The sequence below is a fragment of the Bos javanicus genome, chromosome 1 (genome assembly GCF_032452875.1).
Source record: "Bos javanicus breed banteng chromosome 1, ARS-OSU_banteng_1.0, whole genome shotgun sequence".
NCBI classification, from domain to species: domain Eukaryota; kingdom Metazoa; phylum Chordata; class Mammalia; order Artiodactyla; family Bovidae; genus Bos; species Bos javanicus.
The window spans coordinates 115,241,333-115,529,690 of NC_083868.1; the positions used below are offsets into that span (position 1 = coordinate 115,241,333).

Sequence of the window (288,358 nt, forward strand, 5' to 3'; positions counted from 1 at the left end):
CCTCCTCCTACCCTTCCCTCCTTCCTTCTCTCTTTCTTTCACAGGTGTCAGGTCCACAGGACAGTCTGTTCTTCTTGACACTTTTTCTGGCCCCCTCCCAATAAGTCTCCTGCATGTTTAATCCATCTCAGTGTTTCCTAGAAGGCCCTAGGAATTTATTATCTTAATTCTAAGCATCGTGATGTCTCATAACCAACAGCTGGTTTTACTGTTTCTGGTTTTGTCTTCCCTAATCTTGTGTCAGTGGCAACCAGAAGGCCCCATTTGTCCATAACTACATTCTGAAAGTACAAACACCTCACTGAAGTGTCTACGACCCATTCCAGCCCCTCTCTCCAGCTTTCCCATTGACCCTTCTCTGCTCACGTTTCCTGTGATGATAACTTCCGGCTTGTTAAAGCCTTACAATTCATGCCTTGTTCTCATCTCCTGTGTGCTTTAGCTAAGGTGGCCTTTTCTGCCTGGGTTGATCTTCTGACCTCTTTGCCTAGGTACATCAGCTCCTCTGTTGGCACTTCCCTAGAGGAACTTCCCAGAACACCCTAAGCTATATTTTGTACCTGCTGCTACCAGTTGCCTTATCCACTAAATACTCCTGCATCTCATGTTACTGTCTTTGTACCTCTCTCACCAACTAAACTGTCCTCCACTGGCTTGTCTCCATATGGCCAGTGCTAGCACATGCTTAGTTCAGAGTAATTCCTCTGTAAATATTTGTTTTTTTTTTTTAATTAAAAATGTTAAACTCTAGTAATTCATTACTTAACCATCTTTAGAAACTCCTAAAATGCAAAATAATTGATTTGTTTGTTCAAGTCTTTTGTATTTATTAGAGGACATTTTGTGTTGCCCTGTTTTGTTTTTGGCTCCATCACACAGCTTATAGGATCTTAGTTACCAGGGACTGAAGCCATGCCCCTGCATTGGAAGCATAGAGTCTTAACCACTGGACCATCACAGAAGTCCTGAGGACACGTTATTTGTAATTCACGGATTCACAAAGCTAAAGCAGTGACTATCCAGAGTTTTTTGTCATTAAGATTATGGGAAAGGTTCCCACCAAAGAGTGAGCCAGAGAAGGAAAATAAAATCAAATCTTAATCAATCCTTTTTCTACTGATAAGAACTTTAGAGGAAAATAAAATGCTAAGACTAACGAGTGAATAGAGGTTTGAATTTTGTGGAGACCTAGTTATGCATTCATATTTGATATAAGACTAATATATAACCAAGTCCTGTCTTCCAAAGTTTTGGAAAAATGCAAAGAAGTAAGAGTTTTAATAATTTCTCTTCTATCTATTTTAAAATATCATAACTGTTTACCCACCTATGTGGTGGGTATGCACTTGATACTGGCAAATCAGAGAATTAAATAGTCAAATCAGATAATTAAAAGCCACATTTATGCCAACAAGTCAATCAAGTCAAGTTAAAGGAACAGTATCATCAGATTTTGTGTGGCCAAAATGCAGGTGATTATCACACTTTGGATTTACGAATTTAAGGTTTGGGTATGCAATTACCCAATAGTAGTAAAAAAAAAAAAATAGTAGTAGTATTCTTTGTCTTGTGAGCGTGATAAAGCTTGTCGAGGCCAGCACTTTTTAGAAAGTGGAAAAATGTAAACTAGGGCAAGTTTGCATTCCGTAGACTCATCTTCTGGGCTCTTTCTCCACCACTGCTGCTTAGAGATCAGCCATCTTGCCCTCTCCTTTCTCGCATCAATCTGTGTGGTCCTTTAGTCTGCCGGTTCAGTTTGAGGGCTTCCCAGGTGGCGCTAGCAATAAAGAACCTGCCTGCCAATGCTGGAGACATAAGACACATGAGTTCAATCCTTGAGTCAAGAAGATCCCCTGGAAGAGAGCATGGCAAACCAATTCAGTATTCTTGCCTGGAGAATCCCATAGACAGAAAAACTCCGGGGGGTGGGGGCTAGAGTCCAGAGGGTCTCAAAGAGTCAGACACAACTGAAGGGACAGCTCTATCAGTTTAAATTGCAGCTTTTTGTGGGCACGTTATCTTGCCAACTCTTCTTTGGAGTCTTTGAGCATGGAAACTGATTCGGATTAATTTTATTATTCTCAATGGCAAGCACAGCACATGGCACAGATTGCGTGCACTCTCAGTCACTTCAGTTGTGTCAGACTCTTTGTGACCCTATGGACCATAGACTTCCAGGCTCCTCTGTCAATGGGATTCTCCAGGCAAGAATACTGGAGTGAGTGGCCATGTCCTCTTCCAAGGGATCTTCCTGATCCAGGGATCAAATTTGCATCTCTTATGTCTCCTGCATTGGCAGGCAGGTTCTTTACCACCAGCACCACCTGGAGCACAGTTTGAAAGTGAAGTTGCTCAGTTGAGTCTGATTTTTTGAGACCCCCATGGACTGTAGCCTACCAGGCTTCTCCAGGGATTCTCCAGGCAAGAGTACTGGAGTGGGTTGCCATTTCCTTCTCCAGGGGATTGTCCCAATCCAGGGATCCAACTCGGGGTCTCCCACATTGCAGGCAGATGCTTTACCCTCTGAGCCACCACAATTTAGATTTTCTAAATTCCCTACAAAGAAAGAACACGGGGGAAAAAAGAAAAAGAGCATATGAGATAGAGGAAAGAAATAAAGTAACATGAATATAAGTCATTTTCCCCAAAAAGTCTCTTAAAATATTTAAATCTTGTTACCTATGGAATGAAGGATTTTATCTGTTAGTCAAAGGTTAATAATTACAAGTGAAAGGGTGGGGAAATTGTAAGGGAATGAAACAGTTTCCCAGACCCTTTTAAGTCACATCAGATGAAAGAATTGTTCACTATACCTTTTCATAAGGAAGGTACTGCTGGGAACCAGAAGTGCCAAAAATAGTGATCAGAGCTCAGCACCTTGTGAAATAATGTAAAGGGAACAGAGAAGAAGAAGAAGGAACAACTAATTAGAGCAAGATAAATATATTAAAAAATATTCAGGCTGTAGCTGTATATTCTGTACAAATCAATTTCCACTGCAATTTCTATAATTTGTTCACAAGTAAATGGTTTATGTTCCTCCTATGAACTACTGTTGATGTTAATTAACACAGGCTTGTGCTGCCTGGGAAAAGAAACAAATGCATAAGTAAAAACAATTCTACAGATGATAAAGGTATTTCCATGCAAAGCAACAGATTCTCAGTTTTAGACTTAGAAATACTTTAGAGAATCTACTAAGACTCTAAAGGTAGTTCTCTTTCACCAAGATCCCTTTTATAAGGGGTGGACTGGGAATTTAGGGTTGGTAGAGACAAACTATTACATTTAGAATGGATAAAAAAGGAAAAAAGGTCCTACTGTATAGCACAGAGAACTATATTCAGTATCTCGTGATAAACCATAATGGAAAAGAATATAAAAATGTTTGTTTCTGTGGGTATAACTGAGTCACTTTGCTGTACAGCAGAGATAGGCACAACATTGTAAATTAACTATAGTTAAAAAAAATCCCTTATAAGAGTATATTCACAAGTTATACCACCCCTACCAGAATATTCCTTCCTACAGACTCTTCTCCTTAGATAATGAGTTAAGAAATCACATTTTTGCATTCCAGGAGGGAGGAAAGTTTTAATTAAACACTTTCTAAATTAATCTCTTTAGTGGTACATTTCAATGAATTTAGAGTGAGTTGTGGTCTGGGAAATACCAGCTCATTTCTTCCATTTTTCAAACAGTGGAAGACGTTGAAGAGCCATCAATCTTTCTAGATAGCCAGTGGTTGCATTGTTTTTATAGCTTGAAAAGCAGAGTTCCATAAAAGGTTTCTGATCTGCATTTTCAGTGAGGATAGGAGATACATTTAATTAAAATTCAAATAAACAAACATTCAACCAGCACTTCCTAAATACAATACCACTGCTAGGCACAGAGTGCCACACACAGATGAGTAAGACCTGCTAGTCCTGATAAGAGAATACCTTTCTTAGGGCAGATTCTAATGTGTGATATTCTTCCTATAATGGCAGGAAGGATAAGTACTTAAGCGGAGGTAAAACAATCAGCTCTAACCAAGTAAAGCAAGAAATAATTAATGTGGCTTTCATGGTGTCAGAAAGGAAGACAACGATGCTTCTAAAGGAAATGGCTTTGCCAACAAAAGCCCATCTAGTCAAGGCTATGGTTTTTCCAGTAGTCATGTATGGATGTGAGAGTTGGACTATAAAGGAAGCCAAGCGCCGAAGAATTGATGCCTTTGAATTGTGGTGTTGGAGAAGACTCTTGAGAGTCCCTTGGACTGCAAGGAGATCCAACCAGTCCATCCTAAAGGAAATCAGTCCTGAATATTCATTGGAAGGACTGATGTTGAAGCTGAAACTCCAATACTTTGGCCACCTGATACGAATAACTGACTCATTTGAAAAGATCCTGACATGGGAAAGATTGAAGGCAGGAGGAAAAGGGGACAACAGAGGATGAGATGGTTGGATGGCATCACCAACTCAATGGACATGAGTTTGAGTAAACTCTAGGAGTTGGGCGGGGAGGCCTGGCGTGCTGCAGTTGATGGGTTCACAAAGAGTTGGACATAACTGAGCAACTGAATTAAACCGAAAGGAAATGGCAGGCTTCCCTGAGGGCTCAGTGGTAAAGAATTCTCCTGCAATACAGGAGACACAGGTTCGATCCCTGGGAAGATTCCCTGGAGTAGGAAATGGCAACCCACTCCTGTATTCTTGCCTGGAAAATTCCATAGACAGAGGAGCATGGCAGGCTGCAGCCTATAGGGTTATGAAAGAGTTGGCCAGGACTTAGCAACTGAACAACAACAATAAAGAAGTTGCATTTAATCTAGCTGAAGGGACAAGTCAGTTTTCAGCAGGCTGGATGGCTGGAAAGTGAATACTTCCAGAGAAGTGGATATTGCCTTACTCCATTCAGGTCTCTGCTCCTATGTCATCTCCTTGGAAAGCACTTCATCTCCCTGTTTAATAAACCTACCTTGCTAGCAAATCTTCCTAAGGTATGTCCCGCACACTTTGTTGTTTTTTCCACTATACTATAATAAATATGTAAGAACCAATTTTGATGATTTAGAGTATCCTGACTGAAGGATTGCACTCATACCAGTTCAGTTCAGTTCAGTCTCTCAGTCATGTCTGACTCTTTGTGACTCCATGAATCGCAGCACACCAAGCCTCCCTGTCCATCACCAACTTCACTCAAACTCACGTCCATCAAGTCAGTGATGCCATCCAGCCATCTCATCTCCTCTGTCATCCCCTTCTCCTCCTCCCCTTCTCCTCCTGCCCCCAATCCTTCCCAGCATCAGGGTCTTTTCCAATGAATCAACTCTTCACATGAGGTGGCCAGAGTACTGGAGTTTCAGCTTTAACATCATTCCTTCCAAAGAAATCCCAGGGCTGATCTCCTTCAGAATGGACTAGTTGGATCTCCTTGCAGTCCAAGGGACTCTCAAGAGTCTTCTCCAACACCACAGTTCAAAAGCATCAATTCTTCAGTGCTCAGCTTTCTTCACAGTCAAACTCTCACATCTATACATGACCACTGGAAAAACCATGGCCTTGACTAGATGGACCTTTGTTAGCAAAGTAATGTCTCTGCTTTTCAATATGCTCTCTAGGTTGGTCATAACTTTCCTTCCAAGGAGGAAGCGTCTTTTAATTTCATGGCTGCAATCATCATCTGAAGTGATTTTGGAGCCCCCCAAAATAAAGTCTGACACTGTTTCCACTCTTTCCCCATCTATTTCCCATGAAGTGATGGGACCAGATGCCATGATCTTCGTTTTCTGAATGTTGAGCTTTAGGCCAACTTTTTCACTCTCCTCTTTCACTGTCATCAAGAGGCTTTTGAGTTCCTCTTCACTTTCTGCCATAAGGGTGGTGTCATCTGCATATCTGAGGTTATTGATATTTCTCCCGGCAATCTTGATTCCAGCTTGTGCTTCCTCCAGCCCAGCGTTTCTCATGATGTACTCTGCATAGAAGTTAAATAAGCAGGGTGACAATATACAGCCTTGACATACTCCTTTTCCTATTTGGAACCAGTCTGTTGTTCCATGTCCAGTTCTAACTGTTGCTTCCTGACCTGCATACAGATTTCTCAAGAGACAGGTCAGGTGGTCTGGTATTCCCATCTCTTTCAGAATTTTCCACAGTTTATTGTGATGCACACAGTCAAATGCTTTGGCATAGTCAATAAAGCAGAAATAAATGTTTTTCTGGAACTCTCTTGCTTTTTGATGATCCAGCGGATGTTAGCAATTTGATCCCTGGTTCCTCTGCCTTTTCTAAAACCAGCTTGAACATCTGGAATTTCATGGTTCACGTATTGCTGAAGCCTGGCTTGGAGAATTTTGAGCATTACTGACAAAGAATTAATCTTAAAAATATATAAGCAACTCCTGCAGCTCGAGTCCAGAAAAATAAACAACCCAATCAAAAAATGGGCCAAAGAACTAAACAGACAGTTCTCCAGAGAAGACATACAGATGGCTAACAAACACATGAAAAGATGCTTAACATCACTCATTATCAGAGAAATGCAAATCAAAAACACAATGAGGTACCATTTCACAGCAGTCAGAATGGCTGCTATCCAGAAGTCTACAAGCAATAAATGCTGGAGAAAAGGGAACCCTCTTACACTGTTGGTGGGAATGCAAATTAGTACAGCCACTATGGAGAAGAGTGTGGAGATTCCTTAAAAAACTGGAAATAGAATTGCCATATGACCCAGCAATCTCACTACTGGGAATACACACTGAGGAAACCAGAATTGAAAGAGACACGTGTACCCCAATGTTCATTGTAGCACTGTTTATAATAGCCAGGACATGGAAGCAACCTAGATGTGCATCACAGATGAATAGATAGGAAAGCTGTGGTACATATATACAATGGAATATTACTCAGCCATTAAAAAGAATACATTCTAATCAGTTCTAATGAGGTGGATGAAACTGGAGCCTATTATACAGAGTGAAGTAAGCCAGAAAGAAAAACACCAATACAGTATACTAATGCATATATATGGAATTCAGAAAGACGGTAATGATGACCCTGTATGCGAGACAGCAAAAGAGACACAGATTTATAGAATATTCTTTTGGACTCTGTGGGAGAGGGCGAGGGTGGGATGATTTGGGAGAATGACATTGAAACATATATATTATCATATGTGAAACAAATCGCCAGTCCAGGTTTGATGCATGAGACAGGGTGCTCGGGGCTGGTACACTGGGATGACCCAGAGGGATGGTACGGGGAGGGATGTGGAAGGGGGGTTCAGGATGGGCAACACATGTACACCTGTGGCAGATTCATGTCAATGTATGGCAAAACCGCTACAATATTGTAAAGTAATTAGCCTCCAATTAAAATAAATAAATTTATATTTAAAAAATAAATAAAATAGAAATTTGTGCTATGAATAAAATGTAAATAGAGGATGACCTAGTCACACAAAAACTAATTACAATTTTAGAGAATTAAGACCAAAGACTATACTCGTATGGATTTTATTAATATCCTTTCACTAGTCTTCCCTAAAACAACATACATATTTCACTGATCTGGCAAGATATTTTATATGCTTTTCAACTAACAGTGATAGATAAATGCATGTTTTATTAGACATTTTAATATTTTCAATTGGGCAAACCCCAGGGACAGGAAGCCTGGTGGGCTGCCGTCTATGGGGTCGCACAGTCGGATGCGACTGTAGCGACTTAGCAGCAGCAGCAGTATACTCAAATGGGTACATGATCTAAGAAACAATATAAATGAATTTATTGTAAAAAAAAAAAAAGGAAAAAATATGAAGCAATTTAAATGAAAAGCAAAAATCGTTTACTAGACACTTATAAAATTTTAAACCCCCCAAATTTAAAAATAATAACCATACAATCCTACTACTACAATCACTTTCCTGTGTGGCATCTGATACCATCACTTCATAGCAAATAGATGGGGAAATAGTGACAGACTTTATATTTGGGGGCTCCAAAATCACTGCAGATGGTGACTGCAGCCATGAATTTAAAAGACGCTTCCTCCTTGGAAGGAAAGTTTTGACCAACCTAGATAGCATATTCAAAAGCAGAGACATTACTGTGCCAACAAAGGTCCATCTAGTCAAAGCTATGGTTTTTCCAGAAGTCATGTGTGGATGTGAGAGTTGGACTATAAAGAAAGCTGAGCACCAAAGAATTAATGCTTTTGAACTGTGGTGTTGGAGAAGACTCTTGAGAGTCCCTTGGACTGCAAGAAGATCCAACCAGACAATCCTAAACAAAATCAGTCCTGAATATGCATTGGAAGGACTGATGTTGAAGCTGAAACTCCAATACTTTGGCCACCTGATGCGAAGAGTCAAGTCATTAGAAAAGACCCTGATGCTGGGAAAGATTGAAGGCAGGAGGAGAAGCGGATGACAGAGGATGAGATGGTTGGATGGTGTCACCGACTCAATGGACATGAGTTTGAGTAAACTCTGGGAGTTGGTGATGGACAGGGAGGCCTGGCATGCTGCAGTCCATAGGGTCACAAAGTTGGACACGACTGAGTGACTGAACTGAACTGAATTGATGTGACTTAATGATTTTTTTAAAAATCCTTTTTAAATACATAACATAAAGAAGACTGAGCACCAAAGAATTGATGCTTTTGAAGTGGTGTTGGAGAAGATTCTTGAAAGTCCCCTGGACCGTAAAGTGATCAAACTAGTCAATTCTAAAGGAAATCAACTCTGAATATTCATTGAAAGGACTGAAGCTTAACCTGAAACTCCAATACTTTGGCCACCTGATGTGAAGAGTCAACTCATTAGAAAAGACCCTGATGCTGGGAAAGATTGAAGGCAGGAAGAGAAGAGGACGACAGGGGATGAGATGGTTGGATGGCATCACCGACTCAATGAACATGAGTTTGAGCAAGCTCTGGGAGATGGTGAAGGACAGGAAAGCCTGGCATGCTGCAGTCCATGGGGTCACAAAGAGTAGGACACCACTGAGTGACTGAAAAACAACAATTGTAATAGCTTGTAATAGTTATTTCCTAACTATTGAAATAATTATTGTAATATTGAAAGACTGCTCTTGTTTTCTAATATTATGAAAAAATGCTGCAATGAACATGGCTATTCATAAATATTTTTTCAATAGTCAGGTTACTTTTTAAGGATAAAATAAGTTGGATGAGGATTAGAGTAGTCATAGTATTGATTCAAGAAGATAGGATGATTTTCATTTAATCTTATTCCAAATTATGTTGTGGTTCAGTTAAAGGACTAGAGGCAGATGTGGGAGGCAGGAAATACTAGATCAGCCTATATTCAGGATCCTATACATCTTGTTTTAGTCATTACACTGTGAGGTTCTTGCCATTCAGCCTCGCATCTCAAGCCCAGCATGGTGCCTGGCTAGATTCTTATAATGTGTGTTTACAAAGCTGAGTCAGTGTCAATTTAAGCATTTAAAATATACTTGTGATGAAATATGATAAGGAAATATGGTAGTGCCACTCAAATATAATTAGAAATATTTTGATTAATACAATAAAATATTTTAAATACTTTGTTTAACAGAACAAATTTCATGATGATTATGGCATCCATTCTCTAACTTGATCTTGAACACTGTTTAAATAAAGGGGGAATTCGAATAGTTAAGTTTAGTTATGTCTAAACGGTCACTTTCAAATTGACATGGATTAGGTATGGTATGTGATCATATCATGCTGGATGATGAATTTAAAATTTTCAGAGTGAGTCAAAAAGCACTTGATTCTATTTCTGAAGTGTTCATTATATTTGCAACAATGAGCAAGACCTATTGTAGCTGCAAAGAACAGGAAGATAAAGTTTCACTACTGAACAGGAAAGATAGAATTAGAGACAACACAAATAGCGTATGTTCCATGACTGCTTTGAAAGGGATGTGTAACAGAAGAACTAGGAGGAAAATGAAAGATTAGGTGAAGTAATTTGAAAAATGGATAATAATAAAATAGCAATCATAGTTTCTTGCTGCATGTCAGGCATCATCTAAAATTTTATATGTTAACCCAGTAGTTGCCTCCATAACAATTAAATCAGAATGGTGGAAGAGGGAAGCATCAATACTTTTTAAAAAGATTCCCCCGGATAATTCAATCTGGAACCATTCAAAAACCCTGCAAGGTAAATATTCTCTTGTGATTTCTGTTTTATGAAGGGGGAATCTGAATCCCAAAGAGGCAGTGTAGCTTGGCCAAGGTCAAAGAGCCTAAAAGTTGACATGAATCCAGATGGTCTGATTACAGAGGCCTTAATTTTAATCACTTGCAGTGCCTTCCCAGCACTTCAGGGCCATTTCTGATGAGTAGCTTTGATTTTTATGAATTTAAGCAAGTTTCCAATGCATCTCTTAAAAATAACCATTTCAGGGACCTCCCTGGTGGTGGGCCAGTGACTAAGACTCCGTGCTCCCAAGGCAGGGGCCCCAGGTTTGATCCCTGGTCAGGAAATTAGATCCCTCGTGCTGCAACTAAGACCCGGTATAGCCAAATAAATAAACAACTGAGCACCTTAAAAAATAATAATAAGATAAAAAGTTACCTCCTAAAAAGGAGGTTATAATCTATTTCTGTGGCTTAGCCAGCATTAGTGATGTTGGTGTCCCTGAGCAGTACTCATCTCTTCCATGCACAACTTGTCAAAACTGTCCTCTCTGCCTCATTCCTTAACCCTCTAAATATCACTATGTCCTAGTTCACCTTCAGAGTTCACCTAAGCTCACGTCAGGAAATTGGTTGCATCTGTGAAAGGAAGAGGCCCAGTGGCAAAGCAAAGCAGGGCAAGCACTGAGGCTGTTTACTGAAGCCACATTCACCCCACCCTGATTTTGACTGTTAGTTTTCCAGTTGTCCATTACAAAGGCTTCTTTTGTTCAGTCTCTGCTCCAGACTTCTAGTTCCTCAGATGTCTTTCTACCTTCAGCCTAAACCTAAAGTCATGTTATCTTATGGGTCTAGTTTACTGCTTAGCTTGGCCATTCTCACCATATGACTTTAGTCCAGAGGTTTGTACTCTCCTCTAGACTACTGTATTCTGTGCTCTTCTAAATGGAATTTGGAGATTTGCTTGGCTAAATGTCTGGCTCTTTGGCACAGCATTGCTCTACATTTAAGTGCACGCATGCACTGCTGACTGATGCGCTATTTCCAGACCTTCAAGGCCACATGAGCACTAGCTTCTACAACCCCTTATGAACATGGTGTCTCCTGTGAATGGATCCTGTGCGGGCCATCTCAGTCACATTTTTACTGGTCCAAGCAATTGCCTTTCACCTATAATTTGGCAGGGGGGTGGGGGTGGGGGTTGGGGGGAGATATTTCTGTATAGCAACTGTGTGTCTAGTGCCAGAAAAGATGTAATGAGCTGGGCACTTTCGCCTGAGGACTCACACAAATGTGAAACCCTCCTATAGAGAATGTGACTGCTTTTTCATTTATTCTTAATTGGAAGAGAATTGCTTTACAAAGTTATGTTGGTTTCTGCCGTACAACACCGTATATCAGTTATAAGCACACACACACATATATATATATATATATATATATATATATATATATATATATCCTCTCCCTCTTGAACCTCCCTCCCACCCCCACCATCTCACCCCTCTAGGTCATCACAGAGCACGGAGTTTGGCTCCATGTTACACAGAAGCTTCCCACTAGCTGTGCTTTACACATGGTAATGTATATATGTCAATGATCCTCTTCCAATTCATCCCACCCTCTCCTTCCTTGCTGTGTCCACAAGTGTGTTCTCCAAGTCTGCATCTCTATTCCTGCTTTGCAACTGACGCTTTTTTATTTCCTAGGTGATGTATTTATGACCACGGCACAAGCAGGGATTGCAGTAGTTAAAAATTTCCCTCCAGTGAACCATGCCCATTGCAAGTGGAATCACACAGGCCCACCTGAAGCCACAGTTTAACCCAACCATCAGGCTCTGCTAAATTCCAAGGGCAGAGATTCAACAGCCGGGCTCCACCAAGGGGCCAACGTGACTGAGTGGCAGTTACAATTTACATAACAGCCTAGTGGCTCCCCACCACTGTGAATGAAGCTTCAGGTTTATTCTTTATCTGTTAAAAAAAGAAATCCTCTGTTTTGTCATCATGAAACCCAACTAGGGAGAAAAAAAAAACTGATCACACTTGCTTCCGTAAATTGTTTCTGAAAGACATAAACAGGTCACTAATAGTAGCAGATTTTATCTGTGTTCGAATCTGCCACTGCCGTTTTCCCTAAAACAGTACACTCAAGGGCAAGGCTGTATGTTTTCCCTAACATTTAATTAGCAAAAGAAAAATATTACATGAATTAAAAAAAAAAACAGCTCGCACAACAAGAAAAGAGAACCAAGGGGCTGCTTTCTCAGAAGACACACAAGAGTAGCTCTGGCTACCTTGGTTACCTCAGCATCCCCCAGTGGAGGTGAGGTGGAGGTGGAGGGTAGGCTACAAGAGCTGAGGATGACAGGTGTCCAGAGCAAGTGCAGGCAACTCTGAGGGTGTTTGGCTGCAGGGCTTTGGAGGCGAGTTCACCACGTCCTGGCCCAGGTCAGCTCCAGCACACACCTGTATTTTGCTTTTGCAGGGTTCAGAGTACCTGAGGCCCTTTAAGAACCGAGTCCAACTCTTAAGAAGTTTGGAGAGGGAAGCTGTGAGCCTGCGTGGCCTCACACAGCCACAGTCTGAGAGTAGCTTCAGATTTACTGCCCATCCCAAGTGCTGCATAACACAGACCAGCCATGGGAGGACCATGTGCTGGAGGCTGAGCCATGGCCAGTCATGGCCCAAGGCCACTTTAAAGTCACTTCAACAAGGCCCAGTGTTGTTTTGAAAGGTCAAGAGAAGTCAAAAACAAATCCTTTAACATTTAAATCTCTACATTTTCTCATTTTTGTATCTCTTCATGATGTTATGCAACAGACTTTGAATACTTTAAATGGATATGTTCTGTCAAAAGTTTCCAAATCTTGAATAATAACATTTTTCTCCAGAATATATAGTAGACTATTTCAAATAGTAAGGTGACTGCCTCAGACTCATCAGTGAATGGAGTAAAAAAAAAAAAAAAAAAAGCAAAATCTCATTGCTGACTGTCCCACAGGTTCACAGGTTCGCTGACATGTTAAGTGGCTATTTCCTGTATGGAGGTGTGCCTCAGTAAAATTTAGATCGTCACTGAACTTCAGGGTCATTCCAAAGTGTAAACTCCATGAATGTCTAGGGTCTGTAATGAAATAAGAAACTAGACGTCTAAGACAGGGTTCCATCCTGTGAGCTGAGGACCCCTAGTGGTTGCTGCAGTAATAATTCCTTCTGAACAAGTACCGCCTGGAGAAAGAGTATCTTAAATTACCATTTTTCAGATGCATGTATACGCTGTTGTGATTAGTAAAAATAGTACAATGGCTTTTTGATACTGTATTTTTTTTCAATTAAAAGATACCCAAAAGTACTCTCACTAATTGGAGAGGAGCCAGATGTTTTGATGTTACTCAAAAAAGTTGTGAACCCCTGCTTTAGACAGTCACCCCAGGGCAGCTACTGTTTTGAGTAGCTTGAATTAGTTGAGTCCACTGAAAAGAACAGAAATGCTATGCAAAACTCAACCCATAACTGTATTAATTATAAAGTAATGCACTTATTTCTTCTGCAGTAGGTTTTAGAAAACAAGCATTGACTACAAAGGAGAATTTGCCATCCCTGACCAAATACCAAGTACCACAGTCACACAAAGTAGCACTCAGCGAATGAGCAAATTTCTTCACATTGGAACTTTGGCTTTCACGATCTGTGAAAATTGAAAAATGCAAAGCCATATGGGAGACCAGGTCTCACTTCAACTGAATTTTTAACTCACCATTTAAAAAGCTCTCTCACACACGCACACACACAAACACAAACATTCAAGAGTGAGTCATCTCACAGCCTGTGTGTCAGCTGTGTGTGTGCATAAACGTTTATCCCTCTGAATCAAGTCATCATTATTCCATTATTGAAATATTCCCTCAGATTGCCTGATTTCCAGTGCCAGTCTCCTGGGGTAGTTAGGCAAATAAAATTTCATTTACAGAAAGACTGTGATTTGGAGTTGATAAAGAGAATTTCTTTTTTCCCCTTAAGAGTTCTCCCCTCCTGAACCTAAAATACATCAAACAGCACTCCAAGTGTCAGAGGAAAGGAGAAGATTTTTCAAAAGCACTGGGCAGTGGTGGCAACACATGATTCAGATTTTCCCCTTGGGCATGAGAGGCTAGTGGGGAGGAGAGTCAAGGTCCCGGTTGTCGTCAGTTAACACATGATGATGAATTTCCATATCATTATGTTTGTCAAGACAGACACGCATGGATGCATGAAACGCGCACAAATAATAACACTTCAATCTCAGGTACACAAACATACTTAAGAAAGAGAAGTTTTATTAGGGCAATTTCACTTTATTTTTCCATACAGCAAAGTCAACTACTGCAGTAATAATAAAATAAGCATAAAACAAATTGCAGCCCAAGACAAAATACATAATTTTAAGCAACTACAAGCAGAAAGTAAGTTGTGATTACATAATAGTAAAACCAAGCACACCTGTCCTTTCAGCAGATGAAAGTGTAGGGTTGCTGATAAGTGCAACATTATAACCAGCTGGAGTGAAGGCTGGATACACTAATTCAGTAAACAAGTGCCCATTATCACATTTGCTTTTTTGAGTGCTTCTGAGTTGAAAATTAAAACCGTGAAAATTGAACTGTGTTTTATCTTTTTCACCTGCTGAAAGAACAGGCTCCTACAGCAATTAAAAAACAATCACATAACAACTATAGCTACGGTGTGCTGTTTGGTTTGCCTGTTTATGGTTGAAATTTTGTGAAAGTCAATACTTGTTTTGAAGATTTTTTTTTCTTTCTTTTTTTTTTGTGAACAGTAAACCACTGAAATTGGCAGAAACTGATTTGAATAGTATATGTCCTTAGTATAGTTCTTTCTCTCGTTTTTTTTTTGTTGTTGTTTTGTTGAAGTTTTAAACATGCAGTAGTTTTTGAAAAATGTAAGGAATATCTGATCCATGATTTCACCTTAATGGTTGAAGGACCTGCTATTTTTGGTAATGATCTTCAGGCAGGTTTGGCCCAATGGAGTTTTTGTCAGTCATGAGATCTTGGAAGGATGGCATATCTTTCCAGCTGAAAAAATCCTGGCAAACTACAAGCTGTCCACAAAAAAGCAAAGCAACATGTTTGAAGGGGTATGGAGTGCTAACTCTGTGCCACTTTTGCAAGCAATTTTGCTCAGTCTGTCATTTTATTAGCCTTAACAAAACTCCTTGTAATTATAGACGTTTTTATTCAAAATAAGATCTTACTATTATACAGGTTTCTCTCTTTTGACTATATACAGAAGTGCAAAAAGTCAACCTTCTCTCTAGACGTTCCAACATGCTAAATTGCAGCATAATCAACCCTCAAGAGTTTGCACACACGCTATAATTCTCATTACGTAAACTTTGAGTATTTGGATTATCAACAAAAAGTCCCTTGTTCTATTTATTGATTATGCAGCTTATTTATAACAAGGCCTGATATTCAGGGATTTCAAAAATATTAAACAATACTTTAACATTTGAAATGGATACAGTAGAAAATAAATTTTATTCTAATATCTAGGATCTAGATCTTCTTATAATAACTAATTACAAACAAAATAAATCATCAAAATATTACTCAATTGTCTGCCAGGATTGTTGCGATAGCAACAACTTAACTTCTTACTTAGCAATGATTATATATTTATAAGATATCCATATAAAAGATCTTTGTTCTTTAATGAAAACTAGACAAGAACTAACAATGACTGACATTCTTACACTTTTAATATTAAATCAGTAAAATATAAATCATTTAGTTAACAATACGAATATTCATATGACACTACATGTAATTCAAAACTGAGTATGTTATGAAGGAAAAAACTACTTTTTTTTTGTATTTTGAAAAGTTCATCGGTAAAATCTACTAAAACAAGAGTCTATAAACTGAAATGGTATTCAATTGTTAATAGAAAATGAAATCTAATAAATGTAGGAAATGAAAAACTACACTTTAACAAGAAAAATAAGTAATATTCTATAATGTAACTAACTACAATAACATGTGGAGTCACCATTACTCTCTTAACACGATTGAAATTACATTGGTATGGGTTCCAACCCGTAATGTAATAATCTAAGGCTTTAATAGATGTACAGTACAATCAGTAAAATCAACACATCAGTCTTATATTAGAAAGCATCTCTCTCAAGCATAAAAACTTGCAGTAAACTTGGAAGTATGGAAAGTTCTAGAACTGAACTTTCACTTCTCCCATTCCATACTAGAACTACCAGTGACCTGGCCCCTACTTCAGCAATTTTTAGAACTGCTGAACAGAGCAAAAATATCCTTTACTAGCTGCAACATCCAAACCACAAAAAAGGAATTCCTTTGGATGAATCCATTCTTAAAAACTGAATGCACATCTATTTTTTTTTAATTTGTAAAAGGCTTTCTAAGGCTATAAGCAGTAAATCTGAACAAAACAAAACAAAACAAATCACATATAAAATTCACCCATGTACTTAACCCACCCAATGACTAGGTTAATTAAACATTTCCCATTTTCATATTTTGGTTTATCATGCATCTGATGACAGTGCTGCTTTCTTCTTTGTTTAGAGTCACTATTTTAAATGTGACTGTGATGAAGCATTTAAGCAAATGTGAAACCATTTTTGCAAAGCATTTAGAGTCTTCTGACTTTTGACAGAGCTATAAATAGAAGCAAAATAATTTCCTCAAACTTTTTTTTTGTTATCGTGTCTCAGAAATGGCATATCCCTTTTGAATAACATGTTATACAGTATAGTAGGCATAAATATTACACTACAATGCATTAAAATAATTTTTATATATATCTATTATATATAATCTCCAGTATGTGTGAGTTTATCTGTATTGAGAGAGTCTGTGTTGTGCTGTCTATTCTGTTACTGTAAAGTTAAATCGGCCATTTCTGAGACAGCTTTGGTTTCCAAAAAAAAAAGAATGGTGCCCTTTGACTGATTAGTACTAGCAAATAAGCAACAAAATGTGGCTCTGAAAACAATAACACTGAAGAAATAATACTCTAATTTGATGTACAGTCTATGGCACTTCATGAGAATCCTTAACAACATGGTACTTAAAGCCATGATGTGCTTTAAAAGATACACAGTTGTGGTTTTGCTTGGCACATTCATCTCTGTCAGATCCCTCCCTCACCACATCTTAAAATCTATTACATTAAAAATATTACTCAAACAAAAATGACTGTGCATGCACGCTCTCATCTATAATGGCAATTTTAAATACAAGGTGCACCTTTGTTATTTGTAAACCTTGAAAGAAATAAACTTATTTTTAAAAAATTATATCTTGGTCTACAGACGTACCAATACATAATAGAGTCATGGTTACACCATAGTCTGTCTTTTCAAGATGGCATGAATATATAGGAAACTAATTAGGTCTGCATATTTGAATGCATCACTCTGTGCTAGAAAAGAAAGACAATGTTGTTCTTTTAGACAGGAGTATCACCTCAGCACAAATATCAATTAAATGTACAAAGTGTATAGGCAACAGTGTGCAGTGGGTTTCCATGTTGTCTTTTCTTCTGGTTAACATGCAGTATGTGGATGTCTTGTGGCTGAGGGGTTTTTGTGTGTGGTTGCTTGACGGTATATACAATATGGCTAATGACCTCGTCCTTTACTCTAACCAAGCACACTGTCCTTTCCTCTTTAGTACGATCTACAAGGGAAAAAGAGATAACCTTCTGTTAAAACAGACAATATCTAACAGCAGTTTCTCAAATACATTCAACATGAAAATTGTATTTCTTGGTTTAAAGAGTGAACACAGGAATAGCAGCACCTTCATGTAAAAACAAAAAACACATCGCAGGTACAAAGGACCAAAATGTGTTTATTGTCTCTTTGAGAATAAAATGACACTCACAGCTTCATAAAATTGTAGTCTCTGAACAAATATCAGCCAATACACAGCTTAAAGTATAAAATACATTTGCAGAATCAAGGGGCATGATACAGCAGAGCTCTTTTAGCACTATCATTGTGGGACAGAATTTACAACTCACTTTACTTCTTTCTAAAGTTTAATAGGTTTCAGAAGTAATGGTTTGGCCCACAAAATTAAAATCCATGAAACAGTCCTATTAAACACAATTTGTTCTATGTGAATGCTTGATTAGCACAGTATGTGTTCGGAAAAAAACCAAAAAACAAAAAAAACGAAGATACTCTAAGTGACTGCTTTGGATAATTTGCAGTTTGGATTTTTTCTCCTAAAGGCAAGAAAAAGAAAAATCATTCCTTATGCTCTTGACAAATTCAGGTTGAACTGATATTACAATGTACTTGTGACTTAATAATTCCAGCTGTTACATGAAATTTGTTCCCATAGAATCTTTACATATTCAACTATGCTTTCATACAACTTGAGAATTTAAAAAATCACCATTCTGCTCCACTCAAAAACCATTCTAAATATCGCAGCTTCTCATGAAAATGTGTAAGTATTTGTTAAATAAACAGAACCTTAAAGAGCTTGAGTTTCAATACTGACAAATCTACTGTTTTGCTAACTGATGAACTCCACAGCCATTTTGTATTTTTTATGAACCTGGATTATTGCTAAGAAACAGAACTTGTTTACATATATGCATACCCAACTGACCATAAAAGCTTGAAATGTGGTTTTAACATGTCTAAAGAAGAACTCTACATACTACAAAGTGATGTACTATTACATTATACAGAATAATAAACCTTATTATTAGAACTGCACTGAGAGAGCTTATGAAATAGAAATCAGTTTCAGTAATTTAATTCATGATTGCAGCACATCTTTGGTGGTGCATCTCGGATTGAGTTTATCATTCCTTTATTTCAAGTTGTGTCTGTTTTCTTCTCTATGAGTTCATCCTCTGACAAGCTCTTCCTATAGATTATTATTGCAAGGGCCTCTGAACTGGTTCCCTAACACCATCTCCTGATTCAACATCCTGTCCCTTCTTCTATAAGGCTCTGATATCTCCTTTCTCTCTGCATCAACCTTTACTGTTCAAATTCACTTAATTTCTGACTCGGTTAGGAAGATCTGCTCCTTCATCTTTGTTCCTAGAGGAATTTGTTCAAAGCTCTCTTATTTTAATAAAGAGTGCTAAAATTTCCATCATCATCTCACTGACTGTCAATCTTTATTTCATCGACCTGGTAACTAACACACAGTAGATAACACAAAAAATCATTTATAAATGTGTTAATGCACAGATAAATGAATGAAAAGAAGCAACAAAGAAAGAATGATCACTCATCTTATTTACCAGATTCAGTTTTAAGCATTGTAGCTCTTCTTAAATATAAAAAGAAATACCTAATATAATTCTGAGCAGGTAGATAACTTGAATGAATACTTAAGAATAAAACATGATCTAAAAGGATGAAACATGGTCATCTTTGCAAGTCAGTGTGTCTGAAAAGAAACTATAAGACTTTCAAACTATTTGAGCAAATATCCAGGTAGATGTGTGCGTGTGTGTGTATGTGTGTGCATATATGAATGCATGCTGCTGCTGCTACTGCTAAGTCGCTTCAGTTGTGTCTGACTCTGTGCGACCCCATAGACGGCAGCCTACCAGGCTCCCCGTCCCTGGGATTCTCCAGGCAAGAACACTGGAGTGGCTTGCCATTTCCTTCTCCAATGCATAAAAGTGAAAAGTGAAAGTGAAGTCGCTCAGTCGACCCCATGGACTGCAGCCTATCAAGCTCCCCTGCCCATGGGATTATCCAGGCAAGAGTACTGGAATGGGGTGCCATTGCCTTCTCCTAATATGAATGCATGAATATATTTAAATTAGGCTCTTTATATCCTAATGACCCTGATGTGGTGAAGCATGGGGTGAACTGGATACATGTTCTCATTTAGGATTTAGCAAGACAATTTTTGAATAAAATAAATGCTGACCTATACCAGGGATCAGCAAACTATTGCCTGTAAGCTAAATCCTGACTACTGCCTGTTTTTGTGTGTGTCCAACTTTTTGTGACCTTATGATCCATAGCCCACCACGTTCCTTGGTCCACGGGATTTTCCAGGCAAGAATACTGGAGTGCGTTACCATACCCTCCTCCAGGGGATCTTCCCAGCCCAGAGATCTAACCTGTGTCTCTTATGTCTCCTCATTGGCAGGTGGGTTCTTTGCCACTAGCACCACCAATAAAGTTTAACTGGGACACAGCTGTCTCTGATTGCTTTTATGCTATATCGGCAGAGTAGCCCTATGGCCCACACAACCAAAAGTATTTACTATCTCATCTTTAAAAAGCTTGCCAGTCCCTGATCTATACCTTCTATTTAGTTTTAAGCTGTATTTTCCCTTCACGATTGTGCTTATTTCTAGTACAAAATTTTTTAAAATGTATATATCCTCAGTATTATGCATATTTAAATGACATTAGCATATTTCTTATAAATTCATACATTAAAATTCCTCATAACCCATCTAAGATAAAATCGTGAGTTCTATATAAGTACATTTTTTTGAATTCTGCAAAATTTTTTAAGTGCATTACATAATTGTTATCTTAAAAAAAAAAACACCATGAATATACACCCAATATTACATAATGAACTTACTGTTTAGTGATGAAAATTCTACATCTGGGTAACATACTTGTGGCTAGTCAGATGTTCGGCAGATATTATGGGTATCTAGCAAATAAAAAATTATTTAATGAATGACCCATGCAAGCAAGCCAACAACCAAGAGATGAAAACATCTTAATATTAAATTTTTTAAGAAAGTGAAATTCAGCTGTGAGGTGACAGTCCTTATCTGATCAACATAACAGTAAGTTAATGTAAACTTAATGCCAAAGTAGCAACTCATTGTTTAAAATCTTTGTGTTAAATACTATTCTATAAATGTTATCAGTTTTTAGGAAGTAAGAGAAGTAAAACTATCAAAAATTCATGCAGAGCAGTAATTGAAAAGAAGCCCTTTTTGTTGGCCTACACACACGCGCCTGTGGTTTCAGTTATTCCGTATTCTAGAAAGCAAAGTAGGCAAGGTCTTGCCTATTTTTGTGCAACCAATTTCTACATTTTCATTCAACTTATGGTATCTAACATTTTTTTCCAAGTTAAAAATACCAGGTAATAATTGTAAAGGAGTATTTCAAAAGAACCGTATAAAAGCATGTAAGTCTACTTTAGAACATATTCCTGAATCCTGATTGCACATTTTATTGCATTTTAAATGGGCAAGAAAATTACAAAACTTGACAGGAAACACAATAAGGAACCAATATAGAGGTGACTTGTTTCAATCATCCCAACAGCCATTTTCCTGTAGCCCAATTCTTCTCTACCCAGAATGATGACTGCTATACGGGGAGAGGCAACACAGCACAGGTTCAACCCCTAGTGACCCATTTCTGGGTGTGTAAACGTGAGCAAAGCACTTTATTACTCTATACTTAGGTTTCTTCATCTCTAAACTGGCACTAATCTCATTTCAGCAAGGTTGATGGGAGAAGAGTAAAATCGCATACATGAAGGCATTTTGTTGCTGTTTCCATCTAGATGTCCTAGACTAACTACCTCAACGTATTACAATCCACAGTCTGGAGTGTAAATTAGTATGTCTCTATTTTATTTCCATTTCTCAGCTGACATCTTTACACAATTTACAGCACTGGCAAATGGCACGAAAATGTGCTCCAAGCATAATGAAGCTTCTCATACCATTTTTCCTGCTGCTGCAGGACAGGATGCTGCACCCAACAGTGTAGAAGCATCAAGGATGGGGCTGTCGAAACATACCAAGGACCTTCAACACCAATCGATGCAGATGAAGGGCCAGCTATAAACTTCTGCATGCATGCAGGCTGCATTTTGTGGCATCAGCTATTTCCAGCATCGCTAATGTACTGTAGGCATATACATATGTATGTATATGTAGATATAATATATGTGTGTATATATATATCCATTCCCTTTTCTTTCTTCTGGTTGTCAAACAGTATGAAGACCCAAGATTATGCATGAAATGGTCACAGCACAATGCAAAAAGTAAAGTGTCCCCTACAACCAAGGTGGCCAAGGGCATGTTGAAATTTGCTTTGCTGTAGTTCTGCTTACACCAGCAATTCTATAGTCATACATGGTACACACAAGAGAGTGCAGCATCACTGAACTGCACCATAAATGGATTGCATTGAATCCATTAAGAAATTTCCACCATAGATTACTAACATGCCACATATGCACAATCTAGCATTCTTGTAAATGAGTCTGATGTGTTAGTAAAAATCCAAGGCTATTTTGACAAACTTCAGAAAAACTAATGATTCTTTGCCAAGAAATGTTTAAAGCTTGTCTGAAACTTTAAAATACATCCACTTTGGCATGCTGCTTTTGAAAGTTTTTAGTGACTATATTTATAGTTTATAGTTCTTCAATGGTACATGGCGTACTGCAGAAACAAGGCTGGCTCCTCCTTATAGTGATAACTGCACATTCAAATGGCATTTAAAGGGGCAACACATCGATACCCATCTGATACTGCTTGTTTTGTTTTTGAGATTCATTTGGTTGCATTTAACTTGGTCTGTGAATCATGTGAAATTTGATTGGACTCTAGATATTTCATATGCTGATAACCCTATTGAACTTGCTTTCATAACAAACCTATCTATACTTTCAAGCCAAAAACTACTTTATATAAATTTGATTTTGATTCAACCAGTATTTTCTAGACTATAATTTTAAACAGGAGCTAAAAATGCTGGCTGAATCCATGCAGATTTTAAATTTCAAATATTTTAACAATTATTTTCTTTTGAATAATTACATTATGAAATTTAAATTTCTGAAACATATTCCTTTTACTTAAAAAACAACCCTGTGTATTTGTCACTCCATGTAGACTTGTATGGAGCACAGAATGACTCTAATTGCTATACTTGGTGCCTTCTTCTTTCCTTCATAACCCTCTAACATTTATGCTGAGTAGTTACAGAAATAAGAGCACTTACGAATTTTATTTTTTCACTTAAATCACTGAGAATCAAAACTTGAACACTTATTTTAACTTATTTTGAGTATGCAATCTGCTTATCAAATAAAACTAATGAATTTATAACAAACTCTATTTACAAGAGTGGTTGTTTGTGGCATATATAGCACATTTAAATGTTTTGCTTTTTATTAAGAATTTAGGCAAGAAACTATATATATATATATCCAATGCTTATAACAAAACCCTTAAAATCACCTATATTTTTAAAATTACTTTTTATTATGTAAGTTTCAGGTGTACAGTACTGTAGTTCAATATCTGTATACACTACCTGATATAATTTCGATTGGTCAAAATACCTGCATGATTTTGATTTGAGACCAACTGAGAATTGCTTGTGTAATTATCATTTTAGTAGCTTTAGAAATGGAGCTGCGACAACTTTGGAGCACTTATAAATGGCATAAAAGCATTCTGCTGCTCATCATAGAAAGAATGTGTAGGCCAACAAGAGGTATCTTTGAAACCCCATGCTATTAAAGCACCCTCTACAGCCCTCACGGACACACGATTCCCCACTGACCTCAATGGGAAATCCACGTGCGTAAGGGCTGTTGGATTGAGCCCTATTAGAGTTGGTTTTTAAGAAACAAAGCTGTAAATTAGCAAACCTGGTTGGCTGTGGCTGTTGCAGCGAAGGGAACACTTGTGGCAGATGTTGTTGCTGCGGACACAGTGGCTGGCGTAGCACCGTGCACCATGGGAACTTTCGGAGGGAAAATCATATAAGCAAACATACAGAAGAGTGTAGCAATATGGAAACCATGGCAACATGGAGGAGATAATTGGGCATGGTATTTATCACAGCAGTAAGCCATGTGACGGGACATCATCACCAGCGAGTGACATGCAATCACAGCGCAAAGCAGGACAACATTCCAAGGAGAGAGGGGGAAGGGGGATGAAAGAGAAAAAAAAGGGGAAAAAAAGCTTGTTACCATCAAATCAAGAAAATTGACACAAACAGGCTTAATTTGCTAAGTCAACACCAAGAATTTTATATAGTGTTCATAGTTAGACATTCAAAATCTAAGTTAAAATACAGATATTTACTTCATATATACAATTATCTGGTTTTGAATAAAAGTATGTTTTCTTATTTACTATTATAAAAATACACAATATATTACTTTTATGAGATAGTTTGTTTTTTTTTTACACACCAGAACTCATAGTCCAATCAAAATCCACCAAAGGTGACTAAAGGAAACTTGTGTGTAAAGAAAACACTTATGTGAGTCCATGTCAATTAAATAGAAAATGGCATTTAATTGACAGGTGTTAGTAAAAAGGAAATGGACTTGCCCAATAGATACAAGTTAAACTCAGCAGTGGATTTTGAGGGGCTGTGAGGTGCACCATAGGTTTAAGATAATCAAGAAACAAAGCTGGCACCTACCAACACTTGTAGCGGGTGTCATGCACAATATTGAGCCTGCCCATCATGCATTGCAACAGGAAGGTGGATTTGAAAAGGGAAAAGAATTAAAACATCCCATCACACGTGTAATTAGGAAATTCATTTGAACAAAGAAGAAAAATTGTTATTATGGGAACAGTGGCATGTAACTGTCAGCACAATCAAATCATACAATAGCATAGTGATCAATTAGAACTAGTCTCAAGTGAAGAATAAAAGCCAGTTTAACTGTGTGCTGGTACACTTTGTTTCTCCTAATTGCTGCCTATAAATAAAAGTGAATTAAAAAAAAAAAAGGAAACCTGCTTAATTCTTTTAAAAATAATATTGCAATTTGTTTTGTTTTAATCTGGTTACTGGCCATCTGGTGGCTTTGCTATTTCTGACTTTTTAACATATGAATTGAGCACATGTTAAATAATTAAGAGAAATTTACTAAGAGGCTAAATAATTCAATGCACAGAACTGACTTAACAATGCAATGAAACCAAAGCACTCATTTCATTCCCTTAGTTTTATTTATTTCCCTGTTCAATGCAGCAGCAACCACACAGAAATGGAAGGGGTTGTGATCAACCATACAGGAATTTTATTTGGAGGGATACCAAGCAATATAAATAAGGCATAAGGAGAAACTGAACTTCTGCACTGCCTTAGTTTGGAATTTAAATGTACAGAAAACATTTAGATGGGACACACTTTCTTAAAGTCTCGAACTGATTTATTACTTAGAAGGTATCTGAGAAAGCAGACTGGTTTTCCTTGCTGTTTTAAACCTTCAGGACTTCTCAGAACGGCAAGTGTTCTATGAAATTTCACATTCAAAAATGGTTAATTGGATTAGAATAAAAACCCTGAATGGGGGATAATGAGATATATACACTGCATAGGGGGTGTTGGCACTGATGTTCACAATGGCTCCACCACAACGTTAAAATCAGTATTACATAGATAGTACCTGTTCTCTTTGCCATATAAACATTGGAAAATCTACCTAATCTTACCAAGCACAGGGCACTTTCCCATATACTGAATTACTGTTCTTTCTATGAGACTATTTTAGACTCCTAGGTTTTAAAATATCATATGATTTTATATTTCTATCTAAATCTTGGCACATCCTATTTACATACTAGCAGCATCTGGGATGAACATTTGTTAGAAAAAATCTGCCAATTGCGTCTTGTCAGAGATGGCCCTACAAAACAAAGCTGCCATTGAGAAGCATAGATTACTTCACTGGCATCCTTGTAACAGCTGCAATTAGATTGTTATCACAATTAAGACTGTGGGCGCAATGATCAATGATTAAACTCGGGAAGAGAGCTAGGGAGGCATTGTCTCAGGTGGAGTACTGTTACACTGATAGGCATTATTTATGAAGACACTTGAAGATCTCTGTCATTTGCTACCACTACTGAGTCAAAGCCTTGTGGAAGACAACAAAAACAAATCAGTGATAACTGAGACAGTAATTTGAGACAGTAGAGCAAGCAAACTTTAATATCCTAGATTCTATGAAATCATTATCCTCCAACAGTTGGGCCAGAAGACTGGGAAAGAATGAATGAAAGATGAATGAAAAAGAATAATGTGGAATTTGAGAAATATTTGTTTTAAATACTGTCCAGGGTAAGTTTTAAATTTATTATTATGCTGCAATTTGTCTATTATGTTTCATCCCATGCATAAGGAAGGCTGCACATGCTGAAAATGAGTTAACCTTATCCTACCTCTCTAAAACCCTAAAGCTTTCAGGATTTGAATTTCAGTTTGAGCTATCTTCCTCATTACCATTAAAACCAATGCACACAGTTTTGAGAGGGATTTGCAGCAAATAAACATAAGGCAGCAATGAAAATACTAGCCAGGGTGCAGTAACTCACAAATATGAAGACATAATGCTGTAGGACCCACTTACCGAAATAAAAAATCACTTTTGAAATGACCATAATAGCCATCTTTACATCAGATTGGTTGATTTATGAATAATGATTGCATAAATAGCCAATTAAATTTTTTTATTCAATTTTCAGCATAAGGTAAAATTTAAGTGAATGTATTTGTCAATTTCAAATTTCCCCTACAAAGGTAGAGCAGAATGGTGTGCTTCTGAGGAATGCCAGATGTTAATTACATGATTTTTAAATTGAAATGTTAAGTTAATCTGTATGAAGATTCAGAAAATACAACTAGGAAAGTAGTTTACCAATGAGACGTATGTGTAGTTCAAATCAGTTCAAGGAGAAGGGAAAAAAGTAGAGAGGAAAAGAACTATAGAGATTTTGTTGGAGGTTTTACATGTGGTAATTCAAGCCTATTTAGGTGTATTATGATAGGAGTAAAAAGCTGATTTAAAGCCTTCTAAAAATACTCTATATCATTTAGAACTAAAAGTTCACAATAAATTGAATTATTCTTAAAACTGATGTCTAAAGAAGCAACAGCTTCATATAATTTATTTTTATAATCTATTGAATTATATTTTGTGTCTCTACTGAGTTCAGGAAACAACAAAAAAACAGTGCTTACTACATTCCTGGCTTTATTCCAAATTCTTAGACCTGTCTGTAAAAGCGCTTTAAGAAGATGTTTTACCAAATTATGCTTAAAACTAACTTACACATAACTTTATGAAATAATCACCAGTATTATCTCCTTTTATATATGAAAAAATTAAAGTATAACTTATGGTAGACTGTATTTAAACTTCCAAGCCAGATTTATAATCATTATGCTAAGGTTCAAATAAACCATCTTTATTAACTTCATTAATCCTACTAAAAATGATAATTGAAAGTTTTGTTTTCTTTTCTTTCTGTAAAAGCAACCCCATCCCCTGCATCTCTCCTCTTATTCCAAACCCTCAGGAAAGTTTTCTGGACTTCTGTTTCCTTCTTTCTAGGAGTGTTTGCTCAAGGTGAAGCTGAAGCTGTTGAAAGCAAACTTATTTTTAGGTTTTTAAAAATCATAAGCCTACAATGACTGAGGGCAATATGCTAGGAAGAGAAGTATGCTTTTGCAGATGGCAAGTGGGCAAAAATGGTGAAGGAAAGCAGAGAGAAAAAAATTCTTCCAGACTCTGAAGAGAAGGCGAGAAGCGTGCAGGGCCCCTCGGTAATTGGGCTGGTGGTGTGTTCTTTCACAGAAGTGCTGCCAGAAGCAGGCTTTCCAGGGAATGGGCTGCATGGGAGGCTAAGGAGCGTAGGCAAGGATCCTGGTACCCAAGGCAGGCACAGAAGCCCTGGAGCACCTGCCTTCAAGGGATCTTCTAAGCATGGACAGTGATTACATCAGCAATGGCCAGTGTTGACTGAAGAATGGAGACTGGGTAACCTGTCTGAGACTACTGGATGGCACAGGATCACCATTCGAGTAGAGGTGGGAAAGAAGAGGAGATGTGAGGATGGGAATCCTGGAATTTCAGTGGTGCCTGATACATCTATCCAATACTGTAACTGAAGTTTAGAATTGGACTTAATATAAATTCAGGAAAACAAAACTGATGTAAATATAAGTGTTATTTCGTGAAATTTATACCTACAACATAAGTAGACATTAGATTACGTATACTCTGTATGAATAGCAAATTTAGTCTTAACGGGTGAAGGTAAAAAAAAATGGACTATACATCTAAAAAAATAAAAATTTCTTCAGTGTGAACATGGTCCAAATTACTTATATTTATCTTTAAATGAGATGGAGGGTATAAAAGTAAAAGGCTAGAAAACTTTCTTGGGAGGGGTGGGAGTGGGATGGAAGATGCAGTGGGATGTAGTTGACTGAATGAAAAGAAAGACGGATGAACAAGTGAGTTAGAAGGATGTGCGGTGCTAAGTCGTTTCAGTTGTGTCAGACTCATTGTAACCCCATGGACTGTAGCCCGCCAGGCTCCTCTGTCCATGAGATTCTCCAGGCAAGAATACTGGAATGAGTCACTATGGCCTCCTCCAGGGGAATCTTCCTGACCCAGGGATCGAACCCGCATCTCTTTTGTCTCCTGCATTGGCAAGCAGGTCCTTTACCACTGGCACCACCTGGGAAGCCCAGGAAGAAGGATAGGTGGATGGAAAACAGGGAAGGAAAGAAGAAAAAGAGGAAGATAAGGAGGTAGGAACAGAAAGAATAGATAGATGGTTAGAAGGATGGATGGATAAATGGACAGATGAATGCATACATGGATGGATGCATGGATGGATTGATGGATAGATGGGTAAAGGCCACATAAGTCTAAGTTTGTTCTTAAAAGTTATGGTATATACTAATTTTTCTTTACTAGTTAGGTGGCTTGTCATGGAATCCTGATCTTTTGCTAGCAACCTGTTCTGTATACAGTTACCTGCTCCAAAGATTTAGTCAACCATGCTTCACTGTAATGTCAATGAAATAGACCTATATATCCCTGATGTTATTATTGAAGCAACAGACTACAGAATTCGAAAACTATAAACTGCAAAAAATAAATGTCTTTCTTTCTCTAATCAGTTCCAATAAAGTCTTCAAATATAACTTCCAAATTATAATATTGTGGTTAGATAGGATGCTCTGATCACAGAATTCATCTATAGGTCTGCAGAATAACCTAGACTTTGGAAAATGAATTTCCTTTTCCTCCCTATCCCATGAGATGACACATGAATTTATGGTAGGATAGATTTTCTGTAGTTCTCAAAAATTAATTGACAATGTTTAAAAATGGACAGATTTCACATATAACTGTTCAAAAGTCCAGAGTATCTGGGAAATACATCATAAGATCTAGCAATACTGGACACCAGAGCCATCACTTTGAGTTGTATACAACCAACCCTGAGAGGCACAGACACAACCACCCATAGTCACAAAGACTATGACATATATGGAGCCACAAAGGGTGTCCAACGCACAACAGGTACAACCTACAGGGCAGATAATCTTCTAAGGCAACAAAAGGCTAAGTCTGAACACTGACTGTCCCCTTCAGACTAGGCCTAAGCTCTCCTGCACCTCCCAGACCCCATAGCTTCAAATTTACTTCTTGCTTCACTTGTTCATATTTCCTGCCTGGCTTTTAAGGCATTTGGGTTTTTATATATTTTCTACATTAGATTTCTTTCCTTCCCAGCTGTAAAATAAAGTGGTTTGGCAGGAGTATAGATGGGCTATCCATTATAACTTTTTAATGTCACTGTGGCACATAAGTACATATGAGATTAAAAATACTCTGAAGGAATGAAGGAGGTACTACCTACTTCTATGTGATGACTAAAAGTTAACCTGCAAGCTCTTTAAAACTGGGTTACAAATAAACCTTATTTGATATTACTATTGCAATAATTACATATTGACTACAAATATAAAAAAATATTTCTGATGCAAATTTATCATAAAAAATGCAAACAAATCTTAAAAATTTCAGCATATTTCTTTTTTTTTAATTTTAATTGGAGGCTAATTACTTTACAATATTGTATTGGTTTTGCCATACATCAACATGAATCCGCCACGGGTGTACACATGTTCCAATATATTGTGGCACATTTTATTTAACAATGCTTAGTTTCTAGACAGAGAAGTATGACTCTGATTTATAAAGGTATTTATTGGTTTTCCCTGAGTTGAATTTTATCTCGCATCTTTTGCTCTATCCTATCCACAGACTAAAATCCATTCCATAGAGAGACTATGGTCATAAATCAGAGTCATACATGTCATACAATTAATGATTATACTTATTTAGAAAAGTCTTCAGTCATGTGAATGTTGTTGGAGAAAATGATGCAAAATCCACTTGATAAAAGAGATTATTTTAGGTTTCTTTAAGTAATACATGGAAGAAGTTAAATTTGTTTTCACTTTTAGATTTTTAAATAGAGAAACTGTCATTTCTAGTAGTAATGTTTCATTCAGTGAAATAAACTGACAAAAATAGTTGTTAATTTCTTCAAAAAGATCACAGTAGTTACCTACAATTCCTTGAAACCTTGTCTAGTGATCTGACTATAGAAAAATCGACAGATTATTTGTTGGAGACAGCATAAATCCAGGGGGATGGAAATTTATACTAAAGCAAAAAAAATTATTTCTGGAAATCTCTGAAAACATACATATGTTGAGAAAAAAATTTTAATTTTATAAAACTTAAAAGAAATGTGACTTTTCCTTCAGAGTACAACAAATACCCAAAGATCAAATGACTTAATTTCTATTCTAAAATGGACAAACTTCAACTTGATAGATACTATTTCATGAGTTCAAATATAACTTTATCTGTGGTGCTAGGGCAGGCTATTTCAATTAGTGGAATATTCTATTCTAGTTCATTGAATGTTACTACATATTCTACACATGGATGGCTAGTTTTCAAAGAGGCACTGTATAAAAAGCTGTACTTGGCAGTAAAACCTAATGAGAATATAATTTATTCTCACTATTAAAAAATAAATTATCACATTTCCTCATGGTATTTTGAACCTAATGTACTATAAATACTGTTAGCATAGTATAACATACTAATGGGTCTGGATCTTTGACATACACACCTAACCATAAATTAATCAATTTAATTAATAAAATTATTTTATTAACTGAATCTCTTAACACAAGGCAATTTTTAAGAAAGATTAAGAGATGAAGAGGAAAATAAGATTAGAGTCTCTGGTTACTTGAATTCTAGATTATAAGGAATGTAATATGTATTGTCTGAAGCAAATGAAGAGTAAGTAAAAGTAATAAATTTCCAGGTAATTAAGTGACTGATTATGTTTTTAAATTGTAAATCTTTGTGTATAGTTCTAGAGTATGTTTATGTTACTACGTTGAAATCAACTGAAACCAGAAATGTGTAACTCACTTATACATGTAAACTTCACCAGGTACTTAGGGCTACTTCAATATTAGCTCAGGAGCAACAGCTTTAAGTGATGTATACTGATTGGTACCAATAAGATTGGAACAGAGTCAGTTTTTTATTCTCCACCTTGAAAACAAACAGGCTGAAAAATAAAAACCAAAACTGAAGTGTCATTTCATATAATTCAAATGAACTCTGGAATCATGAAGGCAAAGGGGTCTTACAGCAGGAAAGGGTCATAAAATAGCTTGACAGACACATAACGGTGTTGAGGAAAGAGAAAAAAAAAAAGAGAACTCTATTTCATTTCAAATTACACAAATACAAATAAATATACAAAATATCACTGACTTCTCATCCATTTTTCATCAACCTAAAACTCTTAATTTTTAAGGAAAATCATAGGAGAGACCTGAGATAACTTTTCATCTTACCTTCCACCTGCTCTATGGCTAAAAACGACTAGGGGCGTGGCTTATCTGCTCTACCGACAGAAATCTACATGCATTATCAGATTTATTTATTAACAGACTCAAACGCCTTACCTGGTGGGAGAAATGCTGTATGCTGCTGTAACTGCATGTTGGCTAGAGCCTGTTGGTATTGGAAAATACCAGTGTTAAAGACTGCTGTGGCACCGTTGGTTTTTTCAAGAGCAGGCCTCTTTGGTAATGGGGGAAGTACAGCTTGAGGAATTCCCTGTTTAGTGAGTGAGTATAAAAAACAAATACCAGTAAAAAGAGAAAAAGAAAAAAGAAAAATCAGTTGAAGGCTAAAATTGTTAGGAAGCATGAGCAAGCAAGCAGCAGAGCACTTAACTACCCGAGGAAAAAAACATCCAATAAACAAAAATTTAAAGGGAAAAAAAAAAAGCAAGATAAAAGCTTTAAAGGAAGCATTATTTTTGTCTTGGAGAAAAACAATCCCACTAGTATGAGAGCACATGTTATAATGTGTTAAAGTGTTTTAAGTCCCATAATGCTTCAGGCTTTCTGGGAGAAGCCGTTGATTTGGGAAAAGAAGAAAAGCTGCACTGCGAGCTCCATGAGGATTGACAAGTATAAGCAATGTTAATAGTTAATTGTACGAAGTGACCGAAACTGGTAAAATAAACCCAGTCCCACTCTGCCCCCCTCCCCACATCTACCTAAACATGCACATGTCCCAGAGCATGCAAGTTTTTTTTTTTTCTTAAAACACTGAACTATAAATATTAAAAAGTCAGTAATTCTATCACTAAAGCCATGCTAACCAAACAGGTACATAAATATACAGTCCAAAAATACATTTTTAATGTCCTTCAAATACTTCATTAGAACATTCTACAATGTAGTTAAACTGAATGTGGGCTGCTGGGTTTTTGGATTCTTTCATTGCACCACATCTGTCCAGGGACTTGTTTACAGTCTTTCCACTAATTTTGTCAGGAAACCACACTCAGTTTTCATTGTACTTTACAACTTTATAACAGAAAAAGGAATATATATATTTAAATTGATTAAAAAAAAAAAAACTTGTATCTACAATAAAGCTACATGCCAAGCTAAAAGGTGAAAGGTCATAGTACCAGGTCAAAGGTTGCCTCGAGGGGTCGCTTCAGTGATTTGACAGCCGACTGAGTCTTAATTAGCAGGCAGCGAGCACATGATGGCAATGGGCCAGTGGGGTTCAAGCGCATTAACATAAACAGCAAGCAGAGGTGCATCATGGGGGCAGCAGTGCATTTTTGGGTAGGTGAGAAAAAACAAATAAAAAAACAAATCATCGGAATGCCATATACAACGAATAACAAGACTAAGCATGCACAATAAAGGCACTACTGAGTTGTTATTGGGAGGATAACTCCTCTTCGTAGTTAATTACAAACAAGATACTCTAACAGAAAAAAAAAAAAAAAGAAGAGTGGAAGGAAGAGAAGAGGAGAGAGTCTGCCTTCTGTATTTTTGCTCAAGTATCCATAAACAAACACAGAAAAGACCTCTCCGTAACTATTTGACTGTGCTACGAAATACCACACAGTGTTCTTTTTCATGAATAATTTAACAATTAAGTCATATATTTATGTAAAAAAAAAAAAGGACAACATTAAAACAGCTAAGCAAAGAACAAAAATGGACTCATTAAAATCAGCTATTAGATCACGTTAAAATTTACCTTCATTATATAGTTTAGTATCTGTTCTAAATGATCCATTTCTAACTCTTCCTTCAGTACTGCTTTCTCCTTTCTATGTAATGGCATAGGCAAACTTCTCTGGTTTTACAGTTCTGTTTATGCCACAATATAGTTCAAGAGAATCTAGATAAGCAAACTGCTCAACATCATGTACTGAATTCTTAAAACAGTTTTGTTGAAGCAATTCTCCTAAATAGTTTCAGATTTTGTTATGGTTAAAGCAAGATAAATGTAGAGAAGAGCCTTGATGTGCAGAAGAACACACCGAAGGAAAACAATGGCTGATTAGATAGCACACAGAAATAAGAGGATCAGAAATGGCAGTATCGTTAAACCGAAAAGGAGACAGGTGTTCTGTACAAAGCAGAAATTTCAGAAACCCTACATCCAGAGTAAGACAGAGTATTAAAAATTAGGCCGAGGGTAGGAGCAATCTGAACCATTTGAGGAGTTACCCTCACTTCTCTGAATGGTCACTTCATTATGTATTGTCTGGGATACCTGAACAAACATATCTTCAGCAAAAAAAAAAAAAAAAATTTTTAAAGGTTAATAAATGAATAGCTTGTTGTCAGATACAGCTGTTCACTGTTTTGTGACCGTTAACAAGGACTGAGCTAAGGTCTCTACTCACCATGGCAGCTGCAGTGGCTGCAGCCTGTGCTGCGGCAGCCTGGTTGACCTGGTATTGGGCAGCCTTGATCTTGGCTTGCAGATGTGCGGGAGGATGGAAGTATTTGCACTTTTCCCGAGAGCATCTCCCTTTGATGTAATCCATACACACGGTGACTGTGTTGTCATTGGTGTCAATCATTGTGCTGTCAGCAGGATGGGCAAACCGACAATCATTTTCTCCTCTGTTGCAATTGCCTCGCTGGTACTCTCGACATACCTATGGGGTCATAAAGTGCACGAAGGTCAGTCAATATGGACAAGTAGAAACTTTCTCAAGATTTAAAGTGCAAGAGTGGTGACAGAAGGCTACAGGTGAAAGGGGGAAAGAATTTGCAAAGGAACCACAAAACCTGAAAACTGTGTGTGTGTGTTAGTCACTCAGTTGTGTCTGACTCTTTGCAACCCCATGGGCTGTAGCCTGCCAGGCTTCTCTGTCCATGGAATTCTCCAGGCAAGAATACTGGAATGGATTGCCATTGCCTCCTCCAGAGAAACTTCCCGACCCAGGGATTGAACTCTGGTCTCCTTCCTCACAGGCATATTCTTTACCATTTGAGCTACAGGGAAATTGTAGTATACTAATTACAGCCCCATTTCAATAAAATGTCCATTAGGAAGAAAACGCACTTAAGATACTAACTATGGTAAAACATCTAATTTAAATAAAGTTGATATACTTATTTATTGTTGTTGTTCAATCGCTTAGTTGTTTCTGACTCTTTTGTGACCCCATGGACTGTAGCTCACCAGGCTCCTCTGCCCATGGGACTCTCCAGACAAGAGTATTGGAGTAGGTTGCCATTTCCTTCTCCAGGGGATTTTCCCAACCCAGGAACTGAACCTGCAACTCCTACATTGCAGGTGGATTCTTTACTGCTGAGCCATCATGGAAGGCCACACTTACTCATTACCAAGGAGGAAACAGTAACTCTGTAGTGAAGAACTCTATAGACACCCACTTAACCAAACAAAGTTAATATCACCAGTAATAAAGACATAATGATACCACATATTTACTGATATGATGCACTTAAAAAAGGTTACAACATCACATTTGTTGTATTATTGCTGAGAATGCATAACCTGAATTTAATCATGACAATACATTAAACAAACTAAAACGGTAGGATGTTTTACAAAATGACTCATCAGTACTCTCCCAAAGTGTCAAGGTCATGAAAGACAAAGAAAGACTGAGATACTGTTATAGACTGAAGGATCCTGATTCAGAGGAAGGATATTGGGAGCACAATGGGTGAAATTTGATTAAGGTCTGTAGATTGGTTAATAGCAGCATATCAATGCTAATTTTCTGGTTTTGTAAGCGGTAACATGGTTATGTAAGCTGTCAATATTTAGGTAAGCTGGGTGAAGGAGATGTAGGAATTCAGTTCTATTTTTGCAAATTTTACGCTAATCAGAAATAATTTAAAAGTGAAAGTGTAAAAAGTAAAATGATAGCTTTTTTATAAAATGTTTCTAAGAGCTATATTTTTGATCATTAGAGATTCACCAGGTAGTAATGTAAAGCAGATGCAAAGGATTCGTTTTTGTCATTTGTTTGTTTTATATCTATTAATTTTGGATGGGGTCCCTGGAGAAAAGGTGAAAATGGATTATTTTTCACCCATTTGCTTGATTCAGACCTCTTACTATTAAAGGTTGTTGGGGATTTCCCAGGTGGCACAGTGGTAAAGAATCTGCCTGCCAATTCAGGAGATGTGGGTTTAATCCGTGGGTCAGGAAGATCCCGTGGAGTAGGAAGTGGCAACCCACTCCCGTATCCTTGCCTGGAAAATTCCATGGACAGAGGAGCCTGTTGGGCTACAGTCCCGGGGGTTGCAAAGTGTTGGATACGACTGAGCACACACTTTATAGCTCTTTTCAAAAAGTTGCCAGCACTTTCATTCAGGAAAGTTTGACCTTTTTACCACAAGAGGGCCACCTAAACACAAAAAGTCCTTGTGATATTTTTATGCTCTTGTTACTTCATGCTTTAAGGATGTTTCCTTTTTGTTTTTCACAAATCTTTAACAAACTGAGCAGATACAGTCCCTGAACACTCTATTTTGGAATTCATGAAGAAAAAAAAAAAGGCGAACTCTGCTATGGTTTAAAAAACAAAGATTTTCTTGGATTTAAGTACATAAAATGATTACATTCAATTCTAGGCGTTTCTCCCTTTTATATCCATATCCCATTATTGAGGAAAATGATTCCTTTTAAAAAGGCCTCTATAATTTGTATCATGCTACATGTTAAAAAAAGAGCATCTTGTACTTTTTAGAAACCTCAAGCTAAAGCAATGCATCTTATCTACATAGCCGAGTCAACTCTACTCATCACTTCAATTTATATAATTTTAAAAAAGTATTAAATAATTACTCTGTGCAAAATACTCCGAGAAATATTAGGAGTAAAAGATGACTTAGAAAGTTACAAAAGATGCTCCTTTTTTTAATCATTACATTTATCTTCTTGAATAGAAGAAAATAAGGATATTGAAAGGATATTGAGGAGTTTATAATTTGAAAAGCAAACGTGGTTAAGCTGTTATCCGGAATTCTTGTCCTCCACTCTCACTGAGCATGCAATCAAGCTGTGCCGCTTTCTAAACCACAAATCCCCACTTACTAAATTAGACTTCTCAAAATACGAGGAGATTTTAAATACGGATTAAATACGGATAAAAACTTTTCATGTATATATGTAAAACTTATGCATAAGCAAAAAGGCCACTTTTCTGTTTAAAAAATCTATGTCAATTCAGCCTCATTCAACAGGAAACTGTTGTTCGGACACTACTGCTGTTAGCTTTTCAGTAATTTTTGCTTTCTCGAATATGCTCACAAAGAATCTGCCGGCAGCTGAACCAACACTCTTTTCCAATTTCTCTTACTCTACCACAATGACAAGAAATAACATCTAAAGGTAGTCTATCTGCAGGAGCCTGAATAACTACTAAAATCAAAGATTTGTTATTTTCCAAAAGCAATTACACCAGTGTTTGTGCCAGAAATTTGAGCAACAGTCCCCCAAAATAAAACCTGAATGCTGGGCTGATTTTGACTTTTTATTTCTCTGTCTGTCTCAATGTTCTTTTTATTTTTAGGAATATGAACTTACCATCAGGTTGCATAAAGATGGTCATTCTAAGACCTCTTCTGGTCCCTGTCCATTTGCTTTATACATGTGTATATGTGTGTTTTGTATAAGTTAGTATGTGTCTTTTGTATAAGTTAATAACTGGTTTAGTACAATTTTGTACTCTTTACAGTCTTGCAGGATTCATTTAGGGAGAATTCTAAAAAACACTTAAGCAGAGTTGATAACTCGCAGTCAGCTTAGAATCTTGTCCTAAAGTGACTGTTTCACTTTTTTTTTTTTTAATCCAGCTTAATGTTTCTCCTGACAAGAGAAACAGAACAGAAGACATACACTGAAATAGCTTTTCTCCAATTATTCTTGCCTTTGAAAAAATATAAAGAAGAAACAGAAAATCTCTTGTGTAAACTTGTACTGGTGCGAGCCACAAGGCCAGGGGGCCTAGACAATGTTGCCAAGCTTTAGATGTACATCTGGCTTGCTGAAGACCTATCTGAACAGAACAAACCTCCCAGAGCTTTTCACACAGATTTTTCTCTAATAATCAATACATCTCATTTCTAAATAAAATTTTTCATTAAAAATAAAATGAGATCTGTTTCTTGACTGATGAATATGAGTTTGGCCTGGTTTCTCTGATAAACTCGAGAAACTGTAGGGTGTGCTGCTCCCTCAAAGAAATATCTTAGTCTGGTACTGCATTTGCAAATTCTAGTTGACAGACAAAATTTCAACAAATTTAACCATCCAACTCAAATCAGGATAAGAAGTTGCACAATTTACCATATAGAGAATTTGCAACAAAGAAGATTAAATTTGAAAATCCTAACAATGTTATGGCCCTCTTTGATATTTGCATCTAATCTTCTGCACGAATGTGTTTTTCAAATAGTTGTAATTAGAGTATGGTTATTACCTGGTGATCTGTTATTGCTTGCTGATGTATGTAAACATTCTTTTTGCCATTTTACTAGTGTCCACAGTGATCATTTTTGCTGACTGAATCAAATTCCATCAAATAGATATGCACAATCTAAGTAATTCTTTCAGAGAACATCTAGATTATTTTGAATATTTCCATACTACAAATAATGTTGCAAAGACTATTTTCAAGACACACCAAAAAAATCATTCTATAAGGATGAATATGTAGAAATGGTATTAGTGGGTCAACAAACATAACTACTTTTACAATTTGATAAGTGGTTTCAAACCTACATGAAAATAATTCCATCTACTAGCTAATGTCCTTCAATCAAAAAGAATGTTTGTAAGTGTTAACATAGATTTACTTTCGAAATCACGTAAGTTTTGTAAACTTTCATACAAAAAGGTTAAGAAGTTACTTTCATAGTAAAAATCATCACTTTGATAAAAATATTTACTGAAAACATTAAAGTAGTAAATTTCATTTCCAGAAAAACATCTTTGGCTAATAAACTTTAAATAATCAAAAGGAAAAGCAATTAGAAAAACTTCCGAAGGAAATCTATGTTAATTCTACATAAACCTTCTTTGTTAATTAAATAGCAGTGGTAGTCTGCAAAGAGAACAGAGTCTGAAAACAGAAATTTGGGGTTCTATCTAGTATTTATATTTACTAGTTATGGAATCATGAATACTGAAAAAAAATAATACATAGCTTAAAACATACTATATAAATCTGATTAAAATAAACAGTTCTGTTATGTGATCTCAATTTTTTATAAACATGACAAACATATTTCAAATCAGTCAAAATAATAATAGGTTGTAAGAAATGAAAGTGTTAGTCACTCAGTTGTGTCTGACTCTTTTGCAACCCCATGGACTATTGCCTGCTAGGCTCCTCTGTCCATGGGATTTCCCAGGCAAGAATACTGGAGTGGGTTGCCATTTCCTCCTCCAGGGGATTTTCCCAACCCAGGGATCAAACCCACGTCTCCTGCATTGGCAGGCGGGATTTTTTTTTTACTACCACTGAGCCACCAGGAAGGCCCAATTTAAGTCTAATGACTAATAATAAGGAGCTTAGTCAAAGATACATATATACCTGCTGTTCAACAGTAAGTATCATGGATATTTTATTTTCTATTAAATTTGAGCTAACACACACTTTAAAGCATAAATACTGAATAATCAATTATTTTATCAAAGAATCCATAGCATTATAGGTCATGAATATACAAATATGATGAAATTATCTATGTTTTCAAAAAGAATTCAAATATCCATATCTTAAAATTGTGATGACTAGGGGAAATGATCTTAGTTAATTGTTTCCATAATTACATTCCCAAGATAAATGTCTAATGGTATGATATCTAGTTTCAGTTTGTTACCAGATAATTGAACAAACTTGGTCTACCTGAATCTCATTTTTTAAAAAAATGAAGAAAAAGACATCTATAATGCTACTCTAGAGGATTTCTGTTAAGATCAACAGGGACTTTTCTTTGAAATCTAAACGGTGAAATCCATGATTACTGCCATTAGCCAATGAAGACAAGCACATTTCTATAGATAATATAGCTAAGAATTTGTCATTTGATTTCAAGTAACTTAAAAGTAAAATCTGAATATATCAGAATGGCCAACTAAAGAAACAACTTCCAACTATATTGTTTCCAAAACAAAACTCAAACTAATTACAGATAGCACAGATTAGACGTTTTAACTGGGAACATGAGTTCACCATTTTAGAGTCTTATTACACTACATTATTAAGCCATTCTAAAGTCTTATTACAATTATTTTTTTAATTTAAACTTCATAGAACCATGTGCATTAAACTCTTAATATTTCTTGGTGATTTTCCAAAGAAATTAAAATATCACAGAAGCAGTAGCTAAATACTCGAGACAAAGACACAAAAGTAAAGTAATTATATCAATAAGGCTTTCTTGTATTATTAAAAGCATTTGCTTTTCTAATCTCATTTTGAAATGAGTGCAATAGATCATGACAAATCCATTAAATGCCTATAATGCTGTCATGGAGGCATCCTTTCACCATCACTTAAATCCACATTTAGCTTTAAATGCTTTTTTTGTGTGTGTAGTCAGTAAGTATCATATGTTTTTATACCTATATGAAAAAAGCCACTAGACTCTTCTGTATCAGTAAGTAGTGGAAGCATTCAGTATCCAGCGGCCTGAATTAGAAACTCATGTCATGATTGCCTCAGTAGAATAAAACTTTGAGCACATGAATACATTATTTTGAAACAACTCCAACTGAAAATATCAGAAGCCGAGTAGTTTGGCCACCTTGCTGGAATATGTCATATAGACTATTAATATAAAAATAATACAGTTAACCTAATGGCAATCTAATGTCTCCATCAGCATATGAAGTATGTGGCCACTGGTTTGTTCTGTTTTATTAATGCTGTTATGTGGTATAAATTGCCCCCAAAATCATCATTGTTTACTTAAAATATTTCATTATGCTGTACCACGGTGTTCTCAGCAACTTCACAAAATACAGAATGCTAAATGCATTTGAGGAGACAGATTTTTAATCCAGAATCACAAGTAACTACATGAGGTAAGTGATAAAAAAGTTACTGTTTAAATAACAGGTGCTCACATCCCCTGAATGGAATTTTATAAACCATTTGTATTTACAATCACCCAGATCATCTGTGAAAAGAATTTGAGATCCCCATTGGAGATCCACCAAATCAGTCCGTGGGGATGAGGCCCCACACTTAAAAACAATTTTTTATGTTTTAATTTTTGGTTGTGCCTTGTGGCTTGCAGGATCTTAGTTCCCTGAGCAGGAATTGAACCTGCACCCTCCTCAGTGAAAGCCCAAGTCCTAACCACTGGATCTCCAGAGAATTCCCAGGCTTTCCATTTTTAACAATCATCGCAAGTGATTCTCATCACATTAAAGCTTGAAACTATTGCTCTAGGACTAGGGGCATGAACAGGATGCCTTATTATGTAGTTGGAATGTTCAAAATGTAAACATGTTCCCAAGGATAATGCCAACAATGTTAAAAATGTGTCATGTTTTATCTCCTCTGGTAGATTACCCTAAGCTCTGAATAAGGGCATGGACTAATTAATTGATTAACTAGTTGATTGACTCATTTATTCCTTCATCGAACAAGTTACTAGGCATAATTTATGAGCCTGGCACTATTCTGGGACCTTTTATTGTTACAAAACAGTAGGCAACCTTTGATGCCTCAAGATATTCCTCACAACAGCTTTTACTTGAAATATGGTCAACAGTTCTTCATTGGATATTGCTGAATAAAGGAGAGAATAAATGCATTCATGGATCCTTTTTGCACCATAAAAAAATTATTGTGTATCTTGAAAATAAACAGTTTCCTTAATTACCAACTCTTTGTAGTAAAGCAGATATGACTAAAAACCTCAGTCCTTTCTAGTACGTACAGATTTTAACAATTGTTAAAATAATCACTGAAAATAACTGCCACTCAGAAATTACACAAAGGCACCCCAAGGTCACAAAATGGAATTTTTTAAAAGCCTCATTTCAGTGACCAATATTTAAGAGGTTTGCTCCTCTTTAGAGAAAACTGATTTTACACCATAGAGAGTATGCAGCTGCAAAGTCTTTTAAAAGATATCCAACAAAGAATGGATAATATGGATAGTGATAGGAAACTTATGCATGTGTGGATATATACACACACACACACATAAATAACCTTTTCAGTAATTTGTGGTTGGCATTAAATGCAAGAAAATGATCTAAATTTCACCTTACTGGAGGTGATCGTAGAGATTATCTGGTATAATCTCCTAGTTTAATACGTGTGAAATATGACACTTAGGGGGAAAAAAACCTTGACCTATGCTTACTCAATTAGCAACATCACCAGCACTAATCCTTGGGTTCCTCTTTTTCAATTTTTTGTAGTATCAACATTTTTGTAGCATCACATTGGGTGCTATATGTTAGTTCTTCTAAAAAAAAGAATCAGAAGGGTGATAATCTATGGTGTTTTTAACTTCATTTCCTATTTTGTAGTAAAAAGAGAAAAGGAAGTGGCAAGAAGAACTGGCCGGTATTTTAACTGATTCAAAATTTGTTCACCTCAAAAGTAACTCAAAAATTCTAAAATGTACTTGGGAGTTCCATGAGTTAAAAATCAAGCACAGATTTAAATCCCAAACAACTAAATGTGTAAATAAGTGCCGGCGCTTACTACCATGTCTCTTAGACCCCAAGATATGGTGTAATGAGCATGAGAGGAAAGAGCCTGAATACAGGAGTGTCTAAAATCACAAAGCCAAGGAGAAAGACGTGCCCCTTAGCATCACACTGCAATATCCTAACAGGTTGTAACTGTGACCCTGAATCAGATCCTGTGAATGAGAATAAGATAGGAAGCTGCCCTACTATCAGGCACTGAGATAAGTGGAATTCAGGTTAAAAGGAAATGACAGTCATTACAACAGGAGCCATTTGTTGTGACTACTAGAAAGGAAGACAGAAAAAAAATACTTGCAATAGCTCCTTGCAAAAGAAAAACAAAACCAAATGAAAGACGGAAGTCTTCATTTTAACTGAACATCATGCAGAATATAACCAATTACAGTCTACCTAAAATTGTGGAAGAATTAGTTTACAAGAGTTCTGAATACACAATCAGCCTTTTAAAAAGGTTCCTTGAAAGAGAGTTAAATAGAGACAATCTCAGTTTTAATCTCCTATTAAAAATTAATTCAATCAAGTTCATCTCAGACTGCCTATTTGGTTCCCATTAAACAATCAAGAACCTTAAGATATGCTTCTGAAAGGTTGGGGGGGAGGGATTCATACATTGAGCATCTAATAAATTTTAAATATTTAAAACTTCCTAAATTTGCTCCTAAATTTCTCTGCAAACAGCATTAGTTATTAATGAGCAAGAACAACTATGCAATGACAAACCACCCACAAGTCAAGGTTTTATCTCTAGCACACAGCAGGGCCTTGGTCCACAGAGGGCATGAAATCAGGTCTCAACATCCTTCCTGAGTCCTCCTTATGGAACTCCTGTAACTAGGAGCTTTTTCCAGCATGTTCAATGAAAGGTTAAAAATAAGCCTAAAACAAACAAACAAACAAAAACTCTAAAGGGAACACACAAGCCCAAATTTCCTGCCTCTTGTTTGTACCATCACTTGTATGGGAAGGGGAGTAATAACAATGTTTAAAATTCTGGTATCATGCCCTACCAGAAGATCCTACCCATGTGACCTTGAATAAGTCACGTTACATCTCTCTCAAGTTTATTGCCTTGTTAAATGGAGTTAACGATAGTATCTTTCTCATAAGATGGCTTTGAGGATTAAATGTGTGTTGCACATGGAGGGGTAATGCTATGGCTGGTAGAGAGTAAATATCCAGTAATTATCAACTATTGCTACTATCATCAGAAAGGTGGTGGCAGTTATAAATACTCTGAAATCTGAGATCCTTTGTAATGCATGCAATGAAACTTAATCAACAAGAAAGTGGTATTTATTAAATAAATTCCTGCTAAACCGATAAATTATTAGTGTCAATTATGTTCACACAATGGCCTTGTTTTGCCATTTTCTCGTAATTAAGACATGCAAAACTTCTAGTACTAAATATTGCCTCATCCTAACCAGAGAAAAGAGGAAAAGCTCATTTTTTCTTTATTTGGATACCAAAGCCAGATTTGAGAGCTTCAGTGTACAGTAATGCTGCCATTTTTCCCAGAGTTTACCAAGTCTACTAATTTACAGTCAAGTTGAAATTCTCAACTACTTCAATATAAGATTATATCTTTAATTTCTTTTTCACGCAGCAACAGCAAAGCACATACATCAGATCATCCTTGACTCGAAGACAGAACATCACCCAATCTGCAATTAAAAATTTATCAGCACATTTCACAAAGAAAGGTGCCTTGTCATTCCTGTTGAAACATTGTGAGGGTTATAAGGAAACTTAACAATAAAAAAATTTTAAACACTTTGTATGTAGTAACTTAATAACAAGTTCATTCAGGGGATTGACAGAATTTGTTAATACCAACAGTAACAAGAAACATTTAGGAAGCTAAGTCTAACTCTTTGAGATAAAATCGTTTCTCCATTTTGAACATAAGAAAACTGAGGCCCAACCAAGTAAAAAGCAGTCTGATCCCAGAGTCCAAGTTCTTATCCACTTTTCCACATATGGATGTTGTGGCTTCTATAAATGTTACTTTCATGAAATACAGCATATCTATATTCTAGCAAAATGCTCCAAACACTGAACCAAAATCTCTGAATTATCTTTTAACCTTTATAGCCATTGAAGAAAAAAAACAAAAAACAAAGAGCACATTATGAATTTTAGAATGGAACACATAAAAATACCCGTGACTCCTACCTCAAGTCTGTCTGTCCGCATTAATTTCTGTGCAGCAGCTGCAGCAGCTGCAGGTACAGGGACCCCAGGGTTCCCTGTAACCAACATTGGTGCAGTCGGTAAGATCTCTGCTGGAACCAGGCTTGGGGAAACAGGTCCCAGGTAGGGATTAAAGGCTGCTGATGCATTGGTAGCTAAGCTTGGTGCAACTGAAAACATTGGCTGAAAAATAAAATATAAGGTAAAATTTAATAGGCAGGTCTTGGTTCAAAGTCGATATCCTGCATCATATAGCTATCCTCCACCCATGCATCCATCCATCCTTCCATCCTTCCATGCATCCATCCATAATCCATTCTTCCTCTGCTCCCTTCCTCCCTCCCCCTCCCTCTCTCCACTTAACTGTACATTTATTAACTCTCATTTAGATTAAGAACGTTTCTTAAATAAGCATTCATCAAATCAATGTTTCTCTAAAATATAATGGGTAATTTATCTAGGAAATTTTCCACTGAGATTTTGAAGCTTGGGGTCTACAATACTAGCAATTGCTTTTTTGAAAAATAGCTCAACCATTCAATACAGAAACTTCTTGTAGTTACCTAAACTCCACCTTTGTCCTGATTTAATCCTAGATACTTGTCTAAGAAAATACATTTCATAATTGCTATGTCAGATGTACCTGAAAGATTTGTTTACAACTGTTAATAGGCTGCAAGTGTCTTATCATCTAGAATAAATAAAGCAGAACTCCCAGTGGATAACAGAGTCTCACAGTCAATGTAAACTGTGAATAAATCTCAGGATATATGAAAGGTGATGATGACACCATTTCTTTTGAGCACATAAGATAAAGTGTTTGGCCTATGTATTTGTTGTAGGTTTTCCTGGGGAAATAGATGTTCCACCAGCTTCTTATTCCTTTGTGAGAGACTTTACAACAGATTCAGCTTACTATGAAGAAATGAAGTCTGAAAAGAATACTCCCAAAGAAGTACATTATGATTATTCAAGGAAATACATATAGTAACACTGAATAAATGCTATAAGATAGATTTTTCTGCCAGAAATGCTTTCATGAATATATGAGGATGGTTTCCACTTGTTGATATCAAAATCTGTATGTCAGGAAATATATCTGTTCTTGAGTAAAATTAAATAATTTACCTTAAATTTACTTTAACAATGTGCTTTTTCATTTTCAAAGCATAACCTAGTACAATTTTCCACCTTGCTGCTGCTGCTGCTAAGTCGCTTCAGTCGTATCCGACTCTGTGCGACCCCATAGACGGCAGCCCACTAGGCTCCTCTGTCCCTGGGATTCTCCAGGCAAGAATACTGGAGTGGGTTGCCATTTCCTTCCCCAATGCATGAAAGTAAAAAGTGAAAGTGAAGTCACTCAGTCGTGTCTGACTCTTAGCGACCCCATGGACTGCAGCCTACCAGGCTCCTCCGTCCATGGGATTTTCCAGGCAAGAGTACTGGAGTGGGGTGCCATTGCCTTCTCCAATTTTCCACCTTACTGGTGGTATATTTTCAACCTCCTAAGTCAATGGAGTTTTCATTTTGGATGTTTAATCTATGTGTAATAATAATATTTGTTTCAAAAACAGAAAAACAAATGGACAAAATGGATCCTATTCTTTAAGGTAATATTCAACAGTTTGTTATCTTTACCCTGCAGTAAGGAACAGAATCATAGAAAGTTTCTTTAGAAAGAAAGGGACATGAGAATGTAGATAATTCTTCCCTCTGATAGGAAGAAGAAGTCAGATGATCCAAGAGTTTACTTAGTACTCAAGGGAAAAAGAGTTTTATGCAATCAAGATATATATGTTACAGAAATAATTTTTATAACTCAGAAATATCTTAAAAAATAAAATAAACTCTTTATCTATTTTGGCTCTGACTCCTGTATTTAGAAGAATACCACAGAATTCAAGTATTCCTTTTTTCTTAAGGCAGTGGTTCTCAATTATGGGTGATTGTTATCTCACAGGGAATATTTTGCAACAGCAGGGGATATTTTTGGTTGTCACAGCTGGGGGGCACTACTGCATCTAATGAAGAGAGGCAAATAATGCTGGTAAGTATCCTACATCACATAGAAAAGCCCCTCATAACATAGCCTCATCCGGCCTAAACGTCATTAGTGCTGGGGTTGAAAATCTCTGACCGCCTTCTCTTGATGTCACAAATTGTTTTAGGACAACATGTTTGCAGCTATCATATACAGTCTTAAGCACAAGATCGTGTAATAGAGAAAAGTTAATACAACTTCTGATCCACTTGGGAGAAGAAAAAGTATATCACAGAGTCCACAGACACTTTCAAATTAAAATAATTATGCCTCCCAATGTGTTGGTCTGAATGCCATGGTGAGCTGCCCCGTCAGGTTGATGGCTCTTGATGAAACAGCCTAAAGTAATACTTCTAGTTCCCAGTTCCATCTCTGCCTAAGGCAGCTACCCACTAACAACAGAAAACTGTGGGAGTCCCAGATATTAACAATCAATAACCTGTCAGAAATGGGGGCCCAGAGCAATCTCTCAAGTCCATCAACAGCTACTTATTCAAATAGCAGTTGATTTGATGTTGCTCCACTGACTATTGGCTGCCAAGGCAGCAGCAAGACAAGAGTTTAGCTGTACAATAAATACATGTTCAACTTGGGTCTCTATTCAGAATTATTCAGATTAAACTTATACCATTACGTACTATCAAATGCAATACGTGACATTTTCAGCCACATGCAGACCAGCACTCTAATTTCTCTCTTATATATTTAAGAATTATAAGTAATTTAGCATAGTAGACTAAAAAACTAGTTTAGAATATGGAGAACAGAAGCCAGTCAATATTAATTCTTGCCATGAATTAATATGCATTTCCAGAGAGGGTATTTTAAATGTAAACTTCAGAAAGTAATTGAGATGTTTATGTCACTTTGCACAATCTACTAAAATTATTTAGAAGCAGAGGTCAAACTGGCAAACTTATCTAGAGGGAAGAAAGCATTCTTAAAAATTTTAAGAAAATAAGATCAGTGGCCAATAAAATTCAGCTTTGTTAAATATCATTGAGTAAAACAAATTTATAATCTGCAATACATATAAAATAGCAGTTCCATTAAAAGAATACTTTCATTAGATAAAAATACTGATCTTACTAACTGGCAACATTTTTTCCACTGGATTGTCTCTATAGAGTTGTCACATGAATTGACTTTCTGACAATTCAGCAAATGTTAAAAACTTTAGGGCACTGTCCCCAAGTAAAATCAGTAGCAGCTTTCAAAATTCTAAAACATCAACTATGCAGCAAGCATTATCTCAAATTGCTCCCTCTCCAGATAAGTAGCATTATTTGCTAAACAGGCAGACAATAAATAAAAATAGCTCTATACTTTGAAATTTGATTCCAAAAGTTGCCCCCAAAACATCCCCATCAAAGCGCAACATCCTTTCATTTCTTCTGAGCTTTTGTAAATTCGTTATATCTCTTCTTAAGAAGCACCTTGCTGGAGGTAGGTCATTGCTGGCCCCATCAGAGGGCCCTAATCAGACTAGTGAAGCGCCTGAACTGTGGCACTGCCAGTTCTCTATTACAAAAGCCATCCTGCAGAGTTCAGCAGAATCGCAAAGACTGATATTAATGCAATGGTATTATCAAGTAGCATCCTATTTTCTCCTAAGTATCCACAGAAAAATGTATAATTATGTAACTGGCGCATTTGATCCTGACTACATCCTTGTAATAATGATTTACAGGTATCTTTGTTCCCAGAAGGCATAAAGAAGGTTGCTTTATGATTGCCTTTTTTGCCAGTGAACACCCTCAGCAGAGAAAAACAAACTGCAATCTTACTAATGCTGGTGCATTTATAGGCTCATCATTTGTTTGTTTTAAATGAGACATTTGATTCCATTAAAGGTAATCAGGCTTTATTATGAATGAAAACATTATTCAATTTCACTTTAGGACCCTAGTTAAATGTGTGCAAACATGATTATTACAATAATTCTATTTATTGTGTGCCAGGTATTGTGCTAAGTGCTTTACCTGTGTTATTATATTTAATCCTCATAATAGTAGAAAATAAATTCCTTGGAGCAAACAAAAGCAAAACCTCTACTGCTTCTATGTCAAGGAGGAGGGGAGACACATTTAGTTCACTGTTAAGTCCCCAGAACTGAAAATGATGTCTGGTATACAACAGGCATTCAATAAATACACACTGAATAAGTTATTGAATGAAAGAATGAATGAAAGGGTGAACAAATTACAGCCTTATCAAGTGGATATTATTAGTTCCATTTAGCAAGTAAGAAAAAGGGTTCACAGAGACTATGTGCATATGGTCACAAATGAGTGCATGAAGACCTATGACTTGCACATCAGTGTGTTTGATTCCAGGTGGTTCTAGAACCAGTGGTTCTCAATGTTGGCTGTCCAACAGAATCACCTGGACAACTTGAAGCCCAGAATGCCCTGGTTAAATAAACTCTCCATTCATCAGAGTTTTCTAGGCAACAGGATTTTTTTAAGCTCCTGGGGAGGTCCAATTCCATATACTATGCAGTCTTCTACTATTTAAAAACAGAAATGGGTCCAGTTTTCAGATTCTATACGAGGTCTCTAAGAACACATGTTTCCTTATGGCTCCCTGCTTTTGAACATGGGTTTCCCTCCACAACAGAGGCTGATCCTGCCAAGCCCAAATGCTTAATAACTAATTAGGCTTCAAGAATCAGGACTCTTTTGGTGTTTGTCCTGATTCATCCACAGCTCCAACTATGAAAGGAATTTTCCTACCCTCAGTTCCTAGGTAACTCTTCATCACTAGAATCCAGTACTGATCACTTAGTGTGTTTACTTAACCATCTTTTCTACTTGGGCTGTCAGAGGGCAGTCTCATGCACTGTGCTTTGTCTACTAATATATCCAGCACTTGGCATCTATACACGTCTCTACAAATACTTGCTTAACAAATATATTTATGGATTTGCTGTTTTTCTCTGCCACAAAAACTAACAAATACATTAAATATTTTCTAGTACACATATCTGAAAGTTTAAAAAGATTTAGTGTTATTTTCTCCCAATCTCAAATTTTAATCATTAATTTCTTTACTATGCTTGTTTAAAATTTATTTTATTTTCAATTGTCACTTTTTTTATATATTGAACTAAGCTTCATTAACATACTGTTACCAAGCTGTAATCTTGCAAATATCATGGGGGTCCTAATTTTTTAAACACTGTGTGAAACAGTGTTTGCATACAATGTTTGCTATTTTTAATAAAATGGAGGGAGTATATAAAATAGATCATACATAATCAGTATGTTCTGGGATACAGAACAAATTTTAAGTCAAGAGTTTTCTAGATTTTATGGTATGTGTGCGTGTCTGTTTGTAAAGATCAAACTTTTAAGCAGGGAAAAACAAAGCTTTTAAAAAAATTAACAGCTCACAATCAAGGTGCATAAAGCCATGTTTCTGGGTAGGTACAATCCTGTACAAAAGCTATAAACAGTCTCTGTAAACAGTTATTTTGCATATAAACACAGAGCCAAAAGCTAATGGGAATTATCAACAAATTCACATCACAGCGTATTTTTTTCTAAGAAGGTAGCACATGACTGGAATAAAATGAGAAATATTGTTTTAAACCCCGCTTCTAGACTGACTTGCTGACTGGGCAAATCATATGACCACTTCCTTTATTCTGAATTTCACATTATCCTTCAACCGAGTTCTCCTGAAGTAATAAATACTTAAAAGAGCAGACTCAATTCTAGTCCTCCACACAGAAAGGTATTAACAAACACGGGCTGGTGCCTAAGATTCTGGGCCCATTCTCAAGCTGCTTGAAGAAGCAGAGGCTCCTTGACAGAATCAGGCAGTAAGACGGGCAGGTTGGATGCAATAAGGCTCAGGGTGACTGACCCGGAAACATTTTACCAGAAGTACTTGGGGATAAAACAGCCTTATCTCAACCACTAGTTGGATAATCTAGAAAATAAAGCACTAAAAAACAATTTAAGAATTTCCAGGTGTTCCTGGAAGTGTGACAAATGACAACTTCAAAGCTTTGAGCAACCAACTGACAAAAAATGCTTGGACATGAAGTGACAGCAAAGGCAAAGTTTTGCTGTCAGGAGCAGCAAAGGAGCTTCTAAGACTTTAGCTAAATCCAGTAACTCTGAATTTCTCTGTCCTTAAGAAGCAATAGTTAGAACTGGACATGGAACAACAGACTGGTTCCAAATTGGAAAAGGAATATGTCAAGGCTGTACACTGTCACCCTGCTTATTCAACTTATATGCAGAGTACATCATACAAAATGCCAGGCTGGATGAAGCAAAAGCTGGAATCAAGATTGCTGAGAGAAATATCAATAACCTCAGATATGTAGATGACACCACCCTTATGGCAGAAAGTGAAGAACTAAAGAGCCTCTTGATAAAAGTGAAAGAGGAAAGTGAAAAGGCTGACTTAAAACTCAACATTCAGAAAACTAAGATCATGGCATCTGGCCCCATCACTTCATGGCAGATAGATGGAGAAACAATGGAAACAGTGACAGACTTTATTTTCTTGGGCTCCAAAATCACTGTAGATGGTGACTGCTGCCATGAAATTAAAAGATGCTTGCTCCTTGGAAAAGATATGACCAACCTAGACAGCATATTAAAAAGCAGAGACATTACTTTGCCAACTAAGGTCCATCTAGTCAAGGCTATGGTTTTTCCAGTAGTCATGTATGGATGTGAGAGTTGAACTATAAATAAAGCTGAGCACCAAAGAATTGATGCTTTTGAACTGTGGGGTTGGAGAAGACTCTTGAGAGTCCCTTGGACTGCAAGGAGACACAACCAGCCAATCCTAAAAGAAATCAGTTCTGAATATTCATTGGAAGGACTGATGCTGAAGCTGAAACTCCAATACTTTGGCCATCTGATGTGAAGAACTGACTCACTGGAAAAGACCCCGATGCTGGGAAAGATTGAAGGCAGGAGGAGAACGGGACAACAGAAGATAAAATGGTTGGACGGCATCACTGACTGGATGGATATGAATTTGAGTAAGTTCTGGGAGTTGGTGATAAGTTCTGGGAGTTGGTGATGGACGGGAGGCCTGGTGTGCTGCAGTCCATGGGGTCAAAAGGAGTTGGACATGACTGAGCGTCTGAACTGAACTGTACTGAGGTTACTTTGAATTCATGAAATGCATAGAGAATTCGACATGAGTTCTGCACTTGTAAGTGGCTAGTGTGTGTACCTTCAGGGCAGCTACCATGGGAAATTATGGAGAGTCAAGGCCAACCTTTGGGTACACAGGGAAAGGCATCAGGGCGGGCATGGCTAGGGGGCCTCTAGAGCTCAGTTACAGCCCCTCAAAGCACTGCTGATGCAGACCTCTTCAAGGGCAATGCCAAGAACCTGGAAAAAGCATCTCTCTGGGATAGACCAAAGAAATATAAGAGATGCTTCCAAGTTGTGAAACCCTAGGTGCAATCTATTTTTGGCTAGTTAGCAATTTATTGTTAGATTACCTTATATCAGAGAGTGCATGACAAAGTAATAGTATTTTTTAAAGTACTGTGTGTGTGTTAGTTGCTCAGTCATGTTCAACTCTTTGTCACTCTATGGACTGTAGCCTGCCAGGCTTCTCTGTCCATTTTTTAAATCTACTTTAAAAGTATTTTGCTAAGGCACTTCAGTCGTGTCCGACTCTGTGTGACCCCCATAGATGAAAGCCCACCAGGCTCCTCTGTCCCTGGGATTCTCCAGGCAAGAACACTGGAGTGGGGTGCCATTTCCTTCTCCAATGCAGGACAGTGAAAAGTGAAAGTGAAGTCGCTCAGTCGTGTCCGACCCTCAGCGACCCCATGGACTACAGCCTACCAGGCTCCTCCGTCCATGGGATTTTCCAGGCAGGAGTACTGGAGTGGGATGCCATTGCCTTCTCCGTTAAAAGTATTACTTAAATTAAAAAAAATCCAAAATTATTATTTTTTAATTTGGATAATAAAATTCTCTAGGTCCTCTATTTATCTTCAAAAATCATACAACAAACTATTTGCATTTTTATTAGTGATTGAGAAATGACAATACAATTAATACCAATTATTTGATGATTTACTATGATAAATTTAAGGAAGTAGACATACAGATTCAATTACTTATTTTCAACTACTTATTTTCTTATGAAATGGGAATAATTATATAGTTGGTAGGATTTTGCAAGTAATATGTCTTATTATAATTTTTCACTATATGTTGAAGAAGGTTAGGGATTTTTAATGAATCAACCAAAGACCCAAAGTGGGCTGGTGACATGTCTGCACTTAATGTTTCTACAGCATGGACGCCAGAACCTGAACAGTCTGGGTGAAAATCGTGGCCCTCCTTCTCACTAGCTATGTAACTTGGGCAAACTAGTAAATCTCTGAACCCCTGAGTCTTCATCTCTAAAGCTGGATAATATTCCCTACCTTATAGTATGGTTGTGAGGATTCATCATACAGAAAGTGCTGAACTCCTTAAATGCCCTCAGAGTACTGTAATTACTACCCACCCCCCAATGTTATGTTCTCTTTCTGATTCATGGTTTGGCACATTTCACTACAACATAATCAAGTCCATGAAAACAAGAAACTCTCCTATAAATCCCACCATTTCCAAGATCAGTCCAGTGTCGTGTCCTGGAGATCTTAAATTTATAGACCTAGTTTGCTCAAACTCTGTGAGAAAATGAGAAACTAAACTCGGAGGCATGCTAGCTATTTCCTGGTCCCAACAGTACTCTCATGAAGTCCCTGACTACCCCATTCTATGCTGCAGTCTCTATAACTGGACTGTGTTCTGGTTCCCAGTTATAATTCCTTTGGAGTCTGGGGTAGGTAAACTACTGTGAATTTCTGTTTTTCCCATGTTTGGGAAACTCGTTCCTTCAATAGTCCTTTCACCTATTAGAAATCTTTTAAAATCTCTGCTACATGTCAGGAATAACACTAAATACTTATGAATTTGATTAGACCTTCATAGCTCCCTCGTCTTTTCACGTTTCCTCCAGTTATGGTTTGAGGGTCACACTGGTTGGCCATAGAGAACTAAGATGCTTTACCTAATACTAAAAACCCTGCCACTACTTAAGATATTCCTGATACTGCCTAGGTTACAAATCTGCTCACAGTATTATCTCCTCTGAGATCACCACTATGTGGGTTGGATCCATGTTGATACTGTATCTTTGTACACCACCATCTATTCTAATGGCCATCTTCTTTTGAGTGGCAACCTTTTTCCGTATTTCCTAACCTTCCAGCCCTGTTGTAACTCCTGTTTGTAGGCTCAGCACTAAAATTTCAGAAAGCAGCTGGTTATGACCCTCTCGTTTATTTCTGAATCTCCATATCATTATCTTCATCAAAACAGGGCTTGCTACAAGAACGATCAGTGTCTCAGGTGGGGTTTTGAAAGCAAATTTCCTGGAGTAAAGCCTTCTCTACAGTCATTAAAAGCCCAAATGTTTCAAAATTGAATAATTAAAATGACTTCTATACTCATTACAAAAACGTCACTCTGAATGGAGTCTATTTTAGACTATGATCTCAGGATGCCTTTAGCAGAAGGGTAATTCCACATTCAAATCTAGTCATATCAAGGAAAATTAACATAAAATCTGAATGGGCTCACAACTAATAAAAATAAATGCTTTGTCTAAGCAGAGAATTTTCCAACAAAAACACAAAATGAGGTAATTTTTCTGGTTTCAGAAATCTGCAATTTAGTGATCTCATAAACAACATATATTTTGTTAATAGTATTTCAAAGACATGGGCAGAAATGCTGTTTAGAGTTTGTCACAGGATTACGCATATGATGACCCTGAAATGGCCTTGAGAGTAAAACTCAAGGACTGCCTCAGGAGAAGCCAATACTTGACAGTGAGGAGCTCACTGCCATGACCTGTCCTTGTTGTCTGGGAACCACACTTGCTGATGTCAGAGGTGCTCCGGGACACTGAGAGGGAGGAGCCTGCCAGTAAGCACGCTTAAGTGTTTAAGTAGAACAAAGTATCTCACACCAAGGAAAGATCTTATATCAATTAAAGCAGCAGCCACCCCAAGGATTTATCACATCTTTGAAACCATGTGAGAGTCAAGTATAAGAGAACTCTTATCCTATATTTTACGCTACAGAGAAAGAGAAGACTTTTTTTTTTTTTAACCAAATGGAAATCTTCATGCTATCCCCACAAAGACATGTGAAATTAACAGATGTCACACAAATAAATTTAAGATATCATATTGTTAACTGAGTTCCCAATAATGGAAAAAAATATATCAAGTGAAAACAGACAGAATTATAACATTCTCTCACCTCAACTGTATAGTATTGATAATTGGTATCACTGCCGATTGGATTTGGAGATCCCTCCCACCTCGAAATGCAATCCCCCCCTCTTTTTTGGAATGATTGGTTCATTAAGTTCTAAGAGAGAATAATAATTACATTGAGTTCAGGTGTTAAAAGGTATTAGGAAAAAAAATTAGTTAGCACACATGCTACAGTTGCCATATAAGAAAAACGTGGGTCTTCACGTTTCTAGGACCCCATAATATTGCATATAAGTCAGTGACAGCAATATTCCAATTATTGCAAATTTCAACATGCATTTAAATACAAAATTACTATATCAAAATTAATATCAAAACATCTTTTGCAACTTAGTTATGATATTAATCTCTTACATTTTTGTGGATAAGTGTGAGTAAAGGTTATTAAAGTCATATGTCACATACACCCTCCCCCCAAATTCAAACAAAAAAATAAATGAATATGCTCAGAATCATAGGTTATCTACCTACACTGTTCAGTAAACATTAAATGTGTGTGACCACCTAGAGTTTATAAAATTTAGCTTTTTTCTCTAAAAAGTCCATGGAGTTTCTGCCTCTCCTGATTAGTTCTCTGATGAGACTTCCAGATCTATGATATGGATTCACCACTGTCAGAATTTTCCTAGCATCTGTAACTACCAAATAGTTTCAATTCATAATTGAATAACGAAGGCTCCTTTTCAAGAAAGAGAACTATATAGATTCTCTTTAATGAGAGAGGGAAGGGAAACATTTACTCAAAATTAAAGATGATTGACACCAATTTTCAAAATGACTATTAGTGTTAAAAAGGTAACCTGAAAATGCACTGGACTATACTGATGAGTTTAATGGTCATTTTTAAAAAGACCATTGCACATCTGCAAGTCACAGGATTTAATCTGAAGAGAATCTGAGGGGTTAAACATCCTGCCATGTCAATTTTCACGATTTAGCCAGAAGATGAGTAACTTCATCGTGTAAAAATTGTTCCTAGGGAAATTGTTTCTAGGGTTTGACTGATATTTTTGCTGGAAAATGCTAGGCAACTGATATTGTTACCTGTGTTCACTTGATCTAGTGTAATCACCAAGTTAACACTGAAACTGAGCACTCAGCAAGACAAACTTAAGGAATGAGAACTAAGAACATGCTTACCACAGGTTGTAATGGGGCACCAGGCATCATGGCATTGGCTAGTTGCATTTGCTGGGCCAACATGGCCATGTTCTTCTGCTGAATCAAGTTATTGCGCCCATTTATCTCCAACTGTGTTTTTAAGTGTGGGGGTGGATGAAGATATTTGCAGTTCTCCCTGGAGCAACGACCCTAAGTAACAAAAGCAGAAAACATCCTCTTAAAAAAATAAAATCCACCAATCTTTAAAAAAAAAAATCATAATAATATAAACCTATCTTGAATCTACCATGAGTCTTTCACACCATGTATTATCCAAGGACTTTATAACATATTTGAATAAGTAATGAATTCACTCAAGTGTATTATCAAAATGAAGTATTAAGACATTTCAAAAAAGTTTCAAGCTTAGAGAAGTTCCTGTATTAAAATATTAGCATTAATATTTCTAGACCCAAGTTTAAAAATCTACAAACTGCTAGGGTAATATTAACACAGAAGATCAAATAAAAATTTTAGGCTCCTTCCTTAATGTCTCCTGGCTAACTTTAATGAACCCAAAAGAATCATGAAGTTTTACCATCTATTTCTACTTGTACTGAGTTGTAAGGAAATGAACTTACAGGACTCAAGGCACACTGTATCTTCAGTAAAACACCTTTACACATATCTCATAAGAAGTTAAAATTGCTACTAAGCTTTATGAGCCTAAATATTAAGAAATGTATAGATGAAAGGGAGGAAATTCCTACATATTTCCTGCTGAATACAGAGATCAGTAAGTACAATGAAATACTGGTGAAAAAATGCAGCCTTTAACCTTTCAGCAATAAATCTAGTCTCCATTACCTAAGAATTATAAAACAACAGAAACAGATATGTTTACCCTTCAAAAACTTACAGCATAAAATAGAGAAACAAAATAAGTTACTATAAAATAAAAAATATGAATATACATTTCTTTTGGGATGATTCTCCTCATCAAAATACACATAAAAGTCTGTATTATGAAATATTGTCAGGGACAGACCCATTTATTTCAATACAGTATTGTCAAGTCATATTGATAGCAACTTATCTCATTAGTTATTACCTCATAATCTCTTTCACCAATAAATTTAGTTAGAACTGTTTGTGAGGGTAAAAAAAGACTTAATTGAAGCCATCAACCACTTTCTTGAGCTTTCTTTGATTTTTCTAAGAAAAACCTATCTGTTTACCATAATTTGACCTTGTACTGTAAGCTAACTCAGAAAACTGAGGTTTGTGAGAAAATCTGTCAGAATTCTAATTTTAATGACCTATTTCTGTCTTATATTGATTAAGGCTTTTGGGAATAAGTTTATCACAGGCTAATATCATAGGATACTGCCTGTTCTGTTAACAAGCTTTATGTAATAAAGTATTACTAATAATATTTCAAGTCAGGAGGCAGTAGAGAACAGTGGACAACATCAAGGCCATTCCAGGCGTCAGGACGTGGGGCAGAGGCCGCGCTCTCCCACTCATCAGCTACATGAGCTGCATAAAAACTAACTTATTTAAGCCTCAGGCTTTTCATTCATTTCAAAATTGCTATATAACCTACATGCATGTGTGCTAAGTCGCTTCAGGAGCGTCCAACTTCTGCGGCCCTATGGACTGTGGCCTGCCAGGCTCCTCTGCCCATGGGGTTCTCCAGGCAAGAATACTGGTTCTAGGCGATCTTCCCTACCCAGGGATCGAACTCATGTCCCTTATGTCTTGTGCACTGGCCCTATATAACCTACGCTATATAGGGAAACCCTATATAACCTACACTATATAGGGAAACCCTATATAACCTACACTATACATTTATTTTGAAGATTAAAAAAGATAATGTATATGTCACATCTTTGGCCCTGTCCAGTACTCTTAGAGGAACAAGGGCAAGGTCAAAAGCTGCTGTTGCCACCACCCCCAGCACATTTTAAACTGTATACACAACAGCAGAAAAACAAAATACTGGCATGAAGGTAACTTTTATACCATTAATCACAGCTATCGATATATTTACAAGTAAAGTAACATGTACATATCTCTGATTTATTCCATAGGAAATCACCATGCCTGATACCTGTTGAGATCATGAGCACGTTATTAGCTTAAAAGCATCTGGATGCAAAACCACCTTCACAAAAACAACACTTCAAGTCACAAGACAAACCATGGTGAATGACTGGCCAACCACGGATGACACATGGTCTGATATCAGAAATATCCAAGTTTGGGTATTATAGAGAAAATCTACTTTTTCAGTACAATGAATAACTTGGTTCTAAGAAAAATTCTGGTTATCAATATCTCCACATCATATTTCTTACTAAGATTGGACTTATTTAAGAGCAGATAAGCTGGGTTATATCCACTCTGAGGATTCAGTTAATGTCAGTTCACTCAGATCACTTTCTATAGTTCCACAAATTCCATAAATAACACAGAGACAGCCCTGGGCGCTGAAAGCAGCCTTGTGAACATGAACACTGGTCTTCCTCTCTCTTCATCCTAAGGCCTCCTTGGAACACAAATCTCTAGGGCCCTCCAACCTACAAACACAGCCTATATTGAAACAATAAAGGAAAGAAATCATGTACAAATCACCATATATTCTGTATCACTGCATCTCAAAACTTAATAAAAATTCAGGCCCTTTGGTTTTCCTTTTGTCTTTACTACACGTACTCAGGAAAAATGTCATTCTACTACGTTTCTTACATAGGCCCCCTTTCCATGCTCAGCTTGATTTGAGTGCATTGGAGCCTTACTTTCAAAAAGCTATGTATGTCCGAAAGAATTAACTGAGGACATTTTGTGGAAAAGGTATGCAGATTACCTAGCCTCTTTCACACAGAGTTTGTGGCAACAGACCTGGGGGTCTAGGGATCTACATTTTAACAGTATTCCAGGTTATTCTGATATAGCAGGAAACATAATAAACTACAATTCTGCAAAGCCATGTGAATTTTTCATTGACATCTGTGGAAAAAATAACAGAGTAGCCTCCGCAAAGGATATTAGATAAACTTAGCTCCTTAGGAAGGTCAAAACTTGTTTAATGCTGACTGTGCTGCTGAATAATTGTGGTTTGACAAATACAAAGGTCAAAAGTAAGTTAGAATAAACATCCTCTTCTAGAGAATTGCCTAAGCCCTGAGGAGAACCATGAGTGGCAACCCTTCTGGGGAGAGTTAAGGTAAATATGACATTGGTACTTCTCCAGGTTCATCCATCTCCAAGTTCCCAGCCCTGTACCTCAATAAGCATTTGCAGAATGAATGAAGAACATTTCTAACTAAATGCTTAAAGATGAATTCTATTGTAACTCCATTATGGAGACAATGAAGATAATAGAATAAAAACTAGTTCAGTTCAGTTCAGTTCAGTCGCTCAGTCGTGTCCGACTCTCTGCGACCCCATGAATCTCAGCATGCCAGGCCTCCTTGTCCATCACCAACGCCCGGAGTTCACCCAAACTCATGTGCATTGAGTTGGTGACACCATCCAGCCATCTCATCCTCTGTCGTCCCCTTCTCCTCCTGCCCCAAAAACCTCCCAGCATCAGAGTCTTTTCCAATGAGTTTGACTCTGAGTTGTACTAACCTAGTGATGCTTTTATTCAGAGGCCAGCAATTTGAACACACAATAAATAAAGCTTGCCACAATAAAAGAAGAGAGGGTAACAGGAGGCCTCCAAGTTTCACTAAGGAGGAAAGAAGATCTGTGTAGAGATTTGATGCACTTGGCATCCTAAACTCTATACAGTGCTGAGAATATATTCTAAACCATCTAAAAACAGAAAGTCAATCAGTATCTTCTGCTCACATACACAAATTTTTGTATAGGAGCTACAACTCTAAATCATTAGAGATTTTACTCCAAGATACAATAAATTGGGTTGCAGGATTACTGCAAAAACATGCATAAGTTTTTGTAAAGTTTTGATTCCTACAGATAGATTGAAACTAACTTGCTTCACTCACGTCAGATTCTTTGCGACTGTATGGACCATAGCCTGCCAGGCTCCTCTGTCCATGGGACTCTCCAGGCCAGAATACTGGAGTGGGTAGCCTTTCCTTTCTCCGGGGGTCTTTCCAGTCCAGGGATAGAACCCATGTCTCCCACATTGCAGGCGAATTCTTTACTAGCTGAGTCACAATGGAAGCCCAATAACAAGCAGGTGCCTAATCCAGCACCCTATCTGTTAAAAGTACTAAAAATAACACGAGGAATAAAACTCCATGACAGTGCATGACAATCATCAAAACTATAATATAAGCTTGCCCTTGATCATCATTCTATATTGGCATATCCACTAAGAAAAAATGCCATTCTAATACATTTTTCACAACGCGATGTTTCTGTGATTTACTTTTGTTGATTGCACTGAAATCTTACTCTCAGTGAGCTGGCCAGCCGATGCTATACAGCTTATATCGTAAATACCTTAGACTCCATTCAAGGAGACTTTTTATAAGTTAACAACACAGATTCCAAAGATACCCTTGTAATGTATATGCTGTATATTTTAAGGAAATGAAGGAAGTTCAATAAAATATTGATCCAGAATGAGTCCATTTTCCTCTAATAATTTTTCTACATCTTTAAATAAAAGTAACCTGTTCAAAAAAAGTAAAAAACTTCCCCTTGAAGTCTTAAAAGCCTATATATAGCAATAATGGTCATCAGAAATCACTGGAGGCCAACGGAGAGATCAAATCATCAAATCCTCAATTTCTGAAGTCACAAATTATTAAATTGTGAATTGAAGTGTTTTATTAGCCTTTGAAATCAGTTCAAACAGTGTGATTCCAACAAGAATTTGTACACTATTGTTTGAGCCTCAAAATAAATGTCGTTAATTTTTAAACATTATAGTCTAATAAAGTGTGTGTGTGTGTGTGTTAGTTGCTCAGTCATGTCCAACTCTTTGCAACCCCACAGCCTGTAGCTGTGGGGGTTCCTCTGTCCCTGGGATTCTCCAGGCAAGAAAACTGGAGTGGCTTGCCATTCCCTTCTCCACTAATAAAGTGTACTTTAAAATAATTACATACATAGTATGAGCATATATAATACATATCTAAAAATGATATATGATGTATACAATGAGGTATAAATTGCAGAATAAAGAGAAAACTGCATAAAACAGAGGTGGAGATTTAGAGATATAAGAACACTATTTGTCAGCTATTTTCAATATTTAAGAACCTGCTAACAATCAAAAATAAAACATCTTACTTGGAACTTGGACAAACTTAATAAAACCAAAAAAAAAACCACCAAAATTATATTTGAAAACTAGAAAAACAAATGTCCTGTTTTTAATTTCACTTCTTCCACCTAAATTAAAAGAAATACAGTGACTTATGAGGTCAGAATACAAAAAGACATCTCATTAAGTTACCAAATGGTCACTATGTTTTAAAATTAAAATTACTGAGTCATATTTGGGCAGACTCTGAAAAGAAAGGAGCAATGAAAAAATTATAAGGATACCAGCTAACACTCAAAAATCTTTTCCAACTTTCACTGGAAATACTGGTTTTCTGATATTTCAATTGTTAAAACTAATATTTTCTTTGCAACAGCTGAGATATGCAAATGTTTTGAAGCACTTTCTAAAGATATTCATTGCTCAGATATTGGCCGGAAGCACTGGCAAAATAATTTGGTAGCTTCCTACTAAAAACTGTTACTGTTTTTTGATCGACCTTTTTTTTTTTCCAGCTATGATAATACAAATACTCAGAAAAATTCTGCCAAGGTGGGAGAGTAAGTGGCAGTCAAGAAATACTGTTTCACACTTTTCCAAAATGATGATTTTTATGGTTCTGTCATGCTTTCAATTATCAATTCTAAGATAAGGGTGAATAAATTTACTTACATAATATTTATTTTTTAATTTATTTTACATATACATGCTAAATGCTTTTTGTTTTTTTCATTTAAGTGAATGAAAGTTTAGCTCTAGGAATTAGTTTGTTGGCTTTTGCAAATATTGGAAATAAATTAATTGCATCTAAAACACAGGATATTATAGGTCTTATGTATACCTCTTTATGACTCACTTGTTTCCATAAAGTACCTGTGTCAGCTGAAAAAATACATGCATCCTAAAAAGCAGTTCAAGGTTTCTCCACCGCAGCACTGCTGACACTGGAAACCAGATAAGCCTTTGGTATGGGGGCTGTTAGTAGCAGGCCTGGCCTACTAGATGGCTCTAGCACTCCTGGCCTCAGTTATGACCATCAAAATTATCTCTTGATAGTTGCCGAAAATTGTCTCAACACTGCCAAATCACCCCTGGGAGCCAGGGGAAGGTAAAACCATCTTCAGCTGAGAGTTAAGCACTGCTTTATACCTAATGGAATTTAATGAAAGCTATATTAATCTGCTCAGGCTACTATAACAAAATACCGTAGACTGGGTGGCTTAAAGAACACAAACATATTTTGTCACAGTTCTGGAAGCTAGAAGTCCAAGACCAAGGTTCTGGACAATTCGGTTTTCAGTGAGAGTTCTATTCCTGGCTTGCATCACCTTAATATTTCCTCAGGTAGCCTTTCCTTGGTGCACGCATGCATAGAGAGCACTCTCACTGGTGTCTCTTATTAAAACATTAATCCTTTCAGATCAGGGCCCCACATTTAGGACCTTAACCTTAACTATTTGCTTAGAGGTCCAGTCTCATCTCCAAATATAGCCTCACCGAGACAGAGCTTCAGCATATGAATTTAGAGAGAGATGAGCTTCAGTTAGTAAAAGGGGCAAGCATAATTTTAAAACAGCTAACCTAAATTTATGTGTTAGTAGCTTTAAATATTTTCATTCTTACATTTAAATGGTAGAATTCTTTATTCTGGAAATTTCCTCAAACATAAGATAACAGATTTGTACTATAACACATGACTAGAATTTGGCAAAATTAAAAGGAATACCACCCCAACACTTGACTCTAAAGTGGTGGTATTCCTTTTTAATTTTGCCGAATTCTAGTAGCTGCAGCTTCTAAAAACTTTCAAAGTATGAAGATGCGAGTTTTCCTATTTGTTTGGGTTTTAAACGATATTATTTTATTTAAAATAAAAACAAAGGCTATAGTATATCAAAGACTAAATACATTCTGAAATCATATAAGTCATATCAATCAATTCACTTGTTAACTGGAATACTGAAGATGCTGATTTTTTTTTAAGGACAAGCCACATTTTCTTGATTTTATTTCCCCACAAAGTCTTTTCAGAAAAACTGCAAGCTAGACACATACTCTCTCCTTTGAAAAAGAAGTTATTGAGAAAGATAAATTAAGTAGCCAAAGAACCCAGAAAAGTATTTCTGACTGCCACCTGGAATTCTGGAGGACCCATTGCATAGTGTTGTTTTTAATCATATGAAAATGAATGCTGCTACTGCTGCTGCTAAGTCGCTTCAGTCGTGTCCAACTCTGTGCGACCCCATAGACGGCAGCCCACCAGGCTCCCCGTCCCTGGGATTCTCCAGGCAAGAGTACTGGTGTGGTTGCCATTGCCTTCTCCAATGAAAATGAATACATGTGTACAAATGTACTTATGCATATACACACATATATATTCACCTCCATTGTATACCTATTTCCAAGAGCAGTGTATGTATTACAAACTCAAACTTTGCTTTTGCGGCAATTTTAAGAAACGTAAGATATATGACTAAAATTTTTATTTCACGCTTTATTTGAAAAAACACAGGAGAACTTTTAGGAAGTTATGGAATAAAACCTAAAGGGGCATAGAACTATTTTTAAGAAATTCCTAAAGTAGTCAAAGCAGATATCTTCATTTTTTTTGTTAGTCTCCAGGGGGATTTCACTGATTTGATGTTATCGTTTATTTGTTTTCTTTTGTTTTACAAATAAGATTCTATACTACATCTCAATGAGTTGACACCTGAACAACACAGGGAGTCTGGTAAAGGGGTGGTTGTTAGGGACACCAACCCCTCCCTCAACATAGTTGAAAGTCTGAATATAATCTTACAGTCGGCCCTCTTTATGGGTGGTTTGGCATCTGTAAATTCAAGCAGCTTCGGATATTGTGGTACTGTAGCAGTATGTATTGAAAAAAAATCCACGTATAAGTGCACCTACAAAATTCAAACCTATGTTGTTCAAGAGTCAACTACAGTATATACATTGTTAGTAAGTCAGAACCATCAATTTGCTATATTTAAATACTATGATATACTACACGATAAATAGATAATACTAACATATTAACAGGAATTTTTCTATTCATTTTTTATTCTCAAATATTATGACCCTCTAAGCCATATTATAGGTGCACCCTTGTACTTATTTCAGTTTTGCCACCTAAAAAGACAAGAAAATATTCTTTAAAACAAACACAATATCTGTTTTAATTTCCTCACTGGACTTTCAGGTAACACCAGAAACAAATGCTTAGCATCCCCTCAGAACATGAAGAAAGGAATCATTTCTCCTCTTATTTTTCTGGGAAATTAATCTCTAGTCTCCTAAACTTAACATGAAGTAAAATACAGCAACACTACATCAATACTTAAAGCTTAACTTTTTAGGTGTAAATTGCTATTTCTCCATCCAGTCAACATAAGGACGAGTGCTTGGAGCTTAGGTCAACATAAGAACTGGGACAATTTTTTCCTACCAGTATGAGAAAAAAGAAGCAAAAATCTATAAATGTATTTTCACTGAAATATTCTTAATTTATTACTACAGATCAGAAGTGTTTTCAAACAACAATCAACATAACGCAAATTTTTTTTTTCTTCCTTTTCCTGATCCCATAAAACGTTCATGTTCATATATACACTGTGGCTTAAAAACTAAGACTGTCAGTAAAACCAAAAAAAATATAAACATACATACACGTACATATATACAATCTACTCGGTTTAAATTTGTAATTTTACCATGGTTTGAAAGGACATAAAAGGATGTAACAGACTCTGTTTCTTGGGCTTTACACTTTTTCTCACCCAAGTCTAATCTGACTTTAGGGAAGCAATTCTAGGTTAGACTTTCCTAGCTATTTCAAGAGGCCTCTCCAGCATTCAAATGTTCTAGGCACTATTTTGTAGAACATTCCTAAGTTTGATGACGACGACTCTTGGACATGAAAACCAATAGTGACATTTACAAGACCCCAAAATATCCTCAATGCTGACGCAATAGCAACACACTTTAACTCAAACATCAGGATACTATGACTTTTTTCCCAGAGAACTCAGGAGCTTTAATTGCACAACTCCCATTAATCATCTTGAAAGTGGCATAACTGAAACTCTACACGTCTAGATAAGTATTATGTAATTCATGAGAGTCGGGTTAGCTGCCTCTGAGGAGGCGGAGAAAGGGAAAAAGGCAACAAATCACACACACATTCTCGTAACCAAAACACCACTCCTTTCTCCAGCAGCTTTTGTCTGTGAGAGATCAGATATACATACAACTGAGACAGCAACAGTTGTTATCAGCACACAATTTCAGCTGATAGTCATCTGAAGAAATCTTAGCCTCCTCAGAGAGGGCCCACAAGGATCTTATATTTAGAGTTGCTTCTGATAGGATGCTGTAAGAAGAAACAGTCTTCACTTTTTCCTCCTGCTCCTAGCCTCCTCTATGCCACAGAGTCCCACAATAGTGTGCGGCCATCTATGAAGTGCTATAAAGGGTTTAGCTGGCACCTACTGTCTGTCACTATTCCACAGTCTTCCTGGGCTCCAAAGATGGGTCTGGCCAGCATCGCTGAGCCAAACTAGAGTCTCCATGACCTTGTGAAAGCCCAGTGACATTTGCTAGGTGCCAGTATCATTAAACAGTCCAACATTTGTTGGCTGCTTTTTTATGGCATCATAAAGTTGGAAATGCCAGATCACTATGTTTCTGTTATTTTTTCAATCGCTTCATTATTTTTGCGGTACAGCAACTGCCAGACTTCTAAACTGTTTGTAGCAGAAACAATTCTGAAGTTTTATGGCATCCAAATCAGACACTCTTCAATCTTGGCTAATAATTAAAAGCACGAACATTTACATAATAAAATTTAGAGCTCTATTTGTAGCGCATGCCTTTCAATTGAGAAATACAAAATGTTTTACAAATAGTACCCGATTCATCATCCTACCATGATTAGGTGGATTACAGCATGGTTGTCTCTATTATATTTCTAGGGCTTTCCTGAGGGTAAAAAAGAGGTAAACTTCTTGAGTCAAACACACATAATTTTTTCCTTAACAATCCCTTGGAAGATTTGTTTAAGCAGTTCTTTATAGACCTATTTGAGAGTTCCTAGTGCACTGATAAAGCAAAAGCTCTCCATCTTTAAATACCTTTTCAAATGGGAAGGAGAGAGGTTCTCACTCAAGGACACATAACTAAACACAGACAGTCTAACTATAAAGTTAGTGCCCTTCACCATTACGTTAGAGGTATGTATTTGTACCAATGACCACTTGATCACTGTTCCATGTGCCTGCTTTTCTAAACATTGCTCACACTAAAAACATATATGACTTTATCCAGAATAGGTCAGAACCAATGAAAGCTTCAACCCCCTTGAATTCTGCAAAAGGAAAAGATGTTTTGCAATATAAGAAACTAATTTTATCTTTACAGTTAAATTTATTTTTAATTGAAGAATAATTGCTCTACAATATTGTGTTGGTTTCTGCCAAACATCAACGTGAATCAGCCAATGGTATACCTATGTCTAAGCAACTAAATTTTGAGAAGACTACTCTAATAGTATTTCCAACGTGTCATGGAAAAAAAATTAAGATTCTCTTATAAATTTCACTTTCTCTGAAAACTAAAAAGAAAACAACTGTACACCAAAAAATTAAACTCTTGCTTCACATCATCCATTTCAACAAGAGTCCCAGTGAGGCAAGAGGTTCTTAGACTTTCTATGGATTCCACTAACTTGGCCTCTGTGATTTAGACAGATCACATGTAAAGAAAAGGTGATTTTATATAAGAAAACAGGATCCATTGTGTATATATATGTGCATATATTAAAAGTGAAAAATAAAGTTAGGTAATAATACAAAGAGGTTTTAAGGGGTAAGATTTTCATCCAGCAATTTAAAGAAACTAAAGGAAATCAAAGAGGTAAAAATTTTGGTGAAGTCAGTTGGAGAACACACCATTACTTTGTATTTATATGAAGGATTTATTTGTTTTATTCTAGATCCTATATGCCCACAAATATAGGAAAGCAAACCCTGTTTTTACATCTCTAAAATGATAACATTTATTTTTAGTTACGATAAACCTTAAATTATAAAAAACCTCTGGGATTCCCTAACTGAAAACAATCGTCACTAGCTTCCTGACCTCATAGATTCGGCCTCAAGTCCAGCCATTAAATGCTACTGCTTCACATAAACAATGACAGAGCATGAAGCAAAAGTGAGGTGACAAAGGCCCTCATTACTGCTGACCACTGTCTCCTTCAGGCAGATCAACTTTGCACTTGAACAAAATGTGCTCAATGCCACTGCCTCAGTCCCTGTGGGGAAAGCACTCCACCCACCCCCGCTTCTCCCTGCCCAACATCCCCATGACAATTTGCTAAAATTGTGCACAGCCATCCGCTCTCCCTCAGACTTCAGTCTGCATCCAGGAGCAAGACAATTGGCTCCTGGGCCCAGAATACGTCTCTATTGGATGCTGACTGCGGTAGCACAGGCAGCAGGATGAAAAAAAAAGCTCTTGAGGTAAAAAAGCAGTATTACAACACAGGTTATCTGAGCCTCTCTCCTCCTCTGCCCCCACCCCCACCCCTAGAGACTTTCACTGGCTTTCTCTGGCAGGTTTCCAAACATTTAAAAGAGTAACCATCAACAAAAGTTACTTAAAAATTATTGCTGGGAATAAAACAGGAAAGTCACTGAATTTAGAGAAATCATTCGTTATATTTCTACTATCCTCGAATAGCTCTCTGGAAAATGATCCATTATAACAATACATACATAAATAAAAAAGATGCCTATGAACTATGGGACTCTTTCAGAACATCTGTAAGATGAGTTTCTAAGGCAGAAGGGTACTGAAGTCGTGACTTAAACTTCAGCATTTGAAAAGCTTAATCATTACAAGGTGCTTGTTCTAAACAGCAATCAGAAGCTGCAGAGATATTCTGAAGTGCTTATTTAAGATGAAAAGTACGGAGATGTTGAGCCTCACGGGAATGCCAGCCATGGCAACACTGTTTTATAATAAGCCAGAATGTGAACGTAAGAGGGAAAAGCACAGGCGGCTGTCATATGATGTTTTTCTCCTGCTATCACATCATCAACATTTAGGCCGAAAGCCCAGATCTTCTAAACACCGGGCTTGGGTGCATTAAGTGAGTAAAGCAACGTTATCTGTGAATCTGACACTGTCCACCTCTGGCTACAGCAGGCGGTTGTTAGTAGATATAGTCATTTCACGTTCCTTGGCACTTTGCACATGTCTGTCTTCCTCCCAAGAGGGTCATAGGGCTTTACTGTGAATTAATTACATGTCTTCCTCCCATGCCAACTGCCTCCAGGAGGGGGCTGTGCCTCAGCCTGTGCCCCCAGCCCAGTCCAGGTCAACACACCCAAGAAATGTTTGCCAAGTGAATCGGTCCTGACTTTATTTCAGAATATAAAGTATTCTGTCCAGAGTAGAGAAATATAGTATGATATCACTTACACGTGGAAGCTAAAAAAAATACAAGATACAAATGAACTTATTTACAAAACAGAAACAGACTAACAGACTTAGAGAAGGAACTTCTAGTTATCAGAGGGGAAGGATGGGGAAGGAATAGTTAGGGAGATTGGGATAGATATGTACTCATTGCTATATTTTAAATGGATAACCAACAAGGACCCACTATAAATAGCACAACTCTGTTCAATATTATGTAACAACCTAAATGGGAAAAGAATTTGAAAAACAACAGATACATGTGTGTAGAACTGAATCAGTTTGCTGTACATCTGAAACTAACACAACATTGCTAATCAACTATAAATAAGTTTACATTAAAAAATCCTTCAGACACAAAAAAAGAAAGGAAAAACAAACAAACAAAAACAAAAGAAATTAACACTCTAAATCAATCCATGAAGAAAAAAGTGAAAATGTTAGTCACTCAGTTGTGTCTGACTCTTTGCGACCCTATGGACCATACAGCCTGCCAGGCTCCTCTGTCCATGGGATTTCCCAGGCAAGAATACTGGAGAGGGTAGCCATTTCCTTCTCCAGGGTATCTTCCCAACCCAGGATCAAACCTGGGTCTCCTGCATAGAAGGCAGATTCTTTACCATCTGAGCTATCAGGGAAGCCCATACTTCAGCTAATATATATATATATATAAATATATATATATATAAATCTTCTTTCAATAAAGTAGTTCTCAAAAACATTCCTTCTGCATCTTCACCCAAACTTCTACATCTTCACCCAGTCAACTCACACCCTATGGCTCTGTTTTCTCTCAATTCTATTCTCCTTTCCCCCTCATCTCATTTGCTCCATTTTCTAGTAACTTATTATTAATACAATACCATCATCCAAACACAAGTCTGTACTTTGCTCCGACCCAAAGAAACAATATGGCCCTTTGTCGGACTTCTCTGCGCCTTTAGTGTGAAAGCTCCTCCTCTGCAGGCCTTGGGGATCTGCACACAGAAACCATCCCAGGATGTGATGTAAAAGAGCAGTAGAGCCCCAGGCTCAAATGATCACGTGAACTGGAATCACAAGGCTGTTGGTTCTAAAGCCAACTTTGGTATTTATTAGCAGTAAGACTGAGTAAATTACTCAACCTCACTCTACTTAAACTTCCTCTTTTATAAAACAAGAATACCATCCTAGGGATGACGTGACAAATAAGAGCATGTTATAACAGCCTCTGATTAGGCGCTGGTACTCGGTGACCAGACAGCCCTGAGTCCCTTTCCCACACCCAGCACATTCTTCACATCCCTGGAATCGTGCAACCCCCAATTCCCCTCACACATGCTTGAAAGCATTCCTTCTCCTTTTCCTTCAACCTCTGTTTTGACAGAGTCCTTCAGCTCACGGTCAAATTAGAATCTCTTTGAATGAACTAACTCCCACAAGCCTCCAGTGGCTAAGGATGGCAAATGTTCAGTCCAGGAGGGACAAAACCACTTCTTTAGGAGCCAGGCAGCCCTGGCTTCAGTGCAGCTCTGTCAGCCACCAACGCTGGCCTCAGGTAGGTGCTCGCCTCCAAGCCTGCACAGTGCCTTCATTTGTGAAACTGCATCCAAGGAACTTTACTCCCGAGTAGCTGTGAGAAAGCTTCCCCCATGCCCAAGGACAAATCAACCAATGCTCATTTCTCTGACCATCAGGAAACTATTTTAACAGGGATTGATAAAAATATGGAATCATTTTCTTAGGCTCAATCTGATGATGAGAGATAACCCTTTTCAAATGTCCCTTTCCGTGGACGTTTTCTCTTTCCTTTTCCCTTCCTTCCTCCTCACCACTTTCTTGTCAGGTAGGATAAACTCACAGTGGTGAATTCAGCACCTGTCAAATTGTATCACAGGTAATTTTTACAAGTCTGTCTATCCCTCGAGATTAAGAAGTTGTTAAAGACAGGCTGAAATCTAATCATTTTCAGTACGTTTGCAGAATGAATAAGCAATTTAGGAGACAAGAAGGACATTTTGGTGTCCAAATCACCACACTACTGAGACACCAGTGTTTAAGTTTTAAGCCAGTGGTCCTTAATCATGTTGTGCATGCGCGCTAGGTAGCTTCAGTCATATTTGACTCTTTATGACACTGTGGACCACAGTCCGCCAGGCTCCCCTGTCCGTGGGGCTCTCCAGACAAGAATATTGGAGTTGGTTGCCATGCCCTCCTCCAGGAGATCTTCTCAACCTAGAGATCTAACCTTCATCTCTATGTCTCCTGAATTGGCAGGCAGGTTCTTTACCACTAGCAACATCTGGAAAGCCCTTAATCATGACAAATTAAAAATTCCTATACCCAGCCTCCATCCCCAGAAATTCTGATTTAATTGATTTTGGCTGGGTCCCAGGAAAGCTCTCAGACAGTTCTAATGGCTGCTACTCTGAGGACCATTGGTGAACCTCTATCTACTAACACACATTCTCATTTACACATCCATCACAACCCTTTCCACAGGTCTTTTAAAACCAGTGTTTGCCAACGACTCCAAGACAACAGCTAATGTTATCTGCCTGTTAACTGATACTTGTGTTCCTACACTGTCTCCTCACAGCTCCTTTCCTAGACAGTGGGAGAAAGGGTGTTCAGGGCAAGGGTAGACACAAAAAGAGCAACTGCCTCGTGTTCCCTTGGGCATATCATCTTGGGCATACATGCAGGCAAAAGAGAAAGCACAATGGAACAACTGATTCACTGTCTCCTATCTAACCTGAAAAATAAGCTAGAAGATAGGAAATGAATGGATGAGGCAAAAAAGTAAAATAAGTGGCCTTGCCTAAAATATGCTTCATACCAAGCCTTAATATCTTCTAGAAAAACTAATTTATTTATCGATCCACCATTTATCTACTTGGTGAAACCACTCATGTACTGAGTGCTGCAGGGCACAGGAGACAGAAAATGAATCAGACACACAGTCTACTCAGGGAAATAAAGCAGGCACATAAAAAGTGTGAATATACAGAAAGAAGACAAAAAGCATCGTAACAGGCATTCAGATGAAGAGTTCTTACAATTTCAAGGAAAACGAGAAAGATTCCACTTAGAAAAGTCAGATAATAGCTTTGAACAAGAGAGAGAATTTTATACATGACAAGTTAGAAAAGATATTCAGGTAGAGGGAATAGCACAATTGAAGCATCAGTAACAAGTAATAAATCTGTAATAAGAGTCACGGGAAATAAAGTTTGCAAAGTGAGTCCAGCTTGGGGACCCTTTTAAAAACTGAGTTAAAGATTGTCTACTTCCTCCTACAGGCTAGACAGAGTCTCTGAAGGGGACCAAGGATGACGTTGGCAAAACTGTGTTTCATGAATTCATCAGACAGGAGCTAAGGGGGCCTGATATGGCTGAGAGCCTAGGGAAAGAAGACCAAATTAAGTAATTATTTTAATAGTCCAGACAAGAGCTAACACAGACCTACCCATTCTCCAGATCATCATCTCATCTTTTCCACAGTCCCCCACCCCACACCATCCTAATGCACACTCATTCTCTCTCCCTCCTCCTCTCTCTCCCAGCCATATCAAACTAAACTGCATTCAGTCCCTTGGGCAAGATGCTACCTTGTCCACATAGATCCAGTTATTCAAATACTTCACCCTCCCCTCATCTTTTCTGTTTGGCCTGGCTGATTTCTAGTCAGTTAGACTCCAGTTAAATGTCACCACCTCCAGGAAGTTCTTTAAACTTCAAGTCTTTATTTAATGCTCTTTCAGTTGGCTCCAGAGCATTCATTACACTTTATCATTATCGCTTGGCAGTTGCCCTTATCTTTCACTAGACCAGGAATGAGGGTAGAAACCACAACTGTCTATTTTTCAGCTGTACTCCCAAAACAAGAACACCTAGGATAGTGATAGGCTCATAATAGGTATTAATTCACTGAATGAGCAAAGAAATACAGGAGTATCATGAAGTAGAATATATATTAAATAATATACATGTGTGCTTAATTGCTCCATCATGTTTGACTCTTTTGAGACCCCATGGACTGTAGCCCACCAGCCTTCTCTGTTCATGGGATTTTCTAGGCAAGAATGCTGGAACAGGTTGCCATTTCCTTATCCAGGGGATTTTCCTGACCTAGGGATTGAACCCCGGAGAAGGCAATGGCACCCCACTCCAGTACTCTTGCCTGGAAAATCCCATGGATGGAGGAGCCTGGTGGGCTGCAGTCCATGGGGTCGCTAAGAGTCGGACACGACTGAGTGACTTCACTTTCACTTTCATGCATTGGAAAAGGAAATGGCAACCCACTCCAGTGTTCTTGCCTGGAGAATCCCAGGGACGGGGGAGCCTGGTGGGCTGCCGTCTATGGGGTAGCACAGAGTCAGACATGACTGAAGCGACTTAGCAGCAGTAGCAGCAGCAGGGATTGAACCCACGTCTCCTACATTGGCATGTGGATTCTTTACCACTGAACTGCCTGGGAAGCCCAATATATACATGATACATATATCTATACACACACATATACTGGACATGTAATATACATACATATATGTTAAGTGTATGTCTAAATTCTAAAACACACCTAGAACAGTGCTTTTTCAAAATCTATTAATGTTTTGAAAATGTATTTATTGATTAGCTGCCACATTAGGCAAGATTATTTTCCAATTTCTTGCTACTTAGTAGCAAATTTCAGATTCAATCATTAGGCCATTACTTTATTTCATGGCTTCCTTCATTCCCAGATAGAAACTAGACTCCATACTACAGTCACATCAGAAAAGAGTAAATAATAATCGAAATCAGAATTACTCAGATTGGAAAATAAGTGTCAAGAAGTTAGGTATGCTCAGTCACTCAGCTGTGTCCTACTCTTTGCAACCCCATGGACTGTAGCCTACCAGGCTCCTCTGTCCATGGAATTCTCCAGGCAATAATACTGAGTGGGATGCCATTTCTTTCTCCAGGGGATCTTCCCAATCCAGGGATCGAATCCATGTCTCCCCATTGGCAGGTGGATTCTTTACCACTGCAACACCTGGTAGGCCCAATAGCCTAGCTTGGCAAAGATTTTGAGGCATTCACTGCTCATGGGATTACTAATAAACTGAAACAAAAAATGTGGGTTTTTCCCACAACTGTTTTAACAGTTGTTAAAATAGCAAAAAAAAAAAAAAAAGCAGCTGATAATCAAATGGACTGATTACACAAACAAAAAGTAACTCCTTCTAAAATCAGTACTCTATGTTATAAGCTGCCAGAGTTTTGCTAAAGCATATTGGCTTATGTGGGGTGGGGGACAGGTGCCCCAGACTCTACAAAAGTGAGTCAATGACGTTACCAGAGCACGTGGAACACACAGCAGGAAAAGATTTACAGTGTATTAGTCAATGAGTTTATTTTAGGGAAGATTAAATAGAGAACTATGTAAGGACCAAGAAATACTTTAAATAGATTCAAGCAAAAGTTTACAAGTTATCAGTAGCCTTACTGTTTATGCCTAAAACATGTTATCAATCATGGGTCTGAGCATTGCTCAGAATGTCAAGGTTCTTATCTCCAAGATTTTCTGAAGTGAAGAAACTTTCAGATGACATCATTCATTTTGAACAGTCTTGCCAACCACGACTTAATTGTAGCTTTACTTTCTGTTATTTCTCCTTGTTATTTCCAGTAATAGTCAAAACTATGTTATACCTTCTGTGTTTTTCGTTAACATTTAATTGTTATGGGTCCACTATGTAAAAGCATTTCTTAATTTAACTGCTCACACAAATGTACAGATGGTTCATCGTTCATTAAAATAAGCAGGTAATCCCCAAACTTTCTTTCTGAGAACTTTAACCTACTTCTTTCTTTTATCTCCTTGCCTATCAAAAAAGAAAAGAAAAGGTGGAGTGGGACCAACCATAGATCATAATACAAAGTATGTGTCAGAAAACAAATAATGAATACTATGAAGTGTCCTGTTATACCAAGGGGGACCAAGTGCAAAGGAAAAAAAAAGATCAGGAGCGAACCACTTTTTGGAAGCAGTTCAATCAACTCACAATGACCCCAGGAGTAGCAGGCATTAATTCCATTAGTCTGATGTGGAAATTCAAGTCCACCGAAGTTTCATGACTTGCCCAAGATCACAGAAAGGGCAAATAAAATGTAAATCCAGGTCTGCTACCAAGTCTAAGGATTACGTCCTTTATAGCAGACTTGGCTTCTCAGGAATCCAAAAAGCCACGAGGTTCTGCTAAGTAAAACAGCAGCAAGCAATGCCACCCAAGTGGGAACTTCAGGCCATTATAAAGACAGTAGATAAAAAAAAAAAAAAAAAGACAGTAGATAAACTAACCTGGCTGGTATTGAAGGCTTTGTTCAGGAGAGGTAAAGTGAGAGAGTTAAGGCAAAGTTAAGTGGAAATAACAAAGTTAAGTGGAAATAACAAAGTTAAGTGGAAGCCTGGTTAAGAAATCTACAAAAAAGCCAAGATAACCCATCCACCAAGTACCTTTGCTGAGACCCGCCTGAATTTCAGGAAGACCCTGCATAGTGAAAATGGCCTATGTCATAAGGATATAGAAAGACTGCACTCATTAAGTCCAAGTGGTGACTGCTGGGTACATGGTTTGTAACAACACAAGACAAAACATTTGCACTAAACTGTTCAAGTGGGCTAGAACATCAAGTTAGGACACAAATGTGAAAGACTGCTGCTGCTGCTGCTAAGTCGCGTCAGTCGTGTCCAACTCTGTGTGACCCCATGGACGGCAGCCCACCAGGCTCTGCCATCCCTGGGATTCTCCAGGCAAGAACACTGGAGTGGGTTGCCATTTCCTTCTCCAATGCATGAAAGTGAAAAGGGAAAGTGAAGTTGCTGAGTCTTGTCCGACTCTCCTCGACCCCATGGACTGCAGCCCACCAGGCTCTTCCTTCCATGGGATTTTCCAGGCAAGAGTACTGGAGTAGGGTGCCATTGCCTTCTCCGATGTGAAAGACAGTGCAGACCAAAGTGGCAAAGAATAGAAACTGGACTTAAATGATCATCAAGACTATTATTTGATAGTCGAGTTCAAAATAATTTATATTACCCTATGAAGAAATGAAACTGTACCAAGTTACTCTATTAACCCTGAAGAAATAAGAAGTCTGCTTTGCAGCCTTAGATTTATGAAAATAAAACATTTCTCACAAAATAAAAACTATGACTTATCCACTTTTTTTTTTTTTTTTACAAATTATGAATGTAAGAGTTAAATACCAGGTAAGGAAATTTAATGAATGATGAAGGGAAGAAAGTTTGCCATTTATTGTCTATGCTCTTACAAACAGGGCAGTGGGCATAACCAACTCAACTAAAGCCCTCCCAGAGCCAGGCTCCATCTGTTTATTCTCTTCACAGCACTAGTCATACCTGCAATCCTCTTGCTTATTTATGTGTTTCCTTATTCACTGACAAACAACGCTAGGGATACAAGATCCATGAGGGCAGGGCCTTGCTTCCCTGAGCCTAGAGTGAGTCAGAGTGCTGAATAAAGGAAAGACTAGATCTCCCATAGTCCTCCCCACAATTCTATGATGGGAGTACTGGAATCTCCACCTCCACCTATTTCATGCTGATGAGGATTCAGAGATCCTGTGATATTAAATAAGTTGTACAAAGTCACAGAACAATTAAAGCAACAGAGACTCATCTGCCTGATTCATATGTACTATATAAACATATTTGGCCAGCTATGTTTAGAACTAAGACAATATCAAGTTCAAATTTAAATAGTCAGTGGTATTTAAAATGAAGCAGTGAAAAAAACAATCTTTAGAGGACTCTTTTCACTGGATGTAAGTACAAACAGATTTCTTCTAACTGTCACCACAGTATGTATTTAGTTACACTATGGATTTCACACAAATTAATATGACATTTTGCAAATCATAAACAAAGCTGTTTCTGTTGACCTTTGGGAAAAGCTCAATTTTGCTCCAAAGTATTTGTGTTACCACTACAAAGGTCTCAGTGGTTCTCACTTTGGAGAAAATTATGAAGAAAATCTAGCTGATAATCTTGGTTTTTAAAAGCTGTAGGTTCATCTTCGAAACACATGTAGGATGAACTGAATGTCAGTGTTAAAAATAGATTCACGCTAAATTGGTTACTCTCAATAACTGTTAGAAAAGCTCTATAAATTAGACACCATTTTCCATTGAAATTCTTAGAAAAATTATTTAAAATAATTTCATACCTCCTATTATAAGGGATAATACCCATAAAGGCTAAGAAATGACTCTTTTAAGAAAAGAGCTATATTTAATATTCAAATTCACTGTGCCAATGACTGCACATACATTGGAAAGGAAACTATATCCACAATTTTGCTAATATACTATTTTTATAGTATTAATAAATACACATTGGGTGTCTATTAACCTATCATACCAGATGACACAGGATAGAAGAAAGACAAAATGTAAGTCTAATTAGTAAAAAGAATTGGATGGAGGAGAAATGAGTGGAAGCTAATTTCAAGGCAAGCATCCTTAAGAGAGATATAAAGTTGGGCTAAAAGGGTTGAAGGACATTCTCTCAACCCTGATAGGATTCATGCTCTACCTCCCCATTCATTCTCTTGAGAAGGTAAGTCATCAGTGGCTTTCTTACCTACTAGTTCACTAGGATTCCAGAGACTTCTAGCTCACTGCCACCATTCTGTGGCAGTTAGAATCTCAGAAAATGAAAGGGCTTACAACTACTATGCCCATTAAAAGTACGGTGAGTTGCCTCCGTATTATGTTTCGGTCATTGTAAGCAGCACTGCTGTGGATACTGACACACAACCTGAATGTCCAACAAGAGATGAATGGATAAAGAAGACATGTGAATACACATGATGCATAAACAATGCAATATTACTTGGCCATAAAAAAGAATGAGATAATGCTGTTTGCAGCAACAAGGATGGACCTAGAGATGATCATACTACGTAAAGTCAAAGAAAAATAACATATGATATCACTTCTATGTGGAGTCTAAAAAAAGTGATACAAATGAACTTCTTTATGAAACAGACTCGCAGATGTAGAAAACAAACATGGTTACCAAACGAGGAGGGGTGAAGGACTAAATCAGAAACTTGGGATTAACAGATACACACTACTATAAATGAAATAAACAACAAGATCTTCCTGTTACAACACAGGGAACTATATTCAATATCTTGCAATAATCTATAATGGTAAATTATAGAAAAAGAATACATATATATATATATATACACATATATATGTATGTGTGTATATATATATATAAAACTGAATCACTCTGCTATATACCAGAAGCAGTGTATATCAACTATAATTTGAAAAAAATAAAAAAGGAAACGGGCAACAGAACAGCACTCTGGAATCTGGAATCAGTTCTGGATATCAAAAACTCCTCTAGGATAGATAAGATTGTAGCCACAAAATAATTTGTGATTCTAAGCTGCGTAACAGATTTAAAAGCCACGCAAGGGCCATAAGCACCTTCTATGTGAATTCTAGCGGGAATGCATGTTGCTCCCTTCTCAGACCTCAGAGGTACGCAGGCACAAGTGGAAAAGGGATTTGAGGGAGCGATGACCTAAGACGGGGAGATGGCCGAGTAAGTGTTAGGTGGGAAGGACAGGAATGTTTATATAGAGGAGTTATATTATCTTCTTGCAGCATCTAAGCAAGTGATGCAAATTCCTTTTAGGAGGGAGGTATCATTAAAGAGATAAGACAGGACCAGTCTAGAACTTAGGACCTAAGGAAATAAATTATATACCACATTAACATGCTAGAAAATTCAAAAGACCATCTGTGAAGGCGTGTTTCCTGTTAAAAACAGAAAAAAAGGGGGCTTTGGGATTTTCTACTCAGACGAATTTCAGGAATATTTTTGCATCTTTTAAGAAGTTTCCCTTACTTTATCGCAAAAAAGTGAGAGTAGCTCCCTTTCAGAAGAACGTGACTGTATTGCAGAGCACTGAAGTATTCTGAAAGGCTACTTTTATAATGTATGTTCTTTCTTCATGTGTATTTTTCCCACCCTGAGATGACAGCTCACCCAATTAAGGCTATTATATAACTGTGCCCCAAATAGAAGGGAATCAGTTAAGAAGAAATACTAAAAAAAGATATATTATTCAAAAATTAAAGATTAACACTTCAAATGTTTTTTATTTCTTGTTGCTACTTAACAAAAACAGAAATTCTGGGGCAGTTGTTTATTCAAAGAGGCAGAAGTAGGAGAAGTATGCCAATTTTCAAAAGCATTCCATTCATTTTTGGAGTTTTGAAATAGCACACGAAATGTAAATATGTACAAAAGGCTCAATTTGTTGAACTCTGTCCCCATTAACACCACTGCATTGGGTCTCATATCAATTTTAGCTCTCAGAAAGATGATCTGAAATTTTTAACAGAAGCATTACGGAGCAATAAGAAGTGAATTACATATTCATATGAATACAGTATCATTCAAGTATTTTAAAAATTTAAGGCCTATCTTTAGGAACCTCTTGTTGATATCTCTGTTTATGTTGCATCATATGAAGAAAAAAGAAGTCTTTATGCCAGTACTTGCTAGTTATAAATCTCAACTGCCTCTCCATAATATAAATTTCCCTTTCCAAAATGACAAGACTTAATGATGTTTCCTATACTTATAACCCATGTTCAATAGAAGAAACTCAAAAATAGTTTGCGATTCATTCAAATGACAGAAGCTTAAGAGAATGCCAATACTTTATTCCGAATTCCTTGAAAACTCAGCCTTTCCCACCAAAGTAAAATTGGAAAGCATTCCTAAGAATGTTTAAATGGGCTTCCCTGTGACTTGGAGTAGGAGGGGGAGAGACACACAGATAGGCATGCCTGAGGCAAATGTGTTACTTCTCACTGCTACCAATTTGGATGTCAGCACTTCAGTAATCAAATCTGATTTTTTCATCTCTCACATACATTCTGTTTTTCATCTTGAATTATGCCAAGGTGTTTGGTATAGGAAGCAGCACTGCAATAATGCCTGGCATATGTTTAGCAAAATGCTGTGCAAACAAAACCATTGCAGGCAGAAGGTAGACGCACCAAGGATAAGGAAATATACAAAATTAAGCCCCCGAATATGGTCAGCTTTCCTCCCCCAAAAGTCTTCTGGAGTTGTAAGAGGCATTTGGCTTCCCCATGTGATTTTCAGGCAAGTTGTATGAACCAAGTTTGCAAATCCTAATGATAAGGTCAGAAGAAGGAAGGTGTACAGGTATAAGAAACTGGAAGAAAAAATGGAAATGTGGGACAGTCAGGAATGTGAAGGGCAATGTCAGAAATCTGTGAAGGGTAGCTGAAGCAGTTACATAACACATCTCCTCCTAGCTGTGAAGACTTCACACTTCAAACTTGGGGCTGTCATTATCCATTCTAGGAAAGGTTTAAATTTCTCTAAGAAAGATCACCTTTATCTATAATATTATATGGTGAAGTTCCTTTAAAAATGATAAAGGAGACAGACAGTGTTTCAAAGTGGGAGTGGGCCTCAGTTCATTGTTTTGTTAAGGAGAGCCATTCTACAAAGTGCTCTGCCTCTCCAGACTGCAGGACAAGAGCATTCTTGTCTGTGTCCTATAGACATACCTTCCCAAATCAAGTATCCCAGTATTCATGTTCCTGCTACTTGGGGGTACTTCTCCACTACAAGAAAGAAGGTATGGCATTTTATTTCCAAAAACGTGATCTCAAACTGATTAACATTTGTGTGTTTGAGTGTGTCTAGAAAGAGAGATACATATAAGAGAAGTGAAGAGATATACATATACACACACACACACTCACATATATATATATGGGTATGTGTATATCCAGGGAGACCCATATCCACATATACAAAACAGCATATATGGAGATTAAAATCCCTTTCAAGATCTATGAAATACTTCAAGTGAACTTGGAAGGATTGAATAAAAGTAAATTAGTCTCTAAACAACAACAAAAGTGTTAGTCGTTTAGTTGTGTCCAACTCTTTGTGACCACAGGGACTGTAGCCCGCCAGCCTCCTCTGTCCATGGAATTCTCCAGGCAAAAACATTGGAGTAGGTAGCCATTTCCTTCTCCAAGGGGATCTTCCCGACCCAGGAATTCCAGCTCTAACTTTCAACTGGTAGGTCCTAGAACCAGAATCATTGGCGTTTTCCCAGAAAATTCTGTGTCTCCTCTGTCCTACCATTTCCCATAGAGTATCTAGTTATGTATCTTCAAAGTCATAAACCCTGGACTGGCTGCAAGTAGGCAGACATAAGAACTGAACTGCAAATCAGAAGCACTCGTGACCAAGACAGATGCTCTTAGTATAGGAATTGAAAGGCAACAGAAGAATATTCCTTCATTCAATTATGAGACTGGGACTTTTGGAATTAAAAGAGCTGAAGATCTGAAAATGATAACTAATCTTTGTTAGATTTCTTCCACTTTAAAAATTCTATTTGTACATCCCTGATAAGAAAAGACCTTTGATACTTCAAAGCACAACTGTGTCCTCTAGACCACTGTAAGTCCCCAAACATACAAATGCCCCACTTCATCAGAACCACTCTGTATGTGAAGTCAACAGGGACATACTGAGGTGGGTAGCCGATTGGGTATCCTCTCCTGCTGAGGCACCAAGCCCACTTAGGGCACAGTGACTTACAGTTCCTCCCAAGCATGAACACCAACAATTACATGTCATCAATCTTTGGGACTATTCCCAAATACTTAAACACTGTAAGAATATATAGGGTCTACTGAAATCCAGTTGGCCCATAAAACAGTGTTCAAGGCACGTGGTTCAAAGAACTTGGCATCATACAGGGAACTGTAGGCCACCTAATATCTATTTTTCTGTTTATGGAATGGCCTTGGTAGCTGATTTATCACTCTTTATATAAATTAATAATACCCTTTTCTTAGGTTACTAGAGACAAATGTGATACAGTCAAATCTATCCACAAAGCATGTATGTGTATATTTACACACATATTGTCACCCTGCTTATTTAATTTATATGCAGAGTACATCATGAGAAACGCTGGGCTGGAAGAAGCACAAGCTGGAATCAAGATTGCCGGGAGAAATATCAATAACCTCAGATATGCAGATGACACCACCCTTATGGCAGAAAGTGAAGAGGAACTAAAAAGCCTCTTGATGAAAGTGAAAGCGGAGAGTGAAAAAGTTGGCTTAAAGCTCAACATTCGGAAAACAAAGATCATGGCATCCGGTCCCATCACTTCATGGGAAATAGATAGGGAAACAGTGGAAATGGTGGCTGACTTCATTTTTCTGGGCTCCAAAATCACTGCAAAAGGTGACTGCAGCCATGAAATTAAAAGACGCTTACTCCTTGGAAGGAAAGTTGTGACCAACCTAGACAGCATAGTAAAGAGCAGAGACGTTACTTTGTCAACAAAGGTCCGTCTAGTCAAGGCTACGGGTTTTCTAGTGGTCATATATGGATGTGGGAGTTGGACTGTGAAGAAAGCTGAGCGCCAAAGAATTGATGCTTTTGAACTGTGGTGTTGAAGAAGACTCTTGAGAGTCTCTTGGACTACAAGGAGATCCAACCAGTCCATTCTAAAGGAGATCAGTCCTGGGTGTTCATTGGAAGGAATGATGTTGAAGCTAAAACTCCAATACTTTGGCCACCTGATGTGAAGAGCTGACTCATTTGAAAAGACCCTGATGCTGGGAAAGATTAATGGCAGGAGGAGAAGGGGACAACAGAGGATGAGATGGTTGGATGGCATCACTGACTCAATGGACTTGAGTTTGGGTGGACTCTGGGAGTTGGTGATGGACAGGGAGGCCTGGCGTGCTGCAGTTCGGACACAACTGAGTGACTGAACTGAACTGACTATACATAAAGACAGATAGCAAACATTCCTAATTTGTTTCCTATATAAATGTAATTTACATTACATTACGAGAATCATAACGCTCAGGGAACATACGGAGATAAGAAGGGCAGACTGGCACTTTAACAAGATAAGGTTGAACCATTCAGACATAAATGCTTTCTGAGACTTCTGAAGAAAAGAACAAAGTCATTTGTTAACCAAAAATGCAATAAGAACAAATTAAAGAGACAAAGATCGTACACGAGAAAGGAACACTTTCACAGAAAATCTGCAATAGTGGAGAATAATTAAAAAGAATGACTAAACATATTTTAGTTCTTAACTATATGAAGTCACAGCTTTGAAGGAGGAGATACACAGTATCATTTACTCTTTACAAATTTTAATATTTAGAAGACAAATTTAATATTGTGAGTCTTCAGTGTAGACAAGTTCTCTCTTTCCAAGGATTTGCTTTTGCTAGCTTTCGTTTAATAACAGTTTTCACAGTCAACACCAACTGCACTGGCGTCTTGAGCTTGGTGCAGGGTTATGCTACTGCAGTGATATAAAAATAGCAAAGCCAGAAAAAAATACACAGCAGACTAGAATAGCTTTAAAAATTGAAGCTTTTGGATAAATCTCCCTGAAATAATTATAATAGATACAGCACCTGATCCTTTGCAATAAAATAGTTCTTCCTTTATCATATAATATTAAAATTACCTTAGGGATTCATATTTCTTTCTCTCTAGACCTATCAACTATTCAAGTTATACTGGGTCTCGGAAGAGTTCAAAATCCAAGCTGCATTGGCCTGCTGTGTCTGTTTACTTAATCTATTTTTATAACACTGCAGTAGTTGAATCCAACTTAGCAAATACCTGGTTCAAAATTCTGTACCACATTGATTCGAGAGATAAAATTTATGAGAAGCAAGCTGCAAACTATGTTTGTTTCTAATAAATCAATCTACTCCATACTATTAAAGTCAAGGCCATAAGGAACCACAGATACACAGTTTTAAAAGTTTGAAACTGGCCCAAAAGGATTTAAATATTTTTTTTCAAACTTTGTTTGTTCAGTCAGGTAAGATAGCTGACTACTTCAGCCATGTGAAATAACTCAAGTTGCTAGTCTTAGTTTGTAAGCCTGCGTGTCTGTATCAATCCTTGGCAGGTTTTTTGACACACAACGGAGTGTTGAGATAAATGTTATTATCTCTACAGCAACCTATTATGCAAGTATTGTTGCTGCTATTTAGTCACTAAGTCATGTCCAACTCTCTGCAACCCTATGGACTGTAGCCCGCCAGACTCCTCTGTCCATGGGATGTTCCAGGCAAGAATACTGGAGTGGGTTGTCATTTCCTTCTCCAGGAAATCTTCCTGACCCAGGGCTTGAACCCGTGTTTCCTGCATGGCAGACAGATTCTTTACCACTGAGCCACCAGGGAAGCTCACATATATTATAGCTAAATCATTTAATAAAATAAATCTTGACCATGAGCATCTTCAATGCCAAAGAACAATGCCAAATCTAACTTTTACTTTGTGAAGCACTTTTAACAATTCAATGTACCCTAGAAAAATAAGCTTGAGAGTACTGACAGAATGGGATTTGCCAATTAAAAGTTGTTGCCATAGAAACAGGATTTAATATGTTCTATGAAAAAAAAATGAACATGTTATGCTTTCTCTTCAGTCATTTCCATTTGAACATAAAATGTGAAAAACACAATTATAGAGAAGAATGTAGCTCCCTAAGGGAGCACCAAATGCATTCTCTTGTTCGTGAAAAAATAAAAGTTCTTTTTCTTAAGCAAAAATGAACACATACTCTGTTTTCCTGAGTTTTTCATAGGTTATTTGACTAATATATCATTTTAGTGTGCAGGATGATTTTCCCCCCCACAAGAACGGAGCTTCCCCGCCCCGCCTCCCAACAAGTACTCTACTAGATTTATATTTTCTGAAAGTCTTCAAACACTGTGCTCTTTGAAACATAACTTTAAAAATATCTTTTGAACTACTCAAGGGGAAGATCATTACAAAGGATCCTTTGACATTCTAAACACTCTAAATACCACATGTTAAAAAGTATTTTAAGTACATCATTGAATGTTCCTGACTGTTTACTCAGGGGATTAATATGGGTTAGACTCCAGCCAGATGACCATAACCAGCCACAGGATATAAAATAGTGAACTACTCTATCACTTTTATTACTGTTTTACTAACATAGTCCATGACAAGAATTCAGGACATAGTGCTATTAGTCTTCAGGTGGTGACCCACAAGATAAATATTAATGTTTTGTAGAAATTCTATCATGCAGTTCCCAGATGTATGCATTTCAATATCACTCTAAAAAGCAAGTGCCATTTAAAATTTGTCTTTTTTCCAAAGGATCAGTCTATCATGATGTGACTTGATTCATTATAAATAAAATGAAATCATCCTATGACTGATGAAAAATTTGAAGTATAATATATATTCCTTCATTAGCTGAGGGTAGAATGATCTTTATGTGGAAAAGACATTGAATAGACTATTTAATTAATGCATTAATACTGTTTACCATTGATTATCCAGAATTAGTATGATTTAATACCATGGAAACTGATGAAGATTTTAATTGAGTATAATTAAGATGAAAGAGTAGTTGTTAAGAAAGAGGAGGGTATTTTAATTATGAAAGACCTGAACTAAAGCATTAAAAAGTACATGAGAAGGACTTCCCTGGAGGTCCAATGCTTAAGACCTGGCGTTTCAAATCCTGGTCAGGGAGCTAGATCCCACATGCCATGAGGTTCAGCCAAGAAAATTTAAAAAAGAAAAAGAGAAAAATACATGAGAGTACTAGCCCTCTCAATTCCTTTCTTCCTCCCCTATGGGCATTCTCTCTGCCCTCAAAGGGAACTAGAGGATGTCTTAACTTATTTAAGGCAACAACATCTTTTAAAGAACTTAATCTAAGAAAGGTCTAAATACAAGAAGGAGATACATTCTTGGGGGAAAAAAAGCATGTATATATAAATTTACTACAATTCATTTTTAAAAAACCTTAAGCTGTTGGTCTTCCAAATTGCAACACAAATGCAGATCACATCTCAAAACTCCATATTGTTACCAAATAGAGTTCTCTTTCTGAGATTTCTACCAGAGATGTACAACCCCTCTTGCTTTACATGAAGTATAAATAATCCTGAATATTACACCATTGTTATTTGATTTTCTTTTCAGGCCTAAACAGTAGATAATAATTATCTAAATAAGTCCAAAGAGGACATGTCCAGTAAAGAGTCAAATCTGTAAGATAAACAGCTAGTCAACTGAGGACAACAGCCTATCTAATGGTTCAAAGTTTAGAACTACAAACTCCTGACAGCATTGGTTTATACAATTAGACATTTCCAAAGCAAGGCAAAAGAATGTTTGATCAAGCAAGAATGTCTTTGCATATTTAGATTTCAAGTTTGAAAACAAAAAGTTGGAAAGCAAGTATCATAACAAACTCCTCACCTGCCAGTGAATATTGCAAGTGACCTGCTTCAGTGCCTTTCTGCTTTGGTTTAGCAACTAGCACTGTATCAGGCTTGCCTGAGAGGATGTTACATTACTATGACTGAAATCTATTGTTTGGTTTCTATTTCTAAAATATGTTGTTTAGGGAGTAATGACATGACATTTTAAGGTTTTTCAAATTGACAATGAAGTGTTATTCTTTTTAATGTAACTTTAAAAATCAATTTGAATTTAGTTTGGATTCTTTTCAGACTGTACCTTTCATTTTTTCTATTTTTCTATAATTCTGTAGCAAGACAAAAATCCAGCATCCTTGGGAATAAAGGATTATTTTATACACAAAAAAGACTGTTTTACAAGTTTTTAAAACGCCCTAAAAATGGATAAAAAGTGTAATGATTGGTACAGAGTCTCCTCCAAGAAATACTTCTTCCAGGCAGACTTTGCTATAGCCTACAGCCTTCCCCACCCGCTCCCAAAAGTTACTTTTTTAGAATTAAACATTATAAACTTCTGTTGTACACTAGGCATATGAGGCCTGTAAGCATTCGAATACAAATTACTTAAATTTTATATTTTAAAAACTAACATGAAAACATTCATCACTTTGTTACCAAAATAACCGAAATGTTAGTAACTGTGTTACTGAAATAATTTAAATAACAGGTTAATCTAAATATGTAATAAATCTAATAAACAGTAAATCTCAAACTCCCTTAAGTCCCTGGATTTTACTCAGAGGCTAGACATCTGCTGAATGCCCAATACACACAAAAGGAATCTGAGGTGAGTGAAGGTGACATGACTAATTGTCTTGGTCACAGGTTAAAGGTACATTCTCCAAATTTATCATTTCTGTTACGTGTTATTTCTCCAACATGACAGCAACATAGTTTTCAAGGCAAACTGACCTGGAAATATACCACAACACATCTACATTCTGAGAAGTGTTCATCTCTTGGCTTCAGTGTCAATACAATGCAAAAGAGCCCAGAGGATTCCTCTAAAAACCACCCGAGGGTGCTCGCTTGGGAATTAGCTCCAAGGCAGCTATTCCACAGGGATAACAAACCTTTGTTGATCTTGTGACAATGGCTCCTTTACACCAGCTCTTCTCATCTAATTCAATGTATTCTCTATTCATGAAACAGTATTTCTCTATAGCCAGAGTTTTCAGATCTTTTTGCTATTTTCAGAATATTTTCTGGCTCTGTACAGGGCATATAAACAACTCTTCAGCTGTGGAGGGTCAGAGACACCCCTGTATGCTATGGACTCACTCTCCAGGAAACTGCACATGTAGAATTAACATAAACTGTTAGGGCCTTTGAATACCCCCATTGAAACTGTGAACTCCTTCAGGAGTTCTGTGAACTCTCTAAGACTTTTCGGTTTAAGGTAGAAGTCCAAGCTCCACTGTCGCAGTAGCTGTTACAGATGACAAAAAACAGGACTCACCTAAGGATCCAAAAGCAAGTCCATTTGCACAAAAGCATTCTCCGCAAGCAGTCTAATTGTGAGGTTTTAAATGGGTAATAAGAGGAGATGTTAAGAGAAATTGGGGTAGAAACTTCTATCAAAAAAACAAACAAACAAACAAAAACGCTGATACTACCTTACAGGACAGCCCTTGTCTTCTGGGCTCCTTGAGTTCAGAGATGGAATCAGACAGGTAGATCTCCCCTTCTCCTAGCTTTGAGACTGGAAGCATGGTCCCAGTCTCTCTCAAGAGAGAACCACTCCTTGAAAGAGATATTAACGCTGAGACTAATAATACGTGGAAACACCCATATTAAGTATGGACTGACATACTAAGTAAAGCAACATCACAGGACTAAGAATGCAATGACCAAAAAGAAAAAAAAAAGTTGCACAAAGTATTAGGATAACAAAAACTGAATTTAAAAGATAAGAAAAGTAAGAGACTCCCCTGCCATGGCAACCCACTCCAGTATTCTTGCCTAGAGAATTTTATGGACAAAGGAGCCTGGCAGGGGTCCAAGGGGTCACAAAGAGTCAGACAGGACTAAAGCAACTTAGCATGACGTAGTAAGAGAGAACAGAACAGGACACCTATCCGACTCCTACTTACATTTTGTCATTAAGGACAAGTATCTTTTTCTTTTTAATAAAATTAAGAAAAAAATTTTTGGCTGCACCACACGGTTCGTGGTATCTTAGTTCCCTGACCAGAGATGGAACCCAAAGCCACAGCAGCGAAAGAGCAGAATCCCAACCACCGGATTACCAGGGAATTCCCAAGGATCTCTAAATTGTAAAATATGGAGCTATAATGCACTCTGCCTAGGATACACACCCAGTAAAGTTCATGGACAGGAGAAATACTAGAAAAATGAAAAAGAGCCTCTACAAAAACATCTAGAAAATAAAATCCATTTACTTCGGATTTTCAAAGTTTCATTTTCTGTCTCACACTTCAAATGACTTGAAGCTTTAGGGAAAGGGCAGGATAAGTTTTACTTCCATGATCTATTTCCTCTTACTAACACAATGTATGATTTCTCCACGTTTTGTGCCTTCTTAAAAATGCTGTGAGGCCTAAAATATCACAGCAAGGGACAAGGATTCTATCACTGATTCATAATGTACTCTTATACTTCAGAGTCTCCATTACGACTTTAGGAAAGAAAAATGTTTCTTTTCCTTTAATCAATCATTGTCTGAGAGGCATTCCGCTTAACTAGTGCGTAAGACAAACAGGGTAAGAGTAGTCAGCTAGTTTTCCATTTGACTCTTTCTACTGCCAAGTGGGTTTAAAGGCAAACTATTTCATACTTATATTTGCTTACTTGATTAAACATTACCACCTCTGCTTACTAAACAAGTCTAAATATACCTTCCTTGGGGTAACTAAGGAGTGTGTTATGACTGCTTGAGTTACACTAAGGTTGTTCCTAAATCAATTCACAAATACACTTAACACCAAATATGTTCCTGGCCTCAGAAAATATGATCTCTGTACTGAAGCAGATTAAGGTGTCAAAAGAGCAGCTGAAAAACAAGGTAATAAGTCAATCAAACAATTATTTGACATCAAATAACTAACCCCTTCAAACCCTTTGACTGGGCTGATTATTTTGAAACAAACCTAAGCATTTTAGAGGAAGCCAAATTTTAGTCTTTTCTCACTTCACTAAGTACTTAATCAGAGAATAAAAAACACACCTTTCATAGAACTACATGTGAGAATGAACATATATGAGTGGAAAGAATAATTATTTGCATATTAAATGAAGGCCAATTTTCATAGAAATATGGATATGAGATAGTTAGACAGCACAGGGATTCTCCCATGGCTCAGTGGCGAAAAATCTGGTTGTAATTCAGGAGACATAAGAGACAGGGGTTTGATCCCTGTGTCAGGAGGATGCCCTGTAAGAGGACATGGCAACCCACACCAGAATTCTTGCCAGGAAAATCCCGGACAGAGGAGCATGGCTACAGCCATGGCATTGCAGAGAGTCAAACACGACTGAAGCACTAGAGCACAGATGGCATCACTGACTCAGTGGACATGAGTCTGAGCAAACTCCAGGAGATAGTGAAGGGCAGTGGAGCCTGGACACGACTAGCGACTGAACAGCAACAGCAAAATTAAATTAAATTAAATTTTGCTATAATGAACTACATTGTCTCCAAAGTGAATTCTCTGATAAGTGATTTTCTAGTAAACAACAGTGACATTCTGCTATAATATTTCAGGAAGGAACAAATCAAATGTCTTCATCTTTTTATGCTGTATTAAAATTTTAAATATTCAAACTATAAACAGGAATTTTTCTTAAGAAAACTATGCATTTATGGGTAGAATATGCTTTTATTTTTATTTCATAACAAGTTAGGTCACATACAAATTCAACATGCCATGATATTTTTCTATGTCCAGCCTAAAGTTTAAAGTGTATATCTATCTATCTATCTATCTATATAATCCTAAGGAGGAAACATATAAACTTCTGCCACCTATAGCCATATTTGCATACATTTCCCCAAATCCAGATGTGTTCATCTTTCAAGCCCAGCTTTGTCACAGACAATTTTGAATATGGGCAGAGTTTATGCCTTTTACTTAAATGTAATATAAGAATAAAACTTGTTATAATAAAAACATTTGGTATAAAATCTTGGTTTGGGGAAAGAAGTAAGATTTTTGCCATCTGGATCTGTCTAAAAACAAGGAATTCTTTTCTGACATGAACCAGTTTATTGTACCTTGCCACTACCCCGCCTTGTTTTATTTACTATATACCTCTCAAATGGTGTAAGAACTTGCTATATTTTTTAAATCTTAAATTGGAATTGTTTTATTAATATCTTGATTATTCAGAATCTTCCTATGTAACGCCAAACAAAAACATCAATATTCAGAAGGAAAAAAATAGTGATTCAATGCTTAGAGAAATATGAAGTGAAAGTGTTTACACACATTTAAAGTGCATACACACTCATAAATCATTTAAAAATTAAACCCATTCCAGGAAAATGTGTAAAAACCATATTAAAATATAGCATATGACAGGCAGTACACTCCTGCTTTGACATAAATCCCAGCCAGATTCTCTCTGACCCACCTTCTAATGGAAATGAAAACAAAAATAAACAAACTGGACCTCATAAAACTTAAAAGCTTTTGCACAGCAAAGGAAACTATAAACAAGATGAAAAGACAACTCTCAGAAGGGGAGAAAATAATTGTAAATGAAGCAACTGACAAAGGGCTAACCTCCAAAATCTATAAGCAGCTCATATAGCTCAGTAGCAGAAAGACAAACAACCCAGCCAAACACATGGGCAGAAACTTCTCCAACGAAGACATTCAGATGGCCAATAAACACATGAAAAGATGCTCAACATCGCTCATTACTAGAGAAATGCAAATCAAAACTTCAATGAGGTACCACCTCACACCAGTCAGAATGGCCATCATCAAAAACTCTACAAACAATAAATGCTGAAGAGGATGTGGAAAAAAGAGAACTCCCCTACACTGTTGGTGGTAATGTAAACTGATACGGCCATCATGGAAAACAGTATGGAGATTCCTTAAAAAACTAGGAATAAGTCTACCATACGACCCAACAATCCCACTACTGGGCATATACCCTGAGAAAATCACAATTCTAAAAGACACGTAAACCCCAATGTTCACTGCAGCAATATTTACAACAGCCAGAACACAGATGCAACCCAGATGTCCATGGACACAGACTAATGGATGAAGAAGTTGTGGTACATTTATATAGTGAAATGTTATGCAGCCATAAAAAGGAATGATCTGAGTCAGTTGCAGTGAGGTGAATGAACCCAGAGCCTCTTATAAAGAGTGAAATAAGTCAAAAAGAGAAAAATAAAAGTCGTACATAAACGCACACACACAGAATCTAGAAAAATGGTACTGAAGAACCTAGTAGAGGTTTGTGCCCACCTAGACTGTGGGCACAGCAGGGGAACGTGAGGGTGAGACGAATTAAGAAAGTGGCATTGACATATATACACTATCATGTGTGAAACAGATAGATAGTGGGGAGCTGCTAAATAACACAAGGAGCCCAGCCTGGTGCTCTGTGATGACCTAAGCAGGGTGGGATGGGGGAAGGGGAGGAAGGCTCAGGAGGGGATGTATATATAATTATGACTGATTCATGTTGTTGTACAGCAGAAACCAACACAAAATTGTAAACCAATTTTCCACTGATTAAATATAAATAAATAAAATAAAAAAAATAAAATACAGCATGTGAAAATGTAATTAAGTCCCATGTATTAGCTCTTCAGTCACATCTGACTCTTTACAACCCCATGGACTGTAGCCCATCAGCCTCCTCTGTCCATGGAATTCTCCAGGCCCTTCCCTTCTCTAGGGGATATTCCCAACCCAGGGATTGAACCCGGGTCACCTGCACTGCAGGTAGATTCTTTACCACTTGAGCCACCAGGGAATTAAGTTCCATATGAAGGGCTTAATATAATGTACTAAGGTATCAAAAATATTACTTATTCAGGCTTACAATACTCAGGATATACTTAACCAAGCCTTTCGGGGCAAAGATGATAAGGCAAAAGCTATACAACCTTTTGCAAAACCTCCTTAGATGCTTATACCTAGTAATCACAACGAATAATCTGTTCTTTCATCCATGTTCTTGCTTCCTGTCCATTCCCCTTATCTTCTATTTCTTCTCTATCTGGCTCAGTGCCAGTTAGACCCTAAGACCTAAAGGATTTAGATCCAAGAAAAGTGTCTGATTTGAGCTTTGTGGAAGGTAAGAAGAGTGTCAGATTCTTAAATTATCCCACTTTCTTTCTTCCTCTCACCATTTCAGGCACTGTATTTTAGGCATTCAAGGACCAATATGTTCTACAACTGTTAATGTGAATTTTGTGGGCACTTCCTATTTTTATACTTTCTGACGCATCTTTTAAACTTCAGATTTGTAACAAAAGGAGACCTCGAACACAGAAAACACAGTAAGTGATGAATGATAAAGGAAAATTTCTGGATCTCAAGGTTATACAATCTGAAATATATGGCTGAACAACAAGATTAAAATCTTCATTCTCAGAAATCTTTAATAAGAGACCTCTGTGGTCTAGAATACAAACTTATCCCAGCTGGGAACAGCCATCTGTGGTTTCAAGTTATTTTACTTTTAGAAAGTATACATCTTCTAGTCTAAGCATCCTATATCATTAGTCTCTATGTATCTCAAGGAAATGGGGGTCCTTCACCAATTTAGGTGGAGAAAAGGCAGGATATATTAAACCATTCTCATCTGAATCTTGGACCAAAAAAAAGAAGCAAAAAGCCAAAACAAAACAAAATTTTAAAACCTCAAAACAAACAATCAGAAAAACAAAAAACCCACAAAAACCCTACTACAACCTCCTGGTTCTTCTCTGCTTATTTGCAGCAATTATTAAAATGTCATTTAGAAAAATCTGTGTTCCAATAAATTTAATGAAGACAATTCTGAGCAATCTGGAATGATCCCAGGAAAGGAAACTACATGTTGCCAAAAATATAAAGTACCATCAAAACAATAGTTTGAAAGGAAAGTTGAAATGATTTTTAATATTTAAGCATCCAAGAAAAGCCACTCTGCATCTTCAGCTGATTTCAACGCTAGGGAACATGCTGTAATTATTCAATATTAATGATTAATGGTGAAAAATGAGATATTTTGATAAAATTTTTCAGAAATAACCATATTCATAGTTAGGAGAGAGCTACATGTACAGGATTTCCTACATCAGTGTTCTATCAATTTGATACCATCTTCAATGAAAAACTCAAGGTTAATTAGAAATGCCAGTGGCCACCCTCCTGTACAAGTCTTTATATTTAATTACCATTGTTTCCAGACTAATTTTAAGTTATTCAGTATGTGTTAAACATGAAGGATATTATAAATCAAAATATACTTGATATTCAGCCTACCAACACACAATTTTAAAACTAAACAATGATATAACAAAATATTGGGTATGATCTTTTGATATTATTAGAATTACAAGAAGCTTCCAAATTTTTCAAAGAAGAAATCTTTCACAGGAACAAGCAATGATACAGGCACATTTTAAACGGTTTTGCCAAAAGTTATCTAATTATGTAAATATCAGGAAGGAATTGGGCTTCCCTAATAGCTCAGCTGGTAAAGAATCCACCTGCAATGCGGGAGACCTGGGTTCGATCCCTGGGTTGGGAAGATCCCCTAGAGAAGGGAAAAGCTACCCACTCCAGTATTCTGGCCTGGAGAATTCCATGGACTATATAAGTCTATGGGGTCGCAAAGAGTCGGACACGACTGAGAGACTTTCACTCAGGAAGGAATATACTATTAAATATTTATATACATTTGGAGTGGTAACAGCATTAAAAACAAGTATTATACCTACTTCCTAGTAGTAACATGTGAGTTTAGCTTTCGTAAAATGGAAGAATCAAGACTGATAAATATGGGAACTCTTGCATTTCTACATCTCATTTAAATAGCAAGAGCAGAAGAAATATTCTTAAAATACTTTGTCCTGGTTCCCAGGATTTGATAGCTGTACATTTTATCAAACAATATTAACTAATATTATTTTCAGATTTGAAATCTAAGGTACTGTAGAAGATACATTTACTCAATGTTAAATAATTCTAAACAAGTAACTGCCAAAATTCTGAATCATGAATGTGACTTCCAAATATGCTGATGTATAATCAGAGTATACATTTTATTTCCATCAATAATTTGACTTTGGACACATAATGACAACTAACATTTGTTATCCTATAATGTAATGCTAAGTATTATTCTAAGTGCTTCTCATGTATTTGCTCTTTTAAGCCTTTACAATCCTATTCAGCAGGCACCATTAAATATCTCCAAATAAAAGATGAAGAAACTGAAACACAAACAGGTTAAATAATTAGCTAACAGTCATGTGGCTGAGAAATGGAGGTGTCAGGGTCTGAACTTCTTAGGCTTTCTAACCACTCTACCAACTAGTGTGTCTCCTATACCAGCTCCAAGGTCAAGTCTCTGCAGGCAGTCTTCTGCCATTATCGAACAGGAGAGGAGCAGGTATTTTTAAACTGATCAAGATTCAAAGGCCCATATAAGAACAAACACTGGCCAATCTGATGTTCAAAAGCATCATATCTAAGCTTAATCCTGTTAAAAATAGCAAAATGTCATCTTATCAAAAAGGAAGACACCTTTGACAAAAGGAACAAATATAACTATTATTAATAGCTTCTTACTCACAATGCAAATCTTGGAACCTCACTGTTATTGCTGTATTTTTCTCACTGTCATGGCTTTTGGGTTTTGTGTTAAAGCAGCAGGAATGGGCACATGAATCACCCACCACAACCCCTAGCCCAAATCACTTTTTGAGTATGGGGAAAGACAGCGAATGGGAGGATAAGGGGAAAAGGACGTGAAGGAAAGGGAAATACGTCTAGAAGATGGAGAACTGAACTGGCATTGAGACCCCAAGGTGAAGTGGCAGAATCAGAGTTCTCCATGAAGACTTACAGGGCTGTACCCCTTGGATCAACTGCTAATTGACATAACTAGAACAAATCATACGATGTTTCTGTATTCTTCACAACCAGCTCTTATTCCTAAAAACACACCATTTGCCAACGAAGTGTTATTTCAGATTCCTCGGGTTTTGGCTCTCCTCTCAGCTAGATCTAATATATGATCATCTACATAACAATTTGACAAATGGAAAGTTTCCAACAACTATTAGTCAGCAAGTCTTATCTACCATAAACATCTCATTCTCCTTCGAAAACAGCTTCATATTTCAGGTGTGAACCACAAATAACAATGGCATTTTCATAGAATCTCTAAGAAATTCCAGCTGAAAAGTTAGAACTGTTATTAAATGAAAGATTGCAACAGGAGAGATAAAGTGCAGTTCAATTTATATTCCTTCAAGACAGTATGTGAGAATATTTTCTTAGGCATCTGAGTCAAATATTTCTATTTATCTGAACAGTTTAACAGGATACAACCCTAATTGGTGACGGGGCGGGGGGGGGGGGGGGGACGACATATCTTTAATTGTAAATATTTTAGTCATTAATTTAAAATTGTTTCTGAAATTTATAAAATATTTAAAAAATGTAATTCTGTATATTTCAAACTATTACTCTATGAATATGTTGAAGGGCCCTGTAACAAGGATATAAAAATATGTGGAAATTTCTCTAGAAAACAAATGGTTGATATCTAAATTTAAATGTTCTCAAACCTAAAAAGAAATAAATGTGGCTAACGCTGCAATGCAAATAGTTCTCACCCCTGTTAAATTATACCATAGTATTAATTCACTGAAAAATATTCCTTTCAGGATTTGAGAAATATATGGAAATTTGAGTACTAGGTCTCTATTATTATAATTATTATTTATTTTTATGAATTCATTACCCAGGATGTTGTAAATATTTATATGCATAATTCAGGGGTAATCAGTGGTGTTTATCTTGACTAACTGATAATCTACAGACTGCAGTGCATTTATGATTTCAATGGAATTAATCTTCAATTCTCTACACTTCATTGTGAGAAGAGCTATAAACAGATTGCCAAGAGGAGCCTTTCAGCATCGAAGCTTTACTTGAGGGAAAAAAAAAACAATTCCTTTGGGGGAAACTCATTATTTATTCACTGCAGAACACAACTATTCTCAAAAGGAGCTAATAACCTCAACTCTTTATAATGTACATATCTAAAAGATATCTTCTTTGTCATATAAACAAGATACAAGAATAATAGACACTTTCCAAGAGATAATATGAAGCCAATTCTACTTTGTCCACGGGAAATATAATTATTCCCACTTCACAAGCCCTCCTCTGACCTAATACAACGCAAAGGATCTGTGGGAGGTGGGCAGTAGATGATGGGGTGATGACCTGATTCGTGAACAGTTCCAACATTCCTGAAGCCCTCCTCTATTTTTCCAATTATTTTTCCATGTTCAGATAAACACTGAATACTTCATTCTTGTTTGGTGAATTTTATGTAGATTATTCCACCAGTAATACATCAACTTCACTTTCCTGGCAGTCACACCCTGCCCATTTTCAGCCGTCTTCCTTTGACTCCAATTTGACACCCTGGTTTGAACAGTCATGCCACGTAAGGGAAATGCCAAGGCAAATCTGTCAGCTCTATGGGTTAGAGCCACCGTAGTGTGGCTACTTAATGATTTATAATAGAGCCGGGAAGTACTCACTTGCAGTGCTGCCGGGAGACGCTGGTGACTGACACGATCACAAAAGCGGTACAGATGTCTTCCAGGGTATTTTGTTTCTATCACATCACTGCATGTGCTCACTGGCCATAAAAAACGAAAGTGGTCCGTTTCTATCCCAAAGATATTCTATTCTATTCCCTCTTCTCACCAGAAGAAAAAAAAAAAAACTCTAAAACATGTCTTTCATTGATTTTAAAATATTGGATAATTTTTGAATAATAAATCACTGTGCATAGTAAATTTAAAATAAAAGCTGATTTTGTAAGTGCTCTTTCTATAGCTGGACTATTCTAATCGACAGTTGTCTTTAACAACTTTAAACTTAAATGTTTCCACAGAAGAAGAGATAAAAGTGATCCTCATCTTTAAAAACGTCTTTATATGTAAATGATGCATATTAAGGCATTTACACAAGAAATGATATGCCATTTAGGATTTGCTTTAAAATATTCAAGACCACTCCCCACCATCCCCCCAAGTGGAAGGACAGAAGCAACAAGATTAACAAATATTGAAAACTGCTGACACTAGATTACAGAATATTATGCTCTCCACTTCTGTATTTGAAAATCTTCATTTAAAAAAACTTAGTTAGAAACAGATACTCATGGAGTTTTACATTAAATCCCTTCTTTTCCTAAACAACCAAAGCACTTTAGTACGACTTAAGTCTTATCTTTGCTACCTCGAACTATTAATGTCTAATATTCTGCAAACTATTACTTGGTCGTTAAGGACAAATGACATTATCTGTAAAGAAAATGTCTTAACTCATCATCCAAAATAACTGACATTAGTAGGCAGTTATTTTGATGTGCCTTATTTTCATAAGGAATGCTAAAACTACAAGGGATGACTGATATTCGAAGGCTTGCTCACCTTCCTAATTGGCTATGATATTTATTTCTTCATTATGCCTATGTATTTAAATTTCAGTCTTGCACCTGTCTTATTCTATCCTCCCAAAGCATCAGATTGCTACATTTCTACAATATAATAATAAACTGAAAGAGCCCTTCATTAATCCTCCAACATGGGCCACTTAAAAGTAAGTGAAACATTATAGCCAAATTCAGTTAAGATTTTCCATAGCATCTACATTCAAATGGAAAGGTATCTGCCAGCTTATTAGGTGCTGAGGATATTACATTATACTCGGCAGAGCTCAGCAAGATGACTCACACAGTAAAATAAGAAAAATGGATTGAAGTAGAATAAAATTAAGTGCTATAAAAATCAACTGGTATAAAGTACATGTGATAAAAGATGTGTACTTTCTCTAAAAATTATGTCTTGAAATCAGAGATACATTGGTCTTTTAAGACCAGAATAAGATGCTTCTGATGGTAATTAAATTCAAGGTTGGAAAGTTGTTAACTCAGTATTCAAATAGCAACAAACCCTCTGGCTAGAATTATAAGCCTAGTTAACAGCTTTTATGCTCCATGGTGAACACTAGAATACGTTTCTTTTTCTCCTTCCTTTTTTAAAACTTTGCAGTTAATAAATAATTGTGGAATCACAGCTGGAATAGAATTTAGAAATAGCGTTGTCAACTGCCTAGATAAAGAAACAAAGGTTTGCTCATGCAATGTCGATCTTGCCTTCCTCCTAAGTGGTAGCAAATTCAGTATTCTTTAAATAAATGTTTGCTCTGATACAGGATGCTTTGTTTATGCTTTTGCAAGATTCTTATATATCTCTGAGTCCAAAATTTTACATCCCTCTCACCTCCTCCAATGACTCCCCCATATATACACATACACAAAAATCATATATAAGTGATAAAGATCTCTTCCTCTTTTAAGTAAACAGAATATCTCAGAAGTCCCTTGAAACTATCTTGAAATTTTCAGGAAAAAAAAAAAAACTGCATTAATTTTCAGCCTTTTAAAAAATGTTTCACAAAATTGTATCATTATAATGACGTATCTCTGTTATATCAACCTCAAGGCTATATTAGTTGTTCACAAAATGTTCTTAAGAAAAAGTAAATTTAAGCAAAGTTTTCTCAACTCTATTTTCAAATTCTATTTCTATTTTTTGAAAAAAATTAACTGCTTAAGAACACCAACTTAATCTCTAATAATATATCTTTGGAGAAGGAACTGGCAACCCATTCCAGTGTTCTTGCCTAGAGAATTCCATGGACAGAGGAGCCTGGTGGGTTATAGTCTATGGGGGTCACAGGTCAGACACGACTGAGCGACTAACACACACACACAAAATATCTTTTAGCAATCTTTACATTAGTTAGGGAAGATAACATGAGCTTAAAGGTTCAATTACATTCATCTAATTTAAAGTAAAAAAAATTGAAAAGGAAAGGGAGAATGAAAGATGGCAGCATTAATACATGAATTATTTTGCCTCATCATGAAGTAATGTGAGAATAGCAAACCTTCAACCATTTCATCTTTGTTTGTTAGGACTTGAAAAGTTAAGTCCTTCAGTAATTTTTTACTAGTTAATCAAGTCATGAAAAGAACCACAAAACTATAAGATTTATCAGAAAATTGTATGGGCTACATACCCATTTTACTTTCAAAATTTACAAACTGCTGAATGGCAGAGTTTTTGGATCACTTCGGAAAATTTACCACAATACACATTTTATAGGTGTTACCTTCCCACCCAGGTGGTCAGCGGTAATGAATCTGCCTGCGATGCAGGAGATGCGGGTTTGATCCCTGGGTAGGGAAGATCCACTGGAGTAGGAAAGTACTTTTTAGGACAGCTACCACAGACTTGGGCTTCCCAGGTGCTTCATGGTAAAGAATTCCCCCGCCAATGCAGGTAACACAGGTTGGATCCCTGGGTCAAAAGGAAACGGCAACTTGCTCCAGTATTCTTGCCTGGGAAATCCCATGGACACAGGAGCCTGGTGGGCTATAGTCCACAGGGTTGCAAAAGAGTTGGACACGACTTAGCGACTAAACAACAACTAAAGAAACGACATGCGTGTATTTCAAATCTCTAGCATAGTTAAATGCTTTCTAAATAAGCCACAATCATCCTACGTTTGGTGGTACAGATTTAGTGACATCATCTAAGGAGCTTCCCAGAAGAAACATGGGTTACAAAAGGCTGAACTCAAGGGTGACGAAAGACAGTTCAGCGTTCAGACAGAGCAGTCCACTTCCATGGAACTGCTAGCATGGAGCCAAGGTCCAAACATGGTCTGTCCTGGATCTTCACTTACAACTTCAAAAGTAGTTATGCCAAGAAAAAGGCAGGGCATGATACACAAACTAATGAACTGGATTCCTTTTAATCACTATAATGACAGATCTACTTTGTGTTCTTTGGCAATCTCTCTCACCCTGTTGGACTCCCCCACCCCCCAAGTTGGAAAGCTTTTATCAAAACTACAAGTAAAAAATTTAAAATATTTTGTAAGAAACAAAATCACGTTGCCAGGACTGGGTTTGGAAAATAGTCTAAAGTTATAAATATGTTCTGAATAAAATGTTTTAAAGATAGTTAAGATTTTTACATGGAAGTCTGTTCACTAATGAGTCATTTGGGCCATAAATATATACTGCAGTTAAAGCTTCTGTTTTACAATTTAGTGGATGTACCTGGTTAATATATCATCTGGGATGTCAGATAGATTTCAACTTCCACATCGGTTCTGAGTGGAAGCCAGTTTTTGGAGTGGCAGCAAGCATGTAATGAATTTATCCTTCCTGACCTCTGCCATGCTGTACATATGCTAGACATGTAAAAAGCCTGCAGTGTTTTACCAGAAATCACAAAAGGTACATTGTTTCCTTGCAAGTGATCTCTTACCGAGATAACAAAAACAAAAAGTTATTGTAAGTCACACTATAGCTACCTTGTACACAGATGTCTCTTGTTAGAAGGAATTTTAAATATAAAAGATGCAGGCACTGCTACACAAAGATGTTATAGTCTCTATCAATTATACAACTTAAGTGATCAAATTTGAAAAAGAAGGAACTCTTCCAGGAGTTGTACATGAAGAATAACAGCATCTTTAATTTATAAAATATTGTGGGAACAAAATATTCACCTGACAGATATTCTCATCATAGAAAAAGTTTTGATGGAATGTATTTACTGGATCAGCAAAGGTTATGTTCCCTGGGGCCATCAGCTGTGTGATGGATGAATCTCATTCTTGATTATGATTCAGAAAAAGCATGAAAAAGGATGAAATATGAGGGCGATCTGATGAAGACTATTACCTATAAAAGGACAGGATCCGACATATGTTTTCTTCGGTGTTAAGTATCTGGCACATTTTAGCTGCTTGTTGAACACATTCAGTAAAAATGGGAGTGGGGGGGTTGTAGCATTTAGGCTCAATCTTTGGTTCTGACATTAACCAACTATATGATATATACTTAGTAATTCTTAGTTTTCTCATCTCTAAAATGGGACTATCAATACTTGCCTCAGTGAGCTGTTTTACAGAATGAACAGTATCATATAAGTGCAGGCACCACAAAGCCTGATATATAGTCAGCACTCAGTAAAAAATTATTTTTAAAACTTCTATAAATACTTTAATATTATTTTAATACTGGGCTAAGACAGAAACTAATTTCATTGGGCTTATTCCTACATCTACTTCTTCATCTTCCTTTTCTTTGAAACTTATTGGTCTTCTATAAATGCAGCTAGAAGAATTCTAATACCTCTATTCAATTTATTGATAACAGAGCCTCCCTACCAAATCCTTCCCTCAACAGCCTTTACCCTGTTATCCTATGGCTCAATCTATAAACTTAACATTGAGTTGTTAACATTTTAACGAAGATTAGGCTTTCAGTGTATTAGCTTTGTATACATTTCCATAGCAACTTAAATTTATGCCCCTCAATGCTACTTCCAAATACTGCTGCTGCTAAGTCGCTTCAGTTGTGTCCGACTCTGTGCGACCCCATAGACGGCAGCCCACCAGGCTGCTCTGTCCCTGGGATTCTCCAGGCAAGAACACTGGAGTGGGTTGCCATTTCCTCCTCCAATGCATGAAAGTGAAAAGTAAAAGTGAAGTCGCTCAGTCGTGTCCGACTCTTAGCGACCCCATGGACTGCAGCCTACTAGGCTCCTCCGTCCATGGGATTTTCCAGGCAAGAGTACTGGAGTGGGGTGCCATTGCCTACTCCCACTTCCAAATACTAGTAATAACATATTTCAAATTGAAGACTTACTAAATTTGTACATAAAAATGAAACCCCAAAACAAACATATAACTCCAATATTATAAACCATGATTAAAAAGAACTATCTTGTCTGGTTATATTCTTACAGATTTAATCCTAATCCTGCTATTATTATATAAAAATATAGAACCTGTTATTGAACTTCATCTACCAATTTGATACACATGTCTGTGGTTGGTTGATTTCTCTCTATATTAATTTTAAAATATGGAAACAACACATATTTAGACAATTCTACAGATATTTCAGATTTGTTCATCCTCTGAAATGCTCTCTAAATTAGCACTCAGCAAAACACCAAAATATAATATTTACATATCTATATCTATATATAAGTATAAACAATATATATTTGAGAAATGAATAAATACAATTAGACCATGAGAAGGTTCACTGAATTACTTTTTTTTTTTTAATCCTTAAGTGTCTACTCTGTGGTTCTGAAGCAGGGGCAATTTTGCCCACCAGGAGACATTTTGACAATATATGAAGACAAGTTTGGTTGTCAGAACTGTTTGGTTTTTTGGGGGAAACTGCTATTCGCATCTAGAGAGTGGAGTCCGGGAATGCTGCCAAGCATCCCACAATACATGGGGCAGACCCCACCACAAATACTCATCACATCCACACTGGTGATAGCGCAGAAGAGAGAAACTCTGGTTTGCCTGAAAGTCAATTTAACAAGATTCCCTTCAGAACTCAAGTCTTAATAACATGCCCTTCAAAGCTCAAGTTGATATACTCTTTTGAGGCATTACCCTTAAAGAAAGAACTCTGCTATCTGACTGCAGGAGTTTAAAACAAACGCAATGTGCTATTTTAAATGAATACTGCTAGGTTATGTTTCTTGAATCTATGTCAGAGATTTGAAACAGCTGCATGAGTGATCCCTATTGATGCAATCTCAGACATGATCTTGGGGCCCATCGATCTGGCTGTAGATCTGCAGTGCAGGGTGCAGAGACCTGAAATGTGAGCGACGGGTGCCTTGTCAGAGCTGCTGCAATCTGCAAGTCAATCAGGTGGAACTGGCCCAATAAACAAAAACATTACATCAATTATAAAATCTCCAGAATCACTGTCATGTTTTCATTGATTAATTCCTACTCATTTACTCAACCGAAAGAGTTCTGCAGCAAGGAATAAAATGCTTTAAATGACATCCAGTCCCCACAAACCCAGGTGTCTAATTATAGTGACGCCTTCCTTCTCTCTCCCTCTCTCTCTGTTACGCAGCAAAATTAACTGCAGAGACTACTAACTCTTTGCTGTAAGCAATACATTTTAAAAGCATTTTTTTAAGATGCCCATTATCTTAGGAGAAAATGTATGAAAGAAAATAAAACTGGCTCTTGGGTTAAGAGACACTGGTTGAGTTATCCATTATTTGGTTAATTTCTTAAATACACAATAATTATATATCCTGCCATTTATTCACTTTCGCTCTTTGAGTTACCTCCTATTACAGCAATATTTAGCATCCCCAAATTAAAAATAGTAAGATCGGTCCTCTTCATAATCGTTTTCAGGACAAGTTGACTAAAACACAAATCCGGTAACCATCACTATCCCACCTGAGTTATTCACTAGCTGGCTCAACATTTTAAGTAAAGATCCAGCTCTGTGGTTGAACTCACAAAGTTTTTCATAACCTGGGTTTTAGCCTCCAGCCCTGTGCCTCCCCTTATCTCATAAATGCCCTTTGGCAACTGCCACAGCAATTACACTAAACTGATGGCAGTTCCTGGAACATCCCATATTTTTTCATGCTTCTTTGACACGAAATATACTGATATTTTAGTCACAAATGTACTTTTTATCTGCCTCATTTACTCCTTATCCTTATCCTTCAACTGACTACTCAAGCATCACCAGAACCATTCAGGAAGCCTGATGTGCCCCCTTCTCCTCTGTTTGCAAAGTACTCTGAGGACCTCCATCAATGAGCATAATCCACTGCCTCAGACGATCTCTGTCTGCTATGTGAGACTGGATTCTTTAAAGGTAAGAAGCCTCCTCTGTGAATACTCAGAGCCCTTGGCAGTGCCTGGTATAGAACAGACAATAAATATCAGTGACTGGTTCAGTGAATGGACCAAGGATGGCAAGTTCATAGATTTGGGTAATGGGTTCCTTTCTCCACTGACAGTGGTAATATTTTATGCTCTCCTTATAACCTAGCCATCCTCAATTAGATATTTTCTGTAGTCAAACTATCTCCTCACTGAAATCTTCAAAGTTCGCCTTCAGCATCTGCAACCTAGTAGCTATTTCATAAATACTAGATGAATGAACAAATCGAGAAATAAATCTCTAAAAATTATTGAGCAAAATTAATCCAAGGACAGGAGGATTTCAGTAAGGGTTGACTAACAAAAGAAGTGGATATGCGCAATTTTACTTCCTTCTGGATTCAGGGAAAAGTGTGTATGAATACATAAACTAACTTGGGAAATCTATTTGAATGGTATATGGCTATTTATGACACCAGTTAGAGAAGGAAATGGCAACCCACTCCAGTATTCTTGCCTGGAGAACCCCAGGGACAGAGGAGCCTGGTGGGCTACCGTCTACGGGGTCGCACAGAGTCGGACACAACTGAAGCGACTTAGCAGCAGCAGCAGCATGACCCTGGTACAGCAATTTCTGCTCGGTTTGCAATTTTTCAGAATAAAATTTTGGGAGGAAAATACCGGCAATTATAATAAATTCAGGAGTACTCACAGAAGGGTCAACAACAGTACTATGGGAGCCCCAAGGAAACGAACATGAGAGGACATCCAAGTTATGTCTGGGAGCAGAGGAGATTACTTAGAGAAGACTTCACAGAAAGGGTGGTTCCTGAGATGAATCTTGAAGAGCAGAGAGGGATAAGGAAAGGATAGGCCAGGATGAGTGAATAAGCAGGGAAGGATTATGTTGGATTCTATCAATTTTCAAAAGTTAAAGTTTGTATCAATATTACCACACATAATTACTGGATGGTGTATGATTTTCAGCTATCCCTAATTGTAATCACCAGGGTTTGTGATATGTGTACAGGACTTTTGTTGTGGTTTGTCATGCTATGGTATAATGTTGGAGCTGCACTGACTTCCAGTAAATACGGAAGATATACTGGGGTAGGGAAGACAAGTAATGGAATACTAATCTGATTACAGGCAAGGACCTATTTGAGAAGCATTAGGGCAAAGATACTAAAAAAAAGTGACAGAATAAGCATATCAGAAACTAGAGATAATAAAACATTTGGAAATCATTAGGGCCCCGGCCAAGGTACTTGGTTGCCATGACAAAGCCAAAAGAATCAACTGAAAAATTGACAAGCAGGTATCTAGGGAGAAGCTGAACAAAGAGAGAAAAGGCCAATGTTTTCAAGAGGCAATAAGATGATAATTTTCTAAGTCTCTCTTGGGAACATGCTCTGAGTTTTATTCTGCTCTGAGTTTTATAGCATGAGTCTGATCTGACTACAAATGTAGCAAAGGTAGGTACTGTACAGGCATGATACACTTAATGTCCGAACCCTCTTCTAGCTTTGTTAATTCACTGTGAATTACTGAGGAACTTGTTATCTGAATAAAAGAAAGAGGCTGGAGCACAGAGCTAAGTTCACATGTAGCATCACATTCACTAATACCAATAGAGATGTCTAGCAAGGATGCTTGCTCAGTCACTTCAGTCATGCCTGACTCTTTGTGGTCCTACGGCCTGTAGCCCATCAGGCTCTTCTGTCCATAGGATTCTTGAGGCAAGAATACTGGAGTGGGTTGCCATGCCCTCTTCCAGGAGATATTCCTGACCCAGGGATCGAACCCATGCCTCCTGTGTCTCCTGCACTGTAGGCAGATTCTTTACCACTGAGTCACCGGGGAAGCCCCAGAGATGTCTAGAGCCACCCTTTATCTTTCACTTCATACCTCCCTCAAGTTGTAGAATGGAAATTCTAGTTTTGTGCAACCACACCTTCCAGGGGTAAGCTGACCCATGCTTGCACTGGCAGGCCTTAGCTGATTGTGTACATCTCTTCTCAAATCTATATTCAGTGACCTTGCATTGGTAATTTGAAATCAGTCACGGCATGAGTATTTCAACCACAGAAACCAGTAAACGTGACAAATCAAGGTGGTTTGTTTTTTATTTCCCTTTGAGGAAGCAAGTTATTAAACATTTACCAGGATACCACTGGATTCATCTATCCCATCTAGACAGTCAGAATCCAATTAAGCATCTCATGATAATAATTGAAAAAATTAACTGAACACTATTTTAAATAAAAAGTATGTGAGACATGGAGAATAATTCAGCTCAGCAATCTGTTAGCAAGCAAATCAGCTAGGATTGATCTCATAAAACAAATGATTTGAAACTTTTAATGTCATCTGTCCTCCCCAAGTGATAAGGTCAAAATATATATGGTTCCCGCTAATGTCAACTAAGAAGGAAGCAACAACCATTTCTTGTTTATGCATGTGAGAGTATGTTCAGTTCCTTCAGTCATGTCTGACTCTAAGCAACCCTATGGAGTGTAGCCTGCCTGCCAGGCTCCTCTGTCCATGGGATTCTCCAGGCAAGAATACTAGAGTGGGTTGCCATGCCCTCCTCCAGGGGATCTTTCCAACCTAGGGATCAAACCCAGGTCTCCTGCATCTCCTGCATTATAGGTGGATTCTTCACCAATTGAACCAGCATGTAGCCAAAGTCAAATGATACAACATGTGGATACATTTAAATTGTGTTATTCTGGGGAGATAAAGTTTTAATCACCAGGGGAATAATTAGTCTTTGTTTATAAATACTAAATGTAATTTTTGAGAGAGTCAACACGTTTTCCCTTCAAGGAAAATTAACAAATACATTTGTTAATGTACGCTTCCCAGGTGGCTCAGTGAAAAAGAATCTGCCTGCCAATACAGGAGATGCAGCTTCAATCCCTGGGTCTGTAAGATCCCCTGGAGAAGGAAATGGCAACCCACTCCAGTATTCTTGCCTGGGAAATCCCATGGACAGAAGAGCCTGGCAGACTACAGCCCATGGGGTCGTAAAAGTGTTTGACAGGACTTAGTGATTCAACAACACTTAAGCAACTGATACCTTTCCATAAATTATGTCTGCAGTGTATGTCTGCAGAAGAGATACCTTTTATAATTCAGAGATTAACCAATATGGATCACTCAATTCATTTTACAGAAAAGACAGCTAAACTAGTGCTTTTTTATGCAATCCATAAACATAAAAGAAGCAAAGTATGTTTTATCACAATGGATAAAAGTAAAAATAAAAGAAAAAAAAAGAGAGAATGCCATCACTTAGATAACTCAATTAATTCTCTTCATTCCTGAAAGCAAAGACAACCATTTAAGAAGAAAACTAACTGAACTTGAATATTTAAAAGTGAATGAGATATGTATTTTTTCAAATAGCGTTTGTTGTCTTTTCTATCCTTTATTCTGACAAGTCACTTAAATCCCAAAGGTAACTTTCAACTCTACTTTTCTCTTTAATCATGTCTTTTTTTTTTTCCATAAAATGGGCTTATAGAATTTTTAAGAAGCCTGTGATTGAACACTACACTTACTATCTTCATCAATACCTCTGTTTAAATTTGAATAAATAAGAATGTTTTTAAGAAAACATATCAGATAGTGATATATTTATACATACATCATGAATAAACCTGTATATGACTTTAAAGCTCCCTGAATCATAACTGGTTTTTTAAGTTTAATAATTCTTTATACACATGTTGACTGGTCATGGGATGTCAAAAACTATCCTCATTGGTATGGCATATGAAATTTAACACTCTAAAGTTAAGAAATCCTGTTTTTCTTCAATACAGCCTACATAAATATTCATTCCTTAACACACACACACACACCTTTATCTTCATTTTTAACTTCTCAAATGTATTCTGCTCTGTGGGCCCTGGAGACCTCCACATTTCTAATTTCACTCATTTCATAATTTCACTATGAATTCTACTTGTTCCTTTGCCATCACCCGTATCTTGACATACTGACCCTGGACCAACCTTATTTTTAACTCTGCATCTCACTTTCTTCATTCTATATTACCTCATTGTAGCTTAGACTTTCCTGATCAGTAATGTTGCTCATAAAAAAGCAAGAAAAAAGGTGGGGAAGGAAAGGTACCATTTGAGATTCAATTTCTCCGACTCTGTTTTCCACATATCCTTCCTTTCTCCTGTTCCACACCACCCCACCTCCCTTCCCTCCCCACCCCCGCCCAGCCAAGAAAACACACCACTCATACTCTGAGAACCCTAATTATCACATTACTGAAACAAAAGTAGTCTTTAAGGATCCCTCCCACATTCACTCTCTGGGTGACTTCCTTGCTCCTACAAGGGTCCCTTCTCAGAGATGGGAACTTAGCACCAAAGATATATATAAAAGCTACCACTGTTTATGTTTATATAGCAATTATTATTTCCTATAATCCTCACAACAGTCATTTAAAAACATCAAGGCAGGTGCTACTACCTTATTGTAAAGGTAAGGAAACCAGCTTTGAGATGTGACATGTCTGGCCAAGTATCACAGAATTGGTGAGCAGCAGTGGATGAAAATCCGGGCTTTTGAAAACTGACCCACCTCCTTCCTTGCATCACTTTTAAGGACAGAAGATAATATTGCTAATCACATCTACCATTCCTGAGGGCCTCTGTGAGCAAAGTACTGTACTGGGCTTTCTACGAACACATTCTCCTAGCAGCTTGCAGAGACAGACAAGGCATACTTCATAGTTCAGGACTGCACGAGCCTCATTTAGGAAATGTGTAAAGAGAAGCCTCAAAGCCACACCAATAAGTCCATGGTGAATTTGGAGACAGAACCAGGTCTTCTCATTCCTCAGCTATCTCCCTGCCAAAGGACTCACTACATTTGAGGTTATAAGCATGGTAGTATCACAAGGAAAATGTATGACCCTGCATTAAAATATACTGGGGGAAATGTAAGAGCATACACACGTGCACACACACACACACACATACAGCACGTACCTGCATATGTATAAACATCTCTAGGGACTAGAGAACAAAAATAATTATACTTTTATAATTTTTAGAAACTAAAAAGAAAATCATTTCTACAACAAAGTTAATGTTCTGAGGGGAACAGTATCTTACTTTATTCCGCATAATTAATTTCAATTTTCTAGGAGGCATACACTTCAAGACACATGCCCTGTCGGATGGCTCCTCTTCCACTAGAAGAGGGATCATGAACAGCTCAACTTCTAACCCTTAAGAAATCAGAGAAAAGGGGAGAAGTATCTGCGTAACCATTTAAAACCATGCCAACTTTTACGAGTGTCCTTTTAAACCTGGGTTACTAGTAGCTTCTGTAGCACATCTTCTATGCATATTCTAGGAGTCCACTGTTTCTTTTAAGGAGCAGATACTGGAAACGTTATCTTAAAGGGATCAGAGGCTTATCTCACAACAGCTGAATGCTGCTGATGACACACAAAAAATGAGGACATTAAGTCTAATCAAAGTGTGCTGGGATATCTGTTTATTTTAGTTTGAGACTATTAAAATTGCATCTGAGTGTAATACAGCATAAGTCACAGAGACTGTTGTCTTTCTTAGCACCCATTTTCATGAATCAGAAAATGGTTTCATAAAATCATGAAAACTGATGCGCTGCCTCGTGATCATCACCAACCCAGGCGGCTCTGCTATACTAGATAACAAGGAATATCATTCAACTGAAAACAGTCTTTCCATTTCACACCATTCTGGAATTCTTGCTGTTTCTTATGACACATAAAGTGTCATGAAATTGGAGCCAGAAACAATTTAAATATATTCTTTAAAAAAAGCAGGCTCTTTTGGGGCTTTGGTAGCTTCGTGGCTACAGTGGCCACCTTTGTTACTATTGTTTATTAATTTACAGGGGGGCATCGGTACTATGTTAAAGGAACAAGCTCCACTCCCCCGTATTTGGGGATGACTCAAACCAACACACGGCAAAAATACAGGATATCTGGTGCTGCTTCTCCACTCTGTGCTTTTGATTAAATCTATCAGAATAACTGAAGGCAAAAGGAGAAGTGGGTGGCACAGGATGAGATGGTTAGACAGCATCACTGATACAATGGACATGAATTTGAGCAAATTCCAGGAGACAGTGGAGGACAGAGGAGGGTGTAGTCCATGGGGTCACAAAGAGTTGGACAGAACTTAGTGATTGAACAACCAATCAGAATAATGAAATTGCCTGGAAGCAGACTAAATAACTCTTGGAAATAAAGTCACAGTTAGTGAATAATTTTCATCTTAAATTGGCTTTGAAATACACACTCTTTCATAAAACAATAGGTGAATATTTATATTCAGTACATTAGTCTATATTCTGGACTATATCTAATAACTTAGTTAGCCTAGCAATTCCTCATCTTCTACTCACTAATTAATGACCACATCTTTCTAACTGAATGCTCACTTGACAGTGAAAGAAAATTAAATCTGCAAGAGAAGCTTAACTGTATAGTCCACAAAACTTGTTCTTAAACTTCAACTTATCTTAAATAAGTTACACTTAAATATTTTATGCTAAAACTAAAATCTGAAATTAGTCTCAATTTCCAGAACTATCAAATGCACTGTAATAAGTCAAAGTTTAAAATATTTTGCTTCCTTTTATTGAGTCCATGTCAAATTTTATTCACTGTCTCTGTCTGATTTTAGTCAAAAATTTAAATATTTATGTCCTATTCACATAATCCTGGGAGAAGGCAATGGCAACCCCCTCCAGTACTCTTGCCTGGAAAATCCCATGGACGGAGGATCCTGGTAGGCTATAGTCCATGGTGTCTCGAAGAGCTGGACACGACTGAGCAACTTCACTTTCACTTTTCACTTTCATGCCTTGGAGAAGGAAATGGCAACCCACTCCAGTGTTCTTGCCTGGAGAATCCCAGGGACAGAGCAGCCTGGTGGGCTGCCGTCTATGGGGCAGCACAGAGTCAGACACGACTGACGTGACTTAGCAGCAGCAGCAGCACATAATCCTTGGGGCTTAAATTTATAAAGCAACATCAAAGTGGACATAGGCTCTGTTCCTGGTATTTGTATATATAAACTGATTTAATCCTCACACCCACACTGTAAGGTAGATAATGTTATTGCCAAGTTCCCTGATGTAGTACCAGGTCAACCTAGTACTTGAACCAAGGAAAGTCTCTACGATGCTATTTTGCCTCTCAGACCCTCAGGCTGGGATGGGGTGTCATTCTTTTTTGTTTATTTGTAATACTTTTATTTAGTCATTTGCTCATTCCTTCACTCCATAAACATGTACTGAGTGCCCAAATAAGTGCAAGGCTCTGGAGGAACAATGATATGTGGTAACACAATTTATGCCTCTCAATCTGTCCTAAGTCTAGCAAAGGGAGCAGACTTTTGAAGGAATAACTAAAATCTACTGAGGAGAGTGAAAAAGCTGGCTTAAAGCTCAACATTCAGAAAACTAAGATACGGCATCTGGTCCCATCACTTCATGGGAAATAGATGGGGAAACAGTGTCAGACTTTATTTTTGGGGGCTCCAAAATCACTGCAGATGGTGACTGCAGCCATGAAATTAAAAGACACTTACTCCTGGAAGGAAAGTTATGACCAAGCTAGATAGCATATAGAGACATTACTTTGTCAACAAAGGTCCGTCGAATCAAGGCTACGGTTTTTCCTGTGGTCATGTATGGATGTGAGAGTTGGACTGTGAAGAAAGCTGAGCACCGAAGAATTGATGCTTCTGAACTGTGGTTTTGGAGAAGACTCTTGAGAGTCCCTTGGACTGCAAGGAGATCCAACCAGTCCATTCTGAAGGAAATCAGCCCTGGGTGTTCTTTGGAAGGAATGATGTTAAAGCTGAAAACTCCAGTACTTTGGCCACCTCATGGGAAGAGTTGACTCATTGGAAAAGACTCTGATGCTGGGAGGGATTGGGGGCAGGAGGAAAAGGGGACGACAGAGGATGAGCTGGCTGGATGGCATCACTGACTCGATGGACGTGAGTCTGAGTGAACTCCGGGAGTTGGTGATGGACAGGGAGGCCTGGCGTGCTGCGATTCATGGGGTCGCAAAGAGTCGGACACGTCTGAGCGACTGAACTGACTGACTGACTGAGAAGACTGCTAAAATGACAGGTAAAGAAATTCTATAGAAGCAAACTTGGAGAGAACCATTTAAACATTTTGAACCTCAGTATTTTCCTCTGAAAAAACTGGGCATAAACAAGTATCACTTTTTGGAAAAGAAATCATCTAAAACCCTAATTAAATAACAGGGCTTCCCAGTGGCTCAGCGATAAGGAACCTGCCTGCAATGCAGGAAATGCAACAGATGCAGGTTCGATCCCTGGGTCAGAAAGATCCCCTGGAGGAAGAAATGGCAACCACCCCCAGTATTCTTGCCTGGAAAACCCCACGGACAGAGGAGCCTGGCAGGCTTTAGACCATAGGATCACGAAGCATTGGACACGACTGAAGAGACAGCACTCACTCAGAGCAGCAGGTCTCTTCCCTGAGTCTGGCAGTTTACTGACTGAAATCTTCTGACTTCAGAATAAATACGTATCAACTTGGTACTAACTTACTCAGGACACACATGCCCTGCTTCACTCTATAAATGAAGAATTTGGGGGCACTTACTTTTCATATGGTAAAAAAACATAAAACTTACAGTGAAGGAATTGAGAATATAAAACTCCAATTTAACAGATTTGCATTATAACTTTAAAGAATGAAGGGACCATGAGTAGAGATTTAAGCTATGGCAATCTCTTTCAGTGTTTTCATTAATCTGTATGATCCTTAAACTCAAGTATATCTTTTAATAGCAAAGCACCGACTTGTCTGTAATACAGTCATAAAAAACTGAAAATTTTAATCCATTTTTCATTAAAGCCTCATATAGGACGAACAGGCAAGGGAGACCATGAATAAAAGGAATTTGCAGTCTCCGTCAGCTGCCTGACTCTCTAGTATGCTTTTATAAACAATTTTGTCTATTATTACCACATCTCTCTCCTTGAATGATTCTATGTCCAAGTAGCAACTAATTTACCTCCTCCATTTAACTTGAGAGGATCAAGTTTTAATTTAAAAAGGTTCCTAGTGTTCACCTAAGACAGGAAAAAATTACGTTTGTGCTGATTTCTAATCTTCTCTAATACTTCACCCATCTAGGAGTGCTGTCCGGGCACTCTCAACTCCGCCAGGACAATGACTGGGGGGCTGTGAAGGTTTCATGAGCCCCCAGATTTCAGAGTTAAGTGCTGGTGTGCACTTTTACAACTCTTATCAGATTCTCAAACAGATCACAAGCCAAAAAGATGAGGCTCTACTGAGACACTCTTCTTTGGGAATTAATACACATGAGATTTAACAAGGGGATCAGTAAACAACTGTAGAATTACTACGGGCATCTACTTCCTACTCATCTATCTGTCCCTTCTTGCCCACTCCCAAGAATAGGAACATTGAAAGACAAAGCAAAACAGATTGACTCGGTCAACTTCTGTGTACCGTCTTCTCAAAGTGCTCCAAAAGGCTACATTTTCTAGCCTCTCTTGCAATTAAGTTGTGCCACTTAACCAACTCTAGCCCAGGGACCCTGAGCATAAACAGTGGTATAACTTCTGAAAGATGATGACCAGAAGGCAATGCTCTTTCCCAGACTCTCTCTGCCAAAACTTTAGGTATCTCATAAGCCACATGTGGGAGGAAAACGGAACATAATTCCTGAGCTGCTGGATGCAGGACTGCACCATTGACTTTACAGGGCAAAAAAAAACAGCTCTTGGTTGAGATAAGCTACTGAAATTGGGATGGTCTGTTTATTGTAGCTGCTGCTGTTGTGGATAATCACAGCCTATCTATGAATCCTCAGATTAAAGATAAAAAGTTTATCAGACAAGTTTAAATCTATGTGTTAATTTTAAATGGGGCAGAGTTTTCTGCAGGTGCTATTTCTATATTTCTGTAAACTACTCACTATAAACCAAACTTACACTAGTTTATTTTATAAAATACTGCATAATCCCAAAAGCTTATACCCACACATCCCTTGCCCCGAAACAAATAAAGATAAAACATAGCTTAAGGTCCAAAACAAAACAGCTACTTGTACATGCATTCAGGCAACACAAAATGAGCATTTACACAGTGGTGCTGGCCACTGTAGATCCAAAGCTAAGGGTCAGAGTCCCTGCCACCTCCCAGAGGATGCAGATCAGTAAACATTACAAGAGCAACAACAATATAGGATGATACGGGATCATCACTCAAGCCTGGGGGAATGGAAAAACCAAGGGAGGCTCCCCAGAGGAACCGTCACCAGAGTTGAGTCTAGAAGAACAAGAGTCATTAATTAAGAAAACAAAGGTGAGGAGGTTTTTAAAGAGAAAACAGAATGATGAGAAAGCACAAATGTGAGATAACTGGATGTATGATAGAAAAAACAAAACAAAACTGCAGGGAGGCTGGAGAGGAGCGTCTAGACGGAAGGGCAGTTTGATGAGGCCTAAGAGAGACAGGCCAGGGCAAAACTCTGAAACTCTGCTTCAGTTTAAAATACAAATGTATTTAGTTGCACTGAGGAGCTTCAGCTGCATGCAACAAATTCCAGTCAATTCTCTTTTCACTTTTATTCTGTTACAAGTATTTTCTAATTCTCTTTGTTATGGCTTCATAGATACACCCATCATTTAATAGTGGATATTTAATTTCCAAATACAGCTTGTTGTTGTTGTTTTTTAAGTATCTTTGATATTAATTTCTCATTTAAATGCTTTCCTCTCTGCAGTCACCCTCTGTGTTTTTTCAGTCTAACTTTATTGAAGTTTTCAATGGTTAAGTTCAAGATTTCTCTTGGTAAATGTCACAATGCACTTGAAAATATGTGGATTATTTTCAAATTTCTTTTGATATTGATTTCTGACACAATTCCACAATAATAAGAGAACAGACTGTATGATTCCAGTAACTTAAGACCATGAAATTTTTGCACCTTGTTTTATGTCTCTGGATATGTTCTATTGTCTCCTAGTCTATGGGAACTTGAATAGAATTTGTATCCTACTATTGTGTGAAAATCATATAAACCTTAATTATGAACTGAATTGATTCATCATGCTTTTCAGGTCTACTATAACCCTCTACTTTTCTGGATATTCAGTCTAGTTAAGTTTTGAGAGTTTGGTACTGAAACTCCAGCTAAAAATCTTAATTAAGCTACGTGAAAAAATAACTGTAATATATAGTGGAACTATATGTAACCTTGTTTTGGATTTTCCAAGTTTCCTGGACGTCCCTGTATCTCAGACAGTAAAAAATCTGCCAGCAGTGCAGGAGACCCGGGTTCAGTACCTGGGTTGGGAAGATCCCCTGGAGGTGGAAATGGCAATCCACTCCAGTATTCTCACCTAGAGAATCCCATGGACAGAGGAGCCTGGCAGGAGCCAGCCATGGCATTGCAAAATGTTGGAGACAACTGAGCAACTAACACTACTACTACTATATACTCATAATTTAAAAAAGAAAAGAGAAACAAACAAAATACAAATGCAATTAAAGGACCTTCTCAAGTTTTTCTGGGCCCCTTCAGGAGAAAATAAGACGTCTGTGCAACTGCACAATAGTCATAATCAATCAGTGTGTTTATATGATTTGGGGTAATGTTAATAAAAACACGGCAAAATGAGTATATGGAAGTTGTCACTGGCGATGGTTTATTCATTTAGATACATTGATTCACTCAGATATATTGATTCACTCCTCAATTCTTCCTTCTCTACTTATTCTGAAGAAAAATAAAACCAAGTATTTTCAGGAGGAATAAAATCAAGTGGTTTACAGTATAAATTTTACAGCTTTATATGATTTAGAAATTTAAAAGAATATGGTATTTTATTTTCAGTAGCTAGTGTAAAATCATGAAAATAGTATTCAGTTCATAATCTGTGTCTATAAAGCTCTACTTAAAAAAAAATCATTGTTAATTTATGTAAAAAACAGCAGCCATAAAACAAATAGTAATATACTTAGTATAAACAAATAGAAACATATTTACCATATGTTATCTAAATGGGAAAAGACAACTTTTCCTTTTTAATTTTTGCATCAAATTATTTTTTTCCAAGAAACAATCAGAAAACATAATTCAACTATTCAAATCAAGGGATTTGTGACTACAGTGTGCATCAGACCAAAGTGAAGGACACAATCTAATCTTTAGTTGATATAAACAGTGGTGTAAACCATAGCATTTAGTAAACATTAACTTAATTTTGTTTTTTCATAATTATCTTCTTTAGATATTTCCACTTTCTACAATGAATTATGGTTAAAATTTTTATCTGGTTTTGGAGGTATCCATTTCTGAGATCTTAGTTATGTTTTGCTACGCTGTAACTTTCTTAACCAGAAGACGGAAAAAAGTACCATTTTAATAATCTGTCCCATTCATTTGAAAATGAGGATTTGTTTTAGAAACAGCTTTTGAGGGTCACCTAGGTCACTAATTAGCCGTCAACCTTGTATTATGATGGATAGATCAGGCTGCAAAACATCCCCTGGTAGCACTGGCTTTTGGGATTACTGAAATACATTATGGACTACATGAAAAGGGAGTTATTAAGCAATGCATATGTGGTTATTAAACAATATATTCATGTCCATGTCCCCAAAGAATTTACAGTCATGGTGAGACTATAAGGCAAGCAGAGTTAAACTAAAGGATTTAAAAAGCAATACATAATTGTAAGTGTGAACAAGGCTGTGAGTCATCCAGACAACAAACAAGATAGAATCAAAGGTGCAGAGGTGATAGGAGGTCTCCTTCGCCGAGTACCTCCTCCTTCAACACAACCTTCAGAGCCTGGAATTGCTCAGTTCAAGATCCTTTCTAAGATCAACCTTCCTATCCACTTTTTTATTCTTTTCTCTTGCATCCTCCATTATCCTTATTTTAATGAGCATTAGGCAATGGCAAACCACTCCAGTACTCTTGCCTGGAAAATCCCATGGACGGAGGAGCCTGGTAGGCTGCAGTCCAGGGAGTCGCTAAGAGTCGGACACGACTGAGAGACTTCACTTTCACTTTTCACTTTCATGCATTGGAGAAGGAAATGGCAACCAACTCCAGTGTTCTTGCCTGGAGAATCCCCGGGACGAGGAAGCCTGGTGGGCTGCCGTCTATGGGGTCACACAGAGTCAGACACGACTGAAATGACTTAGTAGTAGTAGTAGTAGTAGTAGTAGTATTTTCTTCTCCAGTAGTAGTATTTTCTTCTCCATGGACTCCTGTATCTTCCTTCAGTGGGAAAAACATGCTTCTATTGGAACCTCCACTATTCTACAAGAGTCTTCTCTGCTCTGAACTCTCCAGCTAACACCCACTTCTCTTTGTTTTATTGTTGATTATCTTGATAGAGTTGTCTGAACTTGTTCTCATACATATCTTCCAACTTACTAGTGACTCATCTTCTTGGAATCTGGTCTGCAATGAGGATTCTACCTCCTCCCCTCCCAACTCTAGTCAAACTGCCTTCTCAATCAATAGTTACTGGTGCCCTTCTAACTGCCAGAATCAATGTCCTTTTCTCATTTCTTATCCTCTGTATCATCTGGCACCATTAACTACTTCCTTCTTTAGTCTTTTGCGTTTCTTGATAATGTTTCATTCTCCTTTCCCCAAAATTTATTAATTTGCTTATTCTCTGTCACTTTCTTTGATTTTTCTCCCATCTGACTGCTGATTACAGAGAGATGCACTACAGTTTTTTTCCTATCCTTTCTGCCTATCATACATCCTCTGAGTATGACACAGCACTCTTCTGTAACACAGCTATCAATTCTATGTGAATGACTTTCAGGTGCTTTTTTGTAAATTCAAACCATCCCCAACCAAATCAGTTATCTGTATACTCTCCCTGAAAAGAAAGCAAACACATCTATTATTTCTTAACTTGGCTAATGACAATGCCTCAACCCTAATCATCCAAACTGTAAACAAGGTCATTTTCAGCTAACTTCTCTGGATACACTTTGAGAAATAAGTGATAAACAGTAGCATAATGCAAAACATTCACAGTGCCTCTTTGTAAGTAAATATTTTTTCAAAGCACCACATCCATTTTCCTGAAATATCTTTGAGTGGGCTATGTGATTTTTATTGTTCAAGATGGACTACTATGACAAATAGGAACTAAATAATTTCCTATTATTAGGATGAATAAGAGATTAGTCAGAAATGATATCCAGTTTTTCTAGTTCAGTGATTTCCTCTAAGCCTTGCAGAGATAGTAAAACTTTCTCCAGTAAAGCTCAGATAAAATCAAAAGCTAGTGTTTTAAAAAGCTGTTCATTCAGAAGGCCAAGTTTCTATGCTTTCTCCTTTTTTATTTTTCAACATGCCATGGATATAATGTTACATTCAACTATCCATTTACAAAATAATAAGAAATAAGTTTCCAGCTGTTTTAGTCACTGAATAAGGTCACTGATGTTTGCATTTTTCTTAAATGTTGTTTATGTACTTTTTCAAATGATGAAACAAGACACAGCAGGTAACATAAGTCAAAGACTAGCTCTATAAATTGGTACTAAGATAAATAAATGCAACAGCTAGAAATAATTACGTAGTAACCCCTGAAGAACTGTTATTCCAGTATTTCCAAATGTCTACAGAGTGTGTTTACATAAGTACTCTATTTAGCACAAGGGATACATTCCTGGAGAATGAGCCCCAGGAGAGGCCACTGCTTACGCTGATGTGAGTTTGCTCCTCTATCAGCAGAGGCTCTTCCTTTCTTTTCAAACTCCCACCTCAGTGTATTTCTGCAACTACTCTTTCTGTTCCCATGTTGTAGGAAGATTTATTAGATTTATTATGCTCTCCATAATTTCCCAAGACTTGCAAAAACCCTTAACTTCATACTGACATTTAATTTGTTTCCCCTACCTCGGTTTCCAAGAGTTAAAAGCCTGCCACGACTGTATCAAGTCCACGACTTCTTTTTTTTTTTTAATACTCTATACTTTTGGATGTTACTGTGGCTGGCTAAACATTTAAAAATACATAGTGCATGGTGTCCCTTTAACACAATTATTGTCAAAATCGAATAAAAATAGGGATAGAGAACACAAACTTCTTCTAAACTACTGTAATTTTCTTAATCCATTTCTATTTATCTAATTGAGGATGTAATTAAATGGACAAATATTTATTTTTAGAATAGGACAAACTGCCTTTTTGCTTATTTGTATTTTCTCCTCTACTAATTCCCAAAAACCCTATAAATTCAGGCAGGATAATTCAACCTACATAAGCAATATCTTATAACCTAAGACATTCTCATCATACTATAACTACTGGTTGTTGCCCCAAGAGAAAATGAGGAATTTCACCTTTTTCTTTCAATGAATTCTTTATGATACCTTAAAATAAGTATTGTTTTCTAAAAATAATAAACAGGAAGAAGAGAGTGTTACCACTGTTTATCCTTTCATTTATCCACTCACTCATTTTCACTAACACATTTATTTATTCAATAAATACACATTAGCTTATTCAGCTGTTTGAGGAAATAACACATATTGTTGATATAGCAAATTTTATATTATCTATGTTTGTTAAAAAACCATTTTCTCCTTAAGGGCAGAGGCTTATTTTCTAAACCTTAACTTTCTTACCATCATATTCACCTTCACTTTTGTAAAATTATTTTGGGCAATGGAAAAGTCTCAACACTGTAAGAGAAATTTTAAATATGATCTTAACTTTTTCACATTACTTAACTTTAAGGAAAACAATAGTTTGAACTCATTTTTTCTCCATCTCACAATTCTTCAAAATAGATTAAAATTTGTACTACCAATTATATTATAAAAAAATTATTATGTTTTCAATATTCATCTTCATGAGAGCAATATACAAGTGTACCATTAGTGGTCAGGATTGAGGCAAAGATTTACTAATCACAGTAAATACTTTTGAACTTGCAATTATTTCGCTTGTCAGATAAATGAATTATTTCCCAAATAAGATGAAAGTCAAGAGATGCTGTGCTATGCATTACCCGTATCAGATTTCATGTGGCCCAGAGGAAATATGGTGGGTATGCTTCCAGGGACACATGATACACACAAGGCAAATGGTGATTAAACGGAAACTTGTCACAAGAAACTAAATAAGCAAGTCAGAGTCCAGTGCTTTGTCCTCAGTCTTAAATGATTTGTGGTCTTCTTTGTTGTAAAGTTCCTGACTTCCATTGAAAAATGCAAAAAACAAAACAAACTTACACTTACCAAAATGAAGGGGGAGGGAATCATACCAAAGGGGGAGTATAGGATTAACAGATGCACACTACCATATATGAAACAGATAAACAAGGGTTAGCAGTATAGCATAGGAAACTTATAGTATGTATATCTCATAGTAAATATATATTACAGTAAACTGTAATGAAAAAATTTTAAAAAGAACATAGACAAATACATATATATGTACTACCACTGGAAAAGACCCTGACGCTGGGAGAGACTGGGGGCAGGAGGAGAAGGGGTCAAAAGAGGATGAGATGGTTGGATGGTATCACCGACTTAATGGACATGAGTTTGAGCAAACTCCGGGAGACAGTGGAGGACAGGGAAGCCTGGCATGCTGCAGGCCATGGAGTCGCAAAGAGCTGGACACAACTTGGCGACTGAACAACAACATATATGTAACCAAATCACGCGTCTGCCTGCAATGCAGGAGACCTAGGTTTGATCCCTGGGTCAGGAAGATCCCCTGGAGAAGGAAATGGAACCCACTCCAGTATTCTTGCTTGGAGAATCCCATGGACAGAGGAGCCTGGTGGGCTACAGTCCACGGGGTCACAAAAGAGTCAGACACGACTGAGCGACTTCACTTTCACTATACACCTGAAACTAAAACAATACTGTAAATCAACTATACTTCAGTAAAAAGAAAAAAGATGCCAAAAACAACAAATGAAGCAAAAACAGACCTGATTCCATAAGAACTGGTATATTTGAGTTACAGGGAGAAAATGATCTACTTAAAGACCTAAACATGAAAATTTAATTTTAAAATATCTTTGGAATAGAAATTCATAACAAAAATAATTAAAGGATAATTTTAACTGAATTTGTAGTTTTGTTACTAAAAATAATTAACTGAATTAGCATTTTTAAATAACTTTATTTTTCAATATGTCATTTTTCAACTCCTGTAAAGACATTTCAAAATAACTTAGGTTCTAAATTGAAACTAAAATTAAACTTTCCTCTGAGTTGAGTTGAGATGTCCTTTTTCAAGAGGTCTATTTCTGTGCAGCAATCTTAATAAGGCACAGTTAGGTATCCTTTGTTATATGACAGTTCATTACAGGTTTGCAAATAAGTCAGCACAGTTTCAAAACTCTAAATACATAAAGAAAGTTCAAGTTCAAGCCCTCAACCCTGATCTTTGAAAATGTAATATAGACTACATATTTTCTAAATTAAAGTGATTTTGTTTAGGGATTTGGTGTGGGGCACAGAACAGGGTGTCCCCACAACCCTTGGAGAAGTTGGGCTATAAGTTTCTTACCCAGATTTCTTACCCAGAAATCATGCAAACAGCTTCTAAAGCCTTTGTTATTTTTATGATTTTAATTGAAGGTGCTCTGTATTTTCCTCTTGGGCAACCTTCACTTACTGTTGTAGAGGACAATGGTGGCTTTAATTAGCCTAGGCAAACTTGGAAAACAAAACTCAGGACTCCCTATTTTCCTAACCACAGCACACTAAAGCAAAGTCTAGGAGAAAAACTGAAATGGGAACTATCCCAGGCAAGTGTGGTTATCCCACAATACAGCATCATTCTGAGAGTCATCAGGTTTACTCCATTAAATAACCCCTTGCATGTATCCCCGGTAAAATAAACTCTTCTCAGGAAAATGACGGGACAGTAAGGAGAAAAGCAAGAAAAGAAGGGAAATAACCAGAGTTTCTTTAAAATAATGTCTAACCTATTTATGTGAAAGGTATGAATTTTTTTTTAAGTAAGGAAACAATAATTTAAACAGATGTTGGTAAAAATTTCTGACTATAGGACACTGAAACGCAGAATTGATGTGGATACCTTTGTGAATGTTTCTCTAAATCTTCCAAAAGGGCGGCATTGCTAAGCCCCATCTCCCAATGATATAACTTCAGATTATTTATGTTTTAAGTGCAGTTCCCTCCCATCAGTCATTCATAAGCTTATGTCAGTTTGGGACTCCATACTACCACATGAATTTGGCCTCTGGCAGTTGACCTCTTGGAAAAAGAAATGGCAACCCACTACAGTATTTTCTCCTGGAGAATTCCACGGACTGAGGAGCCTGGCGGGCTACAGTCTACGGGGTCACAGAGCCCAATATGGCTGAGCAACTAACATACAGCTTACTTCTTGGCTAAGAAACACTCTCACAACTTTCAGTTTTACCTCTTTTCTCAGACTGTCAGTTCCCATCACCTGTACCTCATAAAATAGGAGGCTAAGTAACCAGTTCTGTTAGAAACAAATCACAAAAAAAAAAGAATAGCAAGATAAGGACTTATTGAATATCTAGTGTATGCCATGCACTGCTCTAAGTGATTTGTTTATTAATTTATTTAATCCTCAAAACAATCTTATGGTTTCACTATTATCTCTATTATAAAGACGAGATAACTGAAACTCAGAGAGGTCCAATAACTTACACAAGGAAACACACACAGTAAGTCAGTGGTGGAGGCGAGGTTTGAACCTTTCTTATCTGGCTCCAGAGTCAATGCTCCTAACTGCCAAGCTGTACCAGTATATTTGTAATTCTACGTAGAAATGCAGAAAGAGTTTCTGCAAATTACATCTAATAAATGATACACATACACATATGTTCATACACAGTGGTTTAACTATACACCTGTCCATCTAAATAAAAAGTGTTTTTTTAAAAAAATCTGTTTGACTTATTCCATGCAGCACATTTTTAAAAAATATTTATTTATTTGGCTGTGCCAGGTCTTAGTTGCAGCAAGTCGAATCTAGTTACTCAACCAGGAATGGAACCCAAGCCCCCTGCATTGGAAGAATGGAATCCTAGCCAACGGAAAATCAGGGAAGTCCTTTTTTTTTTTTTTAATTTATAAATATCTTTAAAAAAATTCATATACCAAAGGCCAACTGCCAGATAGGAAATCAAGAGTAACAACTGGTGATGATTATCGAGCACCGCTCACTTTATTTACATTTTCTCCCTTAACACTGACACTTTTATTTCCAATTTAAAAATTCTCCTCAGGGAGGGATCCCACTAATTTTATTTCTACCACTCCCTCTTATATTATTAAAAGGATAAAACAGAACAGATTAAACTGGCAAGAACATATGCAGGGCAAAGGCTGGGAGGTGAAATTGACACTCAGGTATCTAAGTTATTTCCTGTGTAAAAGATTTTATGATGAGTTTAACTTTTGTTAGTTACGACATACAGTTTCAGTAATATCTCAAACTTACTACCTAATTAAAACTCACTTTGATGAATTGACCAAATCAACTAAAAGCAGCCATCAGGAAATGAGAAACAGGGAAAAAAAAAAGCACTGCCAGGGTATTTCCTCAAACAAATAGTATGCTAGACCCACATATAATTCAGGGATGCACAGTCACAAAAGCAAATGATTGAAGAGAATGATAGAGATAACATCCTGCAATTTCTGTTTTGGTGTAAATCCTTTATGGTATAAGCAAGTGTTCGTGTGCATGCGCGTGTGTACCTGTGTGTGTGGGTGTGTGTATGCACTGCCACCCCTATGCATACATCTCTGTAAACATCTCTAAGTATACAGAGAGAAACTGGGAAGAGAAGGTGAGTTTATAGGCACATTTGAAAAGAAAAGCAGGGATGGACCTTACTTTTCACAAAATAATGTACTTGTGCTGGTGATGATTTTTCCACTTTCAGACCCAAAGCAAAATTTTTTAAATGTGTAATAATTTTGCCCTTGCTTTAAGAGTTTGCTGTTGAGATACCCTGGGAAGTTCCAGCTATCTTAATATTATAGAAGTACTACTGAAACATATGGTCTTTTTCAAATTAAAGAGACACAAATGTTCCAGGAAACATTTGGCCTGATTTTAACTCTCAGCTGAAGTTTTCTAAACAGCCATCCTCCAGGTGGTAGCACACAATATCCTGGGTGTGAGTCTAACTCAATGTGTCTGATCTACACATACCAAATAATGGGCTTATCTGTTTGGTTTACCTAAAAACACCTTCATGGCAATTTAAGTATCAACGTAAATTGTTATGCTAAAGAAGAGTTACTTTTCTTTTGAATGTGTTTCATGCTTTTAATTGGGCTTTCCTGGTGGCTCAGACTGTAAAGAATCTATCTGCCTGCAGTGAGGGAGATCTGGGTTTGATCCTTGGGTTGGGAAGATCTCCTGGAGAAGTGATCAGGTACCCACTCCAGTATTCTGGCCTGGAGAATTCCATGGACAGAGGAGCTTGGCAGGCTACAGTCCATGTGGTCGCAAAGAGTCGGACACAACAGAGCGACTTTTCCTTCACTTCACTATGTTTTTAACACAAACTTTGATTGAAAGATGATTTTATCTTATTATTTTGGAGAATAGATATCAAAAAAGGAGTAAATTTTATACTAAATAAAATTTTACCGACCATTCCCACAAATATTTCAACTTTTATAATTATACTCCGACTTTCCACATCATCTGCGTAAGCTCATTTTACTCATATACTACAAATTACAACTTTACATATCTAAAACCGTATTTTGACAACTTTTTTATATAAGGACATATACATTAATGACACATTTACAGATGTATTTTTCTTCAAATCTGGCATGAAAATTGGCTTTTTAATGCCAGAAATATCATCTTTAACTGTCTGAAAAATGAATGTAAATTGATTCCCATAGCTTTTAATTTTTTAAATATGTCCTCAGCTTGAAAAGTTTTATAAACAGTTAGGAATATTTTATTCCTGCATTCATTAATCAAGCTACAATGACAGTCTCAATTCTGCTAGGTCCCCAAACCTGTCATTACAAAGATTACATACATTCAGCTCCCTGGTCCACCCCTAGGATCTGCCTTTAACCCTTCTCTCTGTCCCTGAGTGAGGCCTCCCTGGTAGCTCAATAATAAAGAATTCGCCTGCAATGCAGGAGTGAAGATGTGGGTTCGATCCCTGGGTCAGGAAGATCCTCTAGATGAGGAAATGGCAACCTATTCTAGTATTCTTGCCTGGGAAATCCCAAGGACAGAGGAGCCTGGCAGGTTGCATGAACAGAGGAGGCTGGCAGGTTACAGTCCATGTGTTGCAAGAGAATCATACATGACTCAGCAACTAAAAAACAACTGTCCCTGAAGGAGCCCCAGGGCAGGCTAAGCTTCTGCAACTACAGTCTTCTGTTCCAGCCCCTTTGATGGCCGCGATATCCTTAAATGAGTTCTTCTGTCCCATTTCTAGAACATCTGTTCTTTAATTATCAAACACGCACGGAGTGTCCGCTATTTCCCAGAGTCTGTACAAGGCATTGTAAAGAAATATAATAAACCTCTCTGACCTCAAGAAGCTGAGAATCTAGTAAAGGAGGTTAGACATGTGAGCAGAAGTCCCTGCTCTGACGAGTGTTCAAGGCTAACCTCTGACACTCAGTCCAAGTTAACACTCTCTCTCCAGGACTTAACCCCACCTGCTAGTTTGTGTTCTGTTTCAAAAGGGAAAGAACACTGTTACTACCTACCATCTGCTTAACCAGACTGTGCCCACATATTCCCACCAACTGGTGACCATGACGCCAGTCACTAATATTACCCAATTGAGAGCAGTTCATCCACCTTCCTGATGGCAAAACCACTCCATATTTGGGTCAGTTCTGATCTTTGATGACTTTCCCCCATCTTCCTCTACGGGCCTGCTACTGACAGTGAAAACGTATTGATTACTGGGAGAATGGCAGATCATATAATTACCAAGATCCAACCCATCTCGGATTTTCATAACCATGCATCTCATTCTGTGAACATACCATATTTTAAAAGAAATATGTACATCTCAAATAATTATTAATAGAAAGTCATTTATTAAAGGAGTTCTTTAATTTACATAAATTTCTGTCATTGTACCCAATATAATAGGTACTATTATTAGCTTCATATTTAGATAAAGAGCTGTAGATGGGTTATGTAATTTGCCCAATACCAAATAATTTGCAAGCAATGGAGCTAGAATTCCAATTTTTGAAAGCCTTACCTCTAGTTTCCCCTGAGCCACTAAACCATGATACTTTTCCCAACAGCATTCATGACATCATGATTCAATCATCATAAAAGGTATGGTTAGGCATAAGAGGTAGCATCAGAGTTTGAAGAAAGCATGAGTTTTTGCTCTGTGGTTGTTATCCTGTTGTTGTTGCTATTGCTTTGTGGAAAGTGTGTATGTGTGTACATGTTCCGTTTAGTTTTTCAGTCTTACAAACTTGGGTCTGAATTCTGACTCAATCACTTCTTAGTTGTGTGACCTTGAGAAAATTACATAATAGCATCAACAATTCAATAGCTATTTTCTATATGCCAGCCACTGTGCTGAGTGCCTGGCATACACTCTCATTAAATTAAATTTTCATAAAAAGACAAGGAGATAATATTACTCCTATTTCAGAGCAAGTGGGACTATGACTAAAAGAGGATAGTAAGTCATCTGTTCAAGGTCAAATAGCCAGTGATGATCGGCAGCCTAGACTGAATTGGGAGGGGGTTTAGAAAGAAGCACCTTAGTGGCACTAAGTCATAAAAAGGGGCAGGACTGAATTTGGGAACTAGAAATTAATAGGATCTCTGAGTGTGGACACTGGAGCCATATGTCCTGAGTTGGAATCCCTGGGTCCAGTTATGGTATCTTGAGCAGATTATTCAACTTCTCTTAGCCTGTTTCCTCATTTGTAAAGGTAAAGTAGTACTACACACTTCCAGGTGTTTCTGTGAAGAATAAATGAGATAATTATTGTAATGACTAGAAGTAGTAGGTAGTTAATAAATTACAATTAAAGACATATCTTAACCTTGAATAATTCAATAAGCTTTCATTTCCACACAACAAAAAGGATATTGAACAGTGTAAAACTCCCCTAAAGTATCAAAAAGTCAGTATCTGGGACCATCCCTAGATCTGTCCTTTCTTTTATTTGCTTGAACCAAGTTCAGCTCTGTTTTTTCCTTTCTTTTCTACACAGATATGTCTAAGACTGGGAACTTTATTTATTACAACTGAGGAAATATATCATAAAGGCTTATGTACATTTGACATTTCTCAGTGTCAATTATAAATGTTCTGCTCATAGCCCAAGAGTCAGCACAACTCTCATACTCTCCAAGAAGGCACAAAGAATAGATGGGAAATAAAAACCAGTGGGAATTGAGAGGCGTGAGTCTTATGAGCTGAGTGATAGTGTAAATACTCAGGGATCATTATGATTGGGATTAAACAGACCTTAGTTTTTGAACTAACCTAAGACTTTTAAGACTTTCAGTGAATAAGTACTTCATACTTTTTTCTAAAGTAAGTGTTATAAGTTTCTGTTGCAAAATATTCTAGCACTTAAGTATTTTTCAAATTGAACCTTCTTAAAGGAGAATTCAGAGTTTATATTCTTAGTTTTGCACACATTTTTCCCCTAGGTCTGTCTTGGATAGTGAGCATCTTGGAAAAGGACTGGATTACAATTATACTTCCCCAAGAATCATAGTAAAAGAGCCATAGTAAAAGGTCCTATTAAGTGATGATATTGTGTGTGTGTGTGTGTGCCCAGTCATGTCCAACTCTTTGTGACCCCATGGACTGCCAGGCTCCTCTGTCCATGGGATTCTTCAGGCAAGAATACTGGAGTGGGTTGCCATGCCCTCTATCAGTGGGGTCTTCCTGACTCAAGGATCAAACCCATCTCCCCTGCATCAGCAGGCAGATTCTTTACCACTGAAGCACCTGGTAAGCCCCAAGTGCTGACAGAAGTGTGGTAAAATCAGGGGGACAATTGATTTTTGAAGTAATAATTTCAAGTCGGGCAACCAGAATGCATTTAATTAATAAATATGTCAAATAATTTCACACAAATACAATTACTGTATTACAGAGAATGAGCATTCTCCCACCTTTATGATGCCATAAATAGATATCTTGAAAGTTGCAAACTGAATAATTTTTTTAATTTTGGAAACAATCGAAGTCAATTAAAATTTCTACTTAGAAACAGAAAATATACAGTTGCATACAGGTCTGATCTTTTCAACTTTAAGAATTGAAATTTTTAGAAGACTGTCAAATTTACAGGATCATAAACTGAAATAAATGGGATGGCAGAAGTTCTACACTCTCATTAAACAAAAATATTTCAATGATTTCCTTCCAATGTGCTTTTCAAACTCTTAATATAATGAAAGCCACACTAAACAAGACAGAAATAAAAAAGAAATTCTAAAGGCCCCAATCATGCTACACTGGAGAAGTGAAACCAGGTTTATGAGCCATGCTCAGAAACTCTAAATACTAAGGAATATCTCTTCTAATCCTAGAATCCATTCGTTGCTCTGCCGACATTGCTCTGGCCCTTCAAATGTACTGCAACTTTAAGAAACAGAATCACATACAAACAAGTGCACTGGTTAGAATTCAGTGACTTGAATTCTGGTCTTGTCTCTGAGCTTAAGAAATTATGAATTATTGGTCCTCTGTTTCCTTATCTCCAAAATAGTCATTTTATAATTTGTTCAATTTATTTATTATTATTATTTATTCTATTCAGCTAACTGCTGAGATCTTAATAACACCACTATTTTGGGATATCCTGTACCTTTTCTGTATGCCTTAAAAAAGCAACCACTAAATTCTAAATATTACTATATTGTGTCCTGCTTACATTCAGTTACTTTCTTCATAAAACATTAAATACAATGAACATCAGTAATTGATTATGTTCCACTAAAAATGCTTTTAAAGTAATTTTAAAATTGTAAGAACATTTTACAAATGGCCATAAGTACAATCTATCAGTCTGTCTTCACTTAAATAATTTTAAAATTTAATACATATATATAATTTTATATGTATATTGTTTCATTTCTTGTCCCAGTAGAATATAAGTATTCTAGATAATAAAACAGAAAAAAGCATTCTACAAGCCAACTTGAGAATAATGCAAACTCCTAACTTCTACGGTGCCATACATTTTTTAAAACTGTAAACTCATTATAAATGTTAAGAATCAAAGCATTAAAATTTCCCTTTTCTGTTTTTACATGTGAAATCAATTACTCAATTAGATGCACTGAAAGACAGCAGAACATTCCATTTGCTTATGCTTCAAAAGTCTAGAGGGAATAAAACTTGAATTCGATTGTAAATAAAATATTCGGTTGAACATCTTTTAGTTTTAAAAATACACATGCTAAAATAAGCACCATCAAAGATAAGTCTTCTATTTCATTTTATACAGCTGTTGGTCAAAACTTCTTTTTCATTTTTAAAATCTGTTACATTTTTGGTTATTGAAAGTGTTTCAGTGTGACAGTAAGCTAATAATAGCCTTGATTCCAACTACAGGGAATCAATTAAAAGATTAAGTCCTTATTGAGAAGAAAACAAAGGGAGGAAAAAAGAAGGCATGAATTGATAGTAAGGCCGCCAACGATCTCATATTAGAAGTGTCTTAATAACACTTTCCAGAATAATGTCCATGAATGGAGGCAAAATAAAGAATAAAGTTTATAAATGACAGTTGCCAAAAAAGCTATAATGCTGAAGAGATGATTTGTGCCATTCACTCCAACATGCTGCTGTGCTCTCTCCCATCCCTCACACCCCCCCACAAGTATTCTTAATCCAGTATTTTACATGTAAATGGAGCAAAATCTTCCCCCAAGAAATAGAGGCAGGAAAATAATCTCTTAAAAAAAATAAACGAAATTAAATTCTAAAAGAAAAGAGACTGCTACATTTAGAACAACAAGCAGTAATTTTTGACAAAGGACAATAATGCATCCTGGCACTACCATGAACTGAGCTGCCCTTCTCATTCCTTCTGAATTAACTGTGGACTTTGGAATTTGAATTTGAAAAATGTGAGGAAATAACCATTTCATGTTTCTGGTTTTCAACATGAATGGAGAGGTAAATAAAATACAGGCATTTGAAAAATACACACTTTCTATTTTATTTTTAACTGTTTCCACTCTCAACAAGATTCTCTGACAAGATACACAAAGCCAAAAGGTCCTTCACAAGTTCCACTTCAAATGATGGAAAAAGTATTTTTTAAAAAACTATTCATCATCAAGTTTAATCTAAATAAAATCAAATAGAAATGTGACTATTACACCAAATTCCTAAAAGAAGTGGTTTTTACTTTGGTTCTATCATCAGATACAGAGCTGCCCAAGGATAGCCTACCTATGGAGTCTACATTAAGTCAACGGCTGTAGGTTGTTTTAGCATCTAGAGCAGCTTCCTGGAGAAATCGGAATCTTACCTTTACACATCTTCTGCAGAGGTTTCTTGGTGCTTTGTAAACTCCTGAGGTCTATGTCAAACGGCCATTCTCTTGCTCCCAGGGTCTTAGGGGCTTGGAGAGATCCCAACACCTGCTGCTACCACTGAGTGTCGAGGCTAGGAAAGCTTGAGGGTTTGGACAGCAGGATCACTGAGCCGCAGCCAAAGCTTGGGAAGCCTTAACAACTGAAAGCGGGTGTAGAGGGCAACGTGGTACCCAGCACAGGGCGCTCAATTGTAGCAGCAGGGGGAGGAATATTCCCGCCCTCACAGGGGTTCAGAGGCAGCCATCGGGGAACCCAAGGGTCTGTCAGTGGACAGGGCCAAGGAAGTGGAGACATGACCACACAGCACAAGACCCTAAGGGGACAAGGGAATGGGAACAACTAGCACAGAGCTCAAGAAGCGCTTGAAAAGAATCACCAAAATTCACCAACAGAACATAAGAAGCGATGGCAAAGTGCAACGAAATACACGAAGATAGGCCATTCTAGCATCCCACATACAGCCAAAAACACAGCTGAGGGGGGAGATGGAGCTCTAGTTCTAGAAAGAAAAGTAAGGAAGACACATTATAGTATGTCTACTGGCGTTGAGGTTAAAAATCTAGTAAGTGGCATAAAATTCCTAAATCACATTATTATAACATTTATATTAAGATAAGGGAATTTACAAATACAAAAAAAGTCACAGGGTGCTGACCCACAAGACTACAGAGATTAAAAGGCAAAGTTATCCACTATGAGAGGAGAAAATGAGAAGACAGCAAGAAGGTTAAACCCAGTTGATTTTTTAAATTGAGAAACCATTAAAACTGCTTTTTAAATACAACATGTTTCATCAAACACACCACCTTCTATTATGATCAGATGACGGGAGACTGAAGGAATTCAATGAGATAAGAAGAATAAAAAGAAAAAGTAGTGAACAAAGAGTGTTCAGAGATGAGGCAGAGATGGAAAAAAGAGAAAAGAGAGGAGGCAGAAAGAAAAATGAGCTTAACTCAGTAGTTTTTAATGCTCTGTCAGGTAACTACTCACTGAGATTCTCCTAAATTTGGGCTTCACAATATTCTATTTTCCATGGAGACACCTATAGCTTGTTAACCACTATTCACAGCTCTTCAACTGCTCACAAACCTTCAGGAACTTATCTTGAGGAGCCAAGTGAATGTTAAATATTAAACAGTTACAGGAGATAGACCGTAAGACAATTTTGCTTTAATGAGCTGGATAAAATCAAGCTAGAGACTAAATATAAACTCTGATAGAACTTTAATAATCCCTAATATGAATCAAAATTAAAACGATCAGACTCATTTAGGAACTGTCACTGTTTCAAGATGAGAAGCAAATTAACCATGCATAATATTTTATATTGTTTTAGAATTAAATGAAAAGAAATACTACTGCCTAATGGAAGTTCTGTGTGTGTAATCTTGACTTTGGGTATTTACTTTTATATATACATATGTGTGTGCGTGTATATATATATATAAGTCCAAGTTAACTAGAAGAATAATAATAATCTATTTACTTGGTGTCAAATAACTCAAATATTGTGTGTTGGGAAACGCTGACTTCCATCCCCAGTCTCATATACATGTGGTTATGTCATATATATTATGTTGCTGCTGCTGCTGCTAAGTCGCTTCAGTTGTGTCCAACTCTGTGTGACCCCATAGATGGCAGCCCACCAGGCTCCCCTGTCCTTGGGATTCTCCAGGCAAGAACACTGGAGTGAGTTGCCATTTCCTTCTCCAATGCATGAAAGTGAAAAGTGAAAGTGAAGTCGCTCAGTCGTGTCCGACTCTAGCAACCCCATGGACTGCAGCCCACCAGGCTCCTCCGTCCATGGGATTTTCCAGGCAAAAGTACTGGAGTGGGATACGTGCAATAAAAGCAGCACTTGCTTGGGCAAAACTTATGTCCAGTAAGTCACTAAGGGTCAGATATTTTTATAAAATGAAATAATCCTTATACTACAAAATAGTAAGTACTGCCTAGGCAGCTAGTATTTTAAATCTGAGAGAATTGAGATTGTGTAAGAGGATGAGGAATATGAATTTCCCTTTTAAAATACCTTTATTGTATAAACAGTGCCTAAGTGGAGACAGATGTTTGTTTGAACTAAAGTTTAATTTTTTAAGACACAATCATGTCAATATGATAGGTTTGCATACGAAAAGATGAAGTGAGTCCCTATGGTGGAAACCAAATGGAAGCTGACGTTTTTTCAATGTAGTAAGTCTGACTTTAAATAAAATATTTAAAAATCAATTACAGTTTGTTTTCTGACCTCTTTTCTCAATCCCTCTCATGAAAATCAATTTCAATCATCTAAACAACAAAAACTAAAACATACAAATAAGAAATGTGGAAGAGAAGATAAGAAACGGAATTAATGTTGCCAATTAAAATAGTACAGTCCATTCAATTATAAGCTCTTCAGACTTCAGAACAGTATGTCAGGATTGTCAGTGAAAATAGAAAAATCGGTAGTGGCTTTTTAAAAATAAACATGATATTGCTACTAAAGTATCTTCCTAAAAGTAATATGATTAGATAATCTAAACCAAAGTTTGCTTCCCTATTGTTAAGCATCACAAAGGAAGAAATTGTTGACAAAGGTGCTTACAATTGTATTCCTGCACCTCATTAACCTGCGAACATAGTAGGTGTAGTGTGTGTGTGTTAGTTACTCAGTCGGTGACAACTCTTTGTGATCCCATGGTCTGCAGCCCACCAGGCTCCTCCATCCATGGAATTCTCCATGCAAGAATACTGGAGTGGGCAGCTAGTCCTTCAGTAGGTACTCAATATACATTTACTGGCTGAATAGTCCCGCCACATGTGAAAAGGCACTTCTCAAAAAGCATAGATGATGGGGGAGTGGCAGTTATGGTCAAATAGAGTTCTTAAAAATTGAAATGACATTAAAATCATGGCTTGTCATGGCCTTTACTATGCTCTGAGTAAACTCCTAAATTTGATTGTCAAAGTTTTTTATTAAATACCTATTAATCATAGATTAATTATTCTGGAAAAACATGGTCTACACATCTATGAAAAACTTGGTATTTCTGTATCTTCCAATCTTTTCATGAAAGATACAGGTAAACAATTAATTGGCATATATTCCCTTCTGATATAAATTATAAGATGGAAGAGATACATATGTATTTCAAATCTCAAAGTAGGATTATCAGAAACTATAATACAGGGGGGATTATAATAGCAGAGGGGATTATCCTTTCCCCTCTGCTTTGGGGAAAGGAAATTTTAGGGTGAGAAAATTTCAGAGTGAGAAAAACTGAGATGAGAAGTGAAGTTGCTTAGTCATGTGAGACTCTGCGATTCCATGGGCTGTACAGCCTAGCAGGTGCCTCCGTCCATGGAATTTTCCAGGCAGGAGGTCTGGAGTGGGTTAGCTCATTCAAATTATTCATTTTACCAATCAAGAAACTCGCTCAAATGAACTATCTTATATTGGCAATTAAATACATTAGCAATGAAATTTCTTTATTGCTAATGTCAAAGATTCATCCTGAGCAACGAAATTTCTTTAGTGCTCATGTCAAAGATTTATCCTGAGCAACTATCTGACTAATATGAACAGTATCTTACTAATTTCCTTACATAATTATCTTGAATTGAAAAGAATACTCCTGACAAGAATTATATGTAATATACAGTCTCTTAATTTAAAATTCTATATCCTTATTGTGTTGCAAAAAGGAGTAGCTCATTTAGATTTGAAAGGAAAAATAATTTCTTTCATATACTGAAAAGTTATTTAAAAAAAAAATCACTGTGGGTCAAGTGAAAAACAAGAATGAAGATTAAACAGGGCCTAAGAAATAACATCTACTCCATATACTGAGACAGCTAACAAACTTCAGGATTAGAACTTTCAAGTGGTCAAGCTGGGAATAAATATGAATTTTATTAATGGAACATATATGGTATCATGGATCAGGTCACCAGTGTTAAAACTATGATTTCTTTCTAAAACAAAGTTCTGAGATTCAGACTATAGATGCCATTTTCCCAGGGACGCCACCTCAGTCCTCAAGAGAGCGGGTCTGCCCAAAAGGTATCTTAGTAAACTGGCTCCCCACTTGCCTTATTCACTCACCAGCATCCATTAGCCAATTCCATGCTTTATCTTCAATAGATAAGATACTGCTTCTTCTTGCCATGGTGCCATGAAAAGGATCCAGGAGGTTCCCTTAAACAACATTTCCTGAGTGACTGGGGCAGCACCAAGAGTAAAGGATATGCCAGGTCAGCCACTTGTCCTTCCCAGCAATATTAGCAGCAGCAGCAGCAGCAGAAGCTGGAGCAGACCATTTAGACCCGACTCCTTGCAGGATGCTAGCCAAAGCATTCTTGTTTACTCTACACCTAGACAGAGTTTGCCCGTATGTTTGCGCCTTCCCCACAGAGTGTCAAAACAGGTGTTTTCCTGTGATCGTGCTTAAAATCTGCTCCCCAAACAAGGTGATAAATATACTTTTACTATGAAATTCCACATTTTTAATTCTATGGAAAACAACAGTTTTAAAGATTTACTTTATCACAAAGAAGACTTGATGAATCTTTGTTCAATTTTTGTTTACTTTTCCCACTCCTAAGAAGCAGGTACTTTGCCCTAACATTTCCTGTTAATGAAAAAAAGGATGTTACCATATGAAATGAATGTCATCATGCAACTTTGGTCATTTCTTTCATAATACTCTATTTGCCTTTCTGGCATAAAATTACATTTTACAAATGCTTATGTTTTCATAATCTTTACAACACTCCCGACAGATGGGGAAATATCAGGACTCATGAACTTTATTTTACAGAAGAAGCAATGTCTTCTCTGCTTCTCTCTTTCATTCCCATTTTTATGTTATTGATGAGTTGCTTTTCCTCCCAGTGGCACTCAACTTAACGAGTGGCTAGAATATGTCTGGACATAGAAGGTAAATCACTAACAAAACATTTACTTTATTTAACTAATTTATCCAGAGCTCAAATCTCACAGATTAAAAAAAAAAATTAAGATTTTTTAAAAAATCTAAATAGTCTAACAAAGGGTAAGTGAAAAACACATTACTATTATTCTCCTAATAAGTAAATGTTATTTACTTATTAGAAAATAATTATAAACACTGACACATTTATTCTCTGCATAGTAAATAACAATAATTCTCATTAGCAAAACTGAAACCCTACATACACAGATTCTGATGTGTGAAACCTGTATGAAACCCTACATACACAGATACATACATGTTGCTCATGTATCAATACTTCACATGTTCACCTAAACACCAAAGTAAAAATCAGAACAGTAATTAACACATACCACATACCCAAGAAGTGCCAGGCACTCATTACTTTACGTGTGTTATTCCATTTAATCTTCGCAGCAACAAAATCAGATATTATTACTGCCCCATTTTGCAAATGAGAAAACTGAGGCTCAGTCAAGTTATGTCACATGTTTAAGGTCACAGGGCTCAAAAATGATCACTGAATCCAGGTTATACATAGTTCCAGGCCAGGAGCTCTTAAACATGTTGTGAAAACTGCAGGATCAGTTCTGGTTTACAAAGTTTAGGTAAACAGATCATATGTATATGGTACTTATTGTGTGCCCTAGAATTTCGTAAGTCCTCTACTTCTTCAAGATTCAAAACAACTCAATAAGGTAAATATGTTCCTATTTAGGGGGGTAAGAATGTTAAGGACATTGCCAAAGGTCATAGGAATTGTAAACAGCAAATGTAAACTCTGGATTCAGGGAATGTAGTTCCTGAAGTGGTTTTGTGCCTACGCCTACCCTCTATTGCCTCCTGAAAGCTGATTACATGTTAGATTCTTAAATAAAGGAGATAAGAAACGTCAGCTCTGGCCAGAACCCTGGTGGGAGAAGGATCATCTACCCCTGCTCCTTTTCAAAAACATAGGTATGAAGTACATAATGTCATACACCCTGGTGACTCAGATGGTAAAGAATCTGCCTGCAATGGAGGAGACCCAGGTTCGATCCCTGGGTTGGGAAGATCCCCTGGAGAAGAGAATGGCTACCCAATCCAGTATTCTTGACTGGAGAATTCCATGGACAGAGGAGCCTGGCAGGCTACAGCCCACAGGGTCACAAAGAGTTGGATACGACTGAGCAACTAACAAGTAGATAAGCTTACACAATACACAATTCTATCATTTTTCTTAATGATGCTTACTAATTTAAGGAATTTACAAGTGTTTTATTCTCAGATTTTAAAAAGGACAAACTCAGTTTCATACTTTATTCCAATGTATCATATCTTCAGAGGCAGTAACAGAGTAGTAACATTATTATCCTCATAGTGTCAGTCATTCTTTTTGGGGGGATTACCACTGCTGAGAGTCATATTTATTTTTATTCCCATCTTTGGCAAATAAATGTGATCATGTGTAGGGCCAAGACAATAACTGTGAGCTCAGAGAAAGCTTCAGAAATCCAAGGTTCATCCCTTGAGACACCGGCTGCAACCAACCTTAGACCAGGATACTTCCTTGAATATTCAGCAGCTGAAATGACCTTCTTTAAATTAGCTCTTAAAGACACAAAGCCATCTGGGGAATGTCAGACAGCTCAAATCAAGCATCTAGGGAGCCATGTGTAAGTCTGAGAAACCAATAAGAATACTGAGACCAAGCAATTAATTTGGCAGCAAGTCTAACTCTCTGGACAAATTTTGGCCAACTTTAGCTTTTTATGGCTTTAACCTGATATAAATTACCATAAGAATCCATGAAAACTTCAGAGAGAAAATATACTTATGGTAAAGGTATCTACCCTGTGTCAGAATTTAGCCACCAGCTGTAAGCAATGCAGCCATTTGGTGGCATTTAGCAGGAAGAAATTTACATACCCACGTGGCACAGCCTGGGGTGATGCATTAGAGCCTACTTTCAATTATTTTTACAATCAAAAGTTTCCACAGAAGGAAGATGACAATTCTTTACCGTATTTCTAGACAACTACCTTCTCTGCAGAAATCCTTAGGAATTGGAAGTATAGACTGTGTCCACATAAGCTTGATTTTTCTCTTTGCTGACAACAAGATTTAAACTTATCTCAATGTCCAATGTTAACACTGAATTAAAACAAGTTATTCAAGATTTTTAGAAATAGATTCTGCAATTTTTTTGGGTGGGAAAAAATAAAATAATTCCATGGGCTTTTACATAGACAGAACATAACAAATGATTTTATGACTTTGGCACTACTGAGTGACAGACTAGGAAGATCATGACTCATTGATGCAGTCATCTGTATTTCATATGAATATACATAAATATATTTTATATATGTATACAGTCATTCTGAATCTTTGTCTTATCTATTGAAGTTACAGTTCTTACTTCTTGCTGTCAGTGATTGCAATTAAAAATTTAGAAATATGATTCTGAGGTGTCAGACAATAAATATATGTTTGTGGATGACTAAATTAATAGCTTCTTACTCATCAACTCCTACTAGGTCGACTCTTTTATTTAATTCTGTGAACTTGGCTTTATCTGCAAAGAAATATATTAATAAGCACCAACTCTAGCCCGTACACAGATCAAAACAGGAAAAGCTGCAGTGAGCTTCCCAGCTTCTTCTGGAAATTAAACAACGTACCAACTGTAATCAATCCTTAACTAACACAAGTCAGCTAGATATGTACTGGTGACCTAAAAGTGAAAAGCTTTAATTGCGCATTACAAATTTCTGAGTCATTTTGTCCTCACAACTTTTTAAGCTTGAAATAAACCTAAATGCTGGCTAAAGAAAATCCCCAAGTATAACTTAGTGTTTCCAAACCAGGAAAAGGAAGGACTTTCAGTGTTTGAGATAAGGTTTGTTTTCTGTAGTTGGGAAAATAAACATTTCCTACGAAATTATGCCTGGGAGGCTGGGTGTGTGTGTATATGGAAAGAGTGTCTGTCTGCATGTGGGTAAGGTTAGAAAGGGGGAGAAAGCGAGAGAGGGAGAAAGAGAGAGAACATTTTAGTAGTATTTGGTGTTCGTGCAAACTGGTTATTCTAGGCTGGAATCAGACTTTATCTCAGGAAGTGTGTGTACCTGAGTCATGAAAGCATTGCAACTTATCATAAAATCAACAGGAAATGCTTACCTGACTACATATCATATTTCTATAAATGAAGTGATATAGAATATGTCTCACGTGGTTACCTAAAATAACAGTAGTCTTGGGTCTCTAAAGTTACATTAGTTAGATAACCTTTTAAAATTTGATATCTTTATTTCAATATACATAAGCCACTTTCTGCATTTATATTTTTTCTAAATAGATGAATACACAAATTTTGTCCTGATGCTGTGATTATGTAACCTTAGAGATATCTACTTTCTTGAAAACTACTTTTTATGTAATTTACTGTTTACTGTAGTTACTGAGGGACGACCAACAGAAGTACAGTTTTATATGTCAAGTAAGGATACCTATGTAACCTAGCATATGACATTTTAAGCATCAAGGCATCAATAAGAGCTTCTACTACAATGATGCATCTTCCCATGTTGGTTAGTTGGAAATGTGTCATACAAGCCTGTGTTTCAATATCTGGATATCGGATTAAAAGTAGAAAGACAAAATGCCACTTCCAGGTCTGTGTCTACCAGTTCATCTAATCCTTATTACACACCTTGGAGGCAGATATATTATATTACCCTTTGACAGATGAGAACATTCAGAGAGATTGGAAAACGTGTCCAGCAAAACCTGTTCCCTAACAGAAATGAAGGATTAATAGGATTCTACCAACACACATACCACTTGTGATGTTAACTTTCTTGTTTTCTGTTATAGGGACTGTTACACATATATACTTCATCTGATATATAGAGTTAAATTTATATTTTTGAGAATTTATAGAAACAGTTCTTAAAGTATTTGGAGATTGTTAACTCTTCTGTTGTCAGATACGTAAACAATAAGTGAAAATCATTTCAAACCGAGTAGCACACTTATTTTAAGACATCCAGAATGTTTTTGTTTTACCTAACACTTGAAAACAGTAGAATGTTTGCCTGTTTTAAAAGAAATCTGTTTTCTTTATGCACTTGAACATTAATATGTGACTTAAGCCAGGTCAGTTTGGCCAAGGAGTAAATATCGCTCTTTTATTTCAACATCATTTCTTTTATTTCTCTGAATCCGTAACAGAAAAATGTCTCCATTTTATTTTTGTTTGCTATTGACATAAACATTATATGTTGTAACTAAATTTGACCAGTATTATTCCTTTTTTTGAAAGTCCAGTTCTGCCCTGTAATGAACTCCTGTCTGTCTGTTAGCACTGGTACTTCCAGTTCCCCCTTCCTGTTTAAAATACTTTTTCCCCCATTCCCCACCTTTTTTTCCTTCCAGAAATGACTAATCTTCCTGTTATTCTTCTCTGTCAATTTTCCCCCTGGTATTCTTTTTGTGCTGCATAACATTTACTTTTCACCAACTCCTTTTAGAAGTTTACTACTGTATCCTTGACGTTAGCCTTCCGGTTTTCAACAGATTCAAACAGTTAATATTTATGGATGAGTACACTTCTGGGTCAACTTTCATGCTATTTAGATTAAGCAATTTCCTCAAGTCAAAAATACAGCTATTGTTTCCACTGACATAACATAAATATCAATTCTTATCTTCAAAGTTAAATTCAGCTTAATCCTCAGTTACCAGATACCACAATTAAAGGGTTTAGTTTTTTGCCTCTCAAATTTCCTGATAAGGTGCTAGCAAAGCAAACCTAATACTACTGCTTTTAAACATCTCTTGCCTCTCAGCACTTCTCTGCAACATCATAAAACATGTTAGCACAGACTTATAAGCCAACTGTAAAATTTCTCTATCTTCCTGATTTTCAATTGCAAAAAAGTATTTTCAATGATATTCCAGGAATCTGCCTTTTACTCGAATTTCAATTAATCATAAAGCTATTTCATACTATCCGAACATGAATAAAAGAGTTTCTATTCCAGAGAAAATATCTGAGAAGACTTTGGAATTACAATGGTTATTTAAATAATACCCAAAATTTACAACATTAATAGCACATGTCTAGCAAAACAATATAAATTATAACCTCAGATTTGCAGAATACATTTTTCTGGTGAATTTAACATGATATTGTATTTGCTATCTCCTAAACACAAATCCAGTAGATGTTGGCAATTTGATCTCTGGTTCCTCTGCCTTTTCTAAAACCAGCTTGAACAACTGGAAGTTCAAGGTTCAAATATTGCTGAAGCCTGGCTTGGAGAATTTTGAGCATTACTTTACTAGCGTGTGATGCTGCTGCTGCTAAGTCGCGTCAGTCGTGCCCGACTCTGTGCGACCCCATAGATGGCAGCCCACCAGGCTCCCCCGTCCCTGGGATTCTCCAGGCAAGAACACTGGAGTGGGTTGCCATTTCCTTCTCCAATGTAAGAAGGTGAAAAGTGAAAGTGAAGTTGCTCAGTCCTGTCCGACTCTTAGCAACCCCATGGACCGAGGCCCACCAGGCTCCTCTGTCCATGGGATTCTCCAGGCAAGAGTGCTGAAGTGGGGTGCCATTGCCTTCTCCTACTAGCGTGTGAGATGAGTGCAATTGTGCCCTCAAGAGATGGGAATACCAGACCACCTGACCTGCCTCTTGAGAAACCTATATGCAGGTCAGGAAGCAACAGTTAGAACTGGACATGGAACAACAGACTGGTTCCAAATAGGAAAAGGAGTCTGTCAAGGCTGTACATTGTCACCCTGATTATTTAACTTCTCTGCAGAGTACATCATGAGAAACGCTGGACTGGAAGAAGCACAAGCTGGAATCAAGATTGCTGGGAGAAATATCAATAACCTCAGATATGCAGATGATACCACCCTTATGGCAGAAAGTGAAGAGCTACTAAAAAGCCTCTTGATGAAAGTGAAAGAGGAGAGTGAAAAAGCTGGCTTAAAGCTCAACATTCAGAAAACTAAGATACGGCATCTGGTCCCATCACTTCATGGGAAATAGATGGGGAAACAGTGGAAACAGTGTCAGGCTTATGTTGAGGGGCTCCAAAATCACTGCAGATGGCGACTGCAGCCATGAAATTAAAAGACTCTTCCTCCTTGGAAGGAAAAGTTATGACCAATCTAGATAGCATATTCAAAAGCAGAGACATTACTGTGCCAACAAAGGTCCGTCTAGTCAAGGCTATGATTTTTCCAGTGGTCATGTATGGATGTGAGAGTTGGACTGTGAAGAAAGCTGAGTGCTGAAGAATTGATGCTTTTGAACTGTGGTGTTGGAGAAGACTCTTGAGAGTCCCTTGGGCTTCAAGGAGATCCAACCAGTCCATCCTAAAGGAGATCAGTCCTGGGTGTTCATTGGAAGGACTGATACTGAAGCTGTAACTCCAATCCTTTGGCCACCTTATGCGAAGAGTTGACTCATTGGAAAAGACTCTGATGTTGGGAGGGATTAGGGGCAGGAGAAGAAGGCGACAACAGAGGATGAGATGGCTGGATGACATCACCGATTCGATGGACATGAGTTTGGGTGAACTCTGGGAGTTGGTGATGGTTGGTGATGGACAGGGAGGCCTGGCGTGCTGCAATTCATGGGGTCGCAAAGAGTCAGACACGACTGAGTGACTGAACTGAACTGAACTGAACTGAAACACAAATCCTGTAGAGAAAGGAGGGTCTTACTAGTACCATTTACACGGGCTATTCATACAAGATGTTCACAAACATTTAGATATATGTTTTCTAAAATCCAAAACACCTTAAAAAAAAATCCTGACAAAACATATTTTAATTATAGGAGATAAAGACATCCATAAAATGTCACCCTCGGTTCCTGAATACAGAAGTCAAACTAAGTTCAAATACTTGCTTGTGTTAAGACAGCACAGGATCTTAAGCATTAATTTTTGTCTTTTGTCTTATGGAGGTCTCATTATTCCCTCTTCTTACCTTTCCAAATAATAAAAATAAAAACTTCCTCTTTTGTCACATAGAGTGCCCAATATGCAGATACTTAATTTTTCTTTGGGTCAGCAGTAACAACTTTCAAATCTCTTTACTGTTTTTATTTCAGAGACTAGGGCCAGGGTCTCTAAAATCAACTAAAAATATTGTTTGTTAAAAATGTGTAATACAGGACACCAAATATGAGAGTAAGCAAAAACAGATTCATAGACACATTTGTTTTTTTTTAATCACATCATATTATGAATAGGAAACAAACTGAAACTATATATTCTGTGAAAAAGCTGGGCCAGTGTCTACATTCTAAGTCTAGCCTAACCAGGTGCTTACCAAAAAAAAAAGGATGAGCAACAAATAACTTTTGAGAGAACAGACTCAATCAGATAGCAGTATATTTACAGTAAACAGAAAGGAAAGGGAACTTTCCATGAGAAGTAATGTTATCAAAATGCATTCATCCAAAAAAAAAAAAAAAAATCAAAGAACTTCCATAAGGGAAATTTTGTAAAAATGTGTTAGAATACTTTGACTATAACTGTATTTCACTTTATTATTAGAAGTTAATGTCTGATTCTGAATATTGGTAAATAAAAAATCATGCATTTCTCCATCTTTTGCTGCTGCTGCTATTAAGCCACTTCAGTTGTGTCTGACTCTGTGTGACCCCACAGATGGCAGCCCACCAGGCTCCTCCATCCCTGGGATTCTCCAGGCAAGAACACTGGAGTGGGTTGCCATTTCCTTCTCCAATGCATGCATGCATGCTAAGTCGCTTCAGTCGTGTCCGACTCCATGCGACCCTATGGACAGCAGCCCACCAGCTCCTCTGTCCACAGGATTCTCTAGGCAAGAATACTGGAGTGGGTTGCCATTTCTTTCTCCATCATGTTTTGCTATAAATTGTATTATGGAACTGCCAACTAGATACTATGGCAAAGCCCTTCATAGAAAAATTTCAGGTAATAAATGCAGCAAGAATAATATAATTAAAAGTCACTGCTTTACAATCCCTAACAAAATCATGGTGCTATGAAAAAGCTCAGCAGTGGAGTAAAACCACTGGATCTAGATCTGATGGAGAACTTTATAGGAACTGGCCCAAGTTTACCTGAACTTACTGATAGATTTTAACATCATTAAAAGTGGAGAGAAATGAATTTATTCCCTCCTGATGGGATGCAACTGGAAGTACACAGCACCAGGTGGGAAATATTCTTACCAAATAATAAGCAGTAGCATTAAAATCAAATTCAATTCTAGTTTTAATTTCTAGTCTACAGAAAATAAGGGTGATGGGAGAACAAGCTAAATGATACTATTGGGAAGCAATTAGCTAAATTCAGAATCTCAAATATTCTCTAGGACAATGACCTGATTTTTCTCAACAAATAAAGCATGAAGGGGAAAAGGAGCAGGAATTATTATAGATGAAAAGAATCTTGAAAGACATAAAATCTAGATAGGTATTTTTTAGATGGTCATCTGAGCGATCTATTTGTAAAAAGATGTGTTGTGATAATTGGGAAAATGTTGAATGTAAACTGGGAATTAAGTGATACAATGAAATTATTATCAATATTGATAGATTCGTAAATGTTATATTTAAAACAAGTTATTAATACATAAAGTTCCTACATACATATAAGTAAACTGATAAGAATGTCTGAGATTTGTTTTAAAAGATATCAGGGGAACATAAAAAAAGACGCCAGGGACAAAAGGTACCTGGAAGGTAATAAATTAAACACAAAATGTTCACATGGATGCATGCATACAAAATACTGATTGATATATACACAGGAGGTGTTACAATATTTCTCTAATTCTGTATATGCTTAAATATCACTATACAAATTTTTTGTTTTTGTGTTTCTCTAATTTTTTAAATTTTTATTTTTTTAATTGGAGGATAATACCATAGTAATTTCTTAAAGCTTCCCAAAGAAGGGAAAGAAAATGAAAACAAAGTATTGCCTATAAGAATAACCAAACCTTCTTCTGTATTTCTGATTCAGAAATAGAACAAAAGCAAAACATGGTTGACAAGCTAGGTGCTGCTTCTTAAAACTTGACCTGACTGACCTAACTCAATTCATTTATATTTGGGAACATAAAAATCTGTATGTAACAGGGAAGTAAATGACCTTTCCTACTTCAGGAAAATGTATATATGAAAATAAATTATAAACTTAATTTGCATCCCTGGGGTCACAAAGAGTCAGACACGACTGAGCGACTTTCACTTTCAAACAAATATAGATATCATTATAAAATGCTTTCTTGTTCACCTTCATGTCACATGGGTATACTAGCATCTCTTCAACCAAGTAATAAGGTCTTTAGGAGCAAAGTCTCGTATTCCTTCAACCAACAACCATTCAGACATTCTTTTCAATGGAGTCTATTACGTAACAAGTATTTCACTAAGTGACAAAAACACGAAGGTGGTAGGTCACATGTCATGCACTGAAATCCAGAGAGGGAGGAAGATGCATGTAATTAGAATTCATGTGCCGAAGACAGTGATGGAGAAATGAACTGGGTGCATTACAGAAATAAGAAGGCAGGACAATAGCATGACCAGGGCGGGTTTGAGGAGAAGCTTCTTAGAAAGAGGTCATGTATAAACTGAATCTAAGTATGAAGAAAGTTTGCAAAACTCATACAAGAAGAAAAAAGCACTGAGAAGAAAAACAGAAAAAAAAAAGAGAAGACATTGGGTTGGGACAGCAAAAAAGGAAGGCTTTAACCATAGAGCACGAAGGCTAATACTCATGGTTAGAGGCACTGAGTCTTGATCAATGACCCACTGAACTAAGCAAAATATTAAGTACTTAGTAAAGAATCAATAAATACCTATTAATTAAAGTACAGAGAGGTAAACAGTAATGCTACTTGTGTGTTCATTGTACATCAAGCATTTTGCTATTAGACTGAGAAAAGTATATTTCTTATTCAACATCATATCCATCCCAAGGCAGGTACCATTATTATCCCTCTCCTACAGATAAGGACACCAGGACACAGAAAGCATAAGTAATTTGCTCAGTTACTCCACTGGCAAGTGGGATAGAAAGAAAGTATCTGGAAAGAAATAAAACAGCAGAGAAAGAAGATATCTGGAAAGAAAATTCTACACGGCTATTCCACATGGTCCAACAATTGTTCAAAAAAGAAGAGATAATTCTATAACCAGTGGGTGCTGCTAAGTGTTTAATAAGTGGCTTTCTGAGGAGGGAGTTGTAGCATTTGCCAATTTCCACAGTGTAAATCCTCCCACCATGGCCAAGTCTAGGCTGCCAATATGACGTCACTTAACCTGGAGTTAGGAAGAGGTCTTAAGTAAGCCAACTCCACCATACCACTCCCTGCAGCCTTCAACAAGCTATGCAGGGAGAGAGCTGAATCAACAGGCTATTCATTTGATCAGAAGATAACAAGTAAATCAAAGAAAAGGTGCCACTGCTATCTCTTGTTATTCACAGACTCTGTACATAAGCAACATTCAATTTAGAGTTGAAATTAATGAGCTCCTAAGAGCTTCCCTGGTGGCTCAGACGGTAAAGCGTCTGCCTACAATGCGGGAGACCTGGGTTCAATCCCTGGGTCGGGAAGATCTCCTGGAGAAGAAAATGGCAACCTACTCCAGTATTCTTGCTTGGAAAATCCCATGGATGGAGGAACCTGGTAGGCTATAGTCCATGGGGTCACAAAGAGTCGGACATGACTGAGCGACTTCACACAAGGAGTATAATGAAATGTATGAAAAGCAATGAGAATGAACAAGTAATTCAAGGAAATATACATTTTATATGAATGACAGAGTTGACATTAAAAAAAGGATTCTTTCTATGTGATTAATGAACAGTGATTATTAAGTGATTCCCTGCTAAACTATTCCTCCCTCAGGGAGCACACAAGATGATTTATTTCTGACTAGAGAAGCATAAAAGTGAAAGCATGGTTTAGAGAAATTACTTGATTTTGGTCAGCAACAGTCATTACAACCAAAAAAAGAAGAGGGGGATTGTTTTTGCATACCATCTGCTTTACAAATTACCTATCGTATAAAAGGGGCAGAATGACACTGATCAGAAGAAAGGAGGAAAAAAAGCCAATTACTCACAGATCTAGATGTATCTTATCTATATTTAAAGAACATACAGATATATGTAGAAAAGGAGTTCCAATTATTAATATTAGTGTTATGTACACCATTGATTTGAAAATATTCCTTCAGGTTATCCATTTAACAACAGCACTGACCGAATAAGCACAGTTAGATCAATTTTGCATTTGTATATGAAGGGAGTTAGAATTATTAATATTAATATATTGATCCTTTCTCCTTATAAAGTTCCTTTATCACTTCACAAGTGTCCAATAAATAAATATATCTAGATAAATTACAAGTGAAATATAAAATCTATTTTTTACACAGAATGTGAATACAATGCCAAAGAAAAGCAGCTGGTGATTGGCAAAGTAAAAAAGATAAATTCTACACTAATGTGTTACAAACATCTAGCAAACTTTAAGCAAGTATATACCTGTTTTTGGCACATGGTATGGACTGCAGCCTATCTATTAATGAACAGAATCCTGGCTTATACAGACTCTCTAGGAAAAAAAGGATGCAATTCATGAGCACTGTCTTACGTTACTTGAAAGAAAGTGAAAGTTGCTCAGTTGTGTCCAACTCTTTGCGACCCCGTGGACTACACAGTCCGTGAAATTTTCCAGGCCAGAACCCTGGAGTGAGTAGCATTTCCCTTCTCCAGGGGATCTTCCCAATCCAGGAATCGAACCAGGGTCTCCTGCATTGCAGGCGGATTCTTTACCAACTGAGCTATCAGGGAAGCCTTGTGCTACTTAATACGTATGCAAAACAAAAGCAAAGGATGCTTCTGAGCCTTGTTAGAGTCTATATACGTTGGTTTCTGATGTTATCATCTCAATAGTAGGTCCCAGGCATCTTTTATTGGGTCAATTTAACTATTGATTTCTACTCATAATGCTTATCAATGGCAGAAAAGATGTCACTTTTTCAGTTCACCGCCTTAGGGAGAAAAATTCACAGAATAAATGATTATAAAAATGAAAAAAATCAATCAGCAATATTGTCACCTAGTACATAAAATAACTCCAACAACCAATTTGGCTACTTAACTAAATGGACCTTTTTTCAGCCCAGTTACTAGACTGGGATGAAGACTACAGGTGTGTATTTTTATCTTTGTGATATCAAGTTGAGAAGTGAAAATTCAAGTGATTTTGCTGTTCTAGATACAATGCTAGTTTTCATTTCTTTGAATGAAACAGGCCTGTCAAAGAAGTGTCTATGTCAATTTTTAATGAAATGTGTGGTCTACTGCTTTACAGTAGAAACTAACACAACATCTTTTAATCTATGTATTCATACTTTAAAAAATTATTCTTATTTAACTGCTGATCTTTTCTAAAACTGCTACTAGTCATCATAGTGGATTTCTATAATCTGAAAGTTGGTTTAATACTGCACATAGAGCACTTTAGAAACAAAGAAACTTGAAAATAATTTTATTTTTTACTTTTACATGGCATGTTCTGTGCTACTATATTATGACTACATAAACCTACTTGAGCTCTTACAAATGCGTATTTTATGAGATTAAAAGTTTTGTGATTAGAAACACACACACAGGGAGAAATGCCAATCTGAGCTAATTTCATAATTTAATCTCAAACCAGTACAAAGACCTGGGATAAATAAATACCTGAATTTGGGGCTAACTTCATACCATCATACAGATCAATTAATCATCCCACTGTATCAAGTTTGTTATCTTTGAGTCACTGGTTAATGAAAAATTAGACTGAGGTATTTAATTTTGTACTTGATGAAAATGTGGAGTAAGTTCAAGTCGTATAAATCTCATTGCAGAATGCATATATGTGTAATCTTTGAGGTGTAGTGGCCTCTGTTACGTTTCATAGGACTCAAACTGTCCAACTGATTTAACAATGCAGAATAAAACTCAGGTCACTTTGAAATTAAGATTAATCTTTTTTGATTCATTTAAAAACTAGCTCCCCTTTTTGTACTGGGGTAGGAGAGAGGATATCTAAAATCTTCAGCTTCCAATGACTCACATATGCCAAAGATTTTCAAGGACATTCTTATTATGTATTTTTTAAATGATTTATTAACATTACTCTCCAAAAAAAATAATTTTTTCCCTCTTGGGAAGATACCACGCATTGCTCTCTGACCTGAGAATCAGAGCCGTAGATTCTGTTTCTACCTTTACTATTAAACTCAGCCTTGAAATTGAGCTTGGTTAGGTTTTCTGTGCCTTAGTTTCTTCACTTGTAAACAGTTTTCTATAAAAACTGCTTAAATTCCAACCAGAGTTTACCATGTGTGTTCATTCTCTCACCTTGTGGCAATGATCATGCTTAAATTTGATTCTCACCCTCTAAAAAAAATTGTAACTGGCAGTGATTGAACACAGTTTTGAGAGACGGACTTATTTTCCTCACAAAATGTATTGAAATCTGATTTTCCCATCTTATTTTCTAGCGGAAAAAATGTGTATTGTCTTGTGCCATTTTGTAATATGGCTTTCTCAGGAAAAAAAGACCACTTTCAATTGTAATATTTTCTCAGATCATTCACTATGGGTGTGAGGGCCATTATTCAGTATTGTGCTGATCCTATGTGATTTCTTAAAGGAGTTTATGAAAAATTTTAAAGATTATAAATGGAAAACATGAATGAAACACTCTAAAGTAGCAATCTACTTAAGAGTAGAAGTCTCACTTTTCAGTTGTAATGGGCAATAGTCATTTAGGATTGGTTAAGTTACATGTTTCTTATTCTCTCAACTCCTTAGTACTACAGCTAAATACTATTTAATTTATACAAATCTTACTTTATTGTTCTGTTACACTTCCTTTTTTATGAATCTGAAGATAACATGTGAATCAGGCAAATACACCAAAGATACAGTAATCTTTTTTCCTGGCTTCCAGTTTGTTGCCACCATTTTAGTCCTGCAGATGGTAAAGTACCTACTATGGGCAAGGATTTGCTGGGGAGGCCCAGCCATGTCGATTAAGTGCATTGCCTTCCTCCTTGGGAAGATCTTTTTATAAGTTTAAAGTAGACTAATTGTGAGAACAGGCAAGAAGTATTTGCGGGTTGCTTTAACAGTGGCAATCTTATTTTTCTGGCTTAAAATCTAAGAAGACTGTGAAATTATTCTGTAAGAAGGTAAACTTTAGTGCAGAGATTCACCTCATACTTGATGGTGAAGTGCCTTTAAAATTTCTATATATAAGATACAAAATTGTTTTGTTGCTCTAATGCTTATTTTTCTGTATTTGTTTACACATTAAATTCCTGCAAAAAAAAAAAAAGCAACTATAGTCCAATAAAAATTAATTTTTTAAAAATGTGTGGTCTGATTTACAACTATAATGGTTATAATTAGTTTAACTGCTTTTTGCAAACCTTAAGTGGGGGGGCAAGAAAGGTTATGGGATGGATCAAGAGCTACTATTGTAGCTGGTATTCTGCATTTTGTTTCACTTCAAAGTCAATACAAGTAAAGTAGTATTTACTGGAAGCTTACCACGTACTGGGCCTATGGGTGAGCAATTGAGATTCTAATGACTAAGGCACAGCCTCTGCTTCCAAACAGCTTCCAGATAGAGGAATGGAAGTAAAAACTTAACTACAATGGTCTGTCTACACTAGGAGCACCACGGAGTTCTAATGTATCTTTTCTGAACTGTATTTTTATGCAGTAAAATCACCTAGTAAATAATGTGTATGTGTAAGTAATGTATATGTTTTCATAGTTCTCAATTATGGTAATATTACCTGGTTTATTAGAATCATATCTAAAACCAGAATGGATAGACTTTAAGTTAGGGATTAAAAGATTATCCTATGATAATATGTCCAGATTAAAAAAAATAATAATAAAACTCAAGGTAAAACAAATGATCACGAACTCTTCCAATTAGTTTAAAAGTAGATCCAACTGTGTGTTCTTTTGAAATTAACATGTTCCTGTGCGCTATACAAATAAGAAGACTTGAAAAACAGAAACACAGAGTTCCTGATTTAAAAACAAAGTTTCTTAAAATTTTGGTGATGAAAAATGGCAAACCAGGCTCAACAGAATGTCTCATGAGCATTTAATTACTTCTCAACTTGCAAGAATAGGAAATTAAACTAGCAGCACAATCATCAGTAAACACAGTCAATGTAGTATGAGGGTGTTCTCTTTTGAGCACTGTATGAAGAGGCTCACTGATGAAGACAATAAGCATTGCTTATGCCACAGGGAGACACTCTACAGAGCCCATATCCCTTTAAGAGTATTACCTTCTCTGAAAGCACACTTTACAACAAAAAAGGCACACGGAATCTAAAATAATGGGTCAGCAGAACTTATTCTCCAAGAAGACAACATTTACAAATTGTGAAGCTCCTTGAAGAGGGCCAATAAGTCTCAAGAAATAACGTATCTTACTGTTCAAGTGGAGACTGTAGCATTTGTTACCAGCTACATAATTACTCCACTCTAACCCTTAATGAGCCTGAAGTACTAAATTTTTAATCCCTCCTGATGATCCTCTTCAAAGTGGATAAATGGAGGTTTCCCCTCAATCAAATACTTAATTGCTAGGACTCCTGGCATCGACACACAGTCTGGATCATTTCTGACTCACGAGAACTTCTCAGTTCTTTTTAAGATAGTTCCTGTCATACAGCTCCTAAAAGAATTGTTAGAGGGAAGAAATAATGAGCAAGTGAACAAGTGGTAGGACCTAGGCATTTACACTTTGGGGAAGCTTGGACTCTCTGTTCTGCTTGGGTTGAAGATTCGTAACACCATAAAGTTTTCACACTTGGAAGACAAAACCTTTTGGTTTTCCCTAAAATTAAAGTGTAGAGAATTTTAAGAGCATCAGAGTCACATGATCTACTGACAATATCATGTGTCTTTGTTATTATTATTAGGTCTACAATAAAAATGACAGTTATTATAGTTGCAGTCTGGACCCCAGAATGTTTCCCCACACGAGAAACACCGACACTAATCAATGTTCTTCTCAGTATTCTCAGCAGAGTGAGAGAAAAAGGAAAAACAAACAGTGATGATATTGGTATCCTGGTAGTATTGCTTCTCCCCATGTAACCTCTGAAGAATAAATTAATACTGTTCTATCTACGTGTGATACTTTCCCAACAAATCACTCTTACTAACAGTGAGTTAATATTGTTACAAGATTAACTGTGTATTGTGCCACTGCTCTCACCAATTACCATTCGCCTCTGAGACATGGGCTGTCCATACAACAATCCTTATCAAGAAGCCCAACCGGGTCCTCAAGTGCTGCCTGCCCAAGATAACATATAAAACGCGGCAGAAGTGCAAATAAAGGCCTGCTCAAGAGATTTACATCAACAGAACAGAAACAGTCTATTAGGGCACCAGAGCAATTTAACTGGATGAGTCCTGCCACAAATGAAGGGGGTCAGATTCCTTAGAGAAATAGTTTAAAAAGAGTTATATGTCACTATCCAACAAACGTCCTATTACTTTAAAAAAAATTCTCTAATGAATTTGAAAGCACATAAAATCTGCTCACAATTATTAGTCATGGTTAGGAAGAAACATTGCTTTCAATTCACTGAACGCCAAATGCCAAGGACATTCAAATCGCCATACATAGAGAGGTGATGAATGTAAGCGTCTCCTTCTTAAGGAGTTTGTCATCTTGTGGCAAAAAGAAACATGAAAAACTGAACTATAATATCAGGTATAATGTGATTTATTCTGTAATACCTAAAATGGTCGGAAAATGTAGAGAAGAAAAGTTATTCATGAAATATGTCTCATTTGATAATCACTGTATAATGAGGGCCTCTTATGAGTAAGAGAAATGAAAGAGAACTAATAACTCATCTGTCAATTGCAACCACAGGTTGGCTTCAGATGCAAAGGTTTAACTAAAAAACACATTCTATAAAAATCAATTGGCTATCTAGAATGTAAAATACAGGATATTGGGTATTTTATGATATTAAATTATATCTAATACATCCCTTTGTTAGTAAATTTTGGTATAAAGTTAGGTATCCCCCCCTTTTTTTTTTGGAGAATCTACTATTAAACAACAAAACACTATAAACTTTTAATACTGGCAGTAATCAAGGCATCATGTTAGTCAAGAAAGCTATGCACCTTGATGGCAGTTAACAGCACCAACTCGACCTTAATTAATAGTAGTTATCAACCAAGTGTATCATAGGCTATTTTCATAAGATGAAGACAGCTTATTCCAGTTTTTGCTGTAACTAATTGACCAATCATATTTAAGGGTTCTGGCAATCTCAGGATCTTCATGAATATAATTAAACTCTAACCCCACTAGTGGCTCCTCAGTTTCCTAATCCAAAAAGCAAGTAGATTGCAGGACATCATTTCTAAAACTCTTCTAACTGCAATCCAAAGAATCTATGGATCACTGGAGTTCAATGTTGAAAGTGATAAAAAGAAATCCTGTCTAAATATCATGCAAAACCCTTGAACATTCCATGAAAAATCTTTTAAAATGTAAAGAGAAAACAAATCTTAAATTTAGGCAAGAAAAATGTCAGGTATTTTCAAGGAAAAACCTAGCACCTGAAGTTTTTATTCTTGAAATGTTTACAAAGTTTAATTGTAGTGGAGGCATGACTATTGAGTGATTTGCCCCTACAAGTGTTACTATAGTGAAAATGAAAGTGGAATCCTAGATGAGTCTCAATTTTCTTTCAAGTTACTACTTGAAAAATGCTAGAAACACTTCCAACACTACAAATAAAAATAAGGTTAGTAGGTTATTTTCCAAATTTTAAATATTAACCTGATACTGAAAAATCATAATAATCACAGGTACTTAACTAGCTAGAATCTGTGAATGACTGTGGTGTCTTTTTTTTTAATCTGTATTTTATTTCTGTTCTTCAAATTGACATAATAGCTACTCGTGGCTTAGAAATGAGATTTACAGGCTGTTCCTTCCAAATATCTATGTAGTAATGATAAACCCAGTGATTAGAATCCATCAAGTTCACATGAAGCACGGTCACTGGTACAAAAGTTGCTGCTGGACAATGCATCTTTTTAAACCACTGAGAATAGAATCTGTAAATCCACAAATGAATGATTTTCCACCAGTCAAGTCCTGTGCCTGCATGCTAAGTCACATCAGTCATGTCTAACTCTCTGAAATCCCATGGACTGTCGCCTGCCAATCCCTTTTGTCCATCAGATTCTCCAGGCAAAAATATTGGAGTGGGTGGCCATGCCCTCCTCCAGGGGGATCTTCCTGACCCAGGGATCGAACCCACATCTCTTATGTCTCCTGCATTGGCAGGTGGGTTCTTTATGATCAAGTCCTATTTTCACTCAAATGCAGTTTAGAACCACACAGTGGAAGACACTTGAAGCAACTGGGTAAACTTAAAACATTTCATCTTTAATTTTATGATGATGTAGTTTTATATGTGCTACTGGAAATTTATTTTTAAAAATAGTTTAAAAATACAATGACCAATAATCTGCCAAGGTGATGGAGTTAATGTGCATAAGGGTGTTAAATAATTTCCTACTGAAGTTCAAGACAACATTCATTAAATAATTAGAAATGTATGAAGCAGTATCCTTTTAAGGAGTTTTATTATAAGGTAAACACATTTTAGTGATTAAATCACTTTCAGAATGCTGGCAACTTCAGATTTCATTTTTCTTCCAATGGTGATCTGTTTTTCTCGAGAACAGTTACTAAGAAAAATATTTTTCAACTAGTCATAAGAATGACTTCCTTAGAAGTCCTTTACTTTGTACTATTAAACAGTCTGGAAAATTGCTTGCTTGCCTCATTCATGCTGTCAAAATATACTACAGGCTAAGGCTGACCATCAATTTTCCCTGCTTCCTAGAACAACACATACAATTTATGCATGAAGTTCTAAACGGCATTTGGACTTTTAGGATCACTTTCATGTCTTGAAAGTTTACAAAACTATATCTACCAGGCTAGCCTATTCATTTGCTATGCCTAAGGACTGCCTCTAAAGTAAGAAAAGTTTCGTTCATTTAAATCCATGATCAATTAGAAATTCAAAGACAAGATATTAGAATTACTTCAAGATTATTATATTTGCAATTACTTGGAGATAATGAGATGAAACAGAATATGCAAAAATACAAAATTCTTAACAAAAATAAAATAATTATGAGGTCAACTAGGTCATCACTGAAACTCCACATTTGTTGATATATATTATAAGAAGCTTAAAAGTAGCATTCTTTTACCAACTATTTTATTGTAATAGAAGAGATACAACAAAATAGAAGATACATATCAAAACTGAAACTTGCTAGTCCTTTTTTTTTTTTTTTTAAGGGATAGAGGATGTTATTTAGAGAAAGAAAAAAAATTTTTGTATCCAAAAGCTAGCAGGGACATTAATGAAATAAAGTGACTCCACTCCATGTTCTAACCATGAATAAGACATTAAGTAGGTGAGGTTATTTCACTTTTTTAAAGTCAGGTTTTCAAATTTATTATTGTTGTTTATTTGCTGAGTTGTGTCCAACTCTTTAGACTGTAGCCTCCAGGCACCTCTGTCCATGTAATTTGCCAGGCAAGAATATTAGAGTGGGTTGCCATTTTCTCCTCCAGGGGATCTTCCCAAACCAGGTATCGAACTCAACATCTCCTCCTTGGTAGGTGGATTCTTCACCACTGAGCCACTGGGGAAGTCCTCTCAAATGAATGCTGCTGCTGCTGCTAAGTCGCTTCAGTTGTGTCTGACTCTGCATGACCCCATAGACGGCAGCCCACCAGGCTTCCCCATCCCTGGGATTCTCCAGGCAAGAACACTGGAGTGGGTTGCCATTTCCTTCTCCAATGCATGAAAGTGAAAAATGAAAGGGAAGTTGCTCAGTCACGTCCGACTCTTCACGACCCCATGGACTGCAGCCTACCAGGCTCCTCCGTCCATGGGAGCTTCCAGGCAAGAGTACTGGAGTGGGTGGCCAGTGCCTTCTCCATCTCAAATGAATCCACAGTACTAAATCAGAAAGCAAAGTCAGCTCTATATGCAGAGTCTGGAGTATGTAAAGACTTCCAGATGATTTTATTGTTGGAAGAAAAATATATCTTCTATATGGAGTCAGAAGTCGTGGCAAAAATACTACACTCCCTGGACCTCCTAGCAGTATTAAAAGACTAGCTGTTAACCAGGAGCACAGAGCTTTTGAAAATATATATCTGGCTATGTCTCTTGTTTTAGAGATTCCAACTGAGTAGGTATAGATGGTGGGGCAAGTGGCAGAGGTAAGAAAAAATATATATACTTTCCAGGTCTTTTTTGCTTTGTGCAGAAAGCCTGGGAAAGTACTTAAGATGCTACCTGGCATACAGCAGGCATGCCATGTAAGCTTTTGGCTCATATGGAATTAAGTGGTTCCTGAGACTCGGGTTAGATCCCTGGGTCGGGAAGACCCCCTGGAGAAGGAAATGGCAACCCACTCCAGGACTCTTGCCTGGAAAATCCCATGGACAGAGGAGCCTTGTAGGCTACAGTGCATGGGGTTGCAAAGAGTCGGACACGACTGAGCTACTTCACTCACTCACTCACTGTTAGCATGGTGGATCACGAAGCAAGGGAAAGGTTTGGGGCTAGCAGGTATTTGTAGCAAAATGGTCCAACTGGCACCATCTCTTACACACACTGCTTTCAGTGCTGAGGTTTCACATTTCTACTGTTAAAGTTCCAAACCAGCAGGTCCTTTGAGGTCAGGGTTTTAATAGGCATTTCCAAAAAGCCAGTCGTAATTGTTCGCATTCCTTCATTTTTCAAAAATCATATGCTAGGCAAATAAACTAGAGGTGACAAAAGGTTAGAGATCAAAAAGCCCTGGAAGGTATTAACATGGGGAGAAAGTGGTCCTCTTTCAATCATCCTGAAGCAAACAAATTTTGAAAAAGTAAACACATTTAAAATTTAAGGCTATAATGTGACTAGGAAGGATTAATATGGAATGCCTTTATTAACCTGAAATTACTATCATTATCAGTATTTCAGTATTTTTTCCAATCTAATATTTCTGTAAGAAATGATCTGCGTGTGTCTGTGTGAGTGAGTGAGTCAGTGAATGCACAAGCGCCTCCTCTTAGACTGTTGATAGTATCTGTAGAAACTTGTCTGCTGGAAAATGTTTCTTTAACTTTGGTTTGGCTCCTACCTTGGAGCTGATGGGAAATAAAAACTTTTCCATGGACTAGAGCCAACTGAGCTGCTAAAACAAAAGGTAACATTCATTAGAGGACCATGGTACTATGATCTCATTCTGAAGGTTAATTTTTTTCACATTAAGTGTAGACTGTCTGAAGTTCAGAAAATTCAAACAATTAATGTCAAGGAAAATAAGTAAATATCACCTCATTTTAAATGTATTGTTTACACGAACAAATAGTTTTTAGCTAAGAAACTTGAAATAAACGAGTAGATTAAAAAAACTCAGTTGATTCCCAGCTTACTCATTTAGCTTAATTTTCTCTCTGCAATATCCCCCAAATTTGAGCACCTACACACACATACACATTGCATTTGTTATTTCTACATATACCCAATAATACATGGTTTCAATATGAAACCATTCTTAGAAAGAAGTGATTCTTTCTCAATAAAATGTGAGCATCCAAGGGTGTTAGCTCCTTTGATTTTTAAACAAAATACAGGGGGAAAATCCCAGCACTTACATATCTGCTAACTCAATATAATTGACCACTTAATGCCAGGAATGACTTACTACACAAGTTTTGGCATCTTCTAAAAGCTGAAAACAAATTTTATGATCTCTACCCTCAGAGGTCCTCCTGTACTTTCTCTTAATTGTTTCACAACATGTTAAAAGCCTAAATAGGCAACTCAATTAAACAGGCCACAAGCATCTCTTTCAAACATATTTGATCCTCTTTTAACATCAAGTAATGCAATTAACTCATTGCCACATACCAAATCAATACACAGCATAAAGAATGGGCAATAATCAATAGCCTTAACAAGAAGGCAGTGGCATGGCTCAATAAATCAAACAGTAAATACACAACTCATATTCTGAAACCAAATATAACAAAATTTACACCAACTGCAAAGGAAAACCCAGAGCTAGTCACAGGAAACCACTAAGCTATACCAGTCCAGAAAAGACAATAATATCAGGGAGCTGGGGTACTTCTCTCCATTTGCTGCAAAAAGTATATATCCTCATTTCTAACCAAAGTGGAAAGTCTCAAACTTGTGAATTAGGCCAGCACGTTTTAAATATCTTGAAGCAAAAGAGAACATTTTACTGGACTAGAATGGGATTCCTATCAATTCTGAGTAATATGAAACGGGGAAAAAAACAAGGATGTGATAAATGGAATATCTTGGATATAAATGCTGCTTTACACCTTTTAGGGGCTTCCCTGGTGGCTCAGAGGATAAAGAGTCTGCCTGCAATGCAGGATACCCGGGTTCGATCCTTGGGTTGGGAAGACCCCCTGGAGAAGGAAATGGCAACCCACTCCAGTATTCTTGTCTGGAGAATCCCATGGACAGAGGAGCCTGGTGGGATACAGTCCACTGGGTTGCAAAGAGTCAGACACGACTGAGCGACTTCACTTTCACTTTCACTTTACACCTTTTAGGACGTTAAGGGGTAGATATTTCACCAACTAAGTTTATACAAGTATAAAAAGAACAAAGTAGGGATAAAGCAAGTCATGAAAAATAGACTTTAATACCTAACCCTCTAGTCTGCACAGGTACTTTACTAAATAAACATCAATTTTATTTTTGAAAAAAGTCCAAGATAAATCTTTTAGGAAGAAATTTACATAACTAATACACATTTGAAATATCAAATGTGAATTATTCATTTTAGACCAACACAGAGCTAGAGAGGCATTAGTTTCAAATGAAATTAAATTTGGAATGATGGTTGCAACTACTTCTTCATTCATGGATACCTGCATTTAGGAAATGGCTTTTCAGGCACAATGATATAAATAATGACTTATTAATATTACCCCAATGAGCTTAAGGGGCTTCCCTGGTGGCTCAATGGTAAAGACCCATCTGCCAATGCAGGAGATGTAGGTTCAATCCCTGGGTTCAGAAGATCCCCTGGAGAGGGAAATGACAACCTACTCCAGTATTCTTGTCTGGGAAATCCAATGGACAGAGAAGCCTGGAGGGCTACAGTCCATGGGTTCGCAAACGAGTCAGACACAACTTAGTGACTAAGCTACAACTACAACCAGCTTAAAGTCAAGGGGCACACAAGCTAGAGGTTAAGAGATGTATTCTCTTGATAACAGGTAAATGAATAAGCTAGTATATGACAATGCAGATAAAAGTTGCTTTTTAATTTTTAAATCAAAAAATGAGTAAGTATCTATAGCACAATATGCAAAATAATGAGATGTCTCTTCTGACATAGGGAAGTTCTTCTTTTAAGGGGACAATAACGTGACCATATTCCAGCATTCAGACAAGAACATCACGAGCAGGTACTAGGTATGGAGCGTTTACACTGCTCAAGATGCTGCATAGAGTGATGTACATTATGTAAGTGATTTCCCTCAGTCCGCACAAACCTTCAAAGAAGGAATCATTAGTCTTGTTTTATAGAGGAGGAAACTGAAACTTAGGGAGGTAAAGGATTAGGCACAAAGTCACTAGGAAATGACTGATGGAGTCAAACCCAGACCCAGCTGCCTTTATGGTTTTGGTGCTTAACCTGGTCTTACTCTATCATGAAAAGTTTTTTACTTACATACTTCTGCATATGGTTTTTTGCAATTATTATGCAGATGCTACTGTGATTAAAAATTCCAGGGTACCATTGGGACCAAGTAAAAACTATCTGTGGCAACATTACTCCTGGCACCAATATTGATTTGCTACAAAATATTACTGTAAATTTCATCCCAAGGAAAAGAGTACAGAGGCCAATCTGCTGCTGCTGCTGCTAAGTCACTTCAGTCATGTCCAACTCTGTGCGATCCCATAGATGGCAGCCCACCAGGCTCCCCCGTCCCTGCGATTCTCCAGGCAAGAACACTGGAATGGGTTGCCATTTCCTTCTCCAATGCATGAAAGTGAAAAGTGAAAGTGAAGTCACTCAGTCTCACTGCAGGATTTTCCAGGCATGAGTACTGGAGTGGGTTGACACTGCCTTCTCAGAGGCCAATCTAGACACTCAGAAAACACCAAAAAAAAAAAAAAAAAAAAAACTGTCACTAAAGCAAACTAATGAAGAAAATGCCCAGAGAAATGAAATCAAAGGACAAGGAAAACCACTCACCTTTCCCTGTGATCAATTTGGTTCTAAACACAAAATAAGTTTGACTTATATACCAAGTGTGAATTTATATCAATTCAGTTCAGTCACTCAGCTGTGTCCGACTCTTTGCGACCCCATGGACTGCAGCACACCAGGCTTCCCTGTCCATCACCAACTCCCAGAGTTTACTCAAACTCATGTCCATTGAGTTGGTGATGCCATCCAACCATCTCATCCTCTGCCATCCCCTTCTCCTCCCACCTTCAATCTTTCCCAGCATCAGGGTCTTTTCCAGTGAGTCAGTTCTTCTCATCAGGTGGCCAAAGTATTGGAGTTTCAGCTTCAGCATCAGTCCTTCCAATGATTATTCAGGACTGATTTCCTTTATATATCCCAAACAATTTTGGTAAAAATGTATCTAACTAGCTGTTTGAAAAAGCTGATATATTCAAGAAAATGGCCAAAAGGCATTAAGCTTCTAGTCATTTAAGGAAAGCTTCCTTGTAACACCAGCTCTTGATGTTAAAGGTTTTCTTTTCCCTTTTGTTGAAAAGCTGTGTGAGAATAATTATGTATCTCTCACAGAGCATTTTAAATCATCTAATGAAATTAATATTTGAGATACTTCTCTCAACAGTTCAATGTAAACTAACAATTACCAAATACTCAGGAAGCCCAGAAATTTGATATTTTTAATCCTTGTTTTTTCTAAGTGCAAACATGTTCTTTTTACAACATCATGAACAAAACGCAGTGATTCTTATATTTAGTCATTTTTATTTCAACTACAAATAACTCAAAAGCCTTAAAAACAATGTTGTGAGCGATTTTAAAATTAACTATTCACGTGAAAAAACTTTCCTCTTACTGGACACCAGTACTATGCAAATATACAAAGAATTAAATTAGCTACTATAACATTATTCCAAGCTAAGTTTTAAAACACAACATTAAAAGTTAGCACAAACACTTAAGTGTGACCTACAATAGGAATTTGGCAAAGAGGTGGGCGAATGGTTTAATCTAGATTTCAACTTCATATAGTACAATTTTAAAAGACTTTACAAAAGTTTGAGCAGTTTTTTTTGTTTTTAGTATTATTAAAAATGCCCAGTGAAACTCAAGAAATATGAAGAAGGAATTCTCACCCGCTTACAAAATAGTGTCGCATGGTTCTATGAATTAGAAAAATATCAATTATACTACTTCTTGAATAAGAAAGGATACTTAGTGTAAACAAAATCATAAAGATAATTATGTAACAAAAACTTCTTTATCTGGTCCCCTGTACTTCACTTCCAAGCTTTGTCTTAGAGTACTGAATTTTTTTTTTTTTCCCCAAAGCAGCCGATTTTGCTTTTCTAAACTGTTTCCAGTCTGGCACGATTATTAAAACTCTTCCTGATCTAAGTTTTAGATTCCTTATGTTATCAAACTCCCCGGTAAAATTTAGTATAAATTTCCCATTAAAACAAAAAACAACAAAAAAAAAACCATTTAAAAAAAAAAAACCTTATTAGCAATTATTCAGGGATTTTTTTTTCTGAATTAAGTGAAAGTGTGAGTGATCATGTTTTAAAAAGTATATGCTATGCTATGCTAAGTCACTTCAGTCGTGTCCAATTTGTCTTAAATTCATGTAACTACAATTTGGTCGCAAAGAGTCAGACACGACTGAGCGACTTCACACACAGTTTCTCAACAAATATGCCTAAGTATATATGTCTGTCACTCTAATATATAGACTCACTAATAATTAACACTATATTTTTGTATGCGAAAGTGGCGATGCAGTGCTTCATAACACTGTCAGCTTAAACGAGTTAGAGTGAAGGTTGAAGTATAGCCTCTAAAGACGGATTTGTCTGTGTTGGATCCCAGTTTGGCCACTTTCTGGTAGTGCAAATTTGCATAGGTTACCTAATCATTCTAAGCCCCAGCATCTTATATAATCAATAGATGATTATCCAGTCAGGCAAGTAAAATTAACCATTTCTGCATATCTCACCTAAGAATCAATCTAATTCAGGTTTATCTTGCTGAATTTTGGAATATGATGAATCGTGTACAAATCGTTTACAATGTAAACACATTCTACTAATACAAGCATACCGTTTCTCTATAGTTCTGTATAGTTAACCTACTATATGTATGTTATATGTCAAGTTACTATATGTCAGTCAGTTTAAAGGTTTTGGAGAAGCTACTTAGACTCTACCACGCAAGAACTTGTAATATAGATGACTCTTCTTCAATGTGGACCTGACTCTTTAGTTTATCTGAGTTTAAGATGAGTTTGTTTTTTTGTTTTTGGAGTTCTTTTTTTTTTTTTTTAACATATTGGTGTTTTATGTGTACATTTGTATTCAATTTATTCCTATGCTATGATTCATGGAAGGCAATATCTGGCAATAAAACTTCATAATAGTGAAAAAATTTAATAAATAAAATCATGATGATAATCTTTTTCTCATGGCTAGATTTAGATTTCATTAGTTTCCACTTAGTCATGAAGAGATATGAGATAATGTGAAGAAAGATGGTTCATTCAGAATACAGATCTTTCTTAACAGGATTCTTTACAAATAAATGAATTCTTTAGTTATTTCTTTCTTCATGGTTTATTTCTCAGTTGCCTCCCTTAAAGGAGAATTGTTTTATGAAGGGCAATGTCATCTACCAAAAAGGAATCTTATTTTGGGCATGATAAATTTGGCTCTGTTTTTCTCCAAAATCTTTTTTTTTTTTTAACTTGGCCCATTTGCTAAGTTAACACTGTTTAGTTATAAAGTCTTCCTGGGATTTGAAGATGTTACTAGACTTATCTGCAGTCTATGAACAATTTTAGACTATTAGATGAGCAAAGATATTTGAAAGCAAATAATCATCTGAATGCTGTAACATGGAGAAGAATGAATTACAGATGTAATTTATCTGTCACAAGCAGATCCTAAACACTGATTATGTCCATACCTGTGCATAAAATTGAAAATGATAGAAAAGCTTCCCAGCTTTTCTAACTTTAATTTTTCATGTTTTACTTTGCATAATTTACTGTCAACTATTAATAGCAGATGCTTCTTACCTATCTGAGAACACATGTATACCCATGGCGGATTCATGTCAATGTATGGCAAAACCAATACAATATTGTAAAGTAATTTGCCTCCAATTAAATAAATTTATATTAAAAAAAAAAAAAGAACAGCCTGGACTTAAGTATAAGTGATTCTGAAAACCAGAAGCCTCTACTCCATGTCTGAATTTAATGCAGAGAAACAAATTCTAACTTAAGATGCCTGGGGTCCTATGGAGTCTTGAGAAAACAGTTTTGGATCTGAATAAATAGTGTGTCTCAATCAAACAAGTTAAAATATATAAACATTGCTGAACAAAGTGAGAAAGTATCAGAAGAATCCATCTGGGCCTAAAATTGTGATCTGGTGTTAAAATATAGGTGGTTTCCAATAGACCAACAGTGATGCGGAAACAGCTGCCCCAGGCTGGTGGCCTGTGGCTATGGGAGCTCGCTTACTGGGGATTCTCTCTAGTTCTCTTCCCGACTGTGGTCTTGGAATTAGTAGTTGTGAGAAGGAAGAGAGGGAAAAAAGAAAGATAAACCACTAGAGACATTTCTCTCTCTCTTCCTTAAGTTTCTCTTCCACCGACCCTCCAATTGCTATTGAGACGTTCCCATCTGAACCCCACCACCACCACCTAATACACTGGTCTCCCTTTTAGCAATCTGTCCCTGGAAGGCTGTGTTTTTAATATCTTCCTCTGACATAAGAAATGTTTAAGTTACACTCCTTGAACTGTGAAATTCCCATCCCCTATCACCTCCTAAACATCTTTGTTCTCATATCTGCTCCTTTATTGCTGATCCCTTGACTATATCCTGTGATACAATGGCCAAAAAACGTTTTTTTAATCTGATATTTTTACTATCCACCTATTTTTCCTTATTTTTACTAGTAATTAGAAAGAAAACGTATTAAAAACAAAGCTATGCTTTTGATAATTTTATTAAAAAAAAAAAGAGAGAATGGGAGAAATTTGTTCATTAATATGAAGTTCCATAGCGGACCAGACTCAGAACCAAAAACCCGCATATTCGAAAAGAAAGCAGGTTGAGTCCTTAGAAAAAAGAACGGTTACCTGGAAGACATATATCAAAAAAGTCTTCCCACCCCGGGGAAACTTTATAGACTACAGCCCCTCATTCCACGTTGTTGCTGTTCAGTCACTAAGTTGTGTCCGATTCTTCACACCCCATGGACTGCAGCATGCCAGGCTCCTCTGTCCTCCACTTTCTCCCAGAGTTTGCTCAAATACAAGTCCATTGAGTCGGTGATCCCATCTCATCCTCTGCCTCCCCCTTCTTCTGCCCTCAATCTTTCCCAGCATCAGGGTCTTTTCCAATGAGTTGGCTCTTTGCATCAGGTGGCCAAAGTACTGGAGCTTCAGCTTCTAAAACAGACCTTCCAATTAATATTAAGGGTTCAGTATTTCCCAAATATTGAATAACCCTCATTCCATACTCTGTCTGTAGTCCCTATGATTCTGAGCCACTGCCTTACTGAAAGCCAGCTCAGGGGCATAGCAGGCCAAATGTGGAGCTGAGAAAACCTATTGCACTGGCTTGCAGAATATGTCCAGAAGTTTGGGAAAGGCCACTTCTGCATTAGGCCCTGGTGAATTTACACAGCCCCAAACTGAAACTTGAAATATATTTTTCCCATTGAAAGAGTTTAACAAAAGCAGTTGGGGGTCTATGACACTAATATAACTTAAGATGTATGATGAGATGGTATTCACAATGCTTCTGGGGAGCCTCCTGGGTTTAATTAATAATCAGAATTTCCAGGGTACTATTTGTACTGGACTATAACTCAAGCATCCTATAGGTTACTTAGGCTTCCCAGGGTTGGACTAATGACTTAACCACACTGCTTCTGTGGGAAAATGCTTTCTAAATGATTAAAACTTTGGAATATGGGTTTTTTTTTTTTTTAATACAATGGGGGATAGCTATATGGTTTAAACAGTGACCACTTATTTAAGATGATTAATTCAAAATGTTTTCCTACATGGCCATACATTTAAAAGAAATATATCTGAAAGTTGGTGGCAGCATTCTTGCTGCCATTTTGTGTTCACTTATTGATTCATTTGTTGACTTAAAATATAATTACTTTTGAGTATCTACTGCTTTAGGCCCAATGCTGCAAATCTGTCTGATACATTAATTTTTATTCTAAAGCACTGCTGTTCAGGTGTTTTCTTTGCTGAATCTTTGGGATGTGGATATATAAATTAAGAAGTAATGTTTTACAGGAAAGTTGTTAAAAGTATAGGCAGTTAAATTAGGTTACCAGGCTTGGAGTTCACCTTTTACTGGTTTACTTTACACACATCACTTAACTCCTCTATACCTCAGTGTGACCATCAGAGGAATGGCAGTGATACTGGTAACTCTTCAAAGAGTATTTGTGAGGACTTAATATATGAAAAAATTGAAAGCACTGAAAATACCATCATAGAATTATTTTTAATAAATAATAACTGTTTTTATCTTGCTTCATACACAGTAAATAAGAGTAATGTATATCTGCAGAAGAAGCAGAAACAGGGATCAGAGTAAATACAGATTCTCTTGTCAAAATCATTTGAGACCTGTTTTTTATGACTTACATTCTTGTTATATTCGTTATAAATATTTAACTGTGCATATAAATATGTACTGGCAATAGGAAAAATAAAAAATAAAGCAAACAATTTTTTATTCTGCATTAGCAAAAATCAATCCATTTGTATTATGATATGCTAGATTTTACTGACTAAATACATCATGATTTGAAAGGGAAAAAAGAAAAACACAACTCTCATTAGCTAGGACAGGAAAAGTGATGACAGCTTAACCAAGAAAAGAAGATACAAGTTTCTCTTCGGAAGTGATCTCTCTTCAACTATTCCCATACCCAGATGCTTTTCAGAGGGGTTAATTGATTCTGGAAGTTTTCTGGGGGGAAAATAAATCTAACTCTCCCATCGCAGTGACTGCCCTCCTGAATATCCATTTCCCTCCTCCTACCTAAACTACCCAGAAACATGGTTTCAATCAGGGCAACGGTTAAGAATACAGTTTCCAGCCCTCCCTGCTACCAGTAAGAAACTAGGATAAATCATTGGGCAGAGCTTAAAAGACTTTTGCTAAAAAGAGCCTAAGTGGACCAGGCAGTGGTTTTTTTGCCCATGGCTCTTCCTGCTTCCTAGAATGCAGAAATGATGGCTGGAGCTGCAATGGCCATCTTACGATTTTTAAATAAACCTATGGTTGGAAGGCATGTGCTCCTTGGGACCTAAGGGTGAAGAAATCTAAGTTCCAGTGACTGCAGAGTCATCACATAGGCCTGGACAACCTACTGAAATATAAATCCTTAATCTGTTTATGTCTTGGGCTTCCCTGGTAGCTTAGTCAGTAAAAAAATCGGCCTGTAATGCAGGAGACCTAGGTTCAATTCCTGGGTTGGAAGATCCCCTGGAGAAGGAAATGGCAACCCACTCCAGTACTCTTGCCTGGGACATCCCATGGGCAGAGCATGGTGGGGTATAGTCCATAGTGTACCAAAGAGTCTAACAAGACTGAATGACTAAACCACCATTACATGATAGAGGAAAGGTTTCTCTGTTACTCACTGTTGAATGTAGTTCCTTATGGACAAAATGTCTAAATCATTTCTATATGACTCCAGAGATAAATGTAAAAAGGGATCTCACCAACACTTCTGATGTTGGGCATGTAAGAAGCTGGAAAGAACTTAGGGATAACACAAGAATAATAATACTGATCAGACATGGCCAAGGCTGAAAGGTATTCAAGAGAAGGCCTTTCAATCAGATAATAATGTGTAAGGGGTTATAACCATTAGAATTTTTCAAAACAAGTCCTTATAATACAGAAAGTTTTATCTCTAACAACAAACCAAATGCCATCTCAAAGTTTAAATCTGTCAAAAATGTGCCACAAGAGTATAAGTAACACCGTAGGTGATGTGCATTTGATGTTATTTATATAGGAAAAATAGTATTAAAACTCTATAGCTGTTTATCATAAATAAATTTTGAAATAAGATGTCCTCACCAAAATTACTCTTGTTTATAGTGAAATTCACCAAGAAATCACTACTCTAACAATCTGTTATACTTTAAGCAACTAAGTATTTCTAACAAGCCTTTTCAGTTGCTTTTACTGAATCTTTGGCATATTATTAACCAGCATCTGGGGAGGGAAATGGGAGGAAGGTTCAAGAGGGAGGGAATATATGTATACCAATGGCTGATTCATATTGAGGTTTTGACAGAAAACAACAAAATTCTGTAAAGCAATTATCCTTCAATTAAAAAATAAATTAATTTAAAAAACAACCAGCATCAGTGCTAAATTAAAGACCGTCTATTTAGTTATCCATTTTCACTGACATAATTTTTGGCCTTGTTAACATAGAAATTGCTCCCCTATCTACAAGCACAAAATGTGTTTCTGCTAAAGTTAAAAAAAAAAAAAAAAACCACTTCAAAATTTGCTCAATAGGATCTCTTTGTAAGAAAATAAGAAGCTTTGTCTAAGTCTGTGGGAAGGCAGAGACATTGCTCAGCATGAAAGGTAACAGATTAGCGATGTTGATAGCTGAAATCCTCTACTTATCCTTGGCAAGGAAAATGACAGCATTTAAGCTTCCCAAACTAGGTCCCTAGGTGTCTGCGCTGAGTCTGAGAAACATTCAATTTCTCACCTCTCGCGTGAACTGGGCGCATGTCACACACTTCCTGAATACAAGATTTACCCCATGCTGCATAGGCTCTTTCAAGTCAGTAACAGCCGTCAGTAACAGCCTTGTTTGTACATGGAATCATTTTGAGGCCATTTGTGGAATCAGACTTTTATGTATGTTCTGAAGTACAATTACAGTTTGAACTCGATTTTAAGTGCCACATTGCTTTAGGTTTAAACTGTTTTTAGTTTTGCCGCACACAAAAAATTAAACAAGATTAAATACAAAAAAGAAAAAACAGAAGTGTACCAAAATCTTATGCAGAAAAAAAAAAGGAGCTCCAGAATTAGTGCCTTACATATCATGATTCAAAACATTCCTTGAAATTTGTCCAGAAGTTTAAAAATCTTTACTCCTTTAAAAATATTACTCTAAAAAAGTCAAACCATAGAATATAAATAGGTAAATGAATAAAGTTCTAAGTATTACCAAAGCAGCTGCAGCTATTGAGAATTTCATTAAAGAAAGGTTCGTGTCAGAGTTGATGACATCACACTTGGCACATTTACAGGCTGTTCTTTACAAAGTTGTGAAGTTTCTGCTTAGAAAATTTAACTTAAACTTTAACATGCTACACATTGCCACACAAATTATGCTCATAGTCAGTTCATCTCTTAAGTCACTAGAGGGTAACGAGGAAGTCCTATCAACCTGTCACTGAAAGACACATCGAATATATACCTACAGAGTCACATGTACACAAATATAATACCCTGTCAAAGTTGTAACATCACATGGCAGGTGCCCTTAGCAAAAAAGACAACGACAACAAATTCTAAGTAAAAGTTATTCCAATTAAGAGCCTACCATATCAAAGTTTTAATTCAAAAGTAGATGTTTAGCCTGAAACTTGCAGATACCATTTCATCAGGATTATCAGTTAAATTGGTTTAAAAGACATGGCAGAAAGATTTATACTAGGATTTGGAGCTAAATTGAAGATAAAACTGTGTTAACAATGGAAGATTTCTAAAATCTAACTGTCAACAGCTTGAGACCACTTTACTAGGGCCATTCATGTCTGTCTCCACATAACCATCCAGAACCTTGGTTTATTTGTATTTCTAACTTTGGGTTTTCTAGTTGTTCATTTACCTGTATGTTTACTTATTTGTGTGTCTTCTAATGGCTAATTTTATTATTTCATATATTATGCCATGTCTTCAGAGGCACCTTAAATGCATCTACCTGTGCCCTTGATTCCATGGCACTTCGTAGTAGAATCTGGTCTCTGATGTGTCTATGATAAACTTGATTAGCTGGGCTAACTGTACACACAAACATGTGTAAAATGAACAATGAATTATCCTAAACAAAATTGCCTTATTTGATAAAAGAACAAGAGACTAAACTTTTCAAAGGTAAAAGAGTTTTGCTAGATTTTTGGAAAATAAATACTAAAGGTTATATTCCTCCCCTCACAACACCTGAAAGATAAATGGATATTTGAACAAAGAAAAATTCCATAAGCTATAGTGTATTTCTGCTGACCAGAAGATGAGTGAAAGCTTACTTTTTTGATAATATAAAAAACTCGGCATCACATTAAAATACATCCTGTAGGCCTTCTTTATATGAACTATTTAATTTTAGTTAAATTATTACTAAAGAAAAAAAGTAACTTGCCATTAACTATTCTTTGAATCATTTCTGAAATATAATATTCTAAAAGCAGCTTATAGCGTGGACATTTTCCTTTTGACATATTTCTCTTTTGGTATCCCTTTTATAAGCCATAAGGGGAAGAAAAAAGACAAAACCCTCTCCAGCATTAAATAAATCACCTTTTCTGATGTTCAGACTACCTAAAGCAATAAAACACTGAAACCTCAAATTCGTAAACAATTTAATTCTCAACATGAATATACTTTGTTGTAAATTAATACTGCAAGTTCAAAAGCAAAATTGAGAAAAATGAAGCACTTAAAACACATGATTTAATTTATAAATGAGTACTCATTATTATAGCTTTTGTTCTATTTATTGCTATCTTTCTATTTTGTGACTTGTTTCTGTACAATATTCCTCATTATTATATATTCCCATTTTATTTAGCAACACATTTACTGTGATTCAGAATTCTATGTTTTCATGTAGTAAATGCATCTAAAGTTAATTATTTAAACTTTAAAATCACCACTATGCAACTAAAATGCTACCATAGCTGATTTTCTTCCTATTCCCTTTAGAATACGCCAATTTGATTTCTTCTATATAAATACTTTCTTGAACTGTTCGACTTCTGTTTTTAATGAAATGAATTCTCCTCCTCTCTGTAGAAGTCTGCTATAAACCTAAGTCACCTGGGAGCCTGGCCAAAGTCTGAAACAGCACAGCTGAAGGGTACAGCCATTTCCCAGGGTCCTCTCAGAGAGTATTTGGTTTGCTTTCCTAACTTGCTAAAAATAGGAGATTACACAGGCTACCTCCATCTCAGGGCTCAAGAACTCACAAAAGGCTGGACTATGGATTGGAGCAATACATACAACACATTTTATTAAAGAAGTCAGGATATTACAAGTTCTCTAAATTCCTTCCGTTTACTCTCTGAAACAATACAAATGATCTAGTGGTTACTGGCATGGAAACCTCATAATGCTCCCAAATTTCAGAACTTTAGGCATGAGTCAAAGAATTACTTTAACTGTTTTAAAATATGTTTTTGATCTATTTTAGCCACAAAGTCAAACACAGGAAGACTACTACCTAAAAGGTAGGATTCTAAATACTGTATCAAGAATCACATGTGTTAGTTACAAACATACACACAAATAGATGAAACATGGTTTTTGAAACATGAATACCTAATTAACACATTCCAAAATTTTTAAATTAATTTTTAACAGAGTCATTTCACTAACACTTAAGAAGCTGCTGTCATTCTGGGCATGAAGCTCCACGAGAAATAAATTTGTGTTTATTTTTCCTCTTATTCAAATTGAAATATTTTACTACATTTTAGACGCTATAAATTAAATTTCCGTTTCTCTTAGAAAGAACAAAGAGTATGGACAACGTTTGCACTGATTAGCTGCTATAACGAGTTCATTTCAAAAGTAAATTTAAAATCTTAAAATTGTTATTTAAAAAAGTCCTTGATGTGGCAGTTGAATCTTGTTAACCACACAGCATGTCATTAAGCAATGCTGCTGCTTTGCTCAAAGGGGGACTGTTCTGTGGCCACAAGTGAGTAGCAACTAAAAAAATATTTTGAGAGGGGAAAATAGCAACTGAATTTTAATGTTTCACAATATTTCCAAATGCCGTGGAGGCAGGTCTTCTGTGAAACCACTCAATGTCACAGCGAAGTTTAATGCCCTTCGTTCTTCAGCTACCAGTGTACCATCAACTGTCTGTGGGATTAAAAATTGGATTTAGTAGTAATTGGGTCAAAACAGGGTTCCTTACAGACAAAGCTGGTTATTGACAAGCATAATTAGCCTTTTGCCCCTCATTTATGGGTCCCAGTCTCTAATTACACCTAAATTCAGTCGGCAGAATTTAGGATGACACACTCACACGGTACAACTACTGCGTGCCCTTCATGGATGCCTTTCCAAACAAGAGGGGATAAAAGGCCCAGGGTAACTTATAACTTTTGTTTATTGATCTTTAGAACTATGTCATTAAGAACAACCTAACATTATATTTTTCTTATTGTTAATGCTTTCTTTTATATTCTACTTTGAAGATAATATCTTGAGTCTTTGGTGAAAACTTTAGCAAAGTGAGCAGCACAAACTGACCAAGAAACAATGTACTGAAAGAGTTAACTCACAACTTAACTCCTAACACTGGGGTGAGATATGGGTTAACTTATGTATTAAATACTTCAGTTAATTCTCCCCTATGGTATTAAAGAAAAATTTTTATAGCACTTTTTTTTTTTGCATCAGACAAGATATGTCTATGAAACCTTCACTTCTATATATTTGTCAAAATGATAGCAACCTCCTTCTCAAAGGTTCAGAGTGAATTACACCTGCATATTAATATTCAAAGGCGATTCAATTAAACCAAGTATGTAGAGAGTGCCTAGGAATCTTCACATTTGTAGTTTTGACCTTACACATCAAAATAAAGACATGTATGCTATCTTTTAAAAGACTCACTTTCAACCTTGATAGCTGAAATATGAATCCAATGACATTTTGAATGCCAAAATACACTAAAGTGAATGTGCTAGGATTACGGTACCCACAATAGCTAACTTTTTACAGTCTGGCTGATACTGTTACAAATAAAAAATAATAATCAGGAGCTAACAGAAAAAAACCTGCTAAATTACTTCACATTTGAATTTTAGAAACAAAAAAGTCCAATTAATAATAGTACTTTTTATAGAGTTTCCACTGATTTATAAAACTCACATTCAACAAAGTTTATGCCTCTGATAGTATACTGTAAGAGCAGTTCAGAACCTTACTTCTAGTTATATTTTCCATAAAATGCATTGCTTCTGGCCTTAAAATAATATGCTCATATAATAAAAAGGAAATCCATAATGTCAAAATATTAATATAAAAAGTCTATCCAAGTTTAGCTAACAAAATCTGCTTTTCTTTTACAACTATACAGCACGTTTTCAAACAAGCAAAAACAAACCATCCCCATCTAGCCACTGCTATAGCCCCATATACAGTCTATGCATATGCTGACACATATATGTATCTGTATTTACTATTTCTCTAGACTGACTTAGCCAGTACTAAGTAAAAGTATGCTGACACTTTCTGCTCTAGGGGAAAAAAAAAAAAATCACAGCATTAAAGGACAGATGAAAGTTATCATAACAAAGTTTGGCCAGACTTGGCTCTGTTGCTTCTCAATAAAGTCCCCCACCCCAACATCATCAATAAGAAGACACTGTATAACTGTTAACAAAGCAATCCATAATTCCAAACTCAGTGGACTGCATGTCCATATCCCCTTTATTCAATTATTGCGTATCCTTAAAATAATATAATATTTACTCACTTTCAATGAATCAAAGCAGGCGATTACTCGTCCATTTTCAACTTGGCAGCTTTTCGAAGGATGTGCAAATTTACATTCCGTGTCTGGCCGTGAGCAAGTCCCCCTTTGGAACTCTCTACATACTTCCAGTGTTAGCCATTTTGTGTCCCGAATTGGTGTGACACTAACAGCCATGTTTAGATTTTACAGGTAGTTAAAATTTTCAGTGAAACCAACAAACCCAACCCCCCTCAAAAAAAAAAAGTAACAACCAAAAAAAAAAAACTGAACTGATAAAACTGTAAAATGATGAAAATGTCCCCTCCAAAATACTTTTCCCCCACTCCCTGCTTTAAAAGTACATGGAAAATTGTGTTCTCAATATCAAGGAAAAGATCTCCCACTAGAAATTCACAGCATGAAACTGTTAATTCAAAGAGGTTTTGGTTTTTAGAGAAATACTAGGATCGTAAGTAGATGAACGTTTAAAAGTAGGGCCTCGAATCAGCCTTGTGCTCTCAGTAACCCCTTCCCAGTGCCAATTTGGAGCCCAAAATGCAAGCATGAAAACGTGGCAGACCCTCTGACACCGAATTTCCAAGCTGCTTTCAGCAAAGTTGTCTGAAAGGTAATCTCCTCACAGCTGAATTTGCAATGGAGTTTGGTGGTGCAATCGGTATTGATTAGTTTGGCATAGACAGATGCAGCAGTTTAGAGCAAAATCGAGAAAATGATTTTGTTTTTCCTTCTTGATTTCCTGGCAGAAGATATCTTACTTTTTCAGCAAACTTTTCTTTTAAAACTAAAGCAGCCTAGGGCAATGCCAGATACTTAGAGCTTTTTTCTTGATTATAAGTAGAAATGGGGGTGTCTGGGCTAGAGGTGGAGGGTGGATGTGCTGTCGTCACAGTCTAGCTGGCAGCAAGCAAGGCAAAAGCAGAGACTGCTCTAGAAGCGGTTCCAAGCAGCAGAGACGTCAGGAAAGGCACTTCTTAGTACCAACCTGTAGAAAAAAGAGATAGGTTAAGATTTACTAAGTAGCTCTTCACTGATGTCCTAAGACAGTATCACAACCTTGCCATGTGCTACCAGACTAAGTCATATTCAAGCCAGCCTCCCTCTCTCTCCCTCTCTCTCACTCTCTCTCTCTCACACACACACACATACACACACACACACACTACTTACAGTGAGGCATATTGCAGCCAGCCATCGTAGATTTATTAAAAAAAGGGGCCGTTTCCCCTTGTGAAGCAATGCATGATAGAGAGATAACCAATCACAGATAGTGTTGCAGCAATATTCTGGGCAGAAAGCCAATAGTGTGGGTTGTCTTATGAAAGGTCGCGCCTGTCAGACGTTCATTACTATGCTATAAGCACAGAAAATGTCCATCAGATGTGACTTATTCCACTGCAAGAGGACGAGCATGTGGGTTTTGAATTTACCCAACATGCAGTTAGTGGACTAAACCATGTTAGTTTCAAAACAGCTTCCCAAACAAGTCCAAGCACTTGAAGATCATTACCAGGAAATAAAAAGCAAGGTTTAAAAATTGCAGCCGACTTCCAAGCTGCTTTCCCTCTGGCTCTGCGCAGGGACAGGCACTGAACAGCCTGCTCCTGCTGTCCTGACACGTGAATAAAAAAGGAAAGGGGTGTTTACAAATGGTACATTCTCCTGACCTATCCAATTCACTTCCTTCTCCAGCCTAAGTCCTGCCCCTCCACTGAAAGTGGCACTCCTACTGTAAAACTATTCCATTCAGCCCGCAGACACTTTGTCAATATATCACAGGCAGGCGAGATATGAACAAAAGCATCCTTTATTTGAACATTTTTTAAGCAAAAGCTGAGGTCATGTGGGGGAAATAAGGAGTGCAGTGTTGTCAGTGTGTCTGGCAAATCTGAAGTCAACCTCAAGGGAGAAAGTGATTCCATCGCAGAAACATTAAATATTAAGTGAGCAGTTTGATTTGGGCAGTATGATGCATTTCAGAGGTACAAATGAAGCCAGAGGCTGGGGGTTGGGGGGTGAGGGACCCCCCCATTGCCTAAAGATCTAGTAACTCGGCACCACAAGACCGTTCCCTATATACAGCAGGGCATTTTTGCTTTTAACAACTTACTTTCAATCAGAATGGGAAAACTTTCCCCAAAATGCTTAGTAGTTACAGAATAGCAGACATATTATTTTTTCCCTTTTGAATACTACCAAAGGAAACAAGGCTTAAATAACTCTAGAAGCTTCACACTCCAAAGAGGCAATGACAGTATAATAAATAGTATCTGATTACTTTTTCCAGGGCCAAAAATGGCCAACGGGCATATAACATGTTTATAACTTGGAAATTAAAATACAGAATATGAATATATACACACATACATATAGATAAAACATGGATATATAGCAGAATTTTTTTAATTTGTTTTAAGATTAATACTGTCACTTTTAACATTATTTTTTTTAGAAACTACCAGATACTAGGTTTAGAAAATATTGTAAATATTTTTTTACAAAAAGCCACAACTTTTGAGAAAGATTAAAAAAAAAAATTCACACTGATGCTCCAGAAGTATCTTTGTTTTCAAAAAATTTTCTAGTCCTAATTCCTGGTTCCATAAAAAACAAAGCCAAGTTAGTCACAAACTCTAAGACTTATTCACCTTCCTTAATATTTGCTCTGCATTCAAAACTTCTCGACTACCTCATGCTGAGTGTGTACCACATCTGTGGTCAACATCTCTTTTGTCTTTCTCTCTGCAACCACTACCTCCTTTTCTTTGGGGTCGTGCTCAGTCCTGTCCGACTCTTTAGGATCCCACAGACTGTAGCCCGCCAGGCTCCTCTGTCCACCTAATCATCCTGGTAAGAATACTGGAGTGGATTGCTATTTCCTCCTCCAGAGGATCTTCCCAACCCAGAAACTGAATCCCTATCTCCTGCATTGGCAGGCGGCTTCTTTACCATTGAGCCACCTGGGAAGCCTACCAACATGTCACTTCCTCCAAGACGCTATCAAGATGTCACTTCCTTCATCCCCATCCACCCATATATTAACACTGCCTCCTCCCAATTACCTCTGCTCCCCAATCAGTGTCTGATTTGCATTTATATGACTGACCCATGAGACGGCATGTTCCCAAGGCCAGAAACAATCTTACACATCTTAGAACCCTTAAGTGTCTGGCTTAGGGACGGAAAACAGGTGGAGCCCCATAAACTTCAGTAAATTAAATGATCAATTTCTATTTCAGCACTGGCATTAACTTTACAGCACAAAAATACACAAACACATGCAGGAACACACCCCTATAAACACATATGAGCACCCACAAACACAAACTTGAAAACACACACACACCCATTATTGCCTCCGTAAGTTACTGTGTTCTAGGGTCACTCAGGCTTCCCAAATGCCTAAGAATCCTCCCCTTGGCCTGGACCGCCCCCTCTGACACTCCAGCTTTTCTAAAATTTCCTCACTATCAAGTCCCTCCTCCTCTGTGTTCCTCTCACTATCAATAATGGATATGATCTTACATGTCACAAATATTTCATAATAAAAATAGTAGCTCTCAGTCATGAACTTTCTCTCACCTTCCTACCACCCATCTTTAAACTATCTTTTGTATCTTTCTTCTCAGTCTCCCAGTTCTCTCTTCTACTGCCCAAGGTTAAGCTGCTACCTTGACTGGCTCATTCTTAAGTCCTCTTCCTCTCTAAATTCCTGCTATATATATTCCTGCTTTTCCTCTTAGCTCTTAAAGTGCTAAAGGAGGTCTAAAATGGAAGGGGTTACATGGTAGGAGGAAGGGGACCTTGCCTAGTTATACATCACCTCTCTCTAATGTTCCTAATTCATCAGTCCCAAACAGAAGTCTGAAGAGTCACCTACACTGCTCTTTTCTTGCTTCCTCCTCCTCCATTCACTTTTAAAAATGTATCGGTGTGACCTGCACAACTCCTACCTTACTGCTCAGTGACAGTCATCGATGCTCCCATCAAAGCCAAATCTAAAGACTGCACAGTCCTTGTCATTACTTGACCTCTTATCAGCATGCTGCACAACTCCCTCTTTCTCCCTTCCCCTTGTTTTAAACTGACACATTTTATCTTTTTTGGTCTCTCCCAGCCCTGCACCTCTACTTTCCCAGGGAGAGAGGGGCTGTGGGTTCTCAGCATACACCATCCAGGTGGGAGCTGCTGAAACTTGTTACATGCTAAACCTTTGGATGGACACATACCTCCTCATCCCTTCTTGTTTAAACTGCTATTCAAATATCTCCTTCTCTAAAAAGGCTATGCTAACTCTGCTAAACAGTCTACCCCTTCACAATATTCTCAGTACTTTGTATCTCTTAGAACTTTTGTCCCCCAGGTTATAAATTCCACAACAACAGGGTGTTTATCGCCACTTTTTTTTTTTAACCCAGTCCCTGGAACATGATGTTTTTTTAAATGTTTAAGAAAATAATTTTATTCAACCTATTAGAAATAAACATGTTTATGAGGACATGTGTCCAACCCTGAGGAAAGTTTCATCGTGATCTATGAGATCCAAACAATGAGGAAAGGCAATGGCATGGCACACAGGAATAACTTCACTACTCGGGGTAACCCCCAAGTAGTATTTATGTACTGTATTTATGTCTAAATACAACTACAAAATTCATTTCTAGCGTTGTTTTTCCCTTCTACCATGTTACAGACGTAGTCGTACTCAAGTAACAAAATATACCTTAATTACTAAAATGCTTACAAATGGGTGTTCTGATTATATTTTCTGTAGCAGACCAGTTAAGTCAAAAAGTATTACTGAAAAAATATAGCTATGTATTTTTAAGCTGAAAATACTATTATAAAATGTATTAGTCAAGGTGATAATCAAAATATTTATAATTAGCCAGACATGGACAAGTGAGCGATCAGACTGTACACTGATCTTTATGAAATACTCCAGCTACACCTGATAATATGTGTTTCAGCCTTCGACACAGGGCACTGGGTGTAACGAACTCATATCTTATCTGAAAAAAACGTATTTGAGTAAACTGCTGATATCAGAATGCTATCTTGTAATCTTTTTCTTTATTCAAAAATAATTTCAGGGAAGACCAGAAATCTTCATAACTTTAATAAAAATTAAGATTTTATAGGATTTGGACCAATACTTCAGTGGTAATGGATTTTTTGTTCAATAGATAGAGATAATATTTAACTGTGTATGGGTATTGTGCAGATTGTAGGAATTCTTGCAAATGTATCACCCTAAAAATATGTATTGTTTGCAAATAATTATTGAAAGAAGCACCGCTACTGTAAAGGTATTAGTTAACAGGTAAACTTCTTCTGAGGTAAAATTTTGACTGATATTTCAATATGTAATAAAATTCCCTGAAGAAAAACAAAGAAATGGAGAATTTAACTGTTTTCAGTGACAATCAAAATTTAACAACCTATATAGGTTTTTAAGGTAAGAGCCTTCTTTTACCTATTGATCAAATTCAAAACAGTAAACTGTAGAGTTCCTTACATCATGTGACACGTTCTATTGATACAAACAAGCATAGTCCTCCCAAGAACCAAGATCAGTTTCTCCTTAAGTGATATCAGAATTCACATGTATTTTCTACTTTAAGGTAAATGGAAAGAACAAAATATAAAGACAGAAGAAAAGAAACCAAAAATAGGATAAAGTATAAAAAGAAAAAGCCTGAGGAAGTACAGATAATTACTCTTATAGCAATTGATATATATTAGCACTAAACTAACAGTGGATTTGCTCCTTGGAAGAAAAGTTATGAGCAACCTAGACAGTGTGTTAAAAAGCAAAGACATTACTTTGCCAACAAACATCCGTCTAGTCAAAGCTATGGTTTTTCCAGTAGTCATGTATGGATGTGAGAGTTGGATGATAAAGAAAGCTGAACGCCAAAGAATTGATGCTTTTGAACTGTGGTTCAAAAAGAAGATTCCTGAGAGTCCCTTGGACTGCAAGGAGATCCAACCGGTCTATCCTAAAGCAAATCAGTCCTGAATATTCATTGGAAGGACTGACGCTGAAGCTGAAACTCCAATACTTTGGCCACCTGATGCAAAGAACTGACACACTAGAAAAGACCCTGATGCTGGGAAAGACTGAAGGCAGGAGGAGAAGGGGACAGCAGAGGATGAGATGGTTGGATGGCATCACTCACTCGATGGACATGAGTTTGAGTAAGCTCTGGGAGTTGGTGATGGACAGGGAAGCCTGGTGTGCTTCAGTCCATGGTGTGGCAAAGAGTCGGACATGACTAACTGAACTGAACTACAGTGGATTATTACATGTGCGTGCCCAATGGCGTGTGACTCTTTGTGTCCCCATGGACTATACCCCACCAGGCTCCTCTGTCCATGGGATTTTCCAGGAAAGAATACTAGAATGGGTTGCCATTTCCTACTACCCAAGATCTTCCCAATTCAGGGATCGAACTCGAGCCTCCTGAAACTCCTGCACTGCCAAGCAGATTCCTACCTCAGTGCCACCTGGGAAGCCCTTAACAGTGGAATGCATTCATGTAAATATCTATTTAAAGGCTGCATACATTGTGCAATACAGGATAAACAGACACAAGGAATAAGACTAAAATTCTGTTTTGGAGAACTGGTTGGCCTCTATGAGCAAGGTTAAACTTCCTAGTCACAAATGTTCACTAATCATTTCAATTCTTCTGGACCAAATATAGGCAGATTGGTTCTACATGCCAGAGTAGTTAGCTGGGAATTTGGGGGACTTTTTTCATAAGTTTTGATTTTGAAATGTTATGTATTGAGGAAGTTAACTTAGTAATTATTTGAGGTTTCTTTTTTTTTTGTTAACTTACTAAGAAAGTTTCAAGCTAACTGGAAGAGACGGCCAACTTTGCTGAGTATATTTGGAGCTGACGAGAAAAGGAGCCTTGTCCAAAACTTCTCCCCCTGGCTCACTGGTGTCGACAAGTCTGTAACTAGCAATGTATCACTTCAGTAAACTAAGTTAGCTCACAGCACAATTTTGCCCATGGCTTTTCCCAAATATTAACAGAGATTTTGGTAAACAAATAACTAAGCATTTCTGGAGGCTATATAGCTATTTCTCTACTCACAAGGGACTAAATAAAGTAACAAAATCATTTATTACATGGGAAAAAACTGTGTTCTGAATGGGTTAATGCAATCTTCACCTGTATTCAACTCCATATAACAAAAAGCTAAGATCAGTGTTTCTCAGTGAGGGGGAAGCACCCTAGTGGTAGCACCCATGGTGATTTTCAGTGATGCAGAAACAACGTAATTTTAATAGATGCATCAGAATGCTAAAACAAGCTCGTCCAAGTGTGTGGATATGTAACTTAGGAAGAGGCTAAAGTATAACAAAAGAATTTAAGGAATAATAATAAATATACTGGTAAAAATCATAAAGAATATATGCAAATAACTGAAGTTTTAGATAAATTGCTGAGAAAAAAGATAACTTTCAACCACAAATCCTCTGGAACGGCACAGCAATAGGCAACGTGGCCTACTGGTCTGACGCTCTGCATTGTTTTGGGTGACAGGTTGCTTGCAAGGAAAGGAAGATTATGTTTACCAAATCAAACAAGTAATCTAAGATCTATCAAAGCATTCCTTTAAGATGCTGATAAGGTTTGCTTCCCTAATCATCCAGTGGTGTCTTACTGGAAGGATACTGAAGGAAGTCCGTTAGGTGATGCATTATTGCTAAAGATTAGAATTCCAAAAGCAAGCAACTAAACTTTCAAGTTAGATAATGACTACTGTCCCTTTAAGGATTTATATTTAAGACAAAAACGAAACAGGAAGTCTCTATGCAGTGATTAAAAAGTGAATTTTGAAATGATTCCTATAAAAGGCAAAATTGTAAAACATAAAAAGGTATTAGAAGATAAACATCAAGACGTCTTGCTGCATTTTGTAGCCTGAGCCACCAGTTCTGTACCTAAATGTGCCCTCACCAGTCCCTACAGCAAAGTTTATCTTCCTAGAAGCTTTTCAGCCCACTGTCAAAAGTATGCAAACCTCTCTTCCTCTTAACACCAGTGCAGACTTGCCAGCCCCTTATCCTGCTTTATTCTTCTTTACAATTCTTGTTAGTATTTTCATAATAGTATGTACCTATTTCACTATCTGCTTATCATCTGCTTTTTCCATTAAAATGTAAGCTCCGTGACAGCAGGCAGGTACCAGCTAGTTTCTTCACCAAACAGCCACCACCAACACAGCACAAGGTCCAGACTAAGTCAACGATCAGCATTTGTGGCATGATAATATTTTTCTTAGTATATCTGAACACTAGTTTACAAATATTTGCTACAACTTATAATGCCTAAACAATAGATACACAGTTTAAAACACTGATATGTCACCTTTATAACTGAATGAAATCAGCATCAAAGACCACTTATTGGAAAGAAAGCATAAGGAAAGGAAGTTAATTAACATAAAACCATTTTTATACTTCCTTAATTGGGAAGCTGACAGAAGTCTTTTTAATCCATGAAATAATTTGAAATAGATACACATGGTTTTGCAAATTTTTAACATGTAAATAATTATCGGTGCATTTCTGACAGAATCAGTCCTCAGTTCTGGCTAAAGAAGGAAAATTTGCTTTTTTTTTTTTTTAGGATTCCAAACAGGCAGTCTTTTAACATTTCCCTCTATTCCATAAGAAAGTATAACAACACTATGAATGCTACTTTATCATTCTTTGAGACAAAATACTAATCCTATTTAGTGTTTTATTTACTCTGTATATTACAAAAAGATGAAGTTATCTTGTTAGCCTTAGGTAGTCATTTCTGATCCGTTCATGTCATTTAATATTTCAAAATAATAACTAGGAAGTCAGAACACAAGACTAGAGTAAAATCAACAGTGTTGAATACATGTGCAATGTGCTAAAAGACAGAAAAAACAAATCTAACTATTCTGGCAGTTTTCAGGAAGAATGATTCATTAACCCAACTGAAATCTACCAATGTGAAATAAGCATGACAAAACTCTGAACATTAAATGCCACGTGATACATTGTGATATTGTTATTTCCAGAGCAAAACTATGATTATGGACTTTGATTTTAAAGTTTACTTTTATGAGTTATATTTTATTTGCCGTAGTAACTAGGGGTCAAAATCTTAATTTTCCATCTCCATACCTTCTGAACAATATCACCGAGCTTCTTATTGAGGCTGGTGATACCTTCATCTAAAACGTGTTTCAATATGATCTTTATTGCTTGAGGAATGGTAGCAAAGTCACCCGTGCTTCCCTAATAACGTTATCATATAACTCAAAAATAAGAATGAAGTTGATTCAGTTCAGTTCAGTCGCTCAGTCGTGTCCGACTCTGTGACCCCATGAATTGCAGCATGCCAGGCCTCCCTGTCCATCACCAACTCCCGGAGTTCACTCAGACTCACGTCCATCGAGTCAGTGATGCCATCCAGCCATCTCATCCTCTGTTGTCCCCTTCTCCTCCTGCCCCCAATCCCTCCCAGCATCAGAGTCTTTTCCAATGAGTCAACTCTTCTCATGAGGTGGCCAAAGTACTGGAGTTTCAGCTTTAGCATCATTCCTTCCAAAGAACACCCAGGACCATCACCATGGGAAAGAAATGCAAAAAAGCAAAATGGCTGTCTGGGGAGGCCTTATAAATAGCTGTGAAAAGAAGAGAAGCAAAAAGCAAAGGAGAAAAGGAAAGATATAAGCATCTGAATGCAGAGTTCCAAAGAATAGCAAGGAGAGATAAGAAAGCCTTCCTTAGCGATCAATGCAAAGAAATGGAGGAAAATAATACAATGGGAAAGACTAGAGATCTCTTCAAGAAAATTAGAGATACCAAGGGAACATTTCATGCAAAGATGGGCTCGATAAAGGACAGAAATGGTATGGACCTAACAGAAGCAGAAGATATTAAGAGGTGGCAAGAATACACAGAAGAACTGTACAAAAAAGATCTTCATGACCCAGATAATCACAATGGTGTAATCACTGACCTAGAGCCAGACATCCTGGAATGTGAAATCAAGTGGGCCTTAGAAAGCATCACTACAAACAAAGCTAGTGGAGGTGATTAACAAGAGACTTAAGAAAATATTCCCATAGAACCCCGTATATCAGTGAAAATTTGCTGCATGTGAACCTCTTTGCCTCAATGTTCAACTTTCTTTACAAGGCAGAAACCATTCTCACAGCCAGTAGTCATTAAAAGATTTTCCATAATTAACCTATGCCCATTTTCCATTTGAGTAGGTCCAATCGAGCTAAATTATAAAATCAGTATGTGAAGAAATGACAAAAACAAGTAAAAAACATCTGGCCAAAATATAAAGCATATCTCTATTAGAATCAAATAATCATAGCTATCACACTTCCCAACCCAGGGATGGAACCTACATCTCCTGTGTCTCCTGCACTAGCAAGTGAATTCTTTACCACTGAGCCACCTGGGAAGCCCACTATCAACTCTATCTGAGCACACTAACTTGATCTTAACAGATGATTTAGAATGTAACCTAGTAAGCTCAACCTGGGAGATCTTACTGGCTTATTTCTATTGAAGACTGCCCAAAATCTGTTGCTTAATTATTAATCATTATGAGAAAAATGTGTATTAAAGAGGGTGGTGCTAGTAGTAAAGATTCTGCCTGCCAGTGTAGGAGACCCAAGAGACAGTGGGTTCAATTGTTGGGTGGGGAAGATTCCCAAAGGAGAAAATGGCAACCCACTCTAGTACTCTTGCCTGGAAAATCCCATGGACAGAGGAGCCTGGCAGGCTACAGTCCATGGGGCTGCAAAGAGTCGCACACAACTGAGCACGTATTTCTTCAACTTCAAAAAGATCTAAAAATTATTCTTCTTCAGAATATAATGAACGATATCAAACGAATATAGGATGCTATTACTTGAATGCATCCTAATTAAGTGAATTAATGGACTTCTGATGACAAAACATAATACACACACATCCCCTTTTTTCCATTTCATCAGTAAAAATCCCCATCACATCAAAAATGCATCTTTTACTGCAAACTTTACAAATACTCAAGCCACAAAGGTACCACACAGTTTAACATTATAATCCTAGGGATATTTCTACTGATTTATATATTTGATCTTAAAGATTACTTTTTGAACAAATAATCTCAAACATACATTTAATAATATACCAATGTCAACTGAATTTATCCCTAAAAACAATAAAATATTAGAATTTCAGTTTAATTTGAGCTTTCCTAAACAAAAAAAATCACAAATTCACATATGCTCACATGCATATCAGAATTAGGCTTTCCCTGACCAACAGTGAATCAAGACCCAGTTGTTTTTCCCTGGTTTAAAAAAGAGGAAGATATGTTTCAAAACAGACATGCATTAATAACTCATATTTTCACTTCAATGTAGCTGTATCTTCTAGGGAACGTTCCACATAACACATATACTAAACTAGGTCTCAGATGCTGAACAACAACAAACTCTGCTAATATTACTGCAACTGCTATACAGTATAGCCAGAGCTTCAGAATTTATTTTGCAGAAGCCTAAGATTTAAACAAGCAGCTCCACAGTGGTAACAGGGAGGTATATTTTGTTGGTGCCTACCTCAACATTTATTAATTACAAGGCTTCTCTTATAAAAAAGAAAAACACTGAAAGATTCTGCAAGTCTTAGAAATACAAGACTAACCGGATAAAAAGATAAAATTTGTCTCCCTGATAACTAAATTTATATTTGTACATAAATCATTTACCACACTTTTGTGCAACAACTCTAATTCCTTACATTTCTAACATACTTAAGAACTGAAATCTCATTACTTGTGCAATGCAGATCTGGAATCATGAGTCATTCATTCAGAGGAACTTTGCAGACACACACCAAAATGCATGTCCCATGAAGTTCACATTCAGAAAGAAATGTAAAATAAAACAAGGCAAAACATCAGACAGTGAAAATAAAGAATTCTCAAATTAGAAATGTAAAGGCTCAGAAGCAAATCACAAGTTAAATAAACAGTTTATCTAAATTTTGAGTTTTTCTCCCTCTACACCTACATTATTTCAAAGTCAAAAAATAACAATTTATGCTGTTAACTATGGTTCTGCCTTCTTTTGTGATCTAGAAGTATGGGTATAAGTACTCAGTTGCTCAGCTGTGTCCAACTCTTTGCGATCCCATGGACTGCAGTCCACCAGGTTCTTCCATCCACGGGATCATCCCAACAAGAATACTGGAGGGGGTTGCCATTTCTTCCTCCAATGGGTATAAATGATAAGGTTATTACCCAGAAGAGATAGTAACATGTAAGTTCAAATGACAGACAGAAATCTCTAGCAAGTAATTTATATGAATTACATACATTATCTACATGCTAAATTCCTTCAGTCATGTCTGACTCTTTGCAACCCTATGGACTATTGCCTGCCAGGCTCCCCTGTCAGACGGGATTCTTCAGGCAAAAATACTGGAGTGAGTTGCCATGCCCTCCTCCAGGTAATCTTTCCAACCCAGGGATCAAACCCTTGTCTCTTATGTCTCCTGCACTGGCCAAGTGTATTCTTTACCACTAGCACCACCTGGGAAGCTCTCACATATATTAACTCCATATATTTTTCTTTCTTTTTGTTTTTGGTTTTAGACATTGCCAAATGAATGGATTTTCACTGTCAATAAATTTAAATCATATAGAAGGGGTTATTGAGAATTTCCCATCTTTCTACTGCCAAATCAAACCCCCTCCAACCCCAAGCGTAACCACTATTATTAGTACGGTGTGTTCAGTCCTTTTTCCATGTATTATCACACACAAACACACATCTACACATACAACGCACATACACAGTTTAAATATTTTTTTAATTTTTTTTACAGTAATGATGAAAACATACTAAGCATATTGTCCTTCGGCTTGCTTTCTACAAAATCTGTTAATGACCTTTCCTTATCAATAGAGACAGACTCACATAAATATTTTTTAACAATTATGTATTACTTTATATCCATTTCTATACTAGTGGTCACCTAAATAAATGCCAATTTTTCATTATTTTAAGCAATACTGCAATTATATATACAAAACTATGCATACATTTGAGTGGTATTAATAATATAAATACTTTGGCCATAAAGTATATGCAAATATTAATTTTGAACTAAACATCAAACTTATTCTAAGAAAACATTTATCATTACATACTTCTACTCGCAATTAATAACGTTTTTCTACATTTATTAAATCTATGTAAGGCCCTAAAAAAGATATTATCCTTCAAACCATATTGTAAATTTCTATTGTAAGAAAGGAGTAAAAGTTTTATGTCTTTTTCCTATATAAACTTGAAGCCTTGTCTTCGTGTTTTGCTAAACATTTTCAGTTGTTAGCACTTACATGGCAGTTAATCGATGGAAACATTTGTAAAATCAGTTGTTCAACTCCTGTTATTTCAAAATAAACCATCTCATTGCTAAGATAATTACTATATTTATATTTTGCAATTATTTGCCAAAGAACAGGGGCCAGAGGTTTGAATAAATGTTTGAGTTGACAAAGTATCAAAACAAATATATAGCTTACCATTCTTTGCTTCTTAATAAAAACAAAACATGTAGTTAACACTCTGTGGGACATGTTATATTAGGAAAATCTCTGACAGCACAATGTCATATGATTAAGGGAGTGCTTTTTTTGCATATTATTTCTACAAATGTCAGAAAATATCCTGCTTCCCCCCCCCGCCCCCCGCTTCTTTTTTAGACACTAATTGACTAAAGGAAATCGTTTCTGACAAGTGCTATAAATAATGCAAGGCGTTATCAAACTAGCTAAGGCACAATAGAACTCTGGTGAACTCATGTAGGCCCAGACACATTTCCCTGTGTGGTAATTTCTCCTGAGGCCAGAGGGCCTCTTGCCCTGGACTGGAGTGTTCTGAAGTGGAGGGCATTACTTCCAGTCTAAAAAACCAAGGTAGGTATATACTCTTGTATGATTTTGCAAAGGGGCATGTGTCCCATTAGAAAACAAAACACTCTCCCCTCCTTTTACCCTCCTCAAACTCTTTCTCGGTTATTAAATAACAGTTCGCAGAATAAAGAGGAACCTGAAACTGGATTTTCAAAACACTTAAGATGGTTGGTTGGCAAAATGCGGGCATTTCTAATGCTTTTATTCTCTTTTTGACAGTGTGCTTTTACCATGTTGTCAGAGTATAAATACAGTCACAACTTCTCAGGAGATAAGAGCAAGATTCTATTCCTAGGATTTTGTACTTTCCAAAAGAGTATATGTACTGAACACACTTTGAACAAACTAATATGGCAACGTGAGGTTTGGTTCCTCTGCCAAACAGGAAAAAAAAAGACAATCCCTTTCTTAAGTATTTTAATCACCCATAAGGTTCTGTGCATTCTAGAAAAGCTGTAACACATGAGGAGATCCGAAAAGCTGACTACATCCTTCTAATGAGACAGTGATTAAAGCTGTATGTGCTTCTACCAGCATCATATGCACTTAAAAACCAATGACCGGCTTTACATGGCAAATCACAACACGTCAGTAACTGGCTAATAAACTCCAGTAACTGCCAACAGTTTATTAACAGCAACACTTTCTGTTCTGTCTGGGAAATTACAGATTCAGTTAGATCCTCGAACTCTCTATATTGGTCACCCAGGGGTGACTTATAAACACATATTCCTTGGACCTACCCTAGACCTACTAAGGGTAAAGAAGATCAGTAATCTACATTTTAAGCAAACTCCCCAGGCTACCCTTAATCTCATTAAATTCTGGCAATCATAATCAACTAAAGTTAAAAGACTACTTCCACCAGAAACTGTTTACTTCATTTCTACCCAGTAATTTCCCAGAATATCTGCCCTGAAATGATGGCTTATTTGAGATTTGCTGACATGCTTTTTGATTATATTCTATTAACTACTTTAGAAAATCAACATGCCTGCAAAATGTTATGCAAAGTTCTGTTATATTCATTTTTTTCAGTGTCATAACTGAAGGTTTATTTTTAAATATTTCATTATTTTCAGAACATCATTGGCAACTAGAAATTTGTATGCAAAGGTGATTTTATATCAGAGTAAATAAAAGACTTATACACTAGTCACAGATGTCTGTCCTTCTCTCAACAGAATGACCTTTGAGGTTACACCACCAAATGGGCCAATTTTGTATCATTTCCTTTTAGATTCTGCTTATAAGGGACTGTTACATTCATTTTTTAAAATATTATTTTAAATCAGGCACCACACATGCCCCTCCACATCATCTAAGATACTACTCATATCATCCTATGTCACAAACCTCTTATGTTTCAGTTCTGCTCAAGAGTTCACACCATATAAAAGCTACTTAATCTGTAAAAAAATAAAAAGTACCCCAGTATATCTGAAAGAGTATATTGAATAAATTCAAAAAAATAATTACTTGGTAATCTTAAAACTTCCCGTATCTTTCTATCATTAAAATGTCAAATATGTATATACATAAACAAACATATACATATATACACAAATATATAAAATAAATAGAGACAGTGATATTTAGGCTCCACATAGTAAAATTATTTTGCAAAAAGAAAAAACAAGCACTTAATTACTACAATCTGATAAAATTATTAATAGTATAAATAAATAAGAAATAAAATGTAATGTATGTATGGGAGTGTAGATATGCATGTATGTTTGTATATGTGTGTGTGTGTGTGTGTGCATCCAAAGAATAAAGAGAAACTTTATGTAGGAATTAGTCAAATCATGCTCTTCATATATAACTAGCACCTGGCTCTTTATTTAAATTCAAGTAAAACCTCTGTATTCAAGTTAACAGAGGGAAAAAGACTTAAATAAGACTTTAAGCTTCCTTCAACAAAACTACAAACTATGTTTCTTCATTAATAACTCCTGGAGAGATTAACTTCTTGAGAAGTTGGTCTGTGCTACATTTCTTCTTGATTTACTATAATATCTGCAAGATGGTCATCTTGTTCTTTAATAAAAAGTTTTGACTAGAGGAGCCACTTGGAAAAATTTACTTTTCCCCCAGAACTCATACATTCTATTATTAACATTCTCCTATCAACAATAGGAGATAATATTGGGAAAAGGCAATGGCACCCCACTCCAGTACTGTTGCCCGAAAAATCCCATGGATAGAGGAGCCTGGTGGGCTGAAGTCCATGGGGTCGAGAAGAGTCAGACACGACTGAGCGACTTCACTTTCACTTTCCATTTTCATGCATTGGAGAAGGAAATGGCAACCCACTCCAGTGTTCTTGCCTGGAGAATCCCAGGGACGGGGGAGCCTGGTGGGCTGCCGTCTGTGGGGTCGCACAGAGTCGGACATGACTGAAGTGACTTAGCAGTAGTAGTAGCAGATAATATTTGATTCACTGGTATACAATTTACTTTCATCTGCATTTTGCCATTTGTTCCTCATGACTCTAAAGGATGGTTATATTATCTTGTTCATTTGTGAACAAATAAATTAAGGCTGGCATGGTTAAGTGACTGACTCACCCAAGCCTCCTAAGCTAACTGAACAGAACAATCAGGATCCAAAATCAGATCTTCTGATTTGAAACTTAAAATTTCAATCACAACACATGCTGGCAATTTAATACCAATCTTTGTAGAAATGACAACAACCTTAAATACAATAGAAGCCAAAAAAAAAAAAAAAAAACAGATTGGGTGCAGAGTTGGGTATGGTACAGTGGCCATGACTACATCCTTAGTGATTTGCTCTGAGAGGTAAGTGAAGGAGCAAACCCTGTGTGTAGAGTCTGAAGGAGATAAGATGGCCCCCTTCAGAGAGCTGAGAGAAAAATGCTCTTTTCCTTGTATGTCCATGGGGTATACACTGGACACTAATATGTATACTTAGAAATGTGAGAATTACACACTACCTCTTATCGGTTTCTTCTTAGGACTGCTAGTTAGTCTTAATCTAGTGATTAATACATTGTTGTTTAGTTGCTAAGTCATGTCCAACTCTTTTGCAATCCCGTGGACTATAGCCTGCCAGACTCCTCTGTCCATGGGAATTCTCCAGGCAAGAACACTGGAGTGGACTGCCATGCTCTCCTCCCGGGATCTTCCCAACCCAGGAATCGAACCCGGGGCTCCCACATTACAGACAGATTCTTAACTGTCTGAGCTACCTGGGAAGCCCAAGGATACTGAAGTTCTCCGGGGGAACTTCCTGACCCAGGAACTGAACCAAAGTCTTCTGCATTGCAGGTGAATTCTTTACCTCTGAGCCACCAGGGAAGCCCAAATAATACATTACAGGGTCCTAAATACTCAGTAAATGATTAAAAGATGAGTTATTAAGGAAAAGGATCTTTGGGCATGATTTTATTTTCATCTGTCTGCTTTCTGAGCAAGAGCATACCTTTCCTTCAGAGCTTTTGAGGACTTAAAATCTATTAACAGAAACCTTCTGCATAAGGATAAAGGAAGACTGCTCTGAAAGCAACACAACTGAATATATGCAAAGCAAGTATGCTTACAGGAAGACTGATCTGTATCAGCCACTAAAACAGTGTTTGAAAAGCAGTGAAGGAGATGGAATAACTGTCTGAAACACTTCTAAGCAATGCATAAGCAGAGAGATTTTTTGACAGCTGTTAAAACGGTAGAAAAGTATACTAGGGAGAAAGCACTGAAGGTCTGAAATGGCGTTAAGTGATACTTCTCTTTACATGTAACAAAGCTGTTCTCTAGTAGTTACCTTACAGCACACACACACAAAAAGGTAAATATTAAGTTGTTTTCTAATAAGAAAACCCAAAATCAAAACAACTTTAAAAATTACAATCTCAGCTCCACTGCCTCAAAATTATCTCCTTTGACAAAAACTGCAGATGTCTACTCCTCTAATAGTGCTCTTTTTTAGTTCTCTTTCTTTCTTCTCTACTATCCTAGGAAAAAAATGTTTTATTTAAAGAAATCCAAATATATCCAACATACACAATAACCTTACTAAATAAATAAATATATTAAGGATAAACAATACATAGACAAAACAGTATATACACACTGATTATATTAAAGTTTATGGATGATCTTGTATATGTAGCCTGGAGAAGGCGATGGCACCCCACTCCAGTACTCTTGCCTGGAAAATCCCATGGATGGAGGAGCCTGGGAGGCTGCAGTCCATGGGGTCATGAAGAGTCAGATACGACTGAGCGACTTCACTTTCACTTTTCACTTTCCTGCATTGGAGAAGGAAATGGCAACCCACTCCAGTGTTCTTGCCTGGAGAATCCCAGGGACGAGGGAGCCTGGTGGGCTGCCGTCTGTGGGGTCGCACAGAGTCGGACATGACTGAAGCGACTTAGGAGCAGCAGCAGCAGCAGTATATGTAGCCTAGATCTAGGGGGACTACATGGATCCAGCTTTCAAGAGTTTATTGCTTTATTGGGGAAATAAAATTAATACACAAATAATTGCACATAAGAAAGTGCTGAGAGATAACAATAAGGCTTGGTGATTAAAAGAGAGTCACGGTGGTTTCTTGATGGATAAGACATCTAAAATGGGCCTGGAAGGATGGGTTTCATTTGATTGGATACAAAAACGAATGGCACTCCAGGCTGCAGGAATACAAGGAACAAAGGCTGGGACAGGAGAAAGCACAGAATATGAACGCTGGAGGAACTGGTCAGTGTGAAGCACCATGTGCAATGGGGCTGGCAGAAGATAATGTTGGAATCTGGGGCTGGAACCAAACCAGTAAGGGCCTTGAAGGCCAGAATGAAGAATTCAGCCTTCATTTCTTAATTATTTGGAATCCATCCATTCCAAGATTTCACTCAAGGGCAGAGTCAGAATATTTAACCAAATACCCTAAGAGCTAAGAATAAGACTGTACATGGGATATAAAGAGATCTTAACAAATAAACTTGGGATTTTTCTACTTCCTAAAGCTTTTGCTTTAGTCTCCAGAAAGCCGAGAGATAAATTCTGTTCTCAATTTCATCTCAAGTACTTGTTTCATTTCTTTTCCTTCTGATTTGTCTTTTCATAGTCTTATTTGATGTGTGCTTATTGGAGAAGGCAATGGCACCCCACTCCAGTACTCTTGCCTGGAAAATCCATGGATGGAGGAGTCTGGTAGGCTGCAGTCCATGGGGCCGTTAAGAGTCGGACAGGACAGAGCGACTTCACTTTCACTTTTCACTTTCATGCATTGGAGAAGGAAATGGCAACCCACTCCAGTGTTCTTGCCTGGAGAATCCCAGGGACAGAGGAGCCTAATGGGCTGCCGTCTATGGGGTCGCACAGAGTCGGACACGACTGAAGCGACTTAGCAGGAGCAGCATCATAGTAAGGCAGCTAACATCCTTTTTTTTTTTTTTTTGATGGAGTACACATTACACATAAATAAAATTATTTTAACAAATGCCCTGGTATCAGGTAAGGTTGTAGATCCAACACTTAAAAAGTTTTACAAAGGAGAAATCAGAACCCTCCCATCAAGTAAAACTTGTTCCTCTGTAAATATTTCAGTGGTAAATGGCCACAGCAAATTAGAACACCCAGTTTTTGCAGCTGACAACTATTCTAAAATCTACAACTGTTGGGTTAAGCAACCTATCTTCCTGCCTGGCTGTCCAGTTTGACCTTCCCTGTGAATCAGTGTTTCTACTATGATGCCAAAATGACCTTCTGAAACTTACAAGGCTTCCAAGGCTGCAGATATTTTCAGCTGTATCAGCCCTGGCTGTCACAACATTCTGCATGATATTAAGTGGCAAAACTGGAGCCTCCTGTACTAGCCTGACCTTTTAAACTCTACAGTATTGTGCTGCCACTCAAAATTGAGTTTTCCTTTTCTTCGTACTTTGTGATGCTACTCCTCTTGCTTACTTGGAAAGCAGTCATTCTAAGCATAAAATGGCACCTTCCTTACATGAAAACAGAACGCTTTACTTATTCACAGTAAGCCTAACACTGATAGAGGCTTTAAAATAAATATTTACTGCCATCTATAAATGATACCTTTTTAATCACAGAAAAGATTATTTAAATTCCATAAACAAGATTATTTAAATTCTGTGGTGACAAGAATATAATAATACGTCATTATTTCTGCAATGGCCAATTTGAAATTTGAGAAATGTCTAAATTTTATAATTGCACTTTTATAACTGCATCTGTTTATGTTAACCATTATGTATTCAATGCCTAGCACAGTGCCTAAAACATAAAAGAATCCAAATTAATATTTAAGTGCATGTTGCAGAATCTGAATGTTTAATTATACTTCATTTATCACAGAACTATTGAACTAAAATATAGGTGCTAATTTTCTTGCCAAAAAATTAGTATATTAGCATAGAATATTTATCTTAAAAAACATGCCCGAGAATTCCTGGTACATGAAGGGAAAATATTTTTTAAATCCATTTATGCCAGGTCATTTACCAACAGAAAATTATTGTGCAAACAGGATAAAGTCTAACACCAGTAGAGGAAAAAAGCAATAGAAATCAATTCACTAAGACAGAGGGACTAAGATTCTTAATAACAATATCTATCAATTATTTGATCTCAAGCCTTAATAACTATTAGTAATAATAAATTTAGATTTACACATGTATATTAGAGTATCTTTTCTTTTGGCATACTGTATTTTCACAAATCTTACTTACAATCAGTGCAAAGAACCACACAAAGTGTGGTTGCTATTGTTCAGCTGCTAAGTCATGCCTGATTCTTTGCGACCCCATGGACTGCAGCACGCCAGGCTTCCCTGTCCTCTACTATCACCTGGAGTTTGCTCAAGTTCATGTCCATTGAGCTGGTGATGCTATAGAACTGTCTCATCCTCTGCCACTCTCTTCTTTTCCCTTTAATTAAATATACTTCAGAACAAACTTGGTGACCCTATTGGTGAATGCATCCCTTAGTTCCATGAATTTACTTTGTTTCATTTTCAGCTATAACCTATGGACTACTTACTTCATAGTCCTTTATGGAATACACATGTAAATAGGATATAACATATGTATCTGTACACATGACACACTCACAGACATATTCTAATTACTCTGCTAGAGATGGGGGGAAGTGGGAGAAGTTCAACCGAAATTTCCAAGTGAATACCCATTCTCAGTGAAATGTTTATTTTAATGTTGGTAACAGATTTCTATTTTTAAATGATGGGAGAAATAAACTGAACTACCCTAATGCCTTCAATAATGTAGCTGACTAAATTATAAAAGCATTTGCAACACTGTTCTATGGACTCAAGACACTTCTCAAACTGTGCCACTTCAAGCCATATACAGGATCAATTGGCAGAATGCTATGTCATTCAGAAGTGACACCTGAAACTCACAGGTGGTAATGATTTTGAGTCTAAAAGTAGATTTTGCTGATCTTGGCAAGTGCTGGAGCAGAGGGTATTAGGTGTGAGTAGAACTAATACTGAGCAAGCCACCCTGACAGATTAGGCCATTCGATACTGCCCTCCTTTCCAAGCCAGGGAAACGTCAAAGTCCACTCCCTGGTCTCTGCTATTTTATGACCACAATGATTCAAAACCCGCCTTTCACATCCTGCCTCCTTCATTAAGTCTCTGCAGACCTAACCTGGACTGGGCCTCAAGTGTACACTGCTGTGAGTGCTTGTTGACTCAAGTCGTGGCATCTTGATGGAAACAGACAAACCAACAGCAGAACTGGGTTGAGAGCTCAGCACACACAGTACCTTAATACATGGCCCCTGAACAAATTATGTGACCTGAGCCTTGCTGAGCCTCCATTTTCTCACCTGTGAACCAGAGACAGCCAGCCATGCATAAATCTCACAGTGCTATGTAAGAACTTCGTATAGTCACATAAGTAAATGAATAAGTGCCTACGAAATAAGCTATTTTTATAATTATTATAACTGCTGAAGGTCTGGTCTTTTGTAGTTCTTGTTGTATTTTCATTATTTTGCAATGGATGGAGCTTTTCCTTTGGGCCATAAACTTCAGAAAAGCAGAACCCATATCTCTAATTTCTCTTGAAAATTTCAGCCAAAAATCTTATCATGAAGCTTTTTCAGCAGGGGTCTTTAAATAAATGTTTATGATTGCAAATGAAGAATGGCAAGCAACAGAATAAAAATCCTGGTTTCTAACCTGCTGCTGCTGCTGCTAAGTCGCATCAGTCGTGTCCAACTCTGTGCGACCCCATAGACGGCAGCCCACCAGGCTCCCCCGTCCCTGGGATTCTCCAGGCAAGAACACTGGAGTGGGTTGCCATTTCCTTCTCCAATGCATGAAAGTGAAAAGTGAAAGTGAAGTCGCTCAGTCGTATCTGACTCTTCATGACCCCATGGACTGCAGCCCACCCACCAGGCTCCTCCATCCATGGGATTTTCCAGGCAAGAGTACTGGAGTGGGGTGCCATTGCCTTCTCCGGGTTTCTAACCTAGAACACAGAATAAATCCTGGAAACAAGTAACAAACACTTCACAGCTGAATGGGGCCTTATAGAACCCATGCACAGTTGCACTTTCACCATTTGAGAGTTGGGAAGCTAGCCTCCAAAATACAGCTTTCTTTTCTGCACACAAAGAAAAGCCAAAGGGAAGAAAGTCTCATATATCTAAAACCTTCTGTCACTAAAGTTAAATTAGTTAAGACCTAAAGCATATCTCTATCTTAAGGATTTTTTTTTTTCCTGTTAACACAAAAGTTTCAGTCTCTGAAACCTGAAGGTCAATACTGAGTGTCTTTATCTCCTAATCAGGAGTTAGTATGAAGACGCTTCAGATGAATTATATGTCCCCACCTTTCTATAAAAATGCCGACATCTGAACTAAATTAATCTCTTCTGTCTGTCTACCTTACATCTGGGTCATGCTTATTTATCAAATACTTAAACAGAAAGAAAAATAGCTTAAGTACTGAATCATGTAATTTTAACAAATTATGATTTGATTTTTTGTCTTCTATGTAATATACAAAGTATGTAAAGAGTTAATGTGTCTACTGGATGATTTTAGGCAAATTCCACACTCTGCCCACAAGCAGCCTATTCTTGGCTCCTCCATGCCCACTTTGTTTTGCCCGTACATTACTTGTGAATATTTCCATCACTACACTGAAACTACTCTGAGAAGAGGATATACCTTACTCACGTCTTTATCCTCTGATAGGTGGATAAAGCATGAGAGATGGCACATGTACAACTACATTCAATAAATCTTTTCTAATATAAGTGCTTTCCTTTGAGGCCAAAAGCAATAGCATACAGTTCTTTCAGGCTCCTTCTCTAAAGAATACATAATTTTATTTGGTGTATGTTCAAAATAGCTCATGAAGAGAGGGATTTTTTAGTAAGGGACTAGCTGTAAGACAAGTCTTCAATTAATTATCTTTTTTTAATATCATAAGCTCTGCCACATAGGGACAGAGAGCACAGATTATTGTATGAAGATGATGCAACATGAAAGCATAAAATGCCCATCTTGTTGTTCAGTCACTAAGTTATGTCCGACTCTTTGGGACCCCACGGACTGCAGCACACCAGGCTTCCCTGTCCTTTACTATCTCCTGAAGTTTGCTCAAACTCATGTCCATTGAGTCAGTGATGCCATCCAACCACCTCATCCTGCCATCCCCTTCTCCTCCTGCTCTCAATCCTTCCCAGCATCAGGGTCTTTTCCAATGAGTCGGCTCTTCCCGTCAGGTGGCCAAAGTATTAGAGTTTCAGCTTGATAAACAAATTTAGCATGTACTCTGGAGCTAGGCCTATCACTTCTTGGTGAAAATTTTATGGCATCATGTTACTGGTGTGAAAGTACATTATCTTTGCAAAGCTTCCTCTGGGAGGATCCCAGATGGCCCAAATGCAATGTTATAATGGGTCACACTACTGCATGCCTTTACCATATCTGCCAAAAGCAGGAGGCCTGATGTGTTTTACTTTGCTTTGGTTTTTACAAACCTAAAAAGTAATGATCACAAACAATTGGGCAAATTCTATGCCATGTGTATTAATAATCCAATGTCAAAGCAAAAGAATGAAATGTATTAGCCAGCCTTTTAAATTAAATTTATATCTTCCTGAGTCATGTCAATTCCATGGGCGAAGTTTCAAATTACTGTATCATAACTATACCACATTCATTCTCAGCAGAATCATAAAGGGGAGCAGAATGCTATCTCAGAAGTGAAGAAGTACCTGGCTTCAACCACTCATCAGGCTGTGTGAATTTTGGCCTGTAAGTTAACCTCTCTGAGCCTTAGTTTCCTCAACGCTATCAAGAGGATGGTGGTTCCTACCACATAAGTCCGTTCCCTAACTGTGCAGCACTGTGAGCAGGCTCTTTTTTGAAAAGACCATCTCATATACAGAAGATGCTCGAATTTGGAAGCTAGCCTCATTCTCTTCATACCTTTTCCCTCCATTTTCTGAAAAGATTGCTTAATCTTCACCCTGTCAGGTATCCTCCTCCACAGAGGGAATAGCGATCCTACACCCTAACCACTCAGTTCCTCAAAGACTTCCCTCTTTTCATTTCCTCCTTTGGTATTCAATCGTATGGTGTCAATACTGACTGTACTGTTAACTTCTCATGTCTTTCTCCCCAACTCAATTATATGTCAACCAAGAATAAAACCTATGTAATTCTCCTTTGGGACCTTCTCTCCTGACCTACTATAATCCTTTACTTCTAATAGGTGCTCAGCAAATGTTTGTTAATTGATTACTTAGTAGAACATAAAGAATGATTTCCCTATATCGCCTTATTATTAACATAGAAAAATAGCCTTTTAAGTGAAAAAGATTTCAGCACAGAGTAAACTTTAATCCATTACTGAGAAACAGACACAACAGTCTCTATATTAACTGCTTCCAAAACAATATTTACTTTTAAAATTCAGTCCTCAAACCATTAATATATTTCTCTGGGAGAGTCATTTCCCATGTGCAATTTTCAGTAAATATGGTCCTTCTGAAAGAATTATGCAGAATTCAATTTTTTTTCAATAATCTCCACTATTGTTCTGGCTATTTCTAATTAATTTTCAGAAAGGTCCTATTTGGAAATACCTCAGAGAGGTTCCACAGCTGGGTTACAGATCTGCTTGTATTCCCAGTTGTTCACTTTTGCTGTGCTCATCCAATCTTTCAAAGTCTTCTGGATAGGGTATGTAATACCAATTATTTAAGACCAACTGCCTTATTTGAAAGCCACTAAGTTGACAATGCAGCTTTTCCTGAACTTTTTGAGCAATGAAATTCAAATAACAGCTCAAAATAATTTGGAGTAAATTTACTAGTTAAGATTGGCCCATGAGTTGGGAAGGCAAAGAAGAATTTCTAATCTTAGTACTATTTAATCTTATTTACTTTGAAATGAACATTTTCTATGCATTATCTAATAATTCAACAAAAATAGATTTTTACCGGACCTTTATAGCACACAGCCAAAACCAGATGGGGCAAAAAAAAGTCTAATAATAGAAAAAGACACGTTCTAAGTGTGGTTTTCACATAATACTAAAAGGCATATAAACAAAAGGCAAAATGGAAACACCGTTAACATTATTTTCTCTACCTCTACATGTTGTATTTAAACACATACACAGTGCAATTTAAAAATTATTTTCCGTGGACATAGACTATCTAAATAAATTAAGTGATAAGTATCTATAAATGGAATCTTTTTCTTGGAAACTCTTGATTTCATGAGAATTTCTCTATGTATATTAAATACAGTCATTGCTCTGACATGCTCAACTTAAACTCTTAAGCCACTTACTTGTAAAAAGCACGTAAATGCCTTATATAAAAAGGCCTACGAGTACTCCTGTAAAGCTTTCTATTTTATTTGAAATACAACTATCCTCCCAACTCCAGGTAACTGCTAACTCAATGCAACTGCTTATTTATTTCCGTATGTAAATCATTCTGTTTATAAGGGTGTCTGATTATTAAGGATCTTTATTTCCAGGAAACAGAGTATCATTGATGCCTTCCCTAAAATAGCAAGGTCTGAGAAGTATAAATGTCAGCCACATTGAGCACATTGCAAACTTGTTTTATCATGTATCTATCTGCCACCTGGTTTATCACTGGGGATCATTTACACCAGTGTTCTGCATGAACTTTAAAGGGACCAGAACTGCCTAGCTGTCAATAAGACATTTCCCAGCAAACAACAACACACCCCTAAGATGAAATGACGGTTACTTTAGAATGACCAATTTGGGATAAAGAATTTAAATACCATTCTTTAATTGATTGGATCCTGTGTTTTAAAGGAGCTTGACACAGAAATAAACTGTTTTTAAGAATGTAACAGGTATCTTCCACCTAACCAAGTTACAGTCCCAGATAAAACATAATTTTAAGTGTTTTTCTCTAATGTTTTAAAATATAGTGCTTTATATGAAAAGAGCTCACAAGGAACAATATGATGAACAAGGATAACATTAACAAAGTTTTAAATAAGGGATTTTGGATGAAAAGTTTTAAAAATTCTTACTATACTCTTTAAATCATTTTTAATATCTCCCATCACCTTTAATATCCACATCTAATCAGTTGATACATCCTGTGGACCTGAAGCCTGTGACTTTTTCCCCAGAACACGTGTCCCTTCATTACCTTGTTATTGTCCTTTTCCAGTCCCTCATCTCTAGCCAACAATTTCCATTTCATCCTGTGTATATCCTACTCTCCCTCAAAAAAACGTCACTAAAACACAACACCCGTACGTTACTTGCTAAAGCAAATGTCTCCTAATGTTCCCACTGTGCCCTGACCTTCCTACCTGGTCCTTAGTATTCTCCAGAGTGGAGCCCCAAACTCCCTTTCTCCACTGATTCCCTATTTCTTCTATCCTATCACCTGCCCCTCCCCAGGCCCTTTATCTCTCTCCTCTTAACTTCCTATCCATTCTTCCGGAGTCTCCTCAAATGCTGTAGCAAGAGTTGCTCTTGTGGATTATTCCAAATGTCTACAGTCTCAATCTCCTATCAGTACCTGAGTGTCTTTTTAAATTTTGTTTTTATTCTTTCACAACTCTAGAACTGGACTACCTTGGTTCAACTCCCTGTTGTGCCACTTCCTAGTTAAGAAACCATGGGCAACTAACTTTGTGCCTCAGTTTTCTCTGTGAAACTGAGATAGTACCAATCTCATAGGGTTGTTCTGAGGAGTATGTAAATTAATTCATACACCTAACCCTGGCACAAAGTAAGTAGTCCAAGATGTTAGTGATGGTTGTTAAAGCTATTATCCTCATCACCATTCTTTGTAATGATGGCAAGCAAGACCAAAAAAAAAAAAATGGTTAAAAATATGGAATTGGAGTTAAAAAAAAAAGTCTCACAATTCTGAAAATGGCAAAGCGTTTAGCAGTCACGCTAGTCACTATTAAAAGTCAAAAGGGGAATTTTACATCTGTCACAAAGATTAAATGAGATATTTTGTAAAGAAATGTATAGCAAATGGCACTTATATTATTAACTATTATTTACATGCTCATAATTTTACAGAGGTAGAAATTAAACAACAGAAAGAGTGAATGTTTTTTCCCAGTCCACATACCTAGTCACATCTGGTTTGGTAAAATAAAATCCATACACTGTGAGATTTTTGTGCCCCATCTCCCAAGTCTATTACTCCTTTTAAGATATAGACAAAGTGTAATAAATATATAAAAATATAATAACTTGTAAATGATAATAACATCAATATCACCTCTTGTATTTATAAAGTACGTCATTTTTCAAAACAAGTACCCCCAAATGGGCTCTGGTTCTACCTGAACTGCAACAAACACTGGACTTTCAAAACAAATGTAGACACAGTGCTCACAGAAACTGATATATCATTTCATAGGATGGCTTTATTTTAAACTAAAATGTAGTAAACAGAAATATCAATGAGAGAGTCTGTGTTAGAACACTGAGTTGCAAAGTCACTTAATGGTTCAGAGCTTTTTCCACCAACTTTCCCCTCCAGCAGGCCATCTGCCTTCCTATTATATCTGTGGTCACCTTGATTATCACCATCCCATCCCAGACTATCTTTCTACTAGGATAAGGGGAGCCATCCACATAGAGTGCTAAAAGGTCATTGTAAAGGTAATTCTCTTCTTGTAATCGGATAAGACAGAAACAAATAAAATGTTAACCTATCATTATTACTATGATCAACAACGCTGATAAACAGATTGCTGAATATTTGACTTGATTAAATTTTAAATTTTCTGGATACAATAAGCTGTGAACAGTTTTTAAGTTTTAAGTTCAAGAAGTATCTTTAATGATGTTCTAAATATGAATATGGACTTCTTAATGCCTCATTTGGCAGTCTTGTTATTTATCCTGCTTTTGACGTGTTTTGACTATTAAACTGTAAAGTCTTTCACCGTTTCGATTTCCTCACACTCCCACTGCATATACTATTGTTACCACACTTTTTCCAATTTTCTAGAAGAGTCTATTCAGTTATAATCACTGTAGACAAATGTTAGTAAGGAGGAATTTTGAGTACAATAAGTAAACACAATGTTACCACGTCTTCCACAACCACATACTTAAAATATTTATGAACTACTTTTAAAACCCACAAAATTGTATTCACAATTGTGACACTTCTACCAGTGCCTGAAATCATCATCTATATCTTGTTTTTATTTCTTCACTTTCCTATTCAATGTCACATTAAATTGGATACTCTGGCTGTCTCTGATTAAAATCTCCCTGCTAATATATATTTCTCTCATTGCTTCATTCAGTATAAAACATTCTCTTTCCCTAAATGAAATCACTTCTTTTCTTGGTACATTTTAGTAATATTTTCACTGCTTAACTTTAATATATAGATTTTTTTTTAAGCAAATGACCTTGTAACTATCAGTTTACTTTAAACCTAGCTTTTCCCTTGAACAAATTTTCTATGCACTGTTTACCCTGGTTACCCACTTTGGTTTTCTGATACATTTGTAATTATTTGGTAGCTTCAAAAACTGGTATTTTATGGTATTTAACAGTAGTGTTAATGCCAAAGCTATCAATATTTTACTACAGGACATCTGAAAAATATATATTTCTACCAGCAAAATGAACTAAATAAATGAACTAGAATATGTATGAAAATCATGCCTAGATATTAAATATAAACACATTGATAATATGGAAACATCACTGAATAGATATAGTTAATGCTGCTTTGACAGAATAATATTTCTATAATATCAAAAAATGAAGAATGTTTTTTGTTTTCCACTATTTATGCATTAGAACTGTTATATTTATTACATGTATTGGTCAGAGCTTTCTTTATCTCAACTTACCTTTCCTTAACTCAACTTCCATACAATGTTACCTAGGCACCGTTTATGAAATACCTATGAAATACCTGTTCGCACTTTACAGTTATTTTCAAAACTCTTAATTTCCCCTACAAGACTGCCACCTCTTTGAGGACAAGATGTATCTTGATTAAGTTTGGTAGAGCTCACTGAACCTAGCTTGCTATTTTTGCCACAATATATATTTTCCTATGAATCAATTTTACAAAATAAAATATCTCAAATCAGCATGTAATGTTTATTTCACATGATTAAGTGTGTTCCCACAATCCGAGAATTTTGTTAGCTCTTTAAAACAAGTTCACTCGTAATTATATGAACTATGAATTAAATAATAGTTCAACTATTTTAAAAGTGGAAAATATAGTAAAGGTCCAGTGTCAAGACAGATTTTTTTAAGAATCCTTTGGAGAAGAAATATCATTTTGTGACCTCAGCTAGAGAGGGACTGGAATGGAGTTGATATACATGGACACAGCCTTTGGATTACATAGTATTTACTATAATCCTTTTTAATAACATTATGTTACTTAATATCTAGATGATTTGAATAAACTGGCATTGCCTTGGGAACAGTTTTATATTCATATATATATACTCACACACAAATTGTACCCACACTTGATGAGACTGTTTACCTTATTAGCTATTATTCACTTCTTTGGGTATTTAAAGATGCAACTCTCAATTTCTTAAAACAATTGTCCAAAGAGATGACAGTTTTTCTTTTAGAGCATATACATTATTTGAAGCATGACACTTATTTCAGAAACATCTTCACTTTAAAAAAAAATAATTGATCACAGTGGGAATGTAATTTTCCACTCTATCCAATATGGCTACATTTCATCTTGAGGTTAATATATCCTGAATTCTTTAACAAAGGATCATCACAGAAACTGAGGATAAGAGCTCAAAAACAGTGGAAAAAGTACCAAAAGATAATGCTCATACTGTAAATATATATCCTTCAAAGGTTTTTCATTTTTATATATGTCATAGGCAGAGGTAATAAGATGCCTTTCAGAAAACATGAGTAGTTATCTGAAACAAATGTAATGCAATCATTAAAAGACTAATGATAATATGCAGAAAGCTATTATCTCATTACTTGTTCAGGGTTTTTTCAAGGATGTAGCTGTAATGTTTATATAAATGCATATTTTTTATAATATAAAAGCATGACATAAATCCCAAATTTCCTACCTCAACTCTAAAAATATAAAATATGTCTAGAGACTTTTAGTGCCCTATGTCAATAGCTCTTCTTAAATCCTTTGCTTTGCAATCAACAATTCTCCAAGCATTAGTGAATCTGCTCCATGACTCATCAGAAACGATCTACAAAGTTAATGGGGATCATTGTTCCCCAAAGGCTCCACATGCATTGACACTAATGGCAGTTATGCTTCTTGTGGTGGGAGACAGATTCAAAATTCGCACCAAGCCGGGAGGTAAGTCTTCTGAGATTCTCCATAAAATCTGCCCCCTCTTCCCCAGCAAAGAAGAATCCATAGGCTCCAACATGTCTCATATATTTAGTATCCTTCAAGTAAATAAAAGTATGCTTATGTTATATGGATTTTTTTTTCAGTTTAACACTCACTGTGTATGACAAAATGTACTTCAGTTATGAAAATATCTGAGAGGAATGTTTCCAGGACCTATGCCATTGTGCTTTGTTTACCAGTCAGATGCTTTCTCAAGAATGTGTTCAAATTATAAAGACAATGTCTCCGTGTATAGGAATTCTTCAAAGCCCAAAACATTACCAAAGAATTGTATTCTTACCTTTCCTAGTATTCAAAACAATGCCCACTTCCCTACAGGTGAAAGTCTTTCCTTCTTGTGAATGTATTAATCTTTGATTAACATACAGTCAGGAGTTGTTTGGATTTATTAGGTGTTTTTATTTTCCAAGGAAGGAAAGTCATAGCAAAGGAAAATATATATTAAACATTTGAAGATAATTGCTATTTACTGAAAATTCTATTTTAAAATAAATTTCAGTGACTCGTTTGTGTTTGGTAACTTTGGGACAATGATAACTATAGAGTCTCTAAAATGTTCCTAACTAGCAATCATACTCTATTCTGGCCTTTGAGAGGTGTTAAGACTCATCCCCTAATTATAAGCCTTTTCTCTGCTATTACTACCTCACCATTAAATCTCTAAACTAAACAGTAGTTTTGAGGAAATAAAAATAGATGTTAGGTGGTGTGTTTTCTCAAATTTTAGTTACAATGGGTAAGAAAGATGAAGTATTCCTATGTATAATAAACGTCTTTAGCCTGTGAAAATGAAAACCCCTTTTACTGCGTTTTATCCAGTAAATTCTATTAGGCTTTCTCCCAGAATACCGCTTTCTTGCTTTACTCTAGAATAGCTCTGTCCAATAGAAATACAATGCATGCCACATCTGTTATTGTAAGTTTCTAGTAGCCATATTTTCTTTTTACTTTTTTTTTTTTTTTTTGGACCACGCTGCAAAGCACATGGGATCCTAATTTCCAGACCAGGGATCAAACCCCCAGTGCCCTGCAGTGGAGTACAGGGTCCTAACCCCTGGACCACCGGGGAGGTCCCAAGTGGCCATATTTTTAAAAAAAGAAAATGAAAAGAAACAGATAAAATTAATCTAACAACATATTCTACTGAAACTAATAGATTCAAAATGTTATCACTGTAATATATTATCACTATAAAAATATTACCAGGTATTTTACATCCTTTCCTTTTGTACAAAGTGTTCAACATCCAGTTAGAACAAACTTCAATCCAGATAACCACATTTCAAAGGCTCAATAGTCACACGTGGCCAGTGGCTACTATATGGACAGCACATTCCAGATTTCAAAACCATGAAGCTTTGTGGCCTAAAAGTTCATGTTTTAAACTTTTCCTATGTAATATCCTCTATTATTGCTATTGCTGTTGGGATTTTCTATTGAGCCAAATATTTAAATGACTATATTTCATTTCCTTCATCTGCTTCCCTGACCTTTGTATCTACTGGCCACTCTGACGCCTCAGAGTACAAGAAACTCCAATCACCTATTCTTTTCAGCTTCTTCTAAGCAAGATCTGAGACAGTCTCTCACCTCCGCATCTTCCCATCACCAAGCAGAAAGCCAGAAGGTGCAGGAAGGCTATTCTGTTTCCATAAATAGATACATCAAATACAGGCCTAATGTATGGCAACAATGATAAACACAAGGGCAATTTTTTTTGTTTACAAAAAAGATCGGAAATTTTCTATAACAAAATAACACACTCATCTTCAGTCAGAAATACAATTTTACTCCCTTCCCACCCCCGTCCCAGGAGAAACTTTGGGATACTCTGTTCTTGTTCTGGAACAGAATCCAGTGTTTCATGTCATAGGAATTCTGTGCCCAGAGGAAGAACAGAATGTTGGAATCAAAATTTAATGAATTCAACTTGGAGCCTAAGTTTGCCCCAAATGTGGAAATGTAAACACAAGCAATAATATCTCAAAGCATAAAACACTTTGGAGTCTGTTGGCATGGCTGCATAAGAGTATCACACTAGATGTGTATCTGCACACAAATTTTATCTTAGTTCCATGAGAAAAAAAAAAATTAAACCAGGCATATGTGAGGTTTTCTGAGTCTCTTCGTCATAATAAAACCTGATTATTCTGTCTTAAGTGACACTGTAATTATAGACGGTTGGATGAGCAGGTTTTCTAGTGCTGACCCAACTTGTTCCTTAAAACACAAACGGCCACTTTTGTGAGGAAACCCCCCATTAAATAAAACTAAAAGCTACCTCTATCTTTTGAAAGAAGGCCTAACAACACGCTAAGTAATTAAAAAAAAAAAATTCACCCCAGTGCAACACTGATGAAGATCAGAATGCCGGAGTCTTCCTAAAAAAACAGTTTTGAGCTGCAGTTGTCACCAACTTTAAGAAAGCGAAAATACAAGTGACAACATTGTGCTTTCACTGCCTACAAAATAACTTTATTCAGTGTCTCTGGCTAGAGCACCGCATCAGAGCCATTCTAAGTGTTGAGCTAAGTATTCCTAGGGTGAGTTTTACAGTCCTTGAACTTTCATTTTAACTTGTCTCAGTGATAATATTTTTATCTCAACAGCAAGACAGGGAGAAACACCAACGCTCTCAGCAACCCAAAGAGATAACAGGGAGTGGATCACTTAGCCTGGTATAGAATAGTTATGTACTAAATACCCTCCGTGTATAAACAGACACTGTGTTCAAACCCAGGAGGGAGGAACACCGCGTCCACGGGTGTAGAATTTCAAAGCACATTGCGGAGGGCCTGCAAATTCAAAGGCATTAATTATGACTTCTCTCTCGGTGGATTAATTTGCTTAAGAAATTCCTCCGAGTATAGCAGAGTTTACCATCCATTTGCTCTGGACTTGTCCCTGGGCTGGTAGATACACAAAAGGCAGCGGCAATAACCTTGCTGGCAGCTTCTTACTCAATCTTAATCCTAGGGAAGCACACTCCTCGGAAATACACCACAGAATCCTAGCAGCCGCATATTCCCCCCGGCCCGGGAGAGACTAAAGAACACAATTACTCTTCTAGCTCCACCACGCTAGTTGTAAAGTACTGTGAGACGAGCAAGCATAAACTCCACCATATACCTGCTTGCCATACAGGCTCCGGAATCGAAGTATTCTCACATGACACATTACTACCAATAACAGATTCCGGCTCCGTTTAAAAAAGAGAGAGAAGGGGAGGGAGGGGACGCGCTACATATTTATCCTGCTTTTGTCTAAAAAAAGAAAAAAACAAAACAAAAACCCCAGAACCCAAGTCCTAACTACTTTTCATTCTTTTCAACCTTTCATGAAAGCAACTGAATCAACCAACTGCGGCTCCACCCAGAGAGCGTCTATACTTACTTTTCTTACAGTTTTTGAGTGACGCACTACAAAACGATGGAAAAAAAAAAAAAAACAGGAGCCCTCTCATGCAGGGCGTCTTCCGCCCTAAAAACTTGGCAAAAGGCAAACTGGACTGAAATACAGCACTCTCCATATAAGGAAGGCCAGCTAAACATGTCATGCGTAATTTATGGGTAGCAGGCAGAGAATTAACCTTTGCGTGCACATATTTGGCCCAGATGAAAACCGGGCTGGATGGCAGCCTCGGGAACAGGGATGCGGGACCTCTAGGGAGAAACCGTGGCTCGCGGCTGATGGACTCGCATCTCCCCCCTCCCCCGACAAAGGCCGTTAAGTTGTAAGTACACTTCCACGCACCTGTTTCTTTTACCGCCCTCCCCCCCTTTTCTTTCTTTCTCTTTGTTTTAGGCTGCCAAGTGGGAAGCTGGCAGGGCTGACAGTGTCCGCAGAGCCCGGGGAAGGGCTACTCGGAGCTGGGCTGCAGCTGCAACCTCCCGCTGTCCCTCTAGCTCGAGATGGTGTGTGATCGGAAACCATCCAGCGCGGTGAGCCGGCCCCAGCCTCCTTTCACTTCCTCCTTCAGCCATGTACAGTCCCGAAAGAGTACGAACAATGCAGAGCAGCAGAGCAGCACGAGCAAACTGGGAAAATGGAAACTTACCTCTCACATTTTTTTCCCCCTCAGAGGCAGCCAGACTGCCGAGCGAGTGCCCAAGGCATTGTGGGAGTCATGATTCCAAGAGGCCCGCGATTTAAAATTGAACTTGTCAGTTCCCGGTCACGGGAGCATTGTGAGCGCCACAACTCATTCAGCTGCAGTGAAAAGACTGTTGCATGTCGCTGTGCAGCCTCTTATCGCCGAGGTCTGGTTTCCGCTGCTGCTGCGCGGCCCCTCCCCCGCCGGCCCAGCCCCACCAGGAAGCCCTGGGCGGACTCCGCGAGCCCCGGAACGCACGCGGCGACAGAAAAAAAAAAAAAAATGCTCTTCAACTTTCCGCCGCCCGGCGGCTCAGCCCCCCGCCACCTCGCCACCCCTCAATCTAACAAGAGTCCGCCGGGGGTGGCGGTTGCCACTCGCCCATCGGCGCAGAAAGCAAAAGGAAACCCGAGCCGGCGCTGGCGCGGTGCATCCCCGCCGCCTCCCGGTGGTATCTTCCATCTTATACGTTCAACACTGTAATCTCCGAGCTATAGTGCCCACGGGACGCACCCCTGCTACTTTCTGATCCTTGAGACTGGCTGGGCAGACAGATAGGTTCGTATTTGAAAGCGGCGGGTGGATGGGGCTTGGTAAGGCCGTCGGCAAGGTTAGACTGAAGGTGAGTCTCCAAAACTGGATAAAACAGTAGGAGCTGGTGGGGCTGGCCGCCTTAAAATGCACCACGCAGATTTCGAACCTGGATGGCCCATAGACGGGAAAAACATCCGCAAGACTGCCAGTGTGTATCTTTCTCCAGGAACAGGGTGTCCACGGTTTGGGAATTCTACGGTAAAACTGTCACACAAGCACGAATACTCACATACTAGCTTCCCATCTACTTTGTAAATAATATTTGGACTGTAAAACCCCCTTTCACCCCAACTCTGCATTATATGATATATAGAAAGCAGAGACTCCTCCTTCCTTATACAATATTCATTTTCTGAAATACTAGAATCGTCCGAGGCAAATAAGTCATATTATTGCTGGAACAAAAGAAAACACAGCCCCAAATCATAATTCACTGGGTGTTAATGAGATTTAACTTGCCTTCACTTTGAACGGAAAGAATCCTGGACTATTGTGATGTGATCAAGTTTTAAAGATTTGGAGGGCAGAATTTACTTAGGATTTAGGGAATAATTATTCAACGGTGATTATAATTTTTAAACTTTTTTCTATGTTTTGAATACAGTTTAGGAGCAAACTCTACCTATCGTGTGATGTTTCTACAAGTTTGTTAGGTTGTTTTAAAGATGGTGGGGACGGCTGAAGGAGGAGAAGGAAAAGCATCGTGAAAGGTGCCGAAGTACAAAACTACTTCTAGAGGTATTAATAATGACTTGAGTTCTCTACCCTTGGCTACATCCACAAAACACTGAGTTAATATTGTGTACTGCTCCCTTCCAGAACAAATAATTTAATTAATTAGATGGTGCCGCTTCTCAGTATTAATCATGAAAAAGTACCCAAGTGCACACCCAGTGGAAGCAAATTTAAAAGGAAACCGACACTTTCTCAAAGGACAGGGATGGGCATTCTCTATCTGCCAATTAGGAGCTACCCCAAGCAATGAGGACTTCCTTTCTTCTAATTCAGCATTCATTTCAACAACTACATCAATAGCCTGCTATGCCAGAGATTCAAGAATGGATAACAACATAGAGTCCCTCCCCTCAAGAATACCTCTACTAGGGAAGAGACTGGGGAAAAGACAAATTAATTAATTCTGGCTGAAGGATAAATGCTAAAATGATGGGAGGCAAGACCAAGGTGCTTTCAAGTAGAGTCAAGAAGGCTTCCTGGAGGGGTTGTTTTAACAGGTGCCTTAAAGGGGGGTATAGAAATTATCAAGATGAATGGAGAGGTGAATCCAGGTTCTGTGGGAAAAGAGCCTGGCAAATACAATGGAACTGCTAGTCTTGGGGTTAGAAGTGAGCTGGATACTTGTAGGAGAGTGGCAGCAAAGTGAACTAAAAGTAGGTCTGTATTCACCCAAGGAGTCTCAGCTTTACTCTGAAAACTGTAATAATCTAGATGAGTTTAATCAGCAAAGAGATAGGTTGAATTTGGACTTGTATTTCAGAGGGATCCTGTGGCAGCAGCTTGGAGAGTGAATGGGAGTGTGGGGTGGAGGCTGATGGAAGAAGGGTGAATGGGTGTGGACAGACTGGAAAAATGACTCATGCAGGGAATGAGGAAGGGAGGAGCCTTGGGAGACTCCCAAGTCCCTGGCTTAACCTACTGGATTGTTTGCTACTTGCTTTTTAATTTTGCCTCCATTCTCCATGACAACAGAGACTGACTTCAGAGCTGGGCCACCTGTGCATGTGCTAGCAGGTTGGAGGCCTTGTCGGCTTCCACACGCCTCTCCTCAGAATGACCAGTGAACCGCCAAGGGCTAATCCCAGTTGTAGGAACTTCTTTTCAATTGTTCTCAGACCCTTGCAGACTTCCAAGTCAGAGCTTTGGTGTTCTTTTTTCATGTGGGCTAGAAAATTTGCTGTTTGGAGCAACATGATGAAAAACAAGACTTTGAACCTGTGTATGGTGCCAGAGGGGAAACTATTTTTCCACTTCAACACTGGAGGAGGGGGAAGTTCTGGGAACAAAAGAGAAATTGAAACTGAGACAAATTTTCTGCTCCACTGCACAGAATACAAAGAAATACAAGAAAGACCCTTAAGTGTTAGGAACAGTAGAATAAACATCCTAGTAAATGACAAAGAAGAGGGAAAAAATGTTATTCACACTAGTAAAGGAAAAAGGGGTGGCTAAGAAAACTCATACAAAGCAGTTTTCAACCCAGGACTCCAAAGTGAGTCCAAATAAATTGTGATATAAAACTTCATTATCACTGGTCTAGCTTAATTTATTGTCATTGATAATATCATAACATGAATAATGACATTTAACATTTCGAAGCAGTGTAGCAAACACCAGATACTATGTTAAAAATATTAAATCATATGGCCAGCTTTCACTACCAGTAGCATGCTAACCACATTTCAAATTGTGAAAATTATTAAAAAATCATTATAGTAATAAAAAGTAAATAGTTCCCCATTTAGAATACCAATCATATTCCCTCAGTGCTAGGATAGCATTATGGTTTCTCTTACATCTATGAAGTGTAGTTATAGTCCATAGGCTCAAGAGTGAGTGCATCTATAAGTATAAAAAGAATGTCATTTGTGGGTGGAGAGGGAAATTATAGAGAACAATTTTAGATGAAATAAAACTACATGTTAAGATAAAGGAAAGAATATTCACTGCAGGTTTCTGAAATATTTTAGACCATTCAAGTTTTAATTATACCAATGAATCCCCGTAGAAATACAGTTAAGGAATATGGTTTTTAGAGATAACATTAACTACCTGGTTTACCAATAAAATAGATAAAGGAAACAGTAGCATTGATCTTTTTCATTCAAGTGGGAATCTTTACAGCACTGTGTAAATGTGTGTGTACAAATTGTATGTTTCTTGTCATACACACCACATTTATATAAAGTAAGCTCTCATAGCCGTCTAAATATTATTTCCTTTTTCTGCATCGTCCCCCTCAACTCATCATCTAAATGAAAATACCCTTAGAAGTTACGCTCTTTAAACTCGAATTATGAAAAGGTCTTGAATCACAGATCTAGGAATGCTGTTTGTATTATTCTGAAGTAAAAATAATCCATTGGAAGATAGTGTCAAAACTAAGATTCAAATTCGGGCACCGTGATTTTTAACCCATGTTTAAATATAGATGGTTAAGAGAAGCTGCTGGAAGGCAATGAAGAATTGGAAACACTCCCATATGGTGAATCCATTTTAAGTATATGCATTAAATGTATCTCCATTCAGTTTTACAGCAGGGAAGAGGGTTGAAGCATTTTTCTGTAGCCTGGATTCTAACCTGTTTAGGTATCTGAATAAATATATTAATATTTGATAGAGTTATATGAATTTAGTTACCTAAATTTAGTTTAGGATTTTTATATATTGCACATATAAGTAAGTTTTAAAAATCATACCTAGTATTTAAATATTAAAAATATATATTCTATTATATATTATGTGTATGTATAGTATGTTATGTAATAGGACATATTACATATATATACCACTTAATATACAAATCACATAAATGTAAAAACATTATATAAATTCAATGTACTTGTCTTACAATGTACATAAATATTAAAACTGAGTTAAAATATTAATTTTATTATGCATTTTTTTTGGCATCCCTGGGTAGGCATGAACCAAATGTGCATTTTTCAGTTAGACTATTTTACCTAAAACTTGAATCTAAATCTTCATTATAATTATTTTGGCATAGGGAAAAAAGAATTAGAAAGCAAATACATTTCAGAATTAAAGGTTTAGAACCACAGAATTATAGTCGAGAATGGAACATTGGAGACTTATCTAGTCCTTCTCCCTAATTAAACCAGAGAGCATTGTATAAGTAAGTTGGAACAATGTCAGAGAAGAACTAGCATCAATGTCTTCTGACTCAGGCCATTTATTTTCATCATTTTTTCTTAAAGACACTGAGGTAACGTATACTTGCCTCATATATGAGGCTCTGAGCTCAACTGAGCTCTCATACAGGCATAACTGCTCCCAAGTTTAATGTGAAGAGGGGCCACACTAGATTTTGAGGAGTATACTTCTTTCCGTCCCTATTTCTTCCTTGTTTCTCTTTTCCTTTTTTCCTTTCCATTTTTCCATTCTTCCTCCCTTCTTTCCGTAACAGAAAACATTTTCACACAATGCCACCGTTCAAATGTTCATGGAGCATCCTCTGTGTTAAGTCCTGTTCCAGGTATTGCGGTTTACAGAAATGAACAACACAGCCCAATCACTTCCTTCAAGGAGTTTACAGTCTGCTAGAAGGAGATAGGCAGCAAACAAAAAATAAAGGAACAAATAAACCTTTGAGGCAATTTCAGATGTAGGTAAGTACACGAAGTGAAAGATAGCAGGCTGAGGGGATAAGGAGGGGAGGCTGTGTGTTAAACAGGACAAGTGGTCAAGGGTTGAGACGGTGAGAAGTAGGCATAGTTCTCAAGACAGTGAAAACTATCTGGGAAAAAAATCATTCAAAGCAGTGGCAACTGCAGGCCTAGCACCTTGAATCTTCAGCGTATATTAGGGCTGGAAATCCAATGACCCATAAAAACTAATGGGTGGGAGTTCCCTGGTGGTCCAGTGGCTAAGACTTCACCTTCCAACGCAGGGGATGTGGGTTCAGTCCCTGGTCAGGGAACTAAGCTTCCATATGCCTTATGGCCAAAAAGCCAAAGCATAAAACAGAAGTAATATTGTAACAAATTCAATAAAGACTTTTAAAATGGTCCGCATTAAAAAAAAAAAAATCTTAAAAAAAACTAATGGGATGCCTAACTTCAAAGAGCTTAGAGTCCAGTGAGAGAACTGATGAATCTTAATACGATTAGTCACACTCATGATACATAGCCACAATACTGATCATTTTGGCCAGCAGGAACCATTGACATGTTTGATTATGTTAGAGGTGGGAGTGTGGGTATAACTGGTACAGGATTGGAATTTGCTTTTCATGAAGATGGCTAGATTACACTTGACTGCTATGTGCAGAAGGCTGATAGTCTAATCTCAAAACAGAATGCAGGAAATATACCACTGCTGAGAATGAAAGCAAGTCAAAAGAGTGGGCGGTGGCCAGAACGGCAATGACAGCAAATGGCTGAAGACCTGAGAGAAAGTGATTTGAGGGTCCATAGCAGTGAGATGCAGTAAACATTAGAATCTTCCACTGCACAGCTGAATAGAAACCATAAGATGGCCACCTCCAGGCCTTGAGGGAAGTGAAATGTGTGTGTGTGTGTGTGAGAGAGAGAGAGAGGGGGTGGATTTACTCCCGTAAACACAGGATAGAAAACTCCAAATTACTAAAGATAGAACATTATAAAATCAGCAGTGATTCTAGTTCCCAGATACTGTTACTGATACTATTACAGTTTATTTATTTCCAAGTTTTCCTCAACACATGTTTTAAAACAGTTGACATTGTGTTACAAATGCAATTTTGTGCTCTCCTTTTTTCCCACTTTACCTCATAATATAACTTTATAAAACAAATAATATCTCCCATGTCATTCATATTCATTATAATCCTCAGTAATCATATGAGGTAACAAAGACTGGAGAACTGACCCTTGACCAAAACCTCATAGTTACCAGGGGGTCAAGCCTCCTGCCCCATAGTACAGCATTTCTGAGCCTACATCCCAGATCCTGAAGTCATGTGTCTAAGGCATATTGTACTTCTATACACTCTGTTTGGGATATATACATGTCTCCTAATACAGACTGTCATTAGGGAAAAGAAAATATATAATAATAATCTTTTAATAAATAAAAAAGTTATAAAAATAAGTATGAAACTGGTAGCCAGAATGTCAAAATGGACACATTACCTATATTATGTTATAGTATTTAATATATACTTATTATATAAGCATATACTTATATATAATTAGTGTAGTATTATGAAATACTTTCTACCATCTCATAAAATGATGTACTGTGGGTAAGCATAGAATTCTCTTGTAATCATTTTAAAATAGTATCTACTAGATCTAACAGTGCAAATGTTATACTGTACTTATCTCATGGACTGTAATCTAAATATTTCTACATTTTAATTCTGTTCTATGTAGAATAAAAGCATCTGGAGAAAATGTGGCCATTGCATTATTTGTTCCTAAATGCAAAAAAAAAAAAAAAATTAAACATCAATAGCCAGACTGATTTTTCTTTTCCTAAATGCCCACTATATCTATCTACTCATTTATTTTTGAAGTTCCTTTCTTTTGGTTATTATGATATTCCACATCCTTCTCTCTTCTCACTCCTTTAAATGGGTTTTCTCTTTCTGGATCTTTTCTGCATCTGTTATTCTTTCTTTCTTTTCTGTTTCCAGAAATTACTTTCAAACCATGTCTTAAGCAATGTCCTAAAGAGACTTCTGAATAAGAACTTTTGTCACATGAAAATGGTGGGGGTTTTGTATACACATCTTTTTTCTCTTCTTCCCTCATTGCCTTGTCCAGTAGTGTGGGAACTAAGCAGTACAGTCATAAATTAATTCTAATGTCTTAAGGTAGACATCAGGATGCTCCCTGCTGCTTCTTGATTTGTTTAAAAATATTTATTGAGCACCACACACTGAGACTTACACTTGCAATGCAAATACAGAAATTATGAAGACTTCTTCATGGTGCTCACAATCTAGTCTAGTATGGGGGAAGACATAAAGGGGAAAAAAAAAAAAACCCCTACACATTTGGAAATAGCTGTGAAAAGAAGAAAAGCGAAAAGCAAAGGAGAAAAGGAAAGATATAAGCATCTGAATGCAGAGTTCCAAAGAATAGCAAGGAGAGATAAGAAAGCCTTCCTCAATGATCAATGCAAAGAAATAGAGGAAAACAACAGAATGGGAAAGACTAGAGATCTCTTCAAGAAAATTAGAGATACCAAGGGAACATTTCATGCAAAGATGGGCTCGATAAAGAACAGAAATGGTATGGACCTAACAGAATCAGAAGATATTAAGAGGTGGTGAGAATACACAGAAGAACTGTACAAAAAAGATCTTCACAACCAAGATAATCACGATAGTGTGATCACTCACCTACAGCCAGACATCCTGAAATGTGAAATCAAGTGGGCCTTAGAAAGCATCACTACAAATAAAGCTAGTGGAGGTGATGGCATTCCAGTTGAGCTCTTTCAAATCCTGAAAGATGATGCTGTGAAAGTGCTGCACTCAATATGCCAGCAAATCTGGAAAACTCAGCAGTGGCCATAGGACTGGAAAAGGTCAGTTTTCATTCCAATCCAAAAGAAAGTCAATGCCAAAGAATGCACAAACTACTACACAATTGCACTCATCTCACATGCTAGTAGAGTAATGCTCAAAATTCTCCAAGCCAGGCTTCAGCAATATGTGAACCATGAACTTCCAGATGTTTAAGCTGGATTTAGAAAAGGCAGAGGAATCAGAGACCAAATTGCCAACATATGCTGGATCATGGAAAAAGCAAGAGAGTACCAGAAAAACATCTATTTCTGCCTTATTGACTATGCCAAAGCCTTTGACTGTGTGGATCACAATAAATGGGGAAAATTCAAGAGATGGGCATACCAAACCACCTGACGTACCTCGTGAGAAAGCTCTATGCAGGTCAGGAAGCAACAGTTAGAACTGGACATGGAACAACAGACTGATTCCAAATAGGAAAAGGAGTACGTCAAGGCTGTATACTGTCACCCTGCTTATTTAACTTCTATGCAGAGTACATCATGAGAAACGCTGGGCTGGAAGAAGCACAAGCTGGAATCAAGATTGCCCGGAGAAATATCAATATCCTCAGATATGCAGATGACACCACCCTTATGGCAGAAAGTGAAGAGGAACTCAAAAGCCTCTTGATGAAAGTGAAAGTGGACAGTGAAAAAGTTGGCTTAAAGCTCAACATTCAGAAAATGAAGATCATGGCATCTGGTCCCATCACTTCATGGGAAATAGATGGGGAAACAGCGGAAACAGTGTCAGACTTTATTTTTGGGGCTCCAAAATCACTGAAGATGGTGACTGCAGCCATGAAATTAAAAGACGCTTACTCCTTGGAAGGAAAGTAATGACCAACCTAGATAGCATATTAAAAAGCAGAGACATTACTTTGTCAACAAAGGTCCATCTAGTCAAGGCTATGGTTTTTCCAGGGGTCATGTATGGATGTGAGAGTTGGACTTTGAAGAAGGCTGAGCGCCCAAGAATTGATGCTTTTGAACTGTGGTGTTGGAGAAGACTCTTGAGAGTCCCTTGGACTGCAAGGAGATCCAACCAGTCCATTTTAAGGTGATCAGCCCTGGGTGTTCTTTGGAAGGACTGATGTTAAAGCAGAAACTCCAGTACTTTGGCCCCATGTGAAGAGTTGACTCATTGGAAAAGACTCTGATGCTGGGAGGGATTGGGGGCAGGAGGAGAAGGGGACGACAGAGGATGAGATGGCTGGATGGCATCACCGACTCGATGGACTTGAGTTTGAGTGAACTCTGGGAGTTGGTGATGGACAGGGAGGCCTGGCATGCTGCAATTCATGGGGTCGCAAAGAATCAGACATGACTGAGCAACTGAACTGAACTGACACATTTGGAAAAGAGTGTAGCAAGTAAAATAATTCAATTAAACCCATGTGCTAAGCAGATGGCAAGGAGGGTAGAGCTGGGCAAAGCCTCGCACCTCATAGACTCCCAAGTATTTTCAAATGGTAAGATTACCTGGCATATATGTGTTAAATGTTTGATGGCAGAAAGAAAGACACAGAAAGTTTTGAAAGGCCATTAGACGGACAAACAACTTGATGCTACAACCACTTTTAACAAATCGTTACACTATAGCAACAGTGATGAGAAGTTTGTTTTTCTTATTTTTCGTGCTGCCATTATGTAAAGACAACAAAATGTCAAGTCTAGTTCCCAGACCCTGGGGCTCCAGACAGCCAGACTTCCTCACCCTGCCCTGAGGGAACACCCAGCTGCCCAGCAACTCTCTTCAAGCTTCCCCCAGACCTTTAACAACAAATTCCCAACTAGGTGATAGGAGATTATCTGATTAAAGTCATTCACACTAAGGTGAGAATGAGGCTTAATCCTTCAAAAGTGTTTGCTTTGACAAAAGGATAGCTTGTTAACCCTAATGAACTGCTAATTGGCAGAACTGGAGGGCTCTATGGAAAAGATCCCTCCTCCTCACTTTCCCAGACTCCCCACCCCCTAGTCCTTCCCTGTCTATTTACCTTCCTGAAATAAAGGAAGAAGGGAAACTGGTGCATTCAGAGATGTTAGGGAACTCCTGTTACCCACACTATCTCTTTGAACCCTCAAGAGAGACATGTGAGACGGTATTTATGAGCCCATCCTAGAAAGAAGGAGACCGAAACCAGGGCAGTGACTCTTTAGCCACATTTTGGATCCGTAGAGTACAACCATCTATTTCTGGGCGGCAATTAAATCAGGATTTCTAGGCATGGCATTGGTATTTTCTTATAAGTTCCTCAGATGATTCCTCTGTGCAGTCAGGTTTTCCTACTGCAGAGCTAGAGTTTATGCGATGAAATTACTCAGAATCACTGGCAATGCATGGACCTGCTCTGTCTCCTTCCATTGGCAAGTTTAGTTGGCACAAGAGAAGCAATGTTATCTGCAGGAAACTCTGTCTCAAGTCCAGTTAGGTTTTTGTGTAAACAGGTGCCCATACACATGTAGAAATGCAGGAGTCAGACTAGTTGTGAGGAAGTAAGGTGATGCGGCACTTTTCTTCTGTACCTGGTTGGATGAGGTGCTTCTTGGGCAATCAAAACAGGCTACACTTTATACCAGGTAAGCATCAGTAAAGTTTGGGCTTAAAAACTAGCTAGAGAAACAACCAAGCCCACACAGAGGATAATCCTACATGTTATGTAATGCTTAGGTTGCTGTTTGCTTAGAATTCTATACCCTGTTTCTTTCTAAGAAATTGTGATCATGAGCACCATTGAGAATAGTATCAAAGCTTCAGAGTATCCTGATCCACTTTGGGATTTATTTATATCAGATTACAGAAAACATATATACATATATATATACATATATATATAACATATATATATATATAACATATATATAACATATAAAACATATATATAACATATATATAATACATGTATAACATATATATATATAATATATATATATATAACATATATATATAGAGAGAGAGAGTCCCTTGGATTGCAAGGAGATCCAACTAGTCCATTCTGAAGATCAGCCCTGGGATTTCTTTGGAAGGAATGATGCTAAAGCTGAAACTCCAGTACTTTGGCCACCTCATGCAAAGAGTTCATTCATTGGAAAAGACCCTGATGCTGGAAGGGATTGGGGGCAGGAGGAGAAGGGGACGACAGAGGATGAGATGGCTGGATGGCATCACTGACTCGATGGACGTGAGTCTCAGTGAACTCTGGGAGTTGGTGATGGACAGGAAGGCCTCGTGTGCTGCGATTCATGGGGTCGCAAAGAGTCGGACATGACTGAGCGACTGATCTGATATATATATATATATATATATATATATATATATATATGTTGCAGCCATGAAATTAAAAGATACTTACTCCTTAGAAGTAAAGTTATGACCAACCTAGATAGCATATTCAAAGCAGAGACATTACTTTGCCAACAAAGATCCATGTAGTCAAGGCTAAAGTTTTTCCAGTGGTCATGTATGGATGTGAGAGTTGGACTGTGAAGAAAGCTGAGCGCCGAAGAATTGATGCTTTTGAACTGTGGTGTTGGAGAAGACTCTTGAGAGTCTATTGGAGTGCAAGGAGACCCAACCAGTGCATCCTAAAGGAGATCAGTCCTGGGATTTCTTTGGAAGGACTGATGCTAAAGCTGAAATTCCAATCCTTTGGCCACCTCAAGTGAAGAGCTGACTCATTGGAAAAGACCCTGATGCTGGGAGGGATGGGGGGCAGGAGGAGAAGGGGATGACAGAGGACGAGATGGCTGGATGGTATCACTGACTCGATGGACATGAGTTTGAGTGAACTCCGGGAGTTGGTAACGGACAGGGAGGCCTGGCATGCTGCGATTCATGGGGTCTCAAAGAGTCAGACACGACTGAGCGACTGAACTGAACTGAACTGATATATATGTTCTAGAATACATATAGATATGTATATGCCTATATAAGAAAATATATGTATGTTTGATTATATATGTGACTTTTTAGAAATAAAAGCTCTGGCAAATGTTAGTATATTTTATGAATTCACTCACCAACTAACATGGTTAAATCATAAAGACAAATAAATAACTGGACATTTCTCATTTGAATCTCATTTGCAGGTAGTGTTATTAGTCATAATATACCATCTTTGTGAATGTGCAGTCAGCCCAAAGGACCCTCCTGGTCACACCTGGCTGGCCTCAAATGTCCTTATTTCTGCCAGAGGCTTAGCAATGAGTAATCGCTGACAGGATCTGATCCCCTCTAGCCTTCTCAGTAATTCATGTATTTTTGGATAGTGTTGAACATTCTTTTCCCTTTTCAAACTTCTCTGGACATAGGCCACCAGCTCACCAGTAACGGGCGCATTTTCACTCTTTTTGCTGTCAGCTTTCCTACCTGGTCCATGAATAGTCACTGAGCACTTGACATAATTCTGCCTTTCCTGGAATCTGAGGCTACAGGGTGAGCAACACTAGACCCCCAGCCTCTTGAAAGATACAGTCCCACTGGGGCAATAGACATGAAATAGCAAGTAATTATAATCAGGTAAGTAAACAACAGGACCTCTCTGGTAGCTCAGATGGTAAAGAATCTGCCTGCAATGCAGAAGATCTGGGTTTGATCCCTGGGCGGGAAGATCCACTGGAGAAGGGAATGGCAACCTCCTCCAGTAGTCTTGCCTGGATAATCCCATGGACAGAGGAGCCTGGCAGGCTAGGTTCATGGGGTCACAAAGAGTCGGACACAACTGAGAGACTAACACACACAGGTAAACAGTACAAATTTGCAAAGTGTAGTGAAAGAGAAAAAAGAATGTGAGCAAGTGACTCTAAATTCCAAAGACAGACAATTATTATTTTTATGACCTCCCCTTTATTTCATTGAATTCTAACATCTGGACTCATTGCCTTGTGAGAGTCATCATAGTGTATAAACTACATGTCTACACTGCTCGAATTCCTCATTTGAAAGATAGAATTCTGCTACTGTTTTTGCATAAAACAGTGACTTGACTTCTGTTAAGATGCACGGTGTCCACCACACAGCCCCTGAGGGCAAGGTTTGAAGAAATCTGTGACTTATCATTACCGTTCTGCCCTTGCTCTGTTCTTTGGTGTTTATTTTCACTTGCTTCCTGGGTTTAATCTTTTAAGACTGACATCTACAGACAAAGCTAGCATTTCTCCCACACTTTCAGAGTATAGTATGTCAGCTTTTGAATTAACATATGAAAATCCACTTGTGCTATCTTTTGTTTTGTCAAAATTACAGTCTCTTTTTTTAAAATCCCTGTTCCTGATGTAAAAATTTTTTTCTATTCCTGGATATAAAAAGCAATGTGTGCTTATTTTAAATAATGTATCAAGTGCCTTTAATAGGGTTTTATTAATTCTGTTCAGGTGCCATCGTAAAGATGTTTATGCATGATTATTCTAGGCTAGCAATAGAGCAGCAGTGTCTAACTCCTACCCACAGGCTTATTCCCATGCACACTATAACTTCCTTCTATGGCTTCAAGACGCCCACGTCCTGCAAAAGCACTTTCCTACCTGTCATTTAGTCTTTACAATTAAATAAAGAAAAAGGTAACTGTGTAAGAGAGGCTGGCCACTCTGAGTCTCTCTTTTCATGAAGTCTTTCTTCTCTAAAGATACTCTAAATTACAGACTTCGCCAGAACAGTTTTTCCTCTTGTGATGACTTTGAAGTCTGTTTATTCTTACAATATACTGGTAGGTCTGTGTTGGAAGAAGCTGTAAATGGTTTGTCAGGGTTCCTAAATACTTAGAATTCTACATGGGCCCTGGGAAGTGTTAACAGATTAGACTTGAACTTGTGGAAAAGGGCATATCTGGCACCAAATATCCAATTTATGGGGTGCAGACAAATTGACTATTAGGGAAAATGGAGTACTTGGATGATACTTCGCACAGTTTTGGGTATTTTTCCTTACCATGATGGAAGAAGAAGACAACTGAAGTAAGTCGGCCTCTTTTATGACTAACTTACTGGGTGACTAAAGGGAAAACACTTCGGGGTTTTTGACAACAGGTACGCACATGCCAAATATGACACATGGGCCAGTCTCCATTGGCAAGAGTCTGGCTGCTTCCACCTTGCCCTTTTGCTTGTCTTGTTGAGCACTTTTGAAGCGAGGCATACCCTTCTCTCCCCACCTCATGCAATGACCTGCGTGTGTACCACATTCTTTAGAAGAATCAGGTTAAAAAACACAGGGGTAATTTTTCAAAAAACTGTTATTCTGCCCATGACCTTGGCTCCTGTAAGATAAAGACAGTCTTTGGAGCCTGTTATTAGACTCGAGGTTCTGGACAATCTCTTCAAGTCTCAGTTTCCTGTGAACTTAAAATCCCTACCTCATAAAAATGTGCTCATGAATGACTTCATGGGAATTAACCTAACATGGATCCAGCATTTGATAACTTACAACCACTATTATTATTTTAACTGGATAGCAATTACAAATTTAAAAATCTAGAATATTTAAAGAATAAGCTCATGTTAGACTTCAGGTCTTCAAAATATGAGGATTAGACTCAAACTACAATCTTAAGAGATTTACAGCTATTTTCTACAAGATGAAAAGACAGATTCCCTTACAGTTTTTTTGAATAGACAGGTAGGATGTAATTAAAAGGGAATCCCAGATCTTCCCTGGAATGATAAACAGGCACTTTAGAAACATCTTAATTGGCCAGTGAACAGCTTTCTTTTGTCCAACTTTCCCTACCCACTTTACAAGGAAAATCATAAGGACAAGCCAAGCCAAGCAAAGGGCATCTATCTACCACTTTAAAGAACAGTTTATGTGCACAGTTGCATGGAAACCACTTCCTTTGGAGCCATACGTGAAATTATGATTTTTTTTTTTTTTAAACCCAGTCAAAGCTGTTGCCACAGTACAAAAATTTAGCTGTCTACTTGCTTCTTTTAAGTAACACAAGTCAAGAGATCCTTTCAGACATAACTTCCTCTTTTTCAGATTTTATTCCTCCCTCCTGGGAAAGAAAAAAAAAAAAAAGCATATCTCTCAACTTCATCAGAACAAACACGCTCAGAACTCTAAGAGGAGAAAATAATGATTATATGTTGCTAAGTACTATTTAGTAACAAAGACTTGGGCCACAGGAATGATGATGTCACCCACAGAAAGAGGAACATTTACACTTTTGAAAGAGATTCTTTTCCAACACGATGGGTCACCATCAGAAGAACAAAGCCAAATAAGGCAGGAGAGTCTGCTTGGCCAGGAGAAGGCATTCTTAGTATCCAATGCTGGAGAAATTATTAGCCCCAAGTTAACTAAATAGAGTCACACCCCAAACCCACACGCCTTTTCTGTGATCCCCTCTTGAACCTAGTTCATGTCAACAAACGTGTACTACTCTATGGCAGAAATCCCATTAACTCCCACAGCAGATTTGCTACTTGGTTAAGTTACCCAACTATAGTAAGCAACAGGTCAGAGAGTGGCTTCATGTTTCAGGACTGGTCTCTTAACATTCACACACGGTAGATAAGCATATATTTATTCTCTCACACACCAGCACTTAGAAACCACACACCATCTCACACTTTGCATTAATCCGATAACATGGTGAGTCATCATGCCCACAAATGTATGTGATAGGATGGAGTGCATTGCTTAAGTAGCATGTAAGTCATTTGCATCCTCCACACTTCCCAATACTGGTAGCATAATGATTTTCTACTTAGGTACTGTCAGGAGCATGTAAAAGTTAGCTTCTAACTCCTACAATATCATGTCTGCCTGCCTTGGGGAAATTATCATTGTGTTCCCCTCCACACCACCCATGGCCAATCTTCTAGCACACACTCAGACCAAGGTCACAGTAGATTTTTTTTTTCTGCTTAGACTCTTAACCCAAAGCAGATATAGAAACAGCCATACTAGTTGCAATTCACTTTTTAAGTATAGGGGGAAGCCATTTGCTCCTAGATATTGAGTCTGCTTACTCCATTTAAAAAAAAAAAATAATATATCTTGCTCAGTAAATTAGCTTATATTCCCTTCCCAAATCATACCCCACCTCCAAACTCCCTCAAAAAGTTTTTAATAATAATATTAATAATAATAATAAGTGTTATTTAATTGGGTCATTTAAAGCTCTTGAGATGAGAAAAATAAATCAGAGGGAATTCATAATTACCATGGAAAATGCAATGTATAAGTTACTGCTACTTATAAGAGGAACAGGTTGATATTGCTAGGGTCCCTATGATCACTGACAATGAGATTTAGGAAGAATAAACAAAGGAACATCTGTTGTCTCTAGAGACTCTAATGTAGCCTTTTCTCTAGTCTTTTCTGCTTCATATCAATGCAGAAATGAAGTGCCTTATGACCCCATTACCAGACATCAGTGAATTTATTTTCAGTGGCCATGATTGGGGTCAATTAATCCACAGCAATTTTGCTGAAAAATCTCAAGTTGATAAATTTAAATTATATTTGAGACCTTTTCACTTTTATCAAACTCACACCTATTATGGAAATAAAAAGGCAAGAAAATGTAGTTAACCTCTGAAGGTAAAACTGAGCTTATCTGAAATTTATATAAATATAATAATTTAATCTCCTAAAAAAACTTTTGACCTATGTAGCAATTCCTGCTTAGCTTCAAACAACAGTTTACTCCCTGGCCTGTGTTAAACACAGATAATGAATGAGTCATTCATTGTATTCCTCCACCCCATCCACATATGCACACATCCTTGCAAATATTTGCTCACTTTGGACAACTCTTTTCCTTGACTTCCAACATAGGTGACCTGGCCCTTTGTCAACCTAACCTCCTTAGTTTTATGCCCCATTTCCCTCAAAGGACCAGACTCCTCCTTTCTACTTCTCAGATGTGCTAAGCTCATTCCTGTCTCTGCACTTGCCCCTCAATCTTCCCAGGTCACTCTTCCCTGAATCCATGGTGCCTTAGTCTTTTCAGCATTCAAGTCTTAGCTTAAGTATTACACTTTCAGAGAGGCCACCTCGGGAGGCCAGCTGTCTTTCTGTCCTTCTGCTTTGCTGAATTTTCTTCATGCTGCTATCATTATCTGAAATTCCCTTTTAAAAAATTTACTTGTCTACTGGTGTACTCATTGTCTTTCCCCACTAGACTAGAAGTTCAGCTCCTGGAGGGTGGAAACTTGGTCTTGTCCACGCTTCAAATGAAAACAGTCTTCTCACAAGAATTAAACTCTTCTCCTCACATAACCCACTTCCTGAGAAGAACCACAAAGTCAGGGACACCAAATACCTCCTGTGGTGAGGCCATAAAATGGGAAAAAATTACAATATGAAATTCATTTTATAAATCATAATTCATAAAATATTAATATTTTTAGTTCTTTGAAATTAAAAAGTTTTAGTTCTTTGTAATTTCCCCTAAATTTATTGTCTTTTTCATGTAATAAAATGTGGATGATTCAATTTTAAAGTTACTTCTTTTACTAAGCCTTGTGCCATCACTTCACCCAGGAGTATAGCTTTAGATTATTTTGATGTCTTGGGTGATACCTTATATTTTTCACATTGTGTCTCAAAATCCATTTCTTTAATATTTCCTCTACTAGATGGTAAGATTTCCAAGGCAGGGGTTGTACCATGTAAATCTATAAATTTCTAATAGCATCTAAACCACAGCTTTCCCTATCTTGTTTCTCAATAAATAAATAGTAGAAGCAATATAATACGATGATAAAAATCCAGCTTAGAGAAAAACACACCAAGATCAGTTATGTTACCATTATCAAGTTAGCTCTCTCTGAACCTCTCTCCCTTTTTCTCTTAAATCTGTAAAATAGTACATATTTCACAGGGTTGGTGAGGTATTAAATTACTCATGGGAAGCTTTTGACATACAATAATATTTTTAAATGGTATTAAAAAATAGTCCTAAAAAGTGACATACCATGTCACATGCAATGGTACTAAAAACTGATGCTAAAAATATAATAAAGCTATTATCATCATCATCACCACTATTCTTTGGGGCCTAAAAGTCTCAAGAACCAAGTTGTATGTTTATAACTTTAATCTTGACATTTTCCACAGACCAAAACCAAAACCAAACAAAAGTCAAAAACAATTTTCCTAGAGCAGCTTTATAATCCACTTTGAGATCTAAAATAGATCCAGAAAACATTTGCAAAATATGTGAACTATATGCATAGCCATGAGGGTGATTCATCAGGAAAGGATTCTGGAAGGAGATTGCTTTATATCTGGCTTGAAGAAAGCAATGAACCCTAACTGCAAAGATGAACATGCATGCTAAGCTGCTTCAGCCATGTGCAACTCTTTGCCACCCTATGGACTGTAGCCCACCAGGATCTTCTCTCCATGGGACTTCCCAAGCAAGAATACTGGAGTGGGTTCTTTCTGCAGGGATCTTCCAGAGCCAGGGATCGAACCCACATTTCTCATATCTCCTGCATTGGTAGGGGGTTCTTTACTACTAGCGCCACCTGGTAAGCCCAAAGAAGAATGGACAGGTGTTTTTCTTGGTGTTGAGGACAGGGACAGAAAAAGTGTAGAAGCAGTGAGGCAGCAATGCACAGAGATTGCCCCTCCATATTCTAAGAGGCTAGTGGCAGCCACTATGAACTCATCTCTTTTCAGCTCAGTGGAAAAAAGCCAACACACACCAAAAAGAGAACTTCTTGGTCCATTTGTTGTCTCCAGGGACCACTTTTTGGTTTCAGTTCCTTTCACTCAGTGGTAACAGAAGTATCCCCACCTGACAACTGCATGACAATTTAGAGTCCTACCATAACCATGGCCTCTTCCAGACCGCCTTGGGAGATAGCTGTTATTTTCATTATGCCTGTTTTATTTGTACATGAGGCTTAGAAATGTTGAAACATTTTGCTTAATAATTTATTTTAGCACCTACTATATTCCATGCAGTGTTTGAGATACTGTGGATATAACATGAACAAAACAGACCAAATCCCTGCCCTCATGGAACTTATATTCTAATGGGAGGAATGGACAGTAAATAATTGAGTAAAAAAAAAAAAAAACTAAAATGTTATTTAGTATTAAATATCACTCGGATGGAGAAGGCAATGGCACCCCACTCCAGTACTCTTGCCTGGAAAATCCCATGGATGGAGGAGCCTGGTAGGCTGCAGTCCATGGAGTCGCTAAGAGTCGGACACGACTGATCGACTTCAATTTCACTTTTCACTTCCATGCATTGGAGAAGGAAATGGCAACCCACTCCAGTGTTCTTGCCTGGAGAATCCCAGGGACGGCCGTCTATGCGGTCACACAGAGTTGGACACGACTGAAGTGACTTAGCATAGCATAGCATAGCATCATTAGGATACACACACATAAGTATGCACACACACACACACACACACACACACACACACACACACATACTGCTATGTATAAAATAGGGCTTCCTTGGTGTCTTAGTGGTAAAGAATCTGCCTGCCAGTGCAGGAGATACAGGTTTGATCCTTGAGTCAGGAAGAACCCCTGGAGAAGGAAAGGGCAACCCATTCTAGTATTCTTGCCTGGGAAATCCTGTGAATAGAGAAGCCTGGTGGGCTACAGTCCATGGAGTCGCAAAGAGTTGGACACAACTTAGCAACTGAGCGTGCATGAGCAGGCATGTATAAAATAAGTAACTAATGAGAACCTACTGTGTAGCACAGGGAGCTCTACTCAGTGCCCTGTGATGACCCAGATGGGAAGGAAATCTGGAAATGAGGGGATATGTGTGTGCATATGGCTGATTCACTTTGCTGTACAGTGGAGGATAGCACAGCAATGAGGGGCAACTATACTCCAATAAAATTTTTATTAAAAAGTGAAAAAAAATTAAAGAAAATTAAAAGACAGAGAATGACTGGAGTAGGAACTCTTCAATAAAATAGTTGGTGATGGAAGACATCTTTTTGGAGGAACATTTGAGCAGAGATCTGAATAAAGAATGCTTGTGTCTTTATTAAAGAATGTGTGGGAAGAGCTTGCTAAGAAAAGAGAAGGAAAAGTACGTGCAAAGTTAAGATACTCTAGGAGCAAAATAACGAGTGGAGTCAGAACATAGTGAATGAAAGGAAGACAGAGCGGATTTGAAGGCGAAGACGTAGGTAGATGGAGAGTCAGAGCATAGTGAATGAAGGGAAGACAGAGAGGATTTGAGGGCAAAGATGTAGGTAGAGGACAAGACATGAAGAATTTGAATTTTATCATACTTAAAATAGGAAGCCACTGAAGAATTTCAAGCATCGAGTTATATGATTTGGTTTATGTTTTAAAGAGTCACACTGGCACTGGGATGCATGAGTAGAAAAAGAGAGATTTCTTAGGAGGATACAGCAAGTACAGAGACAGTGTCTCACATGATACTCAAGATGGCGGAAGGGGTGAGCCTGATCAGTGTTTTGATATATTTTGGAAAAATATATTTAATAGACTTGCTCATAACTAGGGTGTAAATGAAGCAAAGAGAAAAATTAGTGATGCTTTTGACCTACATAACTAAGTATAAGATGGTGCCATTTACTGAGCAAAGAAGATTGGAGGTGGAGAAATGAAAAGTAGTGGATAAGTAGAATTTTTTTTCTTTTTGGACATGTTGACTTCGACATAACTGTTAACATCTGAGTGAAGAGCTTTAACAATAAGTTTGAGGTACGAACCCAGAAGTTGGCAGATGTTAAGGAGGTATGGATTTTTAAAAATTGAACTGTATGAGACTAGATATTTGGAGAGGGAAGACAAGTAACTTATCTAAGATCCACAGTCAGCAAGTGACAATTGAAATTGAAAATGAATCTTTTGACATCAACCCACTTTCTCTTGTTACCGCAAATATTAGGATGTATTCATAGTTATAAGCAACTGGAGTAGAATATAGGGGAGGTCTGGGAACAGGAACATTCTAGAATAACTTATATGGAAGGATGAGAATTTTTTTCAGTGCTTATGGACTATGAAAATTTATGGTTACTTCTTATCTTACTTTCCTTATCTAATTATTTGTTGTAAATAAGATGATATTTGCACAATTAACTTTTAAAAAATCTCTGGAATGATAAACACATAAGGTTGGCCAAGTACCACAGATATTTATCTCCTTTCTCATTTGAAATGGTCATTTTCTGGAATATTCAAGAAAGTAACTGAATTTAGACCAGATGTAGACTGCATAAAGTGAAGAGGAACTAAAAAGCTTCTTGATGAAAGTGAAAGTGGAGAGTGAAAAAGTTGGCTTAAAGCTCAACATTCAGAAAATGAAGATCATGGCATCTGGCCCCATCACTTCATGGGAAATAGACGGGAAACAGTGGAAACAGTGTCAGATTTTATTTTTTAGGCTCCAAAATCACTGCAGATGGTGACTGCGGCCATGAAATTAAAAGATGCTTACTCCTTGGAAGGAAAGTTATGACCAACCTAGATAGAATATTAAAAAACAGAGACATTACTCTGTAAACAAAGGTCTGTCTAGTCAAGGCTATGGTTTTTCAGGGGTCATGTATGGATGTGAGAGTTGGACTGTGAAGAAAGCTGAGTGCCGAAGAATTGATGCTTTTGAACTGTGGTGTTGGAGAAGACTCTTGAGAGTCCCTTGGACTGCAAGGAGATCCAACCAGTCCATTCTGAAGGAGATCAGCCCTGGGATTTCTTTGGAAGGAATGATGCTAAAGCTGAAACTCCAGTACTTTGGCCCCATGTGAAGAGTTGACTCATTGGAAAAGACCCTGATGCTGGGAGGGATTGGGGGCAGGAGGAGAAGGGGACGACAGAGGATGAGATGGCTGGATGATATCACCAACTCGATGGACGTGAGTTTGAGTGAACTCCGGGAGTTGGTGATGGACAGGGAGGCCTGGTGTGCTGCAGTTCATGGGGTCACAAAGAGTTGGACACAACTGAGCGACTGAACTGAGCTGAACTGAGACTGTGTAAAATTGAAATATAAAGGAAAAGTTCAACTAGTAATTCAAACAAGTATTTCTGAATTGTGTCATAAAATTTCAATTAGGTTGTATCAGGTTTGTTTAACAGAATTGGTCGCAAGCAAGTAGCAATTCCTCTTCATGACTTAAAAAAGATTAAATAAATTAAGAAAAAAAATTAAAGCAATAATAATGAAAAGGAGAAAAATCTTAAAGCCAGAAACAAATGGAAACAAATAATCTAATTGTATTTTAAGTAAATATTATGATAACCTGAATAAAAAAAAAAAAAAAGAAGAAAGAGTGAGGGATGGAGTGAGAGAGGAAGGAAGGAAAGTGTATTCATCTAATAATTTACAACTACAGTATTTGGTGGGGTATGAGTGTTGGGGAGAGAAGTGCACACAAACTCTGCCCTCTATTTCAGTAGATTTGCTTATTGTAGTAGCAGTTTGGGTAAAGCAATTTAAAGATTATTTTAGATGTATCATGCTGCTGCTGCTAAGTCACTTCAGTCGTGTCCGACTCTGTGTGACCCCATAGACGGCAGCCCACCAGGCTCCCCTGTCCCTGGGATTCTCCAGGCAAGAACACTGGAGTGGCTTGCCATTTCCTTCTCCAATGCATGAAAGTGAAAAGTGTAAGTGAAGTCGCTCAGTCCTGTCCGACTCTTAGCGACCCCATGGACTGCAGGCTACCAGGCTCCTCTGCCCATGGGATTTTCCAGGCAAGAGTACTGGAGTGGGGTGCCATTGCCATCTCCATTAGATGTATCATAAAATTGAGCAAATGAGTAAGCATATTGATATTGTTAGGATCCAGGGCTCACAATGCAGAAGAAGGAGCACAAAAATATGGAATTGTGGAGGGCAAGAAAGAACCCTCTAGTAATAGATTAGAATTAGAGCTATCAGATGAACTCATGATGTCTAAAACAGAGGTGTGTCTATATAAATTTTTTTTCATGAATGCCTATGATTTGTGAATGCATATTTGTGTGTTTATGTCTATGTATGTATATGCAATAATATATTTCTCCAGAAAGAGTCAAGAAGCAAAGATATGGCAGTGGCAGTGAGTATACTAAACTCCCAAATCTTAGCTTCTAACACTATTCCCCACTAAAGGAAATGAGAAATGAATGATTTCAGGGGTGATACAGGATGGGTACTAGAACATCTTATTCAGAAGAGTAAGAGAATACTTACTCAAATGATGAGGGCATGTTGCAAGGCATCAGAAGTCAGAAAGAGAGGGCTTCATTGGCTAAATGTGGACCATTTGAGCACCAAAATTATTAAGGTGGCAATAGCCATTGAAAATACAGAAATCCATGAGTTCACACCAGTGACAGATAAACATAAATTAATAATCAAATAAGTGGGAGGAAAGAGAGCTCTTTTGCTTACAGTAGAATGTGCAAGACTGATGCAAATGTTCAGGAAGTGCTGGAGTTGAAAAATCATCATTTGGAAACCATTTTAGTACAGATTGCATCAGATAGCACTGGTTAATGCTAAACCGACACGCGGAGCCGTCCTTATAAAATGGAGAAATTAGGCAACACCTTGATTAGATAGCCAAAATTAACACTCTCCATGTGGCATAGATGAGCATCACATGCCTCTAGATGTTGATTGCACCTGTATGTGCCGTATTCTAGCAGAAAATGCATAACCACAAGGTAATCATGAAAAAATGTCAAATATATAAAATGAGGAACTGTTAAAAAGAAAAGAAAAAAAAGTATGTGGATAAACTGTATTCTTTAAAATCTGCAACTCCATACAAAGAAATGTTGTTGAAAGGCTCCAAATTAAGGAAGGCTAAGGAGATACTACAACTAAATGTGATATGTGACATTAGAGTGAATTCTTTACTGGAAGGAGAAATATCATAAAAGTTATTATTAGATAAACAGTAAAGTTAAAATATGGACAAATATGAGATTAAAATATTATATCCATGTAAATTTGTGAAGTAGATAATTATATGTAACTGCTAAATAAGAAACTATTTTTAGTCATTACACAGTGAAGTAAAGGGCCATGGTGTTTGTAACTTGCCCTCAAGTGGTTCAGAAAGAAAAAAAAAAAATAGACATAGAAAGATGGAAAGAATGAGAACAAATTATAAGTAAATGAGGTAAAATATTAAGATTAAGTAAACCTGGGTAAGGGAATAAGAGAGTTCCGTATACTGCTTTTATTTTTATAACATTTTTTGAGCTTGAATTTATTTCTAAATAAATACATTTTAAGTAAATGAAATATAACAAGCATATCTAGTGAGCATTTTGAAAAATCCATTGCCATAAGATATGTGACTTTATCTTACTGAGAAAGCCGCCTAATTGCACTGAGAATGTTTTTATCCCTTCTCTAATTCAGATTTGTTCACTAGCACAGGAAAAGAATAAATGCATCTGCTTAAATTTTTTCTTATGAAAAGTGAAACTAAATTTAACTAAGGTATACTTAAAGAAAAATTCTACTTTTTTTTTTCAGAATCTGAAGAAACTGGTGATGTTTTTGAAGATCATATTACCACTTATATCGAAAAGAAGAATTCTGAGAATGTGGTGACAACTACATACATAAAAAACTAAAAGCTTACAATGAAATATCTGTAAAGTAGAATATTTTTCTTTAAATTTGGATTTTAAAATACAAATTTAGCGTTTTCCTCAATAATACTGAAACATTAAAACTTATTTCTTGTATATATACAGAATAAGGAAAAAATAAAACTGGAAGCAATTTGGAAAACATCAAATATAACTGCCTGATTTTAGTTCATGTAAAATAATAAAAATTATCAGTGATGTCAGGTAAGTGTTGGAAATACAACAACAATGCTCAAATAACAAATAATTTGCATTTTAAATATTTAAAAAATTAGCACTGTTTTTAAAAAATTTATTGGAGTAATAGTTGACTTACAATAAATTAGTGGTGTTTTTATTTTCTACACTGCAGTGCAGACGTGTACAGTCGACTGCATTTAATATATCGTTTTAAGTGGGAGTGTTCAGAAATATAAAAGGGCTTGCCCTTATTCTTTATATTTGCAGATATATACTTTCTTGTATGGAAATGAGATACACATTCTATCTCACAGACAAAATATACTGAGTATATTTTTGGGAAATACACAGTGCATATTTTTGGGAAATCAAGAATTTTCCAATTTATTTAACACATAGTTTTATTAGCAAAATAAATATGAATGCACTACATCTGATGCTTATCTGGAAATCATATGTGTTAAAAATAAATAGAAGATCAACAGATGTAGGTGGATACAAATTTGCTTTTAAAAGGCTGAAAGACTCACAATACCTAGTTTTAGAGAATTTTTGTTTCTGAATTTAAAACATGCCATCCTTCTTAGTTTGCACTTAAACCATAACCTCTTTCAGGCAACAAGCTTTCTTGTGTCTATTTTTCTTTTTCTTTTTTTTTGCAAATGGGGAAATGGCCCAAAGAAGGGAAAGCAAAACAAACAACAAAGAAATATTTCTGTATTTCAAAAGACCTTTTGGAAATCCAGTTGTCTATATCAGAAACAAATAATGTTGTTTCAAAGTAAAGTTATTATATGAAAGATGATATATTCGTCAGGGTGGGATAGAGTCTTCTGTTAGCAAGTCATTCTCTTCTACAGGTGGGCAGTTTTGGGAAGTTCATACTGTGAAAGAGAGATATAGCCAGGGAGTTATGAGATTAGCTGGATCAACCCTGGGTCTCAATCAACTGACAGGTCCTCAGCAATATCACCCACAGGTCACATAGTCAACTGTGTCTTATTAAGACAGATATAAAATTTCACAATGCCATACAGCAGTCATTTAGTTTTAACTTTTATTAGACTCAGTGAAAATCGATGCCTTATATAGTATGTCACATGAATATAATTCTAATGAAACATAGTAAAATATGTGTCTATAGTTCAAAAGTCAAAATTTATGTTTCCCAGCAATAAATTATTTACATTATGGTATCTACTTTCACTTAAAAATTTTGGATGTGGTTGTTCATTGGTCAGTTGCCAAGTCATGTCCAATTCTTTGCGACTTTGGATGTGGGGGCAAAGTCTAAATGTTTTATGTAATGACAGTGTGTGAAATAAAAAGTCTATGTAATAGAAATTCCTTGCTGGTCCAATGGCTAGGACTCCATGCTCCCAATGCAGGGGACCCTGGGTTCAATCCCTGGTCAGAGAATTAGATCCCACATGCCACAACTAAAAAAAAAAAAAAAGATCCCATGTGCTGAAACTAAGAGCCAGCGTAATCTAAATAAACAAATATTTTTTTAAAAGTTAATGAAAAAAAAGCCTATGCAATGCATCCAGCTGTTTTCCTAACAATACCAGGAATATCCCATTCAACTATCTACATGACTTATGCAAACACAGCCAGATAGGCACTGATTTTTTTTCTGTAGGTATAATTTTCTCAAAGGCAGAAAATATTCTAAGCTTATTTTCCATAATCTAGGACTAGGCTGTTCGTTCAGAGACTTTAATAATTCTCAACAACAACAACATCAACACATCTGTCTTACTAGCAAGATAGCATTTTCTCTATTTATTTAGCCTTTATTTGCGTTCTGAATTACAGCAGTGATCAATTTAGATTCTAATTTCCTTGGATTATGTTTTCTCTTTGTTGTCATCAGTTATTCAGTGTAACACCGCACTATGTATAGCATACACATAGCACATAATAGTTTATGATGTCAAAATATCTCATACTTAAAATTCTGGACATTTAAAAATATTTCCATCATTTTTTTTGAATAAAGAAGGGCATTAAAAATGATATTGTTGCAAATAACATAATGAAATTCTATGGAAGTAGTTGTATTTAATTGATATGTGATACATAAAGATGAAGGTGTATAATTTTAATGGTTTTCTCACAACTATCAGCTTAATTTTAAAATGTTAATTAGTTAAGAATTTCAAACTTTAGTCAACAGTTTACTTCCTGAATTTATAACACTATCAATCTGTTTTTATTTCTTTTTTTTTCCTCCTTATAATCAAAAAACAGCAACTCTTGTTACAACACTTGACATGAAAATAGTTTTTTTAAAAAACCCTTTTTCCAGGTAATGTAGAACCAGTATGACAGTACTGTTTACCAAAAGAGTAAAAATTAAATCCGTTAATTGATTGAACAATGTAGACTTTCTCTTTTGGAAGCCATGCTATTATTGTAACTGAAAAAGCAAACCAAGTCAAGTAAGCGTTTGCATTATTATTTGAATATATATAAATGTTATATATGTGTGTGTATAAGTGCATTTTTCTTTTCAAAGATGTTTTGAGATAAATTGTAATGATTTTGGCCAAAGTCATGGAAACCAACTGCTTTTAAAAGGAAGATTTAAAAATTGTTGTATAAAGAATACAATTGTATTAAAAACACTTAATTCATGTTAATATGTATAAACATTACTCTAATTGGGACAAACAATTGGAAAAAATTACATTGTATTTAGATTACTTTAGAATTTCCTAGTGAGATCAGTTTCAGCTTAGTTTGATCTCCAATTACAAATCCAAATGGTCTTTGTTTTAGTTCTTGCTCTGTTGTTAAGCATTAAACTGTAAACTGATCTTAAGACAAACATGAATTCATTTTTCTAGATCATATCATATACGCTACAAATTGCTTTTCTAAAGTATTTAAATATCACTGTAATGTGATGATATGAAAAATAACACTGAAATGTCCTTTTAAAATAATACATTTTCACAGTGAGTAAACAAATGCAAGAATATCTTTTCCCCAGAAAATGTTCAACTAATAATATGCAAAATTAACAAACCAATATATGTAGGAGAATTTACAAACGTTAAGAATTTACAAACGTTAAGAATTTACTGGAGCTGGGAAAGAAAAAAGTTCTCAAAATTTATCATTAATATAAAAATTCTTTTAGTGTAAGTTGTGTACAAACTTACGAAGAAAGAGTATGTTTAACTTTGCAGTTAAAATAATTTAATGGTCAATGAGAACTTTTAAAATTTCCAGCTTTTTAAAGATTGTATGAAGTTGAGACATTGTAAATTTGCTAAGCATTTTCATTTGAAATATTGACTACTTACTTGAGAGAGATATCCGGTTTAATTTAACTTACTTTGTAATCTGGCCAGTATTTAAATTGTTGTTCTATAAGTAACAACCCAAATAAAATGAAAAGTAATAAGTAATACTTTCTTCTTACCTCTATATCTTATTTACAGTTGCTTGTTGGGCTGCTTAGAGAATTAAATTAAACTAACAGCACCTCAAAGAACTCTGTTCTCTGCTCTGCTCTCTTCTCTAGACAAATTTTTTTTTTCCCCCTGTGCAAAGTGATAGTCTACTGAAAGAGGAAGTTGTGAAACACCACAGTCATTATGCTTTATAAATTCTACAGAGAACAGAAAATTATTCACAAAGCTTACACTTGAAATCATGGTAACAGCCTATAATTTGTGGGTATACATACAAAATTAATGTATATAGTTATATATGTAAGCAAATTTTAGAAAAGTTATAGAAATTTATACTTAAGTAATGTTCATTTATATGAGGAAACATCTCCTCTGTGGTTAAATGATAATCATAGAAAAAGAGAAAATATTGCTCTATGTGGAAGAAATTGTCAAGCTGATATATGAGGAATAAACTTGCTTTTTCATAAGGCTAATTAATGTAAAGTCTTTGGAGTATGACCTAAATGCTAACCTGACTACAGACATTTTGTAAAAACAAAAAAACTTCAGTAAACGGGCATGTTCCTGGAATCTGAATAGTGGTTTTTTTACCTAAAAGTTTTAAACTTCCTTTCCCATGAATAGTTGCCTGTTTCATATAGATAAAGCATTGCAAAACTGAAACTGTTCCTTATTCATGAGCTATGATCTCTCTCAACTTCAGCCACAAGAATAAAAAACAGGTGCAGATTCTGCAATGCTGAGCATTTAACTGGTTAATTTTCTAAGAAGATAGGGCATTAATTAAAAATATCTATGGGACAGTAGGGACAATATTTGAAAAAGGACATAAAAACAGTTGGGCAACACATATACTATTGCTAACTTCAAATAAAAGGAAATACTTATGTATATACTTCTCCCAGGTTACTGGATCATAGAAGCAAATGGGTAGCTGCAATTTTTATGTGGCAGTCCTTCCCACCCTCCCTTGCTGGTTGGTGAAGAGATAGGGGGTGGATTGCAAGAATAATTAAGTAATTATGCAAACCTCCACACGTTGCAAGAACTGCTTTCTGAACTTTAGAAACTACCATACTCTCAAGGTATCACACGCTGCTTTACTTAACCTTATTTTCAAAGAGCCAATAAAAAGTAATTAGGGGATGATTAAAAATGGAAACATTTTCCATTTCACCTAAAGTCATACTTAATGTGAATTTGCAGTAAGTGAAAATAAATGAATACACAACACTAAGAAAGCTCCCTCCCCCGCCCCCCAACACTGAAATCAAACCAAATAAAAACTCCACCATAGAGCCACCAATATGAAATTTGATTTAAAAAGTGAGATACTTATAGAAAAACTTTGAAGAAAAAGTTATTGATGTGATTAACATTGCTTAGATTCTATGTGTTTTGAGAGACTTTATAATTACTATATGTGAGTATTATTATAAAACATTAAGCCCATCTGTTGCTCAAAGACCCAGGTTTACTCCTGGAAGCACAGTGCTCAGTATCTCTGGATGATTTTAATGTGCTAGCTCAATATTTGTGTCCCTTTTACCTGGGTGGTAGATGTATATCACTATTTCTCTAAAAATCCTTTCTAGGCTGGTGAATATGTTCAAGGTTCCCCCATCTCAAAAAATCTCTGACTTTACTGCCCTATTACTTTTCTTTTTGAAAACGTTGTCACCATTGACTTCTTTCAATTATTTAAAATTTGAAAAAAATTATTTAATTTTGGCTGCACTGGATCTTTTTTTGCTTTGTGCAGGCTTTCTCTAGTTATAGAGAGTTGGGGCTACTCTGTAGTTGCAGTGTATGGGCTTCTCATTGCAATGACTTCTCTTGTTGCAGAGCACGGGCTCTAGGACTCACAGGCTTCAGTAGTCGCAGCACATGGGCTAAGTAGTTGTGGGTCATGAGCTTAGTTGCTCTGCAGCATGTGAAATCTTCCTGGACCAGGGATGGAACCCATGTCCCTTGCACTGGCAGGCAGATTCTTATCCACTGTCACAGGGAAGTCCTACTTTTGTCATTTTTTAAAAGCATATATCCCAGAGGTATTGTTTGCACATAGTTGTACAACCATCAGGCTTCCCAGTTGGTGCTAGTGGTAAAGAATTCTCTTGTCAATGCAGGAGACAGACATGGGTTTGATCCCTGGGTTGGGAAGAATCCCCTGAAGAAGGAAATGGCAACACACTCTAGTATTCTTGCCTGGGAAATCCCATGGACAGAGGAGCTTGGCAGGCTACAGTCCATGGGATCATGAGTTGGACATGACTTATCAACCAAACCACTACCAGCATTGTTCCATTGTTTGTCTATACTGTATTTTGTTTATCCAGTCATTCTCTAATGGATATTTGGGTTACTTTTACCTTTTGGCTGTTGTGAATAATGCTTCTATGAACATGAGCATACAAATATCTGTCTCTACTTTCAATTCTTTTGTGTATATGTATGTGTGTGCATGCTCAATAGTGTCCGACTCTTTGCGACCCCATGTACAGTAGCCCACCAAGGTCCTCTGTCCATGGGATTTTCCAGGCAAGAATACTTGAGTCTGTTCATTTCCTACTCCAGGGGAACTTCCCGACCCATAGATCGAACTTGCGTCTCTGATGTTCCCTGCTTTGGCAGGTGGATTCTTATATATCTAGAAGTAAAGTTGCTGGATTATGTGCTTTTCTTTTTTTTTAATTTTTGAGAAACTGCCATACTGTTAAATCTTCCTATCTTCCTTATTTGTCATGCCTCTGCACTCTGGTTTCTGTCTCTGCTGTGTATCAAGACTCTTGACAAAGTCATAGAATGATCTTGATACCAAATCCAAATGACAACTCAAAGCCCTGGTATTTGACCTCTTTGCAACATGTGCCACTGTTGACCACTTCCTCCTCCTAGAAGTGTTCTTTGTGCTTGAGTTCTTTACTTCGCCCTCTCCTGATTACATAGCAATTGCTTCTTTGATTTTCTTATAGGGTTCCTTTAACTGTGTTCATCTACTAAAGATTGGAATTTCTCAGGATTCTGTTCTGGGCCTGCCCAGATTTTTACCCACAGTCTCTTTAGTATACATCCATGGTTTCAGTAGGCAAATATGTATTGCTCCCAAACCTGTCTCCAACCTAGGTATCTCCCTAAAGAAGTTTTGACCAGTGCAAAATACAAGATCATTTTTACTTGTGATCTAGAGGAAAAGATTTTGTCTGGAGGCAGTAAGATCAGCCTGAATTAATTTTCACCTCTATTGTTTAACTTTGGGCATGCCAGACATTATTTCTGAGCTGTCTTTCCTCACCCATAAAGTGGGACCTTAAATGACCTCCTTAGAAAGTTATTGAAAGATGATTTTCTTAACATTAAAAAATTATGAAATAAAGATTACTTAAATAACTATGTTTATAGTATAAAAAATATAGGTAAATCAAAAGACTATTCTATTTTCCTCTAACATGATTCTTCTCCCCAGAGGTAATCAATGCTATCAATTTGATACATATCTTTGCAGATCTACTTCCTGTGTTATTATATATGTATACATTATGTATATTATATCACATATGGAATTAAATAATTTTGTGGGTTTTTAAATGTACATAACATCATACTTACGCTTTTCACTGTGATGTTTTTTAACTTAAAAATATAGCTTGGGGCTTCCCTAGTGGCTCAGTGGTAAAGAATCCACCTGCCAAAGCAGGAGACACGAGTTCGATCCCTGATCCAAAAAGATGCCACATGCTGCCGAGCAACTAAGCCCATGCACCAAAACTATTGGGCCTGTGCTCTGGAGACCTTGAGCTACAACTCAAGTTGTAGTCCACTACTGAAGTCCACACAACCTAGAGCCCGTGCTCGGCAACAAGAGAAGTCACTGCAATGAGAAGCCCACACACGGCAACTAGAGAGTAGCCCCTGCTCTCCACAACTAGAGAAAAGCCCACACAGCAATGAAGACACGGCACAGCCAAAATTACATAAACGAATAAACAAAATTATAAAAAATACAACTTGAAAATAGGGCTTCCCTAGAGGCTCGGTTGGTAAAGAATCTGTTTGCAATGCAGGAGACTTAGGTTTGATCCCTGAGTTGGGAAGATACCCTGGAGAAAGGAATGGCAACCTACTCCAGTACTCTTGCCTGGAGAATTCCATGGACAGAGGAGCTGGGCAGGCTACAGTCCATGGGACTGCAAAAAGTTGGACACGACTGTGCGGTTAACTGTTATAGCTTGAAAATATCTGTAAGTTATTCTTTTGAACTGATTCATATATATCTAATCCCCCTGTTGATAGAATTTGTGTAAATTCTTCACAATTAAAAATAGTGTAGCCAGTCAGCAGCATTATAAATGCCTATTTCAAAGTTTGTGCAAGTCTTTCTTTAAGGTAGATAAGGGAAAGTAGAATTTTTGGAATGTATATGTATTTGAAATATTAATCGTCACTGCCAAATTGCCCAGTCAAGAAAAACTTTATCCATTTGAGCTTCCAACATGTCCTGGTTTTGGGCTCTTTTTCCAGTATTTGATATACTTAAACTTTTAAAGATTTGCCAATCTGATGCACAAGAAAATGGTGTCTTTATAGTTTTAATTTGGACTCTCTGATTACTATGGAGATTGAATTTATTGTAATGTTTGTATCTCACTTTTTAATTCCTGTTTTGTAAATTGTGTGTTCTTTCATTCTAGACATTTTATTGGATAACTGTCAACTTCTTATTGATTTGTAGAGTTGAATTTATCTTGTTTCGACATATTGTCATCATTCTTCCTTTTTAATGCTCCAGTAATTGGCTACTGTAGCTTTTTGAGATGACTCTAATATTCGTTGATAATATGCTTGCTTTTTGGAACAGTGAGATGACCCAGGTTTATTTTGTACATTTCCTACCACAGGTCTGAGCTTAGTCATTTCTCTAAAGGACCCTGATTCCTTTTAGTAGGACACAGTTTCTTCAGACCACAATTGAGACCTTAATGGTGTTCATTGCTACTGGAGTTCATTGCTACTGGAGTTCATTGCTACTGGTGTTGCAAGAGTTCGTTGCAACTCTTAAGGCAAGCATTAGAGTTGGTCAATAAAATGTTTGGTCTTTCTATGTGCCAAGTAGCACACACTTGCAAGATATATTTAAATATGTATTAGAAGCTTATGAGTCAATATTACATCATATTTTGCATTAAAAATAAGATAGGATTAATGTATCTGGTATAAGAAAATATATTTTAAAAGTAAAAATTGGACATTTTCTTATGAAAGGATATTTTGATAAAGGTAGTAATGTAGTAACTGTCATAGCTTACACTTAGAATATTCAAAATATTCTTCCAAAGAAATGTCAAAAATCATATAGATTGGAGAATATTATACAGCTTTCGTATTTTCCATTATTTTGATTCACAGTTATCATAAGACTCTCAATCACTCAGTTTCCTTCATTTTTTTCTTGCTAGTATGCAATTACCACTTAAAAGTAAGAAAGCATCTGTGCATATATCCCTGAAAACAGATTTTAATTAGAGCAAAATAAATGTATCCCTGCTTTTAGCCACTATTTTTTTCTTAAGATATATTTTCATGGTCACTTTAAAAGTACAGAAGTAGCAATATTTCGGTTGCTTTCTGCAGATTTCAATGGTGAGAGAAGTACCTCTGATTCACTGATTTTTTTTTTTAACTTGTAGAAATGGCCTTCATGTTTAAGCATTCATATAATGTTTTCTGTTTTGTGTTTGTGCAGCTAGAGAATCAAAGAGGAAAGCATTGTCTGATTATTCTTAAATACCTTTAGCTTTCAGTTCCTTATCTGAAAAAAGGAATGAGAACATCAACTTCAGTAGTGACTGAGAGGATTATTTGTATACTCAGGTAAAGGGTGAAGCTAAATAAGTTTCCTTATAAGTATGATGCTGATATTTCCAGATCTAATTTGAGAACACACAATTGGACAAAAATTTTTCTTCTAATTTTTAGAGGTATATTTATTTACTGGAAAACATCCCAGAAAGTTTACAAATTAAATCGCATCTAGGTCTATATTTATATTACATTTATTGCATTCATTAAAAAGGATGAATGAATGAAAAGAGCCAGGAATATCAGAGATTTGTAGAGAGTCATTTATTCTTCTATTCAATATTAATTATCTGCTATATGTAAGGAAAAGACTCTGATGCTGGGAGGGATTGGGGGCAGGAGGAAAAGGGGATAACAGAGGATGAGATGGCTGGATGGCATCACCCACTCGATGGACGTGGGTTTGGGTGGACTCCGGGAGTTGGTGATGGACAGGGAGGCCTGGCGTGCTGCAGTTCATGGGGTTGCAAAGAGTAGGACGTGATTGAGTGACTGAACTGAACTGAACTGATATGTAAGGAGATATACTAGGGGCTAGCTGGCACCCCACTCCAGCACTCTTGCCTGGAAAATCCCATGGATGGAGGAGCCTGATGGGTTGCAGTTCATGGGGTGGCTAAGAGTCAGACACGACTAAGCGACTTCCCTTTCACTTTTCACTTCCCTGCATTCGATAAGGAAATGGCAACCCACTCCAGTGTTCTTGCCTGGAGAATCCCAGGGACAGTGGAGCCTGGTGGGCTGCCGTCTATGGGGTCGCACAGAGTCGGACACGACTGAAGCGATTTAGCAGCAGCAGTAGCAGCAGGAACACGAAAAGAATAATTGGAGTCTGCAGGTTATTCTCTGTTTCATTCTTTCCTGCCCTGATCCTTTGCCAAGAAGCTGATCTCTACTCACAACTTTACTAGGCTCCCTTGCCCTCTTCTGGTTAAATTTAGCCAGTGAGTGTACCAGCATGAGACAGAGAAGAAAGAATTTGGAGGATTCATTTTATCCACTTCATCCCAGCAGGGCACAGTTTAGGAATGGCAGAATTCCTCTCCCTACAGTTGCAGATCTTCTTTGGCTGTTGTTCTTCCTCAGACATACCTCTGACCTCAGACATACCTCTGACTTCAGACATACCTCATACCATTAACACGGTTTTTCTTGCCTTTCTTGGTCTAGAGATGGCAACAGCTTCTGACCGTCACTAACCTGCAGAGGATGAGATGGTTGGATGGCATCACCGACTCAATGGACATGAGTTTGAGCAAACTCTGGGAGATGGTGAAGGACAGGGAAGCCTGGCGTGCTGCAGTTCATGGGGTTGCAAAGAGTCGGACATGAACGACTGAGTGACTGAACAACAAACCTGTAGGTGCTTCATTGTAACTGGTTGGTTCCTAATTACTTCAACACCTCTCAATCATTCCTTAATTAAATCACCTGAAGTGAAAGTGAAAGTGAAGTCGCTCAGTCGTGTCCAACTCTTTGCAACCCCATGGCCTGTAGCCTATCAGGCTTCTCTGTCCATGGGATTTTCCAGGCAAGAGTGCTGGAGTAGATTGCCATTTCCTTCTCCAGGGGGTTCTTCCCGACCCAGGAATCGAACCTGGGTCTCCCGCATTGCGGGCAGACGCTTTACCGTCTTAGCCACCGGGGAAGCCAAAATCACCTGAAATTGATCCTTTAAAATGCACCATCTCAGGCAGACCTTACCCTCAATATCTACATTAGTCCTGTTATTCAATCAAATTATACATGTTACTGATACTTTGAAAGTGACATATTACAAGGTGTATGTATCACTTCAGAGGGAACACAAAAGTGAAAAACTAAGGAAGATGCCCTAGGCTAGGGGAATCAAGGATCACAGTTTGGATTTTATGGATATTTCAGGGAAGGGTTGCAGTTGGAAAAGTCATGGAAGTCAGAGGAAGAGGACTGAATTCTTGGAGTTGCATGTGATATGCTATATGGAGGTGTGAGGCAGGGCTGGGAAAGAGGATTGTGAGGGAGCCAGAGAGGAGGAATCAAGATGGTGTAAGGAATGGTGTCTTGAAATGGGACTCCTGATCCTGAAGAATAAAAAAAAAAATGCCTTTAACATGAACAATCAGGTCTTTCAGGTATCTGTACTTTTTCTTACCCACATTACTGATTTTTTTTTTTTCCTTCTAGAAACAACTTTCATGGCTTTTCTCTGAGGAATAGCTCATCCTTTGTGTCAGCCCAGATAAAGTGAGTGGCACTGATTGTCCTCACACTCTAACATTGGTGTAATGTGACCAAGATCTGGCAAGCAAGTTTTAAGCCTTTTCCTTTGCTACAGTGATTGGTTCAAAGATGGGCATGGGATTCAAGCCAGCCAATGAGACTTATTTCTGGACACTATAAACCCTGCTTTTGCTGAGACTGGCTAGTGAGAAGATTGAGCTCTGATGACATCATCAGAGTCCCTGACTTCAACTATGTCTGCCCTGTTGTCTCTGTTCTCTTCATTTACTGAGTCAAAACATTCTTAGATTTCTGTCACTTGCAACTACAGAGTCTTCTACATCAGGAAGGAAAAGCTGGAGGAGGGAGCTTGTTTTCTTTTCTTGAATTATCGGATATCATCAATAAAAGAAAGCATTTTCATTATCTGAGACTAGGATTGTTCAACAGAAACATAATACAAGCCAAGTTTATCACTTAAAATTTTCTAGTTATTATTTTAAAGAGAAATGGGTGAAATGAATTTTAATAAGGTACATTATTTAACACAATATATATAAACATTACCATTTCAATACATAATCAATATAGAAATTATATCATTTAATTTTTTTTAAAAATTAAAATTAAGCAACAGTTAAAAATTCAGTTTTCAGTCACATTAGCACATTTCAAGTGTTCAGTAACATTGGACAGCACAACTGTAGACCAGATCCTAGAGTACAGGAGTTAATAGAAGTCCAGTTGAAGCTGAGTCTTTAGTCAAAGTTTAAGGTCTCAGAACAGGGTCATATTTCATATTTTTGAACAGGAAATAACTTAAGCAAAACAATGCTTCAATAAAAATAATCTGGCACCTCCAGCATTCTTAAAGCTTTCTTGATTTCCCAGTCAAATTAATGATGTCTTTTTCTATAATCCTGTTGTATGGAGTCATAAGGACATATGTCAGAATCTCTAGGGGCAGAAACATTTATTCACTTAAAGTAAGGCAGCCAGGGAAATAATCTGGTGTTGAACAGACCTCTTCCAAGAACTTGGCCACGCAGTTCCTTTGTCCCAAATAAGATTTGGAACATTCCCATGGCCCAACATTACGTGCTGGGCCAATTTCTGATTACTGCTTCTAGATAATCAGGTACAATGCTGTGGTGGAATAAAATGTATGATGAACAAATAATTAAAACTTTTTTCCTAATGTATCTTGACTTGAGACCTATTCAAATAGGAAGACAGTAAAAGTCTACAGTTAAAAAATATGCTATATATTGTCAGTTCCAAAGTGGGGAAAAGGTGCTTTACTTTTCTTTGACCCCATCCCAGGTTCTTGCCCATAAATGTTTCTCAAAAAAGTATATTTGGAACTAGGGAATTGTAAAATATAAATAATAGTCTTTCAAATATCCTTGGATAAGTAATATAAAATAAAACAGAACACTTTAAAAATATTTTTCCATTTTTAATTTGTTTAACATATTTGAATAACTTCTTAATTAAATTTTTCTGATCAACATTCCATTTTCTTTCCATCTTTTCATAAATGTAGAATGATTTAAAGATATAATACTTTTCATTCCTGGAACATTCATTATGATTTTAATCAAATGATTATACGAATTCTGAGAGTTTTCATTTGCTGGCAGATGAATTATATTAACAAAAAACTTTTTTGTGAGAAACATTTTTCTGTAAGAACATTTCAGATTACTGAGTAGAGGCATTTTATATGGTTAGTGAAATACTTTGTTTCTGCCAAATGGAGAGAGCTATGTTTGTTATTTCTATGGTGAAACAAAGAAAGGATATGTTCTTCTTTAGTGGCACAAAATCACTACAGCAGAGGAATATGTTTCAAAATAGGGATCAGGTCAGGAAAAAATGTCCCCAGAGGAAAGTTGGTGGGAATAGGTCACACCTAAAACGGGAGAAAACAATGTAACAGCCATTGATGGTGGCTGCAGCAGACCACAGCCCCTGTAAGATGGCTGCAGCCCCTTTTATAACAAGACTTTCAGCAAACAATGGTGTTATGTAATGTTGGAAGCTCTCATAAAAATGATACTTTGGCGTCATTTCTTTGGTTTTGTTTGTTTATTTTGAGCAATGGTGAGATATGCATTTGAGAATGTTGTGAGGATTCAGTTTGAGGACTGTAAGCATTAAAAGAGAAGAAATACTTCTTAGTGGGATTTAATCTCTGCTCCTTGGGAGTGGCTGTCTTTGTCAATAAAGTTAACTATTTTTTGCTTTTGGAGACCAGTTCTGACATTTGATGGCAATATGAATATCAATTTGGCCACTACTGACCGAGCCCTTGGTGGTCATATTATAAAGCTTTACAATGTGCCTTTTGTTAGAAAACATTTATATGAGCCTTAATGCATTCTGTTTTTCCCAAAAGCCAATTAGCAGCAGTTACTCAGCTTTCAGAAGGCTTAAAATGAAGTCACTTATGTTTCATAGTGACTGAAAACTCACAGAAATATCAAAGCTCAAATCCTTTATTCTGTTTTCTCCACTGAATCAGTGGTTTTCAGTGTTTTCAGAATGTTGGACATGAAGCACTTTTGCTTCCTGAAAATACTTTTTTTTTGGATGGATAGTTACATAGATAGGGATATAGATAAAATATATGTACACATACACACTATGGATATAAATGGATTTTTTGATGAATGGTAGTAATAAAGGTAATCAACTAGGGATTCTTACTATTCAGTTTTTATATATAACCTTCCAGATTCATATATATGGGGCTTCCCAGGTGGTGCTAGAGGTAAAGAACCCACCTAAGGATGCAGGAGATGTAAGAGATGCAGGTTCGATCCCTGGGTCAGGAAGATCCTCTGGAGAAGGGAATGGCTACCCACTCCAGCATTCCTACCTGGAAAATTCCATGAACAGAGGAGCCTGGTGGGCTACAGTCCATTGTGTCACAAAGAGTCAAACATGACTGAAGCAACTTAGCACAGCATAGCATAGCACATACATAGACATAAATTTTTTCAGAAATAGATTGCATAAAAATATAGCTGACTCCTATATAACTACCTTTTTATATTTATTATTCATAAACTGGGGAAATACTTAATGACAAAACTCTTATACATTCAATAACACTTCTTATTCATACCATCACCTATATACCTTTGAACAATAGTAGCACATATTCTTACAGACCATATATATCCACACTACTGAAATACCTGTGGATGCATGGTTTGGAGATGTTTCATAAAAAATATGTCTCTCACATATAGAACCATTGAAATTGCTTAACAACAAGCCAGCCTTGTATGGCAATGCTGATTGCTCTACATTCAAAGTAAGTTCACCTGCCATAGCTTCTGTTGTTGTTAAGAAACACACATGGAATATTTGCTACAAATCAGAATAGGCCTCAACTTGTAAGAGACAGTCTTGGGAATCAACCTGTCTGATTATGTAATTATGTGACTTCAGGAATTAATCATTAGTGGTTCTTAGGTTAAAGGGGCGTGAGATGTATTAATAATTTCTTTCCACAAAACCTAGTAAGATTTCTAAAACAGGAGAAGATCTGGAAGAGATCTTTAAAGAAGGAGCTAATATTTGAGGAAGTTGTTTGAGCAAATGAAGGTTTAAGGGAGATGTGTAGTCAAAATCCAGAAGAAATATCCACTGAGTAGTGTATAGAGGATGATCAAGAAGTCAAAATTCAGAAAAGAATTTATGTTAGAAGCAGCAGAAGATGTATTTAGAAATGACAAATTTCTTTTTAATTTAGAAGCAAAATTTGAAATAAAGGTAAGTTCAGAAAATAATATGATGAAAAATTACATAATGACTCAGAATAAAAAAAACTATTAATGCCTGGGTATATTTTTGTTAGGTAGTTTTTCTTCATATAGTTAATTTAAAAAATCAAACTTTGAAGTACAAGGAGTGGTTGTTAAAGTGTTGGGGATATTATAAAAGAAACTGGAAAGGGAAAACACCTTAGGGAGATATAACTCATGTAATGTACATGACACACACTCAAAAAACCTTTAGAAAAATGACTCGTTGGAATTATTTAAAATTGCAGAGACTCATCAAAGAAGGAAGGTTGACTATGACATGATGTAACATGTTCTAAGTTATTTGGTCTCCACAGTCATTTGATTATAACTCTTTAACTGATTAATTTCAGAAATACAGACAGATTCCAAGTTTAACTGGGATGTGATCCAAAAATTAACTTGCATTTTAGTTGTTCGAATTTGTTCCCCCCTATTTATAAGATTGTACTCTGTTGTTAACTTTCCTGACTGGTTCATAAAAGTCTATTTAACATGTTAGCCAGGATTACCATATCCTTTATGGCTTCCCTTGTGGCTCAGCTGGTAAAGAATCTTCCTACAATGAGGGAGACCTGGGTTCGATCCCTGGATTGGAAAGATCCCCTGGAGAAGGGAATGGCTACCCACTCCAGTATTCTGGCCTGGAGAATTCCATGGACTGTATAGTCCATGGTGTCACAAAGAGCTGGACATGACTGAGTGACTTTCACTTTTACCATCTCCTTTAGGACCCTTTATACATTGTATCGGAGAAGGCAATGGCACCCCACTCTGGTACTCTTGCCTGGAAAATCCCATGGATGGAGGAGCGTGGTGGGCTGCAGTCCATGGGGTCGCTAAGAGTTGGACATGACTGAGCGACTTCACTTTCCCTTTTCACTTTCATGCACTGGAGAAGGAAATGGCAACCCACTCCAGTGTTCTTGCCTGGAGAATCCCAGGGAAGGGGGAGCCTGGTGGGCTGCCGTCTATGGGGTCGCACAGAGTCGGACACAACTGAAGCGACTTAGCAGCAGTAGCAGCAGCAGCATACATCGTATATGGACTTCACCGGTGGCTCAGTGGTAAAGAATCCGCTTGCCAAACGGAGATGCTGGTTCAATCCCTGGGTTGGGAAGATGCCCTGGAGAAGGAAATGGCAACTCACTCTAGTATTCTTGCCTGGGAGATCCCATGGACAGAGGAGACCTGTGGGGTACAGTCCACAGGGTCGCAAAGAGTCGGATACAACTTAATTACTAAACAACAACAGCAACAACAATACATCATATATAGGAAGCAGCGATTGCTAGGTCCGATAATAGTACAGTGGTTATATTTAGCACAAAAAAATTAGTTTTTTATGGCTATGTAGCAAATTATCACAAACAGCAGCTTAAAATAATACAAATTTAGTAATACCTCATGGTTTCTGTGGGTCAGGAATCTCATACAGCATGGCCCTGTTCCTTGATCAGAATCTCAAACTGCTGAAACCGAGGCACTATTCAAGGTTGCTATTCTTATCTGAAGCCTGGGGTCCAGACTCAAACAGGTTGTGGGCAGAATTCAGTTCCTTGTGGTTTTAGGACTGATGTGTCCATTTTCTTACTTGCTGATAATGAGAGGCTGCTCTGTGCTCCTAGAGAATACATTCTCTGCCACCTGGGCCCCTCTGGCTTCAAGCTAGTAGTGGAAGCCATCTTGCATATCATAGCCTTCTCCTGTGTTAAATCTCTGCCTTTCTCTGTCTTTGATCTCTAGGCCGAGTTTTAAAGTGCTCATGTGATAAGGCCAGGCCCACTTAGAAAAATCTTCCTATTTTAAGGTCAACTGATTTAGAATCTTAATTACTTTTGCAAAATCCTTTAAAACAGTGTCTAGGTTAGTGTTTGGTTGAATAAGTAGGAGAAAATATGTGCACAATAGGGCCCAAGAATCTAGGGGCACCATCTTGGAATTCTGCCTATCACAAACCCTATCAATTTGCAATACATGCTGACATATAAAGGAAGGAATGACATGATGCATTGGATTTACATTGAGATAATACAGCAAGAATAAAAAAAAAAATAGAGGGAAAGCTTCCCTGGTGACTGAGTGGGAAAGAATCTGCCTGCCAATGCATGGGACATAAGTTTGATCCCTGGTCTGGGGAGATCCCACATGCTGTTTGACAACTAAGCCCTTGGAGCACAACTACCTAGCCAGGGCTCTAGAGCCCGGGAATCTCAAATACTGAAGCCCGTCTTCCTAGAGCCCAAGCTCTGCACCAAGAGAAACTATTACAATAAGAAGCCTGTGCACTGCAACTAGAAAGTAGTCCCTACTCACTGCAATTGAAGAAGACCCACTCACAGTAATGAAGACCCAGTGCAGCCAACAAATCCAAAAATAAATTTTGTTTTAAAAAATAGAGTGAGAAATAGGTACAATAAAATTGGCAAAATATAAAGAATTGCTGAAATGGAATGATGGCTATCTAGGGGTTTATTTTGCTACCCTTTCTGCTTCTATTGCATTTTAAAATATCCACTAAAATTTTAAGTGAATAAATAATATGTCCCTCAACCTTAATCCTGAGACCTAAACCTCGACATCATTGAACTGTAATCTTGTTGAATTTAATCTCATGGCCTGCATCCTTCCTTTCTTCTGAATCCCTTGTCCAATCATTTTTCAACCTTTTAAAGCCATGAAAGAAATTGGTACTGAGTGCATCCCAAGGCAGACTTGGGATGGCCAGCATGGTAGATGTTAGTGCATGGATAAAGACTAGAGCATTTGCTGTGCTGAAGGTGAGGAGTATGTCTGAGACAGAGATCTCTAGCCAAAGGGCAATTGTGATCAACCTTACAGTGGTTGGAAGGAATAAACAGAAAAAAAAAAAAGGCTTGAAAAGGAAGAACTGTCTTTCATACAAACGTTAGCAATAAATGTACAAGGAATGATAGAATTAGCAAATTGCTATTATGCAATCTGCGATGTAACAGGAAATTTAAACAAGGATGTCAGAGATATGAAATCAATTGGTGAAAGTTTATCAGAGAACAGAATACTCACAGTTTTAAAATATCATCCTGAAAATAGCTTTTCTTTTTCTTTTTTTTTATTTTTTAATTTAACTTTTCTTTTTAATTACCAAGGGAAAAATGGATCTTTATAATGGAGAGATCTTGCAATTACTACTTTAATAAAGCTATGTAATTTAAGATAACCAATAGTGAGACAATGTAATTTTATGTGATTCCTGATTAATGCAAAATGAGAGTTAAATACTATCACTTGTGCAATATTTTCCCTAAAATGTTAAATTTGAATACAATCATAAGAAAGTAATCATCTAGGGAATTCCCTGGCAGTCCAGTGGTTAGGACTCTGAGCTTTCATTGCCAAGGGCCTGGGTTTGGTCCCTGATTAGGGAAAAAAGATCCCACAAGCTGCCTGGCATGGCCCAAATCATTATCATCATCACCCAATCTACTGGTCTGAACTCTCATAAAATTCAGTGTCAGTAAATAGAGAAACTAAAAGCATAGGAACTGTTTTAGATTAAAATACTTAACCAAATGTAGCTTCACTGGTGGCCCAATGGTAAAGAATCTGCCTGCCAATGCAGGAGACACGGATTCGATTCCTAGTTTGGGAAGATGCCCTGGAGAAGGAAATGGCAATCCATTCTAGTATTCTTGCTTGGGAAATCCCATGGACACAGGAGATATATGACTCCTCAATGACTAAACCACCATCGCCACTTAACCAAATGCCATAAATGAGCTTTGACTGGATCCTGGTTTGAAGAAAGAGTTTATGAATACATGTTGGAGCAAAAAATTTGAGTATGTTTATATTAGATGTTATAATTTATTTACTATTTGATAATCTTGAGAGTAATAACAGTATTATGCTTTTATAGGAAAATGTTCTTATCAGGAGATGTGTTCAAAAATACTTAGAGATGAAATAATAACAATTTTCAGCAACAAGTTTAATATACATACATGCATATACATGTGTGTGCATGTGAGGACAGAACAAACAAATTTGCCAAATGTTAATAATTGGTGAAGATTATATAGGTTATATTGTAATATTCCTTCAAGTATTTTGCAGGTTTAAACTTTCAAATATAAAGGGAAAAAATCACACAACCTTTCTTGATTTTAGTCTTTGCATCTGTAAAATGAGGGCCTTTAGAATAAATTATCTCGAAGTTCTCGACTATCCTTTGTATATGCGTGTGTGCTTGCTAAGTTGCTTCAGTCGTGTCTAACTCTTTGCAATCGCATGGACCATAGCCCACCAGACTCTGTCCATGGTATTCTCCAGGCAAGAATACTGGAGTGGTTTGCCATGCCTTTCTCCAGGGGATCCTCCTGACCCAGGTATTGAACCTGTGTATCTTATGTCTGCTGTATTGGCAGGTGAGTTCTTTACCAGTAGGGCCACCTGGGAATCCCTTGAGTATACATAAATTAAAACAAAGGACAAGGCAACAGGTGAATTATTCAATAATTTAATAAAATAGACTAGAAGGATAAGAAATAGGATGCAGATGATATGTACAGTTAATTTAAAACAATTTTTAAAATAACATGTATTCCACTGCCTTGTACACAATTAATTATGATTTTTTTGATTTGTTGAAAATCAACAATTTTTTGATTTGTTGAATTATGCTACACTTTGATTCTTTAAAAATATTAAATGTCATAAAAGCCCAAATTATTTCCATTTTGAGAATAGCAGTTTATATATATATAAAGGCCTGTATTTATTTTATATTCAGAGTATGTTTTTTGAGAAAAATAGAAATTCATCAGTGATTATCTGTCAAAAATTTTGGAGAGTTTTTTAAAACTACAGAAAATTTTTACATATGATATATTATTCAAATGCTAAACATTATTGTCTACTATTAGTTCTTAAGGAAATAATTTTAATTTTTCATTCAGCAGACTAAATGTTTTGGTTCTTTAACAAGTAGTAAATTGGAAGAATTAACAGTTCTCAACTGGTGAATATTGATTAAAAATTAATCTTGTTGCTTTACATTTACAATTAGGTAGCAATATTGAAGGATAGAAACATGTAAAAGTTACTTTAAGTATAAGAATTTTAGCTGTTTTACTTTAAAAGTCCAAAAACGTTACACAGAGAATGTATATAAAATGTACTGTATTGTTGCTGAATAATATTCCTTGTCCATGGTGATATAAAATATTATTTGAAAAGATAAGAAAGATGAAGTTTCTCCTTCAGTTAGAAAGAAAAATGTAAGCAAATAAAGAAATGTTTCACAGATGATTTCCTGCCTATACTATAAATATTAATCAATCTTATGAATAATTTTTGACATCCTGTCTTTCCTTTAATGGTTTATTTATATTGGAATATTCTATTAAAATTGTTACACATCTAAATCTATCATAATGTTCTGATTATAATTGCATTCAAAGAAGAAAAAATGAAAAAAATTTATCCAAAGTTCAAATTTTTACTCTCTATTTTACTACATATTAATATAATGTGTTGTATAGTTAAGAATAAAAGCAAACATGATGTAAGAGGATAGGATACATCCTGGTAGGTTTTCAACAAAGTATCAATATTAAAAGATTGGTCCAGAATATGTGGTTTTTAAAAATTAGTGCTGATTTATTTATTTATTTATTTCTGGCTGTGCTGGGTTCATCGCTGTGTGAGTTTTCTCACAGAAAAAGCAGCATCTTCCCTTTCGTTGTGGTGCACAGGTTTCTCAATGGAGTAGCTTCTCTTGTTGCGGAGCACAGGCTTTAGGCGTGTGGGCTTCAGTAGCTGTGGCACCTGAGCTCAGTAGTTGCAGATTGCTGGCTCTAGAGTACAGGATCAATAGTTGTGGCACACAGGCTTAGTGACTCCATGGCATGTGGGATCTTCTTGGACCAGGGATTGAACCTGTGTCTCCTGAACTGGCAGGCAGAATATGTATTTTAAAAAAGAAATAACATTTTTATTCTAAAAAATGGTATTTTCTTCTTATTTGATCTTTATAGGTTCCTGATAACTAATTGGAACACATTACTGGTCTGTCTTTGTATTAATATTTAGATTTTCTTGTCAGGCAAGAAAATCACAGACCATGAACCTGCACACCAAATGGTTATTTTGTCTTTGACTCCCTTAATAACATCCAAACTTAGGGGTAAATTAATTTTATAAACCTTAGTCATGTTGGTACATTTTAAAGTGACTCTTTTTTCTTATGAAACACAATAAATTTACTGAAAGTTAAAAATTAATTCTGGGTACTTTCTTGGTGGTCCAGTGGTTAAGGCTCTGTGCTTCCACTGCAGGGGGTGCAAGTTCAATCCCTTGTTGGGGAACTAAGACTTCACATGCTTGGGCAGCTTGGCCACACACACACATACACACACACACACACACATAAAAGAATTCTGCTTTGTTGTATACTGATGGTGTCTTGTTCTCATCTACCAGTCAGTATTAAAATGGCTACATGTTGATCAAATATAATTTGCATCCCCCACATCACTTAATACATAAATAATACATAAATATATAAATAGACATTATTTACAGTTGTGCTTCCCCAGTGACTCAGCGGTAAAGAATCTGCCTGCAATGCAGGAGATGCAAGAGACTCAGGTTCGATCCGTGGGTTGGGAAGATCCTTGGAGAAGGAAATGGCAACCCACCCCAGTATTTTTGCCTAGGAAGTCCCACGGATGGAGAAGCCTGACCGACTACAGTCTACAAGGTCTCAAAAGAATTGGACATGACTTAGTGACTAAACAATAATTTTCAGTTGTATATACAAACACACACGTCCAGTAGATATTTGTTGAATGAATGATTCAATGAATGAACTACCCTGGTAACTAAGAAGGTGCTCCCAGCTATGTGATAAGGTTCCCATGTAATGAGTCATTGTTTTTAAAATTAGTGTGAGCATTAGCTCTTAAAACTTTGAGATCAGTAGGTCTTCCTATTGTTTAGTATGTCTCCCAGATTTTGGTATCATATTTCTGCCCATTTTTCTTCTACTTTTCTTTAATGCTTAATTTATTACAAATTTCAGAACTAGCAAATCTTATTTCCCCTTGTTCCCCGTAACAAAATATAGTTAGCATTGCTTAACTAAACAAGCAAGAAACATTAATTCTATGCTCTGTCTACTCATATGCCAAATTCACATCTTTGTCTGATTTACTTGCATCTGTTTTATTTTAGCTTGATCAAGAAAACAATACAGTATTGAACTGTATTACAAAAGACCAGAAATGTGACTAGTGAACTACCATTCATTACAATAGTTATATTTGAAAAGGATATTGTTACAAAGAAATCCTGTAACTATAAGGGAGATGAAAATAACTAGAAATAACTGTGTACAGTGCTTTACAGCTCTGCAATTTATAGATTTCATGTGCATTAAATAATTTGCAGTACTCTGACTCTTTATAGTCAATTTTCCAAATTATCTAAGGCAAACGTACCATTGTTTATGCTGCTGAACATTTGAAGTTTAAAAAATGTTTTAAAGTTTTTTATGACAGGGCTATTTTTATGACAGATCTATGAAGTTTAAATAACAGGGCTATTGTACTTAAACATGTTGCATAATGATGGTCTTTGCTATTTATCTGAATAAATTAGTAATTTTACTTAGGATTACTTTTATGCATAAATAAATATTTCAAAAAATATGATTCTATATGCTTAAAAGATTTATACTACTCATTTAGCATTATTATTAAACTATGAATGTCCTTGAATAAGATTTATGTAAATAACAAAAAAAGAATCAATTGAATATTATCCTCCCTTTACGGCTCATAGTACATCTTAATTCTGCACGTAAAAATAATTTTTTCAGTGAATTGTAGTGTAGAGGTATGAATAACAATATAAAAACACCGATACAGTATAATCTTCGTACCATTTGTATCCCGTAAAAACTGAATTTTTTAGTCAAGAAGAACAAAGTTATTAAGTTATATGTTCATTAATGCTTCATTATGATGATAATATTAAGAACAATTTGGTAATATTTCTATATTTCTCATCCTCTAAGTTAAAAAAAATGACAATTTCTGCCCAACTTGATCTGCAGCTACTTCCTTTTCCAGATTGGTAATGAAAATTAATTGCCTAACTTCATAGTTGCATTGAAAACTAGTTTAAAAAAATTTGCATACAGAAACTTTCTGTCACATCATCTTAAGTTTCACTGAAAACCTAAAGGGGCAAACAACATCTAGAATAGGAAACAAAAGTCAACCACGAAGAAAACATTTCTTCTCTCAGTTATTTATAATTGATTAATCTTGATAAAATCTATGTAATTTTTATTTTTCACTGATGTTGGAAATTTATTCTTATGGTAATTTGCAACTCCAGGTACCACCAATAATTAGAACTTAGAGCAAACAGGACCCAATTCAATCTTCTCATACATCTCCACCTTTTTCTCCACCTAGAATACAAATGTCTCTCATTCCTAAGAGGTATCAAGTTTTCAATCAAAAATCTAAATCAAAAAATATTTTAGACTCTCTTGAGAGAACAGAAACAGCATAAAATTATCACTTATGCAGTGATATTTTGTTTTGTACATATATAAACACAGTGGTGAGAGACAGTCATGTGTGTTAAAAAGCAAATTAAGTAAAATCACAAGCCTGAAAGGCAGTCATGATTGAAAAGCAAGATATCTATCTCTGCTTCTGGCCGTGAGGGAGTCACAGAGCCCCTCATATGAAAGTATTATCTTTCATCCATTATGAAAGTATTATCTTTCATGCATTAACAACTAGAAAACTGGGCAAAACATAGAGCACATTGATTTTCAGAAACTGGACCATAGGCAGTGTAGCTAATGGTCTCTGAGAAAAGAAACAAATGACTTGATCTTCTTGCTTGGAGCTAATTTCTGGGCTACGGTGCAGATATGGGGAAACCAAAATGAGCCCAGAAATCTCACTGAGTCACGTCATTGATGTCTCAATTTGAGAAGGCTGCAGCAGTTAAAATATACAGGACCAAGTATCCAAGATAAAGGAACCGCACAGAAAAAGAATTCTTAACAATTTAACTAGGAATCTCTATGAGTCTTTGGTTGAGTATTAAATACACAGTAATAATATGAAGCCTCATGGGTCCAGATTAGGAACTGCTGCTGCTGCTGCTAAGTTGCGACTCTGTGCGACCCCATAGACAGCGGTCCACCAGGCTCCCCCGTCCCTGGGATTCTCCAGGCAAGAACACTGGAGTGGGTTGCCATTTCCTTCTCCAATGCATGAGAGTGAAAAGTGAAAGTGAAGTCGCTCAATTGTGTCCGACTCTTAGCGACCCCATGGACTGCAGCCCACCTGGCTCCTCCATCCATGGGATTTTCCAAGCAAGAGTACTGGAGTGGGGTGCCATTGCCTTCTCCAAGAATAAAGTTGTAAGATGAACAATTTCCAAAACTCAGAGAAGGGAGTTGAGTTCCCATTAACCAGAATAGAGAAAATTGATTCTAGACTTTCCCTAAAATGACTTTAAAAAGAACCTCGAAGGATCAAAGTTCTAAAATGTGCACCTGGTCTAACAATGTTTAAATGAATATAACGAAACCCTGTACTTAGTAACCTAAAATTCATAATTTTAACAACTGATAAAAATTATTAGCTTTATGAAAAAAGATAAAAATTTGACCCTTAATTCAAAGAAAAATCAATTAAAGGTAAGAATCTTAGAAATAAAAGAGAGGATAAAATTGGTGACAAGGACTTTAAGATATCAATACAAATATGTTCCATATCCTCAAGGACATAAAAGAAAACAACATAATGAGGATACAAGTAGAGGATATAAAAAAGAAAAAATGGAATTTCTAGAGATGAAAGTTAAACTATCTGGAATAAGAAATTCATTAGGTAAAGTTGACAGCAGTATATTCATTTCAGAAGAAAAGATCAGTAAAAGTAAAGACGAGGGGGGAAAAGCTATCTAAAATGAAATATAGAAAGGTCAAAGACTAAAAAATATAAACAAAGTTTCAGTGATCTGAGGGGCAAGATAAAGCAGTCTAGAGAAGACCTTGAATGAAAGGAGGGAGACCAGAGTGGGGGACAGAAATAGCAGAGAAAATTCTTCAATTCCATGAAGCTTACAATTCCAAAGCAAAAAAAAAAACAAAAAAAACAAAAACAAAACCCAAAACAAGAAAAACAACACAGTGAAAACTATCCTAACACATAACACAAGCAAGTTGCTGGAAACTGCTGTTTGAGGCTGGAGACAGGTGCAGGGATAGGGAACAAGAAGATGGAGTTAGGGTTGTCATTGAGATAACTGAAGCATCCACTGGCCTCTCCTTGAGGACTCACAACAGACAGGTATAAATACTTAACACGGACTTTAAATATTGACATATTTTTTCTTAGTGTGACATTAACAATGAACAAAATTAAAATGCTTATTCTAAAGTCTAGAAAAATATACACAACACACAGCCAAAGATGTTTACTGGAGATATATGTGGAGTGTGGGTGATGGCAGAGAGAAGGGTAAAGGAAAGCTAAGGATCATTTGCCATTTATTACAATTTTTAGTCACTCCATCAGAAGAGTCTTCCATATACATGCTGAATAATGCTATGCTTCTTTAGTGCCTGTGGACTAAGTCACTTCAGTCGTGTCTGACTTTTTTGCTGCACTATGGACTATAGCTTTTCAGGCTCCTCTGTTCATGAGAGTTCCCAGGCATGAATACTGGAGTGGGTTGCCATGCCCTCCTCCAAGAGACCTGCCTGACCCAGGGATCGAACCTGCGGTTCTTATGTCTCCCGCATTGGCAGGCGTGTTCTTTACCACTAGTGCCACCTGGGAAGCCCATGCTTCTTTAGTATTACATTTGTATTCAAAGTTTCTCATGTGATATATTACTCTGTAAATCCGCTCCTCCTCCATTTTACTCTCTCTTCACTTGTCCTTTATTATGGATATGAATTCACATCCATAATTTCTCTTCATCTACTTTTTATTTTATGTATATATATACAATATCTCTTCATCTGTTTTTCATATCTCTTCATGTGTTCTTTATTATGGACCTGGCATCATATCCAGTTTCCTGGTCATGAGGAGACTGGTAAGAGCTGAGGTAGGAATATACCATCATAGTGAATAGATAGTCTAGAGGTTGGGTATGGAGGTCACAGGACTTAGAGGGTCTATTGTGTTGAGAAGTGGGAAAGATGGGCTTTAGTCAGCAAAAGAGGGCCACGGGGCCCTGACAGTATTAAGAAAAAAAGACTTGTAGTTCACTAACCATGAACTAAGCAGGAGTTATCAACTGGGCCCCAGCAACCAGGTGTGTTTAAAGAAAAAAAAAAAGTTGATTATTTCCACATGATTTTTCCTCAAAATATTTTAACTGGATGAATAAAATAATGTCTGACATAACCCATATTCTAGGTGTTTTAAGTGACTCAGCGACTTTGATAAAATATTTTGAAATAACCATAAATTAGCAGTAAGTTTGAACTAGTTATGGAAAACTATTTTATCTAAATATTTTATATAACATGATTTTAAAAAACTAAAGGAAATACAGAAAAAAATTTAAAACATATTCATTTTTGGAATGTGTATCACTGATGTATGTCTATCTATCTTCTATCTTTATGTAATAGATGTATCTTCTATCTTTACGTAGCGTTTCCACCTGGCTCAGACTTGCTGGGAGATGCTTATTTCTTGTTAGATGGTAGTGCATGTTTTCGAAAGAGGCAGATAGCTGGGAGCTTAGCAGTGTATTTAAGATGGGACATATTTCAGTACGGGGACTTGGAAAGATCATGTGACGCAGAGGGAAAAAAGCCCATAGATGTACATGCTGCCTAGTGTCCAACCTATGGTCTCATTATCCACATGAATATATTGAGTCTTGTCATCTCAGACTCTGATGAGATCACTTAGAGTACTAATTGTGGCTAAGGTGTCAGACAGAGTAGAAAGAGCCCTGGATGGGGAAGCTGGATATACTGACCTCTACACTGGTTTCTGCCATCAACCAGTCATGTTAACTTCAAACTGAGGTTTAGTTCTATGGGGTTGAGACTAATTATTTCCAAGATCTTTGTCAATTCTAATATTTTTGGAACTTAAAAAAAAATTCTAATTTCATAAATGTAGAAAACCATATCATCAATACCCAGGTTCAAAACTATTAAAAAGTGATGACATTTAAGAATGAATAAAGTAATAATTTTTAGCTTACTATTTGTACTTTTAATCTAAACACCTGTGCCTTTCTCTGTTGCCCTAGAATTCTTCTCATTGTATTGAAATGAAACATAAAATAGCAGATGTACTTGTATCTAATATTCAGTAAAAATATTCTGTCAACCATCAGTGAAAATATTCTGGAGTTTAAAAGTAAATCAGTCACTCATTCTTCTGATGGTGTTACTATAAATACTAATGGTAATATTGCTTGTGCAGATTGTCCAAGGAAGACACAAAATCTGACTTAACTTTGTCCCTCTTTATTACTCATACACCTCTAATTTCTTTTTTACCCCAAATTCTTCTTTGCGTGTATGTGACACAAACTTGGAAAACTAGAAGTTGCCTGTGACCTCCCTCTAACTTCCACCCACCTGAAATTATTTTTCTCTTTTCAGAGTTTCCTCCATAAATTTACTTATAGAATAATCTATTTTATCCCTTTTATCTCTCCTCTTAGAAGAAAGCATCTAATAAACTTAGTAATTGTAAGCTATCAGTGACAATTATGATTAGTAAAATTCATAGGGCATATTTATTTTTAAAAAGATGCAGTAATTGTCTAACTGCAATGGCACCCCACTCCAGTACTCTTGCTTGGAAAATCCCATGGATGAAGGAGCCTGGTAGGCTGCAGTCCATGGGGTTGCTAAGAGTCGGACACGACTGAGCAACTTCACTTTCACTTTTCACTTTCATGCATTGGAGAAGGAAATGGCAACCCACTCCAGTGTTCTTGCCTGGAGAATCCCAGGGACGGGGGAGCCTGTTGGGCTGCCGTCTGTGGGGTCGCACAGAGTTGGACACGACTGAAGTGACTTAGCAGCAGCAGCAGCAGCAGTCCCATATACACCATTAATTCCTAGTGATATTTGTTAATTATGAACTACTAAAGAGACATCTTTTAAAATTAACTAGTGTTTACGTAGCTCATGAAGATTTTTTAAAAATATCATTTTTAACACTTTCAAATAGAAACTCTAGTAACCTATTGTAAAAGGAATAATTAAGCTAATGTATAATGAGCCACAAACTATATCAAAAGCACAAAATGAAATGAGTACTACAATGTCAGGCACTGTCACAATCAAAGGATTTATGGTTTTTTTGTCATTACTGTGTTGGGTAACTGTTTTTACTGTGAAAAGCTTAATTGCATTCATCATTCATATATACGGAAATCTCTGCACCATTCATTCATTAAACATTTATTGAGCACCTACTATGTTCCTTGACTAATTTCTTGACTATTTACAAAATATATAAGGCACACATATTACTAGTTAGGTTATGCCCATGGCAGCCACCTAACTGAGAGGCTATGAGTTGGTGTGTAAATAAACACTAAACAGTACTTTACATAGGAAAACAACTGCATATAATAATCTCCAAAGTCTCATCGCATAAATACTTACACCAGTTATAGACTTATTCTTATGCATCAAAACTCCAAGATACAGTATTTGGATTAAAATAAGACTTTTCTCCCCACTAAAAATAACGATAATCCTAGCATCAAAGGGTGCTGGAACTGAAGGAAAATGTAGAAGTATTTTAGTACAGTGGCACTCAGACTTCCTTGAAAGAGGCCAGGTGGCTGCCCCAGGAAGGTTGCAGGAGTGACATGCTGGTGGGGGCAGATTGGTTGAGCAGACGGCCCCTGGTATAACAAGAGAAGTAAAATCCCTGGGGCTAGGGGTGGCGGTGGGGGCAGTGGTCTCTGCCTCACACTCTGCCAGACTTTGCAAGTTACTTATTTACATTATATGCCCTGGTCCTGTAGACATTTAAGTTTGCAAAGCCTGAGTTATATTCTCCCTCTCCTTGTCATTTTTTGGTTTTTAAACTCATCTTTAGTTTCTACTCAATGTGTAATCACTAAAGATTTGTGTCATTGGCTGACGTTTTCCTAGATAGCACATTCTTTCCTAGCACAAAGGGAACCATTGACTTAAGTAATTTTTATTTTAACTCATTACTATCTTAAGTGATTTTATGTAAACTTGTTTTATGACTGTGGACAAGCATTATTAATGCATGTTTGTGGAATTATTTTTATTTTAACACTATTTGTATATAGCTGAAATGATAGTTTTAGGCTTGGAAGCCTGATCCATCTCACTTGCTTTAGATTTCTCACAGGCAAAAGTTAAACAGTACTGCCAGCAATATGAGCTTCCCAGGTGACTCAGTGGTAAAGAATGCGCCTGCCATTGCAGGAGATGCAGGTTTGATCCCTAGGTCAGGAAGATCTCCTGGAAAAGGAAATGGCAACCCACTCTAGTTATTTTGCTTGGGAAATCCCATGGGCAGAGCAGCCTGGCTGGCTACAGTCTATGGGGTCTCAAAGAGTTGGACACAGCTAAACCAGTACAACAACAACCAGCAATATAACTCCAAATCCTTCATAATACTTAGAAAAAAAAATACAAATTTAAGAAAACTCATCTTATTCTATTTGACAGGAATGAAACATAGAGAAAGCTTCTATTTTGCCTGCTGCACTGTCCAATATGGTAGCTACTAGCCTCATGAGGCTATTTAAATTTAATTTAACTGAAATTTTGAAAAGCAATTTTCTCAATATCACTAGTTACATTTCAATTGGCTAGCAGGTACTTTATTAGACAGCTGAGATGTAAAAAATTTTTCGTTATTACAGAAATTCTACTGGACAGTACTGTACTAGAGAAATGTTATAAATTGAAGAAAATTGCTTGTCATCTATGAGCATGAAATCTTACCCTCCTTCTTTCTCTTGTCATGATAAGGAAATTGTTACTCTGTGAAACGAATATCTAGTGTGTTTGTTTTCCTTGTGATATTTCTTCAATTGTCATGTCCTCCTGTCTACCTTTTACGATTAAGGGTTTATCTCTCCTGTTCAATCCTCACATTAAACACAGAGACATCAACTGTTTCCACCCACAGCCTTCCCTGCTTAAAAAAAACCCCCAGTTGTTTCACTATCACTAATATTAACTATAAGTTGTTATCCTGCAACTGGAAGACATTAGATTGTACAAACTTAAGCTAACAACTTCTGTCTTTGATAGATCTCTAGTAAATGTCTTTACCCCCAAATACCTTCCAAGAATACGATCACAGTGCTGAAATCCCAGCATGTTCCTGAAAAATTTCACTTTGCCAAAAGTTTATTGCTGCTGCTAAGTCGCTTCAGTCGTGTACGACTCTGCGCGACCCCATAGACGGCAGCCCACCAGGCTTCCCCGTCCCTGGGATTTTCCAGGTGAGAACAATGGAGTGGGTTGCCATTTCCTTCTCCAATGCATGAAAATGAAAAGTGAAAGTGAAGTCGCTCAGTCGTGTCCGACTCTTAGCGACCCCATGGACTGCAGCCTACCAGGTTCCTCCATCCATGGGATTTTTCAGGCAAGAATACTGGAGTGGGTTGCCATTGCCTTCTTCCCTATCAGCTCCTGCTGCTGCCGCTGCTAAGTCGCTTCAGTCGTGTCCGACTCTGTGCGACCCTATAGACAGCAGACCAACAGGCTCCCCCATCCCTGGGATTCTCCAGGCAAGAACACTGGAGCGGGTTGCCATTTCCTTCTCCAAAAGTTTATTACTGAAATGCAAATTTCTGGCCGCTGTGTGTCAGTCTGGTTTCCACGTGTAACTACTTGTAATTTAATAGGTTAATTCTTCTAGGTTTAGAGCCTGGAAGGAAAAGGGCTTTGGCAACTGAAGAGAGCAGTTTGTCAGGGGAAGTTTTCATGAAAATGCCAGGTTGTCCGTGAAAATGTAAACTTCCATACAAAGAAAGGAAACCAAAAAAAAAAAAAAAGAGGATGCTGTTTGGAGCACTATGGGATAAACCTGGGTGTGGTCCTGAATTGTAATGTTCTCTTGTGCCCTTGGACATACTACTTAACTTCTCTGAACTTCAGTTTTATGTCCTTAAAATGTGTTGTTATTGTTCAGCTGCTAAGTCATGTCTGACTCTTTGCGATCCTATGAACTGCAGCACACCAGGCTTCCCTGTCCTTCACTATCTCCTGGAGTTTCAAGTTCATGTCCCTTGAAGTGGTGATGCCATCCAACCATCTCATCCTCTGCCACCCTCTTCTCCTTTTGCCTTCAATCTTTCCCAGTGTCAGGGTCTTTTCCAATGAGTTGGCTCTTCGCATCAGGTGGCCAAACTACTGGAGCTTCAGAGTCAGCATCAGTCCCTCCAATGAATATTCAGGGTTGATTTTCTTTAGGATTGACTGGCTTGATCTCCTTGCAGTCCAAGTGGCTCTCAAGAGTCTTCTCCATCACCACAGTTGGAAAGCATCAGTTCTTTAGCGCTCTGCCTTCTTTATGGGCCAACTCTCACATTGTTACATGGCTACTAAATGGATCTAAAAGTAACTCATCAGGATAATAAAGGATGTGAACAAGACCTAGTTCTGTATAAAGCATACACTGGGAATGATAATAAGGAGCTACTGTTGGGATTATCTGCCCCACCTTGTCATTTTGATTTCAAACTAAAAATGATGACCATATTCAGTGTCTTTCCTCTCTGTCTCAATTACTTGACAGTCAGCCAGTCCGAGTCAGAAACTGACTCTAGAAGAGTTCAGAGAAGGTATAGAAGAGAACTTCCATGGTGCCTGTGATGAACACAGAGAAATGTCTTGCCTGGAGCAGAGAATCATTAAAGCATTATCCAGAAATGCTGGAAAAGGAGACTGGAAGTTTGGGATAAAGATAAAATGTAAGGCTTGGCAAAAGTTGCTTTTTTTGTTTTTGTTTTTATATAGCAGTTTCCCTCAGGGACTAGAACCAGAAAGTGTAAATTATTCCTAATTGTTTCAGTTTCTTGCATCTGTCTGGTTTTATACTGATCTTAAGTATTATTTTCAGTTACAACCAGAAAGTAAGTGCATACTGAGTACCTATTTGTGTCTATAAAATAGGCATATCCTTCTGTTTAGGATTTTTAAAAAATTATTTTTATCATATTACTTTTCTATTTTTTTAAAAAAAATAGTATTTATTTATTTTTTGGCTGCACTGGGTCTTCATCACTGCACACAGGTTTCCTCTAGTTGCAGTAAGTAGGGCTGTTTTCTAGTTGCAGGCTTCCCTGGCGGCTTAGACGGTAAAAATCTGCCTGCAATGCGGGAGATCTGGGTTCATTTCCTGGGTCAGGAATATCCCCTGGAGAAGGAAATGCCAACCCACTTCAGTATTCTTGCCTGGGAAATCCCATGGACAGAGGAGCCTGGCAGACTACAGTCCTTGGGGTTGCAAAGAGTCAGACACTACTCAGTGACTAACACACACACACATACACACACACTCTCTCTCTCTCTAGTTGCAACACATGGGTTTCTCATTGTGGTGGCTTGTCTTGTTGCAGAGCACAGGCTCTAGGTGCATGGGCTTCAGTAGTTGTAGCTGAGGGTACTAGAGTGCTGGCTCAGTAGCTGTGGCACATGCGCTTAGCTGCCCTGTTGCATGTGGAATCCTCTCTGATTGGGATCAAACTTGTGTCCCCTTCATTGGAAGGAGGATTCTCAACCACTGGACAACCAGGAAAGTCCTAGGAATTTTTTTTAAGTCTAGAGGGGCAGATAGACTTAAAAAAAAATTTCTATAAGACAATATGACTTGAACGATGTAGGCTGCAATGGGAGTGCAAGTGCATCTGCTCAGAAAAATAAATTTCCCCGTAACAGCAAGCAAAACTCCAAACTGAGCAGATGTCATTTCCTGCAGCCATGACTCTGAAAAAACAATGGTTACTTTATTTAATGTTTTAGGATATTTTCTCTATCTTCTTCCTGTCCTATTTCTTTTAATATAAACCACCTAGAATCAAATTGAAATATTTAAGTTTATGACTGTCCTAGAAAATTATAGTTAATAGTCAACTTAATAATTCTTGTTCAATAACCTTACCCATTTGGAGTCAATATAAAGAATGCAAATGAATACTTCTGAGGGCTATATGGTTGCCACAAGCAGTTTTTATGATCATCATTTATTTTGACTTTTATTTTATATGTAATGTGACAAATTCTTGTGTTCCTTTCTTGTTTGTTTTGGTCATCCGTAAAGGCTGACTAGTGATAACAAATGAGAAATCTGAAGAAATCAGGCACTTTGGAAGTCGAAATGGCTGAATATGAACCAGAAAGGATTCTGAATTTTGAAAAAAGGGCATTAAGATTTGAATCATACTGCATTCCAATAGCAAGCCAATGGGAAATGAGTTTTAAAGGATTCCCTTACAAGTGATCAAAATGGGAAAAGAAGGCATCTAAAGTGATGTTTCCACTATTTAGAATTTTTTACTTATATGAAATATTACTTTTATCGGTGATGATTGATAAATAAGGTGTTATAAAACCTTCGGACATAGGATTTATGTCCTCAAAATGTCTGCTTATTTATAAAGCTTTGCAACAAAATTATTAAAATCTTTCCTCTCTGCACTCTGATTCCAGTGTCAAAAGATCTTACTCTTCAGGAAAGATTTTAAGGAAAATTAAGATTCTGTCATAAGTTTATGTAACAAAAAAAAAAAAAAAATAGAAGTTAAAGGGTTTGACTCATTTAAACCAAGTTATTGAAAAATTTATAAAATTAAGTAGTGATATGCAATTTATATTTAGTTGAGTAACTTAAGAGTAATTATAAAAAAATAACCTAAGAGTTTTTATGGGACCAAGGGCTAAAGAACAAAAACCCCAAAGGAAAGAAAAAAGAAAAATCTTCAGATCAGCATTTCCAACCGAAGACTACTCTAAAAATCTACCTCCAGAATAGTAATTATAAAATGTTTTATTTCTTACGTAACAGTTAATTTCTAAAGACTGAAATTTTTAAGCACTAACAAAATTTATGTGTTGATGTAGAAGATTGTGGAATTAAAGTAGGGTTCTCTTATTAGAAAACAGAGTTCCAGTTTAAGTTAGAATATGAATGAACACCTCATTCCCACCCACCTTAGTTCTGGGTCCTGGTTCAGCCACCTTTGCACTATTTCAACAGTCTGATAATTGAAAGTTTTCCTTATCACTAATCTTTCTTTCTTCCAGTTTATCCTATTCATTTGATAAGATTAATCTTTCTAGAGCAGTGCTATTCTATGTCATTCCCACAATAAGAAACCTTCAAAGGCTCCCATTTTTAATTGAGTTAAGACACACCTGTCAGGCTGTACTTTAAATCCCTCTATCCCACTGGTTTTTCAAATGAGTTCTCTGGAATCCTAATGAACCAAAGATGTGCTTCAGAAGTTACATGAAATTTTGGTCTAAGTGCAATGGATGCTGACACTGCAACTATTGTCTGTTATCCTGGGGTTCAAATGTCTACATGTCATTAGACCAAACATTATAGGAGTAACTGTGCTAAATCTGAACTTACAGAATAACTAATTTACTACTTTAAAGTATTTTACAAATTAGTATTTTCTGCATAAAACGTTGTTTGAAAAAATGTTTGATCTATTAAAAGAGTTTGGAAAAAGTTATTTTACATACAGCATGAAATTGAAAGTTTTAGTTGCTCAGTCATATCTGACTCTTTGTGACCCTCATGAACTGTAGCCCACTAGGCTCCTCTGTCCATGGAATTTTCAGGCAAGAATATCAGAGTGGGTTGCCATTCCCTCCTCCAGGGGATCTTCCCAACCCAGGAATTGAACCTGGGTCTTCTGCATTGCAGGCAGATTCTTTACCATCTGACCCACCAGGGAAGCATGTACCATTTTTATTCCCAACATGCCCCAGTTCCCTGCATCTATTGTCATGCTGGTTCTCTTACTGGAAATTTCTTCTCTTCCCTTCATTCCCCATTATCCCAAGGTTAAATCTTTCTATGACCATCAAAGCTTTTACTGGTCACCTATCTATCTTTCTCTTCCCTTTGGTCATGTTGAATGTTTACTGCACTCATTGGATTTTCCTCCCTGTGTTTTGTCCATATTCCACACTAGGTTTATTGTTCTTGAGGGTAAAAATTGTGTCTTACTTTCCATTTATTAAGTGACCAATATTTCTTTAAAAGGAATTGAGCACCACAAATTCTGACATAAAAATAATTACCACCACCACTGTTCCCACCGCATAAATTCAATAAATTCTCTGCTTTAAGAGTACTATCTTTTCAAGAGGCTGGTCCAATGACAGATGTTCTTTAATTAGTAAAAAGTATGAAATATGATACTTTCATAGAACATATGCAAAATCACCCATATCTTAGAATTATTTGACAATAAGAAAAAATATGGTGATAATAAGGATAATGAAAACAATAATTTATTGAATGCTTATGTGCTAGATCTATCCATACATTTTTCTCATCTCATTCTAACAGTTCTCCAAAATGGGCAGCATCTTACTTTTATAGAAGAGAAAACTGATACTCCAAGAGGTCAAGTCATTGACTCAGGGTTACAAATAGAGTAAGTAGGAGAGTCAGGATTCAAACATTGTTTGTGTTGCCCAAGAATGAATGCTCTTTCCAGTTCATCACATTATCACTCAGAATGGAAATAAGGAAAATAACAAGAATGGCATATATATGAATTTTTCATGCAAGAAACTTTGAAAGTTATTATCCAATACTTGGAGTTTGAGACTGCTTTTTAATATGTTACAAAATTCTTTCTTGAGGGTTTCCCAAGATAACACACCCACTTGATCTGAAACCGTTTTCCTCAGTTACTGAGCATTTCACTCTTCTTGGCTAAGATGAAGAGCTTGCACCAGGACAAATGACGATAAAAGTAAAAAAATGAAAAATAGAAACCTTATATCCTTAGTTACAGAGTGACTTTAACTTAGTGAAGTTAAAATGTATACTGCTTTTCATAATAGAATAAGAATGAAGAGAACAAGTGTACAGTATACATTAGTTAAATATAGATTTGTGAGCAACTCTGGTAATGCTAATAGTGTAGTGATTAAAGCTAAATAGACAGAGACAGATTTCCTATCATAGCAGAATGGATTGGAGGTATTGATGAAGATGCTTTTGAAGTGTACAGGAGTTTCAGACTTTTTCAGCTTGTTCCTCTACTTGAATAAATGCCAACGGTGACAGTCTTCCTGAGAGACCTACTGTCTCCTCACTGATGCAACCAGGTAACCTCAACCAGCCCTGGTTTTAACTTCTCTTGCCAGTTGGCAGTCTTTCTGATTTCGCTCTTAGCTTTAAGCCCATTGACTGGCTAAAAACTAAATAGTTGCCTTATTTCACAATACTTAGAAATTCCAAGCTTACCCTTAGGTCATTGAGCTAAATTTTACATTGGTGATTCCTAAGTAAACTTAGCATCTTTCATAACTTACCCATATTTTTCCTTAATTGTGATCTTAGAGTGTCTGAATTCCTAAATTATGACACTAGATGCAATTTATCAGCCTCCAGTTATTTGGCAGGAGACACCAGTTCAACACCAGGGAAGATCTCCTGGAGAAGGAAATGGCAACCGTCTCCATACTTGTCTGGGAAATCCCATGGACAGAGGAGCCTGGCAGGCTACAGTCCATGGGGTCACGAAGAGTTGAACATGACTTAATGACTAAACAACAACAGTTTTGAAACTAGCTTTTGTGACTATCACCTTGAGACAACCTTGAGATTATTACTGGGAGGAAATGAGTGTGAACAGCAGGGATGCTCAGTGGAGGTGGTCTCCAAGGAGGAGAGAGCAGAGGTTCAGTTGTTAATTAGCCCCAGTGCTTGAGGATTCGGTTCCAGTTACCTAGAAGCCAGTTGTCCTAAGCTGTTTACAAAACCTCCCTCTCCTCCCTCTTTCTTTTCCTACCTGCCTCCCTCCTTTGCTCCCCTAGTCCTCTCTCCTCCTCCTCATCCTTCATCACTGATTTTCCTGACCACTTCTCTCTGATCCTACATTGATAGATCTGAAGTATGACTTCATCTTATGAGAAGCTTTCTCCAAAGTCAGAGTGAGCGGAATCATTTTAGACAATGATACTGTCAAGATGATATTTAAATTGTCAGTAAGAGATCATTGTAATTGCTAGCACCTACAAGATGCCACTTCTATTTAAAAATTAAAGATGATTTATATCTATTAAGTGTAGTCTTCATTTTGTTTCAAAGTGAAAAAATTTTAACTAACACCAAATTTTCATTATGTGCCAGGCATAAGTATTGACTATTTTACACAAACTTCCTTATAACATCTTTAAAATCAGTCCCTATCAGATAATAGGTATGTGGAAACAGTGCCAAACTTTATTTTGAGGGGCTCCAAAATCATTGCAGATGGTGACTGCAGCCATGAAATTAAAAGACGCTTACTCCTTGGAAGGAAAGTTATGACCAACCTAGATAGCATATTCAAAAGCAGAGACATTCCTTTGCCAACAAAGGTCCATCTAGTCAAGGCTATGGTTTTTCCAGTAGTCATGTATGGATGTGGGAGTTGGATGATGAAGAAAGCTGAGCACCGAAGACTTGATGCTTTTGAACTGTGGTGTTGGAGAAGACTCTTGAGAGTCCCTTGGACTGCAAGGAGATCCAACCAGTCTATCCTAAAGGAGATCAGCCCTGGGTGTTCACTGGAAGGACTGATGCTGAAGCTGAAACTCCAGTACTTTGGCCACCTCATGCGAAGAGTTGACTCATTGGAAAAGACCCTAATACTGGGAAGGATTGGGGGCAGGAGGAGAAGGGGACAACAGAGGATGAGATGTCTGGATGGCATCGCCGACTCACTGGACATGGGTTTGGGTAGACTCTGGGAGTTGGTGATGGACAGGGAGGCTTGGTGTGCTGTGATTCATGGGGTCGCAAAGAGTCGGACATGACTGAGCGACTGAACTGAACTGAATATTACCCTTACTTAACAAGTGAGGGAATTGGGACTTATAGAGATTAGGCAATTTTCCAAGGTCACACAGCTAGTAAGTATTCAGACTCAGGATTTGAAACCAGATACTACTAATTATAAAGAAAAAAAGAAGTGCTCTTTATCACTTATACTACTGAAGATTTTAAATTATTAATTTTAAGCTATATCTGATATCTTTTTGGTGAAAACCACCTCTCCTAAAGCTATTATAAAATATGGTGAAAGAGAGGCAAGAAGCAGACTGGTCAAATTTCACAGAGAATTAGTTTGGGTCAATAATAGAGTCAGTTCCAATAATAAAGTCTACTTGTATTATATTTCACAAGATTATAATAAAATGGCTTTTTTTCTTTTTGTAGAAATATTTTCATGTAGCATGGCAAGATGGTTTAAAACACTACATACCAATTCTCCTGTTAATTTAAGTCTTTCTCCAGAAATGTTCTTACAACTGGATAACAAAGATCTACTTTTTAATGGTGGGTTTTGGGGCAAACAATCTCCTAAACTTTAACGAGAACATCTCCTTAAGAACATGGAAATTATGTTTTTATGTTTAATACTGTGCCAGTCTTTAGGCTCACATTTGGAGCTGCAGTATTACAGAGGACTTATCTCTTTACCATAGTTTTGTTGAGTATCTCCTGTGAACAAAGAGTCTTAGACAATAAGAAGGTTACTGGTCTAGTATCAGACCTTACTTGCTGGAGCCAGGCTCACCATGATGAAAGAGGTTTGTACATCAAGATGAATCCCTCAGTTCTTGAAGCAAGCTGATCAGAAGTGAGTATTTCAGGAGCATTTCCCTCACCTCAGGTGGAGAGGCAAACAATTAACTGTATAGCCTCAGATTAAACTACACAATGGTTTTAACCTATGACACTGTAATCTACCTGACTTCCAGTATCACCACTATCTCCAAATACCTATTTCTATTCCCTGTCCACTAGATTGAACCCACTGTATATTTACACTAATCTAGTCTAGGTTCCGGAGAAGGCAATGGCACCCCACTCCAGTACTCTTGCCTGGAAAATCCCATGGACGGAGGAGCCTGGTGGGCTACAGTCCATGGGGTCTCGAAGAGTCAGACACGACTGAGCGACTTCACTTTCACTTTCCACTTTCATGCATTGGAGAAGGAAATGGCAACCCACTCCAGTGTTCTTGCCTGGACAATCCCAGGGATGGGGGAGCCTGGTGGGCTGCCATCTGTGGGGTCACACAGAGTCGGACACGACTGAAGCGACTTAGCAGCAGCAGCAGTCTAGGTTCACAACTCTTCCTAGGGCATGGTTATTTGGGGCATTGATACTTTCGGGGGAGCTCATCTACTTTAAGGATCAGTTCCTTTAGCCATAGTTCCAACTAGTCCCACCAGTTTGAGATGCCATGTATCCAGCTGAACCCATTTAATTATGACATTTATTTGTTAGAGCTGGAAAGAGACTCAAGATCCCTGTTTTAGAAAATTTTAAATCAAACTATAGTTGATTTCCACTTGGTGTGTTATTTTAATCAGTAGATTCACTTCTTCAAGTGGAATTTAATGGAGAAGCTCAGCTTTAAAAAACAACTAAATAGAAATAAAAGTGCAGTTTAAACAAGAATACAGAAATGAGAAAGTCGAAGATTCCTCAGTCCCCATCCACCACAAACACACCTGTTAAATGTGTTCAGAGCACAGCCTTGACATTCCTGATTCAGTCCAACGAACCCTGAGTCCTAGGCATCTTGCCTGAAGTCATCCAACTAGTAACCAACTAATAAGTCTAGGACCCCAAACTAAAGACCAGTGTATTCATCAAGGTTCTCAAGAGAAACAAAAACAATAGAATGTGTGTATGTGTGTGTGTAGTAATTGGACGGGACTGGCAAATATGAAATTTGCAAGGAGGCAAGTAAACTAGAGACTCAGGGAAGAGTTGATTTTGTAGCTCGAGTCTGAAGGCTGTCTGGAGGCAGAATTCCCTCTTCCTTGGGGGACTTCAGTCTTTTTCTATTAAGGCCTTCAACCGATTGAAGGATATCCACCCACATTAAGGAAAGTGATTCACTCAGTGTCTTCTGAATTAAATGTTAATCACATATAGGAAATACCTTCACAGTGACATCCAGACAGGTGTTTGACCTATCTGGGTATCATGGCCTAGCCAAGTTGACATACAAAATAAGCCATCACACTCAGAGTTCTTAATTAAAAATCCTGTGCTCTTTCCCTTGTGAAAATGGTTTATGATCCAGCAGGAGAGAAAGGACAGTGTAGCATATACTGTTTGTTCCTTACCTAATACTGATTTTCCTCTTCCCCTTCCTAAGACAACCTAAAATTTTTGTGTGAAGGCCAATGAGCCTACCTAGAATTTTAACTTTCCTAGTTTTTCCTAGGGTTGTTTTTTGGCCAGTGAAATGTAACTAAAGATGACTGGGTGCAGCTTTGGGAAATCTCCTTAAAGAGACAAGCTGAATCAGCTTAGCCTTTCCCCATCCCCCTTTGTCTTGTCTGGAATTTGGACCTGAGGACTGAAGCTACAGAAGACACCCTGTGATCACAAACGTCAAGAGAATCAGAAAAACCTAAGGCCTAACATTTTTTGAGTTGATGACAAGTAACTCTTTCCAGATTTTTTTTGTTTTATGAGAAAAAGAAAAAACCCTTTTTTTCCTCCTATGCCGTTGTTAAGATTGTTACGCAGTCTCAGTCCTTAATTGATATAGACAAGGATACAGGTAACTACAGTGAAGATCTTGAAAACTGAACAATGATGAAAACCCTGAGACTGTGCCTAAGGCAGCAAGGCAGAAGGAACAGGGTTTCTATGAGTTAGACGTCATGAACACATCAAACACTATGACAGACCATTAGGCAGGAACTCTGGGAGACTGAAGAGCTGCCATGAATTCAGCAAAAAGTGTAAGGGGACATAAAAGGCTATAGGAAGAAAGGAGATGGACATTTAAAAGAACTAATTTTTAGCCACAAGCCTAGGACAGTCACTGGAATGAATTACAGTAAAACTGTGTGACTTTTTTCTCTGAACCTTTCTGGGAAGTGACAGGACAGGAGAAGAACAAGAAGAAATTAACTATCCTCATTAGAAATCTCCAGTGTAACTTACCTCCTCGTGACAGACCCTTTGACGAGCTTATCTTGACTGGTTTGTCAGTGGAAGCGCCTCCTCATCCCAAGGTTTTTGTTTTTTGTTTTTGTTTTTTAAAGACAACTGATTAAACTGTTTAACTTGTGACTACAAGTGCCCACCTTGCAGCAAGAGATGAATCACAAATCACTTTTAGACATTAATTTTCAGGGGTGTGGGTTGGGGAAAGAGAGAGAGAGAGGGAGGGAAAGAGTAAGATACTTAATCTCTTTGAGATGATTTAAATTAACTCCTGCTTTGAGGCAAAGAGAGAGAGAGTCTCTGAACTTTCCATAACCATCAAAAACCTTTTCTAAAAATACTCTTCTTATGAGTGTTCGGTTTTATGGAAAGAATGAGGAGCTGTACAGTAGTGGTAAGGGTATAAGTGGGAGGATTTAGGAATTGAGTTTTTGTGAGTTGAAGTGGGAAAGCTTCACTAAGTGGATGGCCTTGGGTGCAAGACAATCATTGACTGGAAGTGAACACATAATATCTTTGGGGAAAAAAGAATAGAGTAGGGCAGTTTCAAGTCAAGTTTGAAGCCAGAGATGTAAGTGAGAATCAAGATGCATCTAGCAATAAGAGATCAGGACAGCAAAAGAACTAAGCAAGAGGACAAGAAGCAGCGGTTAGCAAATAATAGGGTTGGAATTGTGTCTGAACATTCTGACAAAGGGAGATTTCTCCCCTCCTTTCATTTCCCTCTTTCCTTCCTTCCCAGGACATTAGAGGTATCGGGCTCACTTTCCTGGCCAAGTTTATTTCATCCTCTTTTCTCAAACCCCACACTGCCAATGAACATAATGGTCCTTATTCACAGTTCGCCTCTGAGAAGTCTCTTGTGAAGCACAGAAATTCAAACATGTTTATTATACTCCATCTGTTGTCAGGAATTTAAAAAGTATTTTTTTGTGCAAAAAATACAACATGAAGTTGATTTTGACAAGGAAAGATAGTTATTTTAAAGATATTTTACACAATAGGATATGAGACTCAAATCTTATAACGCATCCATCAGTTCAGTTCAGTTGCTCAGTCGTGTCCAACTCTTTGCAACCCCATGGACTGTAGCACGCCAGGCTTCCTTCTCCATCACCAACTCCTGGAGCTTACTCAAACTCATGTCCATTGAGTTGGTGACACCATCCAACCATATCATCCTCTGTCATCCTCTCCTCCTGCCTTAAATCTTTCCCAGTATCAGGGTCTTTTCCACTGAGTCAGTTCTCTGCACCAGGTGGCTGAAGTATTTGGAGCTTCAACTTCAGTATCAGTCCTTCCAAAGAATAGTCAGGACTGATTTGCTTTAGGATTGACTGGTTTGATTTCCTTGCAGTCCAAGGGACTCTCAGGACTCTTCTTTAACACCACAGTTCAAAAGCATCAATTCTTCAGTGTTCAGCTTTCTTTATAGTCCAGCTCTCACATCCATACATGACTACTGGAAAAACCATAGCTTTGACTAGAGGAATCTTTGTTGGCAAAGTGATGTCTCTGCTTTTTAATATGCTGGGTTGGTCATAGCTTTTCTTGCAAGGAGCAAGTGTCTTTTAATTTCATGGCTGCAATCACCATCTGCAGTGATTTTGGAGCCTAAAAAAATAAAGTCTGACACTGTTTCCATTGTTTCCCCATCTATTTCCCATGAAGTGATGGGACCAGATGCCATGATCTTCGTTTTCTGAATGTTGAGCTTTAAGCCAACTTTTTCACTCTCCACTTTCACTTTCATCAAGAGGCTTTTTAGTTCCTCTTCACTTTCTGCCATAAGGGTGATGTCATCTGCATATCTGAGGTTATTGGTATTTCTCCCAGCGATCTTGATTCCAGCTTGTGCTTCTTCCAGCCCAGCATTTCTCATGATGTACTCTGCATAGAAGTTAAATAAGCAGGGTGACAGTATACAGCCTTGATGTACTCTTTTTCCTGTTTGGAACCAGTCTGTTGTTCCATGTCCAGTTTTAACTGTTGCTTCCTGATCTGCATATAGGTTTCTCAAGAGGCAGGTCAGGTGGTCTGGTATTCCCATCTCTTTCAGAATTTTCCACAGTTTATTGTGATCCACATAGTCAAAGGCTTTGGCATAGTCAATAAAGCAGAAATACATGTTTTTTTGGTACTCTCTTGCTTTCTCCATTATCCAGCTGATATTGGCAATTTGATCTCTGATTCCTCTGCCTTTTCTAAAACCAGCTTGAACATCTGGAAGTTCACGGTTCATGTACTGCTGAAGCCTGGCTTGGAGAATTTTGAGCATTACTTTACTAGCCTGTGAGTCAGCCATAGGTATACATATATCCACTCCCTTTTGAAACTCCCTCCCATCTCCCGCCCCTTCCCACTCCTCTAGATTGATATAGAGCCCCTGTTTGAGTTTCCTGAGCCATAGAGCAAATTCCCGTTGGCTCTCTATTTTACATATGGCAATGTAAGTTTGCATGTTACTCTTTCCATACATCTCACCCTTTCCTCCCCCCTCCCATGTCCATAATTCTATTCTCTTTGTCTCTTTCTCCATTGCTGCTCTATAAATAAATTCTTCAGTACCATTTTTTCTAGATTCTGTGTATATGCATTGCTGCTGCTGCTGCTGCTGCTAAGTTGCTTCAGTCTTGTCCGACTCTGTGTGACCCCATAGATGGCAGCCCACCAGGCTCCCCCGTCCCTGGGATTCTCCAGGCAAGAACACTGGAGTGGGTTGCCATTTCTTTCTCCAATGCTTGAAAGTGAAAAATGAAAGTGAAGTCGCTCAGTTGTGTCCAACTCTTCGTGACCCCATGGACTGCAGCCTACCAGGCTCCTCCATCCATGGGATTTTCCAGGCAAGAGTACTGGAGTGGGGTGCCATTGCCTTATCTGATATATGCATTATAATACAATATTTATCTTTTTCTGAGTCACTTCACTCTGTATAATAGGTTCTAGGTTCATCCACCTCATCAGGACTGACTCAAATGCATCTTGATTCCAGCTTGTGCTTTACCCAGCCCGGCATTTCACGTGATGTACTCAGCATATAAGTTAAATAAGCAGGGTGATAATATACAACCTTCATGTACTCCTTTCCCAATTTGGAACCAGTCTTCTCTTCCATGTCCAGTTCTAACTGTTGCTTCTTAACCTGCATACAACTTTCTCAGGAGGCAGGTAAGGTGGTCTGGTATTCCCACCTCCTTAAGAATTTTCCACAGTTTTTTGTGATCCACACAGTCAAAGGCTTTGGCATAGTCAATAAAGCAGAAGTAGATATTTTTCTGGAACTCTCTTGCTTTTTCAATGATCCAACGGATGTTGGCAATTTAATTCATAGTGTTATCCAAATTCTTCCACTGAAGTAGTATTTTGTTAAATAAATGTACATATTCTTAGCACTTTCTAAATTAATAAATATACATTAAAAATATTGTGAGAAAAGTCTACTTAATTCTCTGAGTAAAGGGCATCTGAAAGAAAAACTATCTGTATTTTCTTTCTCTCTTTCTTTGTTCTTTCTTTCTTTCTCTCTTTTTCTCCCTTTTTTTCTCCTCTTTCCTTCCTTCTTCTACTAAATTCCCTTTCCTCTTCCTTATACTTTTGCAGCCTCAATTTCCTTTTAGCCAAATATCAATCAGTTAATTGGAATCTAATATTTGTTGAGTACAAACATGGTCTCATTTAATGCTCACAGTAAGCATCTTAACATTTTTTAAAAAGATTTTTAGCCACTTGTTGAAAGTCATTTAACTAGTAAGAATAGTAGAGAATTTTCATTTTCCTTGAAATAAATTATCAGCTTTAAAAAAAGCCTTACTAAATGATGCTAATTCTGTACACTTCCTCAAGTTATTTTAAAAGGCAGGGGAAGTATAAAAAGTGTCAGTCATTCAGTCGTGTCCAACTTTTTGTGACCTCAAGGACCGTAGCCAGCCAGACTCCTCTATCCATGGAATTCTCCAGGCAAGAATACCAGAGTGGGTAGCCATTTCCTTCTTCAGGAGATCTTCCCAACCCAGGGATCGAACCCAGGTATCCTGCATTTCAGGCAGATTCTTTATTGTCTGAGCCACCAGGGAAGCCCTAGGGGAAGTATGCTGCTGCTGCTGCTAAGTTGCTTCAGTCGTGTCGGACTCTGTGTTACCCCAGAGATGGCAGCCCAACAGGCTCCTGTGTCCCTGGGATTCTCCAGGCAAGAACACTGAAATGGGTTGCCATTTCCTTCTCCAATACATGAGAGTGAAACGTGAAAGTGAAGCTGCTCAGTCATGTCCGACTCTTAGCGTAGCCTAGAATTAAAACTGAGAGCTGTTTTGGGGACATATAAACTGATTTGAATATGCTCATTATACCAATTTGATAATGAATACCCAGAACTAGAGGAACTTTAGTAGTAAAGTAATTATAGAAAATGAAATATTCGCATTTTAGTTTAGCAATTTTATTTCAATATGTGGAGAAATATTACTTTATACAACAGAATCTGTAAACATGGTGGGTTTAATTTACAGTAATCCAGTTAATGGAGTTAGTGGCCAGCATAATGATGCAAACAGTTCCTAACAGTCGTCACAGAGCTTCACCGCTGGTCCTATACCTTTTCGTGGCTCCTTGTGATTTAGCAATCATATACCTGTGACTTTACAAAAAGATAGAAAAGGGTAAATGAGCAGTTTGGTTATTGTTTAACCATGAAATAATTTTCCTGCTTTTTACCCAATAGGAAAATTATATGATAAGCAAAAGATTGCTTTTCATATTTACCACAATGAAGGACATTTCAAAACCGTTTTACTTTGATGGTTCAATGACTTTATTTCTTAATTTATAATCTCTTGGAAGGTAAAAATATAGTAAATCTTTAGATAATATAAAAATCACAAAGCTTTAAGTAGTTTCACATAAGACATTAGAGGTATGCTCTACTTTCTAAGCAAAACAACTAATTTCTGAATATTTATTTAGTTTTTAAAACAGAAATATTTGCAAAAATGTCAGACACAAACCTACATATTGCAAATCTTCTCAGAGCATAAATACTTGTGTTAAGATGAAGTATTTTAGATTTATGACTTATATGCAAGAAGTCATAGACGACCTAATTTTATTATTTTTAATGTTCTAAAACATTATAATCTTTCAGTAGTTTTCACGTTTCAAGTCTATAAATGTATCTATTAATAAGAATGTTGAAGTTCAAAATAATCTATTTTTTAAATGCCACCCACTTTTCTGATATATTTAAATAATATTGCATACTAACACTTAAATGAAAAATAGTTTGAAACCTCAGCATTCCTAAGAAAGGAAATACTCTCTGATGAGCCCTCTCAGCATTTTTAGTTCATAGCACAGTACCTGGTATATATTTTATACTCAGTAAAATTTAGTGAACTAAAAAATTAGTGAATTACTATGAATTATTTTATCTTTAAAATTTTTATATTGTATACTGGAAGAAATCTAGGAAATTTTAAGCATCCAAAAATTATGATAAAAAATAAAGCATGAGTCAATAATGAAATGAATTGTAGGCTAGGATCTATTGGTTATAGGATATTTTGAGATGTAAGTTTATTTTAAAGTATTTTATGAATAGCAGCAGCACATTTAGCTACAAAATCCTTAATTGCTAAACATTTTATGTCTTAAATGGATAACCTCTGAATGGCAGTTTTTTTTAGTGTTATTTATACTTACCTTATGTTAAGTGTAGTACATATTTAACATCTATTATGAACACATTTGTTCACATATGTAAACTTTCCCTAGGACACTCCTGCTTTATCTTTACTAAAGGTTTCCCCTCACAATAGCACTTCCTTCTGCTTTCTCAAAAGGACACCTCTGTCTTACTCCCGCAAAGCAGAACTAATGGGATCCAATGCTACTCTTGTTCACCACTCCTCCACAGGCTCCATGAATCCGTAACCATCGCTCATCAAGCCTTTCTCATTTGTGACTCTCACTTTGTTACTGGTTTCTTACAGCTTCCATTTATTGACTTCTAAGAGATTCAGGTTTTACAACTTCAACACCTGGACTGAACTCCATCTCTTTTCATTCCTTATCCCACTACCACATTCATCAGTGAACCTTCCAAACCCATTGGCCCAACTTTCTGTCTCAGGCAGAGACACCCTGGTCATTACCCAGAACTGGTTCTTCAAGATATCAAAGTCTGAAACTGCCTCTCAGTCCACAACATCTTTATTCCACACCATGAGCTCTTATACTCCTATGGAATTTGTTGCTTTGTGCCCATAATGAATCTTGGTTTCCAACCCCTTTGTACTGTCCTCAGGTATGAGAAAGCCAACTACCTTTGTGGCCTCATCACCCAGTTAAAGATCCCATGTTGAATCAATTAAACTTTCATCTCATTAGCCCCTTCCCTCTCTTCCCCAATCCAAGACACATTCCACAATCTGTTCTCTCCACTCCTATTCCATGACAGCATACTGCTGAAGAATGTTGCATAGTAATGTGTACTATAGAGAAAAGAAATTTATGCTCCCTGACATCAGCTGGGTTTTCAGTGTTTCTCAATAGTATTTTTGTGATTTTATTGCTTTATTTTCTATTAAATATTATTTGTTACCTAAAACTTACTTTTGATTATCTCACTCTAAGCAGGGAGAAGATTTAGGCCAATTAATATGAATTCTCCATTTCTCTCCTCTCCAAAAATCTTCTTTTCTTTCTTACTCTTGTTTTAGATAAAAAGGAAGATCTCTACATTTCCTTTGCTAAACTTTCCATCCATATTTTTAAGCCAAATTTTCCCCATATTCTGCACACATTTTCTTTTAGTTCCTTTAATTTATCCTCATCTTCTTTCTTTCAGTTAATTTCCCTCTTTCCCTCTTGATAAATGAAGGCCCAAGTTGTCACCAAACTTAAACTAAGTTTTCCTCAGTTTTGCTTTCAACTTAAAAAAAGCCATCCTCTTTCTCAGTTACTTCATAATCAGACTTTTAAAATATAGTCTTTTATTTCTGCTCCCTCTTCTTTCCCTGGAATTGTTTTTAGCAACTGGGAGCCTAGACTTCCTCCCACTGGTCTACTGGAACAGTTTTCTCCCAGATAAACAAATTCCCATATCCAATGTCTCTCCCTAAACTACTCTTAAGTTTTAATCTAGCACTGTAGACCATTCTGCTTCTCAAATGTCCAAAGTGTCCTCCCAACAAATATTTAAATCACAACTATATGCAGTATATGCAGAAGCCCATAGACTAGAGATGGAACATCCTACTGAAGTTATGAGCAAGAGCTATCATGACAGAGAAAAAAATAGAGTGATCAGCTCTACCAGGGAGAACTGGGAACAACTACAGCAGTGTGTCATCTTTAGTGCTGGTACTAGGACTAGTATGCATTTGCTGCATGAAAAACAGGAAGGTAAGCGTGGAAGACAGAGACAACATGCCTGGGGCACTTGTCTGGCAAGTTTTGGAAAAGTTTAATGCATGTGAGTAGATGTAGAATGTCAAGCATTCAGAGTGTTTTATAGGGATTGGTGAAGGTCACATGTTGAAGGACTTTTTAGACCAGGAGAGGTTAAAATCTGTCCCATTTGTATCAAGGAGTCAATGGAGACTTCTAAGATGTAGAGCTTGATGATATGATTTAGCCAAAATAGAACAGATTGTAGAGCCTCTGAAACTAACTCTTCATTTACTAAAATTTTGATTAAGGGAAACTTTATTCTCCTAACCAGTCAGTCTTTAAAACTTAGACTTCTATGTCTAGTCTGCCTTCCCCAAATCACTCTGTATATTGTCCATACCAAACTCTATCCATTGTACTCTACATCTCTTGCATTTTGGTTTTCCATTCCTCTCATCCTCTGTGTTCAGATTCAAACTTCACTGATTAGCTCTTGCTTGGACTTTTGAAGCACATCACACATGGAGGTCCCAGCCTCTAGTGCCTCTCTTTTTATTAACATGCTCCCCATAGTATTAGAGTTATATAATCTCTGCAAGGAATAAACCAATATTTCAAACTTTCTCCAGGTCCACCTGATATGAAAAGGCTTTTATTTCCTTTTGTTAAACCTTTATTGTGCACTTGCTATTTCAGAGGCACTCTGCTGGTGCTTTGTTGTCTTATTTTACATTTGTGCATAAGAAAATAATTTCATATTAACACTAAAGCATGTCAGGGGATTTCCCTGGTGGTCCAGTAGCTAAGACTGCACTCCCAAGGCAGGGGCGGGAATTTGCTCCCTGGTCAGGGAACTAGATTCCACATATCACAAGTAAGAGTCCACATGTAGCAATGAAGACTGAAGATCCTGCATGCCTTAACTAAGACCTGGCACAGCCAAATAAATAAATACATAAAAAAAATAAACTCACTAAAGCATGTCATAGCTGTATATACAATCTCTGTCAGCATCTCCCTCTCCTGAATCCCCTTCCCTCAACTTTAATTTCGTAGCTTTGTCCCTAAACACACTGTATAGGTTAAGTCCTTATTCTAAGTCACCTGTGTAAACAGAGAATTATTCATCTCTGGTACCACCTCAGAAAAGACTGGATTGCTACCACTCTAAATGAACCACTAAAGTAGCTCCTTCAAAGGGTTGGTCCAATTGTGAATCACTATATTTTACACTTGAAATTTACATAACATTGTATATCAATTGTACCTCAATAAAAATGTTAGTACATACATCATGTAGATCAATCTGATCTCAGAAGTTAATGAATTTTGTGACTACTAAGCTACTAAAAACATTTAAAAATAGCTTTAGTGCAGTGCTCCATTTTTATAACCTTGACGGCAAAACTAAGGTCATCACTATAAATCATGGTTTGAAAAGTGAAAGTGAAGTCACTCAGTCGTGTCTGACTCTTTGCGACCCCATGAACTGTAGCCTACCAGGCTCCTCTGTCCATGGGATTTCCCAGGCAAGAGTACTGGAGTGGGTTGCCATTTCCTTCTCCAGGGGATCTTCTCGACCCAGGGATTGAACCTGGGTCCTCCCGCATTGTAGGCAGACGCTTTTACTGTCTGAGCCACCAGGGAAGCATGGTTTAACTCTGCTTCAATTATACTTTTTAAATTTTAGTGCATGCAACGCTTATTATTAGATATAATTAGTTAATTATTGCTGCATAGCCTTTAGTATCAGAAAAATCCAGAGGTCTTAATGTAGTAAGTTATAATTACAGAATATTAGAGTGGAGGCTGTGAGTTAATATCTCCACTGAGCCCTTTGGTCCCCAAAAGTAAAAAAACAAGTAGCCAATCTGCTTCTTGCCTTTAGTCAGGGTAGAAAGCAGAAGTATCCTACTGGCAAGTGCCTTATGACATTTATCAAGTCCAAGGAGAAGTTGTAAAATGGTGGCCCTTGGGTTGAGTTGACTCAAAAGCTGTGTTTTATATAAACAGCATCATTTAAATAAACACTTACAGTTTGGGACAACTCACACAAAAATAAAAACTTATGGTTTCTGTTGAAAACACCTATCTGTCAAAGCAGGATCCACAATCAGATGGTTCTAAATAGTGTGTGCATGTGTGTACATGCTGAATTACTTCAGTTGTGTCCAACTCTTTTGCTACCCTACAGACTGTAGCCTGCCAGACTCCCCTGTCCATGGGATTCTCTAGGCAAGAATACTGGAGTAGGGAGGAGCAAAGTCTTCTAAAGGTATCACTTGTTACTGCCTTTTCATCTCATTTGATTTCTTTCCGCTAATACAATTCTGGGGCAGGGAAGAGGCGCAAAAAGGGAAGGGAGGGAGGGCTGAAGAAGCCTGGAGATGAATTTCCTGTCATTTTAATGGGAAGAGGTCTAAGAGTCAGAATTACATTTTAAAAATTATGATCATAAAATAGTATGCAATTTCTTGAATACTTGAGTGTTCATACCAGCATATTCTTGCCTGGAAAATCCCATGGATAGAGGAGCCTGGCAGGCTACAGTCCATGTGAAAGTTAAAGTGTTATTTGCTCCTTGAGATCCCATGGACTGCTGGGAGCCAGCATATTGCGTATTGAGTGCATATTGAGTGCATATTGCATATTGAGTGCATATTGCATATTGAGTGCACATTGCATACTGAGTGCATATTGCATATTGCATATTGAGTGCAGCACTTTCCACAGCATCATCTTTCAGGATCTGGAATAGCTCAACTGGAATTCTATCACTGCCGGTAGCCAGCGTGAGGAGCTCCGCCCATGACAAAGGTCATGAGAAAGGAGGCTCGGCACACGCAAAGGCGGGATCGAGCCTCAGGAGTCCCCCTGGAAATTCTTGAGCAATCTACCCCCAAAACCAGAGTCTGCCTACTTTCTGCTTTGTGCTTTCACCTACACCTCTGACTTTACGGGGGGCTGTCCCCCACTACCTCTCTGAAAAAAAGAGTTAGCTTACAGCTCCAGTTAATAATTCCTGGGTGTGACAGTGTTTCAACCTACAAACTCCTTTGGAAATCCTCTAGCCTGCCTGAATAGGTTTTTCCGGCCACATGTGATTGTTCAGAGCCTCCCAACTGTGAGAGGCAGGAGATGTTCTAAACTGTCTAAACACAGATTCTTTTGAGTAGTTAAAAGATTGATTAGAAATTGTATTGGTGAAGGGATTTTCACTTGTTGGGCCAATGTTTGCTGCTAAGTTTCCATATCCCTTACCTGTTGTGTCCCTGGCAGTGTATTGATTAATATAATTGGCGTAAGTAGTAGCTTTAATGTTTGCTGGGACCTGAGACCCTTGAGTTAATTCTTTTTCTTGTTATAGCCCACCGCACCTTTGCTCTGTAGGAATGCAACTTTATCTAATGCTTTTGGAGGGTGGCTCCTGACCAATCACCTTTAGAGAAAAATAAGTTTTCTGAAGAAAAGGTCTTAAAATGTTAACAGGCCTCCGGGCCAGAAGATGATGCAAATCACCTAAGCTTTTGCATATGATAAGTTTGCAGGAAGAAAGCCTGACTTGCTGCATGACTCTACCCCTTCCCCCATTACCCTCTATGCATAACTTAAGGTATAAAAACTACTTTGGAAAATAAAGTGCGGGCCTTGTTCACCGAAACTTGGTCTCACCATGTCGTTCTTTCTCTTACCTTCTGGCTGAATTATTCAGCCTCTTTTCTCCACTGAATTTCCTCACTGAGCTATCCTTATTCTAGTACTCTTTATATCCTTAATTAACGTTTAATTAAGCAATTGTTTCCTGATCTTCGCCTACGCCGTCTCTCCTTCGAATACCCTGGATCAGCCGGGGCTGGACCCCGGCAATGGACTATAGCCTATGTTCATGGAGTTCTCTAGGCAAGAATACTGTAGTGGGTTGCCATTCCCTTCTCCAGGGGATCTTCCTAACCCAGGGCTTGAACCCAAGTCTCCTGCATTGCAGGCAGATTCTTTTTCACCTGAGACACCAGGGAAGCCCAAACAAAGTTTATGGAATTCTCCAGGCAAGAATATTGGAGTGGGTATCCATTCCCTTCTCCAGCAGATCTTTCCAACCCAGGGCTTGACCCCAAGACTCCCACACTGCAGGCAGATTCTTTGCCATCTGAGCCACCAGGGGGGTTACAAAAGAGTCAGACAGGACTGAGCACATGCACACCAGCAAGGTGTAATGTCCGTAATTTATCCCAACTAGATGTAGCATCAATGACTTTCTTATTTTAGATTTAAAATGACCCTTTGGTTTCTACTTATATCTTATTCTCTCATCTTTTTAAGAAGAGTGGTCATCAGAGCATTGATAGATGCAGTGAAAAGTGAAGAGGGACATGTACAGGAAATGAGTGGTCTTCAACACAGAAATTCAAAGCAGTAAATTCGGTTAAGGAATATCATGGGTAAGAAAGCCAAGAAAAGAAAAATAAAATGCATGGGCAACAAAGCATGGGAGAAAATTCCTTGTGTGATAAGAAAATGCAGGATTGAAAGCAGAGATTTTATCTTTTCAAGTGTTTTAATACACCAGGACACATCACAGCCAGAGTTAGAGAACATATGAAGCAGAAGTCTAGAGAAGTCCCCAAACTGATGAAAGAAACTACTTCCCCAAATAGTTTAAGGATGTTTGTCTTTGGTGAGCCAAACCACTAAAATAAAAAAGGAGGCAAGGTCAGGATTTTCTCTTCTAGGTTTGAAGGCATCATGTTTCACCTGATCTGATACTGAAGCAACTGTATTTCCCTACAGAGCATGAAGCTGTATGTAAATTCATCCATTGTTTAAACCTATTCTGCAAATATGTAATAGGAGACAAAAAAAACCAGCTGGCTCATAACATTGCATTTTATACCTTTTATTAACATGTATCCCAGGGACTAATTTGCATAACATTTGCATTGCCTCAGCCAACTACAAACCCTTGATCCAGGGAGGAAATAGTGTGTGATGGGCTTATTGAGATATTTGTGAGTGAAGGTTGTGGATGGAAAGAGAGAGGCATTCGTAAGTTCAGTTAAGACAGAAAATGAGTATTTAGGTTCCTTTAAAACCTCTCTTTCCACTTTAAAGCTATTTTGGGACTTAGAACCTCAACAGTAGAAATTGTTCTTACAGGGAACAAAGTTCTCTAAAAGAAAAAAATGCTAATTCCATATTTGGCAAGAGGCTTTATTTTTTAATTAAATTTGAAGATAAATTTGTTTTTCAGATAGTATAAAAAAGCAACCTCAGAAAAAATGTCAGAAAAGTATAGTTTTTTATTTAAAAAACACAGAGATATAAATTGATTTATATTCTTGTTATGTTCCCTTGGATATTACACAGATTGAAAAGTTGTAACTAGAAAAGGAATTAAAAATAACTCCATAAAACTTACACTGAAAATCCAGAAGAATGTAATGACATAATCCAGTAGTCAGTACAAGGAGTCATTCTTTTAGGTGAACTGAAGTGTCCATTATTGCAGCAATAGCAAAAAGACCCATAGCTGATATTTGGGGGAGTTCTGACTGAGTGGCATGTTATTCAAACTTTCCCTATGTAACGCACAATTCCATATGTATATCTGTAGTTCAAAGCTTATGAATTTTGCACAATCTCTGCCAATCTCTATACACATGTAAGTTCAGTTCAGTCGCTCAGTCGTGTCCGACTCTTTGCGACCCCATGAATCACGGCACGCCAGGCCTCCTTGCACCATCACCATCTCCCAGAGTTCACACAGACTCACGTCCATTGAGTCAGTGATGCCATCCAGCCATCTCATCCTCTGTCATCCCCTTCTCCTCCTGCCCCCAATCCCTCCCAGCATCAGAGTCTTTTCCAATGAGTCAACTCTTCACATGAGGCGGCCAAAGTACTGGAGTTTCAGCTTTAGCCTCATTCCTTCCAAAGAACACCCAGGGCTGATCTCCTTTAGGATGGACTGGTTGGATCTCCTTGCAGTCCAAGGGACTCTCAAGAGTCTTCTCCAACACCACAGTTCAAAAGCATCAATTCTTCGGCGCTCAGCTTTCTTCACAGTCCAACTCTCACATTCATACATGACCACTGGAAAAACCATAGCCTTGACTAGATGGGCCTTTGTTGGCAAAGTAATGTCTCTGCTTTTCAATGTGCTATCTAGGTTGGTCATAACTTTTCTTCCAAGGAGTAAGCGTCTTTTAATTTCATGGCTGCAGTCACCATTTGCAGTGATTTTGGAGCCTAAAAAAATAAAGTCTGACACTGTTTCCACTGTTTCCCCATCTATTTCCCATGAAGTGATGGGACCAGATGCCATGATCTTTGTTTTCTGAACGTTGAGCTTTAAGCCAACTTTTCACTCTCCTCCTTCACTCTCATCAAGAAGCTTTTTAGTTCCTCTTCATTTTCTGCCATAAGGGTGGTGTCATCTGCATATCTGAGGTTATTGGTATTTCTCCCAGCAATCTTGATTCCAGCTTGTGCTTCCTCTAGCCCAGTGTTTCTCATGATGTACTCTGCATAGAAGTTAAATAAGCAGGGTGACAATATACAACCTTGACATACTCCTTTGCCTATTTGGAACCAGTCTGTTGTTCCATGTCCAGTTCTAACTGTTGCTTCCTGACCTGCCTGCATATAGGTTTCTCAAGAGGCAGGTCAGGTGGTCT

At 37.2% G+C, this 288,358-nt stretch overlaps 1 protein-coding gene across 45 annotated transcripts; it reads right to left on the reverse strand.

Annotated features, from left to right (window-relative positions):
- Positions 1 to 14,446: 14,446 nt before the first annotated feature.
- MBNL1 (muscleblind like splicing regulator 1) lies at positions 14,447 to 236,305 on the reverse strand. Of its 45 annotated transcripts, XM_061418166.1 has the most exons (13): positions 208,136 to 208,225; positions 174,355 to 174,538; positions 173,188 to 174,169; positions 56,310 to 56,480; positions 55,153 to 55,263; positions 44,782 to 44,982; positions 34,283 to 34,540; positions 33,041 to 33,094; positions 32,019 to 32,172; positions 24,621 to 24,656; positions 23,833 to 23,927; positions 20,776 to 20,850; positions 14,447 to 17,868 (listed from the first exon to the last, which is right to left on the reverse strand). In XM_061418166.1, exons 3-12 carry the CDS (start codon positions 173,359 to 173,361, stop codon positions 20,794 to 20,796), a joined length of 1,311 nt encoding a protein of 436 aa, XP_061274150.1. In that variant the 5' UTR covers positions 173,362 to 174,169; positions 174,355 to 174,538; positions 208,136 to 208,225; the 3' UTR covers positions 14,447 to 17,868; positions 20,776 to 20,793. The 45 variants fall into 45 exon arrangements, 44 of the variants coding, with proteins under 44 accessions (XP_061274150.1, XP_061274145.1, XP_061274163.1 ...); XM_061418161.1 differs by lacking the exons at positions 174,355 to 174,538; positions 208,136 to 208,225 and adding an exon at positions 236,197 to 236,305; XM_061418179.1 differs by lacking the exons at positions 174,355 to 174,538; positions 208,136 to 208,225 and adding an exon at positions 236,078 to 236,102.
- Positions 236,306 to 288,358: the final 52,053 nt, after the last annotated feature.

Excerpts from the sequence above, each read along its gene's own strand:
- MBNL1 (XM_061418161.1), bottom strand. The coding sequence starts at position 173,361 with ATGGCTGTTAGTGTCACACCAATTCGGGACACAAAATGGCTAACACTG. Across the intron at positions 32,173-33,040 it reads TCGAGGCAACCTTTGACCTG|GGAATTCCTCAAGCTGTACT; the intron begins GTACTATGACCT and ends CTCACTAAACAG. Across the intron at positions 20,851-23,832 it reads CAACAGCCACAGCCAACCAG|ATACCCATAATATCTGCCGA; the intron begins GTTTGCTAATTT and ends TTTATTTGCTAG.